The sequence below is a fragment of the Oryctolagus cuniculus genome, chromosome 1 (genome assembly GCF_051225735.1).
Source record: "Oryctolagus cuniculus isolate XC-2025 breed Fujian yellow rabbit chromosome 1, ASM5122573v1, whole genome shotgun sequence".
In the NCBI taxonomy this organism is placed as follows: domain Eukaryota; kingdom Metazoa; phylum Chordata; class Mammalia; order Lagomorpha; family Leporidae; genus Oryctolagus; species Oryctolagus cuniculus.
In genome coordinates this window covers 47421996-47651211 of record NC_142867.1, presented here as the reverse complement: position 1 = coordinate 47651211, position 229216 = coordinate 47421996, and the positions used below count along the sequence as shown (strand labels likewise).

General features: G+C 41.8%; 4 protein-coding genes, 1 long non-coding RNA gene and 1 pseudogene across 5 annotated transcripts; 1 reads left to right on the top strand and 5 right to left on the bottom strand.

Annotated features, from left to right (window-relative positions):
- Positions 1-23827: 23827 nt before the first annotated feature.
- Positions 23828-29304, bottom strand: LOC100359273 (mas-related G protein-coupled receptor member X1). Its single transcript, XM_070060045.2, has 2 exons — positions 29114-29304; positions 23828-25805 (listed from the first exon to the last, which is right to left on the bottom strand). Exons 1-2 carry the CDS (start codon positions 29122-29124, stop codon positions 24761-24763), a joined length of 1056 nt encoding a protein of 351 aa, XP_069916146.2. The 5' UTR covers positions 29125-29304; the 3' UTR covers positions 23828-24760.
- Positions 29305-31794: 2490 nt separating this feature from the next.
- On the top strand, positions 31795-38592 carry LOC108178312 (magnesium transporter NIPA2-like; annotated as a pseudogene).
- Positions 38593-47145: 8553 nt separating this feature from the next.
- Positions 47146-59078, bottom strand: LOC149128379 (uncharacterized). The gene is made up of 3 exons (XR_016212728.1): positions 58602-59078; positions 57122-57175; positions 47146-47599 (listed from the first exon to the last, which is right to left on the bottom strand). It is a non-coding gene; the product is annotated as an uncharacterized LOC149128379 (long non-coding RNA).
- Positions 59079-102272: 43194 nt separating this feature from the next.
- Positions 102273-109446, bottom strand: LOC138845958 (mas-related G protein-coupled receptor member X4-like). Its single transcript, XM_070060039.2, has 2 exons — positions 109247-109446; positions 102273-103233 (listed from the first exon to the last, which is right to left on the bottom strand). Exons 1-2 carry the CDS (start codon positions 109444-109446, stop codon positions 102273-102275), a joined length of 1161 nt encoding a protein of 386 aa, XP_069916140.2.
- Positions 109447-144649: 35203 nt separating this feature from the next.
- Positions 144650-173919, bottom strand: LOC100337876 (mas-related G protein-coupled receptor member X1-like). Its single transcript, XM_070060031.2, has 2 exons — positions 173711-173919; positions 144650-145610 (listed from the first exon to the last, which is right to left on the bottom strand). The coding sequence occupies exons 1-2, from the start codon at positions 173917-173919 to the stop codon at positions 144650-144652; spliced, it is 1170 nt and encodes a 389-aa protein (XP_069916132.2).
- A 19010-nt stretch (positions 173920-192929) lies between these two features.
- Positions 192930-228736, bottom strand: LOC100338380 (mas-related G protein-coupled receptor member X2). The gene is made up of 3 exons (XM_008272144.3): positions 228628-228736; positions 206397-206490; positions 192930-193950 (listed from the first exon to the last, which is right to left on the bottom strand). Exons 1-3 carry the CDS (start codon positions 228734-228736, stop codon positions 192930-192932), a joined length of 1224 nt encoding a protein of 407 aa, XP_008270366.3.
- Between the last annotated feature and the right edge of the window lie 480 nt (positions 228737-229216).

The following is a 229216-nucleotide window of genomic DNA, read 5'->3' as shown; positions in this document are numbered from 1 at the left end:
CATGGGCTACAGTGCAATATTTCAGTACATGAACACAATGTGCACTGATCAAATCAGAGTAAAACATTTTCCCTTCTTTGACAGTACCTCATGGTGTAGCTTTGAAGCGCCTGTCTTCTGTTTGCTTGTAAAATATGCACTTGGTTATTGTGCACTGTATTCTCCCTACTATGCTGTTTAACACGAGGGGCTTATCCCTTTGATCTAACTCTGGCTTGGTTCTTATTATCCAAACTTCCTCTATCCCCCATAATCCTCCCAGTCTATAGTGATCACTATTACACATTCATATTGAGTTTATTTTGGCTTCCACATATGAAGAAAAAGATGCAGTATTTGCATGTCTGTGTCTTATTAATTCCACTTAAAATGTTATTCTCCAGTTCCATCCATTTTGCTAAAAGTGACAGGATTTCATTCTTTTTTATGGCTACCAAATAGTCCATTGTGGATATATTCCTCATTCATATGAAGATGACACCTTTGTCGATTCTATATCCAAGCTATTGTGGATACTACAGAGGTAAACATAGTGGAGCAGGTATCTCTTCGATAAAATGATTTCATGTCTCTTTGATATATACCCCGTAGTGGGATTGCTGAATCATGTGGTGGCTCTATCTATATTTTTTAAAGGACTGTCCATACTATTTTCCATAGTGGCTATGCTAATTTACATTTCCAGCAACAGTGTATAAAAGTTCCCCTTTGTCCACATCCTCACCAGCACGTGTTACTTTCTTTTTTTAAATTATTATTATTTGACAGGTAGAGTTATAGTCAGTGAGAGAGAGACAGAGAGAAAGGTCTTCCTTCTGTTGGTTCACTCCCCAAATGGCCACTAGAGCCAGTGCTGCGCCAATCTGAAGCCAGGAGCTGGGTGCTTCCTCCTGGTCTCCCATGGGGTGCAGGGCCCAAGCACTTGGGCCATCCTCCACTGCCTTCCCGGGCCACAGCAGAGAGCTGGACTGGAAGAGGAGCAACCGGGACTAGAACCCTGTGTGCTGGTGCTGCAGGCGGAGGATTAGCCAAGTGAGCCACGGTGCCGGCCATTTTCTTTCTTTCTTTCTTTTTTTTTGGACAGGCAGAGTGGACAGTGAGAGAGAGAGAGACAGAGGGAAAGATCTTCCTTTTCCTGTTGGTTCACCCTCCAATGGCCGCCGCGGCTGGCGCACTGCGGCCAGCTTACCGCACTGATCTGACGGCAGGAGCCAGGTACTTCTCCTGGTCTCCCATGGGGTGCAGGGCCCAAGCACTTGGGTCATCCTCCACTGCACTCCCTGGCCACAGCAGAGAGCTGGCCTGGAAGAGGGGCAACCGGGACAGAATCCGGCACCCCGACCGGGACTAGAACCCAGTGTGCTGGCGCCGCAGGTGGAGGATTAGCCTAGTGAGCCGCGACGCCGGCCTCTCATTGGGTTTTGATATGCATTTCCCTGATGGCTAGTGATACTGAACATTTTTTCATATATTTGTTGGTGATTTGCATTTCTTCTCTTCAGAATTGTCTATTCAGATTCTTTACACATTTCTTAACTGGACTGGTTGATTTTTGTTGTTGAGTTTTTTGAGTTACTGATATATTCTGGATCTTAAACCTTCATTAGTTAAGGAGCTTGCAAATATTTTCTCCCATTCTGTCAGATGTCTCTTCACTCTGTGATTGCTCTCTTTGCTGTGCAGATACAACCCCATTTATCTCGTTTTGCTTTTGTTGCCTATGCTTTTAGGGTCTTTTTTTTTTTTTAAAAAGATTTATGTATTTATTTATTAGAAAGGCAGAGTTGCAAATGGATAATGGATATATATATATATATATATAGAGAGAGAGAGAGAGAGAGATCTTTTATTTGCTGGTTCACTTCCCAAATAACTGCAATGGCTGGGGTTGGTCCAGGCCAAAGCCAGGAGCCCAGCACTCCACCCAGGTTTCCTACATGAGTGGCAGGGGCCCACATTCTTTAGTCATCTTCCTCTGCCTTCCCAGGCACATTAGCAGGGAGCTGGATCAGGAGTAGAGTGGAAGGGACTTGAACTGGATCTCTGACATGGGATGCTGGCGTCACAGGCTGGTGGCTTAACACACTGCACCACAGTGCCAATCCCTTAGCGCCTTATCCAAAAAATCATTGCTTACACCAATGTATTGAAGTGTTTCCCCTATATTTTCTTCCAGAAATTTCATAGTTTCCAGTCTTATATTTAAGTGTTTGATCCATTTTTGAGTTGACTTTTTATATATGGTGAGAGATAGGGATCTACTTTCATTTTTCTAGATATGCATATTCAGTTTTTCCAGCACTATTTATTGAAAAAGACTTTTTGACACCTTTGTTTTTGGTGCTTTGTGGGCTGATTTCTGAGTTTTCTGTTCTGTTTCATTGAAGTGTGCTGCTTTTTATGCCGGTACCGTGTTGTTTTAATTACTGTAGCTTTATTGTAAGCTTTGAAGTCAGGTATCGTGATGCCTCTGGTATTATCGTTTTGCTCAACATTTCTTTGGCTGTTCTGGATCTTTGGTGGTTCCATATGAATTTTAAGATTTTTTCCTCTCATTTTGTAAAGAATGTTATTCTCATTTTGGTGGGGATCGCATTGAATTTGTAGAATGCTTTAGATAGTATGGATAGTTTAACAATATTAATCTTCCAGTCCATAAATATGGAATATATTTGCATTTTTGTGTCCTCTATGATTTCTTTTGTCCATGTTTTGTAATTTTCATTGTAGAGATCTTTCACTTCTCTGATTCAATTTCTTTCTTCCTTTTTTCACATCCAAAACCAACTTTATTAAAAAGAAATATGTTGCTGGGGTGGCTAACTGCTGGCGTGTACACAGAGCAAGCCTGTGGCTGAGAGCAATAATCCAGTTATGCGCTGGGTTTATATAGCACAATCCAGGTAAGGGCCATGAGGAGGAGTGGAGCTGAGCTATCTTTCGCAGGCTTTTCCAGCTTGGTGGCTTTCCTCTCTGCAGGCTAGTTAGTTGGAAGAGAATACAGGGCTTTAGACTCAGCTGGACTAAGAATGCAGGGGCTAGGGAGTCCCCTGGGGGACCAGATCTGCTCTCCAGCAAGGAGCCAAAATGGCTCTGAGACCTGTGTCCTTCCTGTCAGTCCTGATTCTGAGTATAGCTAGGGAGTTGGGACACCGGTTTCTTTCTGGCTACTTCTGCTGCTACATGCCTTGATGCAGGGAGGGTATCTATACCCTGGATTGCATTGATTGAGGAGCAGTCTTGTGATGTTCCTGTGTGATGGCTCAGGATATAGCAGAACTTTGTTTCTACATATTTGATTTTTTGTAGCTATGGTGAATGGGATTTCTTTCTTTATTTCTCTTTCATCAAGACCATTATTGGTGTATAAAAATGCTACTGTTTTTTGGTGTGTTGATTTTGTAAACTGCAGCATGATGTTATACACAGAAAAAAAATCTAAAGACTCAACCAAAAAGCTGTTAGAACTGGTAAAGCCATTCAGTAATGTGGCAGTATATAGAATGAGTGTGATCTTGTGTAGGCTCTAGAGTGTAGATTGCATTGCAGAGATGTCTCTCCTTGAGCCAGGGAGCTGGGCTCCGTCCATTCCCACACATTGGCTATAGGCAGACTGGGTTGGGGGCAAGGTAAATTGTGAGGAGGTTCTGGTCACCCAAAGAGTTGGGTGAGTCATCTAACTTGTTGATGGCCTTGCAAGTGTGAATTGTCAGTAGGAATTCAGTTGGCAGCTGGAGGATGAATGTACCCAATTGCTAAAAGAGATCTTTACACTCCCAGAAGCCAGAATTGCAGGTGTGGGAAGCACAGATCTCCTAAAGGGGTCACTCAGGGTGATGGAGCATGGGCTACTGCTGCTTCCATCTCTTATTTCCTGGACCCAAATATTCTACACACAGAGGTTTCCACCAACCATGACCATTGGTATAAGGATACTTGGAACCTCAGCTACATCTCTAAGAGTCCACTTCACCACCGCCAGGGTAGCCACTTTGGATGACATGGTAAGATCAGTGGGTTCCACGTGCCCTCTGCTTTCCTCTTTGACACTTGGCCTAAGGCGGCTAGGACCGGCTGGCTGACAGTAGCACGATGCTCTGTAAGTGGCGGTTTCCTGCTGCTTTTGCAGTGGACGCCCTCTGGTGGGCATTAACGTATGATACAAGCGTGCAGTGGTTTTCAGTACATTCAGAACTGTGCAAATACCATCGCATTCTTTTAGAACGTTTCCATCACCCTGTGCAGTTATTTCCAGTCCACACTCCTGTCCTCCTTTCCGCATCCTAGCCCTAGGCAGTCACTGATCTCCCATTGGTCTTCCTAGATTTATTCAGTTTGGGCTTCACCTAAATGGAATAACACACACATATAATATATATATATATATATATATATATATATATATATATAGTCTTTTGTTTCTGGCTTACTTCACTGAGCAGAATATTTTCTTTTTCTTTTTTTGACAGGCAAAGTTAGTGAGAGAGAGAGACAGAGACAGAGAGAAAGGTCTTCCTTTTTCTGTTGGTTAAACCCCCAAGTGGCTGCTACGGCCGGCGCATTGTGGCTGGTGCACCGCACTGATCAGAAGCCAGGAGCCAGGTACTTCTCCTGGTCTCCCATGTGGGTGCAGGGCCCAAGGACCTGGGCCATCCTCCACTGCCCTCCCGGGCCACAGCAGAGAGCTGGACTGGAAGTGGAGCAACCGGGACAAAATCCGGCACCCTGACCAGGACTAGAACCTGGGGTGCTGGCACCGCAGGAGGAGGGTTAGCCTATTGAGCCGTGGTGCTGGCCCAGAATATTTTCTTTCTTTCTTTCTTTTTTTTTTTTTTTGACAGGCAGAGTGGACAGTGAGAGAGAGAGAGAGAGAAAGGTCTTCCTTTTGCCGTTGGTTCACCCTCCAATGGCTGCCGTGGCTGGCGCACTGCACTGATCTGAAGGCAGGACCCAGGTACTTATCCTGGTCTCCCATGGGGTGCAGGGCCCAAGCACTTGGGCCATCCTCCACTGCACTCCCTGGCCACAGCAGAGAGCTGGCCTGGAAGAGGGGCAACCGGGACAGAATCCGGCGCCCCGACCAGGACTAGAACCCGGTGTGCCGGCGCCGTCCAGTAACTGGTTCACTCCTCAAGTACCTGCAGGAGCCAGGACTGGGCCAGGCCAAAGCCGAGAGCCCAGAACTCGATCTATGTATCCCACATTGGTGGCAGGGACTCAAACACTTGGAACCATCACTTGCTGCCTTGTAGCATATGCATTTTTTTAAAAAAATATTTATTTCATTTATTTAAAGACAGAGTTACAAAGAGAAGTAGAGACAGAGAGAGAAGTCTTCCATCCACTGGTTCATTCCCCAAATAGCTGCAACGGCTGGAGCTGAGCCAATTTGGCCAATTTGAAGCCAGGAGCTTCCTCTGGGTCTCCCACATGGGTTCAGGGGCCAAAGCACTTGAGCAATCTTCTGCTGCTTTCCCAGGCACATCAGCAGGGAGCTGGATCAGAAATGGAGCAGCTGGGACTCAAACCAGCACCTATATGGGATGCCGGCATTGTAGGCTGGGGCTTTAACCTGCTGCACCACAGAGCCAGCCCCTGGGGTATGCATGATTAACAGGAAGTGGATTGGAAGCAGAGTAGCCAGGACTTGAACTAGGCACATATTAATACTTTCTTTATTATCAAATAATAGTCCATTGTATGGATATGCCAAAGTTATTTATCCATTAATTAATATACTTTAGGTTATTTCTAGTTTTTGGCTATGAAGACCCCTGATATGAATGTTTTTGTGCAAGTTTTCATGTGGACACATATTTTCATTTTCTTGGGATGTGTGTATGTGTGTGTGTGTGTATGCTTAAAGGTAGAATTGTTGAATCATATGGTAACTGTTTAGCCTTTGATGTAGTGCCAAACCATTTTACATTGCTGGAAGAATTTATGAATGTTCTACATGTCATCTTTATGTACCCCAGATGCCTGTAGCACTATGGGCCTGTAGGTCACATGGCCCAGGTGACAGAGTTGCTTGTCCTGCAGATTGAACTTGCTGTAGAATTCTTTTTTGTGCTTTGGATTTCCCTCAAATCAGGTATTTTTTTCATAACCCTCAATAAATATGTCAGAGCCCTGTCTGTCAGTGGAATATGCTGCCTCAACACCCAAAGAGGCTTCAAAGGCCTTGAGCTTTTCTCTTTGTGGCTAGAGACACAGGTACAGTATCTCGTCTTTTACTTTGAAGAGGATGTCTCTGCATGCCTAAAACCTTTGAGTCACTAAACACCTGCAAAGGTATTCATTAATAGAAGTTATATGCTTACAAACACATCTATGATGGGAAAAAAAACCCAGGTGAGCCAATGTGGACATATTTCTGAAAAGAATGCCACCTCCCCACAAAGGGCCTCAGGCCAGCCCTTTAAGAGAGGCCATTGTTATCATTGGAGATGACAGCTCCATACGTGTCATTGCTCCTGAAGACCTTCCAGGGGCATGAGACACAGAGGTGGAAGAAGGTGACATTGATGAGACTGACCCTGTGTAGTCCTAGGCTAATGTGAGTATTTGTGTCTTTTTAAAAATGATTTATTTTATTTATATGAAAGACAGAGTTAGAGAGAGAGAGTAGGAGAGACAAATATATATATATAGAGAGAGATCTTCCATCTACTGGTTCATTCCCCAAATAGCCACAACAGCCATGGCTGGACCAGGCCAAAGCCAGGAGCCAGGATCCAGGATCCAGGAGCATCTTCCAGGTCTCCCACGTGGGTACAGGAGCCCAAACACATGAGCCATCTTCTACTGCTTTCCCAGAACATTAGCAGGGAGCTGGAACTTAGCACTAGCAGTGGAACAGCTGGGACTCAAACTGGTGCCCATATGGGGTGTTGGCATTGCAGGTGGTGTCTTTACCTGCTACACCACGCGCTGGCTCCATTTGTGTTTTTTTTTTTTTTTAAGCAAACGCTTGAAAAGTAAAAACAAAAATAAAAAAACTCTCTAAATTTAAAAATGGCAACAAGCTTATAGAATCAGGATATACAAAGAGAAAAATATTTTTGTACAACTGTGCAATGTGCTTGTGCCTTAAGCTAAGTGTTATTACAAAGAGTTGAAAAGTTAAAAAAATAGAAAGGTTTTGACATGTGAAAGTTAATTTACTATTGAAGAGGAAAAATGTAGTGTCTGTGTACAGTGTCTGTGAGTGTAGAGTGGAGCACAGTGATGTCTTTGCTTTCAACTCACTCACCTAGAGCAATCTCCAGTCCTGCAAACTTCTTTCATGGAGAATGTTCTATACATGCTACCATTTTTAATCTTTTATACCATATTTTAAAAATAATTAAAAATTTACTTATCTGAGAGGCAGAGAAGGAGAGAGAGAGAGAGAGAGAGAGAATCTTTTGTCCAGTGGTCCATTCCCTAAATGGCCACAATAGTCAGGTCTGGATCAGACCAAAGACAGGAGCCAGGAACTCCATCCCAGTCTCTTACATTATGGGGCAGGGACCCAAGCTCTTGGGTAATCTGCTGCTGCCTTCTCAGGAAGTTAGATTGGAAATGGAGCAGCCAGGACTCCAACTGGCATGCTGATATGGAATGCTAGCTTTAACCTGCTGTGCCACAGTGCTGGCTGGGCTCCTGGGCGTCGGAGTGAGGAAGAATGCTTTTGTGTTCTACTAATCCACCTGGCCAGGGCTGATGTCCTCTTCCTCTCCTGCAAGGCTATATAATGTATAGAGAACCTCATTTGCATGTTCCATGACATCACTGTCCTTCTCCTACTGTGGGTGGGAACATGCTCAGTGCCCATTAGCACCGAGCACTTCCTGTCTCTCCTGGGGCCCATCTGGCACCACCATGGACACCTGTTAGCTGTGATGGGTTCTGCCCTTGCTCTGAGTATTCTAGAAGGGGACCTCTGTGGCTCACTGCTTGGATTTTAAAAGACAGACCGTGACAGGCTTTTGTCGCCATCCCTGCCCTTGAGTGGTCTTCCTGTGTGTGGTTCTCACTAGGTCCAGCATGAGCTTGCTGGTCAGGGTCCAGGGTGGGTTCCAGAAGACACAGTTGGCCAGTCTATGTGTGATCATCCTGCCCCCAGGGCTACCTCTCTTTGCTGTGATCTGCCTTTTGGCATCCACTCATTCCTGTTCCACTGGGATAAATCGCAGATGTTCAACATGGTCTGATTGGTTTACCTCCTGTCCCTTTGAACAGCTGCAGCAATCCCATCATTTATTTCCTTACTGGCTCCTTTAGGCAACACCATTATGGGAAGACTGCCCCCTCCAAGTTTGTTCTCCTGGGGGGCCCAGGGATGGGCCAGAGACAGAGAGGGAGTGCAGCCTTCCTCTGGAAGCAGATGTCAGTGCAAAAAGTGAGACTGAAGTGCATTTTAGTGTCAGACGTGCGTTTGAGATCACGCTCTGTGACTTACTGGTTGTGTAACTACCGTGGGAAATTTAAAAAATTATGTGTGAGGATTAGCTTCTTCATTTGGAAATTGGAAATGACCTACAACTTGTAGGACTATGTTTTGATCAAATGAGGGGTAATGACTGTAAAGGAACAAGCACAGAGGAAATACTGAGAAAACCTTAGCGATGATAATGATAACAATACTGACAAGACGTGATAATGATGTCAGCCTGCCCGGTTGGAAAGGATTTCCTGAAAGGGTGCGAGGATGAGGGGAGTGAAAAGACATAGCCAGGACACTGCTTCAATCTGTTTTCATCCAGGAGAATGGAAGCAAGCTCAGCAAACCAAGTCAGATCACTTAATTTACCCGCAGATAGGTCCACCTCCTCTGAAATGGAATTCTCAAACCCCCAAACTCTGGAAACCAAATGTTTGTCTTATAAGTTTGGTATCTAAGCTCATTGACCTGAGGTGCTGTGAGGCAGAATGCTATCTTTCTCAGTCTCTGTTTGTTTGCATAGCTGCTGTCTCAGACTGCACTAAGGGGGTTAAATAATGTGCAGTAGGATAACATCTGATCTTTCCTATGTGATCCTATTTGTTTGATACCCATTAGGAGTGTGGTCTTGTTTTTAAAGTGGTGGAAGCTTGTTCTGCCAGGACCATGGGACGGTGTAATTCACTGGGTGGTGGAATGGAGACCACAGGGGTGGAGAGTGCTGAATGTCATTTGCTACTTGGTGACAGACATTATTTGGCTTAGGAAGAACCTATACACATCGACACTGCTGTGAAAGCTGTTGTGGCTGTGACTTGCGATCTTTGGAGGTCTTTCTTCTTGGGGTGCAGGATTGAAACAAATGACAAATATCTCTGTGTGGTGATTGTATTGATGAGAATTCATGGTGACGACTGGATTGTGTTCTGCCCTCCCCTTACAGAGCCCCTCAGAGGGTGGCGAGGGTTGGGCAGAGAAGTCTCTGTGGTGTAGCTACAACCCCCATGCAACTGTGGAACAAGTACTGACCTCCATACACTTTTGCTGTAGTGAGAACCTAACATGTCCAGAAGGGGGAGCTGAGAGAACGGGTCTATGGGTCTAACTGTAGGCAACACAGTGGTTATTAAACAGCTCCTGATTTTTCATTTTCAACCATTGGAGATACAATGACTGGTCACACAATTTGGTATAACCCAAATTAATAAAAATGACTTTTTTTTTTACATCTCTGGGGACTTGAGAAAAGCGATGCCTAATCAACTTCCTAAACCCTCTGATATGTAACAGACTGGCATCCACTTTCCCTTTCACCCTCATTTAGTACTTTTACCTTTCTCCTATTTTCTGGCACAGTTCTCCAAGATGCCACCCAATGAGAGATATGGTTAATGGAGTCCAGAACCTGGTCACCCTGAGCCTGGCTGGAGTCTGAGAATTCTTCTGAAGACAACACGCCACAGAATCTGCCAATCCATTGGTCTTAACATGAGAGAGGATCCCTGTGCATTGATTCGTGCTCCTGTGGGAGATTGAAATGAGCCACCCCCAAATGCGAGTGATTGCTGAGCTGAAAATAAGCAAGAAGAAGCAAAGAACCTGTAGGGATGAGGAAAAACTTACTATTTGACTTTCTATGCCACTTTTGTGCATTTAAAAAAATTATCCTGTTTCTGAATTTCTTCCCCTATTGGCCTCTCTTCCTGTCAGAAATTTTCTTGTCCTGAGCTTTGGCACCTCCCCATATTACTTTGAGTATTAAAATATCAAAACAGGCCACCATCCGGATATCGCTCGGGCAATGGTGAAGGGCTACATAAAGACAAAGCTTCCCTCACAGTCCCACCCTCTCTGCAGCTGTCCTATGTGTGGGATCCCACACCACTGATGGTGACGGAACGCACCGTCTGTGCTTAGCTGTCACTGACACGGTCGTTGTTGGTTGCCAACATCTGTGCCCTTGTGAGAACACCTTGGAGTGCTGCATCTTGTCCATTTCTACACCTCTCACAGGGCCAAAGTGCTTTCCCAATGTCAGCACCCAACATTTAGGATTTGTTAACTGGTGCTTGGAGAGAAGGGGCAGTCTATGTCGTGTTATCTGTGCAGTGGCATCAGCGCTGATTCACAGAACCTGGGGCAGCCTAGGCCTGAATAAAAACACCATGCGTGTGACTGGCTTGCTCACAGATCCCCTCGTGTTCATGTCCTGCACTACAGCCCTTGCTTTTTTGGTGATGACAGTACTTGCTTCCCTGCAAAGAGATTATGACTGTGAGAAAACCAGAGGCCATCCGTATGTGTTGCACCCCGATGGGGCATGTGACCTAAGCCGGATCCATCTGCAGCACCCATGGAGACTTTTTGTAAACGTTTGGTAAAGAAGTTTCTATTTTGTGTGGTGGTATAGAAAGTATCAGGGAGTGGCCAGCGCCGTGGCTCACTAGGCTAATCCTCCGCTTTGCGGCGCCGGCACACCGGGTTCTAGTCCCGGTCGGGTGCCGGATTCTGTCCTGGTTGCCCCTCTTCCAGGCCAGCTCTTTGCTGTGGCCTGGGAGTGCGGTGGAGGATGGCCCAAGTGCTTGGGCTCTGCACCCCATGGGAGACCAGGAGAAATACCTGGCTCCTGCCATCGGATCAGCGTGGTGAGCCGGCCGCAGCAGCCATTGGAGGGTGAACCAACGGCAAAAGGAAGACCTTTCTCTTTGTCTCTCTCTCTCACTGTCCACTCTGCCTGTCAAAAAAAAAAAATAATAAAAAAAAAGAAAGTATCAGGGAGAATGGTTCATCCCCCCAGAGACCAAGGTTACAAGTGCTACCCCTATCTGTTTTTGGGAACTTTAAAACAGTATCATGGACAAGGTGATTTGTGTTTGACAAGACTTCGCTGTTTCTGCTGCCTGTGAGCTCACACAACCTCACAGGGGCCCTATCTTGGACTTTGATTTTTTTTTTTTGATTTATTTTATTTATTTGAAAGAGAGAGTTAGAGACAGAGAGAGAGGTCCTCCATCTGATGGTTCACTCCCCAGATAGCCACAACGGCCAGAGCTGCACCGATCCGGAGCCAGGAGCCAGGAGCCAGGAGCTTTCTCCAGGTCCCCCAGATGTGTGCAGGGGCCCAAGGACTCGGGCCATCCTCCACTGCTTTCCCAGGCCATAGCAGAGAGCTGGATCAGAAGAGGAGCAGCCAGGACTAGAACTGGCGCCCATATGGGATGCCAGCGCTTCAGGCCAGGGCTTTAACTCACTACACCACAGCGCCGCCCCCTTTGATTTAAGCCCTGCACCAGCTTAGCCTGGACCCCACCCTTGTTCATCTTCTGTTCTGTCTTTTGTTGCACTTCAATTTTTCTGTTCTCTTGACAATCTCAGGTTTCTGAGAAGCCCAACTGGGTTTTTGTTCTCCTGCCACTCCTGTCTTAGAGCCCCTGCTTTCCTAATCTTTTCTTTGCATTTCACACACTCACTCAGATGCGTAGCAAGATCACACAAAATCTTTGTAAGTGTAATAAGCATAATTAAGTTTTGGTGTCCTGGGTGTTGTTTTTCCCATTGTTCCTCAGACAGCAGAGAGCTAAGGGGTAATTTTAAAGATTTATTTATTTACTTGAAAGGCAGAGTTACAGAGAGGCAGAGGTAGAGAGAGAGAGAGGTCTTCCATCCGCTGGTTCACTCCCCAAATGGGCACAACAGCTGGAGCTGCACTGATCCGAAGCCAGGAGCCAGGAATCTCTTCTGGGTCTCTCACACAGGTGCAGGGGCCCAAGGACTTGGGCCATCTTCTACTGCTTTCCCAGGCCATAGCAGAGAGTTGGATCGGAAGTTGAGCAGCTGGGACTCGAATCGGCACCCATATGGGATGCCGGCACTGCAGGAGGCAGCTTTACCTGCTATGCCATAGTGCTGGCCCCAAAAAGATAATTTTAGTAATAATAAGAGCTAACACCCATGTGTTACAAATCACCTTCTATATTGAATGCATTGAATACCCTACCAAGTTTTTGAGCTTTCTTGTTTGTGTGTTTTTTAAAAATTTATTTATTTACTTGAAAGGCAGAGTTGGGGGGGGTGGGAGGAGAGAGAGAGAGAGAGAGAGAGAGAGAGAGGATCTCTTCCACTTGCTAGTTCACTTCCCAGATGGCTCAACAGGTGGGGCTGGGCTAGGCTGAAGCCAAGAGCCAGGAGCTTCTTTTGGGACTCCCATGTGGGTGCAGGAGCCCAGGGACTTGGGTCATCCTCCACTGCTTTTCCCAGGCTCGTTAGCAGGGAGCTGGATTGGAAGTGGAGCAACCAGGACTCAAACAGGTGCCCATATGGGATGCCAGCACTGCAGGTGGTGGCTTAACCTGATATACCACAATGCTGGCCCCTTGAGTTTTTTTTTTTCTTTTAAAGTTTACTATTTATTAGCATCTACTTGAAAGGCAGAGATAGAAATTTATTGATCGGTTGATTTTCATATTTTCATCTGTGGGTTCATTCCCAAAATGCCTGCTACAGCCAGGGCTGGGCCTTGCCAAGGGCAGGAGCTGGAAAGTCAGCCTGGGTCTCCCACATTGGTGTCAGGGGCTCAAGCACTTGGGCCGTCATTTGTTGCCTCCCAGTAATTTGGATTTTTGCCTCTGAGAAATTTGGATCGAAGCAGATTCTGGGACTCCAAGTGGTACTCAGATATGGGATGTGAGTGCCCCAAGTGGTGGCTTAATTCAAGTGTGCCACAGTGCCTGCCAGCTAAATATATGGACTACACGTCTGTATTATCATTATCACCTCTTATATAATAAGGCTGGATTTAGTTAGTTTATTGGACAATTTCTCCCAAATATCCCCTACCTTTTTATTCTTGCAGCCAATCTTTCCAACCACACCACTGACTGGTTTGATTTCCCCAAACCACCACTGATCTGTGTTCTATAGGTTATTGTGACCTGTGTCACCTCACTGAGCTGGGGAACACTGGAATCGATTTCTTTTCTTTCTTTCTTTCCTTCTTTCCTTCTTTCCTTCCTTCTTTCCTTCTTTCCTTCCTTCCTTCCTTCCTTCCTTCCTTCTTTCTTTCTTTCTTTCTTTCTTTCTTTCTTTCTTTCTTTCTTTCTTTCTTACAGGCAGAGTGGACAGTGAGAGAGAGAGACAGAGAGAAAGGTCTTCCTTTGCCGTTGGTTCACCCTCCAATGGCCGCCGCAGCCGGCGCGCTGCACTGATCCGATGGCAGGAGCCAGGAGCCAGGTGCTTTTCCTGGTCTCCCATGGGGTGCAGGGCCCAAGCACCTGGGCCATCCTCCACTGCACTCCCTGGCCACAGCAGAGGGCTGGCCTGGAAGAGGGGCAACCGGGACAGAATCCGGCGCCCCAACCGGGACTAGAACCTGGGGTGCTGGCGCCGCTAGGCGGAGGATTAGCCTAGTGAGCCACGGCGCCGGCCCAGAATCGATTTCTTTTTTCTGTCTTTTGGAACCCTTAAAACTTAGATTTAGTAATTTTTTATGTGAGTAAGGTATTGGTATTTCTTTCTGGGTATTATTATGTGTTGGCAGTCTTTGGCTGTCTTTATAACCAGTTGGTTTTTTTCATATCATCTCGTAAGTGCTCTTCATATGTAGTAGAAACGACCTATCTTTCTATGGTATGTGGTATTAATATTTTCTAACTGTGTCTATTGTTGACTTTGCGAATGGTGGATTTTTTTGCATACTTTTCAATTTTTTTGGTTTTTGTAACCTTTTTTTATTTAGTAGTATTTTTTCCACTTTATGAATTATATTAAAAATAGCCTAAACGTTTTTATTGATTGGGATGGAGTAAAAATTTAGGAAGAAAAATAGATAAACAGATCCATCTATACATAGTTTTAGAATATATTGTGAGCAACACTGTGAATGATTTGACATTAAATATGTTTGATTTTTATAGTGTTGCTTTTATTTAAATAAATCTTAATACATTGTTTCTGAATTTTGTTACTTATATAGATATCTCATTAATTTTTTGTATTGGTGGCATGTTGGAGCAATAATATTTGGGATGTATTGAGTTAATTAGCTCAGTGTATCCATTCTACAATGTATTCAGCACATCATGTTGTATAAACAATAAAAATATACAATTTTAATTCATCAATTAAAATAAATAAAACATTAATTTCAAATTTTATTTTATACTTTTTTATGGTGAGTATAAAATCTAAAATTCCATATATAGCTCACATTGTATTTATTTTGGGTAATGCTAATCTACAGTCATCACTAAAGTTTATTTTTCCTCCAGAGAAGCCTTTTATTTAATGATTACAAACTTCATGCATTTCTTAAGTACAACCTAAGGAATATAGTGAATCTTCTCACCCTGCCTGCCCTCCCATTTACACTCCCAGACCTCTTCTTCCTCTCTCTCCTATTCCCAGTATTATTTTATACTAAAATCTATTTTCAATTGACTTCATGCACAGAGATTAAGTTTATAGTAAGTGAAGAGGTCATCAATTTGTATGAAAGAAGAAGAAAAAATAAAAGAAGAAAAAACCTGTTTCTCTACAGTAGAGACAAGGGCTATTCAAAGTCATTGTATCGCGAAGTTAATTTTACTTCTTTTTTTTTTTTTGAGAAAATTAACTTTAAAAAAGCACCAAAAAATGATATATCTTTTGCATATGATTAGACATAACTGTAGCTTATGAGACATAAGAATATCCTCCACTTAATACATTAAAAGAAAGTAAGTTTTGTCATTAATTAGTTAATTAATTAATTAGAATAAGTTTTGTCATTAATTAAAAAAGCACCTAAGCAAATAAGTGTCCAATGGAGTTGGACACTTTGGCCTAACTAAAATTTATGAGACATAAGTATATCCTCCACTTAGTACACTAAGATGAAAAGAATCTTTGAAAATAAGTTTTATTGCTAATGCTCCTAATATAACTCTTTGAGGGAAGGGATCCTGTATGGGAGGTTAGTGCACAGTGACTCCTGTTGTTAATTTAACAATTAACACTCTTATGTATGATGTCAGTGATCACCAGGGCTCTTGACATGAGCTGTCTAGGCTATGGAAGCCTTTTGAATCCACAAACTCCATCAGTATTTAGACAAGGCCATCAGCAGAGTGGAAGTTCTCCCCTCCCTTCAGAGAAAAGTATATCGTTCTTTGATGACCACTTCTTTACCTTGGGATCTTACCCACAGAAGTCCTTCATGTAGGACATTTTTTGCCACAGTGTCTTGGCTTTCCATGCCTGAAATGTTCTCGTGGGCTTTTCAGCCAGACCAGAATGCTTTAAGGGTGGATTCTGAGGTCAGAGTGCTACTTAATGTGATAGTCATTCTGTGAATCTGCTGTATGGACTGCTTCCATGTTGGAGTATGCGCTCCTTTTTATTTCTATCTATTATTATTACCAAACAATCCTATTTATATGATCACTTAAAACTTAAAAAGCTATTTTTATCCCTTAATTTAATGAGATTTGCAGTCTCATGGCAAGTTTTTAAACTGTACCCTTATAAGTAAGTCTGTAGGGATGTTTACAGAATTATACAGCTTTATAGTTACAAGTTTCATACACTTCCTAGTTACAACTTTAGGGACATGATGATTTTTCCCACCATTCCCGCCTTCTCACCCTCATTCCCATCCCTCTTCCTCCTCTCTCTCTTATTCCCACTCTTGTTTTTTTTTTTTTTCTAGGATCTATTTTCAATTAAACTTTATACACATTTGATTAACTTTGTAAGAAGAGAGTTCAACAAATAGTAAGAGAAAAAAAAAAACTGTTCCTCAACAGTCAAGACAAAGGCTATTAAGAGTCTTTGCTTCTCAAAGTGTCAATCTCACGTCTACAGATTTCCTTTTAGTGCTTTATTAATTATCACTGTCAGGGAGAACATATGATGTTTGTCCCTTTGGGACTGGCTTGTTTTATTAAGTATGATGTTTTCCAGATTCATCCATTTTGTTGCAAATACTTGATTTCATTTTTTTTCACTGCTGTGTAGTATTCCATAGTGTACAAATCCCATAATTTCTTTATCTAATCTTCAGTTGATGGCCATTTGGGTTGCTTCCATGTTTTAGCTATTGTGAATTGAGCTGCAATAAACATGGGGGGGGGTACAAATAACTGTTTCATATGCTGATTTCATTTCCCTTGGGTAAATTCCCAGGGTTGGGATGGCTGGGTCATATGGTAGGTCTATATTCAGATTTCTGAGGTATCGCCATATTGATTCCACAGTGGCTGTACCAGTTTACATTTCCACCAATGGTGGATTAGGGTATCTTTTTCCCCATATCCTCACTAGCATTTGTTGTTTGTTGATTTCTGTATGAAAGCCATTCTAACTGGGGTGAGGTGAAACCACATTGTGGTTTTGATTTGCATTTCCCTGACGGCTAGTGATCCTGAGAATTTTTTTATATATCTGTTGGCTATTTGGATTTTCTCTTTTGAAAAATGTCTGTTAAAGTCTTTTGTCCATTTCTTAGCTAGGTTATTTGTTTTGTTGCTGTAGAGTTTCTTGATTTCTTTATATATTCTGGTTATTAATTCTTTATCAGTTTTATAGTTTGCAAATATTTTCTCCCTTTTTTAAAAAAGGATTTATTTATTTATTTGAAAGTCAAATTACAGAGAGAGGAGAGGCAGAGAGAGAGAGTCTTCCATCTGATGGTTCACTCCCCAACTGGCTGCAACAGCCGGAGCTGCACCAATCTGAAGCCAGGAGCCAGGAGCTTCTTCGGGGTCTCCCACGTGGGTGCAGGGGCCCAAGGACTTGGGCCATCTTCTACTGCTTTCCATGCCATAGCGGAGAGTTGGATCAGAAGTGGAGCGGCCGGGACTTGAACCAGTGCTCATATGGGATGCCGGCGCTTCAGGCCAGGGCATTAACCCGCTGCGCCACAGCACTGGCACCTCCATTTTTAAGATTTATTTTATTTATTTGGAAGACAGAGTTACAGAGAAATGTAGACAGAGAGAGACAGAGAGAAAGGTGTTCCATCCTCTGGTTCACTTCCAAATAGCTGCAATGGCTACAGCTGAGCCTATTTGAGCCCAGGGCCCAGGAGCTTCTTCTGGGTCTCCCATGTAGGTGCAGGGGCCTGAGTACTTTGGCCCTCTTCTGTTGCTTTCCCAGGCATGTTAGCAAGGAACTGGATGGGAAGCAGAGATTCCAAGACTCAAACCAGTGCTCATATGGGATGCCATGGCTGCAGGCCAGGGCTTTGACCTGTTGCACTTCAGTCATGGCCCCATCACTGAAGTTTTAAAAATGTATAACTAAAATGCTAATATAGGAGGGGAGATATAATAAAAATACATAGTAAACTCATAAGAAGAAATGAGAAGGAAATTCAAGAGAAGAAAACTATGGGACAGATAAAAAACACAGGGCAATATGGCAGACTTAACAACCAACTCTATCAGTAATTAAATTATGCACAATTGGCTGGACACTGCAGCTAAAAGTAAAGGATGGTCAAACTAAATGTGAAAGAAGACCCAACTCTATTTTATTTATAAGACTAATGTCTTAAATTTTTTTTTTTTTTTTTTTTTTGACAGGCAGAGTGGACAGTGAGAGAGAGAGACAGAGAGAAAGGTCTTCCTTTGCCGTTGGTTCACCCTCCAATGGCCGCCGCGGCCAGCGCGCTGCGGCCGGCGCACCGCGCTGATCCGATGGCAGGAGCCAGGAGCCAGGTGCTTTTCCTGGTCTCCCATGGGGTGCAGGGCCCAAGCACCTGGGCCATCCTCCACTGCACTCCCTGGCCACAGCAGAGAGCTGGCCTGGAAGAGGGGCAACCGGGACAGAATCCGGCGCCCCGACCGGGACTAGAACCCGGTGTGCCGGCGCCGCTAGGTTAATGTCTTAAATTTAAGGACTCACAGAATTTAAAGAAAATAAATGAATCATGAAAATATGAAAATAAACTATCTGGATATAGTAATATAAGTTATAATTTAAAGTAAGAATTATGCTATTAAAATATACTTTGTAATGATAAAACTGTTTACTTATTATGGCACATAGTGAGTTTAAATGTGCATGTACCCATAGAGTTCAAATACACAAAATAAAAGTTGACACAACTAAAAAATTAGCAGGTAGCACAAAATTATGGTTAGTGATTTTAACTCAATATTCTTTTTTCCAAAAAGACAGTTTTTATTTAAATGTAAATGGCGTATTTTAAACATTCAGAATATTTTTTCATTTTAGAACATGATGATGTAATCTGTTTTTAACAGATATGTAGTATTTCAGAAATGGTTTCATAAAAATTTGTCTTAATTATATTTCTTATTATATAAATTTAGGTTAATGCTATATATGAACTAACTACTGTGAATTTTCCAGCTAAAAATCCTTATGCAAAATGTGTAAATACTTCTCTACACTTCTTTTCTGTATGTGGAATTGAGGGCATCAAACAATTTGTGTTTTTAAAATTTAATAGTTGTACTGGTGAATATATTTGCACAAAATTATATTAATTTTAAATCTTACTCTTCTGAGCAACAATTTGATTTTAAAAATTCTGTCAATTCAATAGGCAAAATCTTATTATTGCTTTAATTATTACTTTCCATTTTCCTAACTATTGATGAAGTTGGGCTTATTTTAAGATATTTACTATCAGTAAAAATCCAACCCTTAACAAAGGAAAAGAAATAAAACATCTGTAAAAATGAGACTTTTAGAACACAATTAACTTATAGGACTTAATTGATATATAAAACAATATACTAAACAATTGCAAAATATTTTTAAGTGTATGTGAATTAAAAAATAATTTTTAAGTGTATGTGAATTATTTGCCAATATAGGCTATATGACAGCCAAAAAGCAATTCTAAGAACATTTAAAAAGACTGAAATCACTATAGATAGATTCTCTGACCTCTGTGGAATGACGTAGATTCAATATTAGAATGGTAATGAGAGACTCTCCGAAGTCTGACAATGATCAACATATAGAATCAACCACACTTTCTAAGTGAGTTATACCAAATGTCACAACTGTGGGAGGCATCTAAACAGGGAAGTAAATATTTATAGCTCTTAATGCTTGTATTAGAATAGAATAGAGAGGTTGGAAAATCAATAACCTAAGCTTCTATCTAATGACACTAGGAAATGCGCAGCAAATTAATTTCAAATAAAGTAAAAGGAAAGAAATACTAAATGTCAGAAATAAATTAAATAGAAACCAGAGGCAGAATATAAAACCATATATAAAAATATAAACTTAGCTTTTAGAAAAGTTTATACACTCCAGCAACCCTAGTCTAAGAAGACAGATTAAATAGAGGAAATGCAAAACTTGTACTGGGGATCAAAAAGAGGCTGTCACAACATATACTGCCAAGAACAAGAAAATAATAATAAAAAGTGCTTTAGAATGATTCCTTGGTAAAATTTGATGGTTTAGAATAAAAAGAAGTATTCTTTGAAAAACACAGCTTCCCAAAATTGAGAAAAAATGCAAATAGCCCTCTACCTACTAAGGAAATTGAATTGGTAATTAAAAAGCCCTCTACAAAGAAAGCTCCAGGTCCAGATGGCTGCACTTTGACATCTATCAAATGCTTAAGAATTTTGGGGCCAGTGCTGTGGCATAGCAGGTAAAGCTGTCGCCTGCAGTGTCAGCATCCCATTTGGGCACCAGTTGGAGTCCTGGCTGCTCCACTTGTGATCCAGCTCTCTGCTATGACCTGGGAAAGAAGGAGATGGCCCAAGTCCTTGGGCCCCTGTACCCACGTGAGAGACCTGGAAGAAACTCCTGGCTCCTGGTTTCGGATTGGTGCAGCTCTGGCCGTTACAGCCAATTGGGGAGTGAACCAGCGGATGGAAGACCTCTCTCTCTCTCTCTCTCTCTGCCTTTCAAGTAAATAAATAAATCTTTGGAAAAAAAAAGAATTTTGAAATAGATATCTGAATATCAAGCTTAAGAAGTTTGATGAAAATGAAGACATCAACCCAAAGGTAAGTTGAAAAAAGGAAATAAAAAAAGCATAAATCAATTAAATTAGAAATGAACAATAGAAAAACTAAAAACTCAATATAGCACTTTGAAAAGATTAATGTTATATATTTCTGATAAGACTAAGCAATAAAAACAGGAAAATAACTTGCAACTGTCAGGAATTATAATGGGAATATTATTATAGTCCCTAAAGTTGTTAAAAAGATAGCAAGGTACTATCACAAAAAAAATTAGACCAACATATTTGACAACTTAGATATAGGGAGCATCTTCCTTGAATGACATAGGTACCAAAACTAACACAAGAAGAAAAGAAGAAGAAATTGAGTTTAAGAAATTACATTTGTGATTAGAACTTTCTGCACATGTACTAAAAAATTTAGGTTCAGATGGCTTGAATACTCTTGATATTTAAAGGAAAGATAATACCAAATTTTATAAATTTGTTCATAAATTAGGGAAAAAATTATATTTTCTAACTCATTTTATGAGACCAGACTATCTATGAATAATAGCAAAGCCTGAAAAAGATATTACAAATAAGATAATTATAGACCAGAAATTGCATAGGAACATGGATACAAAAACACTTATAATAATTATAATTATATAATTACAACATAATTATGTAATATAATTGAATCTTATAACATATCAAAAGAGTAATATTGCATGACCAGTGTTTTTATTTAATGTTTATAAAGTCATCAATTAAATTTACCACCTTAACAGAATAAAGGAGAAAAGCCATGTGAATATCTCTATAAACACTGACAGAACATATGACAAAATTCAACACCCATTCATGATAATTGCAGTGTTTGATAAAGGGCATCTGTGAGAAAGCTAAGCTCACATCATGCTTAGTATAGCAATTTTGACACCTTTACCTCAAGATCAGAATCAAGATAAGGATGTCTGCTGTAACCAATTTTATTCAGTGTTGTACTTAAGATCCTGGCCAGCACAATTAAAAAGGAAGATGAAGAATAAATAAAAAGTATAAGAACTGGAAAAGAAGAAGCAAAATTGCCTGTATTTGCGATGACTTTATTGTATACATAAAAATGTGTAAGAAATCTTTAAAAAAAAAACAATAGGAGTAATAAGTAAATACATCCAGGTCATGTACATAGAAAATTAGTTGTATTTCTATAGCCTATCAAGGAACAATTGGAAAATGTGTAAACATATGTTCAACAATCAGAAAACATAAAACATTAATTTGACAAATACTGTGCAAGACTTGTACAGTAACACCTACAAAAAGTTGATAAGAAAAATATAGTAAGACCTAAGTAAAGTGCAGGTATAAGAGCATTCCCTCCTTACCCAGAGCTTCACTTTCTGGGACTGCGGTACTCAAGATCAATCCAGGTCTGAAAATATCAAGTGGAAGCGTTCAGAAATAAGCAAGTTTTAGGTTGCCAGTCATTTTGGGTAGCGTGATGAGATCTTGTGTATCCTGCTCCGTCCTGAGGCTGTGAATCACCCTTCCATCCACGGTATCCTCACTGTCCACTCTGCCCTGTTGGTGACTCAGCACCCAACTTAGTCACCAACTTGACCATCATGATATCAGAGTATTAGTGTTGAAGTAACTTGCACTTTATAAAAAATATTATTTATTTGAAAGACAGAGACACATACTCAGACAGACATACACACATACACACAGAGATAACCTGTTGCTGCTTCATTCCCCAAATGTCCACATCAGCCACAGGTGAGCCAGGCCGATGCTGTGAGCTGGGAACTCAATCTAGGTCTCTCCTAGGGGTGGCGAGGAACCAGCTACTTGAGCCATCGCTTGCTGCCTCCCAGGGCATTCATTAGCAGGAAGTTGGAATTGGGAGTGGAGCTGGGCCTTGAATCCAGCATTTTGATTTGTATGTAGGCATCCCGAGTGGCACGTTTACTGAGAATAGAAATACCCTTCACAAGTTAAGTAAATTGTATTATACAATAAGACGTTTTGAGAGAGGGAGAGAGGAAAAGAGAGAGTGGGAACACTTACATAATTTTATTATAGCATATTCTTAGAATTATTCCTTATTGGTTATTGTTGCTAATCTCTTATCGTGTGTAATTTATAGATTAATCTTTATCATATGTATGCATGAATGTATATGAAAAAACATAGTACATATAGAGTCTATTGTTGTCTGTGATTTCAGACATCCACTGAAGATTTGGGAACCTAACTTCCACAGATAAGGGGATAATATTGTGCCATATTTATGATTTCAAAGCCTCTTCCTGTAAGATGTCAGTTATCCTCAAATTAATTAATAGATTCAACAAAATCACAATCCAAATTACAGTCAAAACTTTTTTTTTACAGCAATTGAGAAGTATTTATTTTATTTTTTTTGCAAGCAGAGTGGACAGTGAGAGAGACAGAGAGAAAGGTCTTCCTTTGCTGTTGGTTCACCCTCCAATGGTTGCTGTGGCCAGCGCGCTACGGCCGGCGTACCGCGCTGATCCGAAGCTGGGAGCCAGGTGCTTCTCTTGGTCTCCTATGCAGGTGCAGGGCCCGAGCACTTGGGCCATCCTCCACTGCACTCCTGGGCCACAGCAGAGAGCTGGACTGGAAAAGGGGCAACCGGGACAGAATCTGGTGCCCTGACTGGACGAGAACCCGGTGTGCCGGTGCCGCAAGGCATAGGATTAGCCTAGTGAGCCGCGGCACTGGCCGAGAAGTATTTTCTAAAATTCTTATGCCAAAGACCTAAGTAGTTAAAACAATCTTAAAAAAGAAAAATAAAGTTAATGGTTTTATACTACTTCCTTTAAAGATTTACTACAAAGCTACAATCCTAAGAATGGTGGGTGGTAATGTAAAAACAGAAGAGGAATTGGAATTTTCTTTAAAAAAAATAAAGGTCAAGATACTGTTGTTACCATGTGAAGGCAGTCACAGACATCATGTGAATGAATAGGGTTGGCTGTATTCCAGTAAGATGTTATTTACAAAAACCGGCAGTGGGCTGACTCTGATCCTATCGTTTGCTGAGTCCTGGAATAGACTAATAGAATGTATTAGAAAGTATAGAAATAGCCCTACACTTATAAGGATAGCTTTTGGCAAAGGGGCTACTAAACAGCTGAATGGGGAAGAAGAGTGTCTAATCAATAAGTGGTTCTGGGATAACTGGATAACTGGAAAAAAATGAACCTGGAACCCCCACCTGAAAAGTCCAGCAAAATTAATTTGAATGTTAAGGCAAAGATTAAAATATTGTTAAGAGAAGCACTGGAGAATATTTTTATTTTCTTGGGAGCAGGCAAGGATTTCTGAGTACACTAAAATGCTAACAAAAATTGATAAATTATACTTTATGAAACACAAAAACTACTCATGAAATGATATTTTAGGTATGAACAGTCAAATGGCATAATAAAAAACAGTTTGTACTAGATAAATCTGATTCAGGATTTTTATTTAGAATAGATAAGGTACTCCAAAAAATAAATGTCAAGAGACAAATAACCCAATAAAAATGAACAGTTGCCTCGAGCACACACCTCAACCAAAAATGAATAAATAGCCAATAAGAATATACTTTTGGGGGCAGTGTTGGCATATTTTGAAGTGTATGGGGGGATAGTTCATTTAGGAAGAGGTTTGGCTTTGCTTTAGTCTTTATTTGGAATTATCCATGATTTAAAGAGGGTGAGTGGGTCCCACATTGACAGGAGTGTGGTGGTTTGAAAGCATCAATTTGTCTGGACTGAACTATATTTCCTATATTCCTTCTTTGTTCTGGTTAGGGTGGGCATCAGGAGAGCTTGCGCATGATGTTGTGTTGGGAAACAAAGCAGGAGCGTTGTTGGATGAGTGGAGGGTTGGTGCAGGGGCACTAGACGCTTGTGCATGTTGATGCTTTGCTGTTGGCTCAGTTCCTTGGCAGGAATCAGCAGCGGCTGGGCCTGCACTTGCTCCACCCTCCAGTATCTGTGTCCTGTACCGGTGTGTGTTTAGCTCCATGATGAAGTAGACCATTTGCCTCTGGAGAGCTTCCTTGTCACTAAACTTGCAGGTATTGAGAGAAAATAACATGGGCACTCATTGGTTTTCATGGGATTTAGCTCATGTTCATGGGTTCTGCTCTAGCATGAGACAAACAGCAGCCTTACAGACACAAGTTAAGGAGAACTCACAATTGTGTTAAGTAAAACATAGATATACATTCATATATATTTACCGATATCTCTATATATGCATATTTGTCTCTGTACATATATATCTATATCTATATCTATATATCACCTGCTATCTCATTTTCTTTCTACCTGTGTGTCTATAGATGTTTGGCCTAACATAATTATGCATGTGATCTAGAGGTACTACTTCTCTGAATGAACCCTGGTAGATAAAGAATTGCTAGGTGAATGGGATGCTGGAACCTCTACAGTTTCCGGAGGAATTCTTTTTCCAAGTTTCCCCATCTCAGCTCTGTCATCTAATGCCTTCTGTAGAACCAACTGGAGTGTTTGCCCCCGCTTCCACCTAAAGGAGCCAACAAAAAAGTAGATGATGGGATTGGTGCTGCTGTTAATACCAGACAGGATAAACAAAGTCCAGGTGAGATTTTGTAAATTCAAGGAGTCATTCTGAATGGAGAACAAGACAAACTGGAGGATGCCAAGGGGAAGGCCGCAGAGGAGGAAGACCAGCACTGACAGCAGGATGGTGGCGTAGAGCCTGGTCAGTGGCATACGCCGGGAGCTGCAGAACAACCTGAACAGCAGAGCCAAGCTGGACCCGGAGAGAACCACGCATAAGACAATCGTCCAACCAGCAATAATGGAATTAAATGTTTCACACCAATAATGATTAGATTTCTCAAAGCGGATGCCACAGTTGTACCCTCCCAGGAAGCTCAGCAGCAAGGACAGGGCCCAGAGCAGGGCACAGATGGCAGCCGACAGGTGTCTGGGGCGGTGGTAGTGGTGCCAGATGGGCCACACGATAGACAGGCAGCGCTCGGTGCTGATGGCACTGAGCATGCTCAGGCCCACGATGTAGGGAAAGGCTGTCAGAGTGAGCAAGAATCTGGGGAGGTAGACGTAAATGGACTGCAAAAGTTGGATGAGTTTCAGCAGGGAATGCATAATGTGGCTGCAGAGGAAGAGGAAGTCGGCCGCAGCCAGGTTGAGGATGTAGATGGAGAAGGTGTTTCTGCGCATGCGGAAACCCAGGAGCCAGAGCACAGCCGCATTTCCGGCCAGCCCAACCAGGGCGATGATGAGGTCCACCAAGGCCAAGATCAGGATCTTCACTTTGAAAGGCCATTGAGGAAGGGCCTGATTGCTTGCGTTAGTTGGCGTGAGTTCTGTCTCCCAGGTTGAGATGGTTGTATTCATGTGCAGGAAGCCTCCATTTGTGCTCCTAGAAACAGAAGCAAGAGTTGAGCACCTGTTGTATGGTCACTGAGGCTCAGTACCAGGAAGCAGTGTGGGAATTACTGTCCCTGCATCACAGGAGAGTGAAATAGGGGCTGGCAGAGACTAGGAAACGTGTGAAATCTGGGGAGTCCTGGACCTTGGAAACAAACTCAGTTCTCAGTGGATGCAAATATGGGACTGACTTTTTGGTCATGCAGGTGTCTCTAATGACTTAGGAACATTCTGTAGTCTGATAACAACACCTGTGCCCAGCCATTCCATATCCAGAGGCTGTGTCGTGTCACCCAAATTTCTTGAGGAAGGAAGAGAGAGGTCTAGGATAGGATGTGAGGGGCAGGAGAGGCTATGGACTCAGGTGTTGAGTGTTCTGGGTCAGAAATTTTCTCACAGGTGCAGGAATTCAGAGACACAGGTGATCCCAGGCCATGCTCATATGTGAGAGCAGCCCATTCATGGAGGAAGGAGAAGACCACACTTTAGGGACATGAGACAAATGGGTCCTCTTGCTAGGATGGGTGTGAAGATGGCTGGGCTGTGTGGAGTAGAAATGGCTCAGTGTGTCTGTCCCTGTGGAGAGGGGCCTGCTTCACACTCCCTGTGCCTAGTTCGGTGTGCAGCACTCTGTATTCTCAACATTTATCTAACCAGTGAATGTAAGAATGAAGAATCTAACAGTAGTGACAGTTTGAGTTAAATGGCAAAATGAAAATGAAAGAGCAAGTACTCTGGAACATGAATGTGTAATGAGATGAAGCACGTTTTACTCAATTCTTTGAGTGAATAACTAGTGTGTTGTTGGGAGAATTTCTTACATGTACCCCAAGAACTAAAGTTGACTGCTGAAGTGCCTTTAAAGTGAGGGCTGTGCTGCGCCCATGTAAGTGTTTGGGTATGCCCTAGGGTTTCAGGTGAGGAGAAGGAGTAAGCGAGAGTGAGATCTGAGTGCCACAGAGAAGAGGTTTTCTATCCCTGAAGGACTTGTAATGGGCACTGTGGGATATAAACCTGCTCCATTCCCTATCTCAGGAGCTCTTCCACAGAATTCCCTTTGCTGATGGAAGCCTTTGTGTGAGAGTAGTCTATGAAGGGTAGTAGAAGCACTTGTAATATAAAGAGAGAAACTCAAACAGCTTTTAACTGGAGAAAGAGGACTGGCTCACATGTGAGTGAATAATAGTAGGGGGTTGGGAGTGTACCAGGTTTTTCAAGAACCTATGACTTAAGAATCAGTATTTTTCCCATTTCAGAGGATGGAATTGGAGTACAACAAGGAAGGCTGATTTTTTCTGGTCTTGCATCATGTGGATTTGACCCCAGCAGGGCTGCCTCAGGGTCCAATGTCTTGCCCAGCCCTTTGGACCCAACAAGAGTATGTGTTGCTTGCACCTGGGATGGAGAAAAAGGAGAGGAGCAATTCTCAGCCAAATCCAACTTGGCAGCCAAATTTGTGGGTTACAAAATCTGGCAGAAGCAAACACCAGAAAAAGAGGAAGGAATCCAATCAGAGACAAAAGACAGATGGGTGGAAGCCAATTAGGAGGAGAAGCCAGAATCCAGGGTCCCCTTCCTGCCCCACAAATGCAGCCATTTCTCTGGATTCTAGAGAATTTATAGGGGCAAAAGGCCTGCCAGGGGACAGGGGACTGTCCTCCGCCGTGGGTGGGTGCAGACTCAATCAGAAGAGAATGCATCCTTCCTGTGCTCACTTAGAGAAACAAGCTCCTGCAGCCCTGGCTGGTCAGAAGTGGAAAACCAGAACCTCACAGCACAGCTACAGCTTATACATCTACTTTTAGGCTGTGACGTATTTGTCTCATCAAACCTCGAGCTCCACAGAAGCTACGTCACACCTGCGTTGTCTGTGATTGCACCCCAGCACTTAGTATGTGCTCCTGAGAAGCATCTGTTTTTAATATCTTATTCAACACAATAAGAAACTTTGCCTTAGACTCAAAGGGATTTTCCTGAGGTCACAACACAAAGAGCAGACCCACTACCAGCTGATGAGTTCCTGGAGCTCTGTCTGAGGGTCACCCACTGCTTTTCTTCACTTGTGTTATTTGTTATTTCTGAGGTGCTTTGGAAAAATTTTCCAATGAGCACAGGATATGAAAGGTAATTGGGATTGTGGAAAGTGCTAATTTCCCACAATATCCATCTGTGAAAACAGAAAGGAACTTCCAGCTCAGTCTCCCTTGAAGCTGGACGATACCATGTGGTTATGTGCTAGCTGATGGGAGGTGAGCAGAAGTGCTGCGACCAACTCCTCTATCACGGAGTTAGTACGGAAAGCGTAGCTTCCCCTCCTGTCTTTCTCCTCCTAGTGGAGAGATGGAGATCAACTGCAAAATGATTCAATGACACTTTGATAGAGAAAAACTCAGGTAGGATGATAAAATGTAGTGTGAAGGACAGTCTCATTTACCATGAGGATTTCCTTCCTGTCCTTTCTTACCCTGTTTCATATCCTAAGAGGGTGGCTTCTATGTACGTCTTTGGTGGGATACTTTTCCTTCTGGTTCTGGTTGACTGGTGAATTGGAGATGTTGCCAGGAGATTGGAGGGTGGGAGGGGAATGGTTTAGTTGCATTTCCTTACTGTCTGCCTGTGCAGCTAAGGATTGCAATGGCAGTGCTGGCACATCTCCCTTGTCTCCCTGCTGCTGCTGTAGCTATGGCTGCTCTTTCATGGTCCCTATGGCTATGCTGCTTGTGCCTTTAAGCCTGGGGTGGAAATATCCTTCACACCTGTTCACTTTGCAGTGCTTCACCAGGCAGTCCCAGTTTCCCTGAACCTTGCCCATCTTTGCAACTAGTCCATCCCTTCATGAACTCAACCTTAATTATTTCCAGATTGGGCTAACTGTTTTTTCCTGTTATCTTTCCAGACACAGTTACAGGAACAACATTGAGAGGCAAGTAAAGCAATGAAACCCTGGGTTTAGAGCAGTTCAGCTCTGGGAAGCTGTGCCTGCAGGTGACCTTGCTTCTGAAATGAACGTAAGAATCAGCAATCTCTTCATGATAGAAGATTTGAATGTTTGGGACACGGAGGACAATGTAGGAGATAGAGTAAAAAGAAGAAAGGTGTTAGACCCCACTGGGAACTCTTTCAGGTGGGGCTGCCAGCATCCTTATTTCCAGAAGGGAGCTTCTGTCTCCTGCCTTTTCCTGAAGGAAGCTGCTTTCCCCTCTGCATATACAACCCAAGGTAGAAACACAGTGATGTGAATGGACAGAGAAAACCATAAATGACTTTGCAAATAAGACAAGTCTTGGTATATACCCTTACCTTTCCTCCATTCTTCTGTCCGAAGGTGGAGAGCTGTGCTGAGGGGAGAGAGCCCTTCTGAAATGGTGACCCGTCTTTTCTCCCTAAATCAGGAGAAACACACAGGGGCTGGAGTGAAAGCTGGTGACTGAGTGAGGCTTATTAAAGTGGTGGATAGTGATTTCCGGTATGGGGGCTGTGAGCAAATCAGAGGCCAGAGCCATCATATGAGACATGATCTCTCACTGAGATGGTCCTCAGTATGTTCCCTGTTCCGCTCACATATCAGTGTCTCCTATCCCACCTCATCCGGAGTACTTCCCTGAAGTAGCTGCTGTTTTAAAATTACCTTATGCCAAATATGTGTCCATGAAGGACATCAAGCAATGTGATTCTGCATTGTGGGGCTTTATAAATAAAGTAGAAAGCGTGTCACAGGGTCTTTCAAGGCTCACAATGGCCTGACCTCACTTTTCTTTTTCACAGTAGTAACACATTCATGGATAAACTTTCATTCTGATTGACAGGGCAGGGTGTCCTGAGTGACGGTCCCCTTATCCAGAGGCCGCACCCTCTATACTTTCCCTTCTTGTTCACTTTGTTATTATTGGCTTGCAGAGTAAACATATTTCTGTCTTGTTTTATTATTACTAACAAGTATAACAATTGACTTCCTTTATCAAATGTAAAGAGTTCAGCTCACATAGTCATTCCTTTTCCTTCTAGTTCACTGAATTTGTTGCTTCTTCCCTTTAAAAACATATTTTTATTAATTTGCATTACTTTTAAAAAAGATTTATTTATTTATTTGAAAGTCAGAGTTACAGAGAGGCAGAAAGAGAGAGAAAGAGAGAGCGAAAGAGAGAGAGAGAGAGAGAGAGAGAGAGATATTTTCCATTCGCTGATTCACAACCCCAGATGGCTGCAACGGCGGGAGCTGTGCTGGTCTGAAGCCAAGAGCCAGGAGCTTCTTCTGGGTCTCCCATGTGGGTGCAGGTACCCAGACTTGGGCCTTCTTCTACTGCTTTTACAGGCCATAGCATAGAGCTGAATCAGAAGTGAAGCAGCTGGGTACCAAACCAGCGCCCATATGGGATGCTGGCACTGCAGGTGGCATTTTTACCAGCTATGTCACAGCACCAGCCCCAATGTGTATTACTTTATGCTTTTTGTGTGTGGGAGTGTAGAATATATATTTCAATACATGTATTCTGGTCAAGGTATTACTGATCATATTAAGTAATATCTTCTATGTGCCTCATGCCACAACTAAAGCTTGTGGTCTTTTAAAAGGCTAAGAGACAGACAGAGAGGGAAAGACAGAGAGAAGGTCTTCTATCCGATGATTCACTCTCCAAATGGCCTCAGTGGCTGGGGCTGAGCCAGGCCGAAGCCAGGAAGCAGGAGCTCCACCTGTGTCTCTTATGTGGGCCATCATCTGCTGCTTTCCCAGCGTGTTATCAGGAAGATGGATCTGAAGTGCCGCAGCCAGAACTCAAACCAGTGCTCCAATGTGGCATGCTGGTGTTATAAACAGTAGCTTAACGCACTGTACCACAACAGGCCCCTTTTGGTGTTTTATAATGTGCTATTTGAATTAGGAGCTATTTTAAATATTTAGAAAAGTTCTTCAGTGGGTTAATTCTGCAAATACTTGGAAATACTTGTTTCGAATTGATTGTGTTCCCTTCAAATTCATTTATTGAAACCCCACATCCAACATGTAAGAATTAGACAGTATTTGGCTAGAAGTCTAAAAAAAGGTGATTAAGAAAAGGATGGTAGTGTGGGCCTTAATTCCGTATGAAGATGTCCTTAAAAGAAAAGAAAATTAGAACTTAGACCTACACAGGGAAGATCATGTGAAGACACAAAGAGAATGAAGCATAATCTCTAAACCAAGGACAGATAGCTCACAAGAAACCAACCATGCCAACACTTGGTCTCCAGAGTTGTCAGAAAATAAATTTTTATTATTTGAGCCAACCAACCTATAGTATAAATTTTTGTTAAAGATTTCTTTATTTATTTGAAAGGCAGAGTTACAGAGAGACAGAGGCAGAGGCAGAGAGAGAGAGAGAGAGAGGTCGGTCTTCCATCTGCTGGTTCACTTTCCAGATGGCTGCAACCGCCAGAGTTGCACTGATCCAAAGCCAGGAGCCAGGAGCCAGGAGCTTATTCTGGGTCTCCCACATGGGTGCAGGGGCCCACAGACTTAGGCCATCTTCTACTGCTTTCCCAGGCCATAGCAGAGAGCTGGATTGGAAGTAGAGCAGCCGGGACTCAAACTGGCGCCCATTTGGGATGCAAACATGGCAGGGAGTGGCTTTACCCACTATGCCACAGAGCCAGCCCCCTGGTACATTGTTATTACAGCACTTTATGCTCCAGGGATTGTTCCAGGCATTGAAACTTCAGTGTGAACAAACTGGACCATAACCTTTTAGAACTTATCTTTGAAAGACCTGAATGAGCATCCTCAAAGAGTAAATAGAGATGAAAAAGAGAACATGTTTGAAGGGGTCTCCATGTGTTAGAAGGCTGGAGGGGTAGTTGGATTCAACACACATGAGAAAGAAAGTGGATCAAAAGTGTCATAACTAGACAGAAATGCACATGCAAGTTCCATGTTCAGTCAAGGGTACATGTCAAAATAGCAGGGAAGACACGAATGGGAACAACTATTGGGGAAGAAATAAGACATGGAGAGTATGGTGTTCCAGCCTCCCAAGTATGAGTTGTTGCACAGTAAGTGTCAATAGAAGCTCAGGGGGTGAGAGACTGACTTATGGCTTTTTTTTGACAGGCAGATTTAGACAGTGAGAGAGGGAGAGAGAGAGAGAGAGGGAGAGAGAGAGAGAGAGAGAGAGAGAGAAAGAGAGAAAGGTCTTTCTTTTTCTGTTGGTTCGCCCCCCAAGTGGCCGCTATGGCTGGTGAGTTGCACCGATCTGAAGCCAGGAGCCAGGTGCTTCCTCCTGGTCTCCCATGCGGGTGCAGGGCCCAAGGACCTGGGCCATCCTCCACTGCACTCCCGGGCCACAGCAGAGAGCTGGACTGGAAGAGGAGCAATCGAGACAGAATCCGGTGCCCCAACTGGGACTAGAACCCAGGGTGCCGGCACCGCAGGTGGAGGATTAACCTAGTGAGCCGCGGTGCTGCCCAACTTATGGCTTTGTAATGTGTAATGTGTAATGTGTAATGTGAGTCACTGCTGATCCTGTTGGAAAGGTCACAAAGGAGTTGCCTAACATGTGGAACAGGTGTTAAGTGAGAATGGCAGGGGCTATGAGTATTCTCCTGTATACCATAGATGTCAACACTATCTTACATAAGGAAGCAGTTAAAACAGGTGGTTATATCTAATTTTATTGCATAAACATTGCATAAATAATCAACAGTGATTGTACATAAAAACAGCTGAAGAAATGAGAGAAAATAATCCCTGATTATATCTTATGTAAAAGAAGAGTAATGGAGTTGAATAAAATATGGCATGAAGCCTGAATAAGCACATTGCAGTACTGAGTCATATATAAGAAAGTCAATAAATTAAAAATTCTAGAATCACACCCGATACATATGAGAGTTTAATATATGATAATGTTAACATACCAAAGTAGTGGGTGAAACAGACTGTTCAATGACTGGGATTGGGTCAACAGAGTGGCCATTTAAAATAAATTTTCCATGATATTGGGATTAATTCCAATATAATAAATATATCAAAATAATGAAAATATAATGGAGAAACCATTGGGAAATTGTTTCAAGCCAGAATGTGATATACTCAAAACTATATGTCAGAAAATTCAAAAGACATTAAAGAAAGACTGGGCCAGTATTGTGGCATAGCAGGTAAGGCCACCTCTAGTGACACTGGCATCCCATAGAGGCACTGATTTGAGTCCTGGCTGATCCATTTCTGATCCAGCTCTCTGCTATTGCATCTGGGAAAGCAGTGAAAGATGGCCCAGCTGCTTGGTCCTCTCACCCACGTGGAGCCTGGAAGAAGCTCCTGGCTCCTGGCTTCAGTCTGGCTCAGTCTCCACTGAGGGAGACTGAGTGTGGCCATTTGGGGAGTGAACCAGAAGATGGAAGAACTCTCTCTCTCTCTGTCTCTCCCTCTCTGTTTTCAAAACTAGATGCTAAAACAAAGTAACTAAATTCAATGACCTAACCAGGAAAGGATGATACAGATGAAAATACATGAGAGCTGAGATAGTGTTGCTCCTAGGCTTCCTATCCGAGTCACGGCACCATTATGTCGCTCCCCCTCTTCGCGGAGGAACGACACAGGACCCTGCGCTGTTCTTTTGTCTGCTCGGCCCTCCCCGGGTTTGCTGCTGGTTCTTCCCAGGTTGGCTACCGTCCCTCCCACCTCCGTGGAAGGGCGGTTCCCCCTGCCACTTTCCCCACTTCCGCGGGGGAGCGGCACACCGCCGGCCGGCTCTCTCGGGGGCTGCTCAGGTGTTCCCCTTAGATGTTCCTGGTGCATGTTGTCTCTCTCCTCCTTTATAGTCCTCTTCCACCAATCCCAACTCTGCTACCCACACGCCGAGTACGCTGCTCTCCTCCAATCAGGAGCAGGATCAGCTCCTGCAGTTCATCACTCAAGTTGGCGAGAGGCAGCTGCGTAGAAGTTGTTACTCCCTTCTCAGCACCATATTGTGGGAGAGCAGATGCATAGAATAAGTCTTAATTCCAGTAACAGTCTAGTCCGAGTTGCTCCCCACAAGATAGCAGGCAAGAACAAGGCGTGGAAATGGAGTGAATGGGTACAAAATTATGATTTGTCAATCAAAAATACCTTAGTAATACAAACAAATGACAAAAAATCCAAAATAACATTAGAAAGAAATGAGATGCAACTCATTGGTGTGAAAAAATTCAATTTAAAAAAATTATTATTTTGTATTTAAGGAATGCAACTTCATGTATTTAACATATATAGATTTGGGAACATGAGGGTTCTTAACGCCCTACTTCTCTCCCATCCAGACTCTCACTCTTCTTTCTCCAAAAAATGTCACTTTTGTTAGGTTTGTCTATCTCAACAGAACTAGGATTGTTTCATTCTATATTTTGCCTTTTAAATTTAAAAAATTTTGCCTTTTATAAAGAAAAAATATGCTAAAATTTTAGAAAGCCTGCCAGAAGAAAGAAAACACTATCTGCTCTTAAGCTTTTTAATTTTAAAATATTTCAAATAACAGAGACAAACAGAGTTCAAGGAGCACACATATATTTTATCAATTATAAAATTGCACAATATACACCTCATATGTAAATATTATATGTGTATATATATACACACATACATATCATTTTTCTTGAAAGGAGAGATCGATATATTAGTACTACGAAACACAGGATTCAAGACAAAGATCATAAAGTAAGGAAAGAATATATCAGTTTGTAAGGGGTATAATTCAGTGAAGACAATATTTTTTCATTTTTAGAAAGCTTTTATTTAATAAATATAAATTTCATAAGTACAGCTTTTGGAATATAGCAATTCTTCCCCCCGTACCCACCCTGCCACCCCCACTCCTGTCCCACCTCCTACTTCCTCTCCCATCTCATTTTTCATTAAGATTCATTTTAAGGAAAGCTTTTATTTAATAAATATAAATTTCATAAGTGCAACTTTTGGATTATAGCAGTTCTTCCCCCCATACTCGCCCTCCCAACCCCAAACTGTCCCACCTCCTCCCCCCCTCCAATCCCATTCTTCATTAAGATTCATCTTTTTAGAAAATTTTATTTAATAAATATAAATTTCATAGGTACACCTTTTGGATTATAGCAATTCTTCCCCCCATACGCACCCCCCACCCCCAAACCGTCTCACCTCCTCCTCCCTCTCCCATCCCATTCTTCATTAAGATTCATTTTTAATTTTCTTTATATACAGAAGATCATCTCTATACTAAATAAAGATTTCAGCAGTTTGCACCCACAAAGACACACAAAATATAAAGTACTGTTTGAAGACAAATTTTACAGTTAATTCTCATAGTATAATTCATTAAGGACAGAGGTTCTACATGGGGAACAAGTGCACAGTGCCTCCTGTTGTTGATTTAACAATTGACACTCTTATTTATGATGTCAGTGATCACCCAAGGCTCTTGGAAGACAACATTTTAAATATTTATATACCATATAATGTGGAACTCACACATTTTAAATAATATATATATATATATATTAACTTCTACATATGAGAGAAAACATATGGAGCTTGTCTTTCTGTATTTGGCTTATTTCACTTAGCTTAATGATCTCCAGTTCATTTATTTTGTTGCAGATGATTGTTTCATTCTTTTTTATGGATAATACGCCATTCTGTATATTTACAATATTTCCTTTTTGCGGCCATCCATTGATGGGCAATTAGGTTGATTCCATATCTTTGGTATTATGAAGTGGGTTGCAATAAACATGGGAGTGTAGGTATCTCTCTCTGCCATGTACTTTTATTTGGGTATATTCCCAGAAGTAGGATAGCTGGGCCACATTGTAGATCTATTTTTCATTTTTTATTTTTAATTTTTTAGGAGTCTCCATGCCAGTTTTCATAATGACTGTACTAATGTGCATTCCCACCAACAATGTACTAGGGTTCCCTTTCTTCTACATCCTTGCCAGCATTTTTATTTTTTTATCTTCTGAATATTTGCCATTCCAGAGTCAGATGATACCTTACTATAGTTTTTATTTGCATTTCCCTGATGGCAAGTGATCCTGAACATTTCCTTTTTTTGTTGACCATTTTTATTTCTTCTTTGAAGAATGTCTATTCAGATCCTTCTCCCATTTCTTAAATGGATTGTTTGGTATCAAATGCATAGTTTGAAAATACTTTTCCCATTCTTTCTGTTGTCTCGTCACTTTGTTGATTGTTTCCTTTGCTGCACAAAGCTTGTTAGTTTGATATAGTTGCATTTGTCTATTTTTGCTCATATGCCTGTGCTTTGGGTCTTATCCGATAAGTCTTTGCCTATGCCAATGTTTTGGATTGTTTCCCTCAAGTAGTTTCATAGTTTCAGTTCTTACATTTATATTCTTGATACATTTTTGAATTGAGTTTTGTATAGAGGGTAAGATAAGGGACTTGTTCAGTCTTACAAATGTGGAAATCCAATTTTCCCAACAGTATTTACTGAAGAGACTTGTCCTTTTTCCAGGAGATATTTTTTGCACATTTTCAAGAAGAAGTTGGTTGTACATATGTGCATTTTTTTGATTTCTATTCTTTTTCATGTGTCAACATGTCTATTTTTGTGCCAGTACCATGCTGCTTTGGCTATGATAACCGTGTAGTATGCATTCTTGCAATCCATGAAATGACTTAATTTATCCATCATTGAAGATAGAAACACTGTGCCTAATTGTGTGCAGTACACTGCCTTCCCAGTGTTTTCAATGAATTAATGCACAAATAAGGAGCCTGACAGTTGTGAAGATTTGGGATAAAAGAAACAGTAAAAATAGGTTTTCTCGGCGCCCACCTTCCATCCCTGCAGCTGTGGGGCTGTAGGTTGTCCGGGGCAGGTAGTCCTTGGCGCTCCCCATGGAGGAGGCGGTGTGCACCGCTACAGTCCTGGATGCTCACACTTACTCCTGGCTGGCGACGAAGGCTGGAGCCACTCTGCTGGGGCTTAAAACTTTAAATGGGAATAAAGGGTAGCATTTTTGAGGAAATGAGAGTGCATGAATCATCTTTTAACCCTTTCTAGCCCTTTTTTTCATAAGAGAGAACATATTAAGCTACGTGAGGCTCTCCTGGCTGCGACTGACCTTCAGTGACAGATTGGGAGCAGAGTGCTAACAGGTGTGAGGACACTGAAGCTGCGCAATCCTTTCAGGACATTCCTACTGATGTTGCCCTCTTTTCAAACTATCTGAAGACTGCACCATCCTGCCTCCAGTGCCAGCAGTTTCTCTCTTCTGTGATCAATGTAATTCACAAGAATTTGTTAAGTAACAAATGAAATAAACCAAGGGTGTGGAAAATATGGCTTTCATATTGGTCTGGGATTAGCTACAAGCTCCAGTATTTTCATTGGAGGGAGTTTCGTTTTGAAGAAAAAAAAAAAAAAAAAGGTCTGGCGCCGTGGCTCAATAGGCTAATCCTCCACCTGGTGGCGCCGGCACACCGGGTTCTAGTCCCGGCCGGGGCGCCGGATTCTGTCCCGGTTGCCCCTCTTCCAGGCCAGCTCTCTGCTGTGGCCAGGGAGTGCAGTGGAGGATGGCCCAAGTGCTCGGGCCCTGCACCCCATGGGAGACCAGGAGAAGCACCTGGCTCCTGCCATCGGACCAGCGTGGTGTGCCGGCTGCAGCACGCTAGGCGTGGCAGCCATTGGAGGGTGAATCAACGGCAAAAGGAAGACCTTTCTCTCTGTCTCTCTCACTCTGCCTGTCCAAAAAAAAAAAAAAAAGAAAAGGACTTCTGCGACTTGCCAGAAAAGATTTCGTGAGAGCGGGTCAAGGTGGCCGTGCATATCTGAAAGAATGGTTGTGGTGGGCTGGACTGCTTTCAGTGGGAGCTGGGGAGGTGGTCAGCTTTGCTGTTTCTGCATATGCACCAGCCACACTAGTGACTCCACTAGGAGCTCTCAGTGTTCTCCTAAGTGCCATTCTTTCTTCATACTTTCTAAATGAAAGACTTCATCTTCAAGGGAAAATTGGATGTTTGCTAAGTATTCTGGGATCTACTGTTATGGTCACTCATACTCCAAAAGAAGAGGAGATTGAGACCTGTCTCACAAACTAGGTGATCCAGGTTTTGTGGTCTTTGCAACACTTGTGGTCATTGTGTCCTTGATATTCATCTTTGTGGTAGGACCTCGCCATGGACAGACAAACATGCTCATGTACATAACAATCTGTTCTGTCACTGAAGCATTGTCAGTGTCCTGTGTGAAGGGCCTGGGCATTGCTATCAAAGAGCTGTTTGCAGGAAAGCCCGTGCTGCGGCATCCTCTGGCCTAGATCCTTCTGCTGAGCCTGGTTGTCTGTGTGAGCACACAGATTAATTACCTGAACAGGGCCCTGGACATATTCAACACCAGCATCGTGACTCCAATATATGATCTATTCTTTACAACCTCTGTCTTAACGTGTTCAGCTATTCTTTTAAGGAGTGGCAAGATATGCCTGTCAGTTGATGATGCCATTGTCATAGGCCTGTCGATGTCATCGGTACTCTGAGTGGCTTCTTTACAGTCATTGTGGGGATCTTCCTGTTGCATGCCTTTAAAGATATCGGCTTTAGTCTAGCAAGTTTGCCCGTGTTTTTCCAGAAAGATGAAAAAGCAGTAAATGGCAATCTCTCTACTATGTATGAAGTTCTCAATAGTAATGACGAAAGCATAACCTGTGGAACTGAACAACACACTGGTGAAAATATCTCCCGAAGAAATGGAAACCTGACAGCTTTTTAAGAAAGACGTAATCAAAAGGCTGATCTATAATTCTGTTGTAAAGTGAATTTGAACATCAGAATATGTCTTAAAAATTCATTGCCCTCAAGTAAGTTTATCTAAAGACGATCTTTTTAAATGTTTCATTAATTTGGACCAAGAAGTCACTTTTCTTAATGGCGGTAGCTCACTATAATGACCTCAGAACATGACCAATTTATATTAACATTGTATTATTGTAGAAGTATTTTTACCTTTTGATTTCTTCTCCAAAATCTAAATGCACTAATGACAGTTTTAAGTGTATAAAATGCTTTATTTTTTCTTTGGTGATGAAAATCTGAAAAGGACATTTGTCATCTAAAACCATCAATCTCTAACCATATACATCTTCTTGATTTTTAAAAAGAACAAAATTATCTCAGTACATTATCTTGTGACATATTACCTGTACAAATAACTCCTGTTTGATGAATTATTTTAATTATTAAATGTGTTAGTTTCAGGAATCCTAATTTTCTACATGAAGAAAACTCTTTTATAAAACAAACTAAAGGTAGTAAACTGCCCCCCCCCCCCATGAAGACACAATTGGAAGTATTAGAACATGTACATATAATGAGATGGAGGAAATTTGATTCATCATAATCCTTTATAATTATTGTTTGAGAGTCAGAGAGATGAAAGACACACAAACATAGAGACTGAGAGGTAGAGGTAGAGATGGAGGTAGAGATGGAGAGAGCAAGAGAGTGAGAGTGAGAGAGAGCATGAGAGAACCAGAGAACAAGAGCAAGAGAATGATCCCTTCTGTTGGTTCACTCCCCAAATGCCTACCATGTTCCAGGGCAGGGCCAGGCCTAAGGAAAGCTGGGAATGTAATCCAGATTTCTCATGTGAGGGGCAGGGATCTATTTTATTCATCACTTGCTATCTCACAAGGTCTGCACTAGCAGGAAGCTGGAATTGGGGGCAGAGCCAGAACTTTAACCCAGACACTCTGACATGGGGTTTGGACACCCCAAATGGTGTCTTAACCAGTAGGCCAAACCACAACCCCTCGTAATTCTTTAAATGAAAACTTTATTTTTTAGAATTATGTGCATCCAGGTAACTGAAGTTGACCAATGTGTCTTTTTCTAATAAATTAGTACAGACAGTTTTTAGAAAAGATATATTTATTTACTCGAGGGGCATAGTTACAAAGAGAGAAGAAGAGAGAGAGGTCTTCCATCCGCTGGTTCACTCCCCAAATGGGCTGCAGTGGCTGGAGCTGAATGAATCCAAAGCCAGGAGCTTCCTCTGGGTCTCCCGCACGGGTGCAGGGGTCCAAACACTTGGGCCATCCTCCACTGTTTTTCCAGGCTGGATCAGAAACAGAACAGCTGGGACTTGAACCAGTGCCCATGGGATATGCTAGCACTGCAGGCAGATGCTTAACCTACTATGCCACAGCACCGCCCCGACTGATGTGACCTTGATATAAAGACTCCCTATGGCTTTGTCAAATGCTTAGGACCTTTTTGGCATTCGATGTGGGGGGTTGGACTTGGATCTGAGACAAATCGCTCTGTAATACAGAGAATTGGGCTAGCGAGGGTGAAGTGTGAGTATCCCGGAGAAGAGCTATTTGAAGTGTGGGATATCTACAGAGGACTACCAAGTGGTGTGCTGTGCACAACATAAAACCACTCCATTCTCTCCCCCAGGAGATCTTTCGTGGAGTTTCCTTTGCTGATGAAAGGTTTTGTGTGAATGGGCAGTAGAAAAGTGTGTGGATTGGAATGTATGGAGAGGTGCTCATGCAGATTTCAGCTGGACATAGGACCAGCTCACATCTAGTGAATAAGCATGAGCTGAGCAGAAGTTTTGAATCCTCTCAAGAGCTTATAAGAGTAGTGTTTTCTCCATTTTGCAAGGGATCGAATTGGAACACAAAAAGGAGTGATTAGTCTTTGGTCTGACACTGAGTGGTGTGGAGCCCAACAATGCATCGGATTCACCTGATCCCGCTGCCCCTGCCTTTTTTTTGTAAAGGTCAGCAAAGAAGCAAGACTTATGTTCACGCAAAGTGAAAGTACACACTCAGGGCAAAGTGGGAGTGTGCTTAAAATAGAACTGCACACCTTGAGGTCTGGGTTCATCCCTTTATCAGAACTGAAGGCACAAGGGGCAGTGTCTGGGCTGGGGCTTCACTGAGTATTCAAAGAGAGTGGAACTTGAGTATTGTTCATTCCTTTGTTTTTTCTTGGAAATCTCAGAAATGTCCTGGTGTTAGGTGCAGGATGGAAGTAGGTGTGTCAGCCATGGTAATTTTACTATAATGACCTTAAATTAGCTTAAGGTCATGGCAGGCAGGCAGACATGTTCTGACCATATTGCTTATTTTTAGCTGAGGTGGGTTCTAAGCAGCTAAACCACAGAAGCTGTGGTTTCCCCCTGCATTGTGGGGGCAGGTGATTGGGCTTACCAGTTCTTTTGACCACGGGGTGTTCATTGCACATGGCTTTGAAAAGGAGAGGAGTCATTTCAAGTTCAATTCAGAATGGCACTCAAACTTGTGGATTAAAAAAAAAAACTAACAAAAGACACTCAAGAAGGAGGAATTGAAGTCAGAGTGGAAGTCAAAGGTGAGTGGAAGCCAGCCAGGAGCAGAGCAGGATCCAGGGTTCCTTTCTCGTCTCACCAGCACCGATAGGCTCAGGAACCAGAGGTCTCAGAGTGGCAGGAGACCTTCAGTGGGAAGAGGACTGGTCCTCCTCCAGGGCTGCAGGAAGCCATCAAGAACTCAAGGATTCACTGTGAGATCACCTAGGTGGAGAAGCTCCCACAGTCCTCATTGGCCAGAAAAGATGTGAGAGGAAAACCAGCATCTCCATTGTCCCCACTGAGGCAGTTTTGCAGTCTGTGCATCTGTGAGGTTATTTCCAAAATTTGTGGGAAATGGAATTCAAAGATAAATTTAGTTTGGTGCAGAAAAAAATGAAAATTCACCTATAGTTTTTTAAAAATATATTTTTTCTTGAACTTTTTGAGGATCTCTTATTTTTTTTTAAAGATTTATTTATTTATTAAAGTGGCAGAATTACAGGGAGAGGGAAAATTTCTTCCATCCACTGGCTCACTCCTCAAAAGGCCACAACAGTTGGGGTTGGTTGGTTCATAATGAAGTCAGGAGCCAGGAGCTTCATCCGTGTCTCCCAAGTAGGTGGCAGGGGCCCATGTACTTGGGCCATCTTCTGCTCCTTTCCCAGCTGCATTATCAGGGAGATGGATTAAAAGTGGAGCAGCAGGGACATGAATTGGTACCCAAATGGGATGCAGGCATTGCAAGTGGTGCCTTAACCTGTTGTGTCACAGCACTGGCCCCCAGAGGACCTCTTGCATGCATGAATTTCACAATATTTTCCATAAAAATAAACTTATTTTTAAATTCCATTTTTGTGAAATCTGTTCTCTTGAAGTTTTGTCTAAGGCTTCCCACTGTCTTGTCTCCTTTCATTTTGTAATTCTTTCTTACAAATTTTTAGTTTAAGATATACAAACTTCTGGAGCTGGCACCGTGAAGCAGTAGATTAATCCTCCTCCTGTGGTGCTGGCATCCCATATGGGTGCCGGATCTAGTCCCATCTGCTCCTCTTCCAATCAAGCTCTCTGCTATGGCCTGGGAAAGCAGTAGAAGGTGGCCCAAGTGCTTGGGCCCCTGCACCTGCACGGGAGATCGGGAAGAAGCTCCTGGATCCTGGCTTCGGATCTGTGCAGCTCTGGCCGTTACGACCATTTGGGGAGGGAACAAATGGAAGGAAGACCTTTCTCTCTGTCTCTCCCTCTCACTGTCTGTAACTCTACCTCTCAAATAAATAAATAAAGTCTTTAAAAAAAGAGACACAAATTTCATGTATTTCATATATAAAGATTCAGGAACACAGTGATATTTTTAACCCTACCTTCCCTCCTGCCCATGTTCCTACACTTCATTCTCCTCTATCTCCTATTCCCATTCTGATTTTTTTTTACAAAGATCTATTTTCAGTTCACTTTATACTCATATGATTAACTCTACACTAAGTAAGGAGTTCAACAAATAGTATGAAAGCAAAAAACTGACAAAAAAAACACTGTCCCTCAACAACTGAGACAAGGGCTTTTAAAGATAATTGTATCTCAAAGTGTCAATTTCACTCCTATATCTTACCTTTTGGGTACTCTATTAGTTACCACAGATCAGGGAGAACATATGGTATTTGTCTTTTTGGGACTGGCTTATTTAACTAAATATAGTGATTTCTAGTTGTACCCATTTTGTTGCAAATGAAGGGATTTCGTTTTTAACTGCTATATAGTGTATTCCATAGTATATATACATCATAATTTCTTTATCCAGTCTTAAGTTGATGGACATTTGGGTTGAGCCTAAGAAGTTTCAGAAAAATCTTCAAGTGAGCACAGAACATGAGAGACAGTCGAGCTGTAGAAACTGTAGATATCCCCAGTGTCCACTGTCCTCTTCTGTCACATAATATTTCTGAAATGGACCCCATTTTCCAATTTTTCTTGATGCTGGAAGACACCACATGACTAGACAATAACCAAGACAGGAGTTGAGCAGAAGTGATGTAACCAGTTCCTGGGTGATGTTATCAAAAGAAGGAAATAACCTCCTGATCCCCTCTTCCTCTTACTACAGGCTGGATTCCTGATGTGTCCAGGAGCACTGTTAGGACTCTCAGGATGAGAGCCTTGGCTAGGCATTGAGGAACAGAAATATGGAAGGACCCTGGTAGCCAATGCCTTGGGGCTTCCAGCCAGGTCTTTGTGTCTAAGCCATTACTGTAATTTGTCTTTTTAGTGCAACCAAGACTATACTGTAGCAAAGAAGAATATGTTTCCCACAGGTTGTGTCTTGGAAAAGGCAGGTCTTCTCCTCTTGTCTGGTAGTTTTCTCCTACTGCTGCAGCTACAGCTATGGCAATCCCTCTCTGGCAACTTCTCCTTCCCTTGTTCCTTTAATCTTTGTGGTGGAAATAGTGCTTCAGCATAGCTTGCCCTACTGACCATTGTCCCTTCTTTAACCCTGCCCACCTCTTGTTTGTATGTCTTCAAGAAACACTTCTAAGTTATCCCAGTTTGGTCCATCTATTTCCACAGTGCGGGCATTTTAGGTATATAAAGTAGAATAATCTTGGAAGCAAACAAGGACTGTTGTGTTTGTATCAGCCAAGTTCTGGGAAGCAAGTCTGTATGTCTTACTCCTTCAATGAATATCTAATTAGCATTCTCTCCTTGAAACATAATTGAATGTGGAAATAATGAGCAAAATATAGGAGAGGCATCAAATGGGGTCAAGCTATGGTAGACCCCTTTCAGAAATCCAACAGTTGGGATTTCCAGTGCCCAGTTTTCAGAAAAAAAGCTTCACATCTTTTGTCATTTTCTGAAGGAAATTACATGGTCCTGTGCATGTTAACACTTCAAGGTAGAAATACAAAGATATAAATTTATTTGTTTATTTTATTTATTTGAAGTGAGAGGGACAGGCAGAGAGAGAGGGAGAAAGACAAAGAATCATCTTTCCTATCTGCTTTTTTACTGCCCAAATGTCTGCCACAGTCAAGGCTGCACCAGAAGTCAGGAACTCAATAGAGTCTCCTACATTTATGGAAGGTCCCTAAGTAATTGATTCTTCATCTGTTGCCTCCCAAGGTGTGCATTAACAGGAAGTTGGAGTTAGGAGTATAACTACGACTAACCAAGGTACTCTAAATTGGCTGTGGGCATCCCAAGCACCATTTTACCTCTCTGCTAAATGCATTACCCAAAGGTATGAATTTAGAGGGAAAATTGTAACTGACTTTAGATATAACTACTGGCATATGTCTTTGCCTTTTATCTATTTCTTTTTCCAGACTTAACACCTTAATGTAGAAATAGGGATGTGAACCTAGAGCAACAACCATAACTGACTTTTTTTTTTTTTTTGACAGGCAGAGTGGACAGTGAGAGAGAGACAGAGAGAAAGGTCTTCCTTTGCCGTTGGTTCACCCTCCAATGGCCGCCGCGGCCAGTGCGCTGCGGCCGGCACACCGCGCTGATCCGATGGCAGGAGCCAGGAGCCAGGTGCTTTTCCTGGTCTCCCATGGGGTGCAGGGCCCAAGCACCTGGGCCATCCTCCACTGCACTCCCGGGCCACAGCAGAGGGCTGGCCTGGAAGAGGGGCAACCGGGACAGAATCCGGCGCCCTGACCGGGACTAGAACCCGGTGTGCCGGCGCCGCTAGGCGGAGGATTAGCCTACTGAGCCGCGGCGCCGGCCCCATAACTGACTTTTGAAACAAGACAATTCTTGGTATATACTCTAACCTTTCCTCCACTTTTTGAAGGAAATGGAGAGCTTACCCAGACTAAAGGAGTGAGCCTTTGCATGACTGAGCAATGCCAGAGGCTTCTTATCAATCCTTTATATGGGATGTGCCTACAGGATTTTGTGTGACTTCTAGGGATGAAGACAAGTACCTGAAGATTCTGGATAGCCTTGTAATTTCCTGTAAAGGGACTATTAGAAAATGAAAGAAGTCTGAGACAAGATCCTCACTGAGATGTCTTGGGGTCTTGACCCCATTCCCACTCCATATCAACCTTGCTTTTCCCATCAAGTTCACCTCCCAGTAAACAATGCCACCTATGAGCCCAGCTAGCACCATCAAGCAATGTAAGATTGCATTGTGGGGCTTTCTAACTAAAGAGCAAAATATATCTTAGGGAATTTAAGGCTCACTGCGGCTTGTCCCTAGCATTTTTTTTTAGTGTTTTCCTTTCTATCATAGAAGTAATATTTTCATGTATATACTCCCATTCCTAATAACAGGCATTTTCTGCTCTCCATCAGAAATTTTCTCCCAAGTGCAGGGATTCAGAAAGGCAGAAATGATTCCAGGCCATGCTCATGGATAGGGGCAACCCATCATGGAGGAGAGAGAAGACCATACTCTAGGGACATGAGGTAAATGTGTCTCCTTGTTAAGGCAGGTGTGAGAATGGTTGGGTATGTGGACTCAAAATGGCTGAGTGTGCCTGCCTCTGGAGATAGGGGCACTTTTTACATCTCCAGTGACTAGCTATGAGTACAGAACACTGTTCTCAACATTTATTCCACAAATGAGTGCATGAGTGAATAACCTAATACTAGTGGAGATTTGAAGTAAATGGAAAAATTAAAATGAAAACACAAAGCCTTTAGAACACATATCTAATAAGAAATGAAGAAAATTTCGCAGAAAAAAGCACAGTGAACAACTGTGCTTTTGCTTGTGTGTGTCTAAAGAATTCAAATTGATTACTGAAGTACCTTTGAAGCAAGGACTTAGTATGGCTCTGCTGAGCACATAGAAGCATTTGGGTACATCCTGTGGGGTGGGGTTTCAGGGTGAACTGGATTGCTCAGCATTATAGAGGAGGAAGCAGCAAGTAAGAGTGAGGTCTGAGTGCCACTCAGAAGAGGTATTTGAAGTGTTGGGGATATCTACAGAGGGATATTGAGTGGTGTGCTATGTGGAGTGTGCATTATACACTTACTCCATTCTCTGTCCCAGGAGATCTTCAGTAGAGTTTCCTTTGCTGATAGAAGTTTTGTATGAGAGGAGTCTGTGCGGGAAGAAGAAAAAATGTGGGGCTTGAAATGCAAAGAAAGAAGCTCATGCAGATTTTAATTGGAGAGAGAACTAGCCCACATCTGGGTGAATAATAGCAGGTCGGCAGGTTATTAGGAGTTTGAGAATTTTGTTCATTTGAATCCTCTCAAGAGCCTAGCAGGTAAGAATGAGTATTTTTCCCATTTTGCAGAGGATGGAATGGAAACACAGGAAGGATTGATGATTTGTTCTGGTCTCACACTGTGCAGTTTTGTTCCTGGCAGGGCTGCCTCTAGGTCCCTCCTTTGGGTCAGCCCTTTGGAACCAATAGTATGTGTGTTGATTCCACCTGGATGGGATAAAAGGAGAGGAGCAATTACCAAAGTAAATCCAGGACGACAGTCACATTTGTGTATCAAAAACATCTAGTGAAGGCGAACTCTAGAGAGCAGGAGAAACCCGTGACAAGGAGAGGTGAGCAAGAGTCAATAAGGAACAAAACCCAGGAGCTCTTTCCTGCCCCACGAAGGTAGCCATTGCTCTGGAATGCAGAGAAGTCACAGGGCAGGGAGCCTCAAAGTGCACTGAGGTCATGGCTTCCTATTTGGGTTCAGGGAGGCACCCAGGAGTGAATGCCTCCAACATATGCTCACTTAGAGAGACAAGCCCCCCAGTCCTGACTGGCTAGACGTGGAAAACCATAACCTTTCAGCACAGTTAACAGTTTGTACGTCTATTCATAGAACGTGGTGTACATTCTTCTCATCAAACCTGATGATCCATACAAACTAAGTTGCACCTGTGTTGTTCATTATTATACCCCAGCACTTAGTGTGCACTCCTGAATACCATCTACATTTTTTCCCAGAAAAATTTTATTTAGGTACACAAACTTCATGCATTTCATAAATAAAACTTTTTTTTTGTGGTGGTGTCTTTTTTTAAACTTTTATTTAATAAATATAAATTTCCAAAGTACAGCTTATGGATTACAGTGGCTTCCCTCCCCCCTCATAACTTCCCTACCATCTATTTTAATATCCCTTTTAGCACAGGAAGAAACTGTGCCTTAGACTCAAAGCAATTTTCCTGAGATCACAACACAAAGAACAGGTCCAGTAATAACCACTGGTCTCCTGGAACTCTTCGTGAGGATTCCTTACTGCTTTTCCTTTTGTTCCATTCATTGTTTCACAGAAGCATCCAAAAAAATTTCCACATGAGCATAGAATCTAAGAGACAATCAGGGTCTCTAGACTTCTGGTTTCCCCCAATTTCCATGTTTCCCCCAATTTCCATTGTTTTCTTCTTTCACAACATGTGAGAGATGAAAGCTGAAATGATGACACCATGTGGTCATTGCTGGCTGATGGGAGCAGAAGGGATGTAATCAACTCCTATATCATGGGATTAATTCAGAATGCAGAGCCTCCTCTTCTCACCTTCCTCCTCCTGATGGAGATAGAGACAAAATGGAAAGTAATTCAATGACACATCGGTAGGAAGATCTTATAAAGTAGAAAATATAATGTAGTGTAAATGCCAGTCTGATTTGTCATGAGGATTGTTTCTTTGGTTCAATAACCTGCTTGGTTCTCTAAACTGCTTTACAGAGAAACACACATATGGCGAAAGCCTTCCTAAATCCTACTCTCTAGAGTCTATCTCTTGCTATATTTTCCTTTCCTGTTATTTTCTTATAATTATCTCTGCACACTAAACTTTTATTTATGTTTCTACCTTATTAGTATTAATGAGTATATATGTCTTTATAAAATGTAAATAATTAGGCATAAATAACACATCCTTTTTCTTCTATGTAATGAAATTGGTTATCTTTTTTATTTAAGTAGTTTTGGTTAACAGGTAATACTTGTACATTTTTGTCAGGTACTATTTAATATTTTAGCACATACAAATAAGACATGCTGGTTAAATCAGGAAATTCATTTTTACATTTTCTTAGAATTTCTATATGTTTGGAGTCTTTTATTTCATGTAGATATTTAAAGTATTAAGTGTTTTCCTCTTTAGGTGCCTCTTTCTATAGCTTAACTAAGGTATTGGCTAGTTTTAATGTATTATTTGAATTGGGAGCTATTTTAAACATTTAGAAAAATTCTTCAATAGGTTTTCCTGGAAATATTTGGATGAACCTTGTTATCAATGAATTGTGTGCCCTCCAAAGTTGTACACTGAAACTCTACCACTATGAACCTGAGAATGTGACAGTATTTGGATGAGTGTCTATAAAAAGTTAATTAAGTTGAAGAAAAGCTATTAATGTGGACGCTGATCCAATATGAATGATGGGCTTCTAGAAAGTGGAGATTAGGGCCAGTGCTGTGGCTCACTTGGCTAATCCTCCACCAGCAGCACGGGCATCCCGGGTTCTAGTCCCGGTTGGGGCACCGAGTGCTAGTCCCAGTTGCTCCTCTTCCAGTCCAGCTCTCTGCTGTGGCCCAGGAGCACAGCAGAGGATGGCCCAAGTGCTTGGGTCCCTGCACCTGCATGGGAGACTGGGAGGAGGTACCCAGCTTCTAGCTTCGGATCAGCACAGTGCTGGCCGTGGTGGCCATTGGGGGAGTGAACCAATGGAAGGGAGACCTTTCTCTCTGTCCCTCTCTCACTGTCTATAACTCTCTCTCTGTCTCTCTCTCTCACTGTCTAACTCTGCCTGGCAAAAAATTAAAAAAAAAGTGGAGATTAGAACTTGAATATACACAGAGGAAAGACCCTGTGAAGACATAGAGAATAGGAAACATCATCTAAAAGGCTTAATCTGAGACCTATACTCCAGAATTGAGAGAAATTTTTTTTATTATTCAAGCCACCTAGTCTTTTTCTTAAATCTCAATTTAATACAACAAAGAGAAATACACCAAAATGTCTGAATGTGGATAACATGCCCATGGGCTTAATTTCTTCAGTGTAAAAGATTACTACAGTAACGACATGAGCCCTTTCATAAATATTCAATGATGTTATTTTAGTAAAACAAAATACATGTAGCTATAAAGCTCAAAGCATATACTAGAAAATATCTTTGGGAAAATGGCAAGGGCAAATTTACTACTTATCAATAGTCACATTGAACGTTAATGGCCTCAACTATCCAGTTAAAAGACACAGATTAGCTGAATGGATTAAGGAACAAAACCCATCTATTTGCTCCCTACAAGAAACACATCTTTCCATCAAAGATGCATGCAGACTGAAAGTGAAATGTTGGAAAAAGATATTCCATGCCAACAGAAACCAAAAAAAAAAAAAGCAGGGGTAGCCATATTAATATCAGACAAAATAAACTTTAACACAAAAACTGTTAAGAGACAAAGAGGGGCACTATATAATGATTAAGGGTTCAATTTAACAGGAAGATGTAACTATTATAAATGTATATGCACCTAATTACAGGGCACCAGTTTATTTAAAAGATATGTTAAGGGACTTGAAGGGAGACTTAGATTCCAATACAATAGTACTGGGGGACTTCAATACTCCACTCTCAGAAATAGATGGATCAAGCGGAAAGAAGATCAACATGAAAATAGCAGATTTAATTGATGCTATAGCCCAAATGGATCTAACAGGTATCTACAGAACTTTCAATCCTACATTTAAAGAATTTACATTCTTTTCAGCAGCACATGGAACCTTCTCTAGGATTGATCACATACTAGGCCATAAAGCAAGTCTCAGCAAATTCTTTTTTTTTTTTTTTTAGAATCATACGATGCAGCTTCTCAGACCACAGTTGAATGAAGTTGGAAATTAGCAACTCAGGAATACCTAGAGAGTATGCAAACACATGGAGACTGAACAACATGCTCCTGAATGAACAATGGGTCATAGCAGAAATCAAAAACTTTCTGGAAGTAAATGAGGATAACAACACAACATATCAGAACTTATGGGATATGGCAAAGGCAGTGTTGAGAGGAAAGTTAATAGCAATAGGTACCTATATCAAGAAATTGGAAAGGCACCAAATAAATGAGCTTTCAACACATCTCAAAGATCTAGAGAAACTGCAGCAAACCAGACCCAAATCTAGTAGGAGAAGAGAAACAATTAAAATCAGAGAAGAAATCAACAGGATTGAATCCAAAAAAAATTACAAAAAACCAGCCAAACGAGAGCTGGTTTTTTGAAAAAATGAATAAAATTGATACCCCATTGGCTAAACTAACTAAAAAATAAAAGAAAAACCCAAATCAATAAAATCAGAGATGAAAAAGGAAGTGTAACAACAGACACCACAGAAATAAAAAGAATCATCAGAAATTACTACAAGGACTTGTATGCCACAAACAGGGAAATCTATCAGAAATGGACAAATTCCTGGACATATGCAATCTATCTAAACTGAACCATAATGACACAGAAAACCTAAATAGACCCATAACTGAGAAAGAAATTGAAACAGTAATAAAGGCCCTCCCAACAAAGAAAAGCCCAGGACCAGATGGATTCACTGCTGAATTCTACCAGACATTTAAAGAAGAACTAACTCCAATTCTTCTCAAACTATTCAGAACAATCATTAAAGAGTGAATCCTCCCAAATTCTTTCTATGAAGCCAGCATCACCTTAATTCCTAAGCCAGAGAAAGATGCAGCATTGAAAGAGAATTACAGACCAATATCCCTGATGCAAAATTCCTCAACAAAATTCTGGCCAATAGAATGCAACAACACATCAGAAAGCTCATCCACCCAGACCAAGTGGGGGTTATCCTTGGTATGCAGGGATGGTTCAATGTTTGCAAAACAATCAATGTGATACACCACATTAACAGACTGCAAAAGAAAAACCATATGATTATTTCAATAGATGCAGAGAAAGCATCCGATAAAATTCAACACCTTTTAATGATGAAAACTCTAAGCAAACTGGGTATAGAAGGAACAATCCTCAATGCAATCAAAGCAATTTATGGAAAACCCATGGCCATCATCCTATTGAATGGGGAAAAGTTGGAAGCATTTCCACTGAGATCTGGCACCAGACAGGGATGCCCACTCTCACCACTGCTATTCATTATAGTTCTGGAACTTTTAGCCAGAGCCATCAGGCAAGAAAAAGAAATTAAAGGGATACAAATTGGGAAGGAAGAACTCAAACTATCCCTCTTTGCAGATGACATGATTCTGTATTTAGGAGATCCAAAGAACTCTACTAAGAGACTATTGGAACTCATAGAAGAGTTTGGCAAAGTAGCAGGGTATAAAATCAATGCACAAAAATCAAAAGCCTTTCTATACACAGGCAATGCCATGGCTGAGAAAGAACTGCTAAGATCAATCCCATTCACAATAGCTACAAAAACAATCAAATACCTTGGAATAAACTTAACCAAGGATGTTAAAGATCTCTACGATGAAAATTACAAAACCTTAAAGAAAGAAATAGCAGAGGATACCAAAAAATGGAAAAATCTTCCATGCTCATGGATTGGAAGCATCAACATCATCAAAATGTCCATTCTCCCAAAAGCATTTTAAAAGTTCAATGCAATACCAATAAAGATACCGAAGACCTTCTTCTCAGATCTGGAAAAAATGATGCTGAAATTCATATGGAGACACAGGAGACCTCGAATAGCTAAAGCAATCTTGTACAACAAAAACAAAGCCGGAGGCATCACAATACCAGATTTCAGGACATTCTACAGGGCAGTTGTAATCAAAACAGCATGGTACTGGTACAGAAACAGATGGATAGACCAATGGAACAGAATTGAAACACCAGAAATCAATTCAAACATCTACAGACAACTTATATTTGATCAAGGATCCAAAACCAATCCCTGGAGCAAGGACAGTCTATTCAATAAATGGTGCTGGGAAAACTGGATTTCGACATGCAGAAACATGAAGCAAGACCCCTACCTTATACCTTACACAAAAGTCCACTCAATATGAATTAAAGACTTAAATCTACGACCAGACACCATCAAATTATTAGAGACCATTGGAGAAACCCTGCAAGATATTGGCACTGGCAAAGACTTCTTGGAAAAGACCCGGGAGGCACAGGCAGTCAAAGCCAAAATTAACTATTGGGATTGCACCAAATTGAGAAGTTCTGTACTGCAAAAGAAATAATCAGGAAAGTGAGAGGCAACTGACAGAATGGGAAAAAATATTTGCAAACTGTGCAACAGATAAAGGGTTCATAACCAGAATCTACAAAGAGATCAAGAAACTCCACAATAACAATACTAACAACCACTCAAGAGATGGGCCAAGGACCTCAATAGACATTTTTCAAAAGGGGAAATCCAAATGGTCAATAGGCACATGAAAAAATGTTCAAGATCATTAGCTATCAGGGAAATGCAAATCAAAATCACAATGAGGTTTCACATGAGGTGAAACCCAGTTAGAATGGCTCACATACAGAAATGTACCAACAACAGATGCTGGTGAGGATGTGGGGAAAAAGGGACACTAACCCACTGTTGGTGGGAATGTGAACTGGTTAAGCCTCTATGGAAGTCAGTCTGGAGATTCCTCAGAAACCTGAATATAGCCCTACCATACAACCCAGCCATCCCACTCCTTGGAATTTACCCAAAGGAAATTAAATTGGCAAACAAAATGCTGTCTGCACCTTAATGTTTATTGCAGCTCAATTCACAATAGCCAAGACCTGGTATCAACCTAAATGCCCATCAACAGTAGACTGGACAAAGAAATTATGGGACATGTACTCTATAGAATACTATACAGCAGACAAAAACAATGAAATCCGGTCATTTGCAACAAAATGGAGGAATCTGGAAAACATCATGCTGAGTGAAATAAGCCAGTCCCAAAGGGACAAATATCATACATTCTCCCTGATCGGTGACAACTAACTGAACACCAAAAAGGAAACCTGTTGAAGTGAAATGGACACTATGAGAAATGGTTACTTGATCAGCTCTTGTCCTGACTGTTGATGTACAACTTAATACTTTATGCTTTTTAGTATTTTCTTGTTTGTTCCTCTTAATACTATTGGTTGGACTCTGAAATTAACACACAATTATTCTTAAGTTTTGAAACTTAACTGAAAAGTGATCCCTGTTAAATACAAGAGTGGGAATAAGAGAGGGAAGAGATATACAATCTGGGACACCCACAATCGGACTTGCCCCAAATGGTAGAGTTAGAAACATTCCAGGGGTTTCCAATTCAATCCCATGAAGATGGCATGTACCAATGCCATCTCACTAGTCCAAGTGAGCAATATCTGTTCACAATTGATCATAATGATAGGACTAAGAGTCAAAGGGATCACATAAACAAGACTAGTGTCTGCTAATACTGACTAATAGAATAAAAAAAGGAGAGAACAATCCAACATGGGAAGTGGGATACACAGCAGACTCATAGAATGGCAGATGTCCTAATCAGCACTCTGGCCTCAGAATCACACTTAAGGCATTAAGAACAGGCTGAAAAGACCATCAGAATATTTGAGGCATGGAAACCGAAGACACTCTGGCAAAAAAAAAAAAAAAAAAAAGACCTAAATGAAAGATGTCTGCGAGTGAGATCCCAGTGGAAAGAACAAGTCATCAAAAAGGAGGTACCTTTCTCTGAAGGGAGGAGAGAACTTCCACTTTGACTATGACCCTGTCAGAGTAAGATCGAAGTTGGAGAACTCAAAGGGCTTCCATAGCCTTGGCAACTCATGACAAGAGCCTAGGGTTCGGCCGGCGCCGTGGCTCACTAGGCTAATCCTCTGCCTTGCGGCGCCGGCACACCTGGTTCTAGTCCCGGTCGGGGCGCTGGATTCTGTCCCGGTTGCCCCTCTTCCAGGCCAGCTCTCTGCTGTGGCCAGGGCGTGCAGTGGAGGATGGCCCACGTGCTTGGGCCCTGCACCCCACGGGAGACCAGGAGAAGTACCTGGCTCCTGCCATTGGATCAGCGCGGTGCTCTGGCCACAGCGCACCGGCCGCAGTGGTCATTGGAGGGTGAACCAACAGCAAAGGAAGACCTTTCTCTCTGTCTCTCTCTTTCACTGCCCACTCTGCCTGTTAAAAAAAAAAGAGCCTAGGGTGATTACTGATGCCATAAACAAGAGTGTCAAATTGTTACTTCAAGGCCGGCGCCGCGGCTCACTAGGCTAATCCTCCGCCTAGCGGCGCCGGCACACCGGATTCTAGTCCCGGTCAGGGCGCTGGATTCTGTCCCGGTTGCCCCTCTTCCAGGCCAGCCCTCTGCTGTGGCCAGGGAGTGCAGTGGAGGATGGCCCAGGTGCTTGGGCCCTGCACCCCATGGGAGACCAGGAAAAGTACCTTGCTCCTGGCTCCTGCCATCGGATCAGCGCGGTGCGCCGGCCGCGGCGGCCATTGGAGGGTGAACCAACGGCAAAAAGGAAAACCTTTCTCTCTGTCTCTCTCTCTCAATGTCCACTCTGCCTGTCAAAAAAAAAAGTAATAAAAAAAATTGTTACTTCAACAACAGGAGTCACTGTGCACTTACTCCTCATGTAGGATATCTGTCCTTAATGTGCTGTGCATTGTGATTTAGTGCTCTAACTAGTACTCAAACAGTATTTTTCACTTTTTGTTTCTATGTGGGTGCAAACTGTTGAAATCTTTACTTAATATATGCTAAACTGATCTTCTGTATATAAAGAGAATTGAAAATGAAAAAAAAAACAAAATGCATGTAGCAATTTCAGTTTCTCATATCCAATAGCAATGGAAGGAAACTATGCTGTGGTGTCTGCGACTTCTCAGTTCTCTTGTCTGTTACCATAATTCTAGCAAAACTCACTACAGGTATATTTTTATGAGAACATTCCTTAATAAGGGTCATCAGCCTCTTTATCTCTGTTACCTTCTGCTAACTTTCCTCTTCAACCTGCAAAGAACAGATAATGCCTTCTCACACACATCTACTGACACTGCATGTGCATGCCTGAGAAGTCAGTCCTGAAAGAAAGCAGATGTCTGACAGAGAAACTGATGTCTCAATTTCTAAACCCTGACTTGCTCCAATGGGAAAGTATTTGGCTCCATAAGTGTCATGGATTCATGACTTCCAAAATGTGCTCCCAATACAAGTCATAAAAACTTCCATACAACAAGGATAAAGTGCACTGAAAGACTCCAGGAAGTACAAAAACATACTAAGCAAAATCCTTGCCTTCAGGAAAATGATCTGTCTCCCTCCCTAGGATGTCAATCCCAAGGAGGCACATCTCCAGGACCTAGAACAGTGCTTGTCAAGCCATCTAGCCTTGGTTCTTTGTTTTTATAGTCTTAGTGAATGGACACAGACCTATTGCACCTCAGGCATTGTCTCAGGCATTGCGCTGTCACTGTCAACCAATGAGGCCATATCCTTTTTAAACTTTTCCTCAGAAGACTGAATGAAGACCCTCGAAGAGCAAGTAAAGATGGGGAAGAGAACAATTTTGTTGGGATCTCCATGTGTTGGAAGTCTGGAGAGGGAGTTGTATCCAGAATGCATATATAAGAAGCCAATAAATGGATTAAATGTGTCAAGACTAGGGAGAAATGCACATGGGGATTTTGTGCATGATAGAGGGCACATGTCAAAATAGAGAGTAAACCATCAAATCCATGAAACATGAATAAAATCAACATTTGGGAAGGAATAATACAAGGAGTGTATGGTGTTCCAGACTCCCAAATGTTGAGTTGTTGCACAATAAGTGTAAGTAGCAACTGAAGGGTTGAGAGATTGACCTATGGCTTCTCATTTTGGGGTCATTGCTGATCTTGTTGGGATTGTTGCAGAGGGGTGCTCCAACAACTAATTGGAGCAGGTATATGAGAGAATAGCAGGTGCTATGATGATATTCCTGGACACTTTAGATGTTCATGGAAACATCACCTTACACAAGCAGGCAGTTAAAACAGGTGCCTGCATACTGTGTTATTGCATAAACAAACAGTGATTCTACATAAAAATGGGTGGAAGAAATAAGAGAAAATGTACTTCATTACATCTTATAAAATAAAAAGGTAATGAGGATGATTAATATACAGCATCAAGGGGCTGGCACTCTGGCGCAGTGGGTTAACTCCCTGGCCTGAAGCACCGGCATCCCATATGGGTGCCAGTTCAAGACCCAACTGCTCCTCTTTCGATCCAGCTCTCTGCTATGGCTTGGGAATGCAGTAGAAGATGGCCCCTGCACCCACATGGGAGACCCGGAAGAAGCTCCTGGCTCCTAGATTTGGACTGGCGCTGTTCCGGCTGTTACGACCAATTGGGGAGTGAACCATAGGATGGGAGACCTCTCTTTCTCTCTCTCTCTGCCTCTCCTCTCTCTGTATAACTCTGACTTTCAAATAAATAAATAAATCTTTAAAAAATAAAAAAATACAGCATCAAGCCTGAAAAAGCACAACATTGCACAATGTATTAGTACATACAGATGTCAATAAATGGAAAATTGTAGAATTATGAATTTTGGAATTTATCATATGATAATGTTTGCATGCTAAAATCATGGATGCAACATGGAGTACTGAATGGATGGATAGGGTTAACATGGTGCCTATCTAAAATAAAATAAAGTAGAAAACATGTTTTCCATGTGATGCTGGAATAAATCTCAATAAAGTCAATACTTCAAAAGAACTAATGAAAACATAATAGTACATGGAGAAATCATATGAAAATTGTTTTCAAGTCAGAATGGGGAAAGACTTTCAAACTGCATCATTGGCACAGCATGAACTATCTCTATCAAAAGATAAATAAATTGGGAAAATACCAATAACTCATATCATGGACAAAGCACTAATTCTCCCAATTTATATACAAGTTCTAACAAGGCCATAACAAAATATCTGTAGGTCATTAATTCAATTGCAATTCAGCTCTCTGTTGTTAGTAAGTGAAAATAAATGACTCATAAACATGTGGAAGGGTAGGAAGTCAAACTTATAATAGGATACCCATCAATTAAAATTATGCACAGTTATATTTTACTTACCAAAATGTAAAACATCAGAAAATTTGATGGCAGACCAGACACTCTCATTAATATCTGGAAAGACATTTGCAATGGTATATGAAGTATCATACTCTTCTCCCTGCAATTATTCCTCCAGGAATTTATCAAGAATTATACTTTTGCATGATCAAGAGACATATGTACAAAGTTAATAAATAAAATATTATTTGTAATAATAAAAAGGTTGGTAACAGCTAAAGTGACCATCAGTACTGTGTAAGCTATATCCATCCACACAATCAAATACTGGTTAGTTGTATTAAATACTGTATTTAAGAGCAAGAATCTTGCTATGAAGGACAAGTACTGCATTAAAGAGTAGGAAGTTTGATATGAAAGAATCTCCAATATATATTAAATTAAAACAGCATTCACAAGAATGTGTACTTGTGTTTGTAGAGGAAGAAAGATGAAAATATTTTGTATAATCAAATATTTTTCTTTCAGGATTTAGTGTTGAGAACTAAAGGTTTGAAAGGGAATAGTTATCATTAATGCATGCATTTATATAATTGCTTTGAAAAACCTTGAAATGTATTTCTGTGTCAAAAATAAATTATAAAACAGAGTAAATAAGTTTAATGGATCTAGATAAGAGAGTGAGACAAGCAATATAAAAAGATATAAGAGGTGGAGAGGTACAGGAGGTGTGCAAATGGACATATGATTTGTCAAAATGTTATTTGTAATAAAATAAATTCAATATTACATTAAAATGAGGAATTACCTATTGGTATGGGAAAACTTTTATTAGATTTTAAATTTTATTAGTTTTTTAGTTTTATTACCTTTGCCTACTTCTTAATAGAGTTAAAATCAAATGTTTTACATTTTGCCCTTTTAAAGTATTTTGCATAGTAAAAATGTCAATAAATTTTAGAAAGCAGAAGTATAGAACCACTACCTTTTTTTTTTAAGATTTCTTTATTTATTTGAAAGGCAGAGACTGAGTGAGAGAGAGGTCCACTGGTTCAATCTCCAAATGGCTGCAACGGCTGAAGCTGGGCTGATCCAAGGCCAGGAGCCAGGAACCACGAGCCTCTTTGGCATCTCCCACATGAGCGCACAAGCCCATGGACTTGGGCCATCATCTACTGCCCTCCCAGGCCACAGCAGAGAGCGGATAAGAAGTGGAGCAGCTGGGACTTGAACTGATGTCAATATGCAACACTGGCACTGTAGGCACTGGCTTTATCCACTATGCCACAGTGCCGACCCCTCATGACAGACTGTATGAGTATCTTACATGGACACAAAGCAAAGAATAAAAAGCTTGGCACAACTCAGAGGAAAGGAACAACAGGAAGAAAAAGATCAAAATGCTTTACTGTTTGGGCCAGTTGTGGTGATGTTAATGTTTGTCACTGTAAAAGGCCAGATTTCCCTCTAATGGGAGACGAGAGCTACTACTCCCTCCTGCTCTTTCTCATCTCTCTCTCTCTTTTTAACATTTACTTACTTGAGAGGCAGAGTTACAGAGAGAGGGAGAGACATAGAGAGAAGTTTTCCATTTGTTGGGTCATTCACCAAATGGCTGCAACAGCTGGAGTTGGGCCGATCCGAAGCCAGGAGCCAGGAGCTTCTTCCGGGTCTCCCACATGGGTGCAGGGGCCCAAGGACTCGGGCCATCTGGCACTCCTTTCCCAGGCCATCAGCTGGGAGCTGATCAGAAGTGGAGCAGCCCATACAGGATGCTGGCTCCACCGATGGACGCTTCACCTACCACATCACAGTGCCGGCCCCTCGTTCTCGTTCTTAAATGGAGGAAAGAAGCAGAGGATCACTGGCAGCTGGTCAGAGGTGTTTTTCCATTTGTAAAGGACGTGCCTGTGCTCTCTGGAGCACCATTTAAAATGTCAACATTCAGGTTCACACCAGCGGGCGTGGGTGCTTCTGCAGGGGAAATTCTGGGGCAACGTGGAAGGACTCAATAGCACCCTACAGGTGGCCGTTTGAAGGCTGCATATTTGAAAATCAGGTCATTGGAGTTCAATCACATTAATGAAGGAGTTCCCATTGACTGCTTTCTCCCGCGCACAGGTGGATTTTGGAAGCTTGCTAAAGAGATGGAACAATCGGTGTCTGCTACTTACAGATGGTGGTGGTGGGGGACAAATGCAATTTTGCATTTGTTATTGTAAAAAGACCCTCTGGTTTGAAAAGGGTTACGCCAAAGGAAGGAAAACAAATAAAGTGCTAGAAGAAGGAGGAGATGGATTTGGGAGGTATTTAAGCTGGGAGGCAGGAGAGTGTGTTTTACTGCAATGTCCGGGAGAGAAGGAAACCCTGCAGATGCAGCAGGAAGAGGTGGTAATTGTGTACAGTTTCTCTTAAGGATGGGCAGGGCGAATAGCACACAGCGGAAAAGATGGTTTAGGGCAGGAGAATGCAGAGCCCATTCCCTGCATGCTGTGAGAAAGGGGCTCAGAGGCAGATCAGTGTGTAGGTCTGGTGTGGGGAGGTGAGGGAACTCAGCATCACCTGAGAGGGTTAAGAAGGAGAAGCTGGTTTCAGGAGAGAGGTGAGGGGCAGCAGTGTTTCCCTGGAGAGTGATAGTTATGGCAAAGTTCTGTGATGCTTAGCAGAACTAAGTGGGTGCTTGAGGTTCTGGTCACAAACTTCAGGTGAAATTCTTGAGCACCACTGTGTTCTCTGTCCACACCAGTTTCAGAGGAATATGCACAGGGTGAGTGGAGAGCTGGATGGAACCAAGGGAAAAGACATAGCAGATGGTCACCAAAGAGGAGGCATAGGTGGCAAATAAATACATACAAAGATGCTCAACATTGCTACTTACTAAGTAAATAGTAAGAAAACCATGAGAAGATACAGCTATATCTTTTCAGAGTGGCTCACAGAAGAAATATTGTCATCTCGCAGTATCCTCAGGGGATTGTTTTCGGGACCCCTCTGGATCTCCAACATCTGCAGATGTTTGAGTCGCTTGTATAAAATGATATATTGGAATCTCACTCATGCTATCCTCCCATATTCTTTTTTTAACTTTTATTTAATAAATATAAATTTCCAAAATACAGCTTATGGGTTACAACAGCTTCCCCCCCCATAACTTCCCTCCAGCCAATATCCTCCCATCTCCTGCTCCCTCTCCTATTCCATTCACATCAGGATTCATTTTCAATTATCTTTATATACAGAAGATCAGTTTAGTATATATTTAAGAAAAGATTTCAACAATTTTCACCAACACAGAAACATAAAGTGTAAAATATTGTTTGAATACTAGTTAGAGCATTAATTCACATTGAACAACGCATTAAGGACAGAGATCCTACATGAGGATTAAGTGCACAGTGACTCCTGTTGTTGACTTAACAAATTGACACTCTTGTTTATGGCATCAGTAATCTCCCTAGGCTCTTGTCATGAGTTGCCAAGGCTATGGAAGCCTCTTGAGTTCACCAACTTTGATCTTATTTAGACAAGGTCATAGTCAAAGTGGAAGTTCTTTCCTCCCTTCAGAGAAAGGTACCTCCTTCTTTGATGGCCCGTTCTTTCTTTTTTTAAATTATTATTTTTTCTTTTTTTATTTAGTAAATATAAATTTCCAAAGTACAGTTTATGGATTACCGTGGGGAGCAACAGACTAGACTAAGTTACTGGAATTAAGACTTATTCTATGCATCTGCTCTCCCACAACATGGCGCTGGGGAGGAGTAAACTTCTACGCAGCTGCCTCTCACCAATTTGACTGATGAGCTACAGGAGCTGATCCTGCTCCTGATTGGAGGAGAGCAGCGTGCTTGGTGTGTGGGTAGCAGAGTTGGGATTGGTGGAAGAGGACTATAAAGGAGGAGAGAGACAACATGCACCAGGAACATCTGAAGGAACACCTGAGCAGCCCCCGAGAGAGCCGGCCAGCGGTGTGCCGCTCCTCCGCGGAAGCGGGGAAAGTGGCAGGGGGAGCCGCCCCTCCACAGAGGTGGAGGGGTTGGCAGCCAACCCGGGAAGGACCAGCAGCAAACCTGGGAAGGGCCGAGCAGACAAAAGAACAGCCCAGTGTCCGGTGTTGTTCCTCCACGAAGAGGGGGAGCGACAGATTACAATGGCTTCCCCCCTCCCATAACTTCCCTCCCACTCGCACCCCTCCCATCTCCCGCTCCCTTTCCCATTCCATTCACATCAGGATTCATTTTCAATTATCTTTATATACAGAAGATCGATTTAGTATATATTAAGTAAAGATTTCATCAGTTTGCACTCACACAGAAACACAAAGTGTAAAATACTGTTTCAGTACTAGTTATAGCATTACTTCACATTGGACAACACATTAAGGACAGAGATCCCACATGAGAAGTAAGTACACAGTGACTCTTGTTGTTGACTTAACAATTTGACACTCTTGTTTATTGTGGGGAGCAATCCGGACTAGACTGAGTTACTGGAATTAAGACTTATTCTATGCATCTGCTCTCCCACAATATGGCGCTGGGAGAGAAGTAAACAGCTTCCGCACAGCTGCCTCCAGTTCAACCAATAAACTGTAGGACTTGCTACTGATTGGAGGAGAGCAGCGTACTCGGCGTGTGGGCAGCTGAGTTAGGATTGGCAGAGGAGGACTATAAAGGAGGAGAGAGACGGCATGCACCAGGAACATCTAAGGGGAACATCTAAGGGAACCTGTGCAGCCCCCCAGAGAGCCGGCCGGCGGTGTGCCGCTCCCCTGCGGAAGTGGGGAATGTGGCCAGGGGGAACTGCCCTTCCACGGAGGTGGAAGGGATAGTAGCCAACCCGGGAAGAACCAGCAGCAAACCCGGGGAGGGCCGAGCAGACGAAAAGAACAGCGCAGGGTCCTGTGTCGTTCCTCCATGAAGAGGGGGAGCGACATTTATGGCATCAGTAATCTCCCTAGGCTCTTGTCATGAGTTGCCAAGGCTATGGAAGCCTTTTGAGTTCACCAACTTCGATCTTATTCTGACAGGGTCATAGTCAAAGTGGAAGTTCTCTCCTCCCTTCAGAGAAAGGTACCTCCTTCTTTGATGGCCCTGTTCTTTCCACTGGGATCTCACTTGCAGAGATCTTTCATTTAGGTCTCTTTTTTCCCCAGAGTGTCTTGTCTTTCCATGCCTAAAATACTTTCTTGGGCTCTTCAGCCAGATCTGAATGTGATGGTCCGTTCTTTCCACTGGGATCTCACTCGCAGAGATCTTTCCTTTAGGTCATTTTTTTTTTTTTTGCCAGAGTGTCTTGGCTTTCCATGCTTATAATACTCTCATGGGCTCTTCAGCCATATCCGAATGCCTGAGGGCTGATTCTGAGGCCAGAGTGCTGTTTAGGACATCTGCCGTTCTATGAATCTTCTGTGTATCCCACTTCCCATGTTGGATCGTTCTCTCCCTTTTTTATTCTATCAGTTAGTATTAGCAGACACAAGTCTTGTTTATGTGATCCCTTTGACTCTCAGACCTATCAGTGTGATCCATTGTGAACTGAAATTGATCGCTTGGACTAGTGAGATGGCATTGGTACATGCCACCTTGATGGGATTGAATTGGAATCCCATGGCACATTTCTAACTCTACCATTTGGGGCAAGTCCGATTGAACATGTCCCAAATTGTACATCTTCTCCCACTCTTAGATTTAACAGAGATCACTTTTCAGTAAGAATAATTGCGTGTTAATTACAGAGTTCAACCAATAGTATTAGGTAGAACAAAAAATACTAAAAGGGATAAAGTATTAAGCTGTACATCAACAGTCAGGACAAGGGCTCATCAAGTCCCATATTCTTGAAATCATCTCTAGAACACTTGTAATACCTAATGCAAAGTCGCCTATGTGTATAGTAGTTATACTCTATTGTTTGGGGAATAATGTTGAGAAAAAAGTCAGCATGTGGTCTGAACTGTGGGGGAAAGGGAGGGCGAACGAAGAAAGAGAGAGAGAAAGAAAAAAGAGAGATAGAGATAGAGAGAGAGGCTGTCCTATCAGTTGATTATCTTTCAAATGCCCACAATGGCTGGGGAGGAAGTAAGGGAAAGTCTTTAAGCCAAGAATGCACACATGTCCTCCACGTATGGCAGAAACCCAACTCCCTGAAAAATTCACCAGTGCCTCCCAGGATTTGTAGTTGGAAGCTGGAATCAGGAATTTGGACCTGGAGTCAAACCCACAAACTCTATTGTGGGATGTGGCTATATTAATCACTAGGCTGAATGCCTGCCCCAATTTATTTAATAATATGCTACGTTTATGTAAGATGTTACCATTGGCCTGGTCTGGGTGTTGTATATACATTTTTTTATTTTTTTATTTATTTATTTTTTGACAGGCAGAGTGGACAGTGAGAGAGAGAGACAGAGAGAAAGGTCTTCCTTTGACGTTGGTTCACCCTCCAATGGCCGCCGCGGCTGGCACGCTGCGGCCGGCGCACCGTGCTGCTCTGATGGCATGAGCCAGGTGCTTCTCCTGGTCTCCCATGGGGTGCAGGGCCCAAGGACTTGGGCCATCCTCCACTGCACTCCCTGGCCGTAGCAGAGAGCTGGCCTGGAAGAGGGGCAACCGGGACAGAATCCGGCGCCCCGACCAAGACTAGAACCTGGTGTGCCGGCGCCGCAAGGCGGAGGATTAGCCTAGTGAGCCGTGGCGCCGGCCTTGTATATACATTAGAACCATTTTTCCCCCAAATATATATTTACCTATTTCAATGTCAGAGTTATAGCAAGAGAGGGAGAGATAGTGAGATATGAGGGAGGGAGAGAGGGAGAGGGAGAGGGAGAGGGAGAGGGAGAGGTGTCGACAGAGAAACTGTAGTTTCTCCAGTCCATGTCTATGGGAAAGTATAACTTATCATCATACCATGGACAAATGCCACCAGAGGACTTTTCATCAACCCTATTTCTCAGACTTTTCTTATCAAGGTAAAGAGTCTCTCTCTAAGGACACTATTTCCCACAAACCCAGAGAAGAAAATGAATTTAGAAGCAGCAGAACTTAGTAATTGAGAACCAAGTTTTCTATCTGCCAAATGTCTCTATCACATAACTGGATGGAAGTCTCTGTGGAACACAGAATGTAGTTGTAAACAAGAAGTTTAGTTTTGGACAGAGATTCTTTCCATTGCAACAAGATCACACAGAAAAGCCTTTAATAAGAAACCCTCAGAGGAAAATGAGTTGAGGAATTTGTTGATAATGTCAAGAAGCATGGAAATGTCCTTAGTACAGTCTTCTTCCTCCAAGACAAACAAGAAAAGCCAGGTGAAAGTTAGCCTCCTGGAAGACATTGGGGAGTTGTGGAGGCAACTTGGAGGCAACTTAGATGCATGAAGCTGAGAGACCAGCTGATGACTGTCAAAGGCAACCAGGCGGCTGAGGCTGTGGCTCACTAGGCTAATCCTCTGCCTTGCAGCACCGGCACACCAGGTTCTAGTCTCGGTCGGGGTGCTGGATTCTGTCCCGGTTGCCCCTCTTCCAGGCCAGCTCTCTGCTGTGGCCAGGGAGTGCAGTGGAGGATGGCCCAAGTCCTTGGGCCCTGCACCCCACGGGAGACCAGGAGAAGCACCTGGCTCCTGCCTTCGGTTTAGCGTGGTGCGCTGGCCACAGTGTGCCGGTCGCGGCGGCCATTGGAGGGTGAACCAATGGCAAAGGAAGACCTTTCTCTCTGTCTCTCTCTCTCAATGTCCACTCTGCCTGTCAAAAATAAAAATAAATAAAACAAAGGCAACCAGGCAGTGTTGACTCTCAGAGTCACACCTGCAGACTGGGGCAGAGGCTCTTCACCACCAGGTTGCTTCCTGTCAACTCCAATGTACCTTGGGGAAGGCTGCCTCATCACTCATCCTCCTTCCGAGTGTCTTGTACATCCCTTTGAGAACCTGCCTCTGCTGCTGATCAAGAAGAAAATGATGGGGTTGGCAAAGCTGTTAACACAGGACAGGATTGCCATAACCAGGTGAAAATGGGAGTGGAGCTCATTAGAAAGCTTAGCCAGACTAACAGGAACCACCAGACTCACAACGACAGCCCACAGAGAAGGAAGACTGGCACTGTGAGCAGGACAGTCACACAGCTTGGACCCAAACTTCACCTAGTGGGAGCTACAGAGGATCCTGACCAGCAGGGTCAGGCTGGACCCCGAGCAAAACACAAATAATAAAAACAGCCAGGAGGCTATGGTAAAATCAACTTTTCTCACACCAGTAATGGTCAAAATTGCCAAACTGGGAGTCAGAGTATCTACCTTCCATGACACTCAGCAGCAGGGACAGGGCCCACAGCCGGGCAACATGGGAGAGCTGACAGGTGCCTGGGGTGGCGGCAGTGATATCAGAGGAGGGGCACGGAGGCTTGCAGAAATGAAGTGACGTATCCAGAGCTGGGGAGTCTTGGAGCTAGGATTCCAACCCAGTTCTTGTGGACTCTAAAAGCTTGGCTTTCTTTACGGCAACACAGGCTCTCTAAACGAAATGGAAATGATCTATGGTCCAAGTACCCCATTCAGTGGGTGTGTATTGCCATGTCCTGGGTCAGAAATTCTCTCTTAGGTGCAGAAATTCAGCAAGACACAGAGGTGATCATGACATCCTCATGTCTCAGAATAATCCACCTGAAGAGGAGCAAGAAGTCACAGAGGGACAATGAAGGGGAGATTGACAGATATTCAGTGGGCCAAGGTACACAGGGCAACCAAGATTGGTTTAGCAGCAATTTATTGACACAGTTTTGTTTTGCAGAGAGAGGGTTGTACTTTTAGGAAGCAACAGCCCCAGAGTGGCTGGTTGGCGAGAAGAGAAAAGAGCCACAAATTTCACCTCATGGAGGATGGGCTGTGAAAGGCTATGCACCAAGGAGCAGCAACCCTGGAGAGATGTGTCTCAAGCAGCAGCAGCAGCAGCAAGAGAGCTTGGAGGTTATTTATATATTCTGGGCATTACGGCTGCATGAGGCGATAGCAACAGTAGTGTCTTGCAAGTTCTGTGGTTAACCATATCTAGCCAGACAGGAAGTATTTGGGTTACAGTGAAGTAGGTCTTGTTCTGAGAAGAACTGGATGTTATGAATTCCTGTAAGAGAGGCCTCAGAGGAAAATAAATTAGATGAATATGCAATTTATTTTGAGTTCAGGTAGGGGAATATCCTTTCCCCATAACATTGGTGACCTCCTAGCATGACTGTGAGATTGATAGGGTCCAGTGCACTAGAAATATCTCAGATGATCAGCTATGGAAGACAGGAGTGCATTTTACTGCCTTGGTTCCTAGCTCTGTGCATGGAACACTGTGTTCTCAATATTTTTTCAATGAGTGAAAGCATGAGACGAGCATTACTGTTGGGGATGATTTGTGTGACAGGGAAAATAAAAACGATAGCTCACATCCCTGTGATTAACAGCAGGCGATTGACAGATTGTCTCAAGTTGGTTTCTATCAAGGGTCTGTGAAGTGAGAATTAGTATTTCCCCCATTTTGTAGGTGATAGAATTGGAGCATGAAAATGTTGATTGCTTTACCCTTAATCTCAATGTGGATGTGAATTCAGCAGAGTTGCTTCAGAGTCCACCCTTTAGATTGACCCTCTGACCCAGAAGATTGTGTGAATTGTATGTGAATGGAGCGAAAAACAAATGAGTGATTTCCATGTTAAACTCAAGATGACAGTTAAAATTATGGATTAAAATAAATCAGTGAAAGAAAAAGAAACAAAGAAGCAGTGAAGCTAGTCAAGTTAGGGTAAGAGAGATGAGGGTAAAAGCTAATCAGGAGCAGAAAGCAGAAACCATGAGGCTCTCCCCAGGCAGCTGTACCTTTGGGATTCTGAGGACTCAGAGGTAGGGGCACGTAAGTGAAAAGAGGACACATCTTTCCCAGATGTGATGCACTGATTGTAGTGGGTACATCTTCCAGAGATGAAGAGGGTGACCTAGAACCTCCTTGTTGTTCAAGGATCATCCGGCGATCACTCGGAAGATAGACTCTTTGGGACAGCTGTAGGATCCTCCTCAGGTTGTTGAGCCTTCAATGTTCTGCGCATACACTCAAGCAAAATTAGTGGATTTGGGAGCGAAGTTCAGAGAGAAGCTATCAGAATCTCTCACGACTTGGTTTCTCTGGGTGTGGGATGCAGGGATGGCTGGAATTTAGCTTCCAGGGCCAGAGACGGACAAACTGGCATCTCTGGCTGTGCACCCAGTTCTGTGTCAGAGGCTCCAGACTGCCCATCACAACACAGGGAATCATTCCCTTTTGGATTGATTCATGGCCCATGCTCGGTTGGCTTGGCCTAATTCTGAAGATTTAGCTGGGGCTGTCAGCAAGTGGCAGATGTATGCTGAGTTACAGCAAATATTAAAGAACTGGACATGTGTAATGCTATCCATAATGTTGGGACTAGTGGGCCACATGAGGAAGTTTTTACTGCAGGATTGCTGGACCTTGTATGGCAGGCTTTCTTCTGTTTTGTTTGGTTTCTTGGAGGCAACACCAGCCCCATATGTGGGAAAGCCTTTCAGTGTGATTCCCCATATTGTTGCTGATTTGAGAGAGGCTGGATGGTGTGCAGGCAGAAGGGGGTGTGGGCTGCAACTCAAGAAAATAGAAAAGGGAGAGGACCAATCAAAGACACTCAAACTCAGATATGTGTCAATCTCCTTGCAGCAGAGGCAGACAGGGACAAATTAGATGGAAAGACTGATAGGTATTGTTAGAATTGTGGCAGCAACTGAAACTGGAACCGTTGGTTCTGGCCAGTTAGGAAGCCCAATGTGAGCAAAGAACCCAAGTGGACCCCAGGGGTCTGAGCTGTGCAGGTGCAAGGTTTTTTCAAAGACTGTGAACTGTCTGCCACAGTCACCAGTAACAATTGGGCATTTAGGAGCTGGTGCTGTGGCTCAGTGGGTTAAAGCCCCATCCAGCATCTCATATGGGTGCCAGTTTGAGTCTTGCCTGCTCCTCTTCCAATCCAGATTTCTGCTGGGGCCTGGGAAAGCAATGGAAGATGGCTCAACTCCTTGGGCCCCTGCACCCTACATGGGAGACCTGGAGAAGGCTGCTGGATCCTGATTTTGGATCAGCTCAGCTCTGGCTGTTGGGGTCATTTGGGGAGTGAACTAGCAGAATGGAGGATATCTCTCTCTCTCTCTCTTTCAAATAAATAAAATAATTCTTTAAAAAAATAAAGAAATAAAAAATTGGGCATTTAAATTTGATTTGAGAGAGAACAAGGTACCTGCCTGGTTGGAACAGGTGGGGACTGAAGTCCTCAGGAGGGAGTTGCTATCCACTGATCCCCTTCTTTTTTTATAATGTAAATTTTTAATTTTAAATTCTTTTTTTTGCTATTGGTATTTAACCATTAGCCTTCCCCCCTTTTTTCTTTTTCTTTCTTTTTTAACTTTTATTTAATGAATATAATTTTCCAAAGTACAGCTTATAGATTACAGTGGCTTCCCCCCCAATAACTTCCCTCCCACCCACAACCCTCCCCTCTCCCGCACCTTCTCCCCTTCCATTCACGTCAAGATTCATTTTCAATTATATTTATATACAGAAGATCAATTTAGCATATATTAAGTAAAGCTTTCAATAGTTTGCACCCACACAGAAACACAAAGTGTAGAATACTGTTTGAGTAATAGTTATAGCATTAATTCACATTGAACAACACATTAAGGACAGAGATCCTACATGAGGAGTAAGTGCACAGTGACTCCTGTTGTTGACTTAACAAATTGACACTCTTGTTTATGGCGTCAGTAATCTCCCTAGGCTCTTGTCATGAGTTGCCAAAGCTATGGAGGCCTTTTGAGTTCACCAACTCCAACACTGATCCCCTTCTAATGTTCAGAGATTGCTGGCACTGGTTGATACAGGAGCTGAATATACATTGCTGCACAGCAACCCTGAGACGTTTCCTGGGCCCCCAGCAGCCATAGGTGGCAATGGGGAACACTACTCAGTGAACTTGCCTTTAGGAAAAGGACATCTGCTACTCAGGGAATATACTGTGTATGTGTTCCCCATACCTGAGTACATACTGGGCATTGAAGTCCCTTGAGGCATATGGCTAAAAACCATGGTGGGGGAGGTTCATGACTACATGTGCTTAAAGCAGTGCTGAGAGGGCATGCTACCCACTGTCTACTGCAGCTACTTGTTCCCAGGTGAGTGACAGATAATGAGCAACCAAATTTCCAGAGGGTCATGAAAAAGATTACTAAAACCATTCAGGGATTGGAGAAGGTGGATGTTATCAGGTCTGCACGTGGCACAGTTAACTTCCCAGTACAGCCTGTAAAAAACCAAGTGATACATGGAGAATGATTTTAGATTAATGGGGATTTAATAAAGTTTTTCTTTCCCTGCACACAATGGTCTCATTGGTGAGTAATATCATGGACTGCCTTAGCCAAGAACTTGGAACATATCACTTTGTTTTAGATCTGGCTAATGCTCTCTTTTTCTGTTGATATGTATCCTGAGAGTCAAGACCAGTTCACCTAGTGATAGATGGCAGTGGAATTTCACTGTTCTTCCACAAGGCTATCTACATAGCCCCACCTTGTGTCATGGTTTGGTAACAGCAGGCTTGGCACTGTGGCCTGTGCCTCAGGCCATACAGATGTTTCATACATAGAATATGATGTTGGGCGGAGCCAAGATGGCGGAATAGTGAGGGCGCGCACCGATAGTCCGGGAAAATTTAGTTTAATAAAAGGGGAGTTACGGTAGCCTCAGAAAAAAGAAGCAGGAAAATATTGCAGAGGAAACTCTTCTGGATCCAGTGGCCGTGAATCGGAGGACCTACTGGGAGAACAAGGTCGCCCACCATGCGGAAGCCGAGCCGCGGGACCGAGCTGCGCAAGCTGCAGGGTCTGCACGCCAGTGCTCGAAGGGGAGTGCGTGCCACACAGACAACAGCGGGGAGACTTGGGACGTCCAGGGCTCCGAGTCCACACATCGGCGCTGGAAGGGGAGCGGACCTGAGTGGAGAGCACGGGAGCCCACAGTTCGGGACACCAGCGGCAGACTCAACACACCAGCGCTGGAACGCGAGGTGAGCCGAACCTCAATAGCCCGAGACACCGGCAGGCAAGCGGAGAGAGGAGACTAGAGGGAACGACCCCCCCGGGGGGGGGGAGCTTCACCAGGCTAACTGGAAGAGAGAGAGGGAAAAAAAAAAGGTGACTGGCACGGACACGGGTTTCTCTCTCTCCGCTCACCTCTCAAAGGCGAGCAAGACAAAGAGCAGGCGCCATCTTGGACATACGTCATAAGCAGAGCGACCTCAGGTCTGCACCGGCCCTGAGCCTAGCAGAAAAACCTGACTCTGGGCAGGGCAAATTAACAGGAGATTAGGACCTAGTAAATTTGTGGTGCTACTGAACTGAGACTGTGAAAAAAGAGACGGTGGGGGAAAGAACTCACGGAATTCACGTGAGCACTCTCCAGAGACACTACAATTCCGTAACTTTGGCAACCCAGTGGGAGACTGAAGGAGAATTTGAGCCCACTCTGAGGGCCGAACAGATTCCCTGTGTGGTCCTTGGGAAAGAGCTTCCGATCTCTGGCTCCTGTGGGTATATCATTTGCCTGCTAACTACCTCCAACTTCATTCAGCTGTGCAGAATAACTTCCCTTTTGAATCAAAAAATAAGAAAGAGAGAGAGAGAGGTTTACCACGCCTAACCTGGGAGTGTCACCTTTGGCACACCAAACAGAGCTCTCAGGCCACACCCATCTCAAGCCCTAAGGCTCCATCAAAAACAGATAGTCCACTTAATCTAGAGTCATAGTATAACAAGAAAAAGCACCACAGTGAAGAAACCAAATATCTCCAATATGCCAAATAACAAACGCAAAAACCGAGGTAATAAAAACAAGGAAGTCACCATGACACCCTCAAATGAAAAAGACAACCCAATTCAAGATTATGAAGATGATGACATAGAAGAAATGCAAGAAGCAGATCTCAAAAAATTGATAAGAACATTAAGAAGTTCTCAAAAACAAATTCTTGAACTACAGAAATCCTTAATGGACAAGATAGAAAATCTCTCTCGTGAAAATGAAATATTAAGGAGGAATCAAAATGAAATGAAACAACTAGTACAACAGGAAACTGGGATAGTGACTGAAGTGAAGAATTCAATAGATCAAATGAAAAACACAATAGAGAGCCTTACAAACAGAATGGGTGAAGCAGAAGAGAGAATATCGGACTTAGAAGACAGAGAACAGGAAAGGATACAGTCAGACCAAAGAAAAGAAGAGGAAATCAGAAATCTAAAACATATTGTCGGGAATCTTCAGGATACTATTAAAAAACCCAACATTCGGGTTCTAGGAGTTCCTGAAGGCATGGAGAGGGAGAAAGGATTAGAAGGCCTTTTTAGTGAGATATTAGCAGAAAATTTCCCAGGTTTGGAGAAGGACAGAGAAATCCTAGTACAGGAAGCTCACAGAACCCCTAATAAACATGACCAAAAGAGATCCTCACCACGACACGTTGTAATTAAACTCTCCACAGTGAAACATAAAGAAAAGATCCTAAAATGTGCAAGAGAGAAACGTCAGATTACTCTCAGAGGATCTCCAATCAGACTCACAGCTGACTTCTCATCAGAAACTCTACAAGCTAGGCGGGAATGGCGAGATATAGTCCAGGTACTAAGAGAGAAAAACTGCCAGCCCGGAATATTATATCCTGCTAAGCTCTCATTTGTGAATGAAGGTGAAATAAAGACTTTTCATAGCAAACAGAAATTGAAAGAATTTGTTGCCACTCGTCCAGCCCTGCAAAAGATGCTTAAAGATGTGTTACACACAGAAACAAAGAAACACGGTCATCAATATGATAGAAGGTAAAGGAAGGAAACCAAGGAAGGAAAGCTCACAGCAAAAGATCACAGGGAATTCAAAGCATATATTAGAACTTATCTTTGGCAAATGGCAGGGCAAAGTTACCACTTATCATTAGTCACATTGAACGTTAATGGCCTGAACTGTCCAGTTAAAAGACACCGATTGGCTGACTGGGTTAAGGAACAAAACCCATCTATTTGCTGCTTACAAGAAACACATATTTCCAACAAAGATCCATACAGACTGAAAGTGAAAGGCTGGAAAAAGATATACCATGCCAACAGAAATGAAAAAAGAGTGGGCGTAGCCATCTTAATATCAGAAACCATAAACTTTACCACAAAAACCGTTAAGAGAGACAAAGAGGGACACTACATAATGATTAAGGGATCAATTCAACAGGAAGATATAACAATTATCAATGTATATGCACCTAACTACAGGGCACCGGTTTATCTAAAAGATTTGTTAACGGACTTAAAGGGAGACTTAGACCCCAATACAATAGTACTGGGGGACTTCAATACTCCACTCTCAGAAATAGACAGATCAATAGGACAGAAGATCAACAAGGATACAGTAGATTTAAACGACACTATAGCCCAAATGGATCTAACAGATATATACAGAACTTTCCATCCTACAGCTAAAGATTTTACATTCTTCTCAGCAGTACATGGAACCTTCTCTAGGATTGACCACATACTAGGCCATAAAGCAAGTCTCAGCAAATTCAAAAGAATTAGAATCATACCATGCAGCTTCTCAGACCATAAAGGAATGAAGTTGGAAATTAGCAACTCAGGAATCCCTAGAGCATACGCAAACACATGGAGATTGAACAACATGCTCCTGAATGAACAATGGGTCATAGAAGAAATCAAAAGAGAAATCAAAAACTTTCTGGAAGTAAATGAGGATAACAGCACAACATACCAAAACTTATGGGACGCAGCAAAAGCAGTGTTAAGAGGGAAGTTTATATCAATAGGTGCCTACATCAAGAAATTGGAAAGGCACCAAATAGATGAGCTTTCAATTCACCTCAAGGATCTAGAAAACCTACAGCAAACCAGACCCAAATCTAGTAGGAGAAGAGAAATAATTAAAATCAGAGAAGAAATCAACAGGATTGAATCAAGAAAAACATTCCAAAAAATCAGCCAAACGAGGAGCTGGTTTTTTGAAAAAATAAACAAAATTGACACCCCATTGGCCCAACTAACTAAAAAAAGAAGAGAAAAGACCCAAATCAATAAAATCAGAGATGCAAAAGGAAATGTACCAATAGACACCACAGAAATAAAAAAATCATCAGAAATTACTACAAGGACTTGTATGCCAGCAAACAGGGAAACCTATCAGAAACGGATAGATTCCTGGACACATGCAACCTACCTAAATTGAACCAGGAAGACATCGAAAACCTAAACAGACCCATAACTGAGACAGAAATTGAAACAGTAATAAAGGCCCTCCCAACAAAGAAAAGCCCAGGACCAGATGGATTCACTGCTGAATTCTACCAGACATTTAAACAAGAACTAACTCCAATTCTTCTCAAACTATTCAGAACAATCGAAAAAGAGGGAATCCTCCCAAATTCTTTCTATGAAGCCAGCATCACCTTAATTCCTAAGCCGGAAAAAGATGCAGCACTGAAAGAGAATTACAGACCAATATCCCTGATGAACATAGATGCAAAATTCCTCAACAAAATTCTGGCCAATAGAATGCAACAACACATCAGAAAGATTATCCACCCAGACCAAGTGGGATTTATCGCTGGCATGCAGGGATGGTTTAATGTGTGCAAGACAATCAATGTGATACACCACATTAGCAGACTGCAGAAGAAAAACCATATGATTATCTCAATAGATGCCGAGAAAGCATTTGATAAAATACAACACCCGTTCATGATGAAAACTCTAAGCAAACTGGGTTTGGAAGGAACATTCCTCAATACAATCAAAGCAATCTATGAAAAACCCACAGCCAACATCCTATTGAATGGGGAAAAGTTGGAAGCATTTCCACTGAGATCTGGTACCAGACATGGATGTCCACTCTCACCAGTGCTATTCAATATACTTCTGGAGGTTCTAGCCAGAGCTATTAGGCAAGAAAAAGAAATTAAAGGGATACAAATTGGGAAGGAGGAACTCAAACTATCCCTCTTTGCTGATGACATGATTCTTTATTTAGGGGACCCAAAGAACTCTACTAAGAGACTATTGGAACTCATAGAGGAGTTTGGCAAAGTGGCAGGATATAAAATCAATGCACAAAAATCAACAGCCTTTGTATACACAGACAATGCCATGGCTGAGGAAGAACTTCTAAGATCAATCCCATTCACAATAGCTACAAAAACAATCAAATACCTTGGAATAAACTTAACCAAGGACGTTAAAGATCTCTACGATGAAAATTACAAAACCTTAAAGAAAGAAATAGAAGAGGATACCAAGAAATGGAGAATTCTTCCATGCTCATGGATTGGAAGAATCAATATCATCAAAATGTCCATTCTCCCAAAAGCAATTTACAGATTCAATGCAATACCAATCAAGATACCGAAGACCTTCTTCTCAGATCTGGAAAAAATGGTGCTGAAATTTATATGGAGGCACAAGAGACCTCAAATAGCTAAAGCAATCTTGTACAACAAAAACAAAGCCGGAGGCATCACAATACCAGATTTCAGGACATACTACAGGGCAGTTGTAATCAAAACAGCATGGTACTGGTACAGAAACAGATGGATAGACCAATGGAACAGAATTGAAACACCAGAAATCAACCCAAACATCTACAGCCAACTTATATTTGATCAAGGATCTAAAACTAATTCCTGGAGCAAGGACAGTCTATTCAATAAATGGTGCTGGGAAAACTGGATCTCCACATGCAGAATCATGAAGCAAGACCCCTACCTTACACCTTACACAAAAATCCACTCAACATGGATTAAAGACCTAAATCTACGACCTGACACCATCAAGTTACTAGAGAACATTGGAGAAACCCTTCAAGATATTGGCACAGGCAAAGATTTTCTGGAAAAGACCCTGGAGGCACAGGCAGTCAGAGCCAAAATTAACTATTGGGATTGCATCAAATTGAGAAGTTTCTGTACTGCAAAAGAAACAGTCAGGAGAGTGAAGAGACAACCGACAGAATGGGAAAAAATATTTGCAAACTGTGCAACAGATAAAGGGTTAATAACCAGAATCTACAAAGAAATCAAGAAAGTCCACAAAAACAAAACCAACAACCCACTTAAGAGATGGGCCAAGGACCTCAATAGACATTTTTCAAAAGAGGATATCCAAATGGCCAACAGGCACATGAAAAAATGTTCAAGGTCATTAGCAATCAGGGAAATGCAAATCAAAACCACAACGAGGTTTCACCTCACCCCGGTTAGAATGGCTCACATGCAGAAATCTACCAACAACAGATGCTGGCGAGGATGTGGGGAAAAAGGGACACTAACCCACTGTTGGTGGGAATGCAAACTGGTCAAGCCACTATGGAAGTCAGTCTGGAGATTCCTCAGAAACCTGAAGATAACCCTACTGTTCGACCCAGCCATCCCACTCCTTGGAATTTACCGAAAGGAATTTAAATTGGCAAACAAAAAAGCGGTCTGCACCCTAATGTTTATTGCAGCTCAATTCACAATAGCTAAGACCTGGAACCAACCTAAATGCCCATCAACGGTAGACTGGATAAAGAAATTATGGGATATGTACTCTTTAGAATACTATACTGCAGTAAGAAACAACGAAATCCAGTCATTTGCAACAAAATGGAGGAATCTGGAACACACCATGCTGAGTGAAATAAGCCAGTCCCAAAGGGACAAATACCATATGTTCTCCTTGATCGGTGACAACTGACTGAAGACCAAAAAGGAAACCTGTTGAAGTGAAATGGACACTATGGGAAACGGTGACTTGATCAGCATTGCCCTGTTAATGAACAACTTAATACATTATCCCTCTTAGTAGTTTTTTTGTCTGTTCTACTTAATATGACTGGTTTAATTCTGTAATTAATACACAGTTATTCTTAAGTGTTAAAAATTAACTGAAATGTGATCCCTGTTAAACATAAGAGTGGGAATAAGAGAGGGAAGAGATGTATAATTTGGGACATGCTCAAGCTGACTTGCCCCAAATGGTAGAGTTAAAAACATACCAGGGGATTCCAATTCAATCCCATCAGGGTGGCATGTACCAATGCCATCTCACTACTCCAAGTGATCAATTTCAGTTCACAATTGATCATAATGAAAGGACTAAGAGTCAAAGGGAGCACATAAACAAGTCTAGTACCTGCTAACACTAACCGATGGAATAAATAAAGGGGAGAGTGATCCAACATGGAAAGTGAGATACTCAGCAGACTCATAGAATGGCAGATGTCCTAAATAGCACTCTGGCCTCAGAATCAGCCCTGAAGGCATTCGGATCTGGCTGAAAAGCCCATGAGAGTATTTCAGGTATGGAAAGCCAAGACACTCTGGCAAAAGATCTCTGCGAGTGAGATCCCAGTGCAAAGAACAGGTCTTCAAAGAAGGAGGTACCTTTCTCTGAAGGGAGGAGAGAACCTCCACTTTGACTATGACCTTGTCTAAACAAGATAAGAATCGGAGAACTCAGAGGGCTTCCATAGCCTTGGAAACTCATGACTGGAGCATAGGGAGACTACTGATGCCATAGACAGGAGTGTCAATTGGTAAAGTCAACAGCAGGAGTCACTGTGCACTTGCTCCTCATGTAGGATCTCTGTCCTTAATGTGCTGTGTATTGAGATTTAATGCTATAACGAGTACTCAAACAATATATTTCACTTTGTGTTTCTATGGGGGTGCAAACTGTCGAAATCTTTACTTAATGTATACTAAACTGATCCTCTGCAAAAAAAAAAAAAAAAAAAAAAGAAATTATCAACTCCCAACTTGACTCTCACTGGGATTAAACATGACAATAGGTCTGATCTGATTTCATCATCATTTAAAAAATCATCTATTATTTTTCACTTTATGTTTCTGTGTGGGAGCAAACTGTCGAAATCCTTACTTACTGTATACTAAGCTGATCTTCTGTATATTAAGATAATTGAAAATGAATCTTTTTTTTTTTGTTTTGTTTTTTTTTGTTTTTTTTTGGTTTTTTTTTTTTTTTTTTTGACAGGCAGAGTGGACAGTGAGAGAGAGAGACAGAGAGAAAGGTCTTCCTTTTGCCGTTGGTTCACCCTCCAATGGCCGCCGCGGCCGGCGCGCTGCGGCCGGCGCACCGCGCTGATCCGATGGCAGGAGCCAGGAGCCAGGAGCCAGGTGCTTTTCCTGGTCTCCCATGGGGTGCAGGGCCCAAGCACTTGGGCCATCCTCCACTGCACTCCCTGGCCACAGCAGAGGGCTGGCCTGGAAGAGGGGCAACCGGGACAGAATCCGGCGCCCCGACCGGGACTAGAACCCGGTGTGCCGGCGCCGCTAGGCGGAGGATTAGCCTAGTGAGCCGCGGCGCCGGCCTGAAAATGAATCTTGATGTGAATGGAGGGGGAGAGGGAGTGGGAGAGGGGAGGGTAGTGGGTGGGAGGGACGGTATGTGGAGGAATCCATTGTAATCCATAAATCGTACTTTGGAAATTTATATTCATTAAATAAAAGTTAAAAAAAAGAATATGATGTTATCCTGGGATTCTCGTGCAGATTTGGGAGCAGCTATTCCCTCTTTGCTGAGCCATCTAAAGTCATGTGGCTGGGTGATCAAGGAGTCCAAAATGCAGGGATCTGGACTCTCTGTCAAATTCTTGGAAGTTATTTGATCTGGTGAGACCAACATTACCCTAGAGGCAGTGAAATAGGAATTTGTAGGGTTGTTAGGATATTGTAGAGTTTTTATCAAATTCTGAGGCCTTTGTACCGTTTGGTAAAGAAGGATATCAGGTGGGAATGGGCTGATCAACAGCAAGTGGCCTTCCCAGCCGCTAAGTGGAATGTAAACTCTCCCAGACCCTCACTGTGTTTGCTCCAATGCACCAGTGTGAGCTTGACATGCATGAAACCATAGCAGAGTTTGGTTGGGACCATTGGCAACAGCACAAAAGGTTGAGACAGCCTATTTTTTTTTTTTTTTCAGACCTATTGTCATGTTTAATCCCAGTGAGAGTCAAGTTGGGAATTGAAAATTTCTTTCTTTCTTTCTTTTTTTTTTTTTTTTTTTTTTTTTTTTACAGAAGATCAGTTTAGTGTACATTAAGTAAAGATTTCAGTCGTTTGCACCCCCATAGAAACACAAAGTGAAATATACTGTTTGAGTACTCGTCATAGCATTAAGCCTCAGTGTACAGCATGTTAAGGACCGAGATCCTACATGAGGAGTAAGTGCACAGTGACTCCCGTTGCTGACTTTACCAATTGACACTCCTGTTTATGGCATCAGCAATCTCCCTATGCACCAGTTATGAGTTTCCAAGGCTATGGAAGCCCCTTGAGTTCTCTGACTCTTATCTTGTTTAGACACGGTCATAGTCAAAGTGGAAGTTCCCTCCTCCCTTCAGAGAAAGGCACCTCCCTCTTTGAAGACCCGTTCTTTCCACTGGGATCTCACTCACAGAGATCTTTTTGCCAGAGTGTCTTGGCTTTCCATGCCTGAAACACTCCCATGGGCTTTTCAGCCAGATCCGAGTGCCTTTAGGGCTGATTCTGAGGCCAGAGTGCTATTTAGGACATCCGCCATTCTATGAGTCTGCTGAGTATCTCACTTCCCATGTTGGATCACTCTCCCCTTTATTTATTCTATCGGTTGGTGTTAGCAGATACTAGACTTGTTTATGTGCTCCCTTTGACTCTTAGTCCTTTCATTATGATCAATTGTGAACTGAAATTGATCACTTGGAGTAGTGAGATGGCATTGGCACATGCCACCTTGATGGGATTGAATTGGAATCCCCTGGTATGTTTCCAACTCTACCAATTGGGGCAAGTCAGCCCGAGCATGTCCCAAATTATACATCTCTTCCCTCTCTTATTCCCACTCTTATGTTTAACAGGGATCACATTTCAGTTAATTTTCAACACTTAAGAATAACTGTGTGATAATTACAGAATTAAACCAGTCATATTAAGTAGAACAGACAAAAAAACTACTAAGAGGGATAATGTATTAAGTTGTCCATTAGCAGTCAGAGCTATGCTGATCAAGTCACCATTTCTCATAGTGTCCATTTCACTTCAGGAGGTTTCCTTTTTGGTGTTGAGTCAGTTGTCACCGATCAGGGAGAACATATGGTATTTGTCCCTTTGGGACTGGCTTACTTCACTCAGCATGATGTGTTCCAGATTCCTCCATTTTGTTGCAAATGACTGGATTTCGTTGTTTCTTACTGCGGTATAGTACTCTAAAGAATACATATCCCATAATTTCTTTATCCAGTCTACCGTTGATGGGCATTTAGGTTGGTTCCAGGTCTTGGCTATTGTGAATTGTGCTGCAATAAACATTAGGGTGCAGACCGCTTTTTTGTTTATCAATTTAAACTCCTTTGGGTAAATTCCAAGGAGTGGGATGGCTGGGTCGAATGGTAGGGTTATATTCAGGTTTCTGAGGAATCTCCAGACTGATTTCCATAGTGGCTTGACCAGTTTGCATTCCCACCAACAGTGGGTTAGTGTCCCTTTTTCCCCACATCCTCGCCAGCATCTGTTGTTGGTAGATTTCTGTATGTGAGCCATTCTAACCGGGGTGAGGTGAAACCTCATTGTGGTTTTGATTTGCATTTCCCTGATTGCTAGTGACCTTGAACATTTTTTCATGTGCCTGTTGGCCATTTGGATTTCCTCTTTTGAAAAATGTCCCAAAGGGACAGTCCCAAAGGGACAAATACCATATGTTCTCCCTGATCGGTGACGACTGACTGAACACCAAGAGGGAAACCTGTTGGAGTGAGGTGGACACTATGGGAAATGGTGGCTTGATCAGCATAGCCCTGACTGTTAATGAACAACTAAATACATTATCCCTCTTAGTAGTTTTTTTATCTGTTCTACTTAATATGACTGGTTTAGATCTGTAATTGATGCACAGTTATTCTTAAGTGTTGAAAATTAACTGAAATGTGATCCCTGTTGAACATGGTGGTGGGAATGGGAGAGGGAAGAGATGTATAATTTGGGACATGCTCAGGCTGACTTGCCCCAAGTGGTGGAGTTGGAAGCATACCAGGGGATTCCAATTCAATCCCATCGAGGTGGCATGTACCAATGCCATCTCACTGTTCCAGGTGATCAGTTTCAGTTCACAGTTGGTCATGGTGAAGGGACTGGGAGTCAAAGGGAGCACATAGACAAGTCTAGTACCTGCTAACGCTAACTGATGGAGTAAATAAAGGGGAGAGTGATCCAACATGGGAAGTGAGATACTCAGCAGACTCATAGAATGGCAGATGTCCTAAATAGCACTCTGGCCTCAGAATCAGCCCTAAAGGCATTCGGAGCTGGCTGAAAAGCTCATGAGAGTATTTCAGGCATGGAAAGCCAAGACACTCTGGCAAAAGATCTCTGCGAGTGAGATCCCAGTGGAAAGAACAGGCCATCAAAGAAGGAGGTACCTTTCTCTGAAGGGAGGAGAGAACCTCCACTTTGACTATGACCTTGTCTAAACAAGATAAGAGTTGGAGAACTCAGAGGGCTTCCATAGCCTTGGAAACTCATGACTGGAGCATAGGGAGATTACTGATGCCATAGACAGGAGTGTCAATTGGTAAAGTCAACAACAGGAGTCACTGTGCACTTACTCCTCATGTAGGATCTCTGTCCTTAATGTGCTGTACATTGAGATTTAATGCTATAACGAGTACTCAAACAATATATTTCACTTTGTGTTTCTATGGGGGTGCAAACTGTTGAAATCCTTACTTAATGCATACTAAACTGATCCTCTGTAAAAAAAAAAAAAAAAAAAGAAATTATCAATTCCCAACTTGACTCTCACTGGGATTAAACATGACAATAGGTCTGCTCTGATTTCATCATCATTTAAAAAAATCATCTATTATTTTTCACTTTATGTTTCTGTGTGGGAGCAAACTGTTGAAATCCATACTTAATGTATACTAAGCTGATCTTCTGTATATTAAGATAATCGAAAATGAATCTTGATGTGAATGGAAGGGGAGAGGGAGTGGGAAAGGGGAGGGTTGTGGGTGGGAGGGACGGTATGGGGGGAAAGCCATTGTAATCCATAAGTCGTACTTTGGAAATTTATATGCATTAAATAAAAGTTTAAAAAAAAAAAAAAGAAAAATGTCTATTGAAGTCCTTGGCCCATCTCTTAAGTGGGTTGTTGGTTTTGTTTTTGTGGAGTTTCTTGATCTCTTTGTAGATTCTGGTTATTAACCCTTTATCTGTTGCATAGTTTGCAAATATTTTTTCCCATTCTGTCGGTTGTCTCTTCACTCTCCTGACTGTTTCTTTTGCAGTACAGAAACTTCTCAATTTGATGCAATCCCAATAGTTGATTTTGGCTTTGACTGTCTGTGCCTCCCGGGTCTTTTCCAGAAATTCTTTGCCTGTGCCAATATCTTGAAGGGTTTCTCCAATGTTCTCTAATAACTTAATGGTGTCAGGACGAAGATTTAGGTCTTTAATCCACGTTGAGTGGATTTTTGTGTAAGGTGTAAGGTAGGGGTCTTGCTTCATGATTCTGCACGTGGAGATCCAGTTTTCCCAGCACCATTTATTGAATAGACTGTCCTTGCTCCAGGAATTAGTTTTAGATCCTTGATCAAATATAAGTTGGCTGTAGCTGTTTGGGTTGATTTCTGGTGTTTCAATTCTGTTCCATTGGTCTATCCATCTGTTTCTGTACCAGTACCATGCTGTTTTGATTACAACTGCCCTGTAGTATGTCCTGAAGTCTGGTATTGTGATGCCTCCGGCTTTGTTTTTGTTGTACAAGATTGCTTTAGCTATTCGAGGTCTCTTGTGCCTCCATATGAATTTCAGCATCATTTTTTCTAGATCTGCGAAGAATGTCTTTGGTATCTTGATTGGGATTGCATTGAATCTATAAATTGCTTTTGGGAGAATGGACATTTTGATGATGTTGATTCTTCCAATCCATGAGCATGGAAGATTTTTCCATTTTTTGGTATCCTCTTCTATTTCTTTCTTTAAGGTTTTGTAATTTTCATCGTAGAGATCTTTAACGTCCTTGGTTAAGTTTATTCCAAGGTATTTGATTGTTTTTGTAGCTATTGTGAATGGGATTGACCTTAGCAGCTCTTTCTCAGTCATGGCATTGCTTGTGTATACAAAGGCTGTTGATTTTTGTGCATTGATTTTATATCCTGCCACTTTGCCAAACTCCTCTATGAGTTCCAATAGTCTCTTAGTAGAGTTCTTTGGATCCTCTAAGTACAGAATCATATCGTCTGCAAAGAGGGATAGTTTGACTTCTTCTTTCTTGATTTGTATTCCTTTGATTTCTTTTTCTTGTCTGATGGCTCTGGCTAAAACTTCCAGAACTATGTTAAATAGCAGTGGTGAGAGTGGGCATCCCTGCCTGGTGCCAGATTTCAGTGGAAATGCTTCCAACTTTTCCCCATTCAATAGGATGCTGGCTGTGGGTTTTTCATAAATTGCTTTGATTATATTGAGGAATGTTCCTTCTATACCCAATTTGCTTAGAGTTTTCATCATGAAAGGGTGTTGAATTTTATCAAATGCTTTCTCTGCATCAATTGAGATAATCATATGGTTTTTCTTCTGCAGTCTGTTAATGTGGTGAATCACATTGATTGATTTGCGAATGTTGAACCATCCCTGCATACCAGGGATGAATCCCACTTGGTCTGGGTGGATGATTTTCCTGATGTGTTGTTGTATTCTATTGGCCAGAATTTTATTGAGGATTTTTGCGTCTATGTTCATCAGGGATATTGGTCTGTAATTTTCTTTCAGTGCTGCATCTTTCTCTGGCTTAGGGATTAAGGTGATGCTGGCTTCATAGAAAGAATTTTGGAGGATTCCCTCTTTTTCGATTGTTCTGAATAGTTTGAGAAGAAATGGGATTAGTTCTTCTTTAAATGTCTGGTAGAATTCAGCAGTGAATCCATCTGGTCCTGGGCTTTTCTTTGTTGGGAGGGCCTTTATTACTGTTTCAATTTCTGTTTCAGTTATGGGTCTATTTAGGTTTTCGATGTCTTCATGGTTCAATTTAGGTAGGTTGCATGTGTCCAGGAATCTATCCATTTCTGATAGGTTTTCCTGTTTGCTGGCGTACAGGTCCTTGTAGTAATTTCTGATGATTCTTTTTATTTCTGTGGTGTCTGTTGTTACGTTTCCTTTTTCATCTCTGATTTTATTGATTTGGGTCTTTTCTCTTCTTTTTTTAGTTAGTTGGGCCAATGGGGTGTCAATTTTGTTTATTTTTTCAAAAAACCAGCTTCTCGCTTGGCTGATTTTTTGTAATGTTTTTTTGGATTCAATCCTATTAATTTCTTCTCTGGTTTTAATTATTTCTCTTCTCCTACTAGATTTGGGTTTGGTTTGCTGCAGTTTTTCTAGGTCCTTGAGGTGCGCTGAAAGCTCATTTATTTGGTACCTTTCCAATTTCTTGGTATAGGCACCTATTGCTATAAATTTGCCTCTCAATACTGCTTTTGCTGTATCCCATAAGTTTTGATATGTTGTGTTGTTGTCTTCATTTACTTCCAGAAAGTTTTTGATTTCTCTTTTGATTTCTTCTATGACCCATTGTTCATTCAGGAGCATGTTGTTCAGTCTCCATGTGTTTGCATACTTTCTGGGGTTTCCTGAGTTGCTAATTTCCAGCTTCATCCCGCTGTGGTCTGAGAAGCTGCATGGTATGATTCTAATTCTTTTAAATTTGCTGAGACTTGCTTTATGGCCTAGTATGTGGTCAATCCTAGAGAAGGTTCCATGCGCTGCTGAGAAGAATGTGAAGTCTGTAGATGTAGGGTTGAAAGTTCTGTATATATCTGTTAGATCCATTTGGGCTATAGTGTCATTTAAATCTGCTGTTTCCTTGTTGATCTTCTGTCCGGATGATCTGTCTATTTCTGAGAGTGGAGTATTGAAGTCCCCCAGTACTATTGTATTGGAATCTAAATCTCCCTTTAAGTCCCTTAACATATCTTTTAAATAGACCGGTGCCCTGTAATTAGGTGCATATACATTTATAATAGTTACATCTTCCTGTTGAATTGAACCCTTAATCATTATATAGTGTCCCTCTTTGTCTCTCTTAACAGTTTTTGTATTAAAGTTTATTTTGTCTGATATTAATATGGCTACACCTGCTTTTTTTTGGTTTCTGTTGGCATGGAATATCTTTTTCCAACCTTTCACTTTCAGTCTGCATGCCTCTTTGTTAGAGAGATGTGTTTCTTGTAGGCAACAAATAGTTGGGTTGTGTTCTGTGAGCCAGTCAGCTAAACGGTGTCTTTTAACTGAAGAATTCAGACCATTAATGTTCAATGTGACTATTGATACGTAGTGACTTTGCCCTGTCATTTTCCCGGAAATATTTTCTAGTATATGCTTTGAGCTTCCCATGCTCTTTTACTGGTAGGTGTTCTTCCCTTCCCTTCTTTCATATTGATGGCCGTGTTTCTGTGTTTCTGAGTGTAGCACATCTTTAAGTATCTTTTGCAGGGCCGGACGAGTGGCCACAAAGTCTTTCAATTTCTGTTTGCTATGAAAGGTCTTTATTTCACCTTCATTCACAAATGAGAGCTTGGCAGGATATAATATTCTGGGCTGGCAATTTTTCTCTCTTAGCACCTGTGCTATGTCTCGCCATTCCCTCCTAGCTTGTAGGGTTTCTGATGAGAAGTCAGCTGTGAGTCTGATTGGAGATCCTCTGAGAGTAATCTGACGTTTCTCTCTTGCACATTTTAGGATCTTTTCTTTATGTTTCACTGTGGTAAGTTTAATTACCACGTGTCGTGGTGAGGATCTCTTTTGGTCATGTTTATTGGGGGTTCTATGAGCTTCCTGTACTAGGATATCTCTGTCCTTCTCCAAACCTGGAAAGTTCTCTGCTAGTATCTCACTAAAAAGGCCTTCCAATCCTTTCTCTCTCTCCATGCCTTCAGGAACTCCTAGAACTCGAATGTTGGTTTTTTTGATAGTATCCTGTAGATTCCCAACAATATTTTTTAGGTTTCTAATTTCCTCTTCTTTTCTTTGGTTTGACTGTATGTTTTCCTGTGCTCTATCTTCTAAGTCCGATATTCTCTCTTCTGCTTCACCCATTCTGTTTTTAAGGCTTTCTAATGTGTTTGTCATTTGATCTATTGAGCTCTTCATTTCATTTTGATTTCTCTTCACTATAACACTTTCCTGTTCTACTAGTTTCTGAGTTTCATTTTGACTCTTCCTTAAAATTTCGTTTTCACGAGAGAGATTTTCAATCTTGTCCATTAAGGATTTCTGTAGTTCAAGGATTTGCTTTTGAAAACTTCTAAATGTTCTTATCATAAATTTTTTGAAATCCGTATCTTGCATTTCTTCTATCTCATCATCTTCATACTCTTGGCTTGGGGTGTTTTGCTTATTTGGAGGCATCATAGTGTCATCGTTGATCTTGCTCCCTCTATTTCTGTGTTTGTTACTCGGCATAGTTAATTCTTCTTGCGTCACTGTGCGTTTTTTTTTTCTTTTCTTTTTTTTTTTTTTTATTTATACTGTGTCCGTGTTAAGTGGACTGCCTGCTGTTGGAGGAGCCTTGGAGGCTTGAGATGGGTGCGGCCTGAGAGCTCTGCCTGGTTCTTCCAGGTTAAGGGTGTGCAAAGGTGACACCCTCAGGTTATGCGTGGTAAATCTCTCTCTTTTTATTTATTTATTTATTTTATTTATTCAGGGGGTAAGTAACACCGCAGGGCACGGCTGTGCAGAATTGATGGTATTTAGCTTCCAGTCTTTGGCTCCTCTGGACTCCCACTGGGTTGCCTAGGCTACTGAATTGTAGTGACTCAGTTCCTTAGCTCTCCCCCATTGATATGTAAATCCAGAGCGCAGGCCTGCTCTTTGTCTCTTGGGAATTCTAGCCTTGCAGCCTTGTAACCTTTGCAAGGTTAGGGGGAAGAGAAACCCCCGAAGCTTTTTTTTTTCCTTCTTTCCGGTAGTGAGTTTGCTGCACTTTCCGGCCCCCCTCTAGATTCTGACCCCCGTTTCCCCACCAATGTCTCGGGTTATTGAGCTCACCTCCCCTTCCAGCGCCGATGTGTGGAGCGTCCCAAGTCTCCCCGCTGTTGTCTGTGTGGCATGCACTCCCCTTGGAGCACTGGGGCTTCTGCGGCTCCGTCCCGCGACTTGGCTTCCGCGCGGTGGGCGACCTTGTTCTCCCAGTAGGTCCTCCGATTCACGATTCCCGTGCAATTTTTTCCTGGTTCTTTTTTCTGCGGCTACCGTAACTCCCCTTTTATTAAACTAAATTTTCCCGGACTATCGGTGCGCGCCCTCACTATTCCGCCATCTTGGCTCCGCCCCTCGCCTATTGGGTTTTGATCCCAATTATGGAAAAGAGCAAAGACTCAATACTCTGTAATAGTAAACAGCTCACTGCAGGGTACTCTGCACTGATGGCTATTGAAAGCAAAATGAGCACTGTGCCTGTTACTGTGCATAGATCTCATACCCTATTGCTGGTTGGATAGGAGATTGGGTAGTAAGACCACATAGTGGTATGGCACAAATGCCCTTATTGGCAAAGTGGAGTGCCAACTTGCAACAATGGGGAGTTTCGAATGTAAAACTTCATGGGATGAACCACAAAGGATCTGGGGCCTGTGACTTATGTTACTGACAATATGCTCCCTGAGGCCCTGTGTGCTATGGAACCTTCAAGGCTCAGCACCAGGTGAAATAGACAGCATGGTGGTATTATTCTCTTGTTCTGCTCTCGCCACGTGCAGCCACTAGGGTCATTCAAGCTGAGGTTACTGCATTGGCCCTACATACAGTCAGAGCCTTTAATGCAAGTAACAAGGCATTGGACCTGTTGAATGAAAAATTGTACCAAACGAGAAAGTATTTTTGCAAAATTGCATGATATTGAACATCTTTACAACAGCCCAAGATGGTATGTGCACCATGCTGACGGCTGTTGTGTATATACCTAATGCTCATCATAATGTAAATCAAGCCCTTACTACTTTAACATAAGAGCACACAAGTTGATCATGGAACAACTGACTGAGGACTCCTTCCAAGACTGGTGAATATCCCTAACAAATGGGTGGCAAACAACTCTGATTGCTACATTATTATTGCATGTTCATTTTTTTTTTTTGACAGGCAGAGTGGACAGTGAGAGAGAGAGACAGAGAGAAAGGTCTTCCTTTTGCCGTTGGTTCACCCTCCAATGGCCGCCGCGACCGGCGCGCTGCGGCCGGCGCACCACGCTGATCCGATGGCAGGAGCCAGGAGCCAGGTGCTTTTCCTGGTCTCCCATGGGGTGCAGGGCCCAAGCACTTGGGCCATCCTCCACTGCACTCCCTGGCCACAGCAGAGAGCTGGCCTGGAAGAGGGGCAACTGGGACAGAATCCGGCGCCCTGACCGGGACTAGAACCCGGTGTGCCGGTGCCGCTAGGCGGAGGATTAGCCTAGTGAGCCGCGGCACCGGCGCATGTTCATTTGTAATTTGTTGCTGTAGCTTGTATTGCTGTTGTGGCTTTTAGATACAATGTTCCACATTCCATGCATGCTCCTCAACAGGGACCTTCCTGGAAGATAATATATGCATAGATTGTGAGGCAAGAAAATTTGAAGAGATGGAGTTCTAGGGAGATGAAACTGAAAAGATGATATTTATCAAGTTCCCATGCCTTTATGCACTTGCCCCTTTAACTCTGTTCTCCCATATCTGTGTGCCTCTATGGCAACTGATGTCATAGAAACTAATAGGTCCACCTGGTTGGCTAGCTGCCTACAACCCTTTTATGTAATGTCTTGGCTCCATGCTCCTTTTGTCTATAAGCTCATATGAGAAGTTGGGGGAGCATGGTTGGGCATGAGTACCTCCTAGTAGTTCAGTTCACCATCACTGGAAAAGCAGTTGTGTTCCTGTGTACATTTTTGGCCACTACAAGTGTGGCCTTTCTTTCTTTCTTTCTTTCTTTCTTTCTTTCTTTCTTTCTTTCTTTCTTTCTTTCTTTCTTTCTTTCTTTCTTTCTGACAGGCAGAGTGGAAAGTGAGAGAGAGAGACAGAGAGAAAGGTCTTCCTTTTGCCATTGGTTCACCCTCCAATGGCTGCCGCGGCTGGCAGGCTGCAGCCAGTGCACTGTGCTGATCCGAAGGCAGGAGCCAGGTGCTTCTCCTGGTTTCCCATGGGGTGCAGGGCCCAAGGACTTGGGCCATCCTCCACTGCACTCCCGGGCCACAGCAGAGAGCTGGCCTGGAAGAGGGGCAACCAGGACAGAATCCGGTGCCCCGACCAGGAGTAGAACCCGGTGTGCCAGCACCGCAAGGCGGAGGATTAGCCTATTGAGCCGTGGCGCTGGCCACAAGTGTGGCCTTTCATGTGAGTTTTAAAGTACTTAAAATGTTCAAAAACGTTCTTTGAGGGATTCATTTGGAAAATTTTTATTTCTCCAATATCCCCACATGAAGTCCCAATCCCTATTATCCCAATTGATAATGTTAATGATAATATGATTGCATCTGGAGATGAAACTTTTCAAGAGCAAATTAAGTGAAAATGAGGCTTTTAGGGTGGGCTTTAATGTACTGTGACTTGTATCTGAACTAGAAGAGATTTAAATAAACATATGGAGGAAAGACCATATGAGACACTGGGAAATGCCATCTGTAAACATGAAGGAAAATCTCATGAGAAATCAAGAGGGTCTGGCACTGTAGCATAGCAAGTGAAAGCTGTTGCCTGCAGTGCTGGCATCCCATGTGGCCACCAGTTCGAGTCCTGACTGCTCCATTTCCGATCCAGCTCTCTGCTATGGCCTGGGAAAGCAGTGGAAGATGGTCCAAGTCCTTGGGCCCCTGCACCTGCGTGGGAGACCCGGAAGAAGATCCTGGCTCCTGGCTTTGGATTGGCCCAGCTCTGGCTGTTGCGGTCATCTGGGGAGTGAATCAATGGATGGAAGAGCTCTCTCTCTCTGCCTCTGCCTCTATGTAACTCTGCGTTTCAAATAAATAAATAAATCTTTTAAAAACAATATAACAAGCAAATTGTATCTACAAATCACATTGAATCTGTTGAAACTAATTAAAATTAAAATTAAAAATTAGGGGCCAGTGCCATGGCTCACTTGGTTAATCCTCTGCCTGTGGTGCCAGCATCCCATATGGGTGCCGGGTTCTAGTCCTGGTCACTCCTCTTTCAGTCCATCTCTCTGCTGCGGCCCGGGAGGGCAGTGGAGGATGGCCCAATGCTTGGGTCCCTGCACCTGCATGGGAGACCAGGAGAAGCACCTGGCTCCTGTCTTCGGATTGGTGTAGCACCAGCCGTGGCAGCCATTTGGGGGGTGAACCAATGGAAGGAAGACTGTTCTCTCTGTCTCTCTCTCTCACTAACTCTACCTTTCAAATAAAAAAAAAATTAAAAAATTAAAAAAAAAAGAAACCAAGAAGAGATGCCACAGTACACCTTTTAGGATGGTTAAAATAAAAAATGATGGGGATTTGGAGAAACAGGATTTTCTTATATTGCTGGTTGGAAATCAAAATGATGCAGCTCCACTGCAAATCTTTTTGCATTTTATGAAAAAGATCAATATCCACTTAACTATATCACCCAACAAATCCACCCTTGGCATAGATCCCAGAGATGGAAAATGATATTCATCTAGAACTACATACACAAGATTTTTTTTAAACAGCTTTATTTATAATGGCCAAACTGGAAACAAACCAAATGTCTTTTACTGTGATTAAGTGAAAGCAAGCTTAGTACTTTCCTATAATAGAATACTACTCTGTAATTAAGATAATCAGCATAAAACTCTTGATTCACGTTACAAATTGTATAGGTATGGGGCCAAGATGCAGAGTGAAATGAGAAAAATAGTTTAGACTATGTATAATTCTATTTATATAACATTTTTGAAAAAAACTTTAAAAATGGAGTATACAAGAGTGATTTTCAAAGATTTGGGAAGTAGGGTGGGGTCAGTGAATAAAAAGGTGTTGCTCAGTGTTTTATGGTGAAGGAATAGTTCCATATGTAGCGATCACATAATACATAGCAATTATGTGAATATGTACATGTGATAAAATGTGGGAGAATTGTAGCAAATATATGTCACACTGTACAAATGAATGTATGGACAAGTGAGGCTGTCTGAATGAGATCTGTAGTGAAGATAATTGTGTGTACTTATGTAAATTCTATGGTTTTAATAATATATTTACATAATATATTCCCATTAGTCTGTGCTGCATGGTGGGTATACAGTAGGCCACTTTACTATTTTTTTCCCCCAAGAAACCTTTTATTTAAGGAATACAGACTTCATGCATTTCATAAGTACAACGTTAGAAATATAGTGATTCATCACACCATACTCACCCTCCCACTCTCTCTCCCACCCCTCTTCTTCCTCCCTCTCCCATTCCCAGTCCCATTCTCCACTAAGATCCATTTTCAATTAACTTTATACATAGAAGACCAACTGTATATTAAGTAAAACATTCAACAATTTGCAAGGAAAAAAAAGCTCAACAACAACAACAAAAGCCTCAACAGTTGAGACAAGTGCTATTCAAAGTCATTGCATCTTGAAATTAATTTCACTTTTTAAAGAAACTTAATTAACATTAAAGAAGCACCCAAGAATGATATATCTTTTATGAGCACTTATACATAATTATAATAAAACTCTTTGAGGACAAAGATCCTGCATAGGAGGTTAGTGCACAGTGACCCTTGTTGTTAATTTAACAATTAACACTCTTCTGCATGACATCAAAAATCACCTGAGGCTCTTGACATGAGATGCCTAAGCTATGGAAGCCTTTTGAATCCACAAACTCTCTGTCAGTATTTAGACAAGGCCATCAGCAAAGTGGAAGTTCTTTCCTCCCTTCATGGAAAAGTACATCCTTTGTTGATGACCACTTTCTACACTGGGGTCTTACCCACCGAGATGCTTCATGTAGGACATTTTTTTACCATAGTGTCTTGGCTTTACATGCCTGAAATGCTCTCATGGCCAGACCAGAATGCCTTAAGGGCTGATTCTGAGGTCAGAGTGCTACTTAAAGTGATTGTCATTCTTTGAGTCTGCTGTGTGGACTGCTTCCCATGTTGAAAATTCTCTCCTTTTTAAATTCTAGCTGTTATTGTTATCACACCCTTAATCCTATCCATATGATCACTTTAACACATAAGATGATATTTTTACCATTCAGCTTTAGGGGATTTGGGTTCCATGGCAAATTTTTAAACTGTACCCTAAGAAGTAAGTCCATAGGAATGTATGCAGAACTACACAGCTTCATGTCATAAACTTCATTCATACATTTCATAATTACACTTTAGGAACATGGTGATTCTTCCCAAGGTGCCTACCCTCCCACATATACTCCCATCCCTCTTCCTCCTCCCTCTCTTATTCCAACTCTTATTTTTTATATCCCATAATTTCTTTATCCAGTCTTCAGTTGATGGGCATTTAGGTTGATTTCATGTTATAGCTATTGTGAATTGTACTGCAATAAACATGGGGGTACAGACAACTCTTTCATCTGCTGATTTCATTTCCCTTGGATAAATTCCCAGTAGTGGGATGGCTTGGACATATGGTAGGTCTATGTTAAGATTTCTGAGGTATCTCTGTACTATCTTTCATAGTGGTTTTACCAGTTTACATTCCCACAAACAGTGGATTAGGATAACTTTTTCCTCTGCATCCTTTCCAGCATTGGTTGTTGATTTCTGTATGAAAGCCATTTTAACTGGGGTTAGGTGAAACCTCACTGTGGTTTTGATTTGCATTTCCCTGATGGCTAGTTATCCTTAGCATTTTTTCATGTGTCTGTTGGCCATTTGGATTTCCTCTTTTGAAAAATATCTGTTTAAGTCCTCGGTTCATGTTTTAAGTGGGTTGTTTGTTTTGTTCTTGTTGCGTTTCTTGACCTCTTTATATAATCTGGTTATTAATCCTTTATCAGTTGAATAGTTTGTGAATAATTTCTCTGGTTCTATTGGTTGCCTCTTCACTTTCCTGAGTGTTTCTTTTGCAGCACAGAAGCATCTCAATTTGATGTAATCCCATTTGTCAATTTTGATTTTGATTGCTTGTGCCTTTAGAGTCCTTTCCAAGAACTCTTCCATGCCAATGTCTTGCAGGGTTTCTCCAATGTTCTCTAATAATTTTATGGTATTGGGTCATAGATTTAGGTCTTTAATCCATTTTGAGTGTATTTTTGTGTCAGGCATAAGGTAGGGATCTTGCTTCACACTTCTGCGTGTGGAAATCCAGCTTTCCCCACACCATTTGTTGAAGAGACTGTCCTTGCTCCAGGGATTGATTTTTACCTCCTTTGTCAATTATAAGTTGGTTGTAGAAACTTGGATTGATTTCTGGTATTTCTATTCTATTCCATTGGTCTATCCATCTGTTTTTGTACCAGTACCAGGCTGTTTCGAATATAACTGCCCTGTACTATACCCTGAAATCTGGTATTGTGATGCCTCCGGCCTTGTTTTTATTGTATAATATTGCTTTAGCTATTTGCAGTCTGCTGTGTTTCCCTATGAATTTCAGCATCATTTCTTCTATATCTGAAAAGCATCTTTGGCATTTTGATTGGTATCATGTTAAAACTGTAAATTGCTTTCAGTAGTATGGACATTTAGGCGATATTAGTTCTTCCAACCCATGAACATGGAAGGTATTTCCATTTTTTGTCTTCTATTAATTCTTTCTTTAAAGTTTTGCAGTTTTAATTGTGGAGTTCTTTTGCTTCTTTTGTTAAAATTATTCCAAGGTATTTAATTTTTTAATAACTATTGTGAATGAGGTTGATCCTAGAAGTTCTTTCTCAGTCATGGCATTGCATATGTATACAAAGGCATTTGATTCTTATGTGTTAATTTTATAATCTGCAGCTCCATGGGACAGCAGGAGAGAGGACAGGGACACCACTGTAGCCAGCCCTGTGGCACAACCAACTGCAGGCTGTGAGCCAACATCCTATCAAGATAAGGCAAGAAGAAATTGCAGGCTGGCGCAGCTGCTCAATAGGCTAATCCTCCGCCTAGTGGTGCCAGCACACCGGGTTCTAGTCCTGGTCGGGGCGCCGGATTCTGTCCTGGTTGCCCCTCTTCCAGGCCAGCTCACTGCTGTAGCCTGGGAGTGCAGTGGAGGATGGCCCAAGTCCTTGGGCCCTGCACCCCATGGGAGACCAGGAGAAGCACCTGGCTCCTGCCTTCGGATCAGCGCCGGCCGCGGCGGCCATTGGAGGGTGAACCAACGGCAAAGGAAGACCTTTCTCTCTGTCTCTCTCTCTCACTGTCCACTCTGCCTGTAAAAAAAAAAAAAAGAAAAAAAAAGAAAAAAAAGAAATTGCTGCTCTTTGCACTGCTTGCAGTTTTAGCTGAGAGGTAATTCCACAGTCACCCACTGACTTTTACTTATCCTGCATAGCTTACTGGTGTCTGGGCTACTGTTAGGCTTGGTTCTGGTAAGCTGACCTCCTTCTTTCCCTCCTCCACTCATGCAGAGTGCCATACACAGCAGTGAAAAGTCGGGCAGTACTCCTTTGTTCTGCTCCTACCAGTATCAGAATCAACAGTATGAGGAGACACAATTTTTTAAAGAAAGCTTTTATTAATGAATACAAATTTCATAGGTATGGCTTTAGGAAAATAGTGACTCTTCCCCCCATAGCTGCCTTCCCACCCCCCACTCCAGCACCACCTCCTACTCCCTCTCCCATCCCATTCTTCATTAAGATTCACTTATAATTAACTTTATATACAGAAGACCAACTATGTACTAAGTAAAGATTTCCACAATTTACACCCCCAAACATTCAAATTATAAAGTACAATTTGAAAACTAGTTTTCCAGTTATTTCTCATAGTACAACTTATTAAAGACAGAGGTCCTACATGATGAGTAAGTGCACAGTGACTCCTGTTGTTGATTTAACAATTGAAACTCTTATTGATTTATTTTATTTTAGAAAACTTTTATTTAATAAACATAAATTTCAAAAGTACAACTTTTGGATTATAGCGATTTTCTCCCCATAACCTCCCTCCCACCCGCAACCATCCCATCTCCTACTCTCGAATGCCGCAAAGGCTGATTCTGAGGCCAGAGTACTGTTTAGGGCATTTTTCATTCTATGAATCTGCTGTCTATCCCGCTTCCCATGTAGGATAGTTCTTTCCTTTTTAATTCTATCAATTATTATTAGCAGACACTGGTCTTATTTATGTGATCCCTTTGACACTTAATCCTATCTTTATGATCAATTATGAACTTACTTAAACTGATCACTTTAACTAGTAAGATGGCATTGGTACCTACCAACTTAATGGGATTTGGAGTCCATGGCACGTTTTTCTAGTTTTACCCTTAGTGGTAAGTCCAAGTGAGCATGACACTCTTATTTATGATGTCAGTGATCACCCAAGGCTCTTTACTAGGAGTCCACAAACTCTGACAGTATTTATACAGGGCCATAAGCAAAGTGGAAGTTCTCTTCTCCCTTCAGATAAAAGTACATCCTTCTTTGATGGCCCCTTCTTTCCACTGAGGTCTCACAGAGATCCTTCATGTAGATTATTTTTTGCCATAGTATCTTGACTTTCCACGCCTGAAATACTCTCTTGGGCTTTTCAGTCTGATCCAAATGCCTTAAGGGCTGATTCTGAGATCAGAGTGCTGTTTAGGGCATTTGCCATTCTATGAATCTGCTATGTGGACTTTCCCATGTTGGAACATTTTCTTCTTTTTAATTTTATCTATTATTATTACCAGACACTTGTTCTTATTTTTGTGATCCCTTTGACACTTAATCCTATCTATGTGATCAATTACATACTTAGTATGATCACTTTAAAAGGTAAGATAGCATTAGTACCAGACAGCTTAATGGGATTTGGAGTCCTATGGCAAGTTTTTAGCTTTACCCTTAGGGGGAAGTCCGTGGGAATGACACCTAGTTCTTAATGGTGCAACAGCATCACTGGTGATATGGTATCATTGAGAACCTTGTGGACCACATGGACTTTGAACATGGCTAGGATTGCTAGTGGGGAGCAGGGCACTAACCTAAACCCATAAAGTGAGAGCACATGGTTTACTTCCTATCTCATTGTTACCATTGGAGTAACATTTTTTTTCTTTTTCTTCTTCTTTTTTTTTTTTGACAGGCAGAGTGGACAGTGAGAGAGAGAGAGATAGAGATAAAGGTCTTCCTTTGGTTCACCCTCCAAAGGCCGCTGCGGCCGGCACTGATCCAAAGGTAGGAGCCAGGTGCTTCTCCTGGTCTCCCATGGGGTGCAGGGCCCAAAGACTTGGGCCATCCTCCACTGCACTCCCGGGCCACAGCAGAGTGCTGGTCTGGAAGAGGGGCAACCGGGACAGAATCCGGTGCCCCGACCGGGACTAGAACCCGGTGTGCCTGCACTGCAAGGCGCAGGATTAGCCTATTGAGCCGCGGTGCTGGCCTGGAGTAACATTTTCTGTCAATGGTTAGCTAGATCTAATGTAGGCAAGAAATTGGAGAAACTGGATGATTCATACATATCTGGTGGAAAAGGAAAATGGTACAGTCACTTTGGAAAACTCTTGGATTTCTTTAAAAAGGCAAACCATATACTCATGATATAACTCAATCCTAAAATTTACTGTAGAGAATTAAAAAGTTGTTCACTTAAAATATTTGTATCTATTCCTGGGAGCCAAAATGGAAGCAAACTAAATGTTCTTTTACATGTGAATTGTGAAAATTGTGATACTGAAATTTGTTCTGTAATTAAAGAAACAAAAGTAAATTACTGATGCCTACAACAATTTGCATAGCTTTTGCAGACAGTATGCCAGGCAAAAAGTCAAATTCAACAAATTATGCAGTGTATTATTTTATTTATATACATTTTTGAAATGAATCAATTTCAAAAATTAAACACCAATCAGAGATTTTCAGGAGTTTAAAAAGGAAGTTGGGTTGTGTGTGACTATAAAAAGATTTCTCAGGGAGTGCCTTTGTTTTGAAGAAATTTTTTTAATACGTGGGTGGAAATTACATGAATCCAGATGTGCAAAAAACATAATAGAATCTCATCAGAAGAGATCCTCCTCTCCTCCTAAATTTAATGTGTGCACACGTGAGTGAAATCTGAATGTGATCTGTAATATATATAATCATCTTGTATCAATCTAATTTACCATTTTTCAAAAATTTCTTAGACCTATCAGTATGATCAATTGTGAACTGAAATTGATCACTTGGACTAGTGAGATGGCATTGGTACATGCCACCTTGATGGGATTGTATTGGAATCCCCTGGCACATTTCTAACTCTACCATTTGGGGCAAGTCCGATTGAACATGTCCCAAATTGTACATCTTCTCCCACTCTTATTCCCACTCTTAGATTTAACAGAGATCACTTTTCAGTTAAATGTGATCAATTTCAGTTCACTATTGATCATAATGATAGGTCTAAGAGTCAACAGGATCACACAAACAAGACTTGTGTCTGCTAATACTAACTGATAGAATAAAAAAGGGAGAGAAGGATCCAACATGGGAAGTGGGATACACAGCAGACTCATAGAACGGCAGTTGTCCTAAACTGCACTCTGGCCTCAGAATCAGCTCTTAAGGTATTTGGATCTGGCTGAAGAGCCCATGAGAATATTTTAGGCATGGAAAGCCAAGACACTCTGGAAATAAAAAAAACCCTAAATGAAAGATCTTTGTGAGTGAGATCACAGTGGAAAGAACGGGCCATCAAAGAAGGAGGTACCTTTCTCTGAAGGGAAGAGAGAACTTCCACTTTGACTATGACCTTGACTAAGTAAGATCGAAGTCGGTGAACTCAAAAGGCCTCCATAGCCTTGGCAACTCATGACAAGAGCCTAGGGAGATTACTAATGCCATAAACAGGAGTGTCAAATTGTTAAGTCAACAACAGGAGTCACTGTGCACTTACTCCCCATGTAGGATCTCTGTCCTTAATGTGTTGTCCAATGTGAATTAATGCTATAACTAGTACTGAAACAGTATTTTGCACTTTATGTTCTGTGTGGGTGCAAACTGATGAAATCTTTACTTAATATATGCTAAATCGATCTTCTGTATATAAAGGTAATTGAAAATGAATCCTGATGTGAATGGAATGGGAGAAGGAGCGGGAGATGGGAGGGGTGCAGGTGGTAGGGAAGTTATGGCGGGGGGAAAAGCCATTATAATCCATAAACTGTACTTTGGAAATTTACTAAATAAAAGTTTTAAACAATTTTTCTATTTAATTATTTGAGATACACAGATGTTCCCTGATCGGCGACAACTAACTGAGCACCAAAGGGAAACTTGTTGAAGTGAAATGGACACTATGAGAAACAGTGACTTGATCAGCTCTTGTCCTGACGGTTGATGTACAATGTAATACTTTATACATTTTAGTATTTTTTTTGTTCTAGTACCATTGGTTGAACTCTGTAATTAACACATAATTATTCTTAGATGTTTAAATTTTAATTTGAGATACACAGATAAATTGATAGATAGATACACAGACAGAGAGATATTAGCTGATTCACTCTCCAAATACCCAAAATGCCCAGGTTCCAGGTCAAAGCTGGAAGACAAGATTGCAATCCAGGCCTTCCACACATGTGGCGGGAACCAACTACTTGAACCATTATCGTTACTTCTCAGGGTCTCTAGTAGCAGACTGGAATCAGGAATCCTACCCACATACTCCAGTGTGGGAAGCAAGCATCTTTTTTTTTTTTAAACTTCTTTTTTTAAAATTTTATTTATTTATTTATTTATTTTTTGACAGGCAGAGTGAACAGTGAGAGAGAGAAACAGAGAAAAAGGTCTTCCTTTGCCGGTGGTTCACCCTCCAATGGCTGCCACAGCCAGAGCGCTGTGGCTGGCGCACCGCACTGATCCGATGGCAGGAGCCAGGTACTTATCCTGGTCTCCCATGGGGTGCAGGGCCCAAGGACTTGGGCCATCCTCCACTGCACTCCCGGGCCACAGCAGAGAGCTGGCCTGGAAGAGGGGCAACCGGGACAGAATCCGGCGCCCCGACCGGGACTAGAACCCGGTGTGCCGGCACCGCAAGGCGGAGGATTAGCCTATTGAGCCACGGCACTGGCCTGAAGCAAGCATCTTAATCACTAGGTTAATTGCCCCTACCACTACTTATTCATGTTTTAGTAATATGCTGCATGTATGTAACTTGTCAGCATTGCGGTAGCCTGTCGAGTATACAGGAACCCTTTGAACTGGTTTTGGAATTGCTTGCTAGCCCTTGATTAATTCAGAACAAAAGTCTAAAACACTGTTGGAAGATCATTTTGTCAGATGGAACATGTCCACAAATATTGAAGTCACTGAGAATGAGTACAAGGGTTGTGCTGGAGAGAAGTCTGTAAACCAGGCATATTGTTCTGAAGGTAGCATAATCATCTGTGACTATTAGCAGTGCATTATGTGCTTCCCACTGTTCTTTAAGAATGAATCAATGAAATTTTACTGATACCAGTAAAGGCCCAAGCTAGCATCTTTTCTCTCACTGGTCTACGTAAAATTTCTAAAGTTTTTGTGCATTATTCTTGTGGGGAGCAACTCGGACTAGACTAAGTTACTGGAATTAAGACTTATTCTATGCATCTGCTCTCCCACAATATGGCGCTGGGAGAGAAGAAAACAGCTTCTACACAGCTGCCTCCAGTTCAGCCAATAAACTGTAGGACTTGCTCCTGATTGGAGGAGAGCAGCGTACTCGGTGTGTGGGCAGCAGAGTTGGGATTGGCAGAGGAGGACTATAAAGGAGGAGAGAGACGGCATGCACCAGGAACATCTAAGGGGAACATCTAAGGGGAACACCTGAGTAGCCCCCGAGAGAGCCGGCCGGCGGTGTGCCGCTCCCCTGCGGAAGTGGGGAATGTGGCCAGGGGGAACCGCCCTTCCACGGAGGTGGAAGGGACAGTAGCCAACCCGGGAAGAACCAGCAGCAAACCCGGGGAGGGCCGAGCAGACGAAAGAACAGCGCAGGGTCCTGTGTTGCTCCTCCACGAAGAGGGGGAGCGACAATTCTCTAACGTGTAGCAGGATGTTATTAAATAGGAGTTTTAATCTAAACATCAACATACCTAAGATATTACATTTCAAAAAAAGTGCAAGATGACAAGTGTCTCTTAACTGCATGCTTAATCTTAAGCCACTGTCCATATCTAGCCTATAAAAAGTTTAGAGGTGAATCATTTTGTGAGGAATAAAATGTTGAATTTAGTTTAAAGATGAACTGAATCCCTATTTCTGAAGTGGGCCGTTTCAGCAAAAAGACTGAATAGAAAAGAGGGGTACAATTTGCTGTTTCTTTCTTTACTCCCAGTCTTTTTTTTTAAAAAAGATTTTATTTATTTATTTGACAGGCAGAGTTTCAGACAGTGAGAGAGAGAGACAGAGAGACAGAGAGAAAGGTCTTCCCTCTGTTGGCTCACTCCCCAAGTGGCCGCCACGGCCGGAGCTGCGCGGATCTGAAGCCAGGAGCCAGGTGCTTCCTCCCGGTCTTCCATGCGAGTGCAGGGGCCCAAGCACTTGGGCCATCTTCCACTGCCCTCCTGGGCCACAGCAGAGAGCTGGACTGGAAGAGGAGCAAACGGGACTAGAACTGGTGCCCACATGGGATGCTGGCGCCACAGGTAGAGGATTAACCTAGTGCGCCACAGCGCCGGCCCCGACTCCTAGTCTTTACACTGCTTGTTTCCATATTTGTTGTTTCCTTGCATGTTTTCTCACTCTGCAGAGTTAGAAATACGGCTGGGAGGAGGATCATGAGAGCAAGATGTTGCCTATTTGGTTTGTCCTGCTGAGGTGACCCAGTCAGCCCTCTCCTTCTTAATAGTATGGTAGAAATGACTTCAACGAATTTTGCAAAATTCATATCAATATTTCTTACTCTTTGGCTTTTAATAAGAATTTACTTACTTGAAAGTTGGAGTTACAGAGAGAGCGAGAGAGTGAGAGAACGAGAGAGCAAGAGCAAGAGAGAGCGAGAGAGTGAGAGAACGAGAGAGCAAGAGCAAGAGAGAGCGAGAGAGTGAGAGAAAGATGTTCCATCTGTTGATACACACTCCAAATGACTGCGATGACTGGAGCTGAGCCAGATAGAATCCAGGAACCCAGATGTTCATCTGGGTCTCTTACATGGGTGTAGGGGTCAAGCACTTGGGTAATCTTTCACAACTTTTTCCCAGGTCCATTAGCAAGATCTGGATTGGAAGTAGAACACCTGGGACTTGAACTGATGACCATTTTGAATACTGGACCTGCAGGCTGTGACTTAACGCACTGAGCCACAGTGAAGTCCCCTACTTTCTACTTTGAGACCATGACAGATATTGCTCATTGCTCCCAGCACACCGGAGTTATGATTCTTCTTATGAGGGATTTTCAATCACTACTAGTTATTGGGGTGGCATAAGAATGATAGGCTTACAGACTAATCACCATTTTGTGAACTGCTTCTATGCTTTCATTAACAATAAAACTAGGAATTGCCTCTCTTCTCATTTCTATCTATTGAGAGCCTATTTATCTTTCCTTGACTACCTCACAATGGTAGCATGGCTAGAAAATTCCATATAGGGTACCAGTTTGGTAAATTGTGGATTCAGTGGTTCAATTCCCAAATATTTAGCAAACCTGTTCTGATCTGCCCTACCACACAGACTTTTCTTAGTGTTATTTCCCCTCTCTCTGCTTCCCAACTCTCTCTTTGCAAACTGGAAGAATTCAAATCCAATTACACTAATAGAGTAGATGAGTATAAGCAGATGCCTTCTTCCACAGTATATTCTAGGTTTTGATGCACAAAGCCATATCTCACATTTATTTACAGTCAGCATTGATGTACTGAAAATCTTGGAACCTGATCCATACAATATCATCCTAAGGAAAGAGCATTAGAGAAACATCTCTGAATCCCAGGAAGCTGTCAAATAGGCGAGAAGAGTATGTGCTCATCTTCATTATAGTCATAGTGTAGGAGACATGACCTTCTGTGGTCACCTAGCTCACAACATTGTTCCTTCAGCCCATGTCTATGGGAGAGTGTACTGTGTCATCAAGCCATGGATAAATGCCTCTAGATGACTTTTCTTTTTTTTTTTTTTTGACAGGCAGAGTGGACAGTGAGAGAGAGAGACAGAGAGAGAAAGGTCTTCCTTTTGCCGTTGGTTCACCCTCCAATGGCCGCCGCTGCAGCCGGCGCACCGCGCTGATCCTGGCAGGAGCCAGGAGCCAGGTGCTTTTCCTGGTCTCCCATGGGGTGCAGGGCCCAAGCACCTGGGCCATCCTCCACTGCACTCCCTGGCCATAGCAGAGAGCTGGCCTGGAAGAGGGGCAACCGGGACAGAATCCGGCGCCCCAACCGGGACTAGAACCCGGTGTGCCGGCGCCGCAAGGTGGAGGATTAGCCTATTGAGCCACGGCGCCGGCTAGATGACTTTTCATAACCCCAGTTTCCTGGAGTGTTTCTATGCAAGTACAGATTCTCTCTAAGGACAACACCCCCCCCCCAAAAAAAAAAAAACCTCAAACACATCAGGAATTAGAGCTAACAGAACTTAGCAATTCAGAACCAAGTATTGCACCAGCCAGTGCCCCCATTGTGTATCTGGACACGATCCTCAGTGAAACATTGCCTGACTAATGAATAAGCAGTATTCTTTTTCTACAGCTTCATGTAGAAAATAGTTGTGACCAAAGGTTTATGGTTTTTGAAGACATTCTTTCCATTGCAATGAAACTGCAAAGAGCATCATTTGACAAGAAATACTCAGAGTAAGATGAGAAATATGTTGACCATATCAAGAATGATGGAGATTTTTATTTTAGTGTTCTTTCTCTAACACAAACAAGAAAAGTCAGGTTAAGTAAGCCTCCTGGAAGATGGTGAGGAGTCACTGACTTGATTCAGAGATGTGAAGCTGAGAGAAAAGCTGTACCTGTGACGTGCAGCAAGGCGGTGTCACCTCTCCAAGCCACATCTGACTGACCACAGCAGAGGCTGTTCGTCAGCAGCCCAGGCTGCCACATCATTCCTGGTCCTCAGGACTGCCCTGCAGAGCCCTCTGGAGAACCTCTGTGAGGGGCTGCCTCTGGCGCTGCCGAAAGGAGCCCACGAAGAAGTAAATGATGGGGTTGGTGCAGCTGTTAACACTGGAGAGAAGAGTCATAACAAAGTATGTAAAGACAGCAGATTTTTCATTAAAACTCTTAATCCTGATTAAGAGGAACATGAAGAAGCCATAGGGCAGGCCGCAGAGCAGGAAGACCAGCACTGTGAGTAGGATGGTCACATACAGCCTGGTCAGCGGCACCCGGCGGGAGCCACAGAGGATCTTGAGCAGCAGAGCCAAGCTGGACCCCAAGAGAACCACAAGTAAGAAAATCAGCCAGGAGGCCATGGTGAAATGAATTTTCATACACTTAAAATAGTCAGAAGAGTTACTCCAGTATGAACAGTATTTCCATACCAAAATGCTCAGTACCAGACACAGGGCCCAGAGCAGAGTGCACATGATAGCTGACAGGTGTCTGGGGCGGTGGCAGCGGTACCAGATGGGCCACAGGACAGACAGGCAGCGCTCGGTGCTGATGGCGCTGAGCATGCTCAGGCCCAAGATGTAGGGGAAGAATGTCATGATTATTAGTAAATTTGTTATATAGTAGGGGAAGTTGGAAAGATGGAAAAATTCAATGGCAAAAATCAAGAAATCTATGAGGAGGCAGCTGAGCAGGAGGAAGTCTGCCCCGGCCAGGTTGAGGACGTAGACAGTGAAGGCATTTCTGCGCACGCGGAAGCCCAGGAGCCAGAGCACAGCCGCGTTTCCTGCCAGCCCAACAATGGCAATGGTGATGATCAGTGCGCCTAGGATCACCTGCTCTGCATAAAAAGCTCCATCACCGTTTGGACTTGCTCTTGTGCTTGGTGCGAGTGTCGTCCCCCATGCTGGGATAGCTGGATTCAGGCTTGGAATGCCTCCACTGGGGTCCCTGGGAACAGAAACAAAGAGTTGAACTTTGCTGCCATATTGCTGATCCTCAGATCTGTGTCATTATGTGAGAATTCCTTTTCCTGTGTTTCAGAGGGTGGAAATGGAAGCTTGCAGAGAAAAGTAACTTATCAAGAGTTGGGGACTACTTGAACATGGAGTCACACAGTTCCTGCTGACTCTACGTTCTGGACTCTTTCTTTTGCAGTTCATTTCATCTAAATGACATGGAAATGTTCTATGGTTCAAATGCCCTCATTCAATGTGATAGAGTTATGGACCCAGCTATTACCCTGGCCTGGGCCTGAAACTCACTTTAAGGTTCAGGAATTCCAAAGACATGGAGGTGATTAATACACCCCCATGACTAAGAGTGGTCCATGCAATGAGGATAAAGTAGACCTAGCTGTAGGGCCGTGAGAAGAGGCGACCTCTTGTTAGCACGGGTGTGAGGACGGCAGGGCCTTGTGGACTAGATGGTCAGCATTGAAGCCAGGAGCACTTCTTATCTCCTTGGTTTGTAACTTCGTGTGCTACAAGTTTTCTCAATATGTATTCAATGAGTGAAGGCATACAGAGGAGCACTATGCTGAATCACAGTGTAGGGGAAAGATCTGAGCCTGAGATGAATTGCTAACAGAAAGGAAGTGGAGGCAGAGGGTGACTGCCAGGTGTGAGTGCCCCTGAAAAGAGTTAGTGAAAGGTGGGGCAATCATGGAAGGCTGCTAAGTGGTGTGCTGTGTGTAGTGTCTCCTATGAACCTACTGCATTTTTTAAAACTTTTATTTAGTAGATATGAATTTCCAAAGTACAGCTTATGGATTGCAATGCCCCCCCCCATAACTTCCCTCCCACTCGCAACCCTCCATCTCCCCCTCCCTCTCCCATTCCATTCACATCAAGATTCATTTTCAATTACCTTTTTATACAGAAGATCGATTTAGTATATATTAAGTAAAGATTTCATCAGTTTGCACCCACACAGCACACAGAGTGCCAAATACTGTTTGAGCACTAGTCATATCATTAATTCACATTGGACAACACATTAAGGACAGAGATCCTACATGGGGAGTAAGTGCACAGTGACTCCTGTTGTTGACTTAACAATTTGACACTCTTGTTTATAGCGTCAGTAATTTCCCCAGGCTCTAGTCATGAGTTGCCAAGGCTATGGAAGCCTCTTGAGTTCACCGACTTTGATCTTATTTCAACAAGGCCATAGTCAAAGTGGAAATTCTCTCCTCCCTTCAGAGAAAGGTACCTCCTTCTTTGATGGCCCGTTCTTTCCACTGTGATCTCACTCACAGAGATCTTTCATTTAAGTCGTTTTTTTTTTTTTTTTGCCAGGGTGTCTTGGCTTTCCATGCCTGAAATACTCTCATGGGCTCTTCAGCCATATCCGAATGCCTTGAGGGCTGATTCTGAGGCCAGAGTGCTGTTTAGGACATCTGCCGTTCTATGAGTCTGCTGTGTATCCCACTTCCCATGTTGGATTGTTCTCTCCGTTTTTTATTCTATCAGTCAGTATTAGCAGACACTAGTCTTGTCTATATGATCCCTTTGACTCTTAGACCTATCAGTGTGATCCATTGTGAACTGAAACTGATCACTTGGACTAGTGAGATGGCATTGGTACATGCCACCTTGATGGGATTGTATTGGAATCCCCTGGTATGTTTCTAACTCCACCACTTGGAGCAAGTCAGCTTGAGCATGTCCCAAATTGTACATTTCCTCCCTCTCATTTCCACTCTTGTATTTAACAGAGATCACTTTTCAGTTAACTTTAAACAACTAAGAATAATTGTGTGTTAATTACAGAGTTCAACCAATAATATTAAGTAGAACAAAAAATACTAAAAGGGATAAAATATTAAATTGCACATCAATAGTCAGGACAAAGGCTGATCAAGTCACTGTTTCTCATAGAGTCCATTTCACTTCAACAGGTTTCCTTTTTGGTTCTTGGTTGGTTGTCACTGATCAGGGAGAACATATGATATTTGTCCCTTTGGGACTGGCTTAATTCACTCAGCATTATGTGTTCCAGACTCCTCCATTTTGTAGCAAATGACCTGATTTCATTGTTTTTTACTGCTGTATAGTATTCTATAGAGTACATATCCTATAATTTCTTTATCCAGTCTACTGTTAATGGGCATTTTGGTTGATTCTAGGTCTTAGCTCTTGTGAATTGAGCTGCAATAAACATTAAGGTTCAGACTGCTTTTTTGTTTGCCAATTTCATTTCCTTTGGGTAAATTCCAAGGAGTGGGATGGCTGGGTTGTATGGTAGGGTCATATTCAGGTTTCTGAGGAATTTCCAGACTGACTTCCATAGTGGCTTGACCAGTTTGCATTCCCACCAACAGTGGGTTAGTGTCCCTTTTTCCCCACATCCTCACCAGCATCTATTGTTGGTAGATTTCTGAATGTGAGCCATTCTAACTGGGGTGAGATGAAATCTCATTGTGATTTTGATTTGCATTTCCCTGATTGCTAGTGATCTTGAACATTTTTTCATGTGTCTGTTGGCCATTTGGATTTCCTCTTTTGAAAAATGTCTATTGAGGTCCTTGGCCCATCTCTTAAGTGAACATACTGCATTTTCTCTCCCAAGATATCTTTAATAGTGTTTCCTTTGTTGATGGAAGCATTTCTGTGAGGGGTGACTGTGGTTGGTGGTAGAAAAAGGTGGCACTTAGAATTGAGAGAGAGATGTTCATGCAAATGTCCTTGTAGAAAAAGCATAGCTTGTATCTGCATGATTAAGAGCAAATGATTGAGAGATTATCAGGTTGGCTCAAATTTTATTCAAGTTTACTTCTGTGAAGTGAAAAATCAGTATTTTTCCATTTTGTAGAGGATGGAGTTGGAGTCAAAAAATGATGATTGATTTGCCTCTAATATCTGACACTGCAGATATGAATGCAGCAGAGGTGTCTCAAGGTCACCCTCTGATCCCCCAGCCGTGTCTGACAACTAAGCATGAGTGGTTGGAAAGCAGGGGAGATATCTCCAAGTTAAGTTCAAGAAGGCAGTTCAAATTGTGGATGAGAATAAAATCTAGCAAAAGCAAATGATGAAGCCAAGGCAAACTTCAGCTGGTCGACAAGGTCACAGCAGAAGGTCTGTCTCAGCAAGGTGTGAGGACAGCTGCGGTCCTCTTGGTGATTTTAGGTTTGATGAGAACTACACTCTGCATAAGCAAGCTGGAGATTCCTGGTGGTCCTGCTAATGATTGCTGTATTCCTAATTTTAGGGAAGAGCACTTAGTCTCATAACCTCCAAAATGTCCATTGTTTTGTAGAAATTTAATCAAGCAGAATGTTAGTGTAGGAGAAAGGGTTAATGCTTTATGCAAGATTGAGCTATTTGTGGAAAAGAATTAAAAGGCAACAGGCTCTCTGGTATATACTTCCCACTAGAATAAAGATAGATGTTAACAAAGCTTTAATTCACTATATGGTACAAATACTACAACGGTTAGGATGTCAAAACTGTAGAAAAGAACTAAGTGAACCTTTAAATAAGTGCAATAAAGAAATTAAAGAATTACAGAAAGAACTGCAAAGAGGGGATACATTATAAAAAGGGTCTGCTTTGAACTTGGGGCTTCTAGTGAAGATTAGATTAGGAAGGTACTATTCTAGCGTATGTAGCCAATTTCTGCATAGTTCAGCAGCACTCGAGGCCTTGGCTTGTGTGGGCAGCCTGTTATCTGCATCTGTCTGTGATTGTTACCCATGCTCTAAATATGCCCTTGAAAATCAAAGAAATTGTAATTAGAAAAAATGGACAACAGGCTTTTCATTGTCAGAAAAAAAGAATCATTATGTGATATAAAAATAAAGTCTGGTGCTCGAAGCCAGAGCCATGCCATCAGCCTTGCTGTGAGTGTCTCTCATTTCTTCGAGTGCTGACACCTCTCACACCTTGGGGCCCCTGGACTGGCTGGAGCTGGTCTCTGGCAAGCAAACTTTAGAAAAAAGAGACAGTGAAAGCAATCAAATTGGAGCAATAGAGGTGGGTAAAGTCTAAACAGGAGCAGAAAGCAGAACACAGGATCCTTCTCCTCTTTCACAAAGGCAGCTGTGACTCGCGGTTCTGAGGGATTCCCCTGGGCAGGAGGCACCTAAGTTGGAAGACAAAACATCCTCCTTGGAAGGTCTGAGCAGCAACCAGGAGTAAATGCATCCATCACGGGCTCTCTTAGAGACACAAATGCCCAGCTTAGGTTGGCCCCATAGGAAGAGGGAGGAACCCAGACCTCTTCTGTCCCCATTCAGAGCACCTCTCTGTTTAGGGTGTCCTCCTCATCACACCTGAAGCCCTGTAAAGGACTAAGGCTTACCTGCTTTGTTCATCTTGTATCCCACTATTCTCATGGGTTCCCTAAAGGATTTTCATGTCTGATCCTCACTTAACACAGGAAGAATCTGAGGCTTAAATGACAAGAAGTTTCCTGAGATCACATCATCCAGAGCAAGCTAATACCAGCTCCAGGTCTCCTGCAGTCCTGTCTGAACGCTCCACTGCTCCTGCCCCCCCATTTATCCTATGAGTTTCTCCCACAAAAATCCTCATGTGAATGCAAGTTTGAGAAACCACCTGGGGCTGCAGAGACTGCTAGTTTCTTTTTAAGAGCCATTCTTCTCCAGTGTCTGTCTTTCCAAGCCTCAGACTCAGAGCTAATAAACTTATTAAAGTCACTGTTATTGGGGCAGGTGTTGTGACATAACAAGTAAAGCTGCTGCCTGTGATGCCCACATCACATACAGGTGCCAGTTTGAGGCTCAGCTGCTCGGCTTCCAATCCAACTCCCTGCTAATGGCCTGGGAAAAGCAGCAGAAGATGGCTCAAATGCTTGAGTCTCTGCTATCCATGTAGGAGACTCAGATGAAGCTCCTGGCTCCTGGCTTAGGCCTGGCCCAGAGAGGCTACTGGGGCCATCTTGGAAGTGAAGTAGTAGATGATAAATCTCTCTCTATTTCACTGTTTATTCCTCTCTCTCTGTTTCTATGACTTAAATAAATAAATCTTTAAAAAATGATCACTATTATTTGGGCCTTCATTAGGACAGCCAAACGTACATTGCAAATGATAAGCAACATGGTTCTCCGTTTATGTTTCTTTCCATTTTTGATGCAATTTTTCACCTATGTGGCCGATGGTTAAGTAAAAGTGACAGTCATAGTATGTAAAAAAAGGAAAAAACAACCCTGATGGAGATGAGAGTAAAAATGATTCCATATTCAGACAGGGAAAGACCTAGGACCCGCAGGAGATAAGAAGATGTTAGGGTTAGTCTCATTGCCATGAACATTTTCCTTCATCCTTCTCTGCCCTCACGGGGAGGCTTTCCTGTCTTTTAAGTCTAGGGATGAAAATCATGCTTCCTATTGTTAGATTTAGTATGCGTGACTGAAGTTTGTCACTGCAGCTTAACCTAGCCCCTCTTTGTAAATGGTCACCATTTGACATGCTCTCAGTTATCCCAGTTTGGATAATGTGTTACTACCCCCTGGAACCTTGCCAGATGTATAAAGTAGAATAACAGTGAAAATCAAGTACAACAATGAAGCCTGAGTGACAAGTGCTCAACTCTGATTCAATGTTTGCATGTTACCTTCTTTTTTTTTTTTTTTTTTTTTTTGACAGGCAGAGTGGACAGTGAGAGAGAGAGAGAGAAAGGTCTTCCTTTGCCGTTGGTTCACCCTCCAATGGCCGCCGCGGCCAGCGCGCTGCGGGCGGCATGCTGCGGGCGGCGCACCGCGCTCATCCGATGGCAGGAGCCAGGAGCCAGGTGCTTTTCCTGGTCTCCCATGGGGTGCAGGGCCCAAGCACCTGGGCCATCCTCCACTGCACTCCCTGGCCACAGCAGAGGGCTGGCCTGGAAGAGGGGCAACCGGGACAGAATCCGGCGCCCCGACCGGGACTAGAACCTGGTGTGCCGGCGCCGCTAGGCAGAGGATTAGCCTAGTGAGCCGCAGCGCCGGCCTGCATGTTACCTTCTTATGAAATACATGGTAGAGGCAGCCTTCTCTCCAAGACAGCAGGTGTGAATGGTTTGAGTTAAGGGGAGAATGTGTAGAGATGGATCAAAAGGGAGAAAGTTTTCCATGACTCCCTTTGGAACTCTCACATTGGAGTGCTGGAATCCAGCTTTCAGAGAGAAGGTGTTGTCATTCTCCTTTTCCTGAAGGAACATCCATGACCCCTGAATTTAATGCTTACAGGTAGAAACCTAGACTATGACATTTTAGCAAAAACTATAACTGGAAATCAGACATTTCTTGTTAAGTATGCTTACCTTTCTTCCATCCTTCTCTCTGCAGGTGAAGAGTTCTTTTGATGATGCCAGGACCCTTGTTTGTCCTTTAAATCATAAGGAGCTGGCCTGAAGGCTGGTGACCCAGTGAGGCTTATAAGGATTCTAGAGAGCTTTTTGATTCCCTGTACAGGGACTGAGAGCAAATCAGAGACCAGATCCCTTTGCATCACAACCTTCACCAAGATGTTTCTCAGCATTTGCCCCATTAACTCTCAAGTAAGGGCCTCTCTGTTTCCCTCCTCTCTTTCCTGTCCTATCCCATCCCATTTGGCCCTGCTTACAGGGTATAATTGCTGTTCTGTAACTTAATTGTCAACTATAAGCCCAAGTAGCAATTCCAAGCAATGTGAACGTTGCTTGCAATTTGGGGCTTAAGTAATAAGACATTCAAGGCTTGCCATGGACTGACTCCTTTGGTTTTTGGTGTGCAATCTTCATTACAGTGTGGTAATGTATTTGTGTGTACACTCTCATTGCAAATGACAGAGAGTATATCCAGGTTGAAATTCTCCCTGAATCCCCCTCTCCAGAAGCCACATTTTGTCATATTGCATTCACATTTCTTTTACTACCTGCATAGAAATGTAAAGAGTTTATCACATTAAAATTTTTTTTTGTTTATTTGACAGGTAGAGTTAGACAGTGTGAGCGAGAGACATAGAGAAAGGTCTTCCTTTTATTGGTTCATCCCCAAATGGCTGCTACGGCCGGTGCTGCACTGATCCGACGCCAGGAGCCAGGTACTTCCTCCTGGTCTTCCATGTGGGTGCAGGGGCCCAGGCACCTGGGCCATCCTCCACTGCTTTCCCGGGCCACAGCAGAGAGCTGGACTGGAAGAGGAGCAACCAGGACTAGAACCTGGCACCCACATGGGATGCTGCTGCCACAGGTGGAGGATTAACCAAGTGAGCCACAGCACCAGCCCCGTAGTTTATCACATATAACATAGGCTGCTTCCTCCTTCCATTACTTCATAAACTTGAACTTATTTATGCCAATATCTGTACAAAAAATGAGATTAAAACACAAACACAAAGACACAGGCCAAAGGTCTCATATACAAGCAAGAAGAGAGATCTCATAGGAAATCAACAATTATGCCACAGTACATTTCTTAAAGTGGCTAAAATAAAAAAAAAAACATAGCTTCAGTTATTGGTAGGCATTTAGAGAAACTGAGTCTTCTGTTGCTGATTGGAAAATGAAATGCTACAGCTACTTTGGAAATCCTTTTGTATTTTCTGGGAAAGTTCAATATCTATTTATTAATATCACCCAAGAAATTCACCCCTGGCATAGATCCCAAGTGGTGGAAAATGATTTTCATCTAAACCTACGTACACAAAGTTTTATAATAGCTTTACTTAAAATGGCCATGCTGGAAACCAACCAAGCATCCTTTACTGTGATTAGTGAGACAAAGCTTAATACTTCCATATAATGGAATACTACTCTTCAATTAAAACAGCCAACAAAAAACTGCTCATGCATGCTACAACTTGGATGGATCTTGAGGGCAAGATGCTGAGTGAAGAAGAAAAATGAAAAATTTAAACCATGTGTGATTGTATTTATGTAACATATTTAGAGGGGCCAGCGCTATGGTGCAGCGGGTTAAAGCCCTGGCCTGAAGCACCGGCATCCCATATGGGTGGCGGTTCTAGTCCTGGCTGCTCCTCTTCCAATCCAGCTCTCTTCTGTGGCCTGGGAAAGCGGTGGAGGATGGCCCACGTCCTTGGGTCCCTGCACCCATGTAGGAGATCTGGGAGAGGCTCCTGGCTCCTGCCTTTGGTTAAGCTCTTCTGCAACCATTGCAGCCATCTGGGGAGTGAACCAGCGGGTAGAAGACCTCTCTCTCAGTCTCTACCTCACTCTGTAGCCCTGTTTTTCAAATAAATAAAATAAATCTTTAAAAAATATATTTAGAAATTAAAAATTTATAGAGATGGATAGCATAACAGTGTTTATGTTTTGGAAAGTGGGTTGGGGTGAGTGTAAGTTTTAAAGGAGTAGCCCAATTGTATTCTTTTCAAATGAAAAAATATTTTAACATGAAGGAATTATGAGACTCTACAAATGTGATACAATGTAGTAGAATTATAACAAATATGTATCATCTTGTAACAATGGCTGAGTGGAAAAGTGATAAAATCTAATTGATGTAGGTAATTGTGCTTAAGAAATCAGTTTCCTAAATATGAAACCCCTAATAGCAAAAGCAGTCTTATACAGCAAAAACAAAGCCAGAAGCATCACAATACCAGATTTCATTACATAGTACGGGGCAGTTATAATCAAACTAGCATGTTACTGATACAAAACAGATGCATATTCCAAAGGAACAGAATAGAAATGGCAGAAGTCAATGCACGCATTTACAACCAACTTATCTTTGACAAAGGAGCTAAAAGCAATCCCTGGAGCAAGGACAAACTGTTCAACAAATGGTGCTGGGGAAACTGGATCTCCACATGCAGAAATATGCAGCAAGACCCCTACTTTACACCTTACACAAAGTCCATTCCAAATGGACTAAAGACCTAAATGTACAACTGGATATCATCAAATTATTAGAGAAAATTGGGGAAACCCTGCAAGACTTTGGCATAGGCAAAGACTTCTTGGAAAAGATGCCAGAGGTACGATAATCAAAACCCAAATCGACAAATAGGATTACAACAAATTGAGGAGCTTCAGCACTGCCAAAGAAACACTCAGCAAAGTGTAGAAGCAACTGACAGAATGGGATAAATTATTTGCAAGTATGCCACTGATAAAGGATCAATAGCCAGAATATATAAAGAGATCAAGAAACTCAACAACAACAAAATAAATAACCCAGTTACAAAATGGGCCAAGTACTTAAACAAACATTTTTCAAAAGAGGAAATCGAAATGGCCAACAGACACATGAAAAATGCTCAGAATCACTAGCCTTCAGGAAAATGCAAATGAAAACCATCATGAGGTTTCACCTCACTATGTTGTATAAATGGCTTTCAAACAGAAATCAACAAACAACAAATCTGGTGATGATGTAGGGAAAAAGTACCTTAATCCACCGTTGGTGGGAATGTAAACTGGTAAAACCACTATAGAAATCAGGTGTCCCGTGTGGGCACAGGGGCCTAAGGAATTGGGCCATCTTCTGCTTTCCCAGACCATAGCAGAAAGATGGATCAGAAGAGTAGCAGCAGAGTAGAACTGGAAGGCATTTGGGATGCCACTGCAGCAGATGGAGGATTAACCTACTGTTCCACAGTGCTAGCCCAAATGTGTATTAGTCTGTCTCAGGTGTAACAGCATGTTGAAACAGAAGTTTAATCTGAATGTCAAAATACTGCAGCTACCACAATGCCAAATGATATGACAGGCAGAAACTGAATGTGAGGTTTCTAATCATTGCTTCCCAACTCTAAAGCAACAAGGATATAAAATTTTACAGAATTCTGTATGTTTTTTACAAGTTATTTACTTTCATAAGGATGGTATGAACCCTTTATGATAGTAAAAATATACTTTACATTAAAATATAATAGCTGTTAACAAATATTAATATTGATATTCCAGAGAAGAGCAATACAACATGCATAAATAAGCTTTCATTTGCCTGTTGGAGAAATTCTGAAGAATGTACTTCAATTCTGCTCAACATTAGAGTTGGAGATTGGACTTTTTTATTCATGATGAAAATATAATTTCAGTGATTCCAAACTTGACCTTTATAAAGACTGTCATTTGAATGCTTTCCCCTCATGGAATTAAATTCTGATTATAACCAGTGTAAGAAATGTGCATGAGAATGAGAATGACAAAATAACTTCTATTTCCTCTCACTTCAACATTGTAAATATTTTCTAAATGAAATTTTAAATGAACTTAACTCAAATAGTTTAACAGGAGTAAAAACATCTAAATTAGAGTTGGTTCACTTAACATAACAATAAACACCATACATCTCTTAACTGTATACAGATTGCTCAATGGTTTACAGACAAGATGTGTAAACTAAAGTTATTAGGAAGTAAAACCTTTTAAAAAACAATTCACTTATTTATTTGAAAGTCAGAGTTAGAGAAAGAGAGGGAGATATAGAGATACAGAGACAGAGAAGGAGACAGAGAGAGAGAGAGAGAGACCTTCCATCTTCCATGTGACTCCCCAGATGGCCGCAGCTGCCAGAGCTGGGCCAAGAGGAAGCCAGGAGCTAGAACTCTCTTCTAGGTCTCCCAGATGGGTAGTGGGGCCCAAGTACCTGGGCCTTCTTTGCTGCTTTTCCCAGGCCATTATCAGGGAGCTGGGTCAGAAGTGGAGCTCCAGGACACAAATCGATGCCTAGATGGCACACCAGTGCTGTAGGCAGTGGCTTTACACACTGTGCCACAGTACCAGCCCCAGAAATAAGATCTTGAAATCAAATCTGTATTTTGGCTGCACCTACACTTAAAAAAGATGTTACATCAACTGGAATGGCACAGAATTCTCCAACATCTGAATAGAAAATGTCTCCAAATCCCTTTGAAAACAGAACTTCCATTCTGACTCCAATCTCTTGAAGAGTGGCAGAGCAGGGGTAACATGGAGAATGGTTTGTGAGTTGTAGAAATAAAATCAAGATTGTTTCCATTTTGTCATCCCATACTACATGAAGTGCCATGGAAGTGTTTACATACCACACTTCCACATCTCAAGACTTTAAGTTGTGATCTTTCCAGAAATGTGTGACATGGCACTACCCTTTTGTCTTGTCCATATGTCAATCTCCATTTCATTTGACTAACGACCTTGATAAAGTCAGAAAATCAATCTCTTTGCAGAGAACAATAATTATGTCTTCTTCTATTGGACACTTCTAGATTGACAGCCATGTACAATCACTAGATAAGTAAATAAAAACAGTGAAGGAAAGAACTTTCCAAAGTGGGACTATTTCATAGCTGGGTTCCAGGGATAGTGTGCCCCTCACTACTGCGAGGAACAAAACTCTTCATTCTCTGCATCTCTTAGTCCAACATTCACGAAAAAGAACAGACACTCCCTTGTCTTGTGTTCTTTTCATACTTGAAACTACAAGGCAAGGCTCACCACCTGAATGCCAAGTGGCTACCATGTTAAAAGTGGGTAAAGATTGCTAACGCCTGCCTGGGTTCTGGTGTGGTTGGGACACCTGCGCCTGCTAAGCTACTGTGAAAGAGTATCTCATGATTGGGGCGGAGCCAAGATGGCGGAATAGTGAGGGTGCGCACTGATAGTCCGGGAAAATTTAGTTTAATAAAAGTGGAGTTACGGTAGCCTCAGAAAAAGGATCAGGAAAAAATTGCAGAGGAAACTCTTCCGGATCTAGTGGCTGTGACTTGGAGGACCTACTGGGAGAACAAGGTTGCCCACTGTGTGGAAGCCGAGCCGCAGGAGCCGCAGGGTCTGTGCGCCAGTGCAGGAAGGGGAGTGGATGTCACACGGACACCAGCGGGGAGAGCAGGGATGCCCAGGGCTCCGAGTCCACACATCGGTGCTAGAAGGGGAGGTGAGCTCAGTAACCAGAGACATTGGCGGGGAAACGGCGGTCAGAATCTAGAGGGGAGCAGGAAAGTTCACCAGACTGACTACAGGGGAGAGGAAAAAAAAAAGGTGGGAGGGTACTGGTACAGACGAGTTTCTCTCTAGTTTCTCTCTCCACCAACCTTGCAAAGGCGAGCAAGAGACAAAGAGCAGGCCCCCTCTCTGGATTTACATATCAACAGGGGAGAGCTAAGGAACTGAGTCGCTACAAATCAGTAGCCTAGGCAACCCAGTGGGAGTCCAGAGGAGAAACGGAGCCTGCACAGACTCTTTGGGTAGAAGCCAGAGATCAGAAGCTAAATACCATCAATTCTGCACAGCCGTGCGGTATTACTTACCTCCTGAATGAATGAATGAATAAATAAATAAATAAATAAATAGAGAGAGATTTACCACACATAACCTGAGGGTGTCACCTTTGCACACCCGTAACCTGGAAGAACCAAGCAGAGCTCTCAGGCCACACCCATCTCAAGCCTCCAAGGCTCCTCCAACAGTAGGCAGTCCACTTAACACAGACACAGTATAAAATAAAAAAAAAAAAGCACAATGAGGGAAGAAGAATTAACTATGCCAAGCAACAAAAACAAAAATCGAGGGAACAATATCAATGATGACACTATGATGCCTCCAAATAAACAAAACACCCCAAGCCAAGATTATGAAGATGATGAGATAGAAGAAATGCAAGATACGGATTTCATAAAATTTATGATAAGAACATTTAGAAGTTTTTAAAAGCAAATCCTTGAACTACAGAAATCCTTACGGGACAGGATTGAAAATCTCTCTTGTGAAAATGAAATTTTAAGGAAGAATCAAAATGAAATGCAGAAACTAGTAGAACAGGAAAGTGTGATAGTGAAGAGAAATCAAAATGAAATGAAGAATCAATAGATCAAATGACAAACACATTAGAGAGCCTTAAAAACAGAATGGGTGAAGCAGAAGAGAGAATATTGGACTTAGAAGGCAGTGAGACATAGCACAGGTGCTAAGAGAGAAAAATTGCCAGCCCAGAATATTATATCCTGCTAAGCTCTCATTTGTGAATGAAGGTGAAACAAAGACTTTTCATAGCAAACAGAAATTGAAAGACTTTGCAGCCACTAGTCTGGCCCTGCAAAAGATACTTAAAGATGTGCTACACTCAGAAACACAGAAACACGGCCATCAATATGAAAGAAGGTAAAGGAAGAACACCTACCAGTAAAAGAGCATGGGAAGCTCAAAGCATATATTAGAAAATATCTCCAGGAAAATGTCAGGGCAAAGTCACTACGTATCAATAGTCACATTAAACATTAATGGACTTAACTCTTCAGTTAAAAGACACCGATTGGCTGATTGGCTCAAGGAACAAAACCCAACTATTTGTTGCCTACAAGAAACACATCTCTCTAACAAAGAGGCATGCAGACTGAAAGTGAAAGGTTGGAAAAAGATATTCCATGCCAACAGAAACCAAAAAAAAGCAGGTGTAGCCATATTAATATCAGACAAAATAAACTTTAATACAAAAACTGTTAAGAGAGACAAAGAGGGACACTATATAATGATTAAGGGTTTAATTCAACAGGAAGATGTAACTATTATAAATGTATATGCACCTAATTACAGGGCACCGGTCTATTTAAAAGATATGTTAAGGGACTTAAAGGGAGATTTAGATTCCAATACAATAGTACTGGGGGACTTCAATACTCCACTCTCAGAAATAGACAGATCATCCGGACAGAAGATCAACAAGGACACAGCAGATTTAATCGACACTATTGCCCAAATGGATCTAACAGATATCTACAGAACTTTCAATCCTACATCTAAAGACTTCACATTCTTCTCAGCAGTGCACGGAACCTTCTCTAGGATTGATCACATACTAGGCCATAAAGCAAGTCTCAGCAAATTTAAAAGAATTAGAATCATACCATGCAGCTTCTCAGACCACAGCGGAATGAAACTGGAAATTAGAAACTCAGGAAACCCAAGAAATAATGCAAACACATGGAGACTGAACAACATGCTCCTGAATGAACACTGGGTCATTCAAGAAATCAAAAGAGAAATCACAAACTTTCTGGAAGTAAATGAGGATAACAACACAACATATCAAAACTTATGGGATACAGCAAAAGCAGTATTGAGAGGCAAGTTTATAGCAATAGGTGCCTATATCAAGAAATTGGAAAGGCACCAAATAGATGAGCTTTCAGCACATCTGAAGGACCTAGAAAAACTGCAGCAAACCAAACCCAAATCTAGTAGGAGAAGAGAAATAATTAAAACCAGAGAAGAAATTAGCAGGATTGAAACAAACAAAAAAAAAACATTACAAAAAATCAGCCAAACGAGGAGCTGGTTTTTTGAAAAAATAAACAAAATTGACACCCCATTGGCCCAACTAACTGAAAAAAGAAGAGAGAAGACCCAAATCAATAAAATCAGAGATGAAAAAGGAAACGTAACAACAGACACCACAGAAATAAAAAGAATCATCAGAAATTACTACAAGGACTTGTATGCCAGCAAACAGGGAAACCTATCAGAAATGGATAGATTCCTGGACACATGCAACCTACATAAATTGAACCAGGAAGACATCGAAAACCTAAACAGACCCATAACTGAGACAGAAATTGAAACAGTAATAAAGGCCCTCCCAACAAAGAAAAGCCCAGGACCAGACGGATTCACTGCTGAATTTTACCAGACATTTAAATAAGAACTAATCCCATTTCTTCCCAAACTATTCAGAACAATCGAAAAAGAGGGAATCCTCCCAAATTCTTTCTATGAAGCCAGCATCACCTTAATGCCTATGCCGAAAAAAGATGCAGCACTGAAAGAAAATTATAGACCAATATCCCTGATGAACATAGACGCAAAAATCCTCAATAAAATTCTGGCCAATAGAATGCAACAACACATCAGAAAGATCATCCACCCAGACCAAGTGGGATTTATCCCTGGTATGCAGGGATGGTTCAACATTCGCAAATCAATCAATGTGATTCACCACATTAACAGACTGCAGAAGAAAAACCATATGATTATCTCAATAGATGCAGAGAAAGCATTTGATAAAATTCAACACCCTTTCATGATGAAAACTCTAAGCAAACTGGGTATAGAAGGAACATTCCTCAATATAATCAAAGCAATTTATAAAAAACCCACTGCCAGCATCCTATTGAATAGGGGAAAGTTGGAAGCATTTCCACTGAGATCTGGCACCAGACAGGCATGCCCACTCTCACCACTGCTATTTAACATAGTTCTCAAAGTTTTAGCTAGAACCATCAGACAAGAAAAAGAAATTAAAGGAATACAAATTGAGAAGGAAGAAGTCAAACTATCCGCCTTTGCAAACGATAGGGCCAAGGATCTCAATAGACATTTTTCAAAAGAGGAAATCCAAATGGCCAACAGGCACATGAAAAAATGTTCAAGGTCATTTGCAATCAGGAAAATGCAAATCAACACCACAATGAGGTTCCACCTCACCACGGTTAGAATGGCTCACATGCAGAAATCTACCAACAACAGATGCTGGCGAGGATGTGGGGGAAAAGGGACACTAACCCACTGTTGGTGGGAATGCAAACTGGTCAAGCCACTATGGAAGTCAGTCTGGAGATTCCTCAGAAACCTGAAGATAACCCTACCATTCAACCCAGCCATCCCACTCCTTGGAATTTACCCAAAGGAATTTAAATTGGCAAACAAAAAAGCGGTCTGCACCCTAATGATTATTGCAGCTCAATTCACAATAGCCAAGACCTGGAACCAACCTAAATGCCCATCAACGGTAGACTGGATAAAGAAATTATGGGATATGTACTCTTTGAATACTATACCGCAGTAAGAAACAATAAAATCCGGTCATTTGCAACAAAATGGAGGAATCTGGAACACATCATGCTGAGTGAAATAAGCCAGTCCCAAAGGGACAAATACCATATGTTCTCCCTGATCGGTGACAACTGACTGAACACCAAAAAGGAAACCTCCTGAAGTGAAATGGACACTATGGGAAATGGTGACTTGATCAGCATAGCCCTGACTGTTAATGAATAACTTAATACATTATCCCTCTTAGTAGTTTTTTTGTCTGTTCTACTTAATATGACTGGTTTAATTCTGTAATTAATACACAGTTATTCTTAAGTGTTGAAATTTAACTGAAATGTGATCCCTGTTAAACATAAGAGTGGGAATAAGAGAGGGAAGAGATGTACAATTTGGGACATGCTCAAGCTGACTTGCCCCAAATGGTAGAGTTAGAAACATACCAGGGGACTCCAATTCAACCCCTCAAGGTGGCATGTACCAATGCCATCTCACTAGTCCAAGTTATCAATTTCAGTTCACAATTGATCATAATGAAAGTTCTAAGAGTCAAAGGGAGCACATAAACAAGTCTAGTACCTGCTAATACTAACTGATAGAATAAATAAAGGGGAGAGTGATCCAACATGGGAAGCGAGATACTCAGCAGACTCATAGAATGGCAGATGTCCTAAACAGCCTCAGAATCAGCCCTAAAGGCATTTAGATCCGGCTGAAAAGCCCATGAGAGTATTTCAGGCATGGAAAGCCAAGACACTCTGGCAAAAAAAAAAAAAAACCTAAATGAAAGATCTCTGTGACTGAGACCCCAGTGGAAAGAACAGGTCTTCAAAGAAGGAGGTACCTTTCTCTGAAGGGAGGAGAGAACCTCTACTTTGACTATGACCTTGTCTGAACAAGATAAGAGTCGGAGAACTCAAAAGGCTTCCATAGCCTTGGAAACTCATGACTGGTGCATAGGGAGATTACTGATGCCATAAACAGGAGTGTCAATTTGTAAAGTCAACAACAGGAGTCACTGTGCACTTACTCCTCATGTAGGATCTCTGTCCTTAATGTGCTGTACATTGAGACTTAATGCTATAAGGAGGACTCAAACAGTATATTTCACTTTGTGTTTCTATGGGGGTGCAAACTGTTGAAATCTTTACTTAATGTATACTAAACTGATCTTCTGTTAAAAAAAAAAAGAAGAAGAAATTATCAATTCCCAACTTGACTCTCACTGGGATTGAACATGACAATAGGTCTGATCTGATTTCATCATCATTTAAAAAATCATCTATTATTTTTCACTTTATGTTTCTGTGTGGAAGCAAACTGTTGAAATCTTTACTTAATGTATGCCAAACTGATCTTCCGTATATAAAGAGAATCGAAAATGAATCTTGATGTGAATGGTAGGGGAGAGGGAGTGGGAAAGGGTAGGGTTGCGGGTGGGAGGGACGTTATGGGGGGGAAGCCATTGTAATACATAAGCTGTACTTTGGAATTTTATATTCATTAAATAAAAGTTAAAAAAAAAAAGAAAAAAAAAGACTACACCTTCCAGAAAAAAAAAAAAAAGAAATATATCAGGGGATTCCAATTCAACCCCTCAAGGTGGAATGTACCAATGCCATCTCACTAGTCCAAGTGATCAATTTCTGTTCACAATTGATCATAATGAAAGGACTGAGAGTCAAAGGGAGCACATAAACAAGTCTAGTACCTGCTAACACTAACCGATAGAATAAATAAAGGGGAGAGTGATCCAACATGGGAAGCGAGATTCTCAGCAGACTCATAGAATGGCAGATGTCCTAAACAGCACTCTGGCCTCAGAATCAGTCCTAAAGGCATTTAGATCCGGCTGAAAAGCCCATGAAAGTGTTTCAGGCATGGAAAGCCAAGACACTCTGGCAAAAAAAAAAAAAAAAAAAAAAAAAAAAAAAAAAAAAAAACCTAAATGTCAGATCTCTGTGAGTGAGATCCCAGTGGAAAGAACAGGTCTTCAAAGAAGGAGGTACCTTTCTCTGAAGGGAGGAGAGAACCTCCACTTTGACTATGACCTTGTCTGAGCAAGATAAGAGTCAGAGAACTCAAAAGGCTTCCATAGCCTTGGAAACTCATGACTGGTGCATAGGGAGATTACTGATGCCATAAACAGGAGTGTCAATTTGTAAACTGAAATACAGGAGTCACTGTGCACTTACTTCTCATGTAGGATCTCTGTCCTTAATGTGCTGTACATTGAGATTTGATGCTATAATGAGTACTCAAACAATATATTTCACTTTGTGTTTCTATGGGGGTGCAAACTGTTGAAATCTTTACTTACTGTATGCTAAACTTATCTTCTGTATTAATAGAAAATTGAAAATGAATCTTGATATGAATGGAAGGGGAGAGAGAGCGGGAAAGGGGAGGGTTGCGGGTGGAAGGAAGTCATCAGGGAGGGGGAGCGGGATGCCAATGTAGTCCATAAGCTGTACTTTGGAAATCTATATTCATTAAATAAAAGTTAAAAAAGAGAACATTGGATGTTTTGTCTAGAGCAAAATTAGAACAGATAATTAGATGTTCTGGTTTTCAAATGTTTGAATTGCAATAAAAGGAAATTTTGTGCTGTTAAAAAAAAAAAGAAAGAGTATCTCATGAATAATCAAGGAGTACTTCTTCCTGGGGCCAGATAAATAATCATCTGCTACTTAATTACAAAAAAGATATGTGCTCTAACTTGTGGTTAGCAATATGGAGTAAAGAAAGGTAAGGATTCCCCCTGAATGTAATGGATACAATATGGGATCTACTGACTTTTCTAAACTCAATTGATTATTGACAGATTAACAAAGCAGTAGCTTTATTCCATAAAGCTGATTCCTACTAAATGTTACTATATCAAAGCTGGTGTGTGGGGAAAGAACATTGCCCTCTTTTTTTTTTAACTTTTATTTAATGAATATAAATTTCCAAAGTACGGCTTAGGGATTACAATGGCTTCCCCCCCATATTGTCTCTCCCACCCGCATCCCTCCCCTTTCCCACTCCCTCTCCCCTACCATTCACATGAGGATTCATTTTCGATTCTCTTTATATACAGAAGATCAGTTTAGCATACATTAAGTAAAGATTTCAACAGTTTGCTTCCACACAGAAACATAAAGTGAAAAATAATAGATGATTTTTTAAATGATGATGAAATCAGATCAGACCTATTGTCATGTTCAATCCCAGTGAGAGTCAAGTTGGGAATTGATAATTTCTTCTTCTTTTTTTTTTTTAACAGAAGATCAGTTTAGTATACATTAAGTAAAGATTTCAACAGTTTGCACCCCCATAGAAACACAAAGTGAAATATACTGTTTGAGTCCTCCTTATAGCATTAAGTCTCAATGTACAGCACATTAAGGACAGAGATCCTACATGAGAAGTAAGTGCACAGTGACTCCTGTTGTTCAGTTTACAAATTGACACTCCTGTTTATGGCATCAGTAATCTCCCTATGCACCAGTCATGAGTTTCCAAGGCTATGGAAGCCTTTTGAGTTCTCCGACTCTTATCTTGTTCAGACAAGGTCATAGTCAAAGTGGAGGTTCTCTCCTCCCTTCAGAGAAAGGTACCTCCTTCTTTGAAGACCTGTTCTTTCCACTGGGATCTCACTCACAGAGATCTTTCATTTAGGGTTTTTTTTTTTCCAGAGTGTCTTGGCTTTCCATGCCTGAAATACTCTCATGGGCTTTTCAGCCGGATCTAAATGCCTTTAGGACTGATTCTGAGGCCAGAGTGCTGTTTAGGACATCTGCCATTCTATGAGTCTGCTGAGAATCTCGCTTCCCATGTTGGATCACTCTCCCCTTTATTTATTCTATCAGTTAGTATTAGCAGGTACTAGACTTGTTTATGTGCTCCCTTTGACTCTCAGTTCTTTCATTATGATCAATTGTGAACTGAAATTGATCACTTGGACTGGTGAGATGGCATTGGTACATGCCACCTTGAGGGGTTGAATTGGAGTCCCCTGGTATGTTTCTAACTCTACCATTTGGGGCAAGTCAGCTTGAGCATGTCCCAAATTGTACATCTCTTCCCTCTCTTATTCCTACTCTTATGTTTAACAGGGATCACATTTCAGTTAAATTTCAACACTTAAGAATAACTGTGTATTAATTACAGAATTAAACCAGTCATATTAAGTAGAACAGACAAAAAAACTACTAAGAGGGATAACGTATTAAGTTGTTCATTAACAGTCAGGGCTATGCTGATCAAGTCACCATTTCCCATAGTGTCCATTTCACTTCAACAGGTGTTCAGTCAGTTGTCACCGATCAGGGAGAACATATGGTATTTGTCCTTTGGGACTGGCTTATTTCACTCAGCATGATGTGTTCCAGATTCTTCCAAATTGTTGCAAATGACCGGATTTTGTTGTTTCTTACTGCGGTATAGTATTCTAAAGAGTACATATCCCATAATTTCTTTATCCAGTCTACCGTTGATGGGCATTTAGGTTGGTTCCAGGTCTTAGCTATTGTGAATTGAGCTGCAATAAACATTAGGGTGCAGACCGCTTTTTTGTTTGCCAATTTCATTTCCTTTGGGTAAATTCCAAGGAGTGGGATGGCTGGGTCGAACGGTAGGGTCATATTCAGCTTTCTGAGGAATCTCCAGACTGACTTCCATAGTGGCTTGACCAGTTTGCATTCCCACCAACAGTGGGTTAGTGTCCCTTTTTCCCCACATCCTCGCCAGCATCTGTTGTCGGTAGATTTCTGTATGTGAGCCATTCTAACCGTGGTGAGGTGGAACCTCATTGTGGTTTTGATTTGCATTTCCCTGATTGCTAGTGATCTTGAACATTTTTTCATGTGCCTGTTGGCCATTTGGATTTCCTCTTTTGAAAAATGTCTATTAAGGTCCTTGGCCCATCTCTTAAGTGGGTTGTTTGTTTTGTTTTTGTGGAGTTTCTTGATCTCTTTGTAGATTCTGGTTATTAACCCTTTATCTGTTGCATAGTTTGCAAATATTTTTTCCCATTCTGTCGGTTGTCTTTTCACTCTCCTCACTGTTTCTTTTGCAGTACAGAAACTTCTCAATTTGATGCAATCCCATTAGTTGATTTTGGCTTTGACTGCCTGTGCCTCCCGGGTCTTTTCCAGAAATTCTTTGCCTGTGCCAATATCTTGAAGGGTTTCTCCAATGTTCTCTAGTAACTTGATGGTGTCAGGTCGTAGATTTAGGTCTTTAATCCATGTTGAGTGGATTTTTGTGTAAGGTGTAAGGTAGGGGTCTTGCTTCATGATTCTGCATGTGGAAATCCAATTTTCCCAGCACCATTTATTGAATAGACTGTCCTTGCTCCAGGAATTAGTTTTAGATCCTTGATCAAATATAAGTTGGCTGTAGCTGTTTGGGTTGATTTATGGTGTTTCAATTCTGTTCCATTGGTCTATCCATCTGTTTCTGTACCAGTACCATGCTGTTTTGATTGCAACTGCCCCTTAGTATGTCCTGAAATCTGGTATTGTGATGCCTCCGGCTTTGTTTTTGTTGTACAAGATTGCTTTAGCTATTCAAGGTCTCTTATGCCTCCATATAAATTTCAGCACCATTTTTTCCAGATCTGAGAAGAAGGTCTTTGGTAGTTTGATTGGTATTGCATTGAATCTATAAATTGCTTTTGGAAGAATGGACATTTTGATGATATTGATTCTTCCAATCCATGAGCATGGAAGATTTTTCCATTTCTTGGTATCCTCTTCTATTTCTTTCTTTAAGGTTTTGTAATTTGCATCGTAGAGATCTTTAACGTCCTTGGTTAAGTTTATTCCAAGGTATTTGATTGTTTTTGTAGCTATTGTGAATGGGATTGATCTTAGAAGTTCTTCCTCAGCCATGGCATTGTCTGTGTATACAAAGGCTGTTGATTTTTGTGCATTGATTTTGTACCCTGCTACTTTGCCAAAATCTTCTTTGAGTTCCAATAGTCTCTTAGTAGAGTTCTTTGGGTCCCCTAAATAAAGAATCATGTCATCTGCAAAGAGGGATAGTTTGAGTTCTTCCTTCCGAATTTGTATCCCTTTAATTTCTTTTTCTTGCCTAATAGCTCTGGCTAGAACCTCCAGAACTATATTGAATAGCAGTGGTGAGAGTGGACATCCCTGTCTGGTACCAGATCTCAGTGGAAATGCTTCCAACTTTCCCCATTCAATAGGATGTTGGCTGTGGGTTTTTCATAGATTGCTTTGATTGTATTGAGGAATGTTCCTTCCAAACCCAGTTTACTTAGAGTTTTCATCATGAAAGGGTGTTGAATTTTATCAAATGCTTTCTCGGCATCTATTGAGATAATCATATGGTTTTTCTTCTGCAGTCTGCTAATGTGGTGTATCACATTGATTGTCTTGCGCACATTAAACAATCCCTGCATACCAGGGATAAATCCCACTTGGTCTGTGTGGATGATCTTTCTGATGTGTTGTTGCATTCTATTGGCCAGAATTTTACTGAGGATTTTTGCATCTATGTTCATCAGGGATATTGGTCTGTAATTCTCTTTCAGTGCTGCATCTTTTTCCGGCTTAGGAATTAAGGTGATGCTGGCTTCATAGAAAGAATTTGGGAGGATTCCCTCTTCTTCGATTGTTCTGAATAGTTTGAGAAGAATAGGAGTCAGTTCTTCTTTAAATGTCTGGTAGAATTCAGCAGTGAATCCATCTGGTCCTGGGCTTTTCTTTGTTGGGAGGGCCTTTATTACTGTTTCAATTTCTGTCTCAGTTATGGGTCTGTTTAGGTTTTCGATGTCTTCCTGGTTCAATTTATGTAGGTTGCATGTGTCCAGGAATCTATCCATTTCTGATAGGTTTCCCTGTTTGCTGGCATACAAGTCCTTGTAGTAATTTCTGATGATTCTTTTTATTTCTGTGGTGTCTGTTGTTACGTTTCCTTTTTCATCTCTGATTTTATTGATTTGGGTCTTTTCTTTTTTTCAGTTAGTTGGGCCAATGGGGTGTCAATTTTGTTTATTTTTTCAAAAAACCAGCTCCTCGTTTGGCTGATTTTTTGTAATGTTTTTCTTGATTCAATCCTGCTAATTTCTTCTCTGATTTTAATTATTTCTCTTCTCCTACTCGATTTGGGTCTGGTTTGCTGTAGGTTTTCTAGATCCTTGAGGTGAATTGAAAGCTCATCTATTTGGTGCCTTTCCAATTTCTTGATGTAGGCACCTATTGATATAAACTTTCCTCTTAACACTGCTTTTGCTGCATCCCATAAGTTTTGGTATGTTGTGCTGTTATCCTCATTTACTTCCAGAAAATTTTTGATTTCTCTTTTAATTTCTTCTATGACCCATTGTTCATTCAGGTGCATGTTGTTCAATCTCCATGTGTTTGCGTATGCTCTAGGGATTCCTGAGTTGCTAATTTCCAACTTCATTCCTTTATGGTCTGAGAAGCTGCATGGTATGATTCTCATTCTTTTGAATTTGCTGAGACTTGCTTTATGGCCTAGTATGTGGTCAATCCTAGAGAAGCTTCCATGTACTGCTGAGAAGAATGTAAAATCTTTAGCTGTAGGATTGAAAGTTCTGTATATATCTGTTAGATCCATTTGGGCTATAGTGTCATTTAAATCTACTGTATCCTTGTTGATCTTCTGTCCTATTGATCTGTCATTTCTGAGAGTGGAGTATTGAAGTCCCCCAGTACTATTGTATTGGGGTCTAAGTCTCCCTTTAAGTCCGTTAACAAATCTTTTAGATAAACTGGTGCCCTGTAGTTAGGTGCATATACATTGATAATTGTTATATCTTCCTGTTGAATTGATCCCTTAATCATTATATAGTGCCCCTCCCCTCTTTGTCTCTCTTAACTGTTTTTGTGGTAAAGTTTATGTTGTCCGATATTAAGATGGCTACGCCCGCTCTTTTTTCATTTCTGTTGGCATGGTATATCTTTTTCCAGCCTTTCACTTTCAGTCTGTATGGATCTTTGTTGGAAAGATGTGTTTCTTGTAAGCAGCAAATAGATGGGTTTTGTTCCTTAACCCAATCAGCCAATCTGTGTCTTTAACTGGACAGTTCAGGCCAATAACGTTCAATGTGACTAATGATAAGTGGTAACTTTGCCCTGCCATTTGCCAAAGATAAGTTCTAATATATGCTTTGAATTCCCTGTGATCTTTTGCTGTGAGCTTTCCTTCCTTTACCTTCTTTCATATTGATGACCGTGTTTCTGTGTTTCTGTGTGTAACACATCTTTAAGCATCTTTTGCATGGCTGGACGAGTGGCGACAAATTCTTTCAATTTCTGTTTGCAATGAAAAGTCTTTATTTCACCTTCATTCACAAATGAGAGCTTTGCAGGATATAATATTCTGGGCTGGCAGTTTTTCTCTCTTAGTACCTGGGCTATGTCTCGCCATCCCCTCCAAGCCTGTAGGGTTTCTGATGAGAAGTCAGCTGTGAGTCTGATTGGAGATCCTCTGAGAGTAATCTGACGTGTCTCTCTTGCACATTTTAGGATCTTTTCTTTATGTTTCACTGTGGAGAGTTTAATTACAACGTGTCGTGGTGAGGATCTCTTTTGGTCGTGTTTATTAGGGGTTCTGTGAGCTTCCTGTTCTAGGATTTCTCTGTCCTTCTCCAAACCTGGGAAATTTTCTGCTAATATCTCACTAAAAAGGCCTTCTAATCCTTTCTCCCTCTCCATGCCTTCAGGGACTCCTAGAACCTGAATGTTGGGTTTTTTAATAGTATCCTGAAGATTCCTGACAATATGTTTTAGATTTCTAAATTCTTCTTCTTTTCTTTGGTCTGACTGTATTCTTTCCTGTTCTCTGTCTTCTAAGTCCGATATTCTCTCTTCTGCTTCACCCATTCTGTTTGTAAGGCTCTCTGTTGTGTTTTTCATTTGATCTATTGAATTCTTCACTTCAGTCACTATCCCAGTTTCCTGTTGTACTAGTTGTTTCGTTTCATTTTGATTCCTCCTTAATATTTCATTTTCACGAGAGAGATTTTCTATCTTGTCCATTAAGGATTTCTGTAGTTCAAGAATTTGTTTTTGAGAACTTCTTAATGTTCTTATCAATTTTTTGAGATCTGCTTCTTGCATTTCTTCTATATCATCATCCTCCTAATCTTGAATTGGGGTGTCTTTTTCATTTGAGGGCGTCATGGTGACTTCCTTGTTTTTATTACCTCAGTTTTTGCGTTTGTTATTTGGCATATTGGAGATATTTGGTTTCTTCACTGTGGTGCTTTTTCTTGTTATACTATGACTCTAGATTAAGTGGACTATCTGTTTTTGATGGAGCCTTAGGGCTTGAGATGGGTGTGGCCTGAGAGCTCTGTTTGTTGTGCCAAAGGTGACACTCCCAGGTTAGGCGTGGTAGATCTCTCTCTCTCTCTTTCTTTTTTTGATTCAAAAGGGAAGTAATTCTGCACAGCTGAACGAAGTTGGAGGTAGTTAGCAGGCAAATGATATACCCACAGGAGCCAGAGATCAGAAGCTCTTTCCCAAGGACCACACAGGGAATCTGTTTGGCCCTCAGAGTGGGCTCAAATTCTCCTTCAGTCTCCCACTGGGTTGCCGAAGTTACGGAATTGTAGCGTCTCTGGAGAGTGCTCACGTGAATTCCGTGAGTTCTCTGCCCCACCGTCTCTTTTTTCACAGTCTCAGTTCAGTAGCACCACAAATTTACTAGGTCCTAATCTCCTGTTAATTCGCCCCGCCCAGAGTCAGGTTTTTCTGCTAGGCTCAGGGCCAGTGCAGACCTGAGGTCGCTCTGCTTATGACGTATGTCCAAGATGGCGCCTGCTCTTTGTCTTGCTCGCCCTTGAGAGGTGAGCGGAGAGAGAGAAACCCGTGTCCGTACCAGTCACCTTTTTTTTTTCTCTCTCTCTCTCTTCCAGTTAGCCTGGTGAACTTTTCCCCCCCGGGGGTCGTTCCCTGTAGTCTCCTCTCTCCGCTTGCCTGCCGGTGTCTCGGGCTATTGAGGTTCGGCTCACCTCGCGTTCCAGCGCTGGTGTGTTGAGTCTGCCGCTGGTGTCCCGAACTGTGGGCTCCCACGCTCTCCACGCAGGTCCGCTGTGAATCACACGTTCCGGAAGAGTTTCTTCTGCTGTTTCCTCCCCTACTCTTCCTTGAACCTGCAGTATCTCCACTTTTATTAAACTATCTCTCCCCGGACTATCAGTGTGCTGCCTTCCTATTCTGCCATCTTGCCTCCCCTCGAACATTGCCCTCTTAAAGCAATGCATTCAAGTTTTCAGAAGAAAGCCCTATGAGGAAACAGAATGTCTATTTAAAAATTCTTTCAAGCTATATAATTTCCTGTATTTAATATATACAGATTTAGGAATATAGTGATCCTTCCTTCCTACCCTCCCTTCTGCCAACGCTCTAACCCTTCTTCCTCCACCTTTTCCTATTCCCACTCTTAATTTTTACAAGTTTTTCAGTTTACTTAATTATTGTAAAGTTAGCCCTACACTAAGTAAAAGAGTTCAACAACAGCATGAAGAATAAAAAACCACTGTTCCTCATCATAAGAGATAAGGGTTGTAAACAGTCATTGAATATGAAAATATTCACTTCACTCCAGTATATTACATTTCAGGTATTCTAATAGTTACCTGGCATCAGGACAAACAAATGGTATCTATCTTTTTTGGACTGGCTTATTTCACTAAGTATGATGGTTTCCAGTTGTGTGCATTTTGTTGCAAAAGAATGGATTTTTTTCTTTTCTGTTTTTTTTTTTTTTTACAGCTGAGTAATTACTCCATATTCTATATATACAATAATTTTATTTTATCTAGTCAACAGTTGATGGACATTTGTATTGATTCTATATCTTATCTGCTGTGATATATGCCGTAATGAACATGTGGGTGTGGATAACTCTTTTTTTTTTTTTTTGACAGGCAGAGTGGATAGTGAGAGAGAGAGACAGAGAGAAAGGTCTTCCTTTGCCGTTGGTTCACCCTCCAATGGCCGCCGCGGCCGGCGCGCTGCGGCTGGTGCACCGCACTGATCCGATGGCAGGAGCCAGGAGCCAGGTGCTTTTCCTGGTCTCCCATGGGGTGCAGGGCCCAAGCACCTGGGCCATCCTCCACTGCACTCCCGGGCCACAGCAGAGGGCTGGCCTGGAAGAGGGGCAACCGGGACAGAATCCGGCGCCCCGACCGGGACTAGAACCCAGTGTGCCGGTGCCGCTAGGCGGAGGATTAGCCTATTGAGCCGCGGCGCCGGCGATAACTCTTTTTATATACTGATTTTTTTTTTGGTTTGGGTAAATTCCCAGGAGTAGGATTGCTGGGTCATATGGCAGGTCTGTATTCAGATTTCTAATATACTCTATAATGTCTTTCACAGTAGTTGCACTAGTTTACATTCACACCAACAGTGGATTAGGTACATTTCCCCCTAGATCCTTGCCAGATCCTTTATTGTTTGTAGATTTTGAAACCGTACTTCTTAAAGGTAGATATAAAAATTACCAAAAAAAAGTATTATAGTCACAGTCTTAGGAGTAGTCCATTTTATAAAAAAACCATGAAAATCATGGCATATAGCAGCTTTTATTTGTACCAAGTTCATTTTTCTTGTTAGAGCACAAATAATTCATGACATAGGAGTTGAATTTTTTAAAAAGATTTATTTTATTTGTTTGAAAGACAGAGTTAGAGAGAGAGGTAAAGATAGAGAGAGAGGTCTTCCATCTGCTGGTCACTCCCCAGATTGCCACAATGGCTGGACTGTGCTGATGCAAAACCAGGAGTCAGGAGCTTCTTCTGGGTCTCCCGCGTGAGTGCAGGGGCCAAGGACTTGGGCCATCTTCTACTGCTATCCCAAGCCATTGCAGAGACCTGGATCAGAAGAGGAGCAGCTAGGACTAGAACCAGCACCTATATGGGAAGCCAGTGCTTCAGGCCATGGCTGTAAACTGCTGCACCACAGCGCTGGCCCCAGGAGTTGAATTTTAAAAAAATCCAAAAACATATTAATTCTACTCCTTATTGTGGCTGTAGAAAAATCTAACTTAAGGAAATATAGTAATTGAGATTAGGCAAAAGTGTGGACAATACTCTATGCAAAACCTAATAGTAATGGGAAGTGGGATGGGAAAGGTTACCATCTTAGTTTATCATGTTATTAAAGTGGATACCACATTCTTTCATTAGCAATATCAAATGTGCTTTAGAAACAAAATTTACCTCATATTTTTTCAGATTCACCTTACACACCTTAAGTTAATTTCTTTTTTCCCCATAAACCTTTTGTTTAAGGAATACAAACTTAATGCATTTCACAAGTACAACTTTAGGAACATAGAAATTTTTCTCACCAGACCTGCCCTCCCACCCACATTCCCAATGTCTTTCTCCTTCATCTCCTATTCACATCTTATTTTTTTTTTACTAAGATCTATTTTCAATTAACTTTATACACATACGATTAACTCTATACTAAGTAAAGAGTAATTTCTTTATGCAGTCTACAATTAACAGACATTTGGGTTGATTCCATGTCTTTGCTATGGTGAATTGAGCTGCAATAAACATGGTGGTACAGATAACACTTCCACATGCTGATTTCATTTCTCTTGGGTAAATTTCCAGAAATGAGATGCCTGGGTTGTATGATAGATCTATATTTAGATTTCTGAGGTATCCCCATACTATATTCCACAGTGGCTCTACCAGTTTACATTTCTTTTTTTTTCTTTTTGACAGGCAGAGTGGACAGTGAGAAAGAGAGACAGAGAGAAAGGTCTTCCTTTGCTGTTGGTTTACCCTCCAATGGCCACTGCGACTGGCGCGCTGTGGCTGGTGTGCCGCGCTTATCCAAAGCCAGGAGCCAGGTGCTTCTCCTGGTCTCCCATGTGGGTGCAGGGCCCAAGCACTTGGGCCATCCTCCACTGCACTCCTGGGCCACAGCAGAGAGCTGGCCTGGAAGAGGGGCAACTGGGACAGAATCTGGTGCCCTGACCGGGTGCCGGCGCTGTAGGCAGAGGATTAGCCTTTTGAGCAGCAGTGCTGGCCATGCATTTCTTTCTAGAAGTGTATTAGGGTACCCTTTTCCCCACATCCTTGACAGCATTTATTGTTTGTTGATTTCTGTATGACAGACATTTTAATGGGGCTAAGATGAAACATCACTGTGGTTTGACTTGTGATTCCCTGACGGCTAGTGATCCTGAGCATTTTTTCATTTGTCTGGTGACCAATTGGATTTCCTTTTTTGGAAAATGCCTGTTTAAGTCCTTTGCCCATTTCTTAATTGGGTTTCTAACTGATTGTTGTTGAGTTTTGTGATCTTTTTGTGTATTCTGGTATTGATCCTTTATCAGTAGCACAGTTTGCAGATAATTTCTCCCAGTTTAGTGGTTGCTTCTTCACTTTGCTGAGTGTTTATTTTGCAGTGCAGAAGCTTCTCAATTTGTTGTGATCCCATTTGTCAATTTTGGCTTTGACTGCCTGTGTCTCTGGGGTCTTTTCCAAGAACTTTTTGCCTGTTCCAATGTTTTGCAGGGTTTCCCAATGTTCTCTAGTAGTTTAATGATGTTCTGTTGTAGATATAGATATTTAATCCATTTTGAATAGATTTTTGTGTAAGGTGTAAAGTAAGGGATTTGTTTCTACTCCTACATGTGGAGATCCAGTTTTTCTTTTGTTTAAATTTATTTTTAAGGAATGCAAATTTCATGAGTACAATTTTAAGAATATAATTATTCTTCCCACCATATCAGCCCCCTACCCACATTCCCACCCCTCCCCTTCCTCCCTTTCCCCTTCCCAGTCCCATTCTCCATTAAGATTCATTTTCAATTAACTTTCTGCACAAAGACCAGCTCTATACTAAGTAAAGAATTCAACAATTTGCACACACACACACACACACACACACAACACAAACCATTTGAGAACTGGTTTTACAGTTAATGCTCAAAGCAACTCATTGAGTTTAGAAGTCCTGAATGGGGAGTTAGTGTACTGTGACTTTTGTTGTTAATTTAACAATTAACACTCTTATGTATGATGTCAGTGACCACCCAAGTCTCTTGAAATGTGCTGCCTTTTGAGTTCACAAACTCTGTAAGTATTTGGATGAGGCCATAAGCCATGTGGAAGTTCTCTCCTTCCTTTAGAGAAAAGTTCATCCTTCTTTGATGGCTACTTCTTTCCACTGGGGTCTCATTCCCAGAGATCATTCATGTAGAACATTTTTTGCCATAGTGTCTTGGCTTTCCATGCCTGAAATTCTCTTATGTGTTTTCAGCCAGACTAGGAAGACTTAAGGGCTGATTCTGAGGTCAGAGTATTACTTAAAACGATGTTATTCTATGAGTCTGTTGTGTAGACTGCTTCCCAGGCTGGAAATTCTCTCCTTTTTAATTATTATTATTTAATTATTATTATTATTATGGTATTATTATTACCAGGCACTTGATCATATTTATATGAAGAGATCAAGTTTTCCAAGCATCTTTTATTGAAGAGATTGTTTTTGTTCCTGGGATTGGTTTTAGAAACTTTGTCAATGATAAGTTGGTTGTAGAGGTGTGGATTGATTCTGGCATTTGTATTCTGTTCCATTGGTCTATCCATTTGTTTGTATCAGTACTCTGTTGTTTTGATTATAACTGCCATGTAGGAAATCTTGAAATCTGATATTTTGATGCCTTCAGCTTTTTCTTCATATAAGATTGATTTAGATACACTGTGTTTCCAAATGAATTTCAGTATCATTTTCTTAAAGATTTATTTATTTATTTGAAAAGCAGATTACAGAGAGAAACAGAGACAGAGAGATCTTCCATCCACTGGTTACTCCTGAGGGGTCACAATAGCCAGGGCTGAGCCAGTCTGAATCCAGGAGCCAGGAGTTTCTTCCATATCTCCTTTTTTTAAGATTTATTTATTTACTTGAAAGTCAGAGTTACACAGAGAGAGGAGAGGCAGAGAGAGAGAGCGAGAGAGAGAGAGAGAGAGGTTTTCCATCCAATGGTTCACTACCCAATTGGCCACAATGGCTGGAGCTGTGCCAATCAGAAGCCAGGAGCCAGGAGCTTCTTCTGGGTCTCCCAAATGGATGCAGGTGCCCAAGGACTTGAGCCATCTTCTACTGCTTTCCCAGGCCATAGCAGAGAGCTGGATAGAAAGTGGAGCAGCTGGGTCTCGAACTAGCACCCATATGTGATACTGACACTTCAGGCCAAGGCGTTAACCCGCTATGCCATAGCACTGGTCCCCAACATCATTTTGCATATATCTGAGAAGAATGTCCTTCATATTGTGATTGGTATTGGTATTTCATTGAATCTGTAAATTGCTTTCAGTAGTTTGGACATTTTGATGATATTGATTCTTCCATTCCATGAACATGGAATGTTTTTCCATTTTTAAATATCTTCTTCTATTTCTTTCTTTAATGTTTGTAATTCTCATTGTAGATGTCTTTGGTTAAATTTATTCCAAGCTATTTGATTCTTTTGTTTCTATTGTGAATGGAATTGATCTTAAAATTTCATTTTTAACTATGTTATTGTCCGTGTATACAACACTATAGATTTTTTGTGTGTTGATTTTATATCCTGCCACTCTACCAAGCTTTTCTGTATGTTACAATAGTCTCTTAGTGGAGTCTTTTGAATCCCCTGTATGTAAAATCATGTCATCTGAAAATAGAGATAATTTGACTTTCTCCTTTCCAATTTGCATCCCTTTGATTTCTTTTCATTTTTTTAAAGATTTATTTATTTATTTGAAAGTCAAAATTACAGAGAGAGAGGAGAGGGGGAGAAGGAGAGAGAGAAAGAGAGAGAGGGAGACTTCCATCTGCTGGTTTACTCCCCAATAGGCCACAATGGCAAGAGCTTTGTCAATCCGAAGCCAGGAGCCAGGAACTTACTCCAGGTCTCTCATTCTTTTTTGGATAGTTGTGTCAATAGTGTGTCTATTTTGTTTATTTTTTCAAAAAGCCAGCTCTTCATTTTGCAGGTCTTTTGCATTTTTTGGGTTTGGTTTGTTGTTGCTTTTCTAGATCCTTGAGATGGATTGATAGCCCCTTTATTTGGTACCTTTGCAATTTCTTGATATAGACACCGATTGCTATAAACTTCCCTCTTCACACTGCTTTTGCTGAATCCCATAGTTTTGATATGTTGTATTGTTGCCTTCATTTGTTTTCAGAAATTTTTAAATTCTCTTTTGATTTCTTCAATGAATAAATTCACCGAGGAGCATATTATTCAGTCTCCATGTGTTTGCATATGTGCTAGAGATCCTTGAGTTGTTGACTTCCAGCTTCATTCCATTGTGGTCAGAGAAGATGCATGCTATGATATCAAATTTTTTTTGAATTTGCAGAGACTTGATTTATTTCCATCCACTGGTTTACTCCCCAGTTGGCTGTAATGGCTGGAGCTGTGCTGATCTAAAGCCAGGAGCCAGGAGCTTCTTCTGGATCTCCAATGCGGTGCAGGGGCCCAAGGGCTTGAACCATCTTCCATTGCTTTCCTAGGCCTTAGCAGAGAGATGGATTGAAGTGGAGCAGCCAGGTCTCGAACTGGCACCCATATGGGATACCAGCACTGAAAGTGGCAGCTTAATCCGCTATGTCACAGTGCTGGCCCCTTAATATTTCTTTTAAATATCAAGGTGCCCTGTAATTAGGTGCATATAAGTTTATTATAGTCACATTTCCTTACTCATTACATAGGCTTTGTTTTTGTTGTTTAAAATTGTTTTAGCTATTCTGGGTCTTTTGTGCTTCCATGTGAATTTTAACATCATTTTTTTTTATCTGAGCAGAATGTTATTAGTATTTCGATTGGTATTGCAATGAATTTGTAAATTGCTTTAGGTAGTATGGATGTTTTGATGATATTAATTCTTACAACCCATGAACATGGAAGATTTCTATGTTTTTGTGTCTTCTAATTCTTTCTTTTTTAAAGATTTTTTTATTTAATTGAAAGTCAGAGTTAAATAGAGAGAAGAGGCAGAGAGAGAGAGAGAGAGAGAGATCTTCCATCTGCTGGTTCGATCCCCAGAAGGCTACAAAAGCCAGAGCTGTGCCAATCCAAAGCCAGGAGCTGGAAGCTTCTGTGATACAGGTGCAGGGGCCCAAGCACTTGGACCATCTTTCACTGCTTTCCCAGGCCATGGCAGAGAGCTGGATCGCAAGTGGAGCAGCAGGGACTTGAACTGGTGCCAAATGGGATGCTGCACTGCAGGCCGTGGCTTTACCCCCTATGCCACAGCGATGGCCTTTCTAATTCTTTTTTTTTTTTTAATGTTTTATAATTTTCACTGTGGAATTCTTTCACCTCTTTGTTTAAAATCATTCCCATCTGCTTAAATTCTTTATAGCTATTGTGAATGGGATTGATCACAAAAGTTCTTTCTTAGTTGTGGCATGGCATATGTATTCAAAGGCTACTCATTTTTGTGGTCTGATTTTATAATCTGCAACTCCATGGGACAGGAGGAGAGAGGACAGGGACACCACTGTAGCCAGCCATGTGGTGCCGTCAGCTACCAGCTGTGAGCTGCCATCCTACCGGGATAATGTTGGAGGAAATTGCTGCTCATCCTGCTGCTTGCAGTTTTGGCTGAGAGGGAATTCCAGTCACCCACTCCTTTTACTTCATCCTGGGGAGTTACCTGGGGTCTGAGCTACTGCCAAAATGGTTCTGGGAAGCTGGCCTGCGTATTTCCCACCCCCGACTCATGCAGTGCACCATACCCAGCAGTGAAGTGAAAAGTTGGGCAGTGCTCCTCTGTTCTGCTCTCACTAGTATCAGAATGAACAGCATGAAGATTTGCCATTTTTTAATGAGAAAAAAGAGGAAACTGTTGCAGCAGCATCACTGATGATATTGTATAAGGGAGAACCTTGTGAATCAATGGACTTTGAGTGTGGGCTGGAGTGCTAGCGGGGAGCAGGACGCCAACCTAAATCCATGAAGCTAGAGCACATGGCCTGCTTCCCATCTCATTGTTACCATGGGGTAACGTTTTCCACCAGTGGTCGGCTAGGTCTAATGTTGGCAAGAATTTGGAGAAACTGGGTGATTCATACATTTCTGGTGGAAAAGGAAAATGGTACAATCACTCTGGAAAACTCTTGGATTTCTTTAAACGGGCAAACCATATACTCATGATACAACTCAATCCTAAAATTTACTATAGAGAATTAAAAATTGTTCACTTAGAAATGTGTACAGAAAAGTTTATATCCATTCCTGGGAGCCAAAATGGAAACAAACTAAATGTTCTTGTACATGTGAATTGCGAAATTTGTGAAACGGAAATTTGTTCTGTAATTAAAGAAACAGAAGTAAATTATTGATGCCTGCAACTGTTTGGATTGCTTTTGCAGACAGTATGTCAAGCAAAACGTCAAATTTGACAAATTACGCAGTGTATGATTTTATTTATATATATTTTGAAATGAATCAATTACAAAAATTAAACACAGATTTGCAGGGGTTTAGGAAGGAAGTTGGGTTTTGTGTGAGTATAAAAACATTTCCCAGGAGTACATTTGTCTTAAAGAAATCCTTTTTTTATACGTGGGTGGAAATTACATGAACCCATATGTGCGACAAAAGAATCTCATTAGAGGAGATCCTCTTCTCCCCCTAAATTTAATGTGTGTACACGTGGGTGAAATCTGAATATGAACTGTAATATAGATAATTATCTTGTACCAATCTCATTTATCATTTTTCAAAAATTTCTATTTAAATATTTGAGATACACAGATAGATTGATAGATACACAGAGAGATATTAACTGATTCACTCTCCAAATACCCAAAATGAATAGGGATGGTTCCAGGTCAAAGCTGGAATCCAACATTGCAACCCAGGCCTCCCACACATGTGGCAGGAACCAACTAGTGAACCATTATCATTGCTTCTCAGGGTATCTAGTAGCAGACTGGAATCAGGAATCCTACCCACATACTCCAGTGTGGGAAGCAAGCATCTTTTTTTTTAACTTTTATTTAATGAATATAAATTTCCAAAGTACAGCTTATGGATTACAATGTCTCCCCGCCCCCAAAACTTCCCTCCCACCCACAACCCTCCCCTTTCCCGCTCCATCTCCCCTTCCATTCACATCAAGATTCATTTTCAATTCTCTTTATATACAGAAGATCAGTTTAGCATACATTAAGTAAAGATTTCAACAGTTTGCACCCACATAAAACACAAAGTGAAAAATACATTTGAGTAATAGTTATAGCATTAAATCACAATGTACAGCACACTAAGGACAAAGATCCTACATGAGGAGTAAGTGCACAGTGACTCCTGTTGTTGACTTAACAAATTGACACTCTTGTTTATGGCATCAGTAATCACCCGAGGCTCTTGTCATGAGTTTCCAAGGCTATGGAAGCCTTTTGAGTTCACTGACTCTGATCATATTTAGACAAGGTCGTAGTCAAAGTGGAAGTTCTCTCCTCCCTTCAGAGGAAGCAAGCATCTTAATCACCAGGTTAATTGCCCCTACCACTACTTGTTTATGTTTTAGTAATATGCTGCATGTATGTAACTTGTCAGCATTGCGGTAGCCTGTCGAGTATACAGGAACTCTTTGAACTGGTTTTGGAATTGCTTGCTAGCCCTTGATTAATTCAGAACAAAAGTCTGAAACACAGTTGGAAGATCATGTTTTCAGATGGAACATGTCCACAAATATTGAAGTCACTGAGAATGAGTACAAGGGTTGTGCTGGAGAGAAGTCTGTAAACCAGGCATATAGTCCTGAGGGTAACATGGTAAGCAGTACTATTAGCAGGGCATTATTGCTTTCACTGTTCTTTAAGAATGAATCAATGAAATTTTACTGATAACCAGTAAAGGCCCAAACTAGCATCTTTTCTCTCACTGGTCTGTGTGGAACTTCTAAAGTTTTTGTGTATTATTCTCTAACATGTGTAGCAGGATGTTATTAAATAGGAGTTTTGATCTAAATATCAACATTCTAGTGATATCACATTTCAAAAGAAATGCAAGATGCCAGGTGTCTATTAACTGCTTGCATAATCTTAAACAATGTCCATATCTAGCCTATAAAAAGTTTAGAGGTGAATCATTTTGTGAGGAATAAAATGCTGAATTAGTTTAAAGATGAACTCCAAAGGGATTTGGAGTCCCATGGAATCTGTATTCCTGAAATGGGCCTATTCAGCAAAAAGACTGTGACAGAAAAGAGGCGTATAATTTCCTGTTTCACTCTTTACTCCCAGTCTTTACACTGCCTGTTTATATTTGTTGTTTCCTTATGTCCTTTCTCACTCTAGGGTTGGACATACCCTGGAATGAGGGTCACAACAGCAGGATGTTGCCTATTAGGCTTGTCTGCTGAGGTGACCTGGTCAGCCCTCTCCAACTTGACAGCATGGTAGAAGTGACTCCAACTAATTTTGTAAAATTAATACCAATACTCACTACATTTTTGTTTTAAAAAAAGAGTTGTTTATTTGAAAGTCAGCATTACAGAGGGAGAGAGAGAGAGAGAGAGAGAGAGAGAGAGAGACTCTTCCATCTGCTTGTTCACACCCCAAATGGCCGCAATGACTGGAGTTGAGTCAGACAGAAGCCAGGAACCCAGAGTTTCATCCAGATCTCCTACATGGGTGCAAGGGCCCAAGCGTTTGGGTTGTTATTCACTACTTTTTCCCAGGTGCATTAGCAAGGAACTGGATTGGATGTGGAACACATGGGACTTGAACTAGTGACCATATGTGATACTGGTCCTGCTGGTTGTGGCTTAATGTACTGAGTCACGGTGATGTCTCCTACTTTCTACTTTGAGACCATGACAGATACAGCTCATTGCTCCCAGCACACCAGAGTTATGATTCTTCTTAAGAGGGATTTTTTTTTGACAGGCAGAGTTAGACAGAAGAGAGATACAGAGAGAAAGGTCTTCCTTTTCCGTTGGTTCACCCACCAAATGGCTGCTATGGCCAGCGTGCTGCGGCTGGTGCGCTGTGCCTATCCAAAGCCAGGAGCCAGGTGCTTCCTCCTGGTCTCCCATGTGGCTACAGGGCGCAAGCTCTTGGGCCATCCTCCACTGCCCTCCCGGGCCACAGCAGAGAGCTGGACTGGAAGAGGAGCAACTGGGACAGAATCTGGCGCCCCAACTGGGACTAGAACCTGGGGTGCCGGCACTGCAGGCAGAGGATCAGCCAAGTGAGCGGCAGCGCCGGCCAAGAGGGATTTTCAATCACTGCTAATTATTGGGGTAGCAAAAGATCAACACTGATTTATAGACTAATCACCCTTCCTTGACTGCTTCTATGCTTTGATTAACAATAAAACTAGGACTTGGCTCTCCTCTCTTTTCTATCTATTGAGAGCCTATTTATCTTTCCTTGACTACCTCAGAATGGTAGCATGGCTAGATAAATCCACATGGGGTACTAGCTTGGTAAATTGTGGAGTCAGTGGTTCAAATCCCAAATAGTTCAGTAAACCTTTCCTGATCTACTCACTACCACACAGACTTTTCTTAATGATATTTCCTCTCTCTCTGCTTCCCACCTCTCTGTTTGCAAATTGGAAGGATCCAGATCAATTGCACTAACAGAGTAGATGAGTATAAGCAGATGTCTTCTTCCAGTGTATACTCAGTTTCTGATGCACAAGAGCCAAATTTCACATTTATTTATAACCATAATTTTTTTTAACTGGGCTGAAAGCCATACTTTATTTTATTTAATTTTTTTAAACTTTTATTTAATTAATATAAATTTCCAAAGTACAGCTTATGGATTACAATGGCTTCCCCCCATAATGTCCCTCCCACCCGCACCCCTCCCCTTTCCCATTCCCTCTCCCCTTCCATTCACATGAGGATTCATTTTCAATTCTCTTTATATACAGAAGATCAGTTTAGCATACATTAAGGAAAGATTTCAACAGTTTGCTCCCACACAGAAACATAAAGTGAAAAATAATAGATGATTTTTTAAATGATGATGAAATCAGATCAGACCTATTGTCATGTTTAATCCCAGTGAGAGTCAAGTTGGGAATTGATAATTTCTTCTTCTTTTTTTTTTTTAACAGAAGATCAGTTTAGTATACATTAAGTAAAGATTTCAACAGTTTGCACCCCCATAGAAACACAAAGTGAAATATACTGTTTGAGTACTTGTTATAGCATTAAGCCTCAATGTACAGCACATTAAGGACAGAGATCCTACATGAGGAGTAAGTGCACAGTGACTCAAGGTGGCATGTACCAATGCCATCTCACTAGTCCAAGTGATCAATTTCAGTTCACAATTGATCATAATGAAAGGACTAAGAGTCAAAGGGAGCACATAAACAAGTCTAGTACCTGCTAATGCTAACCGATAGAATAAATAAAGGGGAGAGTGATTCAACATGGGAAGCGAGATACTCAGCAGACTCATAGAATGGCAGATGTCCTAAACAGCACTCTGGCCTCAGAATCAGCCCTAAAGGCATTCCGATCTGGCTGAAAAGCCCATGAAAGTATTTCAGGCATGGAAAGCCAAGACACTCTGGCAAAAACAAAAACAAAAACAAAAACAAAAACAAAAACAAAACAAACAAAAAAACACCTAAATGTCAGATCTCTGTGAGTGAGATCCCAGTGGAAAGAACAGGTCTTCAAAGAAGGAGGTACCTTTCTCTGAAGGGAAGAGAGAACTTCCACTTTGACTATGACCTTGTCTAAACAAGATAAGAGTTGGAGAACTCAAGGGGCTTCCATAGCCTTGGAAACTCATGACTGGTGCATAGGGAGATTACTGATGCCATAAACAGGAGTGTCAATTTGTAAAGTCAACAACAGGAGTCACTGTGCACTTACTCCTCATGTAGGATCTCTATAACCATAATTTTTTAGAAAGCTTTTATTTAATAAATATAAATTTCATAGGTACAGCTTTTGGATTATAGCTGTTCTTCCTCCCCATACCCGCTGTGCCAACCCCATCCCGTGTAACCTTCTACTCCCTCTTTCATCTCATTCTTCATTAAGATTCATTTTTGGCCAGCGCCATGGCTCAATAGGCTAATCCTCCACCTAGCGGCACCGGCACACCAGGTTCTAGTCCCAGTCGGGGTGCCAGATTCTGTCCCGGTTGCCCCTCTTCCAGGCCAGCTCTCTGCTGTGGCCAGGGAAGGCAGAGGAGGATGGCCCAAGTGCTTGGGCCCTGCACCCCACAGGTGACCAGGAGAAGCACCTGGTTCCTGCCTTCGGATCAGTGCGGTGTGCCGGCCACAGCCCACCAGCCGTGGTGGCCATTGGAGGGTGAACCAACGGCAAAAGGAAGACCTTTCTCTCTGTCTCTCTCTCTCACTATCCACTCTGCCTGTCAAAAAAAAGATTCATTTTTAATTTTCTTTATATACAGAAGATCAACTCTATACTAAGTTAAGATTTCAATAGTTTGCACCCACACAGACACACAAAGTATAATGTACTGTTTTGTCGCTCCCCCTCTTCATGGAGGAACGACACTAAGCCCTGCCTAGGCTTCATATCCGAGTCACGGCACCATTATGTCGCTCCCCGTCTTCGTGGAGGAACGACACAGGACCCTGCGCTGTTCTTTCGTCTGCTCGGCCCTCCCCGGGTTTGCTGCTGGTTCTTCCCGGGTTGGCTGCTGGTCCTTCCTGGGTTGGCTACCATCCCTTCCACCTCCGTGGAAGGGCGGTTCCCCCTGCCACATTCCCCACTTCCGTGGGGGAGCGGCACACCGCCGGCCGGCTCTCTCGGGGGCTGCACAGATGTTCCTCTTAGATGTTCTTGGTGCATGTTGTCTCTCTCCTCCTTTATAGTACTCTTCCGCCAATCCCAACTCTGCTACCCACACGCCAAGTACGCTGCTCTCCTCCAATCAGGAGCAGGTCCTACAGTTTATTGGTGGAACTGGAGGCAGCTGTGTAGAAGCTGTTTCTCCCTTCTCAGCGCCATATTGTGGGAGAGCAGATGCATAGAATAAGTCTTAATTCCAGTAACTTAGTCTAGTCCGAGTTGCTCCCAGTTGCTCCCCACACTGTTTGAAGACTAGTTTTACCGTTAATTCTCATAATACAACTCATTAACAACAGAGGTCCTACATGGGGAGCAATTGCACAGTGACTCCTGTTGTTGATGAAACAATTGACACTCTTATTTATGATGTCAGTGATCACCTGAGGCTCTTATCAGGAGCTGCCAATGCTATGGAAGCCTCTTGAGTCCACAAACTCCAAAATCAGTTAGACAGGGCCATAGTCAAGTGGAAGTTCTCTCCTCCCTTCAGAGAATGGTACCTCCTTCTTTGATGGCCCCTCCTTTCTACTGGGATCTCAATCACAGAGATCCTTCATGTAGATCATTTTTTGCCAAAGTGTCTTGGCTTTCCATGCCTGAGAAACTCTCATAGGCTTTTTAGCAAGACCCGAATGCCTTAAGGGCTGATTCTGAGGCCTGTTTAGGGCTTTTGTCCTTCTATTTGTCTACTGTGTGGCCTGCTTCCAATGTTGTATCATTCTTTCCTTTTTAACTCTATTATTACTAGCAGACACTTGTTCTTGCTTATATGATTGCTTTGACACTTATTCCTATCTTTATGATCACTTAAGCACTTAAACAGATCCCTTTAACTAGTAAGATGATATTGGTACCTGCCAACTTATAGGGATTTGGAGTTTCATGGAAAGTTTTTGGCTTTACCCGTAGGGGTAAGTTCGAGGGACCATTTCCTGAACTGTACATCTCCTCCCTCTCTTATTCCCATTTTTATTTTTAACAGGGGTCAAGTTTCAATTGGATATAAATAACTATGAATAATTTTGTGTGCCAGCATTGTTGTACTAAAATCTTGGCACCTGATCCATAGAATATCTTCCTAAGGAAAGAGCATCAAATCAACCTCTCTGAATCCCAGGAAGCTGTCAAATAGGTGAGAAGAGTATGTGCTCATCATCATTATAGTCATAGTGTAGGAGACATGACCTTCTGTGGTCACCTGACTCACAACATTGTTCCTTCAGCCCATGTCTATGGGAGAGTGTACTGTGCCATCAAGCCATGGATAAATGCCTCTAGATGACTTTTCATAACCCCAGTTTCCTGGAGTGTTTCTATGCAGGTAGAGACTGTCTAAGGACAGTTCCCTTCCAAAAACTTAAACAAGTCAGGAATTAGAGCTAGCAGAACTTAGCAATTCAGAACCAAGTATTGTACCAGCCAGTTCCCCCATTGTGTATCTGGACACGATCCTCAGTGAAACATTGCCTGACTAATGAATAAGCAGTATTCTTTTTCTACAGCTTCATGTAGAAAATAGTTGTGAACAAAGGTTTATGGTTTTTGAAGACATTCTTTCCATTGCAATGGAACTGCAAAGAGCATCATTTGACAAGAAATATTCAGAGTAAGATGAGAAATATGTTGACCATATCAAGAATGATGGAGATTTTTATTTTAGTGTTCTTTCTCTAACACGAACAAGAAAAGTCAGGTTAAGTAAGCCTCCTGGAAGATGGTGAGGAGTCACTGACTTGATTCAGAACCCTGAAGCTGAGAGCAGAGCTGTACCTGTGACGTGCAGCAGGGTGGTGTCACCTCTCCAAGCCACATCTGACTGACCACAGCTGAGGCTGTTCGTCAGCAGCCCAGGCTACCACCTCATTCCCGGTCCTCAGGACTGCCCTGCAGAGCCCTCTGGAGAACCTCTGTGAGGGGCTGCCTCTGGCGCTGCCGAAAGGAGCCCACGAAGAAGTAAATGATGGGGTTGGCGCAGCTGTTAACACTGGAGAGAAGAGTCATAACCAGGTACGTACGGTTGAAGGATTTATAATTAAAACTCTCAATCCAGGTTACCAGGAAGAAGAAGAAGCCGTAGGGCAGGCCGCAGAGCAGGAAGACCAGCACTGTGAGCAGGACGGTCACATACAGCCTGGTCAGTGGCACCCGGTGGGAGCCACAGAGGATCTTGAGCAGCAGAGCCAGGCTGGACCCCAAGAGAACCACAAGTAAGAAAATCAGCCAGGAGGCCATGGTGAAATCAATTTTCATACACTTAAAATAGTCAGAAGAGTTACCCCAGTATAAACAGTATTTCCCATTCAACATGCTCAGTACCAGACTCAGGGCCCAGAGCAGAGTGCACATGACAGCTGACAGGTGTCTGGGGCGGTGGCAGCGGTACCAGATGGGCCACAGGACAGACAGGCAGCGCTCGGTGCTGATGGCACTGAGCATGCTCAGGCCCTCGATGTAGGGGAAGAATGTCATGAATAATAGTAAATTTGTTATATAGAAGGAGAAGGTGGAAAGATGGAAATAATGGATGGCAAAAATCAGGAAATCTATGAGGATGCAGCTGAGCAGGAGGAAGTCGGCCCCGGCAAGGTTGAAGACGTAGACAGTGAAGGCGTTTCTGCGCACGCGGAAGCCCAGGAGCCAGAGCACAGCCGCGTTTCCTGCCAGCCCAACAATGGCAATGGTGATGATCAGTGCGCTTAGGATCACCCGCTCTGCATAAAAAGCTCCATCATCATATGGACTTGCTCTTGCGATTGGTGCGAGTGTTGTCCCCCATGCTGGGATAGCTGGATTCAGGCTTGGAATGCCTCCACTGGTGTCCCTGGGAACAGAAACAAAGAGTTGAACTTTGCTGCCATATCGCTGATCCTCAGATCTGTGTCGTTATGTGAGAATTCCTTTCCTGTGTTTCAGAGGGTGGAAATGGAAGCTTGCAGAGAAAAATAACTTATCAAGAGTTGGGGACTACTTGAACATGGAGTCACAACATGTTCCTGCTGACTCCACGTACTGGAGTCTTTCTTTTGCAGTTCATTTCATCTAAATGACATGGAAATGTTCTATGGTTCAAACAACCTCATTCAATGTGATAGTGCAATGGACCCATGTATTACCCTGCCCTGGGCCAGAAACTCACTTTAAGTTTCAGGAATTTCAAAGACATGGAGGTGATTAATACACCCCCCCCATGACTAAGAGTGGTCCATGCAATGAGGATAAAGTAGACCTAGCTGTAGGGCCGTGAGAAGAGGCGACCTCTTGTTAGCACAGGTGTGAGGACGGCAGGGCCTTGTGGACTAGACGGTCAGCACTGAAGCCAGGAGCACTTCTTAGCTCCTTGGTTTGTAGCTTCGTGTGCTACAAGTTTTCTCAATACATATTCAATGAGTGAAGGCATACAGAGGAGCACTACACTGAATCACAGTGTAGGGGAAAGATCTGAGCCTGAGATGAACTGCTAACAGAAAGGAAGTGGAGGCAGAGGGTGACTGCCAGGTGTGAGTGCCCCTGAAAAGAGTTAGTGAAAGGTGGGGCAATCATGGAAGGCTGCTAAGTGGTGTGCTGTGTGTAGTGTCTCCTATGAACCAACTGCATTTTCTCTCCCAAGATATCTTTAATAGAGTTTCCTTTGCTGATGGAAGCATTTCTGTGAGGGGTGACTGTGATTGGAGGTAGAAAAAGGTAGCACTTAGAATTGAGAGAGAGATGTTCATGCAAATGTCCTTGTAGAAAGAGCATAGCTTGCATCTGCATGATTAAGAGCAACTGATTGAGAGATTATCAGGTTTGCTCAAGTTTAATTCAAGTTTGCTTCTGTAAGGTGAAAAATCAGTATTTTTCCCATTTTGTAAAGAAAGGAGTTGGAGCATAAAAATGATGATTTATTTGCCTCTAATATCTGACACTGTGGATATGAATGCAGCAGAGGTGTCTCAAGGTTCACCCTCTGATCCCCCAGCTGTGTCTTACAATTAAGCATGAGTGATTGGAAAGCAGGGGAGATATCTCCAAGTTAAGTTCAAGAAGGCAGTTAAAATGTGGATGCAAATGAAATCTAGCCAAAGCAAACTTTAGAAAAAAGAGGCAGTGAAAGCAATCAAATTGGAGCAATAGAGGTTGGCAAAGTCTAAACAGGTGCAGAAAGCAGAACACAGGATCCTTCTCCTCTTTCACAAAGGCAGCTGTGACTTTGCGGTTCTGAGGGATTCCCCTGGGCAGGAGGCACTTAAGTTGGAAGAGAAAACATCCTCCTTGGAAGGTCTGAGCAGCAACCAGGAGTAAATGCATCCATCACGGGCTCTCTTAGAGACACAAATGCCCAGCTTAGGTTGGCCCCAAAAGGAAGAGGGAGGAACCCAGACCTCTTCTGTCCCCATTCAGAGCACCTCTCTGTTTAGGGTGTCCTCCTCATCACACCTGAGGCCCTGTAAAGGACTAAGGCTTACCTGCTTTGTTCATCTTGTATCCCACTATTCTCATGGGTTCCCTAAAGGATTTTCATGTCTGATCCTCACTTTACACAGGAAGAATCTGAGGCTTAAATGACAAGAAGTTTCCTGAGATCACATCATCCAGAGCAAGCATAATACCAGCTCCAGGTCTCCTGCAGTCCTGTCTGAGTGCTCCACTGCTCCTGCCCCCCCATCATTTTCAGCCTATGAGGAGCTTGCACAAAAATCTTCATATGAACACAGAGTTTAAGAAACCACCTGGGGCTGCAGAGACTGCTGGTTTATTTCTAAGACCATTCTTCTCCTGTGTCTGTCTTTCCATGCCTCAGACCTAGAGCTAATAAACTTACTAAAATCATTGTTGGCCGGCGCCGCGGCTCAATAGGCTAATCCTCCGCCTAGCAGCGCCGGCACACCGGGTTCTAGTCCTGGTCGGGGCGCCGGATTCTGTCCCGGTTGCCCCTCTTCCAGGCCAGCTCTCTGCTGTGGCCCGGGAGTGCAGTGGAGGATGGCCCAGGTGCTTGGGCCGTGCACCCCATGGGAGACCAGGAAAAGCACCTGGCTCCTGGCTCCTGCCATCGGATCAGCGCGGTGCGCCGGCCGCAGCGCGCCGGCCGCGGCGGCCATTGGAGTGTGAACCAACGGCAAAGGAAGACCTTTCTCTCTGTCTCTCTCTCTCACTGTCCACTCTGCCTGTCAAAAAAAAAATAAAAAAAAATAAAAATAAATCATTGTTATGGGGCTGATGTTGTTGCATAATGAATAAAGTGTCGCCTATGTCGCCGGCATCACATACAGGTGCCAGTTTGAGGCTCAGCTGCTCGGCTTCTGACCAACTTCCTGCTAATGGCCTGGGAAAAGCAACAGAAGGTGGTACAAATGCTTGAGTCCCTGCTATCCATGTAGGAGACTCAGATGAACTCCTGGCTCCTGGCTGTGTCCTGGCCCAGCGAGGCCACTGGAGCCATCTGGAAAGTGAACCAGCAGATGATAGATCTGTTTCTCCCTCTCTCTCTCTCTTTCTCTCTCTCTCTTTCACTGTTTCTCTCTCTCTCTCTATTGCTTTGATTTGAAATAAATAAATCTTTTTAAAAAACAGTCATTATTATTATGGGTCTGCATTCAGACAGCCGAACTTACATTGCAAATGATAAGCAATATGGTTTCCCTTTTATGTTTCTTCCCATTTTTGATGCATTTTTTTCACCAATTGGCTGATGGTTAAGTAAAAGTGACAATGAAAAAAATGTACAAACCGGAAAAACAACCCTGATGTAGGTAAGAGGAGAAATGATTCCATATCATTCAGACAAGGATAGACCAAGGACCCGAAGGATATAAGATGTTAGATTTTGTCTCATTGCCATGAACATTTTCCTTCATCCTTCTCTGCCCTCATGGGGAGGCTTCCCTGTCTCTTAAGTCTAGGGATGAAAATCATGCTTCCTATTCTTAGATTTAGTATGCGTGACTGAAGTTTGTCACTGCAGCTTAACCTAGCCCCTCTTTGTAAATGGTCACCATTTGACAGGCTCTCAGTTATCCCAGTTTGGATAATGTGTTACTACCCCCTGGAACCTTGCCAGATGTATAAAGTAGAATAACAGTGAAAATCAAGTACAACAATGAAGCCTGGGTGACAAGTGCTCAACTCTGATTCAATGTTTGCATGTTACCTTCTTATGAAATACATGGGAGAGGCAGCCGTCTCTCCAATTTAGCAGGTGTGAATGGTTGGAATTAAGGGAGAATGTGGAGAGATGGATCAGAAGGGAGAAAGTTTTCCATGACTCCCTTTGGAATTCTCACATTTGTGGCTGCTGTATTCCAGCTTTCAGTTAGAAGATGCTGTCATTTGCCTCATGGAACATCCATGACCCCTGACTTCGGTGCTTACAAGTAGAAACCTAGACTATGACATTTTAGCAAAAACTGTAACTGGAAATCAGACATTTCTTGTTAAGTATGCTTACCTTTCTTCCATCCTTCTCTCTGCAGGTGAAGAGCTCTTTTGATGATGCCAGGACGCTTGTTTGTCCTTTAAATCATGAGGAGCTGGCCTGAAGGCTGGTAACCCAGTGAGGCTTATAAGGATTCTAGAGAGCTTCTTGATTCCCTGTACAGGGACTGAGAGCAAATCAGAGACCAGATCCCTTTGCATCACAACCTTCACCAAGATGTTTCTCAGCATCTGCCCCATTAACTCTCAAGTAAGGGCCTCTCTGTTTCCCTCCTCTCTTTCCTGTCCTATCCCATCCCATTTGGCCCTCCTTACTGAGCATGATTGATGTTCTATGGCTTAATTGCCAACTATATGCCCAAGCAGCAATTCCAAGCAATGTGATCATTGCTTGCATTTTGGGGCTTAGTCACTAAGTAATAAGACATTCAAGGCTTGCCATGACTTGACTCCTTTGGGCTTTTTTTGGTTTGCAATCTTCATTACATTGTGGTAATGTTTTTGTGTGTATACTCTCATTGCGAATGACAGAGAATATATCCAGGTTGAAATTCTCCCTGAATCCCTCTCTCCAGAAACCACCACTTGTCATATTGCATTCTCATTTCATTTACTATCTGAATAGAAATGTTAAGAGTTTATCACATATAACATCAGCTGCTTCTTCCTCCCCTTACTTCATAAACTTGGACTTATTTATGCAAATATGAAAACATTGTCTCATCCCCTATGACTTCCCTTCATGTACCTCATGCCACATTGATATTTAGCTAGTTGTAATTTTATTTATTTATTTTATTTATTTTTTTTTGACAGGCAGAGTGGACAGTGTGAGAGAGGTCTTCCTTTTGCCATTGGTTCACCCTCCAATGGCCGCCGCGGCCAGCGCGCTGCGGCAGGCGCACCACGTTGATCCGATGGCAGGAGCCAGGTACTTATCCTGGTCTCCCATGGGGTGCAGGGCCCAAGGACTTGGGCCATCTTCCACTGCATTCTCTGGCCACAGCAGAGAGCTGGCCTGGAAGAGGTTGCAAGCGGGACAGAATCCGGTGCCCCGACCGGGACTAGAACTCGGTGTGCCGGCGCCGCAAGGCGGAGGATTAGCCTACTGAGGAGCTGTGGCACCGGCCGCTAGTTGTAATTTTTAAAAATGAGATTTGAAGGGGCCCGGAGGGAGCAGGGCTCACTCCAGCTACCTGAAGGCCAAAAAGGGGCAGTCTACCTCCCGCCATAAAAAAACAATGTTCAAGAGAGAGGGGCCCAACTCAGTCTGGCCCCCGTTGACAACCCCCATGCCCTCCTCCCCTGGCATTTTGGGACTCAGGTGCTTTAGCCCCATTTGGTAGAGGTGTGCCTCAGAACTCCCAGGAATTCTTCCACTTGCCTTGGCCTGCACTGGTGGAGGTGGTGGGAGCTAGGACGGGCCAACCTTAGCTTTTAAAATTTTGACTGTGAGGAATGTTTGGGGGAAAACAAAAGGAAAAAAATGCTCTGAGAAGCAGTCCTAGCTGGGTGGGAAGCCCAGCCCTCCCACTGTGCTGAGCAGGGACACAGCCATGACTTCATGAAATGCCGATCATGCCTACCTCACGGGGTCTGCTGTGAGGATTAATGAAATGCTGTGCGACTGGCCTGGAAAGCACCCTTTATTATAGGGTGGCTGGGACATGGCCCCCTCGTGGGTGCTGGTTCCCTGCCCTCCTGCTGGCTGGGTTGACAGCTTCACGGTTGGGCAGCTGGTCTGTGCTGGTGCAGCCAAATCCTGCCCAGCCTTTTAGTGATAATGGCCCCATCTCATGCCTGGAGGATTCCATCATGTACCGTCTGTGTCTACTAAGACCTGTTCCACTTTCCCCCCAGTGCTCAGGGTCAATTTCTTTTGCACCTTGCATTTATCACCCCCAGTCCTCTTCCCTTTTTATATCCCCTTTTTATATCGGTTTCTTATTTTACAATAAAACTTGACTACCAAAAAAAAAAAAAAGAGAGAGAGAGAGAGATTTGAATTTTAAGGTATTTTAAATGTTCGGTGATGTTCTGCAATGAATTTATTTTGAAAATATTTATTTCATAAGGACCCTTTGTGGTGTAAATTATTTCCATACAACATTCCCATGTTAAAATCCAAATCCCAAATATCTGAACATTTGACTGCATTGGAAAAGGAATCGCTTTAAAATTTTTTTTTCATATAAAGAGAGCAGATTTCATGTCTTCCCTTAATCTCCTGTTTTCCTTCCTTTCTTTTATTTTCTTTAATTTTTGCAATAACATACTTTCCATTTACTTAATAATAACAGGAGTTGGAGTCTTTTTTTCCTTTTTTTATCTTTTATTTAATGAATATAAATTTCCAAAGTATGACTCATGTGTTACAATGGCTTCCCCCCCCATACCGTCCCTCCCACCCACAACCCTCCCCCTTCCCACTCCCTCTCCCCTTCCATTCACATCAAGATTCATTTTCGATTATCTTAATATACAGAAGATCAGCTTAGTATACCTTAAGTAAGTATTTCAACAGTTTGCTCCCACACAGAAACATAAAGTGAAAAATAATAGATGATTTTTTAAATGATGATGAAATCAGATCAGACCTATTGTCATGTTTAATCCCAGTGAGAGTCAAGTTGGGAATTGATAATTTCTTTCTTTTTTTTTTTTTTTTTTACAGAAGATCAGTTTAGTGTACATTAAGTAAAGATTTCAGTCATTTGCACCCCCATAGAAACACAAAGTGAAATATACTGTTTGAGTACTCGTTATAGCATTAAGCCTCAGTGTACAGCACGTTAAGGACAGAGATCCTACATGAGGAGTAAGTGCACAGTGACTCCTGTTGTTGACTTTACCAATTGACACTCCTGTTTATGGCATCAGTAATCTCCCCATGCACCAGTTATGAGTTTCCAAGGCTATGGAAGCCCCTTGAGTTCTCCGACTCTTATCTTGTTCAGACACGGTCATAGTCAAAGTGGAGGTTCTCTCCTCCCTTCAGAGAAAGGCACCTCCCTCTTTGAAGACCCGTTCCTTCCACTGGGATCTCACTCACAGAGATCTTTTTGCCAGAGTGTCTTGGCTTTCCATGCCTGAAATACTCTCATGGGCTTTTCAGCCAGATCTGAGTGCCTTTAGGGCTGATTCTGAGGCCAGAGTGCTATTTAGGACATCCGCCATTCTATGAGTCTGCTGAGTATCTCACTTCCCATGTTGGATCACTCTCCCCTTTATTTATTCTATCGGTTGGTGTTAGCAGATACTAGACTTGTTTATGTGCTCCCTTTGACTCTTAGAGGAGTTGGAGTCTTTAAAGAGGTAATTGCACTAAAATGACACTGTTAGGGTGGGTTTAATCCAATGTGGACTTGTATCTGTACAAAAATTAGATTAAAATACAGACACAAGTGCACAGGCCCCAGGTCTCATCTCCAAGCAAGAAGAGAGACCTCACAGGCATCCACAATAGATGCCATAATACATTTCTTAGAGTGGCTAAAATCATAGTTCAGTTATTGGCAGAGGTTTAGAGAAACTGAATCTTCTAATGCTGATTAGAAAGCAAATTGCTTCAACTACTTTGGAAATTCTTTTGTATTTTCTAGAAAAGTTCAATATCTATTTAATCATGTCACCTGAGCAATTCACCCCTGGCATAAATCCCAAGTGGCAGAAAATGATTTTCATCTAAACATATGTACACATAGTTTCATAATACCTTTATTTATAATGGCCATGCTGGAAACCAACCAAATGTACTTTATTGTGATTAGTGAAACAAAGCTTAATACTTCCATATAATGGAACACTACTCTTCAATTAAAACAACCAACAAAAAACTGCTCATGCATGCTACAACTTGGATGGATCTTGAGGGCAAGATGCTGAGTGAAAAATTTTAAACCATCTGTGATTCCACTTTTATAACATTTTTAGAAATGAAAATTCTATAGAGATGCATGACATAACAGTTTTTTTTTTAGGTTTTGGAAATTGGGATGGGGTGAGTGTAAGTTTAAAGGAGTACCCAATGATATTTTATAATGGAGAAATATTTTAATATGAAGGAATTATGGGACTCTACATATGTGATACAATGTAGTAGAATTATAACAGATATGTATCATCTTGTAACAATGGCTGAGTGGAAAAGTGATAAAATCTAATTGATGTAAGTAGTGTAGGTAATTTGCTTAAGAAAGTCAGTTTCCTACACAGGAAATCCTGAACAACTAAATTAGTCTTATAAAGCAAAAACAAAGCCAGAAGCATCACAATACCAGATTTCATGACATACTACAGGGCAGTTATAATCAAACTAGCATGTTGCTGGTACAAAAACAGATGGATAGACCAATGGAACTGAATAGAAATACCAGAAGTCAATCCACACATTTACAACCAACTTATCTTTGACAAAGGAGCTAAAATCAATACCTGGACTAAGGAAAAACTGTTCAAAAAATGGTGCTAGGGAAACTGGATCTCCACATGCAGAAATATGCAGCAAGACCCCTACCTTACGCCTTACACAAAAATCCATTACAAATGGATTAAAGACCTAAATATACAACTGGATATCATCACAATATTAGAGAAAATTGGGGAAACCCTGAAAGACCTTGGCATAGGCAAAGACTTCTTAAAAAAACACCAGGGGAAAGCTCCAAGATGGCGGAATAGGAAGGGAGCACACTGATAGTCCGGGGAGAGACAGTTTAATAAAAGTGGAGATACTGCTGGTTCAAGGAAGCGTAGGGGAAGAAACAGCAGAAGAAACTCTTCAGGAACGAGTAATTCACAGTGGACCTGCGTGAAGAGCGTGGGAGCCCACAGTTCAGGACACCAGTGGCAGACTCAGCACACCAATGCTGGAATGCGAGCTGTGCGGAATTACTTCCCTTATGAATCAAAAAAAGAAAGAAGGAAAGAGAGAGATATTTACCACTCCTAATCTGGGAGTGTCACCTTTGGCACACTCTTAACTCTAAGGAACCAAACAGAGCTCTCAGGCCACACCCATCTCCAGCCTCTAAGGCTCCATCAAAAGCAGACAGTCCACTTAATCTAGAGTCATAGTATAACAAGAAAAAGCACCGCAGTGAAGAAACCAAAGAATATCTCAATATGCCAAACAACAAATGCAACAACTGAGGTAACAAGAACAAGGAAGACACTATGACGCCCCCAAATGAAAAAGACACCCCAATTCAAGATTATGAAGATGATGAGATAGAAGAAATGCAAGAAGCAGATCTCAAAAAATTGATAAGAACATTAAGAAGTCCTCAAAAACAAATTCTTGAACTACAGAAATCCTTAATGGACAAGATAGAAAATCTCTCTCATGAAAATGAAATCTTAAGGAGGAATCAAAATTACATGAAACAACTAGTGCAACAGGAAACTGTGATAGTGATGAGAAATCATAATGAAGTGAAGAATTCAATAGATCAAATGAAAAACACATTAGAGAGCCTTACAAACAGAATGGGTGAAGCAGAAGAGAGAATATCGGACTTAGAAGACAGAGAACAGGAAAGGATACAGTCAGACCAAAGAAAAGAAGAGGAAATTAGAAATCTAAAACATATTGTCAGGAATCTACAGGATACTATTAAAAAACCCAACATTCGGGTTCTAGGAGTTCCTGAAGGCATGGAGAGGGAGAAAGGATTAGAAGGCCTTTTTAGTGAGATATTAGCAGAAAATTTCCCAGGTTTGGAGAAGGACAGAGACATCCTAGAACAGGAAGCTCATAGAACCCCTAATAAACACAACCAAAAGAGATCCTCACCACGACACGTTGTAATTAAAGTCTCCACAGTGAAACATAAAGAAAAGATCCTAAAATGTGCAAGAGAGAAACGTCAGATTACTCTCAGAGGATCTCCAATCAGACTCACAGCTGACTTCTCATCAGAAACGCTACAAGCTAGAAGGGAATGGCGAGATATAGCCCAGGTACTAAGAGAGAAAAACTGCCAGCCCAGAATATTATATCCTGCTAAGCTCTCATTTGTGAATGAAGGTGAAATAAAGACTTTTCATTGCAAACAGAAATTGAAAGAATTTGTCGCCACTCGTCCAGCCCTGCAAAAGATGCTTAAAGATGTGTTGCACACAGAAACATAGAAACACGGTCATCAATATGAAAGAAGGTAAAGGAAGGAAACCTCACAGCGAAAAATCACAGGGAATTCAAAGCATATATTAGAACTTATCTTTGGCAAATGGCAGGGCAAAGTTACCACTTATCAATAGTCACATTGAACATTAATGGCCTGAACTGTCCAGTTAAAAGACACCGATTGGAAAAAAAAAAGACACCGATTGGCAGACTGGCTTAAGGAACAAAACCCATCTATTTGCTGCTTACAAGAAACACATCTTTCCAACAAAGATGCAAACAGACTGAAAGTGAAAGGCTGGAAAAAGATATACCATGCCAACAGAAATGAAAAAAGAGCGGGCGTAGCCATCTTAATATCGGACAGCATAAACTTTACCACAAAAACTGTTAAGAGAGACAAAGAGGGGCACTATATAATGATTAAGGGATCAATTCAACAGGAAGATATAACAATTATCAATGTATATGCACCTATCTACAGGGCACCGGTTTATCTAAAAGATTTGTTAAGGGACTTAAAGGGAGACTTAGACCCCAATACAATAGTACTGGGGACTTCAATACTCCACTCAGAAATAGACAGATCAACAGGACAGAAGATCAACAAGGAAACAGCAGATTTAATTGACACTATAGCCCAAATGGATCTAACAGGTATCTAAAGAACTTTTCATCCTACACAGAAAGCATTTATATTCTTCCCAGCAGTACATGGAAGCTTCTCTAGGATTGACCACATACTAGTCCATAAAGCAAGTCTCAGCAAATTCAAAAGAATGAGAATCATACCATGCAGCTTCTCAGACCATAAAGGAATGAAGTTGGAAATTAGCAACTCAGGAATCCCTAGAGCATACGCAAACACATGGAGATTGAACAACATGCACCTGAATGAAAAATGGGTAATAGAAGAAATTAAAAGAGAAATCAAAAATTTTCTGGAAGTAAATGAGGATAGCAGCACAACATACCAAAACTTATGGGACGCAGCAACAGCAGTGGTTAGAGGAAAGTTTATATCAATAGGCGCCTACATGAAGAAATTGGAAAGGCACCAAATAGATGAGCTTTCACTGCATCTCAAGGATCTAGAAAATCTGCAGCAAACAGACCCAAATCTAGTAGGAGAAGAGAAATAATTAAAATCAGAGAAGAAATCAACAGGATTGAATCCAAAAAAAATAACAAAAAATCAGCCAAACGAGGAGCTGGTTTTTTGAAAAAATAAACAAAATTGACACCCCATTGGCCCAACTAACTGAAAAAAGAAGAGAAAAGACCCAAATCAATAAAATCAGAGATGAAAAAGGAAATGTAACAACAGACACCACAGAAATAAAAAGAATCATCAGAAATTACTACAAGGACTTGTATGCCAGCAAACAGGGAAACCTATCAGAAATGGATAGATTCCTGGACACATGCAACCTACCTAAATTGAACCAGGAAGACATCGAAAACCTAAACAGACCCATAACTGAGACAGAAATTGAAACAATAATAAAGGCCCTCCCAACAAAGAAAAGCCCAGGACCAGATGGATTCACTGCTGAATTCTACCAGACATTTAAAGAAGAACTAACTCCAATTCTTCTCAAACTATTCAGAACAATTGAAAAAGAGGGAGTCCTCCCAAATTCTTTCTATGAAGCCAGCATCACCTTAATCCCTAAGCCAGAAAAAGATGCAGCATTGAAAGAGAATTACATCCTATAAGTTTTGGTATGTTGTGCTATTATCCTCATTTACTTCCAGAAAACTTTTGATTTCTCTTTTAATTTCTTCTATGACCCATTGTTCATTCAGGAGCATGTTGTTCAATCTCCATGTGTTTGCGTATGCTCTAGGGATTCCTGAGTTGCTAATTTCCAACTTCATTCCTTTATGGTCTGAGAAGCTGCTTGGTATGATTCTCATTCTTTTGAATTTACCGAGACTTGCTTTATGGCCTAGTATGTGGTCAATCCTAGAGAAGCTTCCATGTACTGCTGGGAAGAATGTAAAATCTTTAGCTGTAGGATTGAAAGTTCTGTATATATCTGTTAGATCCATTTGGGCTATAGTGTCGTTTAAATCTACTGTATCCTTGTTGATCTTCTGTCCTGTTGATCTGTCTATTTCTGAGTGGAGTATTGAAGTCCCCAGTACTATTGTATTGGGGTCTAAGTCTCCCTTTAAGTCCCTTAACAAATCTTTTAGATAAACCGGTGCCCTGTAGATAGGTGCATATACATTGATAATTGTTATATCTTCCTGTTGAATTGATCCCTTAATCATTATATAGTGCCCCTCTTTGTCTCTCTTAACAGTTTTTGTGGTAAAGTTTATGCTGTCCGATATTAAGATGGCTACGCCCGCTCTTTTTTCATTTCTGTTGGCATGGTATATCTTTTTCCAGCCTTTCACTTTCAGTCTGTTTGCATCTTTGTTGGAAAGATGTGTTTCTTGTAAGCAGCAAATAGATGGGTTTTGTTCCTTAAGCCAGTCTGCCAATCGGTGTCTTTTAACTGGACAGTTCAGGCCATTAATGTTCAATGTGACTATTATATTTTTTTATATATTTTTTTTTTGTCTGTTAATCCAAAAATTTTTTTTTTTCAATGTGACTATTGATAAGTGGTAACTTTGCCCTGCCATTTGCCAAAGATAAGTTCTAATATATGCTTTGAATTCCCTGTGATTTTTCGCTGTGAGGTTTCCTTCCTTTACCTTCTTTCATATTGATGACCGTGTTTCTATGTTTCTGTGTGCAACACATCTTTAAGCATCTTTTGCAGGGCTGGACGAGTGGCGACAAATTCTTTCAATTTCTGTTTGCTATGAAAAGTCTTTATTTCACCTTCATTCACAAATGAGAGCTTAGCAGGATATAATATTCTGGGCTGGCAGTTTTTCTCTCTTAGTACCTGGGCTATATCTCGCCATTCCCTTCTAGCTTGTAGCGTTTCTGATGAGAAGTCAGCTGTGAGTCTGATTGGAGATCCTCTGAGAGTAATCTGACGTTTCTCTCTTGCACATTTTAGGATCTTTTCTTTATGTTTCACTGTGGAGACTTTAATTACAACGTGTCGTGGTGAGGATCTCTTTTGGTTGTGTTTATTAGGGGTTCTATGAGCTTCCTGTTCTAGGATGTCTCTGTCCTTCTCCAAACCTGGGAAATTTTCTGCTAATATCTCACTAAAAAGGCCTTCTAATCCTTTCTCCCTCTCCATGCCTTCAGGAACTCCTAGAACCCGAATGTTGGGTTTTTTAATAGTATCCTGTAGATTCCTGACAATATGTTTTAGATTTCTAATTTCCTCTTCTTTTCTTTGGTCTGACTGTATCCTTTCCTGTTCTCTGTCTTCTAAGTCCGATATTCTCTCTTCTGCTTCACCCATTCTGTTTGTAAGGCTCTCTAATGTGTTTTTCATTTGATCTATTGAATTCTTCACTTCATTATGATTTCTCATCACTATCACAGTTTCCTGTTGCACTAGTTGTTTCATGTAATTTTGATTCCTCCTTAAGATTTCATTTTCATGAGAGAGATTTTCTATCTTGTCCATTAAGGATTTCTGTAGTTCAAGAATTTGTTTTTGAGGACTTCTTAATGTTCTTATCAATTTTTTGAGATCTGCTTCTTGCATTTCTTCTATCTCATCATCTTCATAATCTTGAATTGGGGTGTCTTTTTCATTTGGGGGCTTCATAGTGTCTTCCTTGTTTTTATTACCTCGGTTTTTGCGTTTGTTATTTGGCATGTTGGAGATACTTGGTTTCTTCACTGTGGTGCTTTTTCTTGTTATACTATGACTCTAGATTAAGTGGACTGTCTGTTTTTGATGGAGCCTTAGAGGCTTGAGATGGGTGTGGCCTGAGAGCTCTTTTTGGTGTGCCAAAGGTGACACTCCCAGGTTAGGCGTGGTAGATCTCTCTCTCTCTCTTTCTTTCTTTTTTTGATTCAAAAGGGAAGTAATTCTGCACAGCTGAACGAAGTTGGAGGTAGTTAGCAGGCAAATGATATACCCACACGAGCCAGAGATTGGAAGTTCTTTCCCAAGGACCACACAGGGAATCTGTTCTGCCCTCAGAGTGGGCTCAGATTCTCCTCCAGTCTCCCACTGGGTTGCCAAAGTTACGGAATTGTAGCGTCTCTGGAGAGTACTCATGTGAATTCCGTGAGTTCTCTCCCCCACCGTCTCTTTTTTCACAGTCTCAGTTCAGTAGCACCACAAATTCACTAGGTCCTAATCTCCTGTTAATTCACCCCACCCAGAGTCAGGTTTTTCTGCTAGGCTCAGGGCCTGTGCAGACCTGAGTTCGCTCTGCTTATGACGTATGTCCAAGATGGCGCCTGCTCTTTGTCTTGCTCGCCTTTGAGAGGTGAGCGGAGAGAGAGAAACCCATGTTCGTTCGGTCACTTTTTTTCTCTCTCTCTCTTCTAGTTAGCCTGGTGAACTTTCCCCCCCAGGGTCGTTCCCTCTAGTCTGCTCTTTCCGCTTGCCTGCCGGTGTCTCGGGCTATTGAGGTTTGGCTCACCTCGCGTTCCAGTGCTGGTGTGTTGAGTCTGCTGCTGGGGTCCCGACCTGTGGGCTCCCACGCTCTCCACACAAGTCCACTGTGAATAATTCGTTCCAGAAGAGTTTCGTCTGCTGTTTCTTCCCCTACTCTTCCTTGAACCTGCAGTATCTCCACTTTTATTAAACTGTCTCTCCCCAGACTATCAGTGTGCTCCCTTCCTATTCCACCATCGCTGCTGCCGCAGTGTTAAGAGGAAAGTTTATATCAATAGGTGGCTACATCAAGAAATTGCAAAGGCACTAAATCGATGAGCTTTCAATTCACCTCAAGGATCTAGAAAACCTACAGCAAACCAGACCCAAATCTAGTAGGAGAAGAGAAATAATTAAAATCAGAGAAGAAATCAACAGGATTGAATCCAAAAAAAAAAACAAAAAATCAGCCAAACGAGGAGCTGGTTTTTTGAAAAAATAAACAAAATTGACACCCCATTGGCCCAACTAACTGAAAAAAGAAGAGAAAAGACCCAAATCAATAAAATCAGAGATGAGAAAGGAAATGTAACAACAGACACCACAGAAATAAAAAGAATCATCAGAAATTACTACAAGGACTTGTATGCCAGCAAACAGGGAAACCTATCAGAAATGGATAGATTCCTGGACACATGCAACCTACCTAAATTGAACCAGGAAGACATCGAAAACCTAAACAGACCCATAACTGAGACAGAAATTGAAACAGTAATAAGGGCCCTCCCAACAAAGAAAAGCCCAGGACCAGATGGATTCACTGCTGAATTCTACCAGACATTTAAAGAAGAACTAACTCCAATTCTTCTCAAACTATTCAGAACAATTGAAAAAGAGGGAGTCCTCCCAAATTCTTTCTATGAAGCCAGCATCACCTTAATTCCTAAGCCAGAGAAAGATGCAGCATTGAAAGAGAATTACAGACCAATATCCCTGATGAACATAGATGCAAAAATCCTCAGTAAAATTCTCGCCAATAGAATGCAACAACACATCAGAAAGATCATCCACCCAGACCAAGTGGGATTTATCCCTGGTATGCAGGGATGGTTCAATAATTGCAAATCAATCAGTGTGATACACCACATTAACAGACTGCAGAAGAAAAACCATATGATTATTTCAATAGATGCAGAGAAAGCATCCGATAAAATTCAACACCCTTTCATGATGAAAACTCTAAGCAAACTGGGTATAGAAGGAACATTCCTCAATACAATCAAACCAATTTATGGAAAACCCATGGCCATCATCCTATTGAATGGGGAAAAATTGGAAGCATTTCCACTGATATATGGTACCATACAGAGATGCCACTCTCACTAATGCTATTCAATATAGTTCTGGAACTTTTAGCTAGAGCCATTAGGTAAGAAAAAGAAATTAAAGAGATACGAATTGCGAAGGAACTTATAGAAGAGTTTGGCAAAGTAGCAGGATATAAAATCAATGCACAAATATCAACAGGCAATGCCATGGCTGCGAAAGAACTTTATTTTTTTTCTGATAGGCAGGGTGGACAGTGAGAGAGAGAGACAGAGAGAAAGGTCTTCGTTTGCTGTCGGCTCACCCTCCATTGGCCACTGTGGCCGGCATGCTGCTGCCAGTGCATTGCGCTGATCCGAAGCCAGGAGCCAGCTGCTTCTCCTCGTCTCCCATGTGGGTTCAGGGCCCAAGGACTTGGGTCATCCTCCACTGAAATCCCGGGCCATAGCAGAGAGCTGGGCTGGAGAGGGGCAACCGGGACAGAATCTGGCACCCCAACCAGGACTAGAACCCCAGGTGCTGGCACCGCAGTTGGAGGATTAGCTTGTTGAGCCATGGGGCCAGCCAAGAAAGAACTTCTAAGATCAATCCCAGTCACAATAGCCACAAAGACAATCAAATACCTTGGAATAAACCTAACCAAGGATTTCAAAGATCTCTATGATGCGAATTACAAAATCTTAAAGAAATAGAAGAGGATACCAAAAATGGAAAAATCTTCCATGCTCATGGATTGAAAGAATCAATATCATCAAAATGTCCATTCTCCCAAAAGCAATTTATAGATTCAATGCGATACCAATCAAAATACCAAAGACAGTCTTCTCAGATCTAGTAAATGATGCTGAAATTCATATGGAATTCTTCTTTGTGTGATCCCTTTGACCCTTAGGTGTATCATTATGATCTATTGTGAGCTGAAATTGATCACTTGGACTAGTGAGATGGCATTAGTACATGCCACCTTGATGGGATTGTATTGGAATCCCCTGGCACATTTCTAACTCCATCACTTGGGGCAAGTCAGCTTGAGCATGTCCCAAATTGTACATCTCCTCCCTCTCTTACTCCCACTCTTATATTTAACAGAGATCACTTTTCAGTTAAATTTAAACACCTAAGAATAATTGTGTGTTAATTACAGAGTTCAACCAATAGTATTAAGTAGAACAAAAACATACTAAAAGGGATAAAGTATTAAGTTGTAATCAATAGTAAGGACAAGGGCCTATCAAGTCGCTCTTTCGTATAGTGTCCATTTCATTTCAACAGTTTTCCTTTTTGGTGCTCAGTTAGTTGTCACCGATCAGGGAGAACATATGATATTTGTCCCTTTGGGACTGGCTTAATTCACTCAGCATGATGTTTTCCAGATCCCTCCATCTTGTTGCAAATAACCGGATTTCGTTGTTTTTGACTGCTGTATAGTATTCTATAGAGTACATGTCCCATAATTGCTTTATCCAGTCTACTGTTGATGGCATTTAGGTTGATTCCAGGTCTTAGCTATTGTGAATTGAGCTGCAATAAACAATAATGTGCAGACAGCATTTTTGTTTGCCAATTTCATTTCCTTTGGGTAAATTCCAAGGAGTGGGATGGCTGGGTCGAACTGTAGGGTTATATTCAGGTTTCTGAGGAATCTCCAGACTGACTTCCATAGTGGCTTTACCAGTTTGCATTCCCACCAACAGTGGGTTAGTGTCCCTTTTTCCCCACATCCTCTCCAGCATCTGTTGTTGGTAGATTTCTGTATGTGAGCCATTCTCACTGGGGTGAGGTGAAACCTCATTGTGGTTTTGTTTTGAATTTTCCTGATGGCTAGTGATCTTGAACATTTTTTCATGTGTCTGTTGGCCATTTGGTCCTTGGCCCATCTCTTAAGTTGGTTGTTTGTTTTGAGGTTGTGGAGTTTCTTGATCTCTTTGTAGATTCTGGTTATTAACCCTTTATCTTTTGCATAGTTTGCAAATATTTTTTCCCATTCTGTCGGGTGCCTCGTCACTTTCCTGACTGTTTCTTTTGCAGTACAGAAACTTCTCAATTTGATGCAATCCCAAATGTTAATTTTGGCTTTCCCTGCCTGTGCTTCTAGAGTCTTGTCCAAGAAGTCTTTGCTGGTACCTATATCTTGCAGGGTTTCTCCAATGTTCTCTAATTGTTTGATGGTGTCAGGTCATAGGTTTAGGTCTATAATCCATGTTGAGTGGAGTTTTGTGTAAGGTGTAAAGGAGGGGTCTTGTTTCATGATTCTGCACGTGGAAATCCAATTTTCCCAGCACCATTTATTGAATAGACTGTCCTTACTCCAGGGATTGGTTTTGGATCCTTGATGAAATATAAGTTGGCTGTAGATGTTTGGATTGATTTCTGGTGTTTCAATTCTGTTCCATTGGTCTATCGATCTGTTTCTGTACCAGTACCATGCTGTTTTGCTAACAACTGGCCTGCAGTATGTCTTGAAATTTGCTATTGTGATGCCTCCGGCTTTGTTTTTGTTGTACAAGATTGCATAGGCTATTCAAGGTCTCTTGTGCCTCCATATGAATTTTAGGACCATTTTTTACAGATCTGAGAAGACTGTCTTTGCTATTTTGATTGGTATTGCGTTGAATCTATAAATTGCTTTTTGGAGAATAGACATTTTGATGATACTGATTCTTCCAATCCGTGAGCATGGAAGATTTTTCCATTTCTTGTTATCCTATTTCTTTAAGATTTTGTAATTCGCATCATAGAGATCTTTGAAATCCTTGGTTAAGTTTATTCCAAAGTATTTGATTGTTTTTGTGGCTATTGTGAATGGGATTGATCTTAGAAGTTCTTCCTCACCCGTGGCACTGCCTGTGTATAGAAAGGCTGTTGATTTTTGTGCATTGATTTTATATCCTGCTACTTTGCCAAACTCTTCTATGATTTCCCATAGTCTCTTAGTAGAGTTCTTTGGGTCCCCTAAATAAAGAATCATATCATCTGCAAAGAGGGATAGTTTGAGTTCTTCCTTCTGAATTTGTATCCCTTTAATTTCTTTTTCTTACCTAATGGCTCTGGCTAAAACTTCCAGAACTATATTGAATAGCAGTGGTGAGAGTGGGCATCCCTGTCTGGTACCAGATCTCAGTGGAAATGCTTCCAACTTTTCCCCATTCAATAGGATGATGGCCATGGGTTTTCCATAAATTGGTTTGATTGTATTGAGGAATGTTCCTTCTATACCCAGTTTGCTTAGAGTTTTCATCATGAAAGGGTGTTGAATTTTATCGGATGCTTTCTCTGCATCTATTGAAATAATCATATGGTTTTTCTTCTGCAGTCTGTTAATGTGGTGTATCACACTGATTGATTTGCAATTATTGAACCATCCCTGCATACCAGGGATAAATCCCACTTGGTCTGGGTGGATGATCTTTCTGATGTGTTGTTGCATTCTATTGGCGAGAATTTTACTGAGGATTTTTGCGTCTATGTTCATCAGGGATATTGGTCTGTAATTCTCTTTCAATGCTGCATCTTTCTCTGGCTTAGGAATTAAGGTGATGCTGGCTTCATAGAAAGAATTTGGGAGGACTCCCTCTTTTTCAATTGTTCTGAATAGTTTGAGAAGAATTGGAGTTAGTTCTTCTTTAAATGTCTGGTAGAATTCAGCAGTGAATCCATCTGGTCCTGGGCTTTTCTTTGTTGGGAGAAGTTCTTCTAATCTTTTCTCTCTCTCCATGCCTTCAGAAACTCCTAGAACCCGAATGTTGTTTTTTTTTTTTTTTATAGTATCCTGTAGATTTCCAACAATATTTTTTAGATTTCTAATTTCCTCTTCTTTTCTTTGGTTTGACTCTATACTTTCCTGTGCGCTTTTTTCTAAGTCCGATATTCTCTCTTCTGCCTCACTTATTCTATTTTTAATGTCTCAACTTTGTTTTTTATTTTTTATGTTGAAGTTTTTATTTCATTTTAATCTCTCTTCAATATCTCAATTTCATGTTCTATTGAATTCCTCATTTCATTTTGATTCCTCCTTAAGATTTCATTTCATGAGGGAGATTTTCTTTCATGTCCTGTGTGGATTTCAGTAGTTCATGCATTTGTTTTTGGATACTTCTAAATATTCTTATCATAAATTTTTTGAGTTCCATTTGTTGCCTTTCTTCTATCTTGTCGTCTTCATAATCTTTTTTTTAAACTTTTATTTAATGAATATAAATTTCCAAAGTACGGCTTATGGATTACAATGGCTTCCCCCCCATAACGTCCCTCCCACCTGCAACCCTCCCCTTTCCCATTCCCTCTCCCCTTCCATTCACATGAGGATTCATTTTCAATTCTCTTTATATACAGAAGATCAGTTTAGCATACATTAAGGAAAGATTTCAACAGTTTGCTCCCACACAGAAACATAAAGTGAAAAATAATAGATGATTTTTTAAATGATGATGAAATCAGATCAGACCTATTGTCATGTTTAATCCCAGTGAGAGTCAAGTTGGGAATTGATAATTTCTTTTTTTTTAAACAGAAGATCAGTTTAGTATACATTAAGTAAAGATTTCAACAGCTTGCACCCACACAGAAACATAAAGTGTAAAATATTGTTTGAGTATTAGTTAGAGCATTAGTTCAAATTGAACAACGCATTAAGGACAGAGATCCTACATGAGGAGTAAGTGCACAGTGGCTCCTGTTGTTGACTTTACCAACTGACACTCCTGTTTATGGCATCAGTAATCTCCCTATGCTCCAGTCATGAGTTTCCAAGGCTATGGAAGCCCCTTGAGTTCTCCGACTCTTATCTTGTTTAGACACGGTCATAGTCAAAGTGGAGGTTCTCTCCTCCCTTCAGAGAAAGGTACCTCCTTCTTTGAAGACCTGTTCTTTCCACTGGGATCTCACTCACAGAGATCTTTCACTTAGGTTTTTCTTTCTTTCTTTTTTTTTTTTTTTTTTTTTTTGCCAGAGTGTCTTGGCTTTCCATGCCTGAAATACTCTCATGGGCTTTTCAGCCAGATCGGAATGCCTTTAGGGCTGATTCTGAGGCCAGAGTGCTGTTTAGGACATCCGCCATTCTATGAGTCTGCTGAGTATCTCGCTTCCCATGTTGGATCACTCTCCCCTTTATTTATTCCATCGGTTAGTGTTAGCAGGTACTAGACTTGTTTATGTGCTCCATTTGAATCTTAGTCCTTTCATTATGATCAATTGTGAACTGAAATTGATCACTTGGACTAGTGAGGTGGCATTGGTACATGCCACCTTGATGGGATTAAATTGGAGTCCCCTGGTATGTTTCTAACTCTACCATTTGGGGCAAGTCAGCTTGAGCATGTCCCGAATTGCACATCTCTTCCCTCTCTTATCCCCACTCTTATGTTTAACAGGGATCACATTTCAGTTAAATTTCAACACTTAAGAATAACTGTGTATTAATTACAGAATTAAACCAGTCATATTAAGTAGAACAGACAAAAAAAAACTACTAAGAGGGATAATGTATTAAGTTGTTAATTAACAGTCAGGGCTATGTTGATCAAGTCACCGTTTCTCATAGTGTCGATTTCACTTCAACAGGTTTCCTTTTTGGTGTTCAGTCAGTTGTCACCGATCAGGGAGAACATATGGTATTTGTCCCTTTGGGACTGGCTTATGTCACTCAGCATGATGTGTTCCAGATTCCTCCATTTTGTTGCAAATGACTGGATTTCGTTGCTTCTTACTGCAGTATAGTATTCTAAAGAGTGCATATCCCATAATTTCTTTATCCAGTCTACCGTTGATGGGCATTTAGGTTGGTTCCAGGTCTTAGCTATTGTGAATTGAGCTGCAATAAACCTTAGGGTGCAGACCGCTTTTTTGTTTGCCAATTTCATTTCCTTTGGGTAAATTCCAAGGAGTGGGATGGCTGGGTCGAACTGTAGGGTTATATTCAGGTTTCTGAGGAATCTCCAGACTGACTTCCATAGTGGCTTTACCAGTTTGCATTCCCACCAACAGTGGGTTAGTGTCCCTTTTTCCCCACATCCTCTCCAGCATCTGTTGTTGGTAGATTTCTGTATGTGAGCCATTCTAACTGGGGTGAGGTGAAACCTCATTGTGGTTTTGATTTGCATTTCCCTGATTGCTAGTGATCTTGAACATTTTTTCATGTGCCTGTTGGCCATTTGGATTTCCTCTTTTGAAAAGTGTCTATTGAGGTCCTTGGCCCATCTCTTAAGTGGGTTGTTGGTTTTGTTTTTGTGGAGTTTCTTGATCTCTTTGTAGATTCTGGTTATTAACCCTTTATCTGTTGCATAGTTTGCAAATATTTTTTCCCATTCTGTCGGTTGTCTCTTCACTCTCCTGACTGTTTCTTTTGCAGTACAGAAACTTCTCAATTTGATGCAATCCCAATAGTTGATTTTGGCTTTGACTGCCTGTGCCTCCAGGGTCTTTTCCAGAAATTCTTTTCCTGTGCCAATATCTTTCAGGGTTTCTCCAATGTTCTCTAATAACTTGATGGTGTCAGGTCGTAGATTTAGGTCTTTAATCCATGTTGAGTGGATTTTTGTGTAAGGTGAATGATAGGGGTCTTGCTTCATGATTCTGCACGTGGAAATACAGTTTTCCCAGCACCATTTATTGAATAGGCTGTCCTTGCTCCAGGAATTGGTTTTAGGTCCTTGATGAAATATAAGTTGGCTGTAGATGTTTGGATTGATTTCTGGTGTTTCAATTCTGTTCCATTGGTCTATCGATCTGTTTCTGTACCAGTACCATGCTGTTTTGCTAACAACTGGCCTGTAGTATGTCTTGAAATTTGCTATTGTGATGCCTCCGGCTTTGTTTTTGTTGTACAAGATTGCTTTAGCTATTCGAGGTCTCTTGTGCCTCCATATGAATTTCAGGACCATTTTTTACAGATCTGAGAAGACTGTCTTTGCTATTTTGATTGGTATTGCATTGAATCTATAAATTGCTTTTGGGAGAATGGGCATTTGATGATATTGATTCTTCCGTCTTCATAATCTTGTATTATGTGTCATGTACTTTTGGGAGTGTTATATTGTCTTCCTTGTTCTTGTTTGCTCAGTTGTTGTGTTTGTTGTTTTGCATTTTTAATTGGACTGTCTGCTTTCAGTGACTCTCTAGAGGCTTGTGGTGGATGTGGACAGAGAGCTCTGTTCAGTTCTTCAGGGTTAAGGGTGGTGCCCAACGTGACACATCCAGCTTTGGCATGGTAAATCTTCTCTCTGTCATTCTCTTTCTCTTTTTAAAAATCAAAATGGAAGTAATTTCTCTCAGTGAGCTCTTCTCCTCGATGGGAATCAGTGCCTGAGTGCTAGCCCCAGTGGGTATAATATTTGTTTGCTCTGTCCCAAGGACCACACAAATGATCTGTGCAGTTGTCAGTGTAAGCTCAGATTCCCCTGCATTGTCTCTCACCAGGTAGCCAGGGCCGCCTGAGCCAGATTCCCCTGCAGTGTCTCTCACTAGGTAGCCAGGTCTGCCTGAGATTGTGGTGTCTCCCACCAAGACTACTCAAGTCTCAGCCACACCATGAGCTCTCCCATATACCCTCAGTTGTTTGTTTGTTTGTTTTCACAGTTCCAGTTCATAAGCTCCATACATTCACTAGGTCTTAGTCTCCTGTTATTAATCCCCACAGGAGTCAGGTTTTTCTGTTTGCTGGGCACAGCCCCAAGCTGGCATAGCTGTTACATATGTCCAAAATGGTGCCTGCTCTATCGGCTTGTAGGCTTTTGTAAGGTGACTGGAGAGAGAGAATCGTGTTTGTACCCTCCCTTTTATATTTTCTCTCCTCTAGTTAGGCTGGTGTACTTTCCCCCAAAGGGCTTCAAGCCTCGTTCCCTCTAGGCTCTTCCTGCTGCTTTTCCACAGGTGTCTCGTGCTACTGTGGTTTCATCTCACCTTTCTTTCCTGCACTGGTGCGGAGACTCTTGGCAGCTGGAATCCCGAGCCGTGGGCACCCATTCCCTCCACGTAGATCCCCTGTGTCCCTCTAATTACAGAAGTTTCCTCTGCTGTTTTTCCCCTAATTCTTCACTGAGACTACACTATTCTCACTTTTATTAATCTGTCTTCTCCCGGACTATCAGTAAGCTATACTTTACCTTTAATATAATTACAGATAGCAATATACTAGTGTTGATATTCCAGAGAGAGAAGAGAAATACAACATGAATAAGTAAGCTTTCATTTGCCTGTTGGAGAACTTCTGAAGAGAACACTTCAATTCTGTTCAACATTGGAGCTTGGAGACTGAATTTTTTTATCCATGATGGAAATATAATTTCAGTGATTCCAAAATTGATGATTTGTAAAGAATGTCATTTGAATGCTTTCCCCTCATGGAATTAAATTTTGATTATAACCAGTGTAAGAAATTGATGAATAAACATGAAATGTGTATGAGAATGTGAGTGACAAAATAACTTCTCTTTCCTTTCACTTAAACATTGCAAATATTTGCTAAATGAATTTTTTATGAACTTTAATGAGTTAAACAGAAGTAAAAACATCTAAATTAGAGTTAGTTCACTTAGCATAAGAATAAACATCATCTCTTAATTGTACACAGATTGTTAAGGGTTTACAGACGTGTTGGGTGAACTAAAGGTACCAAGAATTAAATTTTTTTAAAAAAAGATTTATTTATTTGTTTGCAAGTCAGAGTTACACACACACACAGAGAGAGAGAGAGAGAGTGAGAGAGAGAGAGAGAGATCTTCCATCTGTTCATACACTCTCTAGATGGCTGCAACTGCCAGGGATGGGCCAGAAGGAAGCCAGGAGCCAGAAGACTCTTCTGGGTCTCCCACATGGGTAGCAGGGGCCCAAGCACCTGGGCCTTCCTTGCTGCTTTTACCAGGCCATTAGCAGGGAGCTGGAATAGAAGTGGAGCAGCCAGGACAGGAATTGATGCCCAGATGAGATGCCAACATTGCAGGAAGTGGCTTTACACACTGTGCCACAGTGCCAGCCCCAGAAATAAGATCTTGAAGTTGAATTTGGATTTTAACTGTACCTACACTTGAAAAAGAAGTTATTTCTACTGGAATGGAACATATCTTTCCAAAATCTGAATAGAAAAATGTCTCTAAATCCCTTTGCAAACAGAACTTCCATTCATACTCCAATCTCCATTGAAGAGTGACAGAGCAGAAGTTACATGGAGAATGGTTTGTGAGTTGTAGAAATAAAATCAAGATCATTTTCATTTGTCAACCCATTCCCTACATGAATTGCCATGGAAATGTTTACATACCACATGTTCATATCTCAAGATTTTAAGCCATGATCTTTCCAGAAATGTGTGACATGGCACTACCCTCTTGTCTTGTCCATTTGCCAATATCCATTTCATTTGACTAAAGACCTTGATAAAGTCAAACAACAGTCTTTTTGCAGAGAACGGTGATTCTGTCTTCATCCAGATCTTAAGATCTTTCTTCTTTTCACACTTCTAGATTGATAGCCACATACAATCACTAGATAAATAAATAAAAACAGTGAAGGAAATAACTATCCATAGTGGGACTACTTCACAACTGGTTTCCAGGGTGTGTGCCCCTCACTAATGCGAGGAATATGACTCTTACTCTCTGCACCACTTAGTCCAACATTCACTGAAAAGAAGAGACACTCCTTTTTCTCGAGTTCTTTTCATACTTGAAACTACAAGGCAAAGCTCACCAACTGAATGCTAAGTTGCTATCATGTTAAGAATTTGTGAAGATTGCTAATGCCTGCCTGGGTTCTGGTGTGGTTGGGACACCTGCACCTTGTTAAGCTACTGTGAAAGAGTATCTCATGAATAATCAAAGAGTACTTCTTCCTGGGGCCAGATAAATAATCATCTGATATTGAATCACAAAAAAGGATATGTGCTCTAACTTGTGATTACCAATATGGAGTAAAGAAAGGTAAAGATTCTCCCTGAATGTAATGGATACAATTTGGAGGTCTTCTGATTTTTCTATACTCAATTGATAACTGACAGGTTAAAAATGCAGTAAATTTATTCCTGATCATATGGTTTTTATTCTTCAATTTGTTAATGTGATGTATCACACTGATTGATTTGCAAATGTGAACCATCCTGCATATCAGGGATAAAAACCAATTGGTTTGTGTGATGTGTTGTTTGATTTGATTGGTTAGCATTTTGTTGAAGATTTTTGCATCTTTCTATCTTTGTTCATTAAGGAAATTGGTCTGCAGTTCTCTTATTCTGATGTTTCTTTTTCAGACTTAGGCATTAAGGTGATGCTGGTTTCATTGAAGGAGTTTAGGAGGATTTCATACCTTTCAATTGTTTTTAATATCTTGAGAAGAATTGGAGTTAGTTCTTAAATGTCTGTTAGAATTCAGTAGTGAAGCCATCCAGCCCTGGGCTTGTTAGGAGACTCTTTATTGCTTATTCAATTTGTATCTTGGTTATGGGTCTGTTTAGGTTTTCTTTGTCTTCAATGTTCAATTTAGGTATGTTGTATGTGTCCAGAAATCTATCCATTTCTTCTAGGTTTTCCAATTTGTTGGCATGCAGCTCTTTATAGTAATTTCTGATGATTCTTTTTATTTCTGTGATGTCTGTTGTTACATTTCCTTTTTCATCTTTAATTTTATTGTTTTGGGACTTCTCTCCTTTTTTTTGGTTGGTTGGGTCAATTGTGCTCCAATTTTGTTTATTTTTTCAAAAAACCAGCTTTTTATTTTGCTGATCTCATGTATTTTTTGTTTCAATTTTGTTGATTTCTTCTCTAATTTTAACTATTTCTCTTCTCCTACTATTTTTGGGTTGGGTTTGGTTTGCTGTCATTTTTCTAGGTCCTTGAGATGCATTGATAACTAATCTATTTGGTGCCTTTCTAATTTCTTGATGTAGGCACTAATTTCTATAAATTTTCCTCTTAATACTGCTTTTGCTCTATCCCATATGTTTTGATATGTCATATTGTTGTCTTCACTTGTTTCCAGAAAATTTTTTTATTTATCTTTTGATTTCTTCAATGAAACACTGTTCACTCAGGAGCATGTTGTTCAGTCTGCATTGTTTGCATATATTCTAGAGATTGTTGAGTTGTTAATTTGCAGCTTCATTCCATTGTGGTCTGGGGAGATGTATGGTATGATTTCAGTTTTTTTTTTTAATTTTTTGAGACTTGCTTTATGGCCTAGCATATGGTTTATTCTTGAGAAATTCCATGCACTGGTGAGAAGAATATGTATTCTGCAACTGTAGGGTGAATAGTTTTATAGATATCCATTACATTATTCCATTTGATCTATAGTGTATATTAACTCTGTTGTTTCCTGGCTGACTTTCTGTCTGGTTGATCTGTCCATTGCTGAAAATGGAATATTGAATTCTCTTGTTACTGATGTATTTGCTTCTATGTCTCCCTTTAAATCCATTAACATCTAAATAGCAAGGTGCCCTGTAATTAGGTATATATATGCTTATAATAGTGACATCTTCCTTAATCATTCCATAGTGCATTTAATCGTTATATAGTGCCCTTCTTTGTCTCTTTTAAAAGTTTTTGTCTTAAATTCTGTTTTGTCTGATATTAAGATGGCTACACCAGCTCTTTTTTGGTTTCTGTTAGCATGGAAAAATATTTTTCCATCCTTTCACTTTAAGTCTGCATGTATCTTTGTTGGTGAGACGTGTTTCTTGCAGGCAGTAAATAGGTGGGTTTTGTTTTTTAATCCCTTTAGCCAGGCTGTATCTTTTAACTGAGGAGTTGAGGTCATTTACATTCAAGGTGACTGTTGGTAAGTAATGACTTGACCCAGCCATTTTCCATAAATATTCCTATTGTTTACTTTGGATTTCCTTTGTACTTTTACTGGGAGAATTTCTGCCTTCACCTTCTTTCATAATGATGATCATGTTTCTGTATTTCTGTGTGTAGTATATCCTTAAGTATCTTTTGTAAGGCTAGATGAGTGGTGACAAATTCTTCCAATTTTTGTTTGTCAGGTCTTTATTTTACCTTCATTCATAAATGAGAGCTTTGCAGTGTATAGTACTCTGGGTTGACAGTGTTTTTCTCTTAAGATTTGGATTATATCTCACCATTCTCTCCTAGCCTGTAGGGTTTCTGATGAAATGTCTGCTGTGAGTCTAATTGAAGATCATATGAAAGAAATCTGGTGTTTCTCTCATGTATATTTTAGAATCTTTTCTTTATGTTTTACTGTTAAGAGTTTGACTACAATGTGTCATGGTGAGTATCTTTCTGGTAATGGCTATTAGGAGTTCCATGTGATTCTTGTACTTAGATGTCCCTTCTCTCCATATTAGGGAAGTTTTCTGTATTTATTGCACTAAAAAGGCATTCTAATCCATTCTCTCTTTCTACACCTTCAGGAACTTCTAAGACACGAATGTTGGGTTACTTGATAGTATCTCTTAAATGTCCAACACTGTTTTTTAGGTTTCTAATCTTCTTCTTCTTTTTTTTCTGACTGTAATATTTCCAGAGATTTGTCTTCTAACTTGGATACTCTTTCTTCAGCCTCTCTGAGACTGCTGTTAAGGCTTTCATCTCCTTTTTTATTTGACCTACTCAATTCTCCATTTACAATATTTCTTTTTGATTTTTCTTTAAAATATCAATTTCACAGGAAAAGTTTTCACTCATGTTATGTGTAGATTTCTTTAATTTGGGAATTTGTTTCCAATTACTTCTCAGTAATCCTATGATGAATTTTTTTGAATTCTGTTTCTGGCATTTCTTCAGTCTCTTATCTTCAGATTCTAGTGCTGAGGTGTTGTGTTCTTTTGGGGGCATTATGTTATCGTCCTTATTCTTATTTCTTGATTGCTGCTTTTATTTGTGGAGATTCTTGTTCTTCTCCCCCCACCCCCCGTGATGGCTTTTATCTTGGACTATAACTCCATGGCTTAGTGGAGTATCCAATCTTTCAATGAATACCCAGAGATGTGTGCTGGGTGTGGCCAGGGAGCTCTGTTCAGTGCTCCCAGATGAGGTGATTGTCCAAGGTAACATCCAAGTTGGGCAAGCTAAATCTCTCTCTCTCTCTCTCTCTCTATCTATCTAATCAGAGGGTAGGTTTGATCAGCTCTGTTGGCGTGGTCTCACACTAAACTCCTCTCCTCCAAGGACACTAATGCCCCAGTAGGTACAATATTCATGCTTGCTGCTATAAGAACTTCACAAGAGAGGAGGCAAGATGATGGAATAGGAAGGGAGCACACTGATAGTCTGGGGAGAGACAGTTTAATAAAAGTGGAGATACTGCAGGTTCAAGAGGAGTATGGGAAGAAACAGCAGAAGAAACTCTTCCGGAACGAGTGATTCACAGTGGACCTGCGTGGAGAGCGTGGGAACCCACAGGTCGGGACACCAGCGGCAGACTCAACACACCAGCGCTGGAACGCGAGGTGAGCCAAACCTCAATAGCCCGAGACACCGGCAGGCAAACGGAAAGAGGAGACTAGAGGGAACGACCCTGGGGGGGAAGTTCACCAGGCTAACAAGAAGAGAGAGAGAGAGAAAAAGTGACCGATACGGACATGGGTTTCTCTCTCTCTGCTCACCTCTCAAAGGCGAGCAAGACAAAGAGCAGGCGCCATCTTGGACATACGTCATAAGCAGAGCGAACTCAGGTCTGCACAGGCCCTGAGCCTAGCAGAAAAACCTGACTCTGGGTGGGGCGAATTAAGGGAGATTAGGACCTAGTAAATTTATGGAGCTACTGAACTGAGACTGTGAAAAAAGAGATGGTGGGGGAGAGAACTCACGGAATTCACATGAGTACTCTCCAGAGACGCTACAATTCCGTAACTTTGGCAACCCAGTGGGAGACTGGAGGAGAATCTGAGCCCACTCTGAGGGCAGAACAGATTCCCTGTGTGGTCCTTGGGAAAGAACTTCCAATCTCTGGCTCGTGTGGGTATATCATTTGCCTGCTAACTACCTCCAACTTCGTTCAGCTGTGCAGAATTACTTCCCTTTTGAATCAAAAAAAGAAAGAAAGAGAGAGAGAGAGATCTACCACGCCTAACCTGGGAGTGTCACCTTTGGCACACCAAAAAGAGCTCTCAGGCCACACCCATCTCAAGCCTCTAAGGCTCCATCAAAAACAGACAGTCCACTTAATCTAGAGTCATAGTATAACAAGAAAAAGCACCACAGTGAAGAAACCAAGTATCTCCAACATGCCAAATAACAAACGCAAAAACCGAGGTAATAAAAACAAGGAAGACACTATGAAGCCCCCAAATGAAAAAGACACCCCAATTCAAGATTATGAAGATGATGAGATAGAAGAAATGCAAGAAGCAGATCTCAAAAGATTGATAAGAACATTAAGAAGTCCTCAAAAACAAATTCTTGAACTACAGAAATCCTTAATGGACAAGATAGAAAATCTCTCTCATGAAAATGAAATATTAAGGAGGAATCAAAATTACATGAAACAACTAGTGCAACAGGAAACTGTGATAGTGATGAGAAATCATAATGAAGTGAAGAATTCAATAGATCAAATGAAAAACACAATAGAGAGCCTTACAAACAGAATGGGTGAAGCAGAAGAGAGAATATCGGACTTAGAAGACAGAGAACAGGAAAGGATACAGTCAGACCAAAGAAAAGAAGAGGAAATTAGAAATCTAAAACATATTGTCGGGAATCTACAGGATACTATTAAAAAACCCAACATTCGGGTTCTAGGAGTTCCTGAAGGCATGGAGAGGGAGAAAGGATTAGAAGGCCTTTTTAGTGAGATATTAGCAGAAAATTTCCCAGGTTTGGAGAAGGACAGAGACATCCTAGAACAGGAAGCTCACAGAACCCCTAATAAACACGACCAAAAGAGATCCTCACCACGACACGTTGTAATTAAACTCTCCACAGTGAAACATAAAGAAAAGATCCTAAAATGTGCAAGAGAGAAACGTCAGATTACTCTCAGAGGATCTCCAATCAGACTCACAGCTGACTTCTCATCAGAAACGCTACAAGCTAGAAGGGAATGGCGAGATATAGCCCAGGTACTAAGAGAGAAAAACTGCCAGCCCAGAATATTATATCCTGCTAAGCTCTCATTTGTGAATGAAGGTGAAATAAAGACTTTTCATAGCAAACAGAAATTGAAAGAATTTGTCGCCACTCGTCCAGCCCTGCAAAGGATGCTTAAAGATGTGTTACACACAGAAACACAGAAACACGGTCATCAATATGAAAGAAGGTAAAGGAAGGAAACCTAACAGCAAAAGATCACAGGGAATTCAAAGCATATATTAGAACTTATCTTTGGCAAATGGCAGGGCAAAGTTACCACTTATCATTAGTCACATTGAACGTGAATGGCCTGAACTGTCCAGTTAAAAGACACCGATTGGCAGACTGGCTTAAGGAACAAAACCCATCTATTTGCTGCTTACAAGAAACACATCTTTCCAACAAAGATGCAAACAGACTGAAAGTGAAAGGCTGGAAAAAGATATACCATGCCAACAGAAATGAAAAAAGAGCGGGCGTAGCCATCTTAATATCGGACAGCATAAACTTTACCACAAAAACCGTTAAGAGAGACAAAGAGGGGCACTATATAATGATTAAGGGATCAATTCAACAGGAAGATATAACAATTATCAATGTATATGCACCTATCTACAGGGCACCGGTTTATCTAAAAGATTTGTTAAGGGACTTAAAGGGAGACTTAGACCCCAATACAATAGTACTGGGGACTTCAATACTCCACTCTCAGAAATAGACAGATCAACAGGACAGAAGATCAACAAGGAGATAGTAGATTTAAACGACACTATAGCCCAAATGGATCTAACAGATATATACAGAACTTTCAACCCTACAGCTAAAGATTTTACATTCTTCTCAGCAGTACATGGAACCTTCTCTAGGATTGACCACATACTAGTCCATAAAGCAAGTCTCGGTAAATTCAAAAGAATGAGAATCATACCATGCAGCTTCTCAGACCATAAAGGAATGAAGTTGGAAATTAGAAACTCAGGAATCCCTAGAGCATACGCAAACACATGGAGATTGAACAACATGCTCCTGAATGAACAATGGGTCATAGAAGAAATTAAAAGAGAAATCAAAAATTTTCTGGAAGTAAATGAGGATAGCAGTACAACATACCAAAACTTATGGGACGCAGCAAAAGCAGTGTTTAGAGGAAAGTTTATATCAATAGGTGCCTACATCAAGAAATTGGAAAGGCACCAAATAGATGAGCTTTCAATTCACCTCAAGGATCTAGAAAACCTACAGCAAACCAGACCCAAATCTAGTAGGAGAAGAGAAATAATTAAAATCAGAGAAGAAATCAACAGGATTGAATCCAAAAAAAATAACAAAAAATCAGCCAAACGAGGAGCTGGTTTTTTGAAAAAATAAACAAAATTGACACCCCATTGGCCCAACTAACTAAAAAAAGAAGAGAAAAGACCCAAATCAATAAAATCAGAGATGAAAAAGGAAATGTAACAACAGACACCACAGAAATAAAAAGAATCATCAGAAATTACTACAAGGACTTGTATGCCAGCAAACAGGGAAACCTATCAGAAATGGATAGATTCCTGGACACATGCAACCTGCCTAAATTGAACCAGGAAGACATCGAAAACCTAAACAGACCCATAACTGAGACAGAAATTGAAACAATAATAAAGGCCCTCCCAACAAAGAAAAGCCCAGGACCAGATGGATTCACTGCTGAATTCTACCAGACATTTAAAGAAGAACTAACTCCAATTCTTCTCAAACTATTCAGAACAATTGAAAAAGAGGGAGTCCTCCCAAATTCTTTCTATGAAGCCAGCATCACCTTAATTCCTAAGCCAGAGAAAGATGCAGCATTGAAAGAGAATTACAGACCAATATCCCTGATGAACATAGACGCAAAAATCCTCAGTAAAATTCTCGCCAATAGAATGCAACAACACATCAGAAAGATCATCCACCCAGACCAAGTGGGATTTATCCCTGGTATGCAGGGATGTTTTAATGTGCGCAAATCAATCAATGTGATACACCACATTAACAGACTGCAGAAGAAAAACCATATGATTATTTCAATAGATGCAGAGAAAGCATTTGATAAAATACAACACACATTCATGATGAAAACTCTAAGCAAACTGGGTTTGGAAGGAACATTCCTCAATACAATCAAAGCAATCTATGAAAAACCCACAGCCAACATCCTATTGAATAGGGAAAAGTTGGAAGCATTTCCACTGAGATCTGGTACCAGACAGGGATGCCCACTCTCACCACTGCTATTCAATATAGTTCTGGAGGTTCTAGCCAGAGCTATTAGGCAAGAAAAAGAAATTAAAGGGATACAAATTCGGAAGGAAGAACTCAAACTATCCCTCTTTGCAGATGACATGATTCTTTATTTAGGCGACCCAAAGAACTCTACTAAGAGACTATTGGAACTCAAAGAAGATTTTGGCAAAGTAGCAGGGTATAAAATCAATGCACAAAAATCAACAGCCTTTGTATACACAGACAATGCCATGGCTGAGGAAGAACTTCTAAGATCAATCCCATTCACAATAGCCACAAAAACAATCAAATACCTTGGAATAAACTTAACCAAGGATGTTAAAGATCTCTACGATGAAAATTACAAAACCTTAAAGAAAGAAACAGAAGAGGATACCAAGAAATGGAAAAATCTTCCATGCTCATGGATTGGAAGAATCAGTATCATCAAAATGTCTATTCTCCCAAAAGCAATTTATAGATTCAATGCAATACCAATCAAGATACCGAAGACCTTATTCTCAGATCTGGAAAAAATGCTGCTGAAATTCATATGGAGACACAGGAGACCTCGAATAGCTAAAGCAATCTTGTACAACAAAAACAAAGCCGGAGGCATCACAATACCAGATTTCAGGACGTACTACAGGCCAGTTGTTATCAAAACAGCATGGTACTGGTACAGAAACAGATGGATAGACCAATGGAACAGAATAGAAACACCAGAAATCAATTCAAACATCTACTGCCAACTCATATTTGATCAAGGATCCAAAACCAATCCCTGGAGTAAGGACAGTCTATTCAATAAATGGTGCTGGGAAAATTGGATTTCCACGTGCAGAATCATGAAGCAAGACCCCTATCATTCACCTTACGCAAAAGTCCACTCAATATGAATTAAAGACTTAAATCTACGACCTGACACCATCAAATTATTAGAGAGCATTGGAAAAACCCTGCAAGATATAGGTACCGGAAATGACTTCTTGGAAAACACCCCAGAAGCACAGGCAGTCAAAGCCAAAATTAACATTTGGGATTACATCAAATTGAGAAGTTTCTGTACTGCAAAAGAAACAGGAAAGTGAAGAGACAACCGACAGAATGGGAAAATATATTTGCAAACTATGCAACTGATAAAGGGTTGATAACCAGAATCTATAAAGAAATCAAGAAACTCCACAAGATCAAAACAAACAACCCACTTAAGAGATGGGCCAAGGACCTCAATAGACATTTTTCAAAAGAGGAAATCCAAATGGCCAACAGGCACATGAAAAAATGTTCAAGATCACTAGGTATCAGGGAAATGCAAATCAAAACCACAATGAGGTTTCACCTCACCCCAGTTAGAATGGCTCACATAAAGAAATCTACCAACAACAGATGCTGGAGAGGATGTGGGGAAAAAGGGACACTAACCCACTGTTGGTGGGAATGCAAACTGGTAAAGCCACTATGGAAGTCAGTCTGGAGATTCCTCAGAAACCTGAATATAACCCTACCATTCAACCCAGCCATCCCACTTCTTGGAATCTACCCAAAGGAAATGAAATTGGCAAACAAACAAGCTGTCTGCACGTTAATGTTTTTTGCAGCTCAATTCACAATAGCCAAGACCTGGAACCAACCCAAATGCCCATCAACAGTAGACTGGATAAAGAAATTATGGGACATGTACTCTATCGAATACTATACAGCAGTCAAAAACAATGAAACCTGGTCATTTACAACAAGATGGAGGAATTTGGAAAACATCATGCCGAGTGAATTAAGCCAGTCCCAAAGGGACAAATATCATACGTTCTCCCTGATCGGCGACAACTAACTGAGCATCAAAGGGGAAACTTGTTGAAGTGAAATGGACACTATGAGAAACAGTGACTTGATCAGCTCTTGTCCTGACGGTTGATGTACAATGTAATACTTTATCCATTTTAGTATTTTTTTTTGTTCTAGTACCATTGGTTGAACTCTGTAATTAACACACAATTATTCCTAGGTGTTTAAATTTTAACTGAAAAGTGATCCCTGTTAGGAATTTGGAAAACATTATGTTGAGTGAAATAAGCCAATCCCAAAGGGACAAATACCACTTGTTCTCCCTGATAGGTGACAACTAACTGAGCACCAAAAAGGAAACCTGTTAAAGTGAAATGAACACTATGAGAAACAGTGACTTGATCAGCCCTTGCCCTGACTGTTGATGAGCAGCTTAATATGTTATCCCTCTTAGTATTTTTTTTGTGCTACTTAATACTTTTGGTTGAATACTGTGATCAATACACAATTCTTCTTAAGTGCTGAAACTTAACTGAAAATTGATTGCTGTTAAATATAAGAGTGGGAATAAGAGAGGGAAGAGATGTGCAATTCGGGACATGCTCAAGCTGACTTACCTCAAACGGTAGAGTTAGAAACATACCAGGGGATTCGAATTCAATACCATCAAGGTGGCATGTACCAATGCCATCTCACTAGTCCCAGTGATCAATTTCTGTTCACAATTGATCGTAATGATAGGACTAAGAACCAAAGGGATCACATAAACAAGAATAGTGTCTGCAAATACTAGCTGATAGAATAAAAAAGGGAGAGAATGATCCATCATGGGAAGTGAGATACACAGCAGACCCATAGAATGGCAGATGTCCTAAACAGCACTCTGGCCTCAGAATCAGCACTTAAGGCATGTGGATCCGGCTGAAAAGCCCATGAGAGTATTTCAGGCATGGAAAGCGAAGACACTCTGGGGGAAAAAAAAACCTAGATGAAAGATCTCTGTGAGTGAGATTCCAGTGGAAAGAATGGGTCATCAAAGAAGGAGGTACCTTTCTCTGAAGGGAGGAGAGAACTTCCACTTTGACCATGGCCTTGTCTAAATATGATCAGAGTCAGTGAACTCAGGGGGCTTCCATAGCTTTGGCAGCTCATGACAAGAACCTAGGGTGATTACTGATGCCATAAACAAGAGTGTCAATTTGTTAAGTCAACAACAGGAGTCACTGTGCACTTACTCCTCATGTAGGATCTTTGTCCTTAGTGTGCTGTACATTGAGATTTAATGCTATAATGAGTACTCAAACAGTATTTTTCACTTTATGTTTCTGTGTGGGAGCAAACTGTTGAAATCTTTACTTAATGTATGCTAAACTGATCTTCTGTATATAAAGAGAATCAAAAATGAATCTTGATGTGAATGGAAGGGGAGAGGGAGTGGGAAAGGGGAGGGTTGCGGGTGGGAGGGACGTTATGGGGGGGAAGCCATTGTAATCCATAAGCTGTACTTTGAAAATTTATATTCATTAAATAAAAGTTAAAAAAAAGAACTTCACAAAGGATCTGTGCAGTCCTTCATGTGTACATGGATCCCACAGCAATGACCTTCACCAGGGTATCAGGGAGCCTCGAGCATATGGATCCACCCACAGAGATTGTCCAAAGATCAAGCCATGCCCTGCAGCCTCCCATGCAGCCACAATGTTTTCACAGTCCCAGCACACAAGGCTCCCACAGTCAGAGCACCCAGCTCCCTGTCAGTTCTCCCGGCCAGGTAGGTGTCTCCTCTCAACTGGTTGCTGGGCATGCGTACACAAGCTGAGGCAGCTATTATGGATCCAAAATGGCTTCCGCCCTCTCTTGGGTAGTTACAAGTTGCCAGTGCCAGGTGGTTGGGAAGAGAAGCATGCTACTTTTTCCCCCTCTAGGTTGCAGGTACACATTTTCCCACAGGGCTCCATGCCAGACTCATGCCAGTCTCTTTCTGCAGCTTTGGCTTCATTGTCTTTGGATGTTGCAGTGTGGTCTCACCTCCCCCTCCAAAGCTAGTGTTGAGTCTGTCACCTGCTCGAGTCCTGAACTGTGCATGTCCACACCCTCCATGTAGATCCACTGTGTCCCTCTAATTTGCATGAGTTTCCTCTGCAGTTTTCTCTCTAACTCGTCCCTGATACTGCACTCTCCACGTTTTTTGAACTATCTTCCACTAGACTAGAGAAGTAAGTTTTCTCCCTATTCTGCCATCTCGGAATCACTGTTATTTTAAAGATGCTGTATACTACTTTTTAAAGATGCTTTCTAGCACTTTGACAATCAGAAGTCTTTCTTGAAATTCCATTACTTGTAGATATTTGCTTCTTTACTACAGTCCTCAAATTCCCATAAGTTTTTTCATTCCTCCAGATTCTTTTTCTTTTTGTCCTTAATGTATATTTTGAAATAGCCTATCTGTGAACTCAATGATTCTTCTTGCTGATCTATTCTACCATCATATCTTCTATCTCATGTTTAATTTTTGCTTAGTATACTTTCCAGTTGAAGAATTTGTTTTGTTTTAAAAAAAAAGTTCATATATCTTTCAAGTCTTTTGTTAGAGTATCAATATTTTTTCGGCATTCCCTTGAACTTTGTTGAGTTTTGTTAAAAGTATTATTTCCAAATGTTCATTTGAACATTTGATAATGTCACATCCTAGTTATTTATTTTCTGGCATCTTATTTTTTTATTAGGTGAAGTTCCTGTTCCCTGAAACTTGTCATGTGACACCATCTATGCATGGAAAAATTACTTTCTCAATCCTTGTCATCTTGGCTTTGTGATGAGATTTCTAGACATTTTATACAGTCCATTTATTTTGTTTGATCCTATGGGTACTTCTACTACTTTAGAACTAGGTGGATCCGTAAATTTAACTTTGTGGCAATTCCATTGCCTGTTCAGGGCATCTGTGATAACCTGATCTCAGATTTGTCCCAAATCCCCAGTAGATATGCCACTCAAAATTAACTGAGAAAGTACTAAAAAGGGGTTAATCAATACCTGTAAGCCTACCTGTAGAGCTGAGAAAGTCACGACACACAACCCTGTGGCCACCAATGGCTCAATGCTAGATCTTATGTGGGTCACACAGACCCCACAACACTGAAGCATGGGGATAGGTCCAAAGCTCACACTGATACGGTCTAAGTGTTTCTGAGATGGATTCATAGTCTAGGAGTGCTGCAGCTAGGCAGAAGTGATACTGACATGAATGCAAATATGATCTACTGGAGACATGGGACTTTACTTGGTCCTGAGCAAGTTCAGAGGTTTCACCCTCATGTACTGGCCTGGGGATGAGGACTCTTAGGATATGCTCAGTATTGTTTTACTGAGTCCAAAGATGCACTCCTGTAGTTCCTTGCAGTATGTTAAAGGATATGAGAAAGAGCATAAATGTGGCCCCTTGACCACTGAGGCTATTATCAAGATAGGTCACAAGTGAGTTTCACAGTCAACAGGTTTTATGTAATCTTGTGGGTGAATACCAGGCTCCCTTGAAGCTGGCAGTTGCACACACTGAGAAAAGCCTGTTCCACCAATTTGCAGGTCTCCGTCTGATGTAATCACAAGTCTAAATCTCCATCCCCGTGCACTGACTGAGGGATGGGACAGTTAGGATCTTCCCCATGCTGGGTTTTACCAGTTTAGCAATGATTTCCATGACGCAGTCATGTGGTACTTTGCTGTCTGTCCATGTTGGGTGAGGGATGAAAAGGGTAGCACTTGGCTGCTCAGGCACTAACCTGGGTCAGAATTAGGTCTCACCAGTGGAGGATGGCCCAAGTGCTTTGGCTCCTACACCCGCATGGGAGACCAGGAAGAAGCACCTGGCTCATGGTTTCAGACTGGTGCAGCGCTGGCCATAGCAGCCATTTGGGGAGTGAACCAATGGAAGACCCTTCTCTCTGTCTCTCTTTCTCTCACCATATAAAACTCTACCTGTCAAACAAAAAAAAAGAATTAGGTCTCACAGTCACCAGAACATTCACGATCAGGAGTGTGTCCCAAACCCACCTGAGACTGGCATTGATACATGCAGAGACAAGTGCATGCCATTGAGCAACATACTCCTGGTGCTGGGGAAATCCAGAGGCTCCTTCTGTGAGTCCTGGTGTTGAGGTAGAGGCTTTTGTATTTTATCAGGCAGTTGACCAAAGCTGAGTGCCAAGCCAAAGTCCTAAGTGCCATTTCCTGCCCTCTTTCTCAGTGGTTGAAGTCTTGCTGTACTCTGCTGCAGGTTGGGGAAGGATGGTGGAGGCAGTTCCTTAGCTACCAAGTCGGGTCTGATAATTCAGTCTTCAGGTCCAGGCCTGGAGGCAGAGGCATTGAGCCTTGTTGGACACTTTTTTTAAAAAAAAAAGATTTTTATTTATTTATTTGTAAAGTAGAGTTACAGACAGCAAGAGGGAGAGATAGAGAAAGATCTTCCTTCTGTTGGTTCACTCCCCAAATGGTGGCAACAGCTGAAGCTGTGCTGATCCGAAGCCAGGAGCCAAGTGCTTCTTCCTGGTCTCCCACGCAGGTGCAGAGGCCCAAGCACTTGGGCCATCTTCTACTGTGTTCGTAGGCCACAACAGAGAGCTGGATTGGAAGAGGAGCAGCCAGGACTAGAACTGGTGCCCATATGGGATGCTGGCGCCACAGGCGGAGTATTAACCTACTGTGCCATGGCGCTGGCCTCTGGACACTTTAAAAAAATTCACAGTGGGCCTGGTACTGAATTGCAATTCAAAATTTGGATTTAATTGCCTCTCTCTGTCCCAGGTGAGCACTATTTGGAGCCAGGAGAGTGGTGACACTGGCAACTATTTCCTTCCTGCTTTCTTCATGGTGTCTTATTGTTACACTAAAACCTGACACTTATGTTCTCTCACTTGACTTTTGTAGCTCTTGTGAAGGCAACTTAGTGAGGGAATATTTGTTCAAATTGGTGTTTGGGCAGGTGATCACCACAGTCTCTTATTCAGCTACAATCTTTGATTCTCTACCTTTTCTTCTATTCAACTTTTCTTACTCTTTCCACCACATTTGTAATTATATTCTCTACTGAAATTTTGAGCTCTCAAGTCACTCATAAGATTAGAATCAACTTCTTCTGAAATCTTGTTAATATTTATTTTATTATGTCCTTCAATGAATTACAAATGTTCTTAATGGAACAGAGTAGGGAATTCTTTCCAGAAGTTTTTCAATTTACTTTGCTGAGATCTATCAAAGAAATTTGTATCTATTGCAAGTATGGATTTAGGAAATGTATTCTTTTTTATTTTTTTATTTGACATGTAGATTTATAGAGAGAGAGAGACAGACAGAGAGAAAGGTCTTCCTTCTGTTGGTTCACTCCCCAAATGCCCAGTATGGCTAGCGCTGCACCAATCTGAAACCAGGAGCCAGGTGCTTCCTCCTGGTCTCCCATGCGGGTGTAGGAGTCCAAGCACTTGGGCCATCCTCCACTGTCCTCTTGGGCCAAAGAAGAAAGCTGGACTGGAAGAGGAGCAACTGGGACTAGAACCCAGCGCCCATATGGGATGCCGGCGCAGTAGGCGGAGGATTAACCAAGTGAGCCACGTTGTCAGCCCCAGGAAATGTATTCTTAATAAGACTTGAAACACCACCATCTATCACATTTAGTTGAAGATTAAGCTTTTCTTCAATTATGACAGTATTATTAGTAGCAGAAGTACTATTAATAGTATTATTAATAGAAGACTTGAATATATCACTTTTTTTTTTTGACAGGCAGAGTATATAGTGAGAGAGAGAGACAGAGAGAAAGGTCTTCCTTTTGCCGTTGGTTCACCCTCCAATGGCCACCACGGCTGGCGTGCTGTGGCCAGCGCACCGCGCTGATCCAAAGGCAGGAGCCAGGTGCTTCTCCCGGTCTCCCATGGGGTGCAGGGCCCAAGCACTTGGGCCATCCTCCACTGCCTTCCCGGGCCACAGCAGAGAGCTGGCCTGGAAGAGGGGCAACCGGGAAAGAATCCAGCGCCCCGATCGGGACTAGAACCTGGTGTGCCGGCACTGCTAGGTGGAGGATTAGCCTATTGAGCCGTGGCGCCGGCCAATACATCACTTTCAATAATGAGCACATCACCCACTCAGAAAATTAAAAGGAAAATATTGGACTTGAGCAGCATGTTATATTAAATGGATTAACAGTTATAAACAGACCACTCATTTAACAGAAACAGATTACACATTCTTCCAAAAATGCACATGGAACATTTCTTTTTTTTAAGATTTATTTATTTATTTGAAAGTCAGAATTACACATAGAGAGAAGGGGAGGCAGAGAGAAGAGAGAGAGAGAGAGAGAGAGAGAGAGAAAGGTCTTCCATCAGCTGGTTCACTCCCCTGTTGGCTGCAATGGCTGGAGCTGCGCCGATTTGAATCCAGGAGCCAGGAGCTTCCTCTGGGTTTCCCACGCGGGTGCAGGGGCCCAAGGACTTGGGCCATCTTCTACTGCCCTCCCAGGCAACAGCAGAGAGCTGAATTGGAATTGTAGCAGCTGGGTCTTGAATGGGCACCCACATGGGATGCCGGCACTACAGGCGACGGCTCCACCCACTACACCACAGCGCTGGCCCCATGGAATATTCTTGAGGATAGATCATATGTTACTCATAAAACAAGCCTCAGGAAATTTAGAATACTCAAGTCATATCAAGTACCTTTTCTGATCATGATAGTATGAAATTAGAAATCAGTTAACGGACATACCTAAGAAAGTTCACAAACACATGAAAATTAATCAGGATATTCCTGAATAACCAAGAGTACTTGATCATAAAGAAATAAAGAGGGAAATTAAAAAAATTTTTTTACAACACACTGTTTATTTTTATTCAAAAAGTTACTGTCTCAAGACATAAATACAAATCAGAGAACAGTACAATTAGGATAATAGGATATGGAGGACAACAGGCTACAGTGATATATAAAACATTTTTTTTGGTAAGTCTTTCTTTTTTTTTTAACTTTTATTTAATGAATATAAATTTCCAAAGTACGGCTTATGGATTACAATGGCTTCCCCCCCATAACGTCCCTCCCACCCGCAACCCTCCCCTTTCCCATTCCCTCTCCCCTTCCATTCACATGAGGATTCATTTTCAATTCTCTTTACATACAGAAGATCAGTTTAGCATACATTAAGGAAAGATTTCAACAGTTTGCTCCCACACAGAAACATAAAGTGAAAAATAATAGATGATTTTTTAAATGATGATGAAATCAGATCAGACCTATTGTCATGTTTAATCCCAGTGAGAGTCAAGTTGGGAATTGCTAATTTCTTCTTTTTTTAAACAGAAGATCAGTTTAGTATACATTAAGTAAAGATTTCAACAGTTTGCACCCCCATAGAAACACAAAGTGAAATATACTGTTTGAGTACTCATTATAGCATTAAGCCTCAATGTATAGCACATTAAGGACAGAGATCCTACATGAGGAGTAAGTGCACAGTGACTCCTGTTGTTGACTTTACCAATTGACACTCCTGTTTATGGCATCAGTAATCTCCCTATGCACCAGTCATGAGTTTCCAAGGCTATGGAAGCCCCTTGAGTTCTCTGACTCTTATCTTGTTTAGACAAGGTCATAGTCAAAGTAAGAGATGTACAATTTGGGACATGCTCAAGCTGACTTGCCCCGAATGGTAGAGTTAGAAACATACCAGGGGACTCCAATTTAATCCCATCAAGGTGGCATGTACCAATGCCATCTCACTAGTCCAAGTGATCAATTTCAGTTCACAATTGATCATAATGAAAGGACTAAGAGTCAAAGGGAGCACATAAACAAGTCTAGTACCTGCTAATACTAACTGATAGAATAAATAAAGGGGAGAGTGATCCAACATGGGAAGCGAGATACTCAGCAGACTCATAGAATGGCAGATGTCCTAAACAGCACTCTGGCCTCAGAATCAGCCCTAAAGGCATTCTGATCTGGCTGAAAAGCCCATGAGAGTATTTCAGGCATGGAAAGCCAAGACACTCTGGCAAAAAAAAAACCAAAAACAAACAAATAAACAAAACCTAAATGAAAGATCTCTGTGAGTGAGATCCCAGTGGAAAGAACAGGTCTTCAAAGAAGGAGGTACCTTTCTCTGAAGGGAAATTTAAAAATTTATTGTTAGCTGTTGTTACCCTACCATTCAATAGAACACCAACAGGATTGTTTTTACAATAGGAAAAGTACTTTTTAATTCAATAAAAGGAAACCTTTCTGAGTTTTGGCTTATCTATCTATCTATCTATCTATCTATCTATCTATATTTCTATATCTATCTATCTATCTGTCTATCTACCTACCTACCTATCTACCTATCTATCTTTACTTTTTGAGGGAGTTAACTTTAGAGAAGAACCCAAGAATGGTGCATCTTTTGTGAGCGCTTATACATTGCTATAGCTTATGGTACATAGATGATGTCCTCCATTTAATGTATTAAAATGAGGTAGATCTTTGCAATCGAATTTTACTATTAACTATCATAATCAAACTTTTTGAGGAGAGAGGTCCTGCATGGGGAGTTAGTTCACAGTGAATCCTGTTGTTAATTTAAAAATTAACACTCTTTTGTATGATGTCAGGCTCTTGACATTAACTGCCTAGGCTGTTGAAGCCTTTTGAATCCACTGACTCCTTCCGTATTTAGACAAGACCATAAACAAAGTGCAAGTTCTCCCTTCAGAGTAAAGTCCATCCTTCTTTGATGACCACTTCTTTCTGTTGGAGTTCATCCACAGGAGTCCTTCATGTAGGGCACTTTTTGACACATTGTTTTGGCTTTCCATGCCTGACGTGCAATAGCATACCGTACTTTTCTAAATAGCTAGAAGAGGCCGGCAGCGTGGCTCACTTTGCTAATCCTCCACCTGTGGCGCTGGCACTCTGGGTTCTAGTCCCCGTTGGGGTGCCAGATACTAGTCCCGGTTGCTCCTCTTCCAGTCTAGCTCTCTGCTGTGGCCCGGGAGGGCAGTGGCAGACGGCCCAGGTGCTTGGGTCCCTACACCCACATGGGAGACCAGGGGGAAATACCTGGCTCCTGGCTTTGGATCGACTCAGCACCAGCCGTGGTGACCATTGGGGGAGTGAACCAACGGAGGGAAGACCTTTCTCTCTGTCGCTGTCTCACTGTCTATAACTCTCTCTCTCTGTCTCTCTCTCTCTCACTGTCTAACTCTGCCTGGCAAAAAATAAAAAAAAAGATAAATAGCTAGAAGAAGGACTTCTGAATGTTCACACTACAAAGAAACCTTGAATATATGAAGCAACAGATGTTAATTATCCTAATATGATCATTAAAATGCATGTATTAAAATATTACATTGTACCCCAAAAATATGTACAATTACTAATTGTCAATAAATATAAATAAATAATAACAAAGGTTCTCAAAAAAAAAAGAAAATAAGTAAAATGGTCGATGGAAGAGGTGGACTTAGGAGGTATTTAGGCCAGGATACAGGATAGTGAGTTTTATGGCACTGACCAGATGAGAAGGAAACATTGCAGTTGCAAGGAAGAGATGTGGTAATTATGTAAAGGGTTTCTCTTTAGGATAGGAGTGGGACCAGCACACAGAAGGAAAAGATGGTTGGGCACGAATACCTCTGTAGTCCATTCAGCTGCCATGGACAAGCAGTTGTGTGCCTGTGTACATTTTTACATGAAGCTGTGTTTGAAAGAGCTATGAATTTATAAAACTCCTAGGTTATTTTTAATAGACCTGTTTGAACTTGAACCTAGCCTCCCAAGGGTCAAACCCCTGAATCATATCCACTAAAGGCTCAAGCAAGCATCTTTTCTCTCACTGATCTATGTGGAACTTCTGAAGTTGATATGCATTGTTCTCTCAAATGTGTAGCAGAATGTCATTAAAATAGGAGTTTTAATCTAAATACCAAGATACTACAAATCTCAGATTTCAAATGAGGTGCAAGATAGGCAAAACTTGAAAATGAGGTGTTTGTTAACTGGGTACTAACTCTTTTTTTTTTTTTTTGACAGGCAGAGTGGACAGTGAGAGAGACAGAGAGAAAGGTCTTCCTTTGCCATTGGTTCACCCTCCAATGGCCGCTGCGGCTGGCGCGCTGCAGCCAGCGCACCGTGCTGATCTGATGGCAGGAGCCAGGTGCTTCTCCTGGTCTCCCATGGGGTGCAGGGCCCAAGTACTTGGGCCATCCTCCATTGCAGAGAGCTGGTCTGGAAGAGGGGCAACCTGGACAGAATCCGGCGCCCCGACCGGGACTAGAACCCAGTGTGCCAGCGCCGCAAGGCGGAGGATTAGCCTAGTGAGCCGCGGCGCCGGCTTGGGTACTAACTCTTAAGACATTGTCCAATTCAAGACTGTTAAAAAGTTTAGAGTTGAATTTTTTATGTGATTAATAAAAGGCTGAATTTATTTTAAAGAATAACATCTTCCCTTTCCCCCAAATAGGCATTTTGCAGGCAAAAAGACTGCAATATATACGAGGTGTACATTTTGCTGCTTCTTTGTTTGCTTCCAATCCTTATACTTGTTTACCTGTCTGTGGTCTTCATCTGTAGTTTCTCTACCCTACAGGGTTGGACAGACCCTTGAAGGAGGGTCAGGAAAGCAGCATGTTATCTTCTTCGTTTGTCCTGCTAGGTGACCTGGCCAACCATCTCCAAATTTGACAGTATGATAAAATTGAATCCAACTAATTTTGTTAACTTCATGCCAATCCTTTTTATTTCAAGCCATGACAGATACTTCTCAGTGTTCACAGCACTACAGACTTATCCTTCTTGGGAGAGTTTGCAATGCTATCAAGTAAATGGGGTAGCTCATTTATATTGCCATTCTTCTCTCATTTCTATGTGTCTAAATTCCATTTATCTTTCCTTGCCTACCTTATGATGGTGGAGTGGCTTGAGAATTCCAAACAGAAGGAGGCCACACAGCAGACTCGTAGAATGACAAATGCCCTAAACAGCACTCTGACCTCAGAATCAGCCCTTGAGGCATTCAGTTCTGGCTAAAAAGCCCATGGGAGCATTTCAGGCATGGAAAGCCAAGACATTGTGGCAAAAATATCCTGTGAATGAGACCCCAGTGGAAAGAAGGGGCAATCAAAGAAGGATGCACTTTTCTCTGAAGGGAGGAGAGAACTTCCACTTTGCTTATGGCCGTGTCTACTGACGGAGTTTGTGGACTCAAAAGCCTTCCATAGCCTTGGCAGCTCATGACAAGAGCCTTGGGTGTTCATTGACGTCATAAATAAGAGTGTCAATTGTTAAATCAACAATAGGAGTCACTGCGCACTTATTCCCCATGTAGGACCTCTGTCTTTAATGAGCTGTACTATGAGAATTAATGGCAAAACTAATCTTCAAACAGTACTTTATACTTTGTGTGTCTGTGTGGGTGCAAACTGGGAAAATCTTTACTTAGTATGGAGTTGGTCTTCTGTGTATAAAGATAATTCAAAATAAATCTTAGTGAAGAATTGGATGGGAGAAGGAGTAGGAGGTGGGATGGGAGTGGGGGTGGGAGGGTGGGTATGGGAAAAAGTACTGCTATATTCCTAAAGCTGTACATATGAAATTAGTATTTATTAAATAAAAGCTTTCTAAAAAAAAAGAAAAGAAAAAAAGAAAATTCCAAACGGGATCTTTGCTTGGTAAATTGTGGACTCATTGATTCAAATTTAAAGCATTTCATAAGACTTTCCTGATCTATTCATTTCAAAGCTGTTTCTTCCTGATAAGATCTCCCCTACATTCTCCCCACCTGTCTGTTTGCAATATAGAAGAACCCAGAGCCAACAGTAATAATAGAAAGGATGTGTGTAGGATCTCTTCTTCCTCAGTATACTATAGGTGTCTGGTGAACAAAAAACTCTCTTTCGTGTATATTCATGGTTAGCATTGGTATAAAGATAATGTCGTTGTCTGATCCATACAATACTATCATAAGGAAAGAGTATCAGGGCCATTTCTCTGAATCCCAGGAAGGTGTCCCATAGCTAAGGAGAATAAACGCTCATCATCATCACAATGGTGGTGTAGGAGACATGAGCTTCTGTGGCTACCTCACTCACAGCAGTTGTTCCTTCAAGCCACTTCTGTGGGAACACCCAACTTATTATCTTGCCATGGACAACTGCTATTAGAGGACATTTCACAGACACAGCTTCCCAAACTGTTTTATGCAGGTCAAGTGTCTTTCTCTAAGAACATTATTTTCTCCAAACTTAGAGAAGTCAATAAGACTTGAGGCAGTAGAGCTCACTGATTCAGACCCGGGCTTTCTCTTGCCCAATGACACTATCACATAACTGGACATGGTTCTCAGGGCAACATAATCTGAGAGAATAAGGAATACTCTTTTTCTATAGCTGTGGTTAGAAAGTAGTTGCAAACAACAGGTTTAAGGTGTTGACAGACGTTCTTTCCATTACTGCAAAACTGAAAAGCATTCAATAAGAAACATTCAGTGGGAGAAAAGATGAGAAATTGACTAATAATGTCAAGAAGATGGAGATATTCTTATTTTGGTCTTCTCAAAGACAAACAAGAAGAGGCTAAAGTAAGCCTTCTGGAAGAGTCACTAGGGGCATTCCAGAGGCCTGAAGCTGAGAGACTAAGAGCTAACTGTGACGTGTGGCAGGGCTGTGTTGATTCTCAGTTACACCTGACTGACCAGGACAGTCTTCATCAGGGTGCTAGGCTGCTCGGCTGCTCCCCGACATCTCCAGGGGTCCCTGAGGAAGGCTGCCTCCACTTTCACCCACCTCAGGGGTGTCCTGCAGAGCTCTCTGGAGAACCTGCTTGAGAGTCTGTCCCTGCCGCCGCTGTCTAAAGGAGCCAACAAAGACGTAAATGATGGGGTTGACAGAGCTGTTAACACAGGACAGGAGAAGTGTAACCAGGTAAAAATGGGGCGGGGAATTAAATGGAAATTTTTTATTCCACATTAAGAGAGCCCAGTTAATGCCACAGGGCAGGCCACAGAGGAGGAAGACCAGCACTGTGAGCAGGATGGTCACATACAGCCTGATCAGTGGGAACCTCCGTGAGCTACAGAGGATCCTGAGCAGCAGGGCCAGGCTGGACGCAGAGAGAACCAAAAAGGCTAAGATCAGTAACCCGGCAGCAACGAAGTTAAATATCTGACACCAGTGATTAGCACCATAGTTCAACAGGGACCTACAAGTGTACATCTCCAGTATGCTCAGAGGCAGGGACAGGGCCCAGAGCAGGGCACACACCACAGCTGACAGGTGTCTGGGACGGCGGCAGCGGTACCAGATGGGCCACAGGATGGACAGGCAGCGCTCGGTGCTGACGGCGCTTAACGTGCTTAGGCCGACGATGTAGGAAGAGGCAGCTACCGTGAGTAAGAAGCTGCCAACAGGGAAGGGAGTGGAGAACAGATGGAGGAATTCCATTACAAACAGCACGGACACAACTACTTGGCAGCAAAGGAAGAGGAAGTCTGCCCCGGCTAGGTTGAGGATGTAGACAGAGAAGGCATTTCTGCGCATGCGGAAGCCCAGGAGCCAGAGCACAGCCGCGTTTCCCGGCAGCCCAGCCACTGCCGTGACGAGGAGCACCACTTCCAGGATCAGGGTCTTCTTGTTCCCTATTCGAGTAGAGGTCTCATCACTTCCATTCAGTGTTCCGTTTTCCATCTTCCAGGCTGGAATGCTTGAATTCGTGCTCAGAAAGCCGCCTGTGGTGACCCTGGGAACACAAGAGGGACGTGAATGCCTGCTGCGTGACTCATTCTCAAGATCACCTGGCTACATGGGAATTACTGTCCCTGAGCCACAGGGGAGGATGAGTGGGAGAAAATCACAACCTCTCACCTCCCTCCGGGAACGCTGACCTTTTCATGGCATTGGACTCTGTTTACAACTCTGCTTTCAAATTTGATCATCTATTTTGTCTCCCTCATTAAACTCAAGGATCTGTAATGCCTAGATCTCTCTGGTCTTCACTGTTATTCATTACACTATTCTTATCCTCTAGCACCTGTGCTTAGAGATTATCAATTGTAATATCCTTATTTTATGCAAGAATCTGAGGCTTTAGGTCTACAGAAGATTTTCCTGTGATCACCACGCCAAGATCAGGTCCAACCCTGGTTTCCTGGACACTTGTACAAGATTTATCTGCTACACTGGCATTTGGTTTGTTCTGCTGGCACATCATTTGTTATTCATGAGGTGCTACTGAGAGAGATCTTCACACAAACACAGAACCCAAGACAAATCATCAGGGGCTCCAGAGACTCTTAGTTTCCCTGAATATTGATTCTCCTTCTCTGTTACATAGTGATCCTGGTAGTTTTAAATCAAATAAAGAATCCTACTTTTCAGCCTCTCCTTATGCTAGATAACACCACGTGACTAGGTGCTAGTGATGGAAGTAAGCAGATGTGATGTAAGCAACCCCGGGTTGTGGGTTAATAGTAGGAGCATAGACTTCCATTCCCCTCCTGCTTCCCTCTGCACTGGACCTACTTCTCTCCAGACAGAGGAGAACAAAACCAGAAGGAAACATGGTGTCTGGTGTCTTGGATTCATGAATTTAGATCTAACAATTTTCTTTCTTACTGAAGTCACTCATACACAGAGTTCTTTTTATAATAGTCAGAACCATAAACTTAAAATCTTATAAATACCTTTGTACTCCAAATTTTGTCTTGAGTTGCATTCCTTTCTCAAGGCTTTTGTGATGTTAGTGAGGGGTTATCCCAAAGAAGTGACACTAGATATAGACATGCAAATAGAAAGTTGGAAGAAATAGAATGAGACATTGACCCAATCGCATTGAGTTCTGGGAATTACAGACTGTGAGGAGGCGATGGGAAGGCAGGAGTTTTCTCCACTGCTGTTATGATCTCATGCGCGCTTGTTTCCACCCTCTTCTGTATGCAAGGAGACATCTCTGTATTGTAACTGTGGGATTCTTTTCACTCTATTTTCTTCTGGTGAGAAGAGACTGAAGGGCAGGGGGAGATTGAGTGTTTTTTTTAAAATATTTATTTTATTTATTTGAAAGACAGAGTTATAGAGAGAGGTAGAGAAAGAGAGAGGTCTTCCATCTGCTGGTTCACTCCCCAGATGGCCGCAACGCTTCAGGCCATGGCTTTAACCCGCTGCGCCACAGCGCTGCCCCTGCCTTTTTTACAAACTTCTTGGCTTGCTGTCTGCTGGGCTGTGGGTTGCTGGTGGCAGTGTGGCAGTGTCACTTTGCCTAAGGACATCAGTCTTGTTCTGTAGCCCTTTCCTATGGCCACAACCTCAACTGCATTTCACTAACTGTTCTCAAAAATTTTCTCCTTGCCTCTTCAAATCTATTAGTGGTAACAGATTTCCACTATTGCTTTTATTATAGGACTTCATTTATTGTAGGTTTTCCTTAGCTGTGATCACACCTTTGTAAACAGTCTTTTTATTGAACTACTCTAAATGACATCTTTAGACTCTACTTTGCGTTTTCTGCTGGGATAATTACAGATAATAGGGATGAAATGAGAAAAAACTTGGAATGGCAAGAAAATGTCAACATTGAGATTAATATGATTTGGCTTTGGGAAACCATATCTGCACACAACCTTACTTCCCAAACTAAAAATAAGATAAAATAAAATATTTCTCTCCATAGTTTCAGATTTGAATGGTTGAAAAGAAAGGGAGGTTATAGGGGAATGCTATAAACTGGCTCCATTCAAACTGCTGTCTGCTTGTACTCCCAGCATCCAAAGCTGATGATTCTGAGTGATAAGTGTATTCCAGGTGGAATAAGACAGAAAAATCAAACTGTGTTTCAAAGAAGATGATCCCTGAACAAACTCTTACTTTGGCACCATTCTTCCTTCCAGTGGTGGGGAGTTGAAAAGGAGGAGCTTTCCTGAGGTTGGCAAACAACAAAGGATGCTTTTCTACCCTCCACTTGGGAAGGTGTTTGCAGGAAATTGAGGGAATTCTTGTGGCTCTGATTCCCTGTACAGCGACACTGGAAAATGACAGTGTGAGACAAGAAATGGCAGAAGATGTTTCTCAGCAACAGCCCTCACTCCAGTCATTCATCTTGGTCTTTCTACATCCTGTGCCATCTGACCCTTCTCCCTGTAAGGATCCTTGCAAACTTCAGAAAGTAGAGAGCAGGCCCATCAAGCAATTTGAGCTTTTACAACTAAAGGAGATTGTGATCTTTTCTGTTGGACATTAAAAGACCATATTGCTTGGCTTACCTGATATTTTAATTGAATAACAGAGGAATGGATGTACATTAGTTCTGTTTGAGATGACACTCAAGTGTAAAGTGAAGTGTAAAGTCTCCAATAATCTCATTTCCCAATAATCACCAGTTTGCACAATTTTAATGATGAATCATTTTAAAAGCTGATATTCTAGTTTTGTGTAATAAAACTATGTGTTTATTTTTTACTTTATCAGTATTAACTACTGATATGTTGCATATAAAAGATAAAAGATATCTTATAAAAGATAGGGCATTTAGCACACACTAACTGTCATGATAAAACTTTTCTTCCACATCATGAATAGATTTATTTTAACTCATGAATTTTCTTCTCATTGCTTCTAAGTAATCCTATGATAAGTCTTTTGAATTCCTTTTCAGGAATTTCATCAATCTCTTCATCTTAGCATTCTAATATTGAATTGCTGTTATGTTCCTTTGGTGGAGTCATGTTGTCTTCCTTATTCTTGTTTCTTTAATTTCTGCATTTATTTTTAGGCATTTGTGGAAATATTTGTTGGTTTTTTTCTTCCAATAGCTTTTATCTCTTAACCATTATTCTGTAGTTTAGTGGAGTGTCTGCTGTTTCAGTGAATACCAAGAGGTATGTTCTACTGGATGGCCAGGGGGCTCTGATCAGTGCTTCTGGGTGGGGCGATTATCCAGGATGACACCCAAGTTGAGCATGGTAGATCTCCCTTAACAGCAAGGGAAAGGTATGATCACATCTGTTGGTGTAACCACACCCTCATCTTCTCTCTTCCAAGGACATCAATGCCCTGGCTTAGCCTACAGTGGATGCAACACTCACCAGTGCTGCCACATGAATGGAACAGTGGATCTCTGCAGTCCTTGTGTGAGCGTGGATCCTACTACAATGAACCACTCCAGGCAGTTGAGGAGTGCTGAGACTCTGGTACCGTGCAGAGTGATTACCCAGAGACCAAGCTACACCCTTCACCATATCGTGCAGTCACAGAGTTCTCACTGTCTCAGCACTTAGGGAACTACAGTCACAGGGTGCAGAAGAGCCACTCTACCCTGCTAACCTGTCCCATCTATGGAGAGGTAGAGAAATTCCCAAAGCCAGCTGCCTATGGGTATTCTGCCTTTGTGGTTTGATCCTTTAGTCTGTGGGGTATGCTGAGAGGCTGTAGGCACCTCAGAGTCCTACACTGGTACCCAACCCCTGTCAATTCTCCCAGCCAGACTCAAAGTCAGGGCGGACATGGATTTTTCTCTCTGGTAAGATCACTGGATCACACACATGCATGAGAGCTGCTGTAGCCACCACTCCTGTCAAAATGGTGCTTTCTCCCATCTGGTTGCCATGCACATGAGCCACCACAGCTGCTACTGGTGTCACACTGTCATGTCTCTACCTCAATATGACATTGTTAACTAGACTAATTTCAACACATCTTGAGCCAAAGTCTGTTGTTGGCTTTATCAAGCTGAAAAGCTTCTCCATGGCAAAGGAAACACTCAGCAAAGTAAGAGGTAACCGACAAAATGGGCAAAAATAGTTGCAGACTATGAAACTGATAAAAGATTAATATCCAGAATCTATAAAGAGTTCAAGAAATCCAACAACAACAAAACAAATAATCCAGTTAAGAAATGGGCAAAGGACTTGAACAGGCATTTTCAAATGACCAACAAACACATGAAAAAATGCTCAGGATAACTAGCCATCAGGGAAATGCAAATCAAAACCACAATGTGGTTTTCACCTCACCCCAGTTAGAGTGGCTTTCATACAGAAACCAACAAACAACAAATGCTGAAGAGGATGTGGGGAAATAGGTACTCTAAACCACTGTTGGTGGGAATGTAAACTAGTACAGCCATTAAGACAGTATGGGGATACCTCAGAAATATGAAAATAGATACATTAAATGATACAACAATCCCTCTCCTGGGAATTTACCCATTGAAATGAAATCAACATATGAAAGAGTTATCTGTACCCGCATGTTAATTGCGACTCAACTCACAATAGCTAAGATATGGAATCAACCCAGATGTCCATCAACTGATGACTGGATAAAAAGTATGGTATGTATACACTCTGGACTAATACTCAGCTGGAAAAAAGAATGAAATTCTGTCTTTTGCAACAAAATGGATGCAAATGGAAAACATTATACTTAATGATATAAGAAGTCTCCCCCAGTCATGTTTTTCCTGAACTGTGGTAATTACTAGAGTATCAGAGATGTAATGAAGGGGTCAGTGCTGTGGCATAGTGGGTAAAGCCACTGCCTGCAGTGCCGGAATCCCGTATGGGTGCTGGTTCAAGACCGGCTGCTCCACTTCCTATCCAGCTGTCTGCTATGGCCTGGGAAAGCACTAGAAGATGGCCCAAGTCCTTGGGTCCCTGTACTCACATGGGAGACCTGGAAGAAGCTCCTGGCTCCCGGCTTCAGATCAGTGCAGCTCCGGCTGTTGTGCCCAATTGGGTAGTGAACCAGTGGATGGGAAACTCTCTCTCTCTCTCTCTCTCTCTCTCTCTCTCTCTCTCTCTCCCTCTTTGCCTCTACTTCTCTCTCTGTGTAATTCTGACTTTCAAGTAAAATAAATCTTAAAAAAAAAAGATGTAATGCATAGAAGTGAAATTGACATTTTGGGATTTCATATGTTACAGCCCTTGTCTCTAATGTTGAAGAACAGTGTTTTTTTTTTTTCTTTGCTTAGTGTAGGGTTAATTTTATGAGTATAAACTAAACCGCAAGTAGATAATTGTAAAAATTAAGAGAGGGAATAAGAGAGGAAACAGGAGGAAGAGTGGAAGCATGGGCAGGAGGGTGAGTAGAGTAGGAAGTATTACTATGTTCTTAAAGCTGTATATATGAAACACTTGAAATTTTTATACCTTAAACAAAAGAAAAAAGAAAAAAAGCACACATATCTCTCAAGGTGCAAATGATTACAGTGTGATACAGGTTTACAATTAAGTAATACTCAGCTTTCTAATGCTCATCTATGCAAATCACAGACATGGAGGCTTCCCCAAATATGATGTTTATTGAAAGTCAGAGATGGAAAAGTTACATATTATTCAATTCTAAATATTAAAGATCGGACAAAATTAATCTTGGTTATAGAAAAGGTAACTGTGATTGTCCTTGGGCTTCGTAGGAAAGATAAGTAGAACAAAGCTGAGGTATCAGAAACTGAAAATGCTTTGTGGTTTGATTGAAGTTGAGTCACACGGGTTTACTTATTCACCAAACTCATCAATTGAACATTGGCAGTCTTTTCATATCATTCTCCTTTAATTATGCCTTAATTAAAAATAATGAAAAGTATTAAATATGCAGCATTTAAAATCAAATATCTTTATATAGAATGTGTAAGCTAAATATTTGCATATAATCAAATTAATATGATAAAAAGCTGTGAACTATTTATAATAAAAACATATCTGACATAGACCCTGTCCTCGGAGATCACAGAAGTGTTACGAAGATCCATTGGAAACCTGTCATGAGAGATGGAAGTGTTGCCAGATAGAGAAACAGGGCAAAAGAATAAGGAATGGATGGGGAAAGAAGCAAGTGGATTCTGAGAGAGGACAGGTGAAAGGAAGCCTCCAGAAGACTGAGTACTTCCAACCTGAAACATGTACGGATGTTGATTTATGTGATTATAAAACTTCTTGCTGGGCCGGCGCCATGGCTCGCTTGGTTAATCCTCTGCCTGCAGCACCAGCGTCACATATGGGCGCTGGGTTCTAGTCCCGGTTGCTCCGCTTCCAGTCCAGCTCTCTGTTATGGTCCCGGGGCTTTGGATCATCGTAGCTCTGGCCATGGCGGCCATTTGGGGGTGAATCAACGGAGGGAAGATCTTTCTCTCTGTCTCTCTCTCTCATTGTCTAACTTTATCTGTCAAATAATAATAAAAAAAACTTGCTTGCCAAAGTTGAAAATTGGTAAAGTACTAAACTTAAAGATGCTGATCCAGGTCTGGTCGATGAAGATTTCTTAGAGGCTTAACTTGAACTTCATCAGTTAATAGTCATCAATCAAGTCATTTATTCATTAAAATTTCTTAAACCAGGGGGATATTGTAATGCTGGCCAAAATTACAGAGGACCTCTCTTTGGGAGATTGATTGAAATCTAATCCTTTTTTTTTTTTTTTTAAACAGGCAGAGTGGACAATGAGAGAGAGAGACAGAGAGAAAGGTTTTCCTTTACTGTTGGTTCACCCCCCAGTCTCCGCTGCGGCCGGCGCGCTGCGCTGATCCGAAGCCAGGAGCCAGGTGCTCCTCCTGGTCTCCCATGCAGGTGCGGGGCCCAAGGATTTGGGCCATGCTCCACTGCACTCCCGGGCCACAGCAGAGAGCTGGACTGGAAGAGGGGCAACGGGAACAGAATCCGGCACCCCGACCGGGACTAGAACCCAGTGTGCCAGCACCACAGGCAGAAGATTAGCCTATTGAGCCGCAGCGCTGGCCAAAATGTAATCCTACTAATTTTGTCAAGACAGAAATGATAAGGCAGAGACTAAAGACACTTGTCAGAATTGGAGCATTATTTTAGTTCCTGCCAGGTGTAATGATGAAAGACATGTAGATCTTTTCTGCACTGTTGTGAGCTTTTTCTGAAGGTGGGGTTCCTGAAAATCAGGAATAGTCTTGCATTCTGGAGTTCACACATTCCTCATGGGATGGGGTGGAGCCCCTTAGAAGGCTGATTTCAGTTGAACTGCATCTTGGGTTAGCTGGTGATGTCTCACTTAACCCTCACAAGGAGGATTATTATCTCAACTGTTTGAAGATCAAGGTCTGAAGACAACAGAAATTAAGAAATTTTCCCAAACTGATGGAGGCAAAGATGGCTTGGAAAGTCACATTTGTGTGAGTTTGTAGAAGTGGTCTCCTTCTACATCAGGCTGCTCCCTGCCATTTCCAGGGATTCTTTAGGAAAGCTGCCTCCACTTTTATCCACCTTAGGGGTGTCCTGCAGAGTCCTCTGGAAAACACACTTTTGAGTTTGCACCTGCCCCTGCCATAAGGAGCCAAGCAAGAAATAGAATATAAGGTTGTTAATAGCTGTTAACACAGAGGGAGGATAATTGAAACTAATACTGATAAGGGAGCAGATTAAATTGAAACCATTTTAGTAGGAACCCTGATGCCCAAGTGCAGGCCACAGAGGAGGAAGACCAGCACTGTGTGCAGGATCATCAATACATCCTGGTCAGCAGCATTCAGTGGGGGCCATAAAGACACTGACCAGCAGGTCCAAGCTGGACCAAAAGAGAATCACAAATTAAAAAAAAATGACTAGATGAGGGGCCGGCGCTGTGGCACAGCAGGTTAACATCCTGGCATGAAGTGCCAGCATCCCATATGGGTACAGTTCTTGACCCGGATGCTCCACTTCTGATCCAGCTCTCTGCTATGGCTTGGGAAAGCAGTAGAAGATGGCCCAAGTCCTTGGGCCCCTGTACCCACGTGGGAGACCTGGAGGAAGCTCCTGGCTCCTGGCTCCTGGCTTCGGATCAGCGCAGCTCCAGCCATTGCATCCAGTTGGGGAGTGAATCAACGGATGGAAGAGCTCTCTCTCTCTCTCTTTCTCTCTCTCTCTGCCTCTCCTCTCTCTGTGTAACTCTGTCTTTCAAATAAATAAATACATCTTTAAAAATGACTAGATGAATATTATAAAACCAACATTCTTACAGTGGGTAAAGCCACTGCCTGCATTGCCAGCATCCTATATGGGTGCCAGTTTGAGTGCCGGCTGCTCTACTTCTGATCCAGCTCTCTGCTATGGCCTGGGAAAGCAGTAGATGATGGTCAATGTCCTTGGGCCCCTGTACTTGTGTGGCAGACCTAGAAGAAGCTCCTGGCTCCTGGCTTCAGAGCGGTGCAACTCTGGCCATTGCAGCCACCTGGGGAATGAACTAGCGGGTGGAGGATCTCTCTTTCTGCATCTGTCTCTCTGTAACTCTGCCTTTCAAATAAATAAATAAATCTTAAAAAAATAAGTGCTTAAAATGATCAATATAGGAGGAGATGACAAAGGGGTAGAAGAAGGCCAACTCATCCAGCAGGATTCTAATAATGTGGCAGCAAGAGGACAAGGAAATTGGCCCAGGCTGAGTTGAGGGTGTATTTGGTGAAGCTGTTTCTGTATATGCAGAAACCCAGGATCCAGAGCACAGCCACATTTCCTGCCAGCCCAATCAGGGTGATGGTGGAGATGTGTGAGCCCAGGATTAGGGGCTCCAGGTCATAAATTAGACCAACGTTCTGACTAGCTCCATCCATTGCTGTGAGTTACATTTCCCAGGCTGGGATGGTTGGAATTATGTTCAGAAACCCACCACTCATGCCACAAGACTTACATACTCACTGTATGAGCTGTGGGTCTCAGAATGATCCAATTATGCAGGAATTACTGTTCTTGTGTTACACAGAGGAGAAATAGAGGTTGGCCAAGATGAAGTGTCCTATCATTCTATCAAAATCTGGGGAATCCTGGAAATCATATTTGTAGCTGGTTTGTTGTCTCTAAACACCGGGCTCTCTCTACTTCAACACAGATTCTCTAAAAGACATAGGAATATTCTATGGTCCAAACACCTCTGTTCAGTATGCTAGAGCTTTATTACCTCTAGACTATGCTAGAGCTGTAATACCTATGTATTACTCTGTCCTGGGACAGGAATTCTTTCTCTTAGGTGCAAGAATTAAAAAAGACACAGAGGTGATTATGACATCCCTGTGATAAGAATGATCAACCCAAGGAGGAGAAAGAAGATGTTGCTCTAAGCCCACGAGGTGGAGATCATCTCTTGTTAGCACAGGTGTGAGGATGGCAAGGCCCTGTTGACCAGAAATGTCTCAGTTGTTCAGCAATTGAAGGCAGGAGTACTTGTTACTTCCCTGGTTCCTAGCTCTGTGTGCAGCATACTATGTTCTCAGTATTCAATGAGGGAAGATGTGGGTGAGGAGCACTACCATTGTGAACAAATTGGGTGAGAGGAAAAATAAAAATGAAAATACATTTGAGGCATGAATACACACCTGTGATGAGATGAAGAAAATTTTATTGATCATAATCCTTTTTGGGACTAGCCCTGTGCTGTTTGGAATGATGAATATATGCTCAGGTGGCTGAGTTGACCACTGAAGTGATGATTCAATGACTCTGCTGAGCATCCAGAAGCATTTGGTACAGAGTGTGGGGGATGGATCTGGGTGTGAGCTGCATTGCTAGGCAACATAGGGGTGGAGGGTGGAGGGTGGAGGGTGGAGGGTGGAGGTGATGCCCAAGTACCACTGAGAAGAGTTATTTCTTTAAGGATGGGGATATCTGTGGAGGAGTATAAATAGTGTGCTGTGTGAGCCTGCTAAAGATATCTTTAGAGTGTCCTATGTGAATGAAAGCTTTTTTTTTTCCTGAGAGGAGACTGTGAAGGGAGGGAGGCAGAAAAGTGCAGCACTTGGAATTTAAAGATATGTTCATGCAGGTGTCACTGTCAAAAGAGGACCAGCTTACATCTGCATGATGAAGAGCCAGTAATTGAAAGTTTACCAGGTTGTCTCAAATTTAACCCTCTCCAGCAGGAGTCAGTGTTGTGCCATAGCATGCAAGGTTGCTGCCTGGGATGCTAACATTCCATATGGGGTGCTGGTTTGTGACCCCACTGCTCCACTTCCAAACTATCCCACTGCTAATAACCAGGGAAAAACAGTGGAATATGGCCCAAGATCTTGGGCCTTTGCTATCCATGTGGGAGGTGTCCTGAATAAAGCTCTTGGTTGCTAGTGTCAGACTGGCTCAGTCCTGGCTGTTGCAGACACTTGGGGAGGGAACCAGCAGATAAAACATTTGTCTTTCCCTCTCTCTGTCTCTTCCTCTCTATAACTCTGATTTCAAATAAATAAATAAATCTTAAAAAATCCTCTTAAGCCTCTATGAGGCGTGAATTCACTTTTTTCCCCATTTTGTAGAGGATGGAATTGGGCACAAAAATACTGATTGCAATCTGCTCCTAACCTGACATTGTGGATATGAATTCAGTAGAGCTGCTTCATTGTCCAGCCCACCCCCAGTGCATGTGAATTAAATGTGGATTTTTAGGGGTGAGGGAAGCAGAGGAGAGACTCCTGAGTTAAATTCAACATGGCAAATAAAAAAATGTGGATGGAAATAAAATCTAGCAGAAGCAAACTCCAGATATAAAGAGAGGTGAAGCCCATCAACTTGGAGCAAAAGAAATCTGGGTGGAAGCTAATAGGGGCAGCAAGCACAAGCCAGGAGCCTTCTGCTCTCTCACAAAGGAGGCTGAGCCTTTGGGATTTCAAGGGTTACCTGGGCAGGACACACATAAGTAGTCAGAATCTATATCCTTCTCCGAAGTCCAATGCAAATGCATCCATCATGAGCTGTCACAGAGAAACAAATGTCCCCAACTGTGGTTGGCCAGCAAAAGGAAGGGGAGTAAAACCGGGGCTCTGCTGTCTCTAGTCCGAGCACTTCCCAGTTCGTACCTCTCTTTTTAGGGTGTGGTGCATTTGTCTTCCTTATCACACCTGAAGCTCTACAAGAACTAAAGCTTACCTGCTTTGCTACTATTGTACTCCAATATTATACATGTGTTCCTTAAAGAACATTCATGATAATATTCTCAGATAACACAGAAAGAATCTGAGGATTACAAGACAAAGGAATTTTCCTGAGAACACATCATCATAAACATACCCAGTATCAGCCCTCGACTCTTGGAACCCTGTTGGAGACTGTCCCACTGCTTCTGCTCCAGCGTTGTTTACTTACATAAAAGCTCCCTAACAAAATCTTCATATGAACACAGAATTTAGGAAACCACCAGGGACTGGAGAGACTCCTAGCTTCTCTCAAATATCTATTCTTCTTCAGTGTCTGATGTTTCAGAGCCTTGATGTTGGGCTAATAAACTTATTAACGCTACTGTTTTATTGAGCCTTTATTAAGATAGCCAGACTTATTGTTTTGCATTTTCAATGCATTTTTTTGTCAATGTTGCTGATTCCTCCATTAAGTTGACATTATAAAAATAAGGTGCAAATAGGAAAAAGAATAACTTTGGTGGAGATAGCAGGAGAAATTATTCCGTAAGATTCAGAAAGGAAAAGACAAAGACTGAGAGGCTCTCAGGAGTTGTGAGAGGTGGTCTCAATTCCCGTGAAGATTTTCTTTCCATGCTTCTCTGCCTTGATAGGAACCAAGGGATTAGTTTCTGTGGAGCTTATCAGCGGAATCATTCCATTTTCCCTCTAGTTTCTGGTTCAATTGAGCAGCTGGCAAGCATGTGCTGGAGAGTAGAGGCCAGAATAACTGTGTTTTTAAGAATATCTCCTGGCTATATACCTGTGAGATGTGATTTGGCAATGGCAATGCTTCTCTATATCTATACACCCAACTGTCCTGCCCTGATGTTACAGTTACAGTCATGGTTATAATTTTCTGTAGTAGCTATGCTTTTTGTAGTAACTCCTCCTCTCCCTGTCCCTTATGTCTAGCATTGAAAATAGTGCTCCACTACTTCTAGCCTTAGCATGCTTGATCATGCATTGCCATTCTTCCTTACATTTCTCTGTAAACAGTCCTCTCATTAAGTACTCTATTACCTCCTGGAGACTTCCAGATATACAAAATAGAATAACTTGGAAAAGCAAGTAAAATGAAGACGTCTGAGTTGTCAGGAGCTCGGCTCCAAGATTCAATGCCTGCACATCATCTTCTCCTAAAAAGAATGTAGGAGGCAGCATCTCTCCATGATTTCAGACTTGAATGATTAGAATTAAGAAGAGAAGATGAAGAAGTGGATCAGAAGGGAGAAAGTTCTTGTCTCCATTTGAAATTACCACAGTTGGGACTGCGGCTACCCAGTTTTCAGAGAAAAGATTGTGTTGCCTACCTTTCTGGCAGAAACTCCATGACTCCTGAATTTTGTGCCTCTATGTAGAAACCATGGATATGAGGTTTGAAGAAAAACTGTAATAATGAAAGGACTAAGAGTCAAAGGGAGCACATAAACAAGTCTAGTACCTGCTAATACTAACCGATAGAATAAATAAAGGGGAGAGTGATCCAACATGGGAAGCGAGATACTCAGCAGACTCATAGAATGGCGGATGTCCTAAACAGCACTCTGGCCTCAGAATCAGCCCTAAAGGCATTCCGATCTGGCTGAAAAGCCCATGAGAGTATTACAGGCATGAAAAGCCAAGACACTCTGGCAAAAAACAAACAAACAAAAAAAAAACAAAAACAAAAACAAAAACAAAAACAAAAAAACCCTAAATGAAAGATCTCTGTGAGTGAGATCCCAGTGGAAAGAACAGGTCTTCAAAGAAGGAGGTACCTTTCTCTGAAGGGAGGAGAGAACCTCCACTTTGACTATGACCGTGTCTAAACAAGATAAGAGTCGGAGAACTCAAGGGGCTTCCATAGCCTTGGAAACTCATGACTGGAGCATAGGGAGACTACTGATGCCATAGACAGGAGTGTCAATTGGTAAAGTCAACAACAGGAGTCACTGTGCACTTACTCCTCATGTAGGATCTCTGTCCTTAATGTGCTGTACACTGAGGCTTAATGCTATAACGAGTACTCAAACAGTATATTTCACTTTGTGTTTCTATGGGGGTGCAAACTGTTGAAATCTTTACTTAATGTATACTAAACTGATCTTCTGTTAAAAAAAAAAGAAGAAATTAGCAATTCCAATTTGACTCTCACTGGGATTAAACATGACAATAGGTCTTATCTGATTTCATCATCATTTAAAAAATCATCTATTATTTTTCACTTTATGTTTCTGTGTGGGAGCAAACTGTTGAAATCTTTACTTAATGTATGCTAAACATATCTTCTGTATATAAAGAGAATTGAAAATGAAAAAAAAACTGTAACTGGAAATCAGATATTTCTTGATAGTACTCTTACCTTTCTTCCTTTTTTCTCTCTGTAGTTTGAAGAGCTCTGTTGATAGGGATCGTTCTCTGTCCTCTAAATCAGGAGATTCCTACAGGAGTTGGTATCAAAACAGGTGACAAAGTGAGGCTGATCAAGATTCTGGAGCACTTCCTGGTTTCTTGTACAGGGACCTAGAGCAAATTGGAGACCAGAGCCCTTTGTGTCACAACCCTCACCAAGATATTTCTCAGCACCTGCCCTGTTTACACTCACATATGAGCCTCTCCCCTCTCATCCCATCCCATTAGGTCCACTTTTCTTGGGAGTAATTGCTGTTCTGGACCTCCATTGCCAACCACAAGCCTAAGAAGCAATTTCGAGCAATGTAAGCATTACTTGAATTTTGGGGGTTAATAAATTTACTATAAGACATTGAAGGCTCAACATGATCCGACTCTTCTTTTGTCTTTTGCAAATTTTCTTTACATTGTAGCAATGAACTCATTGCTTTGATTCCAAATGATCAAGAAGTGTACCCAGGATGAAAGTTTCCCTGACTCTCATTTTCATAAAGCATACACTTGATATTCAACGTTCTTATTTCTTTTATTATCTGAATATAAATATAATAAGTTTATCACACATAGTATATTCTGTGTATCTCCCTCCACTTCATGAAATTTTGATTTATTTGTGTCATTATTCAAAATACTGAGTATTATCCCTCATGACTTCCCTTCATGAACCTCATGCTACACTCATATTAGGCTACTTGTCATTTTTAACAGATATCATTTGAGCTTTTAAGGTCTTCCATTTGCTGCTTCACTCAACATCTTTCAAGAGTTGGGGCTGGCAAAGCTGGATCCAGGACCCAGGAAATCCATCCAGGTCTGCCACACAAATGGCAGGGAATCATATACCAACGCCTTTGTCTGCTGTCTCCCAATGTATGCCTTAGCAGAAAGTTGGATGGAGATTGGAGGCAGGACTTGATTCCTGGAACTCTTTATAATTATTATTATTATTATATCTTGATCTTTTTTATTGAACTCAAAATAGCTAGTAACATAAAATCATTAAAAAATCTCTGCAATAGTAGACTATTGAGCTATTTTTGGTTGGTGAACTTGATCGTTCAGTTCTTGCTTGCTCCCAACATGTTCTCTCCAAATTCATACATGGAAGTCCTAACCTCTAATATCTCAGAATATGGTGGTACTTGCATTGGGTTTGTCTACAAAAAGGTGATTTAGTTAATGCAATATGACTTATGTCTGCATAAGAAGAGCAGATTGAGACATAGAAGGAAGAACACATAAAGGCACAAAAGAGATGATCCCATGTATAAGCCAAGGAGAGAAGTTGCACATAAAACTAACCTTGATAACACTTTAATCTCTGACTTCCATCATTCATAATTGTCAATAGAAACTTTTTTGCTAGTATCACTGAGTCGGTAATAGTTTGTTCCTAAACCTCTCGTAGACTAATAGAACTGACTATATCCAGATATTATCTCAGGCTTTTGAGTTTCAGTACGAACAAAACTAGAAAATGGACTTTTAGAACTTACCCTTGGAAGCTCAATGAGCTCCTTCAGAAAGTAAATAACAATTGAAAAGAGAGATCTGAGAGATGTCTGTGGGAGCCAGTATAGCATACACAGAGAAACTGATTAATGGATCAAATATGTCACAATTAGAAAGAAATGGGTAACTCTGATACTCAGGTCACAGCTTTCTGTCAGCTTGAGCAGACAAGGCTGCCTTTATCACCCCTCCCCAGCTGTAGATAGTGAGTACAGAGCTGTTAAGATCCAACACGGCGATGGGGGCGAGGAGGTTAGCACTGTGGTGTAGTGGGTGAATGGGTGAAGCCACTGCCTGTGGTGCCACCTTCCCCGCATGGGCACCGGTTCAAGACCTAGCTGCTCCACTTTCAATCCAGCTCTCTTCCATGGCCTGGGAAAGCAGTAGAGGATGGTTCAAGTCCTTGAAGAAACTCCTGGCTCCAGGCTTCAGATTGATCCTGCTCCACCCATTGCAGCCATTTGGAGAGTGAACCAGTGGATGGAAAATCTCTCTGTCTCACTGCCTTTGCCTCTCTGTAACTCTGCCTTTCAAATAAATAAATCTTAAAAAAACAATACAAGCCAGCACCGCAGCTCACTAGGCTAATCCTCCACCTTGCGGCACCGGCACACCAGGTTCTAGTCCCAGTCAGGGCGCCGAATTCTGTCCTGGTTGCCCCTCCAGGCCAGCTCTCTGCTATGGCCAGGGAGTGCAGTGGAGGATGGCCCAAGTGCTTGGGCCCTGCACCCCATGGGAGACCAAGAGAAGCACCTGTCTCCTGCCATTGGATCAGTGTGGTGCGCCGGCCACAGCACACCAGCCGCGGCGGCCATTGGAGGGTGAACCAACGGCAAAGGAAGACCTTTCTCTCTGTCTCTCTCTCTCACTGTCCACTCTGCCTGTAAAAACAAAACAAAACAAAAAAACAATACAACATGCGGAAGATACAAGCAGTCCTTATCCCTAGACAAGTTCCTGTGGATGGAGCCTTTGAACCTGTCAAGTGCTGGTTGGAGGCCAAATACCCAAATCGTGCAGATTTCCATCATTTAAGATAGCTTCACTTGTGTCCTGGGCTGTTGTCCCATCTTATCTACGTACAGACTATAGCAGTGTGGACTTTGGTGCCATGCTGTGCTAGTCTCAGTGGCCTGTGATATCTGGATGTTTAAAAGCACTGTACTATTCATGATCTCAAGACTGGGTACCTGACCCTGCTACAGCCCAGAGAAGAGACTTGTGGTCAAGACTCCCTCTTTCAGAAACCTGCTGATTCATTTGGAGTCACACATCAACTGTGAATTTGGGACAAACTTGAGCCCAGAGCATTTGGTGACAGTGCACTGGCAGCAGATTTATAGAAAAAACTTAACTTCGGCTGGCGCCGCGGCTCAATATGCTAATCCTCCACCTTGCAGGGCCAGCACACCGGGTTCTAGTCCCGGTCAGGGTGCCAGATTCTGTCCCGGTTGCCCCTCTTCCAGTCCAGGTCTCTGCTGTGGCCCGGGAGTGCAGTGGAGGATGGCCCAAGTGCTTGGGCCCTGCACCCACATGGGAGACCAGGAGAAGCAGCTGGCTCCCGGCTTCGGATCAGCACGGTGTGCCGGCCGCAGCGCGCCAGCTGCAGTGGCCATTGGAGGGTCAGCCAACGGTAAAGGAAGACCTTTCTCTCTGTCTCTCTGTCTCTCACTGTCCACTGTGCCTGTCAAAAAAGAAAGAAAGAAAGAAAGAAAGAAAGAAAGAAAGAAAGAAAGAAAGAAAGAAAGAAAGACCTTAACTTAAGGTGCCACCTGTGCTGAAGTGGTGGAAGTGTCTACAGGCTCAGAGAAAATAACCAGACTGCTTTAAATTTCTGGAAGAACAGCTACAAATGAGGTCACGTTAAGAAGACTGGAAAAGAACAATGAATATTTCAGTGTGCAGAAGCTATCATGTACTAACAAACATTAAGAGCTGTCAGGGAATCGTGGCCTCACATAATGAGCAAAATAAGTGCCAGCAATGAAGCACTTAGGATCTGATGTTTTCAAATTCTTGGGTGAAGAATTTATGTATTTTTAAAAGAAACCCAACAGCCGGTGCCGTGGCTTACTTGGCTAATCCTCTGCCTGCGGTGATGGCATCCCATATGGGCACCGGGTTCTAGTCCTGGCTGCTCCTCTTCCAGTCCAGCTCTCTGCTGTGGCCTGGGAAGGCAGTGAAGGATGGCTCAAGAGCTTGGACACCTGCACCCGCAGGGGAGACCAGGAAGAAGCACCTGGCTCCTGGCTTCAGATCGGCACTGCTCTGGCCGTGGGAACCATTTGGAGCGTGAACCAAAGAAGGAAGACCTTTTACTCTGTCTCTCTCTCACTAACTCTGTAATAAAAAAAAGAAAGAAAGAAACCCAACAAACTTCAATATAACAGAGAAATGACTTCATACTGAAATGGAGAGACTTCACAGAGAGACAGAGTTTATTTTTAAAAATTGAACGTACTTTCTTCAAATTAAAAATTCATAAAAGGCATTGACAACAGAGTAGATCAAACAGAAGAAAGAATCTATGAGCTCAAAGGAAGGCTTCTTGAAAATAAACATTTGGAGGAGAGGAAAAAAACAGAATCGAGAGGAATGAAAAAAGCCTATGGGAACATTAGGACAGCATCAAAGGGCACGTGTCTGATCAATTGGGATTCAGTAGGGACTTTAGAATGCCCAAGGGGTAGAAAGCACACTCAAAGAGATAATACCAGAAAATTTCCATAATGTAGGGCAAGATATGAATGTCAAGGTACAGGGAAGTCAGAGATCACCAGTCAGATTAAATTCAGTCAAGTCTACCCAAAACATGCTATAATTCATCACACTGAGATTGAAAATAATGAGAATATTCCAAAAGTTGCAAGAGAAAAGAAACAACATATAAAAGGGTCTCAATTCATTTATTTTCAAAACCTCAGTAGAAACCTTTGAAGTATGAAGGGAGTGAGATGGGAGTTTCACAGTACTGAAGAAACAGTTTGAGTTTTCTTTCTTTCTTTTCTTTCTTTTTCTTTTTTTTGACAGGCAGAGTGGACAGTGAGAGAGAGAGACAGAGAGAAAGGTCTTCCTTTGCCGTTGGTTCACCCTCCAATGGCCGCCACGGCCGGCGCGCTGCGGCTGGCGCACTGCACTGATCCGATGGCAGGAGCCAGGAGCCAGGTGCTTTTCCTGGTCTCCCATGGGGTGCAGGGCCCAAGCACCTGGGCCATCCTCCACTGCACTCCCTGGCCACAGCAGAGAGCTAGCCTGGAAGAGGGGCAACCGGGACAGAATCCGGCGCCCCGACCGGGACTAGAACCCGGTGTGCCGGCGCCACTAGGCGGAGGATTAGCCTAGTGAGCCGCGGCGCCGGCCCGAGTTTTCTTTCTTTATTTCTTCTTTGTTAATCTGGCTAGAGGTTTGTCTATTTTGTTTATCTTCTCAAAAACTCAACTTCTTGTTTTATTGGTCTTTTGTATTTTTCTAGTTTCAATTTCATTTATTTCTGCTCTGTTCCTTCTTATTGACTACAGTTAAATTAAAAATACATTATCTCAAAAAAAGAGAAAAAACAAAAATACCAGAATCAAACAATTTACATTAAAAAATAAATTGAGACACAATCCTTTGTTTTTGGAAATCTCACTTTTACTAAACTTTTAAAGATCTCTATGGCAGCCAAGATGGGAACTTTTTATGTTAGTCCTTTAAAAATATTTTATAAAAGAAAATGGAAGATGGTCCATGTGCTTGTGCTCCTGTACCCACGTGGGAGATGCAGAAGAATCAGACTGGCTTCAATTCTTCAGGAAGAATCAGAATGGCCCAACCCACATTGTGGAGTGAACCAACAGATGGAAGAAAGACCTCTGTCTCTGTCTCTTTCTGTCTCTCTCTACCCCTACCCTGTAAACCTGCCTTTAAAATAAATCAATAAATATTTTTTAAAAAGAAGAATGTTAAGTGAAATAGATCAGGGACAGAAAGGCAAATATCTCATGATCTATATTATATGTGGAACCCAGTAAAGTTGAATTCACGGAAGCAGAGAGTAGAACAATGGCTGGGGAGAAAAGGAACAGGAATTTGTTGATCAAAGAGTGTAGAATTTCAGATTGACAGGAGGAATAGCTTTTGAGATCTACTATATATCAATTAAACTATAGCAAATTGTAATGGTGTGTATATTTCAAAATAACTAATAGTATATCTCAAATGTCCTGTCATATAAAATAAAAGGTAAGTGTGGTTACGGAGATAGTAAGTAGCTTGATTTAAGCCCATTTCATTACCATCAGTCCATCAGCCTAGCTACATCCAGGATGGTTTTCAGCAAGTTAAGGATAAGAGTCTGCACCATGAAGTTGGAGAAGTTTGATTTCATTTCCATTCCTTGGTGCAAATTTCATCTTCCAAGGAAAATTTATGCACATCCATCCCACAGAGATGTTCCTGGGATATAAGTAAGGCCTGAGCATGTGCTGTACGGTCACTGATTCTCAGGATTGCCTTGTTAAGTGGGGATTACTGTGCTTCAGTTACAGGGGAGCGAAACAGATTCTTGTGGAGAATAAGTAATTTGTTAAGAACTGGGGAGTCCTGGAATCCGAATTCAAACCCAGTTCATGTTACTCCAAAGCCTAGCCTCTCTCTACTTCAATCCATGTGCTCTAATACCACGAAAATGTTCTATGGTCCCAACACCTCAATTCGGAAGGCTTGGGCTACGCACTCAAGTGTTATTCTGTCCTGGGCAAGAAATTTTCAGGTGCAAAAATTTAGACAGATAAGAGGAAATTTTGGCACCCTCATGACTGGAGTTCTGCACTAAAGGAAGAGAAAAAAGACCTTGCCTGAGGAACACGAGGGAATCGTGACCCTGTGCTAGGCCAATTAGGAGGATCATTGGTCACATGACCAAACAATCGCTCTGTGTGCCATGGAAGACAGGAGCATTTTCAAAAATATCCCCATTGCCAAACTGTGTGTGTAGTACCCTGTGCTCTCAGTATTCACTCCAGGAATGAATGCATGAATAATGATCCTAAGAGAGGTGGAAAATTTGGATTAAATGGAAAATAAAAATGAAAACACAACTAAAGCTATGAGAACAGTCATGTATAATGAGGTGAAGAAAATTTTACTCAACTTAATTTTTTGTATGTAAACAGATTTGTGTGTGTTTAGAAGAACTGCTCCTGTGTGTCTAAATAACTGAACTTTAATACTGATGTGTCTTTGAAGTGATGACTCAGTATGGGTTTGATGAACACCTAGAAGCATATTGAGAGCACATTGTGGGAAAAGCACTAGCTGAATTTCTCATCGATCTCAAGAGTAGAGAGTAAATGTGGGTGAGGTCTGAGTGCCACTGGAAAGAAGTATTAGAAATACTGGGATGTTTATGGAGGAGTACTAAGTGGTGTGCTATCATGTATACAATATAAATTTATTCTATTCTGTTTCCCAGGAGACCTTCAGTGGAGCTTCCTTTGCAGTTGAAGGCCTTTGAGAGAAGTGTTTACGAGGAAAAGTAGAAAAGATCTAGGACTTAATATATAGAGAGTGATGCTCATGCAGACATCAGCTAGACAGAATACCAACTCACATCCAGGTGACTTAAAGCAGGTGAGTGAGAGTTACCAGGTATTTTCCTCTTTCAATCTTTTTATCCTGTGAGTTAAATTTAGTATTTTTCTGATGAGGATACCATTGGAACCCAGTGAGAATGATAATTTGTCTCTGGTCTCACACAGTGTGGATTCTAATCTGGAGAGACTTTTTCAGAGTCCACACTTTTGAGCAAACCATCAGACCTATGGCCACTTTGTGTCAATTACATATGGGTGAATGGGTGAAGAAAGCAGAGAAGCAGAGAAGTAATTCCCAAGTTAAATCCAAGATGGTGGGGCCGGTGCTGTGGTGCAGCGGGTGAAAGCCCTGGCCTGAAGACCGGCATCCCATTTGGGTGCCGGTTCTAGTCCCGGCTGCTCCTCTTCATATCCAGCTCTTTGCTATGACCTGAGAAAGCAGTAGAAGATGGCCCAAGTCCTTGGGCCCCTGCACCCACATGGGAGACCCAAAGAAGCTCCTGGCTCCTGGCTTCGGATCAGCGCAGCTCCATCCGTTGCAGCCATCTGGGGAGTGAACCAGCGGATGGAAGACCTCTCTGTGTTTCTACCTCTCTCTGTAACTCTGTCTTTCAAGTAAATAAAATATATATTTAAAGAAAATCCAAGATGGCAGTCAAATTCTGGATTAACATTATATATGACCTTAGTAATTTCCAGAAACAGAGAGGAAAAAAGCTAATAAAAGAAGGAGTGGCCAGCTCTGTGGCTCAGTGGGTTAAGCCATAGCCTGCAGCACTTGCATCACATATGGACACTGGTTTGGTTCCAAGACATAGAGATAGAGAAAAACTCAAGAAATAGGAAGATATAAAAAGGTATAGGGTGGGGTGGTGCTAAGGCATAGTGGGTAAAGCCACTTCCTATGGCATCAGCATCTCATATTGGGACCGGTTCAAGTCCCAGCTAAACCATGTATGATCCCTGCTAATGTACCTGGGAAAGCTGTAGAAGATGGCCCAAGTGCTTGTGTTCCTGCACTCAAGTGGGAAACAAAGAAGAAGCTCTTGCATCCTGGTTTCAGATCTGCCCAGCCCCAGCCATTGTGGCCAATTGGGAAGTGAATTTAACTCTCTGTCTCTGTTGAGTCTGCCTTTCAAATACAAATACATAAATAAATCTTTTTTAAAAAGGTACCAGTGGTACTCTCATTTGCCATGACAATTTCCATTTCATCCTTCTCTGTCCCATATGGTATCCCAAAGGGTGACTACTAGGTTCCTGATGAGTAGAATTCTTTTATTTTTGTTTCCCATGAAAGCCCTTATCTAGATACTGGCGGTCAAAAGGAGTGTACTTTCAAAAATTCTTATTACTAGCCCCTGGATACCTCACTGTCATGCCCTGTGTTAATAGGAACAACGGCTCTTCCTCCATCAGGCAACCCTCTTGTGCCTCGACAACTATGGCTACAATTTCCTTTGTAGCTCTTCCTTTCCTGGCCCTTTAAGCCTAAGGGTGGAAATAGTGCTTCACTCGTTGTTTTGTTTTGTTTGTTTGTTTGTTTGTTTTTGCCTTCAGGTGTTTCTTGATGCATTGCCACATTCCTTTAAATCTGTCCATATTTGGCTGGCACCGCGGCTCAATAGGCTAATCCTCTGCCTGCAGCGCCGGCACTCTTGGTTCTAGTCCTGGTCGGGGAGCCGGATTCTGTCCCGGTTGCTCCTCTTCCAGTCCAGCTCTCTGCTGTGGCCAGGGAGTGCAGTGGAGGATGGCCGAAGTCCTTGGGCCCTGCACCCACGTGGGAGACAAAGAGAAGCACCTGGCTCCTGGCTTCGGATCAGTGTGGTGCACCGGATGCAGTGCGCTGGCTGCAGCGGCCATTGAGGGGGTGAACCAACGGAAAAAGGAAGACCTTTCTTTCTCTCTCTCACTGTCCACTCTGCCTGTCAAAAAAAAAAATCTGTCCATATTTGTACATAGTCTCATTACATAGCACATACTAATTTTCAAGTTTGGGACATCTCTTTCCTGTTGAGAACTTTCCAAATAAAAAAATGAAAATAACATTGAGATCAACTAAACATGAAACCTGGGTTTTCATCAGTTCCGCCCTGGGAAAGATTTCCTGCATAGCACCTTCCTTCTTAAATAAATGTTAGGGAAACCATTCTTCCCACATCAGATCTTAATGGCAAGGATAAACAGAACAATATGAGGAGATGGTCACAAGGGGGAAGTATCTGGTGGATCCCAATCAGAAATCCAACATTCGAGGGCTGGCAGCACTCAGATTTCCGAAGCAATCTTCATGTCTCCTGCCTTTTCCTCAAGGAAGTTCCATGATTAACTGCTTGCAGCATCCCAAGTGGAAGCATAAGGTTTTTTTTTTTTTTAAACTTAGCACACAAACTCTAACTGTAAATAAGACAGCTCTTGGGATGTGCCTTCACCTGCCTCTATTGTTTTCCCCAGAGTTAGAGAACTGAATTCTGCTGGAGAGGAGAGTTTCTGAGACTGACACTCCACAGGACCCTTCTCTGTCCTCTCATTTGGGAAGAGCCTCCAGGAGATTCAGTGGAAATTGGTGACCACAGACTGGACACAGTCCTGGAGAGTGTCTGTGATTTCCTTTACAGAAACTGCAGGAAACTGAAAGACCAGATCCCTTTGAGACACAATCCTGCACGGAGATGTTTTTCTGCATCTGCTCCATTTCCACTCACATATTAGCCTTTCTCATCCATCCTGTCCCCTTTGGTCCATTTCTCTATAATAATTACTGTGCTGGAAACTTTGGTTGCCAAGTAGCACATTGTAAGTGCTTTAAGTAATCCCTTTAAGTAATTGCTGTTTTGAAGCCTAAGCAGTGACATCAAGCAACATAAGCCTGCATTGTGGTGCTTTGTAGAAAAAGGATAAAGTATTTTATAAGGCCATTTGAGGTTTCCCATGCCTTGACTACCATTTTTTTTTCATTTATTTTATTTTATTTTTTGACAGGCAGAGTGGACAGTGAGAGAGAGAGACAGAGAGAAAGGTCTACCTTTGCCGTTGGTTCACCCTCCAATGGCTGCCGCAGCAGGCGTGCGGCAGCCGGCGCATTCTGCTGATCTGATGGCAGGAGCCAGGTACTTATCCTGGTCTCCCATGGGGTGCAGGGCCCAAGGACTTGGACCATCCTCCACTGCACTCCCTGCCACAGCAGAGAGCTGGCCTGGAAGAGGAGAACCGGGACAGAATCCGGGGCCCCGACCGGGACTAGAACCCAGTGTGCCGGCGCCGCAAGGCAGAGGATTAGCCTAGTGAGCTGTGGCGCTGGCTTTTTTCATTTATTTTTAAAAAGCAGTAATACAGCCCGGGAGCCAAGATGGCGGAATAGTGAGGGCGCGCACCGATAGTCCGGGAAAATTTAGTTTAATAAAAGGGGAGTTATGGTAGCCTCAGAAAGAAGAACTAGGAAAATATTGCAGAGGAAACCCTTCTGGATTGAGTGGTCGTGAATCGGAGAACCTACTGGGAGAACAAGGTCGCCCACCGCGTAGAAGCCGAGCCGCGGGACCGAGCCGCGGAAGCCGAGCCGCGGGACTGAGCTGCGCAAGCCGAGCCGCGGGACCGAGCCGCTGGAACGCGAGGTGAGCCGAACCTCAATAGCCTGAGACACCGGCAGGCAAGCGGAGAGAGGAGACTAGAGGGAACGACCCCCGGGGGGGGGGCGGGAACTTCACCAGGCTAACTGGAAGAGAGGGAAAAAAAAAAAAGGTGACTGGTACGGACACGGGTTTCTCTCTCTCCGCTCACCTATCAAGGGCGAGCAAGACAAAGAGCAGGCGCCATCTTGGACATACGTCATAAGCAGAGCGACCTCAGGTCTGCACTGGCCCTGAGCCTAGCAGAAAAACCTGACTTGGGCGGGGCGAATTAACAGGAGATTAGGACCTAGTAAATTTGTGGTGCTACTGAACTGAGACTGTGAAAAAAGAGACGGTGGGGGAGAGAACTCACGGAATTCACGTGAGCACTCTCCAGAGATGCTATAATTCCGTAACTTTGGCAACCCAGTGGGAGACTGAAGGAGAATTTGAGCCCACTCTGAGGTCCGAACAGATTCCCTGTGTGGTCCTTGGGAAAGAGCTTCTGATCTCTGGCTCCTGTGGGTATATCACTTGCCTGCTAACTACCTCCAACTTCGTTCAGCTGTGCAGAATAACTTCCCTTTTGAATCAAAAAAAAAAAAAAAGAAAGAGAGAGAGAGAGGTTTACCACGCCTAACCTGGGAGTGTCACCTTTGGCACACCAAACAGAGCTCTCAGGCCACACTCATCTCAAGCCCTAAGGCTCCATCAAAAACAGACAGTCCACTTAATCTAGAGCCATAGTATAACAAGAAAAAGCACCACAGTGAAGAAACCAAATATCTCCAATATGCCAAATAACAAACGCAAAAACCAAGGTAATAAAAACAAGGAAGTCACCATGAAGCCCTCAAATGAAAAAGACACCCCAATTCAAGATTATGAGGATGATGATATAGAAGAAATGCAAGAAGCAGATCTCAAAAAATTGATAAGAACATTAAGAAGTTCTCAAAAACAAATTCTTGAACTACAGAAATCCTTAATGGACAAGATAGAAAATCTCTCTCGTGAAAATGAAATATTAAGGAGGAATCAAAATTACATGAAACAACTAGTACAACAGAAAACTGGGACAGTGACTGAAGTGAAGAATTCAATAGATCAAATGAAAAACACAATAGAGAGCCTTACAAACAGAATGGGTGAAGCAGAAGAGAGAATATCGGACTTAGAAGACAGAGAATAGGAAAGGATACAGTCAGACCAAAGAAAAGAAGAGGAAATTAGAAATCTAAAACATATTGTCGGGAATCTTCAGGATACTATTAAAAAAACCAACATCCGGGTTCTAGGAGTTCCTGAAGGCATGGAGAGGGAGAAAGGATTAGAAGGCCTTTTTAGTGAGATATTAGCAGAAAATTTCCCAGGTTTGGAGAAGGACAGAGACATCCTAGAACAGGAAGCCCACAGAACCCCTAATAAACACGACCAAAAGAGATCCTCACCACGACACGTTGTAATTAAACTCACCACAGTGAAACATAAAGAAAAGATCCTAAAATGTGCAAGAGAGAAACGTCAGATTACTCTCAGAGGATCTCCAATCAGACTCACAGCTGACTTCTCATCAGAAACTCTACAAGCTAGGAGGGAATGGCGAGATATAGCCCAGGTACTAAGAGAGAACAACTGCCAGCCCAGAATATTATATCCTGCAAAGCTCTCATTTGTGAATGAAGGTGAAATAAAGACTTTTCATAGCAAACAGAAATTGAAAGAATTTGTTGCCACTCGTCCAGCCCTGCAAAAGATGCTTAAAGATGTGTTACACACAGAAACAAAGAAACACGGTCATCAATATGAAAGAAGGTAAAGGAAGGAAACCAAGGAAGGAAACCTCACAGCAAAAGATCACAGGGAATTCAAAGCATATATTAGAACTTATCTTTGGCAAATGGCAGGGCAAAGTTACCACTTATCATTAGTCACATTGAACGTGAATGGCCTTAACTGTCCGGTTAAAAGATGCCGATTGGCTGATTGGGTTAAGGAACAAAACCCATCTATTTGCTGCTTACAAGAAACACATCTTTCCAACAAAGATCCATACAGACTGAAAGTGAAAGGCTGGAAAAAGATATACCATGCCAACAGAAATGAAAAAAGAGCAGGCGTAGCCATCTTAATTTCAGACAACATAAACTTTACCACAAAAACCGTTAAGAGAGACAAAGAGGGACACTACATAATGATTAAGGGATCAATTCAACAGGAAGATATAACAATTATCAATGTATATGCACCTAACTAGAGGGCACCGGTTTATCTAAAAGATTTGTTAACGGACTTAAAGGGAGACTTAGACCCCAATACAATAGTACTGTGGGACTTCAATACTCCACTCTCAGAAATAGACAGATCAATAGGACGGAAGATCAACAAGGATACAGTAGATTTAAACGACACTATAGCCCAAATGGATCTATCAGATATATACAGAACTTTCAATCCTACAGCTAAAGATGTTACATTCTTCTCAGCAGTACATGGAACCTTCTCTAGGACTGACCACATACTAGGCCATAAAGCAAGTCTCAGCAAATTCAAAAGAATGAGAATCATACCATGCAGCTTCTCAGACCATAAAGGAATGAAGTTGGAAATTAGCAACTCAGGAATCCCTAGAACATACGCAAACACATGGAGATTGAACAACATGCTCCTGAATGAACAATGGGTCATAGAAGAAATCAAAAGAGAAATCAAAAACTTTCAGGAAGTAAATGAGGATAACAGCACAACATACCAAAACTTATGGGACGCAGCAAAAGCAGTGTTAAGAGGAAAGTTTATATCAATAGGTGCCTACATCAAGAAATTGGAAAGGCACCAAATAGATGAGCTTTCAATTCACCTCAAGGATCTAGAAAACCTACAGCAAACCAGACCCAAATCTAGTAGGAGAAGAGAAATAAAATCAGAGAAGAAATCAACAGGATTGAATCAAGAAAAACATTCCAAAAAATCAGCCAAACGAGGAGCTGGTTTTTTGAAAAAATAAACAAAATTGACACCCCATTGGCCCAACTAACTAAAAAAAGAAGAGAAAAGACCCAAATCAATAAAATCAGAGATGAAAAAGGAAACATAACAACAGACACCACAGAAATAAAAAGAATCATCAGAAATTACTACAAGGACTTGTATGCCAGCAAACAGGGAAACCTATCAGAAATGGATAGATTCCTGGACACATGCAACCTACCTAAATTGAACCAGGAAGACATCAAAAACCTAAACAGACCCATAACTGAGACAGAAATTGAAACAATAATAAAGGCCCTCCCAACAAAGAAAAGCCCAGGACCAGATGGATTCACTGCTGAATTCTACCATACATTTAAAGAAGAACTAACTCCAATCTTCTCAAACTATTCAGAACAATCGAAGAAGAGGGAATCCTCCCAAATTCTTTCTATGAAGCCAGCATCACCTTAATTCCTAAGCCGGAAAAAGATGCAGCACTGAAAGAGAATTACAGACCAATATCCCTGATGAACATAGATGCAAAAATCCTCAATAAAATTCTCGCCAATAGAATGCAACAACACATCAGAAAGATCATCCACCCAGACCAAGTGGGATTTAACCCTGGTATGCAGGGATGGTTTAATGCGCGCAAGACAATCAATGTGATACACCACATTAACAGACTGCAGAAGAAAAACCATATGATTATCTCAATAGATGCCGAGAAAGCATTTGATAAAATACAACACCCTTTCATGATGAAAACTCTAAGCAAACTGGGTTTGGAAGGAACATTCCTCAATACAATCAAAGCAATCTATGAAAAACCCACAGCCAACACCCTATTGAATGGGGAAAAGTTGGAAGCATTTCCACTGAGATCTGGTACCAGACAGGGATGTCCACTCTCACCACTGCTATTCAATATAGTTCTGGAGGTTCTAGCCAGAGCTATTAGGCAAGAAAAAGAAATTAAAGGGATACAAATTGGGAAGGAAGAACTCAAACTATCCCTCTTTGCAGATGACATGATTCTTTATTTAGGCGACCCAAAGAACTCTACTAAGAGACTATTGGAACTCATAGAAGAGTTTGGCAAAGTAGCAGGGTATAAAATCAATGCACAAAAATCAACAGCCTTTGTATACACAGACAATGCCATGGCTGAGGAAGAACTTCTAAGATCAATCCCATTCACAATAGCTACAAAAACAATCAAATACCTTGGAGTAAACTTAACCAAGGACGTTAAAGATCTCTACGATGCAAATTACAAAACCTTAAAGAAAGAAATAGAAGAGGATACCAAGAAATGGAAAAATCTTCCATGCTCATGGATTGGAAGAATCAATATCATCAAAATGTCCATTCTCCCAAAAGCAATTTATAAATTCAATGCAATACCAATCAAGATACCGAAGACCTTCTTCTCAGATCTGGAAAAATTGGTGCTGAAATTTATATGGAGGCACAAGAGACCTCGAATAGCTAAAGCAATCTTGTACAACAAAAACAAAGCCGGAGGCATCACAATACCAGATTTCAAGACATACTACAGGGCAGTTGTAATCAAAACAGCATGGTACTGGTACAGAAACAGATGGATAGACCAATGGAACAGAATTGAAACACCAGAAATCAACCCAAACATCTACAGCCAACTTATATTTGATCAAGGATCTAAAACCAATTCCTGGAGCAAGGACAGTCTATTCAATAAATGGTGCTGGGAAAACTGGATTTCCACATGCAGAAGCATGAAGCAAGACCCCTACCTTACGCCTTACACAAAAATCCACTCAACATGGATTAAAGACCTAAATCTACGACCTGACACCATCAAGTTACTAGAGAACATTGGAGAAACCCTTCAAGATATTGGCACAGGCAAAGAGTTTCTGGAAAAGACCCGGGAGGCACAGGCAGTCAAAGCCAAAATCAACTATTGGGATTGCATCAAATTGAGAAGTTTCTGTACTGCAAAAGAAACAGTCAGGAGAGTGAAGAGACAACTGACAGAATGGGAAAAAATATTTGCAAACTATGCAACAGATAAAGGGTTAATAACCAGAATCTACAAAGAGATCAAGAAACTCCACAAAAACAAAACCAACAACCCACTTAAAGAGATGGGCCAAGGACCTCAATAGACATTTTTCAAAAGAGGAACTCCAAATGGCCAACAGGCACATGAAAAAATGTTCAAGGTCACTAGCCATCAGGGAAATGCAAATCAAAACCACAATGAGGTTTCACCTCACCCCGGTTAGAATGGCTCACATGCAGAAATCTACCAACAACAGATGCTGGCGAGGATGTGGGGCAAAAGGGACACTAACCCACTGTTGGTGGGAATGCAAACTGGTCAAGCCACTATGGAAGTCAGTCTGGAGATTCCTCAGAAACCTGAAGATAACCCTACCGTTCGACCCAGCCATCCCACTCCTTGGAATTTACCCAAAGGAATTTAAATTGGTAAACAAAAAAGCGGTCTGCACCCTAATGTTTATTGCAGCTCAATTCACAATAGCTAAGACCTGGAACCAACCTAAATGCCCATCAACGATAGACTGGATAAAGAAATTATGGGATATGTACTCTTTAGAATACTATACCGCAGTAAGAAACAACGAAATCCAGTCATTTGCAACAAAATGGAGGAATCTGGAACACATCATGCTGAGTGAAATAAGCCAGTCCCAAAGGGACAAATACCATATGTTCTCCCTGATCGGTGACAACTGACTGAACACCAAAAAGGAAACCTGTTGAAGTGAAATCGACACTATGGGAAATGGTGACTTGATCAGCATAGCCCTGACTGTTAATTAACAACTTAATACATTATCCCTCTTAGTAGTTTTTTTTTGTCTGTTCTACTTAATATGACTGGTTTAATTCTGTAATTAATACACAGTTATTCTTAAGTGTTAAAAATTAACTGAAATGTGATCCCTGTTAAACATAAGAGTGGGGATAAGAGAGGGAAGAGATGTATAATTTGGGACATGCTCAAGCTGACTTGCCCCAAATGGTAGAGTTAAAAACATACCAGGGGATTCCAATTCAATCCCATCAAGGTGGCATGTACCAATGCCATCTCACTATTCCAAGTGATCAATTTCAGTTCACAATTGATCATAATGAAAGGACTAAGAGTCAAAGGGAGCACATAAACAAGTCTAGTACCTGCTAACACTAACCGATAGAATAAATAAAGGGGAGAGTGATCCAACATGGGAAGTGAGATACTCAGCAGACTCATAGAATGGCAGATGTCCTAAATAGCACTCTGGCCTCAGAATCAGCCCTAAAGGCATTCGGAGCTGGCTGAAAAGCCCATGAGAGTATTTCAGGCATGGAAAGCCAAGACACTCTGGCAAAAGATCTCTGTGAGTGAGATCCCAGTGGAAAGAACAGGTCTTCATGAGCCGGCGCCGTGGCTCAATAGGCTAATCCTCCACCTTGCGGCGCCGGCACACCGGGTTCTAGTCCCGGTCGGGGCACCGGATTCTGTCCCGGTTGCCCCTCTTCCAGGCCAGCTCTCTGCTATGGCCAGGGAGTGCAGTGGAGGATGGCCCAGGTGCTTGGGCCCTGCACCCCATGGGAGACCAGGAAAAGCACCTGGATCCTGGCTCCTGCCATCGGATCAGCGTGGTGCGCCGGCTGCAGCGGCGGCCATTGGAGGGTGAACCAACGGCAAAGGAAGACCTTTCTCTCTGTCTCTCTCTCTCACTGTCCACTCTGCCTATCAAAAAATAAAAATAAAAAAAATAAAAAAAAAGAACAGGTCTTCAAAGTAGGAGGTACCTTTCTCTGAAGGGAGGAGAGAACCTCCACTTTGACTATGACCTTGTCTAAACAAGATAAGAATCGGAGAACTCAGAGGGCTTCCATAGCCTTGGAAACTCATGACCGGAGCATAGGGAGACTACTGATGCCATAAACAGGAGTGTCAATTTGTAAAGTCAACAACAGGAGTCACTGTGCACTTACTCCTCATGTAGGATCTCTGTCCTTAATGTGCTGTACACTGAGGCTTAATGCTATAACGAGTACTCAAACAATATATTTCACTTTGTGTTTTTATGGGGGTGCAAACTGTTGAAATCTTTCCTTAATGTATACTAAACTGATCCTCTGTAAAAAAAAAAAAAAAAAAAAAAAAAAAAAAAAAAAAAGAAATTATCAACTCCCAACTTGAATCTCAGTGGGATTAAACCTGACAATAGGTCTGATCTGATTTCATCATCATTTAAAAAAAATCATCTATTATTTTTCACTTTATGTTTCTGTGTGAGAGCAAACTGTTGAAATCCTTACTTAATGTATACTAAGCTGATCTTCTGTATATTAAGATAATCGAAAATGAATCTTGATGTGAATGGAAGGGGAGAGGGAGTGGGAAAGGGAAGGGTAGTGGGTGGGAGGGACGGTATGTGGGGGAAGCCATTGTAATCCATAAATCGTACTTTGGAAATTTATATTCATTAAATAAAAGTTTAAAAAAAAGCAGTAATACATTGCACATATGTTTTCACCCCGAATGATAGAAGAATAAATACAAGTTTTAGGTCTGTTGACTTCCAACCCCCAGAAGCCACCCCTTGCTATCCTGTTCATTCCTATTTATTGTATTATTATTAGTTCTGAATAGTAAATTTATATTTATGTTTTTAATTTATTAATATTAACAAGTGGATCAACTTACCTCACTTAAAAGTGTGCATTTTTGGAAATGCTTAGCGTATCATTCTTTCTCCTTCCACTTCATGAAGTTTGTTATTTATGTTTGTTTGGTGTAAATGTTGAATATTTTAGGTCTTATTTCCTTGATTTTTCTTCCTATGCTTCAAGCCACAGCCACATTAGGCTAGTTGTCATTTTTTAAATGTCATTACATTAGAAACCATTTCGAGTATCAGAAAAGTTCTTTAATGTGCTTGTCTTTAAGGAGAATACATAAACAACTGAATTTGGAGTAGTAATGTTGATTATCAATGTATGTATTTAAAGAAGTGGTGTATTGCAATTTCAAAAATAAACTTTAATACGAGGCAAATAAATTTAACGATCTATCTAAAAAAGGGGAGAGATATGAGAAGGTATGAGTTGTGAAAGCAAGGGATTGAGACAGAGGAGAGAGTGTTGGAGTTGAAATGAAGACAATAAGTATAGAATATGGGTTTTAAAATATTTTGTGTTATGGAAAGAAAACAAATTAGAACATGAATGGAAGGGAATTGGAAATCCTCTGAAAGGAATCTGGTGTTTCTCTCATGTACATTCTAGAATATTTTCTTAATGTTTTATTGTTGAATGTTTGTGTACAATGTGTCATGGTGAAGATCTTTTCCGGTCATGTCTATTAGCTGTTCTATGAGCTCCCTGTACTTGGATGTCCATTTCTTTCTCCAAATTGGGGAAGTTTTCTTTAATAATTTCACTAAATAAGCCTTCTAATCCAATCTCTCTTTCCATACCTTCAGGAACTCTTAAGACCTGTATGTTGGGTTATTTGATAGTGTCCCATAAATCTCCAACACTGTTTTCAGTTTTTCTACCTTTTTCTTTTTTTTTTTCTTGGTCTGACTGAAAATTTTCCAAAGGTTTGTCCTCTAGCTTGGATATTCGTTCTTCTGCCTCACCAAGCCTGTTGTTAAGGTTTTCCACTGCATTTTTAATTTGATCTATTGAATTCTTCATTTCCAATATTTTATTTTGAATTCTCTTTAAAATGTCAATTTCATGGTAAAATTTTTCACTCACATCATGTATGGATGTCTTTAATTCATGGATTTGCTTCTTATGTCTTCTGAGTAATCCTACAATTAATCTTTTGAATTTCATTTCAGGCATTTCATCAATCTCTTCATCTTCCCATTGGAATGTTGAAGTGTTTTTGTGTTCCTTTGGGCTGGTTTCTTGTCTTCCATAATCTTGTTTCTTGAATATCTGTGTTTATTTTCAGGAATTTTTGGGACTACTTTTTGGTTGTTTACTCTGATAGCTTTTATCTTTGAACTATGCTTCTGTGGCTTAGTGGAATGTTACATCTTCAGTGACTACTCAGAGGTGTGTGTCAGATGTGGCCAGGGAGCTCTGGTCAGTGCTCCAGGATGGGGTGAGTATCCAGGGTGACACCCAAGTTGGGTGTGGTAGATCTCTTGTTAATAGAAGGGGTGTATGGTCACCTCTGTTGGTTTAATTACACCCTCACATCCTCTCTTCCAAGGTGATCAATACCTGGTGTTAGCCTTCTGTGGGTGTAATTCACTTCTGTACTTCCACATAAACTGCAAAAAATGATCTGTGCAGTCCTCAGTGTGAGCCTGGAACCCTCTGTAATAACCCAACCCAGGCAATCAGGGAGCTCTGGGTATGTGGAGTCACACACAGTGCCCAGATTCACAGCTACAGCCTGCACCCTCTCATGCAGTCACAATGTTCCCACAGTTTCAGCACACAGGGCTCCTACAATCCTGGGGTACATAGGATCCACTCTGTCCCCTAGCTTGTCCTGTCAACTGAGAGGCAGAGACATTCCCAGAGCCAGCTGCCTGAGGGTGCTCCACCTAAACGATTTGAGTCCCAGAACCTGTGATATGTTGAGAGGCTGTGGTCACCTTACAGTCATACGAAGGTGCCTAGCCCCCTGTCAATCTTCCCAGCTAGATGCAAAGTCGTTGGGAAATATGGATTTTTCTCTCTAGTAAAATTCCTGGATCGCATCTGTGCACAATAGCCTGAACCCTACTTGTTTCACAACTGTGCCTTCTCTCCACCAGTTGCTGGGTGTGTACAAGAGTCTCTGCAGGGGCCGGCACTGTAGCGCAGTGGGTTAACGCCCTGGCCTGAAGCGCCGGCATCCCATATGGGCACCGGTTCTAGTCCCCGCTGCTCCACTTCCAATCCATAGCTCTGCTATGGCCTGGGAAAGCAGTGGAAGATGGCCCAAGTCCTTGGGCCCCTGCACCCACATGGGAGACCCAGAGGAAGCTCCTGGCTCCTGGCTTCAGATAGATGCAGCTCTGGCTGTTGCGGCCAACTGGGGAGTGGACCATCGAATGGAAGACCTCTCTCTCTCTGCCTCTCCTCTCTCTGTATAACTGACTTTCAAATAAATAAATAAATCTTTAAAAAAAAAGAGTCTCTGTGGCCGTTACTCGAGTCAGAATGGTTCCTTCTCCCTGCACTTTGTCAGCGGTTATGTGCACCCAAGCTGCTCCAGTTGCCTCTGATGACAAGATGGTGCCTGATCCCCGCCAGTTGCTGGGTTTGTGCCTAAGAACTGATGCAGCTGTTCCCTACTCATGTCCAAAATGCATGTGTGCTCTCTCAGCCAGCTGCTGGGTGCCATTGTGGGGAACATGCAGAGAGAGAAACATGCCCCCCTTTTTTTCTCTGGGTGATCAGGCACGCTATTTCCTTCGGGGCTCTGGGCCAGAATCATAGTGTAGTCTGCTAGCCTCTACCTCTGGCTGCATCACCAGTGGCACGGGCCATGCAGTGTGACCTCAGATTGCTCTCCAAAGCTGGCTCTTTCTGAGGCTCAGGGCTGCTGGGCTTGTATGTTGTGTTCATGCTTGTTCATGCTGTGCAGCTGCACCTTCCGCACAGCTCCATTGTGTCTCTCCTCCTTCCACAAAATCTCCACTGCAGTTTGCCCTCCAACTCTCCCCTGAGAACTCACTTTCTCTCCCCCTGCCCTTTTTAAAACTGTTTATCCTAGCCTAGAGCAGTCTGCCCTGTCCATATTCTGTCATCTTGGAATCCCTCCTCACATTCATTCTAAACGAGAGCATCACTGGGTGCTGTGTATCGCATTGACAGTTTTTTTCTTTTAGGACTTGGACTCTGTCTCTTCATTCTTTCCTAACCTGTAAGGTTTCCAATGAGAAGTCAGATGTCAACCTAATTGAAGATACTTTGAGGGTAATCTGGCATTTCTACGTTGCACATTTTAGGATATTTGCTTTATTGCTTACATTTGATAGTTTGACTAAAATATATTATGGTGAAGATTTTTTTCATGTCTATCATGAATTCTATATATTTCCTGTA

Bases quoted from the DNA above. Each gene is read 5' to 3' on its own strand.
- LOC138845958 (XM_070060039.2), bottom strand. From the start codon at position 109,446: ATGTTCCTTCAGGAAAAGGAGAATGACAACACCTTCTCTCTGAAAGCT. The intron at 103,234-109,246 runs GTAACATGCAGG...TTCTGTTCCCAG, and splicing joins ACCATGTATTTCATAAGAAG to GGACCCCAGTGGAGGCATTC.
- LOC100337876 (XM_070060031.2), bottom strand. From the start codon at position 173,919: ATGCCCCCAAAAGAACACAACACCTCAGCACTAGAATCTGAAGATAAG. The intron at 145,611-173,710 runs GTAAATGGAGAA...TTCTGTTCCCAG, and splicing joins AAAAATCAAAAAGAAATATT to GGACACCAGTGGAGGCATTC.
- LOC100338380 (XM_008272144.3), bottom strand. From the start codon at position 228,736: ATGAACACAACATACAAGCCCAGCAGCCCTGAGCCTCAGAAAGAGCCA. The intron at 206,491-228,627 runs GTAGAGGCTAGC...TTTGACTCTTAG, and splicing joins CACTGGTGATGCAGCCAGAG to TCCTTTCATTATTACAGTTT. The intron at 193,951-206,396 runs GTAGGCAACACA...TTGTGTTCCCAG, and splicing joins ATGGAGTTTCTGCCAGAAAG to GGTCACCACAGGCGGCTTTC.